Consider the following 288,358-nt stretch of genomic DNA (forward strand, 5'->3'; position numbering starts at 1 on the left):
ACACACCTCGAAGGGCCAAAAAAACCTCTCTTGTGGATATTGTCCCAAGTCAATCATCTATTCCAAAAAAAAGTCCAGATAAAGCAATTACACTTTGGCCAAGAAAACTTATTCCAAACTTTCTTCCACCACTGAACCTCCCCCCCACCCACAAGTTGTTGGGAGAGCAACTCCTAATACCCAGAAGAAACAATGTAAGCACCCTTAGGATTAGGGGACCAGGCCAACACATCATCATCCATAAGGGTGCTACAGTTTTAGCTTGAAAGAATGTATTGGAGCTCAGTGCATTCCTCATCCAAACCTAAAATAGGCCATTCCTCTGGGTTCTTCCATCTTGCCTCCACCAACTTTCCCTGTAGGAAAAAGGACTTAAGTCATGCACCCTCGACCATCTAGCTTCACAAAACCTCTAGGACAATATACGCAAATGAGGATATTAAACGACCATGGGAGGGTAGCCATCCCAAGCATCATGCCAAAAATGAGCCTCTGACCCACCCTTGTAGATCCAGAATAGGCCACCCTTGATGAGCACAACACCTTTCTTGAGAGTATTCCAAATCACTAAACCTTTCCCAAGCAAGCTATAACAAGGGATGTATTTCTGGGGGATCCCTAGAAAGTACTTCTGAGTCAAAATTCTAGCCTAGACCTGGTCTTGCTCCACACACCAACACCAATACAATTTGGCTGCCAGAGCAGTACTAGTTAGTACTGATTTTCATAATCTAAGACCACCAAACTATTTTGGGATACAAACAACCTCCCATTTGATAAGACTCCACTTAGTTGAAGATAAATTGCCAGCCCATAAAAATTGTCTTGCTAAGGAATCCAAGTCCCTAACAAAGCTCATCGGTGCCACCTGAATCATACATCTATAGAGAGGAAGAGCCTGAACCACGAATTGGAGCAGTTGGACCCGACCAGCAAAGGATAGTCAGCGATGGGTCCAATGAGTGACTTTGACACAAAACTTATCCAGAATGACCTACCAAGAATCCCTCGACTGCTTGCCACTAGAAACAGGAATCCCAAGATAGAGCAATGGAAGATTCCCAATTTGGAATCTGAGAATATGAGCAACTCTCCTCTGAATAGATGACGGAGTGTTGAAGAAAAAAATAGAAGATTTTCCCTCATTAATCAATTGTCCTAAAGTAGCAAGATAAACATCCAACACCCTGCGCATATTAGAAGCCTCCCGAATGGTAGCTATGCCCATCAAAGTTGTGTAATCCACAAACTGTAGGTGTGATTGCACAGGAAGGCCTCCTCCCATTGCCAGCCTTGAATGAAACCCCCTTCTACATTCCTTTTTAGCAATCATCCCAAACCTTCCACCAAAAGAAGAAACAAGTAAGGAGAGAGGGGGTCGCCATGCCGTAATCCCCGAGATGCACCAAAAAAGATCAGAATGCTCCCCATTAATCAAAATTGAGAAAGAAGTCGAATTCACACAACTCATAACCCAACAGATCCATTCTTCTACAAAACCAAAGGCTCCCAAAACCTTTTGGAGGAATGACCATCGAACTCTGTCATAAGCCTTAGCCATGTCTAGCTTGATGAACATAGCCTTATCTTTCGAGTTGGCCATAGAATGAATAGTCTTAGTAGCCACAACCACCCCATCCAAGATCTGGCGACCCACCACAAAGCCACTTTGTTCTTTAGAAATTAGCAGTGGAAGCCATTTTTTTAACCTATCAGCAATCAACTTAGATATAATTTTATAAATAACATTGCAAAGAGAGATAGGGCAAAATTGACTTATCTCATCAACACCTTCCCCCTTGGGGATGAGAGCAAGGAAGGTAGAATTCAAGGCCTGAAGCATTTGCTTATTCTTCTGGGATTCTTGAACAACTGCTAGTAAATCTATCTTGATAATGTCCCATCTGGACCAGGAGCTTTTCCTTTCTTCATTTGGAAAACAATCATTTCTAGCTCCTCCAAAGATATGGCACTCATAAGATGCTCTTTCATTTCCAGAGAAACCAAAGAAGGAATACAAGAGAGGACCTGAGCCTCTTTAACCGAGTCCCCCTACGAATCCTCCCTAAATAAAGAGGCAAAATACTACACAGCTTCACTAGAGATATCCTAAGAAGAACAGAGAACCTCCCCCCTATCATTCACCAAAGTTGATATAGAATTACCATGTCACTTGGCCTTCATCGAATTGAAGAAGAAAGCAGCATTCTTATCACCCTTTTGAAGCCATTCAATCTAAGCTTTTTGTTTCCAAAAGATTTCCTCTCTCAGCTCCCATTCCTCAAGGTTTTCAAGGTTCTGGCTTCCTCTTGCAACAAAAACTTTGACACCCCATCCTCCGTAATCAACCTGGTAATATCATTCAACTTAGCCTGAGCCGCATTCTTCGCCTAGAAAATATTTTCGAAGCAAAGCCTATTCCACTGTTTGAGCTGATACTTAACATATTGTGGGAGTTTAGCAAAAGTATATATTTTTGTGCCAAAGGCAGGTCTACCATCCTTCCACCACTCAACAACATATCCATACAGGTTCGGGTCCCTTTACCACATGAGCTGGAATTTGAAAGGTGGCCTCTAAGGCAACCAGGAAGAAGAAATAGCTAACTTAATGGGCCAATGATCTGAACTTCTCCAATCTAATATCTCATAACTGGAAGACCACAATCTTCCCACCCAAAAAAAGGAAACCATAAATCGATCTAGTCGTTCAACAATGCAATTTTCTCACACCTTTCTATTATTCTAAGTGAATTGGCCATTGTTAGGCTTGATATTCATAAGGTTGAGTGCCGATATATTATCCCAGAGTAGCACATAAGAGGGCTCAAGTCTTGTAATACCTCCCCATTTTTTAGATAAATCAAGAATAATATTAAATTCTCCAGCAATAATCCATGGCAAATAATGAAATAGACCACAAACAAAGTGAATATTATTCCATGCAAGAAGTTTACCTTGAAACTCAATAGGAGCATAGACATTGGAAAAAAGAACATATTCTCTCGACTCAGGGCATAGAGAGACCAAAGATAAGGAGGATCTAAAGGAAATTCAACACAAAGCTATGATCTTTTGTGGGTTCCAGAAGCATGCCACACCCCCCGAAGATCCCTAAGCTTCAATGCACTGACATTGACCATTCTTCCACAATTTGGGTGCTATACTCATCATGTACTCAACAGAAACCTTAGTCTCCTGAAGAAAAAGAACATCAGGGGAATGACTTTTAACCAATTCTCGAACAAATTTTTGTCGAGGGCTACTTTTCAAGCCCCTTACATTTCATGAAATAATGATCATTTTGGGGGAGTCAAAAAATGGGAATCCAAAGTCTTAAGAGATCCTGACTCCACCAAAGTCTCCCCTATCATCTTAATCTTCTCCAGGTCCTTTTTTCATCCACTTTTATCACTTTTCTCTAAAACTCCCTTCTTGCCATCCTTTTGAAGAATACCCAGATGAGGAGAAGACTTTCCCCGCTTATCCATATTTGAAATAGCAGTTCATTCAAGAAGGGCAATACCCTCTTCTCCCTGTTCCAAATCAATATTTGACCCTAGAATCACATGAGCCCCTGCCTACCCATCAATGACCATAGGCATGGTAGATTCCACATGTGGAGTAGGAGGAGGAATGGAAGAGGCAATCTCCAAGCTAGAATCCACCACAAATTGATCCACACTGATAAATCCTAGATTAACTTCTTGCTATCCCAATTCATCCAATACCTCAAATCTGTTAAAAGTATCCTCAACTTGTCTCTCCATTAGAGTCCTCTTCTGTCCTCCATTTAGTTACGAGACTTAACCTGAACAAAACCCTCAGCATCCTTACCCTCACTAGAAACTGACTTCTTCCCTTTATTAGCATTAGGTGTGTTACAAGGAGGAGGCGAAGGCTGATTCTCCACTGACTTGGCCTTCAGGCATCTTTGTAGCAGGTCGCCATATTCATGACACATGCGGCATCAGAAAGGAATGGTCTCGTAATCTAGTTGCTGCACCCAAAAATGTGAGTCCGCACACATTTCCACTGCATATGGCAATGGTTTACTCAAATCAAGTTCCACACAAATTCAAGAAAAAGTCATAACCTTCTTACCAAGGGTTTGTGATGAAGACCCCACTGGCTTCCCTAACATCGATTTAAGCATATGAAGAACATCCTCCCGACAACACTTTATTGGAAATCTGGGTAACTGAACCCACACTGGAACTTGATTTGGAAGCTCCTCAAAAGGATTAAACCCTGTATGGCATGGCTTAACAAATAACCCAACCTAGTTGTAAAAATAGGGCTCGCCTTCAAAAACCCTATTATGATCAGCCCGCAGATGAAAGTGACCATGAAAAAGTTGTTTGCAAGCAATGTGACCTCCATTTCACCCTCTGGTTCCTAGGTTCTCTGAGCCCAATTTTCTAGAAATTGAAGAGATACTCTTAATACCAAAAATTTGCAATACAACGAATGCTTAGAATAGTATTCAACATCCTCAGCAATCAGTTCAAAGGGGAATACCAGTTTGGGTCTTCCTTTGCATCGTTCCAGGTATCTGTTAATCTTCATGATTCGAGATCCACCAGGAGAGCTCGATTCTATAGCTCCTGAAATTTGCAAAAAGAGGGCATTATCAAACACCCTCGCCCCTTGTCCCGACGGACACCGCATCATGCAATTCTATGTCAGGCACAACCCCAAAAGGCTCACCCCAAGACATAACCACCCACTGGCCTAGACTGGTCACGACAAGGGACCTCCGTCTAGGCACTTTTAGCACAAAATGACCATGCTACTCACACAAAGGCAACCAAAACAACACAGCCTGCATTTCAACCACCTTTCGCTGCAAAAATTGTACCCCCTATGACTAGACACTCACCCCTCACCCACGCACGCTCAAGATGATCAGGAACAAGCTAGGGCATGACTGCCCTAGCTCGGCAATAGGTGATAGAGAATGCCATTCGCCATCCAACTAACACTTTGATTTCAACCCTAAGTTTGGTTCTAATTCTAAATCTTTTAAATTAAAACATATATTTAATTAGTTTTAAATTAATTGAATATTCTCATATTTTAATATTTTCTCTTTTATTAAATAACATTGAATAATTCTCAATATTATAAGATAAACCCAAATATTATAATCAAATTATTTACCAAATAAATCACATAGTCAAATCCACATAAAAGCAACATTACCAAAACTAACCAAAACTCAAAAGTAAACAACATAGACAAAGATAAATTCATGAGTTTAAAAAGGGTGGAAAGTCAAATACATGTGCTCCTTTTCAAGACAAGTAATTAGACTATGGCTAGGATTGAACCTGAACATTATCTCCCAATTCTTACCATTGAGCTATTACGATAGGGCACACTCATCCTGACAATTCAGGGAAGTCGATACTTGATACCTGCAAATCTGTATAAAAGATGAGCATGTACATGTGCATATATATCTAAGCTAAAATTGACGATGGTGGGGAGTGGTAAATCGTGTAAATCCCAACTAGCAGGTGACTACGACTACTTCCCTCAACCATATCAAGCACATCAAACATAAATGTAAAACATACACACACACATGCAAGTATGGGGTAAGTATAACAGTAAATCTTAAATATAAATAAAATCATATTCTAACACAAATATCTCATCATCTTGAGGAAATAATAAACATATTTCTAAGAGATATCATATGACATCATCACAAAAGTAATTTCATTAACTAACTAAAAGCAATTAAAGCATCATCACTGCAAGTAGGAAATTGCTACAACCTGACATAATCAATTACTCAACATATCAAAGTGTTGCATTTCAAATATCAAATAAGTCCTAACACATCTATAGGAGAATCATATAAAACTTTAATAATTAAGTCTACAATGATAGCAAAGGAGGGGCATTACATCCCCCTCCCCTTAAAATAAGCTTACTCTTGGAAGCTGACTATCGCTACTAAGATAACAAAGATGAAATATACAATCACAAAATAGCATTTGAAACACCAAGTGTTGTGAATCCAAGTTTTAGTTTTATAGTTCTATTGTTTCAAATTTTGCTATTTATATTTTTTGTTGATAAGTCTTGTTGTTTAAACATTAAAAAGAATCAGTTTTGTAAACTTTGTAGCATATTACATTTTTTTTTTTGGGTTCCCAAGCGAGGTGTTAAATAGCTATTCATACCTCCAAAAGGTACACCAGGTGAATCTCATATCATCAACATATCTAATTTGTAACCTGCAATTACAAGCCTCAAGAAAAATACCTGCCACGTATACATCATGAAGCTCCCACTACAAAAGATAATGTCAAATCCATAACCAATCCAATCATAACATCTCAAAGAAGTGAATCCATGTAGTATCAAGGACATCCACAATACATAAAATAATAACCTCTAAGAATAACTCTCATAACAAGTCTCCAACATTCTCCCAATTTCTCCACAACCAAAAAAGGAAAGAGATAAAAGAACAACCATGTCATCTCTCACATGACATACATGAACACAAACTAGTGATCACAATCTCCAAGCAATCTCAAATCCAATGTAAGAGAAATTGAACATCCAAGAAGATAACCAAGACCAAAGAGAAACCATGTAAATCTTAACATGTATCATGTCCTTCTACAGACACCTCTAGATGAAAATTGTGCCAAGTAAGATCTCCTCCATAAAACCCCAAACAAAAAGCCACAACAACACCCAAACCATACTAAATAATTAATAATGGATGCAAGCCTCTCACAAGAGGATCAAACCCATAAACCATTCCTAATCCAAGGAACATGCTCAATATAAAACCGTCTCACAAAATCAACTAGCATAACATCATATGCACAAGGAAATAACCAATGCTAAACCATCTCTTAAATGAACCCTCTAGAGATAACTCATGTACCATAGCTCAAGATCCATATCAATGAAAGATATGCATAAACATAATGCACCCAAGAGAAATAATGAGCTATACCTCTCAAGTAGTAAACTGTCAAGTAGACCAAGAGTGGGGAATGAGAATGCTCATTAGAATATCTAAGTCTCCAACCAAGACTCATCTAAGAACAATCTCCTTTCAAGTCCATGTCAGGTGAATGCCCATTGGGCCTCCTGCTGAAACTATCAACCATCCCAACAAATACATCTCAATGGCCAAAAATATGATTGAAGACCCTTAAACAAAAATAGACAAATGCGCTATAGGAATAGGCAAATATGTTATAAAAATAGACAAATGCACTACAAAAATAGGTAATTGCGCTATTGAAACAGACAAATATGCTATAAAAAACTTGGAAATGTGATGTAGAAATAGGCAAATGTGCTACATAAATATGTAGATGCGCTAAAATACCTATAAAAGCACCAAACACCTTACAAAAGAAAGAGAGCAATATTAAGAGCAAATGTGCTACAAGAACAGACATACGTGCTATAAGAATGCCCTAAAGCGATACAAAAATGCTCAAATGCCTTATAGAATTGCTCAAATGCACTACAAAAAACCTATAAGTGTGCTAGGAGCCTGTTGCAAACAAATTTATCACAAAAATAGTGCAAAAAACTAGAAATTATGCATAAGTGCTAAAGAACTATTTATAGGCACTAAAAGACCAATTAAGAAGTTCTATTCCAGTATTCAAACGTGTTGTAGGAACTTGCAAAAGTGTTAAAACAGGGTGTAGAAGTGCTGAAATGCTATGCAAAAGTACAATTTTATCTATAAATTTTAAAATTTAAAAAATGTGGAGCAGAAACCTAGTTCTAGCCCCATGGTAGGTGCCAGAAATGTATGTGCTAAAAATGGCTTAATACAATAGCACCACACTTCAACAAGTTAGTACATTTGAGATTGATTCACAAATGGATATGTAGCAATCCATCATGAACAATCTAAGTAATTCAACACATTGCCTTGTATCTAACAGGAGTATGTTGCTCTCAAAACCAAGAGCTTCAATGATTATAAGACTTTGCTAGTACGAAGGAGTTAAGGTAATGCATGCATTTATATTTTTGTATTTTCAATGCAATAAGATACCCAACTATTCTAAATGAGTAATTATTAATCTAGGAAAGCAAATAGAAATCTAGTCTAATATGAATGTAATTAAAATCTAGAATGATGATAAGCAAATAACTATATGAAATAGCAAGGATGTACAATAAGAAAGAATTAAACACAACAGAGTTTTCTCACACAAATCACATGTTACAAATGAAAGGCAAGACACCTCTTTTTACAATAATCCTAGATAGATCAAAGATCCAGATTGAATCCAATGAATGGTTGGGATCGATTTGAAGTTGAGTTCAAAATGAGAAGTTTCCATTTAAAAGAGAGTTAACTACTCATTTGAGATTCAGTTAACTACTTTGTTTCCCTTTTCTGATTCAAGTTAAGTATTGTTCAAATTTTTTGGTTCAAGTTAACTAATTGTTTCCATTTTCTGATTCAAGTTAACTGTTTGTTTCTATTTTTCAACTCAAGAGATTATTTTTAGAAAATTTGGAAAGTATTTGAATATTATCTCATTTTAAATGTTTTTCTCAATTACTAAATATTTGAATTCAAATAATTGATAGTTTGACATTTTTAATTTAAATAAACTAATAAATTCCATTTCACGTGCAATTGGCAAAAGGGGATTAATTTAATTAAAGTGTTAGAACTTTAAATTAAATAAATTAATTAAAGGGGTTTAATAGCCAATTTTAATTCAATATTTAGGAATTCATCAATGCTTAGGAATTCATCAATTGATACTCAAATCAAGTAAAGTCAACAAAACTAGAAATGTCTAATGAGTTAGGACTATTAAAAACTGTTGATTGATATTTGTGATTACAAGAAAATTGGTTTAGAAGACCAATGGTACTGCACCCTTAACAATTCTTGCACTTTCATATTCAATTCCTCATTGTCATTGTTTTGTAAAGCTTATCTAGGAATTAGATCCATGCCATGAATAATGATATGACATGATGTCTTCATATTCTGTCAACAATTCTCTTATCTAGTCTCAGGTTTTGTTGGGTGATGCGATGCGCTCCCCTGCCCACAGGTGGTTAATTATGTGGTGTTCCATGTTCACTAACAGTCATGGCTTTTGGTGCAACGGCAAGTGGGCCCAACAATTGGTATCAGACCCTGGTTTTGGCCTAGTCATGGTTTCAAATCTCCCCGGTGCCTTCCCGACCCAAGTAAGCACCTGGTATGCGTGTCGAGGGGGAGATTGTTGGGTGATGCGACATGCTCCCCTGCCCACAGGTGGTTAATTATGTGGTGTTCCATGTTCACTAATAGTCATGGCTTTTGGTGCAACGGCAAGTGGGCCCAACAGGTTCTTCTTCTTCTTATCCTAAATCAAGCTTCTTAGGGATTAATGCATAACACAAACTATCACTTTTCAAATCATCCAAGAATTTTATTTCTTCAACCAAAACAATCTCGACACTAGTACAATTCTCATACTTAGGATTTTCTATCAAGGAAATCAATATTTGTTTCTTCCCAAGACAAATATGGCAAACTTATACCTTCTACCATCATGCAAAGCTTGCCAATCATATTGTGAAGGTCCACCCAATAAGATATGATGTAGGCATACTATCACAAAGAACATCATGATAAGATCCAATTTTTAATTTCACTACCATTGTTCACTCATTAGTACCTTATGATCATCCCCAATCCGTACAATCTAGTAGAATTTAATATGCTTCAACCTCTACAACTTCAACTTGTCCACCAACTCCTTGGATGCTAGGTTATCTGAAATACTGATATCAATGATCACTTGCAACATTTCTCTTCAACTTTGCATCTTGTCCTGAACAAACTTTTTCTTCACAATGATTCTAGATTGAATTCTTCATGACATACCTTTTCTCACCATTAGAGCTTATCTACCTTCTACTTGGTTCAAAGATTTGATAGGCCCTTCTTTCACATAAGTAGTTCTACCTTTACTCTTAGTTCTCTTGTTTGAATTTCCTTGGATTCATTCAAATGCTTATTGTTGTCCTTCTCCACCACACGTAAAATAGGATCATGTGAACACTCTTTGATCGTCTCTCCTATAGTTATTTGATTCACTTCCTCTATTGAATTTTTTTTCATCCCTTTTGTATGATCTTTCTTCCTTGAATAATGTCTTTCCTTTGTTTTGATCTCCATAAAGTCTTCCTACTGCAAATGTTCTTCCTCATTAAAATATTCCACACCTTCCTCTTTAACTTTACTCTCGTCTTTTATTCATTTTCTCGTCATCTTTTAAGGCATACTAATAAGCTTCCTCTATATTTTACAATTTGACCAAACTGATCTCATCTTGAACTGAAACCCTAAAGTTATTCAAATACTGTGCAACCTTCTCAGCCTCATCATTTGAATTACTAGATCTAATATCCAACTTGTGGAGTCCCTCGATATAATCCTTCACATTAAGATCTTTTTTCCTTAGGCTCTACAATTTCCTAATCAAATTTAGTTTATAATCTATAGGTAAGAACTTGGACTCAAACATGTTGACCATTTTATCCCATGACTTAGTTTCCTCCTTACCCCTTATTTTCTTATCAATCTACAAATAATCCCACCATAAGGATGCATGACCATTCAACTTTGTACAAATATACTTAATCTTCTTATCTTCACTTTTGCCCTCAAATTCAAAGTAGTTTCCCATCTTTGCGATCCAACCAAGCAACTCATGTGAATCTGACTTGTCATCATAATTAGGTGCATTGAAATGGGGTGTTGCATTCACTATTCAAGCTCTAGTGTTGCTTCTTCAACTTCTTCATCACTCACATTATCAATTTTTCTACCTCTTCCCTAGGCAATTTCCGCAGCCTCTAACCTAGTTGTCATTTGTCTCAACATGTCCATCATGGTTGGATCTACATCTATCCTTCAATGAACCATCTTTGCACAAGTACTTTGCAATTCCAAATCACGTCCTTACTCTAACAACACACATAAATCAATCTAGGACTTTGCAACAACTTGAATTAAGATTCAACCTCTACATGGAATGAAAACTCGTTGCAATACCACTTGGTGCAACCAAGGATAGGAGGGACCTTGAAAGATATGTCCAAAACTTGTAGCAAGAGTAACACAATGTAAACAATAATTAACAGTTGAGAGACAAGAAAGATCAACTTATTATTAGCAAATTCAATTACAATGAATTTGCAATATGTAGTTTGATATGTTAGGATTGATGTAACAGAACTTCATTGTTCCAAGATCTCACATGAGATCAAAGATGAAGGATTTTGTTTTTAAAAGGATCTGAATGTAAGATTTTCATAGAGCCAAAAAGTGATGTAATAAGGTTAATAAGAGCCAATTAGTAGGATGACAGTCATAAGGTCTAGCAATCTTAAGAATTGTTGTATTACACAATGTTGGCATATATGGTCAATTGATCCAATCTCAAGACCATGAGTGGAATTAAGTCTTTTGAGTCATTTTTGAACTAAAAACATGGAATGTAATCCATAAGGGTCAATATATTTGTCATATGAACAAAAATGGTAAAAGTTGTAAATTTGCACCAAAACTTGTCGTGTAAATTTCCAAATTGCTCCTAACGATTAATTTGATTCAAAAAGTTAATTTGGGTGGTTGAGGTCAGTCAGTTAGAATTATTCGAGCATGTTTGACACCCAAAAAAGGCGTGAACACGTTCTATATAAAAATCAATCTGTTTGGCAATAAAACATTTTCCTACAAATAATTGAAATATCTAATTGTATCTTTCCTGGAGGAACTATAATGATACCTTCTTTGAATGAATTTAGTTATCTTATCAATGTGACATTGTTTTGAAGTACTTTCCATAGGTTTTTAGGAAGTCACCAATCCATTTGTGTGCAGATTTAATTGATTGTTGTTGTAGGTTACAATATTATCAATTTTGTTCATTTTGAACTTACACTGATGTTTAATTTGCTTTCTATGACCACTATTACTTGTGGGTTAGATGTAATAACATGTATCATATGTGCTCTAAACCATCCTTGGGTAGGTCAATTAGTTTGACAGGAATAAAGATCACGAGGTGAATGAAATTGCTCAAGAGTATGGTCACAAGCACCAAATAATGGATTTGATAATTTCTACAAATGAGGGCAAGTTCTTCTTTTGAAATGTGTTTAGATATGTTGAATACAAGGTAGAGAAAACTTTGTTTATGGAAGTGATTGGAACATTCATTTTGTAAAAGCCCTAGTTTTTAGGCCTCGAACATGAGGATTTTGTAGCTGGGAAGTAAATGAGCATGGCTGGTTAAATGGGCATGAAATTCTTGATTTAAAACATTTCTCAAGACTATTTCAAGGTTTGGTACCTTGAGGTGAAGTATTTCATATAGTTGCTTTGTAAAAGTGGCTTAATTCTAGTATGACAATTTATTGGAATTATACAATGTCCAAAACAACTATACCTAGTTCTGAGATATGTTGTCAAGCTTCCAAATGGGTATCATAGTCTCCAATTTGTTTTCCTAGTGTTTTGTAAGACTTTGGTGAAAAGTACACATTAGTCAATTTCAAGGGTTTATGGGAAATAGGCCTAGAAATGACTATTTGGTACTTGATGTTTGAGTAAGATATTTTGAAATGTCCATTTTTTGATTTTACATGATATTTCAAGTCTCAAATCAGATCTTTAAAATCAAACAACCAATATTATAAAGATCCACCAATTTCTCAATAAAATCCAAATCGAGTATGATCGAAATAGTGCCAAAAAAACTTCACAACTTCACAAATTATTAATAAATCTGAAAATGGACATTTTTACAAAAAATTCAGCAACATAACAGCCTACAAAATGACATTTCCAGATCTGTATAGCCTTTACACAATAGTTCACAAATGTAGGACAAAAACTATGCTCATCGGGCTCTCGAAATTAATACAAAAATGCCCAGAAACACCACAAAAACACTAATAATCTATCTCAGAAGTTTAATTACGTCCCAATACATATATTCAGCTCTATTTTAACATCTTAAAGTCTAAAATACAGCAGCAACCCAAACTGATATGAAATACTCAACTGAAAACACCAAACTCAAACAAAAAACACACCCGAAAATTCACAAATCTGCACTGTTCAGCACAAAGGCAAACTCTGTATGAGCATGCACATGGAATGGCTTCAAACTCCCATCCTTAGCCTTTCTGGAAACCTGGAAACTCCCGTTCTTGGGTCTCCTTCTCCACAGGTTTGGCAGTCTCTGAAGAATAACAAAGTAATGAGCAAAAATCAAGTGCTGGAATCAGCCCAAAATGCCTCCAAACCCCTTAAAAAAGGGCATAACCTTAACTCACATCCAAGAGGGGTTAATAAAACATATTTTAATAATAATTTTCATTTATTAGTCCATTAGCTTCCAAAGATTATCCCATTTTTCCAAAACTTCACCTTTTTGGGCCTGCCTGCCTTAGCAAAGATTATTATTTTTAATTATTTGAAAAGGGGACATTACAAGTCCTCCCCTCCCAAACATTGCTTGTCCTCAAGCAATGGCTGAACAATAAACCAATCAATCCACCTGGATCCCAAATGTAGTCATGAACTATACTACTACCAATTAACACAGGCTCCTGCAATATCCTCTGCAATATGACCAAGATGAATCCATAATCAAACTGACAATTATAGCTCAACCAAACTCCAAAATCACAACTTCCATAGTTAGAAACCCACGAGACACAAACTCTTAGAACATCAAAACCCAAGTAAAGTGGACTACCAACATAGTAAATACCATCAATGCATTCCACTGGCCTATACGGAATGTACAATCCAACTCTGCAACAATGGTGAATGCTCCCGAATGAAACTATACCAAGTATGGAGAATCCACACACTATACAACGCCTGCAGTCAACACAATTCTGTAGATCATCGACCACTGTCTCATCAATTTACCTTTGATGACCATGTTGATGAGATGATGATACAGAGATGTACTTTGGTTCCTAGTGCTTATCATCAGTTATGAGATAGTTTAACGCCTCAGGATGAGAGTTGTGATGGGCACGACATGGCGATAGGTTCTACAGTTGACAGCTTGATAATACATGACTTAGAGCAGGATTTTTAGAGTGATGCTTCAGCGGGTGTTGTTATTGATTCTACTCCTTTGGCTATGACATCTCCTGACTATACATCTCCTGATGTATAGTGCTCTAATACCACTGAAATGCCCCTTTTCTGATTTTACGTGATATTTCAAGCCTCAAATCAAATCTTTAAAATCAAACAACCAATATTACAAAGATCCACCAATTTCTCAATAAAACCCAAATCAGGTATCACCGAAATAGTGCCAAAAAAACTTCACAATTTCACAAATTATTAATAAATCTGAAAATGAACATTTTTACAGAAATTTCAGGAGCATAACAGCCTACAAAATGACATTTTTAGATCTGTATAGCCTTTACACAACAGTTCACAAATGTAGGACAAAAACTATGCTCATCGCGCTCATAAAATTAACACAAAAATGCCCAGAAACACCACAAAAACACTAATAATCTATCTCAGAAGTTTAATCACGTCCCAATACATATATTCAGCTCTATTTTAACATCTTAAAGTCTGAAATACAGTAGAAACTCAAACTGATATGAAATACTCAACTGAAAACACCAAACTCAAACAAAAAACACACCCGAAAACTCACAAATCTGCACTGTTCAACACAAAGGCAAACTCTGTATGAGCATGCACATGGAATGGCTTCAAACTCCCGTCCTTAGCCTTTCTGAAAACCTGCAAACTCCCGTTCTTGGGTCTCCTTCTCCACAGGTTTGACAGCCTCTGAAGAATAACAAAGTAATGAAAAAAAATCAAGTTCTGGAATCAGCCCAAAATGCCTCCAAACCCCTTAAAAAGAGGGCATAACCCTAACTCACGTCCAAGAGGGGTTAATAAAACATATTTTAATAATAATCTTCATTTATTAGTCCATTAGCTTCCAAAGATTATCCCTTTTTTTCAAAACTTCACCTTTTTGGGCTTGCCTGCCTTAGCAAAGATTATTATTTTTAATTATTTGAAAAGGGGACATGACATATTTTGAGCATGTAGAACTTCATGACAAAGTGTATTTGACATGTTAAGACCATTGATAGGGTTACAGTTAACCTTGGAAGGTGTGAACCAAAGTTGAGTGCTTAGAGGTGTCTAGTTGAGGCCTAGAAAATTTATACAACTGCATGAGCCACAAGTTGGCCTAAAAAAGGATTACACTCTCCAAGAAGAGAAAAATGCATTACAGATATAGGTCAAGACCCAAATCATGTGGATCTCCCACCATTTAATGAGATAAGAATGACAATTCAAGAGAGATGCCATCTAAGGACCCAAGAACCTCCAGATGTGTGCCATTGAGCTTAACTGATGAAGAAATAACTTTAGAAGATCAAAAATAAAATTTTGCCACTAAAGATTAAGAAGATATAGGTCCCACCAAAAATCCAATGAATCCAGGTGTGATCCAAGACAAAGGTCTACCACAACTTTGGGAACACACCACAAGGTTCATAGCAACAACAAATTCCAACCAAAGGCTAGTGGAAGAAAACTCTCATACTATACAAACAGGAAAATGAAAGAAAATATATCTTTGGTTGATAGAAGATTGCTAAGAACCCAAGTTCTTCTTGCATCAAATGAACAACTCACGACATCCACATAAGCTAATTCAACACGTGTTGAATATATGGAAATCTACCAAATTTTCTATGAAAGCCACATCTCCATCGCCAACCAAAACAAAATCAAGGGGGAATAGAGCTAGGGTTACAAACAAGGGTTGTACTAGAAGTCAAAGGCTAATATTACAATAAACATGCAAGAAGGGACTAACATTCACATTATTGATCTATCCCAAACAAAACTTGTTGTAGACAAAATATAAATTTGATCTATTATTTGCAAGCCTTAATAGAAGATGAATCTAGCAAAGATAGAGTCACCACGAGAGTGCCAAAGAGAGAAGAGGTTGGACAAGTGGCCACATGGTAAGTAACCTAGCCCACCTCTAAGAGGGTTGAAGAGACCAAAAGATGTTTGTTTTCCATGCTGATCGAAAAGGGGTTTACAAGTATTTGAGCAAAACAAATAATGCTTCTATTCAACCACTAACCATTAAACTATTAAAATTTGTCTTGATTTAGCAAGACATTTACCTTTGTTTACCTCTGTCTGCATGTCATCATTGCCCTTCACAATACCAACTTTTCTATATACACTTATGCCGTGCTCTTGTAGTACACAAACTTTATCAACAACCTCACAACACCATGTACTCTATCATCAACAATTATTTTATTGATATTTTTCGTGACAAATTAATAATTAATTTGTTTATTTTATAGACCACAATACTAGGTGATATGTGCTTACTCTTATATGGAGACATCTATATTTCATATACAAGGTCTACACTCCCTAACCTTTCAAGATTTGAGCTTGTAACCTTTCTTTCAAGAGTACAAGTTCTCTTTAAACAAAATTCTCAGTAGCTCTATTACATTGTCTAGAGGAATCCATGGTTTATTGATATAATAAATTGCTCTCCAATTCTACTATAGTTAATGAAATCATTTTTTAGTTTTTAATACATTTTTCTCCTTAGTAAATCATCTTATCATCATATTTGGGGATAACAACATTTGCAAAGGATCTCAATTTTCTGATCTTGAGATTACCAATGGCCTTTTGATCATTTGATTGCAATTGTTAGTATAAAAAAAGTTAAAAACACATAATAATATGGAGATGCCTCATTGCTCTTATTGGTTCACTCCAAAATGTGCTTATTAAGGTAATTGGATATTGAACACCATTTACACTCGAAATGGAGATGACCAAATTATCTAACACCATAACACTTTAAATGAACACAATTGAAACATGCAAGTCACTTCCTCTTTTGAAGCTTCAAAATTCCAATTTTTTGTATTAAATGCCTCAACAATAGCTCATATTTATTCACACATTGCATGCATGGATGATTATAAGGTAAAGAGTATTGTTCACACTTAAATTATTAATAGATGTTGAAAAATACTGCGCTTTCCATTCAATATTGCAGTCAACTTGATATCATTTAGCAATAAACATTATGTGGTGCATAATTTTTCATCATCAAAAGTGCATTCATTATATCAATTTATTTTATGCATAGACTAATGATTCTTGAATGGTGTTTTGTAGCCATATTGTTTTTGTGTTTGTTGGTAAGCATGTTGGTGTGGCCAGTACCAGAAATGAATGCCATTTTCAATATATCTTTGCACAAGATGCATCAGGCGACGATGGGGAAATGGAGGGCGGCAAAACAATTAGTATTAAGAAACAAATTGCTTCTTGTATCCACAAATTATTGCTGCTTCTCCTTCACGTGCTCTACCAAATCACTGTCATACAGAAATAAGTACAATAATAGTCATGATCATAGATTAGCACCTCAGTCAAAAAGGGGAGAAGTAGAATTGGTATTTGGAAACAAAATGTTTCTTCCACCCCCATACTATAATATTTGTTATTAGCAATTGAAAGAAAATAAATAGGCCCTGACTACCCAAAACCAATGGCTTGGTCATAATAAACCAAGCCATTAAAATACAAAACAGACAGCTCAACATATTCATCGAGCTTTAACATATCAAGAATTTGACTGTAGGATCTCTCAAAAAGCTCTAAATTTAATATATACACAAATTGGATTGAGATCTTTACCCTCAAAGGTCACAAGCAAAATATTAGCTACAGCTGAATATCCTTCCAATACTACTAAAGAAGTCACCAAGAAAATGTGATTCCCTGGTTGGTGCTGATTGTGGAAATTTTCGGGGTAAATGCTTATGAAAGGCCTTTACTGCCCCTGAAACTCCATCTTCATTCTCCATTGCTTTGGATATTTCAATTGCATTCTCCTTCACCTGCTCAACCAAATCAGTACCAATCAGCAATAACTACATTTTAATAATCACGATGACAAATGCAAATCTGAAAAGATGAAAGGCTGATCTTACACCTAAGTTAAATGACTGCCTTCTACTTGAAACATGAGCATTGAGGATGAAAGAAATTAACTTGCCAAGAAATGCTCGGGCAAGAGAGTACAGACAAAATAGTCTCAATCAATTTCTTTGAAGTTTAAACATAGCTTGAATGGGGGAAAAAATGCACAATAGAAAATTGCTAATGAAAACAACAGCTATGAAAGTATTGGAAAACATAAAGATACACATCAGCTGGAACAGTATTATCACTGATACCAATAATTAAATGCCTTGTCCTCAGAGATGTCATTTTGGACTGAAAATATACCTTATCATCAAGCATGAATTTAATTGCAGCAACAAGCTTGGCTAATGAAAACTGATCCACAGGAATAGGTTGAGGGCCGAGGCCTCTAGCACATACTCTCTCCCCCCAAAATGGCTGATCTCCAAAGAAGGGTACAATAGTGGTAGGACACTATAACACAGTTGACAGAAGCAAAATTCAGAATATGTTTCGACTACTAAAATTAAGTCATTGGTGCAGGCTGCACCAGTTCCAATTAAAAAAACAAAAAAGTTTCTATAAAATAACAACTCTATGATTATTAAAACAACCAGTTACACAGATGCACTAGAATATAATCCACCTAAAACCAGACGATAGTTCAGTATTACCGCAGCTTTGAGTCCAGCAGCAGTTGTTCCAGCTCCACCATGATGTACCTATTAAGCCACAAAGAATATAGACTTCAAACCATAAATAAATTAACAAATCTTTAAACAGGCATAAAAATGTGTGCATGGCTTGTTGACAACAAAATAATGGCATGACTGGACAATAGAATTATTAAACATCAAATTAGATGTTTTGAAGCCGAGTCTAACTATTGATCAACATCAATTACTTGGGGTTTAACAGCCAGAAGTCCATCCTACCTACCAGAATGAATAATGCAATTTGAATGCAAGCATGTGATTTTTCATTATTTGGGGGATAAGTAAATTTGTCCACACACGAAAGAAGCTATGGTGAGATACTTACTAAATGGTATCTGTGGGTTTTAATTGTTTTGCACAACTGAACTTGGGTTTGCCCTATCTTAAAATATCCTTATTTATCATAAACAAGGCAACAAAAAGCCATCTTTTGAAGACAACTTTCCAATGAGATGAAATTCAATGTGCATTATGTCATAATTAAATGCATGCATAATCTTGACGTACATTAGGAAGAATATGGTTATATTGAATTATGCTAGATGTTATTCTTTTACCATCTTTTATGATTTTCTATATTTAGATGAAATATGGCATTAAAGTGCCCAATTTTAGTATCATTTGGCTTCATACAAGTGACATTAGATGTTCATAGCTATATGGAATGAACTTTGTTCATGAAGTTTTTCCTTATATATAAGTTGAAGGAAAAATATTGTAGTGCTTATCTCTACACCAAACTAGACCAAGCCTTGCTGAATATCCAAATCTACGAGATTTGAACACTTCTCCAACTTAGTCGTAGACAACTCCTGCACCTGTAAAATATGAAGGAAAAAAGAATTATGCCACAGAGGTTTAGGGATGTGAGCTTAGTAAACCAAGGACAATGTGGTATATAAAAGTTTTTATTCAAAGCAACAGGATTCCAGTTATGCCATGTGGCAACCATACTTGCCGCAAGAACAGTTCAATGTCAAATATTGGAGGGTCAAAGTCCATTGACAACTATATAAGCAGTATTTCAAATGATATTTCAAGCCCCATTCCTTTCATATAGACAAGGGATATAATAAATTCAGTGGCTTGAAAACCCTTAGTTAGGAACTCATCCACCACATTCATGATGAGCAATGTTTTATGTCTATTTCAGACCGAACAAAAGTTAAAAAATGCCAGTCATCTGCATATTTTGATTGTAACAAATATTTCTTGAAAACGTCTGCTTTACAATTGTCCTCTATAGTTTCTCTGAAAAAATCCTAAAATTTCTGAATTTCCAAACTTTGCACACCTGAGATATCTGATTTTTCAGACTTCAGGTAAACATTTATCTAAGTGTCTAACACAATAGATCCATTTATTGTGGGAGAGAGATATCACCTAATTGTTATGCCAAGAGATATGGTATACACAAGAATATCAAGTCACATAATATTCTCCATAGCTCGAAATATCCATATTATGGTATGTCCACTGGTATAAGTCTCACGATGTCTACCATATGAATATTTGATCATGGCATATCCACGAATATATTATTCACCATGATTCTCTTAAAGGCCATTATGATTTACCAAACGATATCAAGAGACTTGATATCCACCATAATGTCTAAGAAATATTAATTATCATGACATGTCCATGGATATCAAGTCACATGATATCCACCATGAATGATGTCACCTCATGATGACATCAAGGGCAATGGCATATCCATGAATATCAAGTCACATGATATCCACCATGAATGATGTCACCTCATAATGACATCAAGCGTAATGGCATGTCCACGAATATCAAGTCACTTCAAAGTCTGAAGCAGAATTATTAAAATTTAATTGGAATTGTTCTGATCTTTTCAGAATCTGCTGAGTTTCCTTCCCATCTAGAAGGGCAAAACTATCTTGGAAGATTATGATATCTAAGAACCAATAAATAAGACTCTGCACATGTGTAACACCAGTACTGGGGTATGTCGCGACGTGTTTCCAAGACACGGGGAAAGTGGACCTCATTTTTGGGATGGCGGGGGCACGGCTAGTTAATGTCGGAAAGGGGAGGACAGGGCAAGGAGGTGTGTTATATAGTAGACATATAGAACTTGGAATGCTAATTATGAAATGATGCTTCAGTAGGATATACCATATTAAAATACTTGAACATATCAAAATTGCAACATGAACTAGAACCATTGAACATTTGACATAGTAACATATTACATACGCAATAGTAACATTCAAAAACCAAAATTCAAATAGAAATTCAAGTACCCATCCTAGCGGCGGCATGGTTGCCGAATGACGGAGGTGGGGGTACTTGGGTACTCAAGTACCTGGTCCGGGGACATCTCGGGCACGGGTACTTTGAGGTTTGGGAGAGGGTGTGAGTCCCCATGTACATTGCTCTACACCCAAATTTCAGACCAAGTAATAGAAGATGATTGCCATCATCTCATGTCAAATCTGCACCGACTATAGTAATGAGACAACCTTGCTCTGAATTTCATTTAGTCCACTTGGCAAAACAATGGTGTCCATAGTCCTGATTTGATTATTTACTAATCCTTTGATAATTGTATTTTGTTGATTGGTAGAGACCACTACAATTATCAATCACAGAATACCCCCTCCTCAACATTGACCACCCTGTTCAGAGTAGTTATAGAACCCTCGCCATTTCTTGTTTTAGGTAAACCTGCAGTATTTTCAATTTTGTGTTGTACTAGCACTGATTTTTGAAATGACGAGTGGTCATGTTTTGGACCTCCTTAGGCATCAGAGATCATCAATGACTATTTCCTTCTTTTTGGGTTTTTGGGTCCCACTTGATCTCTAATTTTTTTAATAGAACCTCAGTACTGAAAGATGCCAACTGAGATCTTTACTGTAAATGCTAGGTTTGATGTGCAAGGAAAGCTTTGACCAGAAAAATGAATGTTTCTGGGTTTTCTCTGTTTTCTGATTTTGTTTGGTTTTGTAGTATTTACTTTTTTGGAATTTTTAAAGAATGGAAATACATAGAAAATTTTAACTAATTTGAAACCAATTCTTATAAACTAGAAAAAACACAAATCTGAAAGCAATTATGAATTTCTTCACTTCCAATCAATGATCAACAATGGACAGTACGAGGCATGCTAATGTCATAAAATTGAATTCTGATGATTCTCTTACACTCCACACCTCTAATTACAGATGGAGATAGAAGATATGTAAACACCAACTTCTGATCTGCTCCTGAATCTCAGTGATCTGTCCAGAGATGTTGATGCAGGCTTGTCAGGAATCCATGCTGGGCTGGAGGCATGGTGTGGCTCTTCTAAAATGCTGATTTGCTGCTTCAGAGAAGAATTCTAACGCTCAACTGACTATGCAATTCTGTTCCAGACCTGTAGCTGACTCCCCATGCAATTTCAGTCATACCCAACACCAAATACTCCCCTATAGATGACGTCAACATCTGCTGGAATGGTAAAGTTGGTTGGAAAGGTGACAGCGCTCAATACAGACCAAAATATGCTCAGAAAACTATTCTCAGCCTCATGCAATATATTCAAAACTCTATTTCTGCCTGGATCATCCAAAACAATGAAACACCACTCCCTAAAATGGATTGCTGGTACCGCCTGTAGATGTACTGCAGTGCTGAAATGTCAAATAGAGCTTAGAAAAAACCTTACTATGTTAGATCTGAAATTTCTGCACCCTTTTCATGCAATAACCAAGGGAATTATATATGGAACTAAGCCAAATTGCTGCAGTCAGCTGGAAAAGCCCATAAAATCTCATTTCTTCAACTTTGGAGGAACGTCCATGCTGACTGGTACAAGAGTTTCTGTTTTTGTGCCCCCAAATTGTTGAAAACCTTGACCAAGGCTCTTGTCAATGCTGTAGATAAGAAATCATAAACCTGTACTGGTTCCCTCCACACTCTGCCGGCCTGCAGGAACCAAATAATACTCTAACCTGTCATTCTTCTCCTGTCGCCTAGAAAGGGGACATTACAAGTACATCCCCTCAATGATTTCTAAAATTGATATAACCAGCACCCAAAAATTCTATTTATCCTGAGATAATTTCCTTGATATCATGTTCCTCTCAAATTGTTTGACCCATGAGCTCTCTTAGAACATTGCAGCTATCTGTTCTACAACTTTTAGATCAGTTCCCAATCAATCATGAGATTTTCACTTTGGTCTTAGGTATGCTCTCATTTGGCTCTTCAAGATTTCTACAAATGTTCTTGTAGGATCCTCAGTAGGTTTAAGTCAAGGAGTTGCTACATGACTGCCTTAGACTACAGAGCCCTCCTTCCCAATATACTATCATGCTGCATCAGAAAATTGGAATTATTCTCCATAACTTTATTGTGGAGATGAGGGCTTGTAAATCTAAGCTAGACGTTTCTGTTTACTACTGCCACCTTTCAAATTGAAGGACCTGTCTTGAGCACATAGATTTGTATTGGGCATTTTATTTTTTGCATTGCACTAAGTTCTAACACATATTATGTGGGATTGGGAAGTCTTGAATGCTATTTTTTTTGTAATGTCAAAAAATATTACATAGATATGGATATAGTTGTCTGCCACTAAAAAATATCTAGAAACAGAATATAAAATCCCATATCGATGATGTTGGAGCTTAAAAAAACTGAAAAAGCGAATAAATTTCTTTTTAATTTAGAATTAAATTTTTCAAATCCTCATAGTACACTGCATATAGTAGATTCATTTACCCCAAGGAGATACAATTCCATGTGTAAAATTGGGTAACACCTAAAGATCAAATGATGTGTCCAGATTTGCAAAGAACATCGACAGATTTCAAATCTAAAGTTGATAAGTCGATTTGTTTTACTGAATAACAATAGTTCAAAAGGAAATTAAATCTAATAACCCAGATTAGAATTTGGAAACATACATATAACTAGTAGAGGCTCATAACCATAAACAATCACAAGGATCCATAAAGCTATTGCATTGGCAATAAATAAGAAACAATAAATTAAAATAGAAGTTTCTCAAATTAATCTGATGAATTATTACGATACAACACACTATAAAATTGGAAAGAATAAGAAGTTTTTTGTATTAATATGAAGAAATGTATTTATATTGCCCCAGTGAAATATTAAAAATGTATCTCTATGTAAATCAGGGTCTAGGCGTTTGACCTATCATTCCCAAAAGGAAATTGGAAAGACATCATTTTTCATATTGAGAAATACTAAAAGAAAAAAAATTAAATTATCGATTTTATCTACAAAATAATTGCCTTCCTTAAGAGAAACATTTGAGTCTGTACATTATGTATGCAAGATAATTCGGTAATCCCCAAACTGGTCAGGTTCATTGCATTCTCTAAGAAGTTATTCACGATTTTCCCTACTGATGGACTAGTGTCATCAAGCAGTAATTTTATCCTTTTCAAGTTTCCTCATCAATCCGTTTTTGCTTGACATTTTGATTTTACCTATAATCAAAATTATATGGCTTTGATTCATGTAATTTTATCTTTGTTATGATTTGTGAAGCCAAGTTGTCTTCTCTTAGCTACTGGGTACCAATTTTAATGAATCCCATAAAAAATAACATATCAAAACTGAATCTCGCTTGAAGTCACTATAGAAGATACTTGGCTTTCAATTGATGCAAGAAAACTCAAGGATATGTGGAATTGCAGGGTTCAGTTGACTTTTGCAAGTACATGTGGGTTTGCTTGTTTATCCCACAAGTCCAAAAAGTTACTAACTGTAGATTCGCAAGATACGCCAATAGTTGTGCATGGGACACTAAATACATTATGCTCACCTCTCATATGTGTGCACACTATAACACAAAGATATAAAGCAATGCATGGACTTTTACTATACGCAAGCACATTGTTTCCAATTTGCAGTATGCACACGTACTTCTGCCTCCTGTGGCCGTCTCTTCTTTTACATGAAAAGTTATTAGTTCCATTCACAAGTCTACATCCAAAACTGTCAACCCCATAAATTGGCCCATTTACAGGGCCATTCACACATAGCTGCAATTTACCATAGCAAATATGCTATGTAACCTATGCAACAAATTTCTGTTATAGATTAAAGCCTGTGTATGTGCAAACTTGCTCATTTGGAGAAGACTATATAGCGTACAAGCTAGAAAATCATACATTCAAATCGTCTACTTTCAATCACTAGTTTGTACTAAAAAGTATTGCTCATCTTAGGGTTTTGATTTGTCTACTTGCTTTCTCATGCATTCAAAATGATCATGCTCATAGTCATGGCAGCTAGGCTTTCAAAGCTCTCTTTTATTATTGTAAAATACCCTTCACTGCAGAAGAAACCTAAATGCATTTTGCAATCTTCTCACCGGGTGTATAGTTTTAACTCTTTAACACACAACCTAAGTGTTCTGTGATAACCCTGTTCAGTTGTGGCTCAAACAATCATCAATTTCCACACTAAACAGTGGTTTTATATTTCATCAAACAATTGGTGAGCAATTCGGCTATCACTGTGCATATGGTTTTTAACTTTCTAGCACAATACTAGGGTATGTAATGAACTACTCACAAATAATAGTTAAATCAAACATTGAAGGCTCTTGCATAAATAAATACCAAACAATTGATTTACCACTTCTACCTTATTTGTTTGCATACACAATTCTGAAAGTGTTCTGTAACCACTAATGCTGAATTGTGAATGCAATAACTAGAACAACGAGCCCACTGTCAACTATGCAATTATTAATTCACTATTGCATTGAAAATTATAACAATAATTTGGAACCTGATTGGCTAATGGCAAATGACAATACAGAGATAATCTGTCCACAAATATATGCCTGTCGTCCCAATTTCTGAAATGCAAGTTGACTGAAATCCATGTGAGCGCAACTGCAGACCTTTCAAACACAGATCACAAACCATTCTCCCTACCGCATATGCAATTCTGATCATCCAAATACGTTGGCATTGTCCTCTAACACCCAGCCACAGTGCTGAATATTTGAAACACAGCCTTCCCAAACAACTGCAATTTCTAGAAATGCAATTGCAGGTCACACAAACAAGCCGCCCAGCCTTAAATGGTGACGTCTAGACCCGGTAAAGGTTGCAGATGTTGATTTAGTTCCCACACAGCCACCAATTATAATGACAGTCTCTATTCCTCAGATCTAACCCCAATTTGCAGCTGTGGATTCAATCTGATAAATGCAAGCAAAGTCCTCCAATAACCTATCTCCTTAGATTCAGTTAGAACAGTAAGAGAAATTAGCAAATGGTTTTACCTTGACAACTATTTGCAAAGCAATCCCAGAATAAAATCTTAGATTTGAATCTACAATACTTCAGCTGTAGATCCAATGGAACAACTTAGAATTTAGACTCTTATACTTCAGGAAGGGCACAAAAATTAGAACTCAAAAAAAGCCACAAAGGCAACAAAAATAAATAAATATTCAAGCGTTCTTTTACCAATGAAATGAGCTCATATTTATAATCGCTTGTTGACAAAAGTTTCTCAAAAGAACTCAACTTCAGAACAGCGAAAATTTCCCAAAAGAACTCAGCTCTTGAAACTTTACTATACAACTCTTTTAGTAACATTTAATACTTGGCTTAGGCATATGATTAATTAAATAAATGACCCCCTTCAATGATGACTCAACCCTCAACTAAAGTTATAAAGTTAAATTATAACTTTATAATAAGCCATTTAATAATTTAATTTGATAATAATTTGGGCACTTAAAATATAATAACTTCCAAAATACTCATCATTTAAATATGCCATCTGAAATAGGAGTTACACCTATTATTTCTCCATGCGATCAAATACACTTTCTGAAAATAGAAAGGGTCCATCTCAATCAACACCCAACTTGCCATGAATAGTAAGTAGACAAATCTAAAGGCCCAAAAAGAAGTCCAATTTGAGCCAAACGAAGACCAACCTGTAGCTTACTTGTGGAGAAGACAAGACCCTCCCAAGCCAAGCCACTACCTCAGAAGACCCTCTATTCACAATACCTAGCCTACAAAGATCACAATAATAGGCTAATCTCTCAAACTCTGATGCTCGCAAAAATGGGGACATTACATGTTTGCTTTGTTCTTTGTCTAATTCTTGCATAAAATTGCCTCCTCTAGCCTCATCTCTACATTAATTTATCCTAAAGACCATGCCCTTGAATTGTAAGCCATCTCACAGTCCCTAGATTTCACCAAAAAGAAGCCTACATGTTCTCAGACCAATAAGCAAAATTTACAAATTGCTAGATTGTTTATGGGGATGGCAACTCCTTTAAATCTTTGATCAAATAAAGCCAACACTCGAAATACTTGAAATAATGAATAGAAATAGCAATGCATACTAGGGCAATATCACAGAAATATTTACTGCTCTTCAGCTCCTACATCATTGCATGTAAACCCTCTCCCTTACAGTTTCTACTTCCAATGTTGCCTTCACATCTTCATTGTCTTCCAATCCTCCACAGTCCTTGGAAGGGGATTCTAAATTGGTAAGCTCCTGTGCAAGTAGCTACGGGCTTACTACACTTTTTTCTAGTTTTTTGGTTTTGGCTAGTCATTTTGTCTACTCCAGCTACTTGCTCATGGCCTTTTAGTAATCCTATTTATAGGTGGTCTATCCATCTTTTCTTGATTACAAGAATAGTTCATACTAGATAGAGTAATAAAAATACATCTTCATTCACTTGAAATTCTTATAATAGTGGACCAAAGATAATTAGCCAATGAGTAGTCTATACAAAGACCTAATAGTTGCCAAAGAGACACGACTGCTCATAAGTAATAATAACTAACTACTTCAAACTGACATGTGAATAATACATAGGTGAAAAACATAAGGCATGTTAAACTAACTATATCATGCCCTCAAAAAAAAATGGTTGGTTCCCATATGAAAATGAAATACAATAAGTAAACATAAGGTGAAGTTTAACAAACTTGTGGTCACACTAAAAAGGAAGTCTTCTACTTGGTGCTTCCTGAACTTTCCACAACTCGTGAATGTTTGATGTGGAAACAGGGGCAAAGATCCATGGAATATTAATTTTTTGACATCACAATATTTGTATTACTTTGAACAACCAATGAAAACTTATGTGTAGCAGCCTTAGATCATCAATAGCTTTGAGTATACTCGAATCATCAGCAAAGCCAACATGTCTAAAACACAGCTTATTGTACAGAGAATGCATTTTTCAGCAGCCATACAATTTAAATATTAGGAAGGACAAATAAAACAAGGATCCCAACTTGACTGCTGTAATAACCCCTCTTATATGAAATGCAATATTAAATCATAATAATAAATACCCCTATTTGAAATAGTGATGTAAATGATTAAAGAATAGAATGATTAGTTGATAATAATTTATGTCTCAATGAAATATCAATTAAATAGTTAAATAAATAATACTAATAAATTTTGAATAGTTAAATAAATCTAAAATTAATCGATAATATGCCTAAGTATTATACTATTACTAAACTACTAAGAACGACATTCTAACAAAACATACTCCTAAAAAGAGCAGCGCCCCTTTTGATGAGTCACGACCCCTAGGTTGAGAGGCATATAAACCTACATCACCAAAGATAAGAATGGGGTATGAAAACCATGAGATAGTGCAGAATCCCATTAAGGAAACAAGGCAGCCCCATTAGACGTGGAAAATTGACAATATAATAGACGGATATTTGGTATCGAAAATCTTTATATTGATTACACAAATACTAACAAGCAAATCCACTACTCACTAGTCGAGAAGGAATTACATGTAAGACCTAAACAAAAAAGAGGGTTAACTAAATCTGCACCAATAACATTGAATTAAGACAAGGAGCTGCATTATTTAAGGGAAGGAAAGATATTAATAAAGACAAGAAAACACCATGTGGATGATTGCCAAAAGGTTTCTTGGAATTATAAGGGCATAAAGTATGTAAGAGCCTCTCCTTTAGGAAAGTCAAGGTACAAATTCATAAAGAAGGTAAGTATGTATATTATTTCAATTTTATGATATTTTATTTTAAGGTAACACTATCCATATCTATTTATTGGAATATCTAATATATTTATAGATATTATAAAATTTATATATGTTATTTCATTTTTATATAAAATAAAGAATTGTATTTCTATATAAATTGGAGACTTGTTTTATTTTATTACATAATATATTATATTATGGAATTTTTAATATATATATATATATATAAAATTATGAAAAATTTCAAATAGAGAGGTATGTTAATGATAACTAATATCTTGTGAGATTAGCATCATACGTTATGGAGTTGAATTAAATACTAATAGTGTCACTATGAGAAGTCAATAATTGTCATCTAATTATCACGATTATGTAATCTCTATAATATTGGTATGCGAGATGAGTGAGATCTCCACTTGACCAATATGCCTAAGACTAGAAGATCTTTGTAATGTTGGTATGTGAAATTGATGCAGTTTCCATCTGACCGACGTGCCTGAGATTGTCATCATCTCTATAATGTTGGTATGTGAGATTGGTAAAATTTCCATTTGACCAACATGCGTGAAATTGTTGTGAAAGAATATTTTGATGATGTCAACATATGCATATGTGATTGGCCTTGGATAGAGGATGTCCCATCCAAGAAGAATCTTAAGGGTTGCGCTTCAGGGAAGATGGTGGAATAACTAAGGGTTAGGAAACCCAATCTGGAGACACCTTTAAGGTTGGGGTTTAAGATGGGTAGAATAGTGCAGTTAGATTTATTATTGTTTAAGTTCTAACATTTATTTTGCAGGTATTACTCGTCCCAAGATAACCCTAATAGTGGGGACATTACAATTGCATATTGGCCTCTAAAAGCAATGCGGTAAGCTGATCACTAAAGTATTTCAGAATGAATCCCCGCATTGAAATAATGTTCAGTTTCCCAAAAGGCTGGAATGCATCTTCCCTAGTCAAGAATTCCTTGTTATTACTTTTCACCAACATCATAGTTTCGGGGAGTGCCAACTGTGAAATGCTATAGAGTCAAGAATTAAAACAGGATAACTACCTACTATTTCAATAGGATTCAAAAATAAGGACAATACAATATTAGCAAATAGAAAACAAAAAAACTTGTTCACATAGAAGAATACAAAACAAGGAAAAAAGGTCATGCAACACAGTGAAAGCAATGTAGACCAACAACAAGTGTTCAAAATGGTTCAATAGACACACATTTAAAAAAAAGTGCAAGTGATGGAGGAGTTGTTGGATTGCACAGATAGCAAAGGGGTTACACATGGTTGTACAATGAGAAAACCCATAGGAGGTTGTAGTATCTTGTTTAATTTTATAAACATCTTAAGCGGATATTTTGTATTTCCAAATGGAAGGGAGGGCCTAAAAGAATTGAAACAACCTATCCTTGCCTAACTACCTGCCCTAAGAACTTGAACTTGCCCCTATCCTAGCCTAACGACAAAACTTGCCCCTCTCGGTTTGTGCCAGCAAGGCAAGTTCTCTTGTGTGACAATCTCAGGCATAAGGCGAACACGACTCCTTGAGGATAAGTATAGATGTCATAGAGTGAGCATATCTCCCCAGTTTTCTAGTTTTTTAATTCACTCTTTATATTTTTGTCTTTTAATTCGTTCTTCATTTTTTCATGTACTTAATAGTATTTTATTAATTTGGTCCCCTATCTAATTTTCATTCTTGGCACTTTATTGAATTTTCCCTGCACTTTATAATATTCTCTCGCTCCAATATTCTGATTAAATTTTTTTTTTTTCTGCACCTGATAAAAATTTTCATTTTTTCTTTCGCCCCATTTCTCTATAATTTTTACCAATGTACTCAAGATCAAAAAATTTATCTACCACCCTATATTTTCAAGGTTTCAGACTAACGTCATCAACCATGATCACCCTTGGGCTGTCTTCAAAATTGACGTTTACCTTCTTCACTCCACTACTTCTACTTTATCATCTTGTCTCTATCAAAATGATGAGTCAGCATATCATCCACCTGTGGTATTCCCTCCTTATGCTCTTTGTACTCCATTGGGAATGTGTTAATCTTGGCACGTTGGTTGCCTTTTGCACTTTTACCAATTTGTAGCATGCTGCATTCATGGTGGAAGACTTCATAGTCATCTATTTACCAATGGAAGTCTATTCAAGGAACTCATCCTCATCTGCAAGAAAATTCTCAAGATCGAGCACCCATTCATCATTAGGTTCCATGCATTTCTTTTCTTGATCCATTCCCAACTCCCTGTCTTCTAACTCTCATTTGGATGATGTCAACTACTTGCTCATTATTGATTCCTCCAGTTGATGATGCACCTTCCTTACTCCCAATTACGAGTGTGTGTTGCTTCCAATGTGTGTCACTTCTTGCACTATTGAAATTCCCAATGGCTTGACTCTGTATTTGTTGACAACTGCCAAATGGAAGGTTGATTGCCAAAACAGTTGGTCATAGTCTCCTAAGGCATTTCAAGTGTCTTCTAGTAGTACATTAACAGAGGCTTGGGAGTTAATGTACTACTAGAAGACGTCCAAGCGTCCTATCCTCAGATTAGTAGATATTGCAAGAGCGTCCTTGGTACTTGGGGATGTTTGGGAGGAAAAAAGGGGATGGCAAGCCGTCCGCGGTATAGAAAGGGGACGTCCAAACGTCCCTCAACCGTACAGGGGGATGGTTGATCGTCCCTAATTTTTGCAAAGCAAAAACAAAAAAAGTAAACAAAAGAACTTGAACATGATGATGAAACTTTATGGCAGCCTTGTAGCCTTTGGGCATAGTTATATTTTTATATTTTTATGATATTGTTCATGCTAAAATTATAATTAAATATTTTTGTTTGCATATTGACAATTGAGTATTGAAATCGGTAATTATTTCCTAGATGGCATTCAAATGGTGTATGTTATAGGTTCTTTAATGTTTAAATGACATGCTTTATGCTTAGTTTCATATGAATGACATGTCTATTTGAAAATTTCAATATATATTTTATAATTTTCCTATATATATATATACACATATAGCCATGCATGTTTGTCGTCCCCATCCTGGTCCCCAAAATCGCCAAAAAAAAATTCCGTCCCAGAAACCTATTCTGCCATCCCTGTCATGAAAGCTTGGGGGGGAACATAGTCAATTTCCTCGCGATACTTACCGTCTACAACATGGGATCAATAGTTTTGCTGCCTTCAATTGGTGGTTTTGTAGCCTTGGTTCACGCTGACTTTGTTTTCACCAACTATGTTGGTGATTGCTACATTCAATTGTGACATAGGTTTTTAAAAAAAAATATTATTATCTTCAATAGTATTATTATCTGCAACATCTCTAGTATAATTTTTTTTCTCCAACTCAGATTGTAGTAAAGTACTTGTGGCTTCGTTGGAGGTTATTCTCTCATTCACCATCGCTTGTTCCACATTGTCTTTAGCTTCTCAAAGTCTTTCCTTCTTCATACATGCATTTGGTTACACTGTTGTCTTTGACTAAAATTTAGTGATCGCAAGAACTTCCTTGTTTGGATCCTAAACATCTAGCATATTACTCCTTTATGTTTCGAGCAGTCAATGTCTTCATGATTACTAGTTCTCTTCACTTGCACAACATTCCCAAATTGTTTTGACTTCTTTGGCATCCTCGAGAAAAGTGATCTCATTACACTTTTGACACTAGATCATTTGTCTTCCTTTGGCATCATATTGCACTCTACTTCTTGAGCCACTATTGTTATTGTTCTACAAGCTATACTTTCCTCTCCTATTGCATAATCGCCAAGCGATGCATTAGAGTTGGTAGGTGGTTTTAGAGGTGTGGTTGGCATGGTTGATTGTCCCCCAAAGTAAAGAGCATTTGTGTGTTTCTCCTCCTTAGATTGAACAGGGCATTCTTAATGGAATATCCTAGTTATTGTTGACATATGTCACAAAACAATTTTTTTAGACAAGTTTTTTTATGTTACCTACTTCACATTTGATGCACCCCATTTCTTTGTTTTCCTTCAAAGTATCCTTCTCGATCGTCAACTCCATCGTACATATCATATCTCATTGTATAGCTTGGACAAATTTGGCTTCACTATCAATGTCCATTGCTTAATTGTGTGCATTGGAATAAGATGGTATTGGTACTACCTTCATTTTCTCATTCTTAGTGTTGTAAATTTCAGTTACAATTTTGTTATCATCTCTGAACAATTTAAACTCTATTTCAAATGCCTTGTTTAAACTCTATTTAACCTCTGGAATCATAGCAGGCTACCATGCCATTGGGGCAGCAAGGGGGCGAGGTAGATTAGTTGCGGGCATGTTACGCGACAATTCCCTTAATATTGTAGGGCTAGAATCGACTTGTCTGAACTTAAGCCTAATATTCTATTATTCGGAGATGCAGCCCTACTATTATAAGGCTTTATCTCAATCAATTGGATCAACGGGTAATGCTATTGGATCTCGCACGGGCCCTACTATTCTATGGGGCCAGATCTGGAACCGGGTAAACTCGGTCAAATGCCTATGTCTTAGCCCCCGCCCATCTATCTATATAGGGCGCTGGGACTTTATCTCAAACCCTTGCCGAACCATAAAATAGGGCTTTCTAGGAGTCAACGGATTCTCATCCAACTTTGTGAACCAATCAATAGCTATTCCTTGCAATGTTGCAAGAAATACTTTTAGCCACTAATCCTTGTCCACCTAACCACTTGCTACCCAAATCATTTTGCATGTCTTTTAATGTCATTACCCAGTTTGTTGACCCTTTCCTTGTAAACTTGGGGATGTTTTGCCTAATAACATGTCGATTCCCTAAGGAAGTCACCATATTTCTTGATCTATACATACCTTGTGTCTTGGATATGGTTGGGTTTTTTTCCGTCAATGTTTTGATGCTTTACTTGCCCTCACAACCATGTACGAGTTATTAGCGTGTCCAACCTCAGCATCTCTTACACTCCAACTATTGTTGGACTCTATGATGTTCCATGTTTCTAAGATTAAATTCAATAAATAATAATATTGTATTTTTGAATAAATAATAAATATAATATTAAAATAATAATTTATAAATTCTAATAAATAAGAATTAAATAATAGAATTTTAAATAAAAAATAAATAATATATCTGATATACACGTCTCTAATAATGAAATATGTATAATCTAAATATATCAAACATAATAATAAATATAGATAAATGACCTAGAAAAGCGACTAAACTAGTCGCACCCCTTAAGAATCCCTACTCTCCTCTTACACAGATATTATGAGGGCCAATGACTAGTAGAGATGGGGACATTACAATGGTAAAGGTAAGCCATTAAAGTTAGAACATTCTAATCAGAGTTGAAATATAGATCGCATACTATCGATGAAGGTAAAGAGTGATTGCATTTAATATAAATCATTGATGCACAAACAATATCATTTATCTACAACGATTAAAGAATTAAATTGACTAATCAAAAGCATTGACCAAAAGTTAGCTAGTTAACTGTAGCTCATTTACTCATTCATTATACCAATTTATTAAATTTTGGACGGTGGGTGTGATTGAAAATGGCAAGATAAGACTTAAGTAAATCCATGATATCTCCAAGAAGAGATGATTAGTAATTAACTGATGTACATGATAAAATGATATTATTTTACTTATATGAGAGGAACAGATGCCCATCATTTTGGGCTCTAACAAATATAGGAACAAAACAAGAAGACACAACATTGTCTACTATTATTGTTCTTCAAAATAGAAGTAATGCTCAACTAAGAGAGCAAAGGAAAGGGAATGTTAGATGTATTTCTTTCACAGATATACTCATCATCAACAACAATGTTTGATCGACTATGATTGTCCATGATTGGAGATAACAAGTGTCTAATCCATAGGATGCAAAATGCATGAGCTATTAGAGTGATGACAAGTCAAACTCGTATATACTATCCTCTACCAAATCATTGATTATATGATCACCATAGAGAATAAATTGTCAAATGGGAGAATAGAGGAGACACCAAGGAGATAAGATTTACATCAAGAATAGTTGTTAGAGAAAATGAGGTATATGACAAAAGCCAACAATTTTCCATGCACATCCAAGTTGAGATCGAATGTGTTTTAAGTTTGCATCTAAAGTCATATGGACTTTAGAGAGCGTGTTTTAGAATATTCGTCCAACAAAGGGGTGGTATCTTGTATTCCTGTTTTAAGATAGAATTTTACTAATAATTAGATAATGAAATGTTGTTAAATAAATAATGATAATAAAGTTATATTAAAACTAATACTAAAATATAAAAATAGGAAATAATAATTATTTAATCGATATTATCAATGAAATTATATTTAGTATGATATTTTAAATAACTAGAAAATAATAAAGTTATAATAAATAAATAATGAAATAAAATTAAATACAAGAGACAGTATCGTAGAAAGTATGTTAACTTTCTAAATAGAATTTAAGAATAAATAATAATATAACATAGAATAATATAGTTTAACTAAATCTAATGACAAGTCAAGAGATATTTAATAAATAGACACAACTCCTTGAAATTAAGATATAAAAGGGAGGAGCGGTTATTTTAGAGAGGAAAAAAGAGAGGAGAAGATAGGAGTTCAAAAAGGAAAAATGGAAGACGAAAGTAATATGAAGAAAATAAGTGACTTACTGAAAATGTATCAATGATAATGAAAGGATGTGAACCTTCAAAAGGGTCATAATTATGAATAGTTAGGACTCGTCAGAAATGTTGTAATTATAAAGTACTGGAACTTTTCAAAAGATCTTAATTATGAAGTGTTGTGACTTTTTGAAAGGATTATAACTATGAAGTGTTGTGACTTTTCAAAGGATCTCTATTATGAAAAGTTGTGAGTCTTAGAAAGAATAAACAAAAAAGTATATTTTATCTTTTCCTTATAAATAGTAAAGGAAGAATTTTAGTAAGTAAATATAGAGTTGAGATAATCTAGTAGGAATAATTCATTGAAGCGTCGATTAAGGATAGAACCAAATGGACCAAGAAAAGAGGAAGGTAAGAAAGATATGTTTATTGATTATATTTATGAACTTATTTATATCATTGAATCATACTTGTGGATAATTTATGCATATACATATGTACATGTAAAGATGGAATTCGAAATAGATAACACATGACTTAATGGTTAATGGTTTAAGATCAAGAGAGTCCCTTATTAGGGAAGAGAGTGATCTTAATATGGTTAATAGCTTAAGATCAAGAGAGTCCCTTTGGGAAGAGGGTGATCTTATATGGTTATAACGCTTGAATATTTTGTAGATGTTAACATATGCATATGTGTCAAGGGCCCTCGATAGAGAATCTCTCTTCTAGGAAGGACCTTTAAGGGAGCACTTTATAAAAGACGAAGTAAATGAGGATCTAAGGATCCTCAAGAGGACTATTGATCCCGATGTGGAGACATCTTTAAGGTTGGGTTAGGATAAAGGGTAGAATACTGAAATATAATTTACTATTGTATAAATTCTAACATTGGTTTTGCAGGTATTATTGTCCTCGCTAGTGGAGAAATTAAGTGGTATATCTACCAATTGCGATGCTAGAGATGCACAAGCATAAATACAATAGTCAAGAAAAGTTCAAAGTAATAAATGCATGCTTATAAGGTTTTTACTCAAGATAAGTAATCATAAAGAGACAACTTGCTAAAAAGGATGCATAAACATTCATTTAATAAAAGTTATTCCTTGGCTAAGAAAATGGTAGTCTAATTGATCAAAGGAATGACACTTTAGTATTGTGTTGTGAATAAATAAATTAAGGATGTTTTAATAAGTGATGTGATTCACCACTAAAGAATGCAATTAAGGAGAGTCTTACCACTTCATGTGGAAATGCACAATTTATAAGAAATATCAATTTGATAGCTATCAAGAGAAGAATCCGGGTACCCCTAAGGGGATACATAATATTTAAAATATTCAATACAAAGAAGAATATAGGAATCAAAGCAAGTGAAGAAGAGGATCAAATAGTTTGGATAGGAAAGAATGGAATGCATTTGACAATAATGGGAAACTAGAATGAAATTCAATTTAATACAACTAAATAACAAAATAAGACATTAAGACAAAGAAGATATAAATATATATTGGCAAGTCTTAAAAGAAACAAACTGTGGAGATAATTGACATTCCATTCACCATGTGTCCAACTAGTTTGAGCATAAGTTTGATAGAAAGAAGACTAGCACAATTGAATTTTGAAGAAATCAGTCCCAAATCACATAGGCCCAGAAAGGAGACACTAGAGACTCTCTTCTTCCTAGGGTCTTCGGCTTAGTGTCTCCAATCCTTGGTTCCCTTGCTATGGATAGTTGTTTAATAGGGTATAAGTTTGTAATGTTTCAAAGACGATCTCATCCCAAGGGCAATCTTTGTCTGAAGGCAACCTTGGCCGAAGGCTATCTTTGTCTAAAGGCAATCTCAGTCCAAAGGGAATTTCGGTCTGAAGGCGAAGGCTATCTCGGTCCGAAGGCAACCTCGATTTGAAGGGGATCTTCGTTCGAAGGCAATCTTGGCCAAAGGGTATCTTGGTCCAAAGGGGATCTTAGTCCGAAGGCAATCCTGGTCTGAAGGGGATCTCAGTTCAAAGGCAATTTTGATCCGAAGGGAATCTTTATCTAAAGGGTATCTTGGTCTGAAGGGGATCTCACTCCGAAGGCACTCTCGGTCCAATGGAGATCTCGATCCAAAGGCGAAGGCTATCTCGGTCCGAAGGCAGCCTCGATCTCTAAGGGGATCTTTGTTTGAAGTGGATCTTGGTCTAAAGGTGAAAGCTATCTCGGTCTGAAGGTGACCTCGATCTGAAGGGGATCTTTGTCTGAAGGCAATCTTGGCCAAAGTGTATCTTGGTTTGAAAGTGATCTAGAAATGACCATAGGTGTAGGTCTAGGAAATGAAGATTGAGATGCCCAAAACAGATGCGCACTATTAATTGGATGGCCAAATATAAGAAAGATATATTTGCTCCTTCATTCAGCCCAATGTGCAGGTCATTAGATATGCTAATACTGACTCTCCTAGCCTTGGAGATATTTATGAGACCTTTGATAGCATGCTTGGGCAGATCAAGCATGTTACTCATGGCACAGACCATACTTTGGACTTTTAAGTGGAGCATCTTAGGCCCATTGTGTTGCGAGGGTGGACCATTATGAACACTCTGCTCCACATGGCAACCTATGTTGTAAATCCTAAATGGTATGCATCGAGACTTGGGAGAGTCATTCTATCTAGAGATGAGGAGGTGAGTCTCAAATATGAAATCTCAAGTTTTCAATTTAAAATTATTAATGTAATCAACATGGGAAATAACGCACTACAAAGATCTTAGTTTTCTGATTTTAAATTAATAATAAATATGTTTTTTATTTGTTCAACTTAGGTGAACGAGGGCTTCAAGGTCCTTGCAAAAGTGTACAATCCTAGTGATGATAGTAAGATTCATCAACAATGGCTTGACTTGGCCAATCTTTGTGGTCCAACTTATGGTAGACCAGAGCCAAAGATGGATAGAGCTACATTAGCTCAAAGGGACCCTATTGGATGGTGGACGTGGCATGGAAAAGATACTCTTGAGTTGAGTACTTTTGCTATTTGTCTTCTTTCACAAGTTGTGAGTTCCTTTGATGTAGAGAAGAACTGATCCACATATAGCTTCATGCAATCAATGAAGAGGAAGAACTTTACCTCTAAATGATTGGAGAAGTTAGTGGATGTTCATAGAGTATTACGGCTATAAGATCAAAAAACTCCTCACTATCATCAGACTCCAGCATTCCATTGTGATGTTAATCCCAATGATGCTTTGAAGTTGAGGAAGATGACACAACTCTAGGGCTAGTTGGGGTTATATTGGATGAGGACCCTCAGCCCACCCCTACGAGTGACTTAATGGTTGGCTTTGATGATGATCTTGATTAAATTTAGATTCCTACAGGACAACCACATATTTGGCATATGTCATTCAAAAATATATTACTGATTTTGATTATTAAGAACATATGATTGTAGAGTTGAACTTCTATGTTATTGTTTAGTATTATAGTAAGACTTCTCTTTATGTCATTTTGATCTCATGCATGAAACTTGAGACCTTTGGGCAATTTTGGTATATGTACGCCATATTTTTACAATGAAATTATGCAAGTGTTTGAATCTTGTTAATTTGCTATGTATTCTATTGAAATGCAAAGGATCGTTGCTAATGTATTTGCACTGCTAAAGATAAGGAATGTTTCAATCACAGAATTGTTATTCTTCTCTAGATCTTGCTTTGTATTTATTGATTTCGATACTTGCAAGAATGAATTCATTTGATATAAATAATCTATGATAGGGTATGTGGGTGAATGGTCATGACCATTCACCCATATATCTTAACATAGCTTAGTTAACAATAACAATCGCTAATGCAGATTGGTTAACATTACACCAATTCATTATTGTGTATAACTCACACATAATACTTGCATGAACGATCATGCCAAATAAGGATCAACATTTTCAGTCAAATCGATAATCATATGAGATAAACAATGGTCGGCATCTACAACCATGCCGATAATCATATGAACATGTGAACTTTTATCAATGAAATATATGAGTGAATCAGTTGTATTCAGAAAACAATATCAAAATAGCATCGAACTTATGTATTGACAATACGTATATATACATATCGATATGTAAGTCATATTGATATGTATATATGCATACAATTCAAATTTGTTATTCATAGTGTTTGTCTGACGGAAGCTAAAAATTTTAACACTCCCTCTTAGCTGGGGAAGACAAAATATATATTTCAATAAGTTCACCTTATTTGGAAGAGTGATATCACCTATCTTGTGACATCAAAAATATAATATGCTTAAGAACATCAAGTCACATGATATTCTTCTTATATGTATATCTAAGTTATGGTATGAGCACTGACATCAAGTCTCATGATGTCTACCATAACACATCATGGCGTCTCAGGATGATTATCTCATAAAGAACATAATGATCTGCAATAGGTATCATGTCTCATGATATCCATCAAAATGCTCAAGAGATACTAAGTATGACATATTGACATATTTAGGTGATTTCAACGCTAGAACAACAAACAACCAAACTCTCAATTTTAAGGAGAGTTACAAAGAAAGCAGAGACCCAGTTTGGCTAGAAGAAGAAGGGACACATATGGGAAAGATCATCGCAAAATAGCACAGGAAAGGTTAATCACTTTGGGGTTGAATTACTAGGCTTATGCTGCCTATATAACATGGTCATATGCAATGGTATGGAAAAGTGGCCTAAATCGGGTGGAATCACATGCAAAAGGCACAATGGGCAAAGTGTTGTAGATTATGTCATATGCTCGCAAGACTATGTCACAAAGATAATTAACTTTGAGATAGAGGATTGCCCCATGAGGCTAAAGTTTTGACCATAACCCCATCTTGATAAGGGTAGTCACCCACTTTAAAGATCAACATATTGTCTCAAAACCTCTACAGAAGAGGAAGATGATTTCAACTAGCAAAGTTTTAATGACACACGAAAACCATAATATTTTCTGACCCTTTTACGACTGTCTAGGGTTCAGGGAAAACATCTCAAGTCTGATAAACAACATTCCATGGACAAGGATAATCTTGTTCTTACTATCATTAAAGCTCTAGAGGAGTGTAAAAGATCTAAGGCCACAAGAGAAGACAAGAAAACTTTTCCAGCCAATCTGTGGTTTAATGAGGAGTGCAAAATGGCAAAAAGGAGTTGGAAAAAGAACATGAACAAAGAAAGTAGAAAGGAATATGATTAGCTGATTAAAAAGAAGAAAAAGGAGTATGTGAACATGAGGAGAATCGAGTTGATTAATATTGGTAAAAGCAGCCCCAAAAATGGAAAGAGCTTCAACAAAGAAAAACACAGATAGAGAACAACATCATAGGAGCTAAATGGCTGGAATATGCCAAGACCCTTTATGAGTGTGATTTAAGAGAACATAGAACCATGGTAACTGAGACTACATGTGAGTTATTCAACCAAAAGGATATTATTCAAGGCATAAAGAGGTTAGCTACTAGTAAAGTGCAAGATATAGATGAACTACAGGCTGAATAGTTAAACTGGGGTGCTGAAACCCTGGCACCACACATCACTAAGATTTTCAATAGTGTCAATAGAGAAGGCTTCCCTATAAATTGGACAAGTGTGGTGATCCCACTTCACAAAAGCGGAGATATAAACAACCCTTCTAATTACCGAACCATCATGATCAATCCACTCTTTGGAAAGTTATTTGGCAGCATGGTAAAATGAAAAATTAGTAGATGGGCTAAAACAGAAGGCAAAAGAGCAAAAAGGCAAGCGGGCTTTAGACCGAAACACTCTACTATAGATCATAGCATCACTCTCAGATATTTGATAGAGAAAATTTGGGACACTCAGGGGGCCGAGGCTTTCTGTTGTTTCATGAACTTTGAAAAATCATTTGACACAGTGCCACGTAATAGACTTTGGGATAGAATGGAAGAGTTAGAAGCTCCTAAAGAACTTAGGTCTGGTGTGTTGGTTCTCAAAACCGCAGATTGGAATCCTACAAGCCTTGCCTACTTGATGTTGGGATATCCGACCGGTTAAAGCCAACTTGACAGGATTGATCGGTGCAATCCAAATCCCCTGCGCTTCCGGCTCTGCAAAACCGAGGCGGGTGTACCTGATCCTAGACAATAACCTTAAATTCAAGATGCTTATAGCCGATAAATTAGAATGCGAATGCAACAAAAGCTTTTCAAAACGACAAGAATTATTAAAAAACTTTAGAACTGGCACATCATGAATTGAAAATAATGAATAAATATATGGATTTTTAAAAAAATAAAAATGATTATTACAGATGATTGCAATGAATGAATATATTAATTCTTCAAAGGAAAGAAACGAAATAGTTGCTAGCATATGGATTATGAATCGAGAGTAAAAGACCAATGGTTAATTAAATGGGCAATCAGAGTCAATATTATAAGTTGAAACGTACAACTTTATAAAGTCTAATATATTTAAACTATAAACAATTTCAACAATTCAGACGTGAAAGGTCAATTATATGAATGCAATTTTAAACTAGTCTAGGATGCACTTTAACTCCTGCGGAGACAAACTAGACAAAAATAGGGAAACAATTAAATATTTCACAATATCTATGTTTATCAAATTTAAAATGCAATAATGACCTAGTCCACTTATCTGAAATTTAAAATATTTATAGAAATTAATAAAAAACATTTATAAAGGACACAACTTAATAATAATTTAAAACTACAAAATTTAAAATAAATAATTATGCTGAAAATAAAATCGCAATAAAGACACTCCTTGCGGACGATCTATCTATTGCTCTTCAATTCTGAAATCACATATAAATTTGCTCGGCAATCCATAATCCACGGGCTTAGTTCAAAACTTCATTTATTCACCATTGAGAGAATAAAATATATCAAGTGCATATAGTATATGTAAAAATTTAAAATATGAATGAATCATCCCCCTTTGTCATTTTACATCTCCTATTTATAAAGGAGTAAGGGACATCGGTTTCTTTTCTAAAAATTGCACCCCTTCATAACATATAACTGATCATTGTTAAATGGTAGTATAACCTTAGTACAATTAAATTTAACTTTGTTATAATATAACTGACTGTTCATGCTTATGGTTCCATCGATTTATGCTCTCCTATTTCTGGCATGTATCCATACTCAGGCTTCCATGTAACTCCTCGTGAAGTGCCATTTTTACGCCTCCGTTCAATACGTATGCGCCTCACGTTTGGACTTTGTGATAAAATCGAGAGCAATGTTTTGCTGCTTCATTTCCATGTTTCTTGAATCTGCAATCTTCCTCCCCCGTACATCCTCATCAGTGTGATGACTTGGTTCAAACTCCTTGCTCCCATAGTGACTCTTTATTCCTACAACAACACATAACGATATTAGAGATCAATGATTTAAAAACGTCCTTGGCTCTGGCGGTTTTGTAAGATAAAGCCACTCAAATCTCCATCATCGTGGATGAGAGACAACCTAGAAATGTGTGGAACACCAAACTCTTCAGCAAAAAGAGCATTTGTACTATATAAATATCCCAAATGAGGTCCAAAAATGGACAAGAAGGTGCACAAGTTATTCAAGTACGGTTTCATTGCAACATCTGTTAAAGTAGATGATATTCCCAATTGAATGTCCAACAAAACTAAATCTGAAACATTCATAAGTTGCACTTCTTGAACCCGAGATAAATTTGCTTTTCAAGAAGGTAGCAACTTCTTCTGCCAGTCTTTGACCCATCTCTCTGAAATCACAAGTAATTCTATCTTCATTAGCCTTTGACATAAGACACTGTGCCCCTAGATCAATCAAAAGCCACTACTCCTCACAAGCAGCAAATCCAGGCGATGACCTTGAAAACCATGTACAAACACCACTACTTTCAATAAACGTCCACTTCTCCCTACTCCTTGATCAGCTGACTTTGGCGGCAATTCGTCTCTTGATTTCATTGGTGTTACAGAATCTCCTTGCTCAAGAGAATCAGTAAAGCCAAAAGTAGTGCCCTCTTTAGCCTTACTCAATTTCTGGCATTGGATCGTATGTTGCTCAATATAGATAATTGGAACAAGAGCTATCTTACCAAATATCTGCAGATCCTAAAGGTAGCTACTGTTTATCTTCATTTGTTCAATACCCTTTCGATGCAGATCAGCATGAGAAGCTGCAGCTACTGCAGGATCTTCATAGGATTTCCTCGAAATATTTTTTCTTGCAGTTTGTATAGCCCAACCATTCACTTCAACAACTTCATTATTCATTATTATCCTGATACAAAATTTTCTGTCCAGATTAAGAGGATATCAAAATTGTTTTCCAAGTATGCTTTGGGAATTATGGTTCTTTATAGAGCACCACTGGTGGATCAGAGAACATGTAGAAAATACTTTGTACAGTATACTTTGAAATTCTTGTCTTTGAAGTCTACACCAATCAAGGATAATCTGCATGCTGAGCACTTGTGTTTGAGAAACTTGAAAACTATATACAACTGGCAGTGTTCTTGTCTAGACAATATTCCAGACAATTTTCCAAGAAAGGGAAGCTCATGCCCACTTCATATCAGATTCTACTTAAAATATTTCTCATGTTAAAAAAAACATTACTTATGTGCTGGAGAGTACTATAGCACTTCTTGTTGTTTGGTATTCTGTTTGTCTATCTAGTTGTTCTCATTCAAAAGTATTGTGACTACATGTACCTTTTATCTCACATTTTATCATTTCCACTTAATGACAAACCACTATTTACATCTTCAGCTATGGAGCCCGTAAAAATAGGGGTCCATCATGCTATTCACAAATTGTATGAGCAGGTCAAAGCTAAAATCAGAATGATGGAAGAGCTATCAGAGGATTTTGGCAGCAACATCGGGGTTAAACAAGGGTGTCCGCTATCTCCAACATTATTCAGGCTCTATATTGACCAGTTAGAAGAATGGATAAACGAGACCAATGGTGAGGGGGTATAGCTGGCCCACTTTGTGATAAGATTACTCTTATATGCAAATGATCTCATCATACTTGCTAGAACGGCTAAAGGTTTGAAAGAACACTTGAAAGCACTAGAAAGTTTTTCCCATGAAGTGGGAATGCAAGTGAACACTAGCAAAACCAAAGTTATGAACTTCTCGCTGAAGAAGAATAGGGGTATACAGGATGAGTTCCTGTTTGAGGGTAACCCTCCTGAGATTGTGGAGGAGTACAAATACTTGGGCATAGATTTTCATAACAAACTCAATTGGGATATATGCAAATAAAAAAGGATTCAAGGGGGCTGGAAGGTGTTATATTCTCTACAAATACAGTGCAGGAACGCAAAATTATGGGATTGGATGACCATGAAAACTCTTTTTGGTTTGCTGGTCACTCCAGTTATTCTATACAGATGTGAAGTGTGGGGCAGTAGTATGTCCGAACAGAAATGGCGACAGGTAGAAAGAATTCAAAAACACTTCATCACATGCAATCTTAAAGTCAAGACCACGGTGCCATATAAGATCTTATTGGCGGAGGTGGGTTCCTTTCTGTTAGAAGTCATCGCATTGGTCCGGATGCTAAGCTATTTAAAGAAAACCCAAGGTCTAAAAACACATCGTTGGACCAAGCTAGTCGTAGATGAAAAACTTGTTAGGCAAAAAAACACATGGATGAAGCAAAATGACAAATGGATGCGAAAATGGGATATCGACATCCATACTTGCCCGGATAGCATTAAAGAAATAAAGAAGTTTGTCATGGAAATATTTTGCAATATTTTATGGACAAGGCACATAGAGTGGAAAATATCTTATTACATTAATGAATTTAACCCCCACTTCTAGCCATGATGAAAAGGCCTATATAAGAGCACCTATTAATTGGAGATCAAAAATGCTGATGGTGCAACTCATAACTAGTTCACACTGGCTGCGATGTGAAACTGGTAGATGGCAAGTTCCAAAGGAAGAGTGGGTAGATAGAATGTGTTTATTCTGTAATATGAGAGCAATAGAGATGGAGCAACACTTTGTCAAGGATTGCCTGGCATATAGTGACATCAAATCTGGTTATACAACAATATTATAGAACAAGGACTTCAACTACTTATTCGAGGAAGATCAAGTGAAGAGAACAACGACTCTGATTATCAAACTTTAGAGAAGGAGAGACAAGCTAACCAAAACTTTGCAGCTAGATTAGTTCCGCTCCTACCTTGGGGGGGTGATCGTGTAGGTCCCATAGGCCACTTTAGCTTCGTGGACGTAATTAAAATCTATCATATCATATCATATCACTAGTGTATTTGCGGGCCACCAGATGATTATAAATTAAAGGATTTGTAAACCTGTGCACTCGCGTGGCTTTCCATATATCATAGTGTATATTTTTTTGGGGATCATATCTTTATCAAAAATTTCGGACGACATTTGTGAAGTGGCTTCTTCATTTCGTCCCCTGCCTGATGTTTCTTCTTTTTCTATGTCGCCATTGTATGTTTTGGACATTAAATCCATTCTTTTCTTCGAACCATGGTCAAGGTTTTACTAATTCAAATTAGGCATATATCATTTTATCGAGCCTCTTGTTTGTTCTATCATTGATGACCATCGTTCCTTGTAAGGGCCTACTCCTGACACAATACTCTCTTGTTGTTCACACGTTCCCACCTTTCAATTTGCTCTCTATGTTTGGCGTTATGTGGAATCATTGTTTAGAACTCAACCCTTCCATTTAATTGCGTGTCACCTTCATATGTTTTCCTCCACAAGCGGTGATATAGAAAAACTCATCTAACGTGGAGCCTTTGTAAATTTCCAGCGCTCAAACACATTCTGCTTATTATCATATTTGATCTTGTGAATAATTTGTAATTTGTCTTCCGAAATAGAGTTCCAACCAAATATAGATCGACGTCTTTATAATTTGATATAGCACGACTTGAACCATGATGAATACTTTAATCCTGGGATGTGTAGATATTCTTGTGCAGGCATCGTCCTGCCTCTGCAAGAGTCTTGAAACTCAAACATCATCTCAATCTTCATGTTTGATCAATGTTGAGGAGGTTGTCATGTGTTGGTTACTTCATAGACCCTTCATCCCTGGATACTGATAATCTTTATTACAACTACTACTCCTCTGTCAGCATCATGATCAGCACTATCATTCATCTATTGACTGTATATGTATTCAGACTTGGATGAAATCGGTTTTCAGACTCCTTCGTCGATCTATTGATCCTTATCTCACCATGAGACATAGAGATCCTTATTTCCCAAGAATTCTTCTATAGTTGGTGACAATAAAAACTAGAATTAAGTATTATTCCATATGCTTTGTTGGTTTTCTTCATCCGTGCTGAGTAGGGTGAGATTCCTTGTAACCTCAGTAGAACTCCCTTGTTTGGTATTGTTTCTTTGTTTTAAATCCTTTCAATCGTTTTATTGCTAATATATATGCGATGGTTTCTTCAGATAATCTCCAATACTTCTATTGTCTATGGTAGTAACAGTGATAGCATTCTCCAAAAGTGTGTGTAATATAGCAGCAAATCACACTAAGTACAGCCAGCATAAAGATGAATAACTTCAGCTCTAAATGACTTCCACAGTGATATAAATCAGACATTCATTTCTTACTTCTATTGTCTATGGTAGTAACAGTGATAGCATTCTCCAAAAGTGTGTGTAATATAGCAGCAAATCACACTAAGTACAGCCAGCATAAAGATGAATAACTTCAGCTCTAAATGACTTCCACAGTGATATAAATCAGACATTCATTTCTTTGAAAACTCTTCAATGCCTGCAAAGTAGGCACACCCAGCTCATACCCTTGTCTCAATTCTTACACTCCTTGCTTTATAACAGATTCTGTAGGCCCATAAAGAAATAAAAAATGCTTCCATCATTGCTCACTACATGCTGTATGTGCTTATTGAAATCAGATTGAGTGGACAATTTCACAATAATTGGATATGTTTCTTTGCATAATCAAGAATGGAGACCAAAATTCTGGGCTCCATCAAGTCCTAAGATAGTTTCCTTCAAAAGAATGGAAAGACTAATGAGGCATGACTGATTGCAGTGGGTAGTAGAGTGTGTTATCACACTAACTGATCTGGGACAGTGAAGTAAGAGTTTTCAGCCTAAAATTAAGTTGTAGTTGGTTAAGTACAGCAAGTCTTTAGTGACATTCCCCATGGTATTCCACTGGATACGGGTATTGAACACAATAGAATTGGAGGAAGGTGCTAATCTGGTCATAACCACTCCTTATAGGGACTCAGAGGCATAAAGATGAAATAGAAAAGGCCATTAAAGAGTTGTTAGAGATGAGTCACATAAGGCCAAGCAAGAACCATTTTGCATCTTTCGTGGTCTTAGTGAAAAACAAAGATGGGACCGTATGCATGTGTATTGACTATTGAGCTCTAAACAAGAGGACAATTAGGAATCGATACCCCATTCCTCGCATTGATGAGCTGCATAGAGTTTGTTTCTTTTCAAAGATAGACTTGAGATCTGGGTACCATCAGATCAGAGTGAGAGAAAGGGACATGGAGAAAACAACGTTAGGTGTCATTATGGGCACTACGAGTTTCTAGTCATACTCTTTGGGCTGACTGATGCACGCATGAACCAAATTTTCATCAACCAGCTCCATAAGTTTGTTTTGTTTTTTTTTTATGACATTTTGAAATATAGTAGAACATGGGAAGAACACTTGAAACATCTAGAGGAAGTACTTAGTATTTAGGAGAAAGAATCTTTATTTGCTAAGGAATCTAAGTGTGACTTTGGGTTAATGGAACTGTTATATCTTGGTCGCATCATTAGTTCCAAGGGAGTTAGTGTTGATTGGCTTCCTCCTACCAATTTATCACAGCTGAAAGGTTTCTTTGGTTTTTGTGGCTTTTATAGAAGATTTGTTAAGGGGTTTTCACAAGTGGCCACCCCATTAACTGATTTGACCAAATAGGAGCCTTTGCATGGTCAAATGGGGCACAAAAATGTTTTGATCAGTTTAAGAATCTTGTGAGTTCATGTCCCATGCTAGCATTATCTGATTTTACTAAACCATTTGAGCTAGAATGTGATGCATCGGGTGAAGGGATATGTGTTGTCCTAATACAAAATAAACATCACATTGCTTTTGAAAGTTAGAAGTTGAGAGGAGCTGAAAAGAGTTATTAAATTTTTGATAAAGAGATATTAGCAATAATGCATGCTCTTGCCTAGTTTAGGCAATATTTAGTTGGGAGTAAGCTCACTGTTGAAACTGATCACAATAGCCTTAAATACTTCTTAAACCAGCAAGACTTAAGTGAGAGAACAACAAAATTGGGCGAGGTGAGTAAACTGCAAGCATATGACTTTGACATTGTTTATGTGAATGGAAAAGAAATATTGTCGCTGATGTTTTATCTAGAAGGCTTCATTTATGTTCATTTATGTTTTATCTAGGAGGACAACGGCTAAGTACGTTAAAGATGATTGGGATTAAAACACACTTGAAGGTAAAATTCATGATGACAAGTATAAGGTGCAAAATGAATTGATACCTTACAAGGATAGAATTTTCTTATTCCCTAATTCCAAGTTCAAATCATAAGTAATGAAAACATTTCATAATGCTCCTATGGCTGGTCATCTTGGTTTCTTCAAAACATACAAGCAACTTAGATAAAGATTCAGTTGGAAACGACTAAAACTTGAGGTTTATAGATTTGTACAATAATTCCCAACATGCCAACACAACAAACATGAAAACACAGAACCGGATGGTTTGTTACAGCCCTTGCCAATACCAAATAAAAAATGGCAGAGCATTTTCATGGATTTCATAACAAGTCTACTAGCAACTTAGGCTAAAAATTGCATCTATGTTGTGGTTGATAGATTGACTAAATTTACATATTTCTTTGTCATATCAGCTACAAATACAGCTGACACAGTTTAAGGCAGGAGAATCCCTAGAGGAGATGTCCTAGCCCCCAACAAATAACCACACAACGGAAGATAAACAATAACACGAATATTTAGATCCAAAATAATGTCAATTCTCATAATATAATCATAAGATTTACATCCAACATGTCCGGCTGTAAAGCCTTCTGGGTTACAGCCAAATACATAATAAAAAACCATAGCTAGCCCAGATCCACAATCTAATAGAAACTCCAAGAAGAATCTAAACTTGTGCTCGCAAGCCACCAAGCAACCTTCTTGTTTCCCAAGCCCCAGCTACTAGCGCTACTCATCTTCTCTCTTCTCAACTACTCCTCTCTAGCTGATTTCTTCCATGCTGGATGATGAATAATGACAAGACAAGAACCTCTACTTATACCAAACCAAGCCACAAGTCACCCTAGGAAGTTACATTAAATAAACCCTCAAGCCATAAGTTACATTTATTATTTTCTTTTTCTTTTTCTATTCCATCTAATTTTTGTCACTTTCTCTCTCTGCCATAATTTTTTTCCTTTTTTCTTTCGAATATTTTTTATGTCCCCCTGTATTTTCTGATGCAAGATGCTCCTGCATCAGACTCCCCAAGTAGATAGAAAAGTGTGTCCCACACTTTGACGCCAAAAGAAATATCTACAACCATCTTCATCTTCGTCAAAGGCTTCCAATCCATCAAGGACAAGAGAACAAATCTTTACTCAAACATCAGAATCGAATGAATCTTAGTAACCCAATCAACATGCTCACTCCCAGGAACAAATTGAACATAATACTTCACCAACAATCTTTGCAACTGATCACAACTAGCCATGATAATATCCTCAAACATGAAATCCAAATCAACAACATGTAAGCTCAAAGAAACATGTAAATCCTCAACCAAATCAACCATAGGCAAATCAGGAACATACAGATCCACAGTATCATGTAGATCCTCAACCACATCAACAACTAGTGAATCTGCACTAGCAAAATCGATCTCCACATCCACAACAACCTGATTATCCACGACCAAGTGCTCTGCAATTTCCATGTCAAACACAACCAACTGATCATGAAAATAAGTCTTCATCCTAGCATGAACAAGGTTAGGAATCTCTTCAGCAACAACCACAAGTTGTTGTGCAGGTTTCTCATTAGACTCCACAAACTAATCAACAAAACCAACTTCCACCTCAACCTTACCATGCCCTCTCCTCTCTCAAACAAGTCTTCTAATCAGCCAGACAACTTGCTTCCGGATTAGTAGACTCCAACTCCAGTACCATACAACTTTCTTCTTCAGATCCTCAACTCATTTAGGAAAAGCAGCATCCACAACAACATCCACGCGAGCAATCATCTCATTAATCCTCCTCTCCATTATATCATGCAGATTTGCAATCATCTTAGGGTCCAATCTTCTCGGAAGCATCTTCCAGGATCTTCGCGAAACCTCTGCAACAAATCCGTAAATCAACCAGATTCAATCTTTTCTTTCATATACTTCACCCCAAGTCCTAATGCAAACCGCCTCATGTTTGGCAATCTGTCCACACACTCAAGAATAACTAAGCTCTGATACCACTTGACACAGTGCAAGGCAGGAGAATCCCTAGAGGAGATGTCCTAGCCCCCAGAATATAACCACACAGTGGAAGATAAACAATAAAACAAATATTTAGATCTAAAACAATGCCAATTCTCATAATATAATGATAAGACTTGCATCCAACATTCTCGGTTGTAAGGCCTTCCAGGTTACAGCCAAAAATAATCAATTACATTAGTAATTCTGCAAGATCTCGCAAGATCTAAACCCTAGCTAGCCTAGATCCACAATTTAGTAGAAACCCTAAGAAGAATCTAAACTTGTGCTCGCAAGCCACCAAGCAACCTTCTTGTTTCCCAAGCCACAGCTACTAGCTCTGCTCATCTTCTCTCTTCTCAGCTACTCCTCTCTAACTGTCTTCATGCTGGATGATGAATAATGATAAGACAAGAACCTCTACTTATACCAAACCAAGCCACAAGTTGCCCTAGCAAGTTACATTAAATGAACCCTTACATTAAATTAACCCTCAAGCCACAAGTTACATTTAGTACTTTTTTTTTCCATTTAATTTTTGTCACTTTCTCTCTCCACCATAAATTTTTTTTTAAACATTGTTTTTTTCCTTTATTTTATGTCCCCTTTTATTTTTTGATGCAAGATGCTCTTGCATCAGACTCCCCAGGTAGATAGAAAAGTGTGTCCCACACTTTGATGCCAGAAGAAATATCTACAACCATCTTCATCTTCACCAAAGGCTTCCAATCCATCAAGGACAAAAGAACAAACCTCCACTCAAACATTAGAGTCAAATGAATCTTAGTAACCCAACCAACATGTTCACTCCCAGGAACAAATTGAACATACAAATTGAACATAATGCTTCACCAACAATCTTTGCAACTAATCACAACCAACCATGATAACATCCTCAAACATGAAACCCATGTTAACAACATGTAAGCTCAAAGCAACATGTAAATCCTTAGCCAAATCAACCACATGCAAATCAGGAACATACAGATTCGCAGTATCATGTAGATCCTCAACCACATCAGCAATTAGTGAATCTACATAGCAAAATCCATCTCCACATCTACAACAACCTGATTATCCACGACCAAGTGCTCTGCAATTTCCATGTCAGACACAACCAATGATCATGAAAATAAGTCTTCATCCTAGCATCAACAAAGTTAGGAATCTCTTCAGCAATTGCCACAAGTTGCTCTGCAGGTTTCGCATTAGACTCCACAAACTGATCAACAAAACCAATTTCCACCTCAACCTTGCCATGCCCTCTTCTCTCTTGTACAAGTCTTCTAACCAGCCAGACAACTCACTTTCGGATTGGTAGACTCCAACTTCAGTAGCATACAACTTTCTTCTTCGGTTCCTCAACTCATTTAGAACAAGCAGCATCCACAACAACGTCCACTCGAACAATCATCTCATTGATCGCCCTCTCCACTATATCACACAAATTTGGAATCATCTAAGGGTCCAATCTTCTCGAAAGCATCTTCCAAGATCTTCGCAAACCCTCTGCAACAAATCCGTAAATCAAACAAATCCACTCTTCGCTCTGTTAAACTTCACCCCAAGGCTTGGTGCAAATTGCCTCACGTTTGGCGATTTGCCCACACACTCAAGAACAACTAAGCTTTGATACCACTTGACACAGTGCAAGGCAGGAGAATCCCCAGAGATGTCCTCGCCCCTAGCAAATAACCATACAACGAAAGATAAACAATAAAACAAATATTTAGATCCAAAATAATGCCAATTTTCATAATATAATCATAAGATTTACATCCAACATGCGCAACAGTAAGGCCTTCCAGGTTACAGCCAAATACATAATCAATTACAATAGTAATTCTGCAAGATCTTGCAAGATCCAAACCATAGCTAGCCCAGATCCACAATCTGATAGAAACCCCAAGAAGAATCTAAACTTGTGCTTGCAAGCCACCAAGCAACGTTCTTGTTTCCCAAGCCTCAACTACTAGCTCTACTCATCTTATCTCTTCTTAGCTACTCCTTTCTAGCTACCTTCCTCCATGATCGATGATGAATAATGACAAGACAAGAACCTCTACTTATACCAAACCAAGCCACAAGTCGCCCTAGCAAGGTACATTAAATAAACCCTCAAGTCACAAGTTACATTTATTATTTTCTTTTTCTTTTTTTTCCATCTAATTTTCGTCACTTTCTCTCTCTGCCATAATTTTTTTAAATTTTTTTTTAAAACATTTTTTTTCCCCTTTTTTCTCTAATAATTTTATTTTTCTTGCATCAATAGCAGTACAAGTAGCAGAACTTTTCTTCAAAGAAAATTTCAGACTCTATGGGCTGCCCTAAAACATATTTCGTGATAGAGATAAAAAGTTTATGAGTTTGTTTTGGCAAGAACTATTTAAGTTGTGAGGAACCGAGCTCTCTCCTAGCACTAGTTATCATAATCAAATGGATGCTCAAATTGAAATTGTCAACAAAATGGCTAAAAGGATACTTAAGGAATTTTGTTTCAGGACAGCAAAAGGCATGGGTGAAATGGTTGCACATGAGCGAGTATTGTTATAATTAATGCCGATAGGCATTCTACAATGGCAGAAAGGGTGGAGTGGGGCAACATGTGTGTGTTAATGTTAACTTTTATCTTTCTAGATTAAATATGACAACCATCTAGACGTCAAAATTTTAAATTTTATTATAAATAGAATATACTATTAAAAATAATTTAATAAACACCACATAAAATATTTGTTAAAATTATAATCTTTGCAAATATATAAATAGTTTTGGTTGCAGTAAATTAAATTTTAATAATTTTGTAGTCGATATCTATCGGCATTTCTTTAGATAGTTTTATCTAAGCTATCTATAATAGTTCTACCTAACATATGTCAATCAAGATGTCACCTTACATGACCCGCTTTATGGCTATGAACCATCAAGTATTTTAGACTTGGGCTTGACGAATAGTAGCATGCCTAAAGTTGCAGATTTATTACAGCAAAGCAAGGACATTGTGAAATCATTGAAGGAAAACATTCAACAGGCTCAAAACCAACAAAAAATATGCTAATCAGCATAGGGTAGAGAGACAATTCGAAGTTAATGACTTGGTGTACCTAAGATTGCAGCATTAATGACAATCTTCTCTCAAGGGAAGTGGAGCAGAGAAGCTTGAGCCAAGATTCTACAGACCTTATCGAGTGGTTAAGTAGATTGGGGAGGTTGCCTATGAGCTAGAACTTCCTGCAACAAGCAAGGTACATAACGTTTTTCACGAATCGTGGCTCAAGAAGGCACTTGTGCATAATGTTACTCCATCAACCACCTTGCCACCATTGCATGAAGAAGGGAGATTGATTTTGATTCCAAAGGCAATCATTGACACTCGGGAGAGGACTCTCAAGAGGTAGGTAATTAAAGATTACTTGGTGAAATGGAAAGATTCACTAGTGGAAGACACAACTTGGGAGAATGAGCAGATTTGGCTTCATCTAGCTCTGAAACTGCTTGAGGACCAGCAATATTGGGGAGGGTGGATTGCAATGTCCCCTCCTCACCTTTGAAGAAATTAAGACTAATTTATTAAATGTTATTTGCTTTGCCATTCAACAAATTAAAATGTTAATATGCAGATATTGTTCGAGTAGATAAAGGAAACATAAAGAGTGGATATTATTATTATTTGCATAAGTGGTTTACAAATGGACTAGGTGACAAATAGGATCCTTCGTGGAAGATGAGAAGGCAAGAAGCCATCTGTGTTACACACACAGGAGAGTTATATTGGCAGGAAGTGCGTTCAATTCATTGTGGGGAATTTTGGTGAAAAGTTTATTATTAGAATCTAGAGCAAGCAAACTATTGATTCGACGTCTGCAGTAGGCAAAGTCTTGCAGGTTGGTAGCCCATCTTCAGCTTCAAACAGGTCCTTAGGAGGGAATTTATGGAAGAAGAATCATATGCAGGAAATCTATAGCCCTATACCATTGCATGGAAAAACACTGGCTCGACTCCTGTAAGTACAAAGTTTTGTCAGCATATTTCCTATCTTTAGTATTTGAAATAAATTACTCAGGATAGCCTAACTCCATGTGTATAGTGGTAATTAATATCTACCCAAACCAAGCTTTAGGAATTTAAACAGGAAAATCTTTCTTAGTGCGTATTGAAGAACTAACAGAGATGGAGAATCCACATAAAACAGGGGAACGAGTTGTTGGTAAGAGTAATGGAAGGATGCTCGAATCGTTGTCCAATGGAAATTCATTAGCATTCGAAGTGCGAACATCTGCCCAAGGTTGCACAGGGATTTATCTACTGTAAATAAGAGGAAGGTGCTAAAAATGGCCATAGAGTGTTCGTGCGCTGGTAATGAGTGTCCAAGTTGCAAGTTGAATCGTGCATGTATGGTGACTGTTGTATCCAAAGCTCGAAGCTTGGGCATTGAATGGGGTGAATAGTGGCTGTGGGAGGGAATTGTGTAGTGTTAGCAAAATATCTGTGGAGCCTAGTTTGCTCGAATTCACCGTTGGCACCATCAACGTAAGAGCATCAAACAAGAAGGTAAACAAACATAGGGTGGAGTGTATTGCTGGTAGTAGAAGGCTTGTGACTAGCTCATATGCTAGGTTTGATTTAGAATTAAAATAAAGCAGTTCGGGAATTGACTCAACAGGCCAACGAGAACCAATTTTGTGTCATGGATAGTCAAAACAACTCTACTGTACTCAAAGTTGTAACCAAATAAATTGAAAGGTTTCATGTTAAGTATCTTGTTTGTATTTCGCGACCTGTTTTTGATTATTGTTCCTTTTGAAGATGATATGTGGCTCCTTGTGTTCATACTATATTGTAATTTGACATAAAGATACTTAACTCATGTTTGAACTTAAGCAAGGCTTCGCTGTTAGATAGTTTTGACTAGATTTGGGGTAGGACATTATAGGTTGTAATGCATTTGATGTAACTTTGTAATGCCCTCGATTGTAGTACTGCTAATATCTTTTTCATGCACATTGATATATTTGTTCATCTCACTGAATAAATGGAAGCAGTTACATGTCATTTTGATTAAAATCCATTGAATAAGTTAGTAGTGTCTATGCTTTGTAATTGTACTCCATTGGATAAGCAAGTGCCTAGCTTGTTGTTATTGCACCCCTAGTTGAATAAGAGTTAAGTGTTTCCTTTTAGTTATTTCACCGTACTCCATTGAAGTGAAGATTGGTCCCCCATAGCTGCCTAGTGTTTCTTTCAAAGTTGCTGCATTTTAGAAAGTTGTATTCCTAAACACCATATATATTCACCTTTCCTATCTTGGGAACTAGGTGATAAAGTTGTAATAAGGACAGTGCATTACAATTCATTTTTAGTTGTTGTACCGTCCTAAATTGGAAGCAATCCAATTTAATGAAGGTTTAGCACCCATTTAATGTGATTCTATCATTTATTTGCATTTATCTTCTATTCTCCTCCATTTAAATAATTAATTTCATCTCATGGACCTTTTATTAATTTAAAATTAATATAAATGGGTTAGACCTTTTTAAAAAAAAAATATTGTGTCCTCGTTTATTGATTAATTTAAATTATTATTTAAAATTGGTCCTATCATAAATAATATTTTATCTCCCCTAGAATTAATATTATGTGCCTCCTCTCATTTTATAAATTGGGGTAGACCTTTATTAATTCTAAATTAATAATCCTTAATTTACTCCCGTAAGAAATCTCATTTATTGCTCCACTTTAAAATGAGTCTCACCTCATTTTAAAGTCTGAGGCATTGGCCACTTTGAGATCTCTATCAAAGGGAGCCTTCTCATTTCATTTTGACATCAAGCATTCACAATATCACATATTCGCAAGATCAAACACTCATGCTCAAGCAATTCCTCTAGATCAAGCCTTCAAGCCTTCAAGTAATTGTGGGACCCAATCCATCCAAGATCCTTTGTTGTATCTTCTACATCTATTCATCTTCATCTTCGTGATTCAAATCAATTGGTGAGGTAAGAACATTACATTTAATTCGAGATATCCTACTATCATTAGCTGAATTCGTATATTTACTTTACATTTCTACAATTCAAATATTTCAATTCAAGGTTAATTCCTAAACTAGGGTTTGACCAAGGCAAACCCCCCATCAACAACCTTTTTTTATTGTAGGTTGTGGATCTCGGATTGGTAAACAAGTTGCGGATTCAAGTACCTTTTTCAGCTTTTTACAAAACTACGAAATCAGAATCAACGTCACACACAGTCCATCAAGGTTGCAATGTGCCCCTGATGGGCTAATCAGGGTGGCAGTCAGCCCTTGATTTACCAGGTCACCCTTGACATCTCACCAAACAATTTTTGGGTTTTGTCCGTATAGCAGTTTTTAGGCCTTCCCCGAGAAATCAGCCCTTTTCTCAAGGCATATTAGGTTTTTCAGGTTTTTCGCAAGGCATATCATTTTCCCTCTTTCATTTCAATACACTACCATTGCTTAGTTCTATATCGCACATCTAGTTGATTTCTCTTCATAGCTCTTGCTAAAATAGGGTTTTTAAGGACCTTTGTATCTTTCTCCAACCCTATAACCATTAGATCTTTGTTTGCATTAGTGCTCCTTTATCACACGGTTGACACTTATCTTCCTAGGTCTAATTACCTTAGAGTTGGGATTGAGAGGATCAATCTCCTGAGCTCCCTCTTTGAGTTTTGTAAATGTGGTGATGTGATGAACTTAGCATTTTATTTCCTTGATTCACATTTCCCCCTATACATCTTTGGTGAACCCTACGTGAAATCTTTTTAATAATCCTTAATTTACTCCCCTATGAAATCTCAATTATTCCTCCACTTTAAGATGGCTCTCACCTCATTTTAAAGTTTGAGGCATTCGCCACTTTGAGATCTTTGTAAAAGGAAACCTTCTAATTTCATTTTAACATCAAGCATTCTCAAGATCAAGCACTCGCACTCATGTTCTCAAGCATTCAAGCATCCTTTCAAGCAATTCCTTCACTGGAGATCAAAGATTCAAACATTCAAGCAATTGGGGGAGCAATCTTCAAGATCTCCTTCAATCCATCCAAGATCCTTTGTTGCATCTTTTACATCTATTAATCTTCATCTTCTTAATCCAAATCAATTGGTGAAGTAAGAACATTGCATTCGATTTGAGAGATACAACTATTGTAAGGTGAATTTGTACATTTACTTTACATTTTTGCAATTCAATTATTTCAATTCAAGGTTAATTCCTAACTGGAGTTTGGCCAAGGCGAACCACCCATCAACAACAAAAACCCTTTTTTATTACAGGTTGTGAAACTCGGATTGGCGAACAAGTTATGGATAAGAGTACCATTTTTGGCTTTTTACAAAACTTGGAAATCAGAATCAGCGTCACACACAGTCCATTAGGGTTGCAGTGCACCCCTGATGGGCTAATCAAGGTCACAATCAGCCCCTGATTTATCCAGGTTGCCCCTAACATCTCCCCAAATGATCTTTGGATTTTGTCTGTGGTGTAGTTTTCAGTCCAAATCGCGGGAATCAGCTCTTCCAGAGGTCATTTGACAACCCGTTTTTCAGGTTTTCCACAAGGTATATCATTTTCCCTCTTTCATTTCAATACACTTTATCATTGCTTAGTTCTATATTGCACATCTATTTAATTCCTCTTCATCGCTCTTGCTAAATTAGATCTTTGTTTGCATTACTGCTCCTTTATCACTCGGTTGATAGTAATCTTCATAGATTTAGTTAACTTAGAGGTGGGATTGAGAGGATCAATCTCCTTAACTCCCTCTTTGAGTTGTGTAAGTGTGGTTATGTGATGAACTTAGGGTTTTATTTCCTTGATTCACATTTCCCCTAATATAGTTGCCAAATTTCAAAAACAGTTGGGAACATTATTATCAGTGTTATAGGACTTGGTGGCTAATTCAAGGACTTTGGGAGTTTGATGTTAATTTGTAGAGTCTGAGCCTGATCTCGGCTTGCCGAGTCCAAGGCTTGTAACAATAGTTATTACAATCCCAACAATGAAGATTGTAATTTCCTTCGCAATGCATATAGCCTCCTACAATAAAGAGTATTATTTCATTTCATGCATGAGGAGCTTGCATAAATCCATAAGAGTGACCTATGAAACCAAAACACTAGCATAGGATCAATTCCTTTTGAAAACTAGGAGGTCATTCAATAGAAATCTCAGCTGCATTAACAAAACCACTATTGGCATCCATATGATAGACCTCCCATGTGCAGAAATTAGCAACAAAGAGAAACACCAAATGATATCAAAGCATTCAATTGGAGTTTACGTGTCAATGTAGGTGTGTATATCTAATAACCTTACTTGAAATACTGGACAGAGAACACGTGAGCATGTAGATAAGTTCCACTTGACCTAACTTTGACTAGATATGAGTTTGGCTTCCAATCCAGAAATTAAAGGAATATAGCCCAAAAGAACTTCCTGGAGAGACTCAAAAGTCAAAACTAGGCCAGTTCAAGAAGATTTTTTGACCTGCAGAAAACTTGCAATTTGAAGTCACTAGGCTGCCTTTCACCTAGTCTATGAAATCATTAGCCTTTTTACATGCAGCCATCTATGAAGAAGGAAAGGTGGAAGTGGTTTTGGAAGGCACCGAAACCCTACATTGTGCATAATCATGTGTAAGAGCAACAAGCACCATCCAAAGTTTTTCCTTGGGAAATTTGATTGTTAATAAGAAGATTGTTAATGTAGGCCAGGTCAGTCTACTGTTAAATTGATTTTAAATTTATGATTCTTCTATGTTGATTGTAATATTTTATATGTTTATATTTGAACTGTCCCTTTTACGCTAGAGTTTCAGGAGATGTGTTAGTCCTACCCTTACATTCCTGCATTTCTTAATCCTCCCTAAAGGGACTGAATGGAACATGTGTCAAATCAATGGTCTCCAAGACTGTGGAGATGGTTCCAAATTAAAAGTAGAAAAGTTCCAAACTACAAGTAGAAAAAGAAAATTGGTATTTCCCTAATAAATTTGGTAAATACTCGTAAAAATTGGCAGTACACATGCATGAAGTTTAATATGAATCAAAGTAAAACAATGAAATGAATTATATTTGAAGTTAATCATAAAATTTCATTTGTTTTTCTCTTACTTGCCTTCACCATTTCCTCTACAGATGTATTGTCAAATGATAGAATGCCAATATAGAAAAAATGGCCTCTACTAAACATTACCAGAAAAGGGAAATTGCTGGAAACTGATTTAGTATAGAAAGATTGGCTCCTCAGGAGGCAACTCCTTTAACCTTGAATAAATCTTTAAATAATGGTTTCATATGATACACTGGTACGTATAAATAATTTCTATATCTACTTGCATTGCTGACATGCAAAATACTGTAGAATCCAAATCGAATTGAATAAATGGCTGGTCTATCTGACAGAAAAAAAATCTCTTTATTTATGGCCATAGAAGCATTATGCAATTTTAATCATACTCCCAAAATGAATCATATGCAAAATTTCACAAAAATTCCTTCTAGAAACTAAATATGTGTCAAGTTGCACTTCAGTGGTAGGTCTGTAAAAACTAATCATAATTTTCTTTTAGTTTTGAAGCATCTCAGCTCTCAAGATTCAAAAACTAATATCTATATGCTTATAGATTACACATAACTCTATGCACATTCACTTAGTAAATGGATTGTCATGTTTCTTTGGAGTGATAAAATAAAACTACACTAAAAAGATAGTAATAATTAAATATAGCTCATTTGACTATTTGGGACGGTGAACCAAGAAACCTTACCACTGCCGCACATCTTGGAAACAACCAGTCATGAGGGCAGTTATCAAGTGTGTAAACAAACTCAACTGGTTCTGCCACTAATCAAAGAAAATGAGAATATAATTGTATTAGATTAAACAGATACATGATAACAATGCATCCAGACTAAATCATCAACTTGAAGCTTACATTCTTATTGTATGACTGCATTAAACTTGATATGGACAAAAGAAAAGAGTAAAAACACCACAAATTTGTAACTTACAGTTTCCAAGACCTCCCCAACCTTTATTAATGATTCCTCTTTGTTTGGTCTCCTTTAATGCGTTAATGATTATTTGTGTCATACCTTCTGGATCTTGAACAGGCTAGAAATAGATTTAAAATAAATATTCAATTAAAATATTAAGATTTTAAATAACTAAGAGATCTACAAAGGATAAACTTTTCAATTAATTAAGCATAAGCACAACTTCCTGTTTTAGATATCATTCCTAACGAAACTGATTAGAAAAGAAAGAACAAGCTGCAGAAGGAAGAGAAGCCATTAAGATCATAGTCTAGAGTGATATTCTAGAATTCTCTAGTGTAGGGTTCTTATTTTGACACAGTCTTGCAAGCCTCTTGCTGGTCTCCTAATTTGAGAGGTTGACACTATTTATTGTTATCAGGAATTTCATAATTCGGATTTCATTAATATGGAAGACCCAGTAATTTGAGTTACATTTATCTAGATGGTTTAATGGCTTTTTATTGAGATGTATATCTAAATGCTTCAATTGTTCTTGTTTATTTCCTGTTATTTCCATACAAAACATTTGTTATGAAGTGAACTATATGAAACCCTTCTTGCTCTAACTAGGTAATGAATGTCATTGGGTTGCTTGTACTTCTAGTCAAGTAAACTATTCACTTCTTCCTTTTTGATCTGTTGTATTTTAAAGTTCAGTTAGGTGAATCCTCAATAGAGAAATTATCAGTCGATTGTGATGGAAAGCATAATTTTAAGTCTCTCAGAAAAAATAAAAAATTCACTCAAATTTTAGATCTTAATTGCAAATATCGAGGGAAGAAAAATCCTAAAGATGATTAGAAATTGCAAGGTCTATGACAGACATCCTTTTGGTATTAAGTAACCAGAGAGAGACATGAGATCTCTTTACTGCCTTTGAGACATTGACCAAATTATTGCTCATTTTTATTTCCTCCAGCTATTCTCATCCTGATGATGGATCACAGAGTGTGATTTGAAACGTTATGCAAAAAATATATACACAATCAAGTCCAGAAGGCTGTATAACTCTGAACAAATTATTGTTTTTGTAATTTTCCTTGGGGTAGCTTTGAGATTTAACAATTTGATAGAAAGTCACAAGAATCAAAACTTCACAATCTCATTTACTAGAATTTCAACAACATTCATAATAAAAATCATTAATGGAGATTCCGAAGTGCACCCCGCATAGAACAATGACAAGGTTAAGTACATGCAATAAGAGTTATGAACCAGGTACTAGAGAAACAACCAAATTATGTAATAAGAGTGGAATCTTGCACAAATACTATAATTATAACCAGAGAATAATTTGTATACAAAACAAAAGGTGGTCTGAAAAGAATACATTTTAAACAGTTTTCAAAACAAATTAGTGTGTTTTAAGTTTTAACAGATTAGCTAATTAAGTTCAATGTTTTAATTTGGGGAAAGCCACTGACTCATCTTCAAGGAAACAATAACTATCAGTTTTAATAACCTTACAATGTGTATTAAAACTCTTTGTACATTCTATGATTCCTTTCCTTATATTGTTGATCTGAATTGACTGTGGTAGCTTCCTCGAAACATCAGAAAAAAAACAACTCTGCTAACCAAAAATTCTAGCTAAAGATGTTTCTGCAGAATACTTCAATCCAGTATATGAGAACTGAAAATTGTTGGGAAGAAATTTGAATTTTTTAAATTTCTTTCAATATATAGTTGCTCAGAACTTAAGAATTTCAAGAACAAATGCATCTTCGGGCTAAAGAACTATAACTAACATTTTGTTGAACTTACAAGGCTTCCAAATCCTATATAAATAGGTGGTGGTCCAAATTCAAGCCATCTCACAAGTGACTCTGGAGGTGTGTAATCCGCAGCCAGATTGAGAAAACAGAAACCTACAACATCAACTTTTGGCCCCCAATCTGCAAATAAAACAACGCTAATGTTTGTCAACAACAAAAGAAATCTAATGTGTGCAATAGATGTAGACATTATTTACAAATGGTCAACTTTCTAAATGAAACATGAAATACTAAATCAACAGTAAAAACTCGAGGTGTATTACCAAACACAACCTAGGCACTGCAAAAACTAACAGTCTGATAAATCACTTTCTAACAAAATTGAGAAACAACTGTTGCACCATTTATGGCTTCAATAGTATCTGGAAAACATAATGTACCTTCCGGTTTGGGGACAAGATGTGGACTCCATATGTACCCAGTAGGAAGATCTGTAATAGACCCTTGTGTACCACTTAGATATGTCACTGGACGAAGCTTCAATTTCTTTTTCCGAAAATCATTGATTATACTTCGAATTCCTAACCAAATTAATGAATCCACTACTTGATAAGATAACTGCAAAATACGATGTCAAATTATTACTAGGCACATTGTAGACATTATCATCCAATCAGTAAACAAACAAGCTTTCAATAACTGAGTTACAAAGTAATGGTCTGAAAAAACTGTGACCCCATTTTAGATGATTTATCTTAAATATGTAAACAGGATGCCTTTGTGCAAGATATTAACTCACTCGATAGCCTGCTGGCTGCTTCACACGTGAAAGTGGATGTGGAAATTTACTTGTTGGCCTATCCACCAAAGAATATAAATCAATATTTGATTAATAAATCATAGGGTAGTGAACAGATTCAATTATTAATGAAAAAAATCAGACAGTTGTCTATATGCTATATCTAAGTGAATGTCAATAGAAGATATGAAAAGTTCTAAGATAAGGAACATGTTTTTTTTCAGAGCTACAAGATTTTATAATAGAAATCTAACAGAATTTTGGAAAAGAAATTTTCTGAAACATCTTACAAAGGTAACTGCTGCCTGTGAGAAAATCACTTATTTAGTACCTATGCCAACAGTTAAATATCATGTGAGAAGAGTAAGGTTACTTACGTCCATGGCATTGTAAAAAATATATGTATTGGAATTCTAAGTGCTTCTGCAACATGTACATGCCCTGCAACATTATATGCTTACAAATCTCAGTGGTGCAATGGATGAGATAACCCGAACAGGTACTTAACAGTTAATGTTCAATATGAAAGGCCAACTCCTTTACATGCAACAAAATAATTTGATTGTCCAAAAGTAAGCTTGCAATTAGTCAAATAAAGATTTTTAGAATTTAACATTCAATATTAATGTAGACATGTCTGATATGAAGCACAGTTCCCAGGTTCTGCAGTGTCTAACCCCCAAGTTTTATATTTTTGGTTTAAACTTTGTTTGCCAAATAAAAAAGTGTTTTCTCAACAAATTGGAGTAAGTTTTTTGCAGATGTTTGAAACAGAGGTTTACATTCATTCATCATGAGCTATTCATTTTTTTGAAACCAAAACCATAAGTTTTTTGCAGATGTTTGAAACAGAGGTTTACATTCATTCATCATGACCTATTCATTTTTTTGAAACCAAAACCATTACTGATCCAGATGGACACTATTGTGTTGCCTTTCTGCAAAATTTGATAAACTAATGGATTCAGATATTTAACTGTTATAGATCATACCTGAAAATAAAAATAATGTAAACCTGGAACCTAGTTTCATAAATAGAAGGACAATAACCAGAAACCACTACAAACTAGAACAATTTTCAGATCAATGAGTAGACATATATTTTAAATAAAACAATATTTGTAAAACAGAAATGATATAGAACCAAACCGTAGGCTGGAGGGTTTGCAAGAATTGCTTCAGCACGAAACTTGACACCTGAAGCAACAGGGTAGGGCTCTGTGCATGCTGGTAACAAGGAGTATATTATAGCCTTTAATTGCTTCCTCTGTATAGCTATCTCCGAGGGTCCAGATGGCAAAAACCCTTTATTTTTAACCATATCTGCATCAATGGTTACAGTTTCTTTTCAGTCACTGAAAAAAGAGATCCTTCACATATAAGATAAAACTTACAGTAGATATAAATTGACAATTTATTATCAATATCCCAAGGTCTTTCCTAGTATATATCACAAGATACATGTCAGAAAAATGACCAGGCTTTCCTATCTTACATGTACAAGAGCCAATGTTTAAAAAGTGTCCAAGCAAGGGATCATGATTTGAGACTAAAGCAGTCACTTAATTGTAGGCAAGATAAACATCCACAAATAAAATAATACCAAATTTATAATGAGGAATTTAAACAATAGATTTAATGAAATTGTTATAATCAAATGTTCTAGGTATACAGGTTGTGTAATATTTTTTGTCTTTTCATAGTTGAAAAAATGAAAAAGTGAAGTAAACCAAAAAATAATGAAACTCAATTTTCACCACCAGGAATCTGATGACATAATTTGTTACTCAAGATATTGTTCCTGATTTGAAAACAGAACCTAGTCACAAATGAAAGGTCATTTGTTTATCCACTTTCCGTCAAGAGACGGTTTCAATAGTGCATTCACAAAGGAGATCATGTTTTGTCAGTTTTAGAGCTTAACAAGCTTGTATGCCAATCAAATTCATACTTGGAGTTGAGATGACCTGGGGTATCCTGGGAAAGACAATTGACACATGTTTACTCAGTTTTCATGAATTTGCCACTTTCCACAGACAGCAAACTCATCAAGTACAATGGCAATTTCATGAGAGACCACAATGAATAAAATTCAACTAGAGTGAAACTCAAATCATCCCTTGGCAAAAATGGCAATTTCATCACAGGCAAGATAAGGATCAGAATATGAAGGATTTTGAGGCTATGTAAGAATATGGACTAATTGGTATCTACTGATGATGACAGCTGGTACAACATCTGCATTTATTTCTAAAAGTCTGTATACTCCAGTGGTCAATCTAAAATCATCAAATTATATTAATTTGCCTTGCAAAGAGCTATCACAACAATCCTTCTTCCAGATCCATTCTATAATAGTATTGTTCACTATTATCTTCAATGGAAGAAATTCCAGTGTTACTCGAACAAGACTAACAATGAAAATAACACAGATGCAACAAATGTGGACTGACGAACATCGGAACACTTTATTATTTTGCTTGAAAGAAACTGAAACGAAATTGAAGACAACATTCAAAAAGAGCACACAATCATATATGCTCAGATCAAAGTATATAAAGTAATGTAAGAAGAAATGGTGAAGTTGCTGCCCATAATCTTCTCCAAGTCCTCAAAACTTTTTCCAGCCTCCCCAAAAATCCAAACTCAAGTCGCTGTTAGTTGTCTTAAGATTGACAAACAGTACTCGGCATGCAAACTAGGCATTCCTCGTCATTACAACATGTTGCAACTCAAATCTGTAGTAAAACTTTGGAGATTTTGTTCTTAATTGTAATGATCCTGGCTTAATCTGATCAGAAAAAACTTGGACTTGTGAATTTTATCAAACAGTTGGTGTGTAACCCGGATTTACAGTTATGATATCACTGAAAATAATAAAGCTTTCCAGAATACTGCATTAAGTTTAGTTTTGATCCTTAACATACAACCAGATTCTCAGACTTCTCCTCTAGTGCTCATTAAACATAAAAAAATTACTATTGAACCAAACATAATGCATATATATCGGGCATATATATCGGTTTGGACATAATACAGTTCTTTAACATTTAATATCAAAACACACATGTAATACAGATCAAGAACCTGATAAGCCGCCAGCAAATTGGTGTTGTTGACTTGCAGAGTAAGGCTGCTGAAGTACTCACGCCCACAGCAGCTCAACATAATGGTGATTTTCCAGCCCCTGGACTGCTACGTCTCACATGGTAAACCGACTATTGTTGATGAGTGTCTTAAACACTGCCGCTATGATCAATGCTTCTGTAATATCCTGAACTGGATATTTACTGATTTCTCTTTTAACAATATAATCAGCAATTAAACTTTGCAGATAGTTCCAGCACAATTGAAAAAACCAATAGAAATTCCAATGGAGATTTATTCAACCATTCTCAGATATAACATTCAAACTCAGATATAGGCAAAATGGAATACAATGCTATAATAAAACCCAAGGAATTCTCCACAAGAATATAACCCGTTATTTCATAATAATATCCAAAATGTCGAGCATATAACCATGTGTTACAAACCACTAAGATAAAACCAGCAAACTCTTATAACTCCTTAAAATACATTATTGCATTTTACAACAGCAATACAATAACTAGTACAAAAACCCAATCTTAAATATAGATTAACAATTAGATTGGAATGCTAGAATAAGAACATGTAAGCGTGAATGAAACACCTGAACGAATGTTTCCTGGGACAATGAGTTTGTGTCCATTGTCTGCCAGCACGAAGGGCTACGTCCTCAAACTAGCTGAAAGCTGAAGCTTTCTGAAAACTCTCACAAGAGAGAAAACTGAACTGAATCATAAAACTCAAGCATACTCAAAAGGAAGGGGTCTCTTCTCCTTTTATTCTTGCAATAGTGACCCTTCGACTTTCTTTCTGATTTTTTCGTCTTATCTCTCCTCGTCCTCTTGTGACCACTTGGAATATTAATTGACCTTTAATAATAAATTTCCAGCGCATGTAGTTAAACTTAAAATTGTAAATACATCCCTTCTTAATATTTCTAATGTCCCACAAAAGAAGGGACATTACAAATCTCCTCTCCTTGAGATTGCTTTCCCTCAAGCAATATATACTAGGATCCCATATAAATCTGTAGTTAATCTAGTGTTTACCGCATAGGGTAAGAAGTTCAACACAAGTATAACACGATTCAATTCAGAACAGGTACTTTATTCATGTATGCACTTGCAAATTACAATCCGATTACAATGACTACAATGATTCCAAAGTCCATCTCGGACGTATACCTATAACTTTCTGAAGGGGTGACTCAAGCGTCATGCGCCCGTTCGGGATACTATTCTACCCGTCGGCTACATTATACATTTACCGACAACATCATCCCCCCAAAAAGAAAGGTCGTCTCCAAATGACAACACAACAAAATTCATTACAAAATTTTCTAACGAATTACATCAATGCATAAGTACTAGACAGAGGGATGCGTCCCTGGCATAGTGGCCGTCCGCGTCCGCAACTTGTTCACCTCTGCGCTTAGCTTGTAGACCTGTTCTTTCCTGATCTTCAGCTCAGCTTCTGCTTCCAACTAGAGCTCTAGGGCTGACTGCCTTATCTCTTCGACCTCTCCCAATTCCCTCTTCTTTTCTGCTGCCATCTTTTCTTTTTCTGTCGTCAACTATTCATTTGCTACTGCTAACTGTTCTTTTGCTACTAACAAGGCTGTCCTCTTGGATTGCCAGGCCGCCCTCTCCGATTCCCAGGCTGCCTTCTCCGAAGCAAACCTGGCAACTGACTCCTCCCGAGCTCTCTCAGTTGCTAGTTGGTCCGCCTGACTCCTCCGAAGGGTGTAATATATCTCCCTGTGTAACTTCACGATCTCCTGAATTAGTACCTCAATCCGGCCCTCCCTCTCAGGTTCCCTTGTCATGGACCAATCCTGTCGCATCTTTGTGGTTTCCACATCGGGCCATCCCCTCTCCTGAAAACAAACGGTAAAGGTAGCTGGGCATCTCATCCTCATGAAGGATATGACTCCCTCCAGCTCCTTCCCTATTGACTCCAATGCTTGCATCTTTGCCGAATCTATAACCTGGCAAGCCCAAGATGCTAGAGCTGCGACATCATGAAGAAAAATTGCCTCTGTCCTCGTTGCCTCCTGCACTAGTGGGTGTTTTTGCTGTGTACCCATAGCCTTCTCTACTTCATTCGCCATACGCTCAACAGCGCTACGCGTTACTCCCTCATTCTGTGCCTGCACAACCTCCTGTAGTGGGTTCTTCGAAACTGCTTCCCGCGTGGGTGTCGGCAAGTATGTCACTCGAGGTGCTGGAGTTCGATGGAACTTTGTACTCAGAAAAGCACTCACCCTTTGTGTCCGGTCCTCTCTCTCGCTGTCCTGCTTAGGTGATGCCAACAATGCCATGTCTACTGCAACCACCGCATCATATCCTGCTACATCCAGTAGGACACTTGATGCCCTCAACTCCTCGCCTACGGGTACCTCCAACACCCCTGTCTCTATGTTTATCTCCATCTCCCTGTCAGGTACAAAAGTCTCTCCTGTATCTGGTAGAGTCTCACGAGCCAATTCCATCGGTGCCACCGGGGCTACTATCTCCGTCGGTGCTAGATGTGACTCTGCTACAGCTCGTGTCTCTATGGTGGGCTGCATCATAACTGAGACTGGTGTCATCACTATCGGCTGTCTGATCTGTCCAAACCTTGGGATACCGTGTATATCCACTGGAACCAAGTGTGTCATAGTCGAAAGCATAGGCCGTGGAAATCTCAAGGGTGTAGCCGTGATTACTCCTACCTCTTCGTCATCTTCCTCTTCCCCCTCAGACCCGTTCTCCTCTGAAGATGTCTCCTCTCGGCCACTAACAGTGTCGCCACCATCCGGCCTTGGTCGCTTCTGACCTACTGTTTTGGTGCCGAGAGTATCCAAGTGCTTCCATTGCATTATAGGTGGTTCGCTAGATGCGAGTGGTCTCGGTTTTGCCTCCAGTGCATTATTCGGGATCATTCGCGTTGTGGCATCCAAAAACAAACCAATAGCATAATGTGGCATATAGAACGTTTTGTGCTGCAGTGTCATAAACTCTGACATCCGCTCAGCCAATAGTGTTGCCCAATCATAAACTCTACCATGCAAGATTCCGTTCATCATGGCTACGTGTGGAAACGAGATATCTGAAGCGCGGCTTGAACTTGTGAGACGACTTTTAACTATGTCCATCAAACAACGCCAATGCCCCTCCTGGATACTACATTTCTTTAGCCCTCTGCCTTTGGACGTGTTTGAAAGAGCCTCTTGTTCCACCTGCGACAGGTCTCCGCACGCCAGTTGTATCAACTTCAACTTCACCTCACGGCTTAACTTTTTTGGCTTGCTTTCTATTTTCCTCCCTCCCTGTGCATGACTAGGTATGCGAAATACCCGTGTAAAATCAGCCGGTTTGAATGATACTATTAATTTGCAACCCAGGTACTCGAATGTGCTGCTTCTGGAGAACCTGTCATATGTTTCAATCATAATACGCAGAACCTTTTCGTAGTCTCTGATGCAAAATACTGGCATTTGCACTACCCATTCCACCTATGCTTTCCGAATACTAGCCTTTACCTGGTGGTTGTCTGGGGTCTCCTGCCACCACTTCCGGCACTCTGCACCATTTAACCCTTCGAATGTGATACTCTGTGTTGTAGGAAGTTTTGTCGGCTGCTTCATTTGCTTTGCTTTCTTCTTACTTGTTCTTGCGCTACTAGTACCTGCATACATCCCTCCTGCTACACGAATGCTAGATGGTAGTGTTTTTGCATTCTTATTCATGTCTTCGTCCAATTTTTTCTTCCAAGCTCTCTTCCTAGCTGATTGCATAATTGTCACCCTTTTTGTCGTTTTGTGAATAAATGTCACACCGTTACGGTAGTTACTTCCGCAATTTTCCTGGCTTCCGTACTGTACGGCTTCTTGGAAACGGATAGCTTACTCCTTTTAATGGTATGGCTGTTTACAAATTTGTATTGTGCTGCCCAGACCGTACAGTTTTGAATATTCCTTTTATCTGCTTTATTGTATCCTGCTTTTGTACGGCCGTATGGTGTAGATATTCCCTGTTTGAATGGCTTCCAATAGCTCTTCTACTCCTTGGCGTCCTCCTAGTTCCAGCAAATTTTCTTGGGACCATACAAAGTCCAGGACCTAGACATACTCTTAAGTAAGAAGTTCAACACAAGTTCAACATACGGCGCCAAATGTTTACCGCATAGGGTAAGAAGTTCAACACAAGTATAACACGATTCAATTCAGAACAGGTACTTTATTCATGTATGCACTTGCAGATTACAATCCGATTACAATGACTACAATGATCTATGATGATTCCAAAGTCCATCTCAGACGTATACATATACCTTTCCGAAGGGGTGACTCAAGCGTCACGCGCTCGTTCGGATACTATTCTACCCGTCGGCTACATTATACATTTACCGACAACATCCAGTAGCCTAAACTGACAACAAACCTAGCCAAATTATGAAGCACGGTATCACTTTGCAGACCACTTGTCAACCGAATCCTTGGATCCCATATTACTCTACGAAGAAAAACTGCACCTATAAATAGATCAACACTGATCATCACCATATTCAACCTCAAATTGAATAGGACCACAATAAAATCTTCGTCCAACCATAGATACAATCTGCCAACACCAGGATCCCAAATTCTGTTACGTTGCCTCGCTGCTATGATGAGATAGAAATATATCCAGGGTCCATGCATAATCCAGTAGAATGTGAAAACCTGACCTAAATGGATGATGTAAGAAATGAGTTGCTCAAAAGCTGAAACCACCATCCCATGGACATCAAAATCATACTGTCGACATAAACTTGGAGAATTCCCAAGCGCATAGATGCTATGAATATGAAAGATGCTGAGAATCTAATCACAAGCCTCACATAACTACACCACCGAGAACTGTTCAGAGGCTGATGAAGAAAACTTACCCAACTCCCGAATGGGGTGAAATAGGAAAATATGTTGGGGCTGATCAAATGATAAGTAACAAAAGTTGATTCATCATTCCCATGCTGAGATCCTGCTTCACTGCTAAGATCTGAGCCAGGATCCCAAAGTCTGAAATCAAACTCTTCCTCTTCATGGCAAACAAGAGATGATCCCTCAATTAACTCAAAAAGAGGATTGTCGGACGTCCAATCAGCAACAATTTTAAACAAAGAATTGAAAAATTTGTTGTTGGTGAAGGGAGGAATCTGTGGTTGGTGAGACCCAAGCTGCTCACTGCACTTCTCATACCATTGCCAACAGAGGACCTCTTTCGTAACGAGAAACTTAACTGGTAGGGTTTAACATTTAGTTTCAGACGTGGTCTAAGGGATCTTCTGGGAAGCTTTGACAACAAGGACAGCAGTTTAACAAGGTCTACATAAAAAATTGAGGGGTCCAGCATTCTGATTGAGGGGTCCACAAGACACGGGATCAGTGCAGGGGCAGATTTAAGGGTTTGGTCAGTAGTCTTAGCATCCGGTGGGACCATCCAGTACTAAAGACTTTGATATTGGCGGGCTTCCAAATGATGATTTTACTTGATATGGTGTCCCTCTCTTTCAGTGGGCTCCAGCTCGGTTCCATTTGAAGACAACAATATGTGCCTCCAATAGGCGGACAGGCAGATCCCAGGTACGCCTTTTCCTTTTATCTTGCATATGATTTTACACCTGTTCAGGCTCCCTTTGTTTCTTCTCCTGGCATTGGTAAGTTTACAACAGTAAAACACTATTAAAAACATATAAACAAGGCACCGGTGGGAATGATATGGTCCTCATGGACGGAACAAACGGGGAAATCACAGATACATCTGCAGATAGGATACTTGTAAAAGTATCATTGACTGATCAACCTATGATAAGAGAGGAACAGTCAGAACTAGATGGGTCCACCTTACATAACACAGGATCTGATAGTAACAGGGTGGCAGAGAATCAAATAGTCAGGGCACCCGTAACAGCAGAACAGCAAACTAGTTTGAAAGAAGCTACGAAACACGACATCTCTGGCAATAGTGGCTTGGTCCTGACATACGGAGATAGTTTAAGGCACAGCAGCATCATCAAGTGGAATCAAGGGAGCTTCCTCATTATTCCAGAACCCTCAGCCGGACACACGAGTTCATTCAATCTTGGAGGGACAAATGGTAATTTGCCCACAAACACTTTGAGCTTATCACAAACCAGCGGACCACTCACAGGAGGCAACTACATCTATGTGAATGCCAAACAATATAAAAGAATAATTAGGCGGAGAAAGATACGAAAGTTTAAAAATGCAAAAAGAGGGAAGTTAGCAACTTTACTTCCGAAACCGATTCCACAAACTCCAGACAGCACAAGGGAGGGAGAACAAAGTCTGAGGCCGACTGAAATCTCTAAAACAATTGAGCAGTTTGATAATATCAGAGATATTAACGGTAAAGGGAAGCCAGATAATTCTCAGGTGATAGACATGGTGGAGGATGGGCTACCGAATAATTACAGCCCCACAAGGACACCTATGACGTGGTATCCAGACATTTTTGTGAATGATTTAGTAGCTATGAAGGAAAGGGTGTGGGCACTTGAGGAGAGGAACCAAATAGAAAGTATCACAATGAAAAGAGTTACTAAAGATAACTGGAAGCTGGCAGCGGAGGTCAAATCACTTAGAGAACAAATTCAAAAATTGCAATTTAATATGGAAAAAGGAGAGTATGAATTAATATTGTTGAAGAAAGAAGTAGGGGAAAAGAGGACAGCAGCAAGTACTATGGGAGAAGGAGAGGCTACAGAAGCAGACAAAAACTCGCAAATGAAAAATATACAAGATGCCATGGCCAATATGGAAATAAAAGAGAATCAACTTAGAGAACAGATTGAAGAAGTTAGATCATGGGCCAACATAGTAAAGGGGCCAGCAAACACTCCTATTGACAACATAGAAAAACAAGTTCGGAGACAGATTAGAGAGGAAAAAGAAAGAAATGAGAAAGCAACAAATATCGTTGTCAAAGGGCTACGAGACTATGGAGAACAGGAGAAAACAACGGATTTAGTTAAAGACTTCTTTAAAGACCAATTAGATTGGCATGGAACAACCATACAAGCTCAAAGAATCGGAAAATGGATTAGAGGAGGCAAAGATAGACATGTTAGAGTGACAATGAAGAATATAGGAGATAAAAATAACATTTTCAGCAAGAGGAAGTTTCTTAGAGGCACACGCATATATCTTGATGATGATCTCACCGTAACTCAGCAAGAAGAAAGGAGGAAGGAATGGGAAAAAGTGAAAACAGCAAGAGGAAAAGGCAAGTGGGCGTGGTTACAAGATGGCAAAGCCCAAATCAGCGACAAAATCACACGCAATAAATAGGAACTCGGGCCCACCTAGGAACATTTAACTATAGTTAGCTGGAACTGTAGAGGTTATCCTTGGAGAAGAGGACCTGGGTTAGGGCCGATAGCTAAAGATAATGACATCATTATGCTTACCGAGACTCATGAGCATGATGGATGTAGAGTTCCAGATTTTGAAGGATATAAGAAGGTATCACTGTGGAATGAAAAGATAGATAATGGTAAGGGGCATGGAGGCATCACCGTTCTAATAAAAGAAACTTGGAGCAGATTTGTAAACTTAGAGAAAGAAGATGTAAACAAGCAGTATATTTGGATAAAAATAACAGAGAATCAGATTTCTACAAGGGTGGCTATATGTTACTTCGCTCCAAAAGGCTCAAAAGTATATAAAAAACATAGGTTGGATCGAGAAGATCCGTTTGTTGCGCTAAAAAAAGACATAACAGCCTTTAGCTCTTTAGGGGAAATAATGTTAATAGGGGATTTCAATGCTAGAACAGCAAACAACCAAACTCTCAATCTTAAGGAGAGTTACAATGAAAGCAGAGATCCAGTTTGGCTCGAAGAAGGAGGGACACAAAAATGGGAAAGATCTTCACAGGATAGCATGGGAAAGATTAATCATTTTGGTGCTGAATTACTAGGATTATGCTGCCTATACAACATGGTTATATGCAATGGTATGGAAAAGTGGCCTAAATCAGGAGGCATCACATGCAAAAGACACAATGGACAAAGTGTTGTTGATTATGTTATATGCTCGCAAGACTATGTCGCAAAGATAATTAACTTTGACATAGAAGATTGCCCCATGGAGTTAAAATCTGATCATAACCCCATCTTGATAAGGGTGACTACTCACTTCAAAGATCAACATATTGTCCCAAAACTTTTACAGAAAAGGAAGATGATTCCGACTGGCAAAGTTTTAATGACACAAGAAAACCATGATACTTTTCAAGACTCTCTTTTGCGGCTGTCTAGGGTTCCGGGAAACCATCTAGAGTCTGAAAAACAACATTTCATGGACAAGGATAATCTTGTTCTTACTATCATTAAAGCATTGGAGGAGTGTAAAAGATCTAGGGCCACAAAAGAAGCCAAGAACACTTTTCCGGCCAATCCTTGGTTTGATGAGGAGTGCAAAATGGCAAAAAGGAATTGGAAAAAGAACATGAACAAAGAAAGTAGAAAAGAGTATAATCAACTGATTAAAAAGAAGAAAGAAGAGTATGTGAACAAGAGAAGAATAGAGTTGATTAATCTTGGTAAAAACAACCCCAGAAAATTTTGGAAAGAGCTTCAGCAGAGAAAAACTCAGATAGTGAATAACATAACAGGAACCAAATGGCTGGAATATGCCAAGACTCTCTACGAATGTGATCTAAGAGAACACAGTATCATGGAAACAGAGACTACGGGGGAGTTATTCAGTGAAAATGATATTATTCAAGGCATCAAAAGGTTAGCTGTTGGTAAAGCGCAAGATATAGATGGGCTACAAGCGGAATACTTAAAATGGGGTGCTGAAATCCTCACACCACACATCACTAAGATTTTCAACAGTGTCAATAGAGAGGGTTTCCCTGTAAAATGGACTACAAGTGTGGTGATCCCACTCCACAAAAGTGGAGATATAAACAATCCTTCTAATTACCGAACCATCATGATCAATCCACTATTTGGCAAGTTATTTGGTAGTTTGGTAGAACAAAAAATCAGCAACTGGGCTGAAACAGAAGGCAAACGTGCAAAAGGGCAAGCAGGCTTTAGACCAAAACACTCTACTATAGATCACGGCATCACTCTCAGGCATTTGATAGAGAAAGTTTGGGACACTCCGGGGAACGAGGCTTTTTGTTGTTTCGTGGACTTTAAAAAAGCTTTCGACACAGTGCCACGTAATAAACTATGGGATAGAATGGTAGAGTTGGATGTCCCTAAAGAACTTACGTCAGCGGTTTACAGATTATATGAGCAGGTCAAAGCTAAAATCAGAACGACAGAAGGGTTATCAGAAGATTTTGATAGCAACATCAGGGTTAAGCAAGGGTGTCCGCTTTCTCCCACACTATTCGGGCTTTATATTGACAAGTTAGAAGAGTGGATAAACAAGACCAATGGTGAGGGGGTGCAGCTGGCCCACTTCGTGATAAGATTGCTCTTATATGCAGATGATCTCATTATTCTTGCTAGAACAGCTAAAGGTTTGAAAGAGCACTTGAAAGCACTAGAATTTTTTTGCCATGACGTAGGAATGAAAGTTAACACTAGCAAAACCAAAATTATGATCTTCTCACTAAAGAAGAATAGGGGCATACAAGACAAGTTTCTGTTTGAAAATAGCCCCCTTGAGATTGTGGAAGAGTACAAATACTTGGGCATCGATTTTCATAACAAACTCAACTGGGATACTTGTAGATCGAAAAGAATCCAAGGGGGCTGGAAGGCGTTATACTCTTTACAAAACAAGTGCAGGAACGCAGAATTATGGGATTGGACGACCATGAAAACTCTGTTTGGTTTGCTGGTCACTCCAATTATTCTATACAGATGTGAAGTGTGGGGCGGTAGTATGTCCAAACAGAAATGGCGGCAAGTAGAAAGAATTCAAAAACACTTTATCACATGCAATCTTAAAGTCAAGACCACAGTTCCGTATGAAATCCTTTTGGCGGAGGTGGGTTCCTTTCCATTAGAAGCCGTCGCATTGACCCGAATGCTAAGCTATTTAAAGAAAACTCAAGGTCTAGAAACACGTCGTTGGCCCAAGTTGGTAATAGAGGAAAAACTTGTGAGGCGGAAAAGCACATGGATGAAACAAAATGACAAATGGATGCAAAAATGGGATATCAACATCCAAGCTTGCCCGGATAACATTAAAGAAATAAAAAAGTTTGTCAATGAAAAATTTCGCAATATTCTGTGGACAAGACACATAGGGAGGAAAAAATCTTATTACATTAAAGAATTTAATCCCACTTCTAGTCATGATGAAAAGGCCTATATAAGGGCACCTATTAACTGGAAAGCAAAAATGTTGATGGCACAAATTAGAACTAGTTCACATCAGCTGCGATGTGAAACTGGTAGATGGCAAGTTCCAAAGGAAGAGTGGGCAGACAGAACATGTTTATTTTGCAATATGGGAACAGTGGAGACAGAGCAGCACTTTGTCATGGAATGCTTGGCTTACAACGACATCAGATCTGATTATACAAAAATTCTACAGAACAAGGACTTCAACTATTTATTTGAGGAAGATCAAGTGAAGAGAACAGCGGAGTTGATTATCAAAATTCAGAGAAGAAGAAACAAGTTAACCAAAATTTTGCAACTGACTAGTTTGGCTCCTGACTCGGGAGGGCGATTGCATGGGTCCCATAGACTACTTTAGTCTCGTGGACGTCATTAAAATCTATCATATCATATCATCAACAAGCTGAAAGTGTTCTGAAGTTTTGCTACTTAACCATTTGGGGCAGCTATCCAAGGCATACATCTGCTAAATGCTCTCAAGTTCGTCAATGACTTCCTGGAAGAACTCCTGATGTTCCCGAGAGTGTTCCATGAGCTTGATTTGATTTTCTGCTGTCTATAGAGAAGATTGAGTTTCACTCAGTGCCTCCCGAACATACTTAAGCATTTTGTTGAGATCCTCAATCTCATCCTTGTCCCTATTTGACTGTGTTGCATCAATCTCAGCAACCTTAAGAATATAATCCTTGTCGGACAACAGATATAAGTAATCTAATTTCATAGTCTCAAGGGCTGTTTTGAACTTCTGTAAATCAGCCACATGCCAGTCACCATTCCCTTCCCTTGGGACCTTCTTGTAGAGCTCCTCAACCAACTCTTGGGTACTATCATACTACACCAAGGATGCCACAACCATATATTTACTAACCTTTAATTGATTCTGTAAGGCATGTATTCCATTATCTCCCTGCTGAAACTGTTCATTGTCTTGCAGTGTCATCTTAGGTTGTTCCTCTAAATTCATGTTCTAAGTATCATGAATATATGGTTCATGATGCCAAAGTCCCAAACTGTTATTACCTTGTGTGCAATCTATTTCATTAATTTGATTGACAAAGCTCACCTCCAAGTCAACGGCGAAGAAACTTGTACCTTGTGTAACATCTACATGATTGTGAGAAGGTTGTAGATCACTGGTAGTTGTTTGCTCTTCTATTTCAAGACCATCCAAATGATAATTTTGGTCCATCAAAAATTCTTCGTACACACCTGTGGGCTGTTCGTTTGCAAAGAGATTCTGGACCAACTCCAGATACTTTCTTTTTGCCATATCATTCATATTTTGCTGCTCGAGATAAAAATCCATATAATCATTGAATGATAGATTATTCTAAATTCGATTAAGGAGTCTTTGATAATCTTTGTAAATGTTGAGTATTTCAGTTCTTATATCTGATTCGGAAATCTAGGCTAATTGCTCATGTGGCTTCATCGTACCTTTCCTGATTTTATCCAAAAATTTTCCCATTGTTGAAGTTATCCTACTTATAGTCTAAATCAAAATATTCTGAAATAGAAGCATCGTTGGTGTGCATAAAGGTAGGTAAGGTTACACATATGTCTTCTAACTTTTCCCCATACTTCTATTGACCCTTCAAACCATGAATTCTAACCTTATCACTTGCAGCATACTAAGTATGGCTATAATTCTTGAAACCAAACTTCAAGCTCAACAAAAGTGCATCTTTATTTGATTACAATCTTAGGCCTCTTTCCTCAAAACAACAATGTTATCACTGTTGGTCTTCCACTTATCCCGAGTCTGCATAATCACAGATTGGAATCACCTACTTCAAGCTCAACAAAAGTGCATCTTTATTTGATTACAATCTTAGGCCTCATTCCTCAAAACAACAATTTTATCATTGTTGGTCTTCCACTTATCCCGAGTCTGCATAATCACAGATTGGAATCACCTTGCACCTGATGATTGCATTACTCCGGATTTAATCTCCCATGTGACATCCCTTGCTCATAATTCTCATAACCGGTTTTGCTAGGACTGATATCCAACACTTGGCAGGGAATGGCTAAATTTGTGATATGTGGATAGCAGATGGGCTACTTACGAGTCTCATGCCAACCACCAATTCCAGACCTGCCTTATATAAATATAGAACTCCTTGCTGTCAAATCTATAGATACCCTGAAAACAAACAATTTGGTGCCTACGTGCTATGGTCCATCATAATCACATGTAATATATTTGTGTGCGATCAAAGTTTGAGATTGTAGAAAAGTAGACGGGAATCTTTAAGTTCATGCGCTCCCAATAATCATCCAACAATATGCAAAGCTCCTATACTCAGCTCCTCAACTGGCTCTTATAATAAAGCTTCAATGTGTCTTCTAACTTCCAATATCATGCAACCGTTCTTGACGCTTCCCTCTAGCATCCACTATTGAGCATTAGAAGATGACAATGATCATTCCTTGGCCAAACTCTTGATATAACTCATCTCTGGGTGTATAGCTGGTGCAGAGAAGGTGTTAATTACAGAATTCGTGCCCCAGAGTTTGTCGTATAGGACTTCCATGCTTAGTATGATCTGAAGTCATTAATCACTTCTTGCTACTTTTGCTTGATTGAATAATTTCCGACTTCAGAAAAAGAAAAGAATACCTTTACCTTACATAACAATTAAAGGATAACTAGAGTGTTTATGCAAGTTTTCCTTGCGAATTTCAAGAACTTGTGCATAGTGAGTGTAGCATTAATCCAAATTGTATAGCAACAACAATATCCTATGATCAGTCTTAAATTCTTCTTGTAACCCGTATCACAGGATATGGTCTGTACTGGTGGTCTGGTTCAACTATCCGAGATCTGCCTCAACATTTTTATGCCCATGTCTAGACAAATTACACAGACCTGCTGTCCCATGGTGTTACTTGCTATGTTTGCCAAAATGCTTAAACGCTCCTGAATGTTCGTTGTGGACTTGAAAATAGGGATATCGCCATTCTGATAAGGTCTATATATCTTTGTTGTATTATTTCTGGGCAGATTGTGATCCGAAAAGTTGATACAAAAATTGTCACACAATTTGCCTAGAAATAATATAGCAAAGATTTCTAATGGATTGTGGAAAACTAATATCTACAAGGTCTATATAGTTCACGATAACTCCTATGTAGCTTCCGCAATATCTCCTTTATCCTCATAATCTCTCTTTATTATTACCGCCAAAATGACAAATACGTGTCCATGTGTTATGGTCTCCAGAGCTTAGTCTCGTTGTGCCCCATTATCATTTGAGTAACACATCAGAATACCAAATTGCGTCCTAGGTTGTGGGCGTTACCTCAACGGGTTAGTTATGATAGTCCCACTGTTTATATTATAACCCAAATTGGCGCTCTACTAACTATGACAATAGTTACAAAATTTCCCTTCGGGCCCAACTTGAGGTGGTTTTCATAGGCAGAAACCATAGCGCATTGGAAGAACCGAATCAGGTAAGAAATAATTTGGACTTCGTCCACGACTATAGGCTCCTATTTTATAGTACCCCCTCAAAACTTTTGGCTGTACACATATACCTAGTACTTCGCCTTGCATCTAGTGATTCTAAATTCTCTTTAATCCATATCTACACTACAAGGATTAAACTAAGACCGATGCTGTTGTAGGTTTTTTCCACCAAGAACATCAACAATCCTCCTTGTTTTATCTGGGGATTCTGGCTTTCTAGAACCAGGTGGAGCTTATGTATCTTGAAATTTCACTTTTGCTTTATCCATCGACTTGCTTTTAATGAAAGCATTTCATATTATCATGAAGGTAATACTTTCAGTATTTTTCATACAAACCTCTGTAATTCTTGAAGGGTCTCAGTTTACTCCAAAAATTGAAGCAGAATTGTCTACAAATTGACTAGCTTGCAAAATTGTTCCATCCCCTCCATGTAATATTTCCAACCTCCACTGGTAAACGCATCAACTAGATAATGGTGTGTATGCCCTGTACGAGAATGAGGAATGGATGCCAAGGATCCATACGGAAGGAATTTGGATGGCCCGTACAGTGAAATTACTAGACCGTATAGTGAGGGAATTGCTGTGCAGTATGGAGGAGATTGCCAAACCGTACAGGGAAGAGGAGCAGCCATACGGTGGAATTAGATATTGTACGGTGAATAAGATAGGTCAAGAACTATGTCGGCCGTACATGGAACTGTAGCAGTTGTACAGTGGTGTTTGACGATCATACAGATGATCTAGAGGCCGTACGATAGTAAGCTATACAGTGAAGGGGCATAAACCGTACAATGATATGGATGGGAGCCGTACGGTGAGGGGCAAGTGGTCGAATGGTGACAGGAGAGAGTGTGTACAGCAAGGAAAATGCAGAGGGGTTTGGCAGTGAGATACAATGAGCCGGAGACAGACACACTTGCACTAAATAATGACAATAACAAGCAATATTAGATAGTATCAGGAACCATAATATGAATAGTATGTGCCGAAAGATGATGCTCGGATTTGCTAGATCCGAGAGCAAAGTATTACATGCACCAACGGAATAGGGTGAGGGTTGAATCCCACTGAAACCGCATGAGCCAAATAGGGAAGATCTTTCACTTCCGAAATGACGAATAATCCAGAACTCCAACAGGAATTTGCAGTACAGAGAAATTAATCCAAAAGCATACCTAAGACTTCCTACAAGCTGTGCTTAAATACCTGTCGGGAAACCATTCCGAGGGTGTACAAAGATAGCCGATGGTGACACAAACTTCGAACACAAAAATAAAAATGGGTCCGAGATAAATTAAATCAATCGACCCATTACAAATTTTAATTTATTTTATAACGGGGACATTACAGTCCTCTCATCCCAAAGTTTGCTTGTCCTTAAGCAAATGCAATGCCGGATGTTGGAGAATGTGCTCGCCTTCCCACGTTGCGTCATCCAATGGTAGGTGTCACCAGCGTACCACGTATTCCTTCACAGTGCGGTTTCGTAGGGTCTTTTCACGTACTTTGAGGATCTCGGCAGGTTCCAAAATGAGCTTTCCTTCTCTGTTGAGTAGTGGGAGGTCGGTAGCAACTGTGACATTTTTCCCTATGGCTTTCTTCAGATAGGAAACATGGAAGACATTATGAATGCGACTTCCCTCCGAGAGTTCCAGTTCATATGCTACCTCACCAATGCGACGAACCACGCGATAGGGACCATGAAAGTGGCTTCAATTTTTCCTTTTCTGTTCCCTTTAATAAGATTGTCGGTATGGTTGGAGCCGGAGATAGATTAGATCCCCCACTTCGAAAGTCCTCTCTATTCGGTGCCTGTCGGCATACATCTTCTATTGATTTTGTGCGCGCTGTAGGTTTTCTTTCAAGCCCCTTAGAATGTCCTGTCCTTCCTAAAGCCAGTCCCTCGCCCTTGGTGCGCGACTATCACCCAAAACTGTGTCGATGAAGGAGAGGGGTTCGTACTCGTACAGAGCCTTGAATGGTGTCATCCAAATAGACATGTGGTACATGGTATTGTAGCAATATTCCCCCAGATGGATCCATTTTACCCATGCTCGTTGTTGTGCCGTGACGTAGTTCCAAAGGTAGCCTTTGAGCCATTTGTTACAATCTTGGTTTGACCATCAATTTGCGGGTGGTAACTCGTGCTTGCCGATAATTCTATCCCTGCCATCCGAAACAATTTTGTCCAGAATATACTAACAAATCGTCCATCCCGATCACTAACAATGTTTCAGGGTAATCCGTGCAGATGAAAGACTTCTCTAAAAAATAGATCGACAACTTGTGTAGCCTGTAGGTCTGAGTTGATGGCAAAGAAATGTGCATACTTTGTTAATCTGTCAACCACCACAAAGATACAATCCTTTCCGTTCATCTTGGGAAGACCTATTATGAAGTCCATTGATATACTTTCCCACTTATGTTCGGGAATTGGCAAAGGTTGTAGCAGCCTAACAAGAAGAGTGTGTTCGGACTTGTTCTATTGGCAGACCGTACATTCTCTTACATACTGCAACACGTCCCTTTTAAGTCCTTTCCATGAAAACCTCTCCCGAAGACTTTTGTAAGTTTTGAGGAAACTTGGGTGTCCAGCCAAAGGTGAGTCGTGCATTTCCTTCAAGATCTTCTGCTTCAGTTTGGATTCTGGTACTAGGTATATCCAGTCTTTATAGTAGATGATGTCATCCACCACTCTGTACCAATCATCGTGGGTGTGGCCATCCATTATTTCACACACAAATGTATTTTTGGAATATTCCACTAACGGATGTGCTTTCCAATCAGTGGAAATTTGGTCTAGTGAGCAAATGGTGGGTTTTCGGGACAAGGCATTCGCAACCACATTGTTTTCCCCTTTCACATATTCAATGTCAAAATCAAAAGCTTGAACTTTGCTTACCCATTTTTGTTGCCGTTCATTCAAGTCCCGTTGCTCCAGAAAATATCTTAGACTATTGTGATCTGCATGGACGACAAACTTGGCATCTACCAGATACTATCGAAATTTGGTCAGTGCATGTATGATGGCCAACATTTTTTTATCGTAGATGGAATACAGGCGTTTTGTTGGCGTAAGCTTCCTGCTCTCATAAGCGATGGGGTGTCTATCTTGCATCAATACTACTCCAATGCCTTCCCCGGACGCGTCGCATTCCAAAATGAATGGTCGAGTGAAATCAGGTAGTGCAAGTAAGGGACAAGTGCTCATGGCCTCTTTCAGCTTATCAAGGGTGAGTTGTGCCTTCTCATTCTACTGGAATAACCCTTTCTTCGTTAGATCCGTTAAAGGTGCGCTGAGCTAAGAGAATCCCTTAACGAATCTCTTGTAGTAACTGCACAATCCGAAGAATCCTCACAAATCCGTGAGTGATTTTGGAGGAGGCCAACCGAGGATAGCTTAAATCTTCTCCTGATGCACTTGGACCCTGTATTCATTGACAACATGCCCCAAGTACAATATTTCTGTCATACCAAATTCAAATTTGGACTGCTTGGTGAACAAGGATTGTTCCTTTATGATACTTAGAACCTCATTCAGATGCTTTAGGTGCTCCTCCCATGTCCTGCTATAAATAAGATCATCAAAGAATACCAACAAATACTTACATAATTGTTTGTTGAAGATACGGTTCATGTATGATTAAAATGTAGCAGGTGCATTGGTTAATCCGAACGGCATGACTAGAAACTCATAATGTCCGTAGTGACAACGAAAAGTCGTTTTCTCCACATCTTCCATCATGCGAATCTGATGGTATCCGAAACCGAGATCTATTTTTGAAAAATAGATCGTGCCATGCAATTCATTTAGCAACTCATTTATCCTTGGAATTGGATATCTATTCTTTATTATTTTTTTGTTCACGTACGGTAGTCCACACACATGCGTAGTGTCTGTCCTTTTTGACCAAGACCACAGATGACACGAATGGGCTAGAACTAGGACGGATCCATCCTTTCTCTAGCAATTCCAGAATCGTCCTTTCGATCTCATCTTGGAATTTCTTGGGATGGCAATACGGTGTGGTTATGATCGGCTTTGCCCCTGATTCTAATTTGATAGTGTGTTCAAACCCTTGGTGAGGTGGTATGCCAGGAGGAATATCCATGAAAACCTTTTCATGTCTACTTAAAATATCTTGAAGCTCATCATCCTGTAGAGGTGTTCTGTGCCCCTTTATAGGTTTTGCCGTGCATGCAATGTCATCGTGCCGAAAAATTGCCTCCATCCGATGCGTAGAAACTTCCTTCAGACCTTCATTCACCATTCCTCGAAGGACAACTTTCTTTCCGTCAACAATGAAAGTGAAGTCCATCCGTTTGAAACTCAGAGTGTATTAATCAAGTGTCTCCATCCATTGTATCTCGAGAATAACTTCCATGTCAGCAAGGTCCACTATGAAGAAATCCTTACTCATCATGTGATTTTCCATTGTGATACTTAGCCGAGGAACAAGGTGTGTGCAGGGCAGGAAAGTCCCTCTGGTGACCTTGACCTCAAAACCTGCGTGCGCCTCCATAGAGAGACTTCTCTATCTTACCAAGGATGAGTTGATGAAATTTAGAGTAGCGTCACTATCCAACAGCACCGTAACCCTTTGTCCTTGAAGGGTACCCCATACACGACAAACTATACACCTTGGGCTGCCAACCAATGCAATGGCTCCTTTGTGCTGTACCAAAGTGGCAATTCTCTCCGTACGGTTCAGATTGATATTGGTGTCATGGTGGGGTAGGTTATCTTCGGCTGGCATTTCTTCTTGTTCGTCCTCATCATCGAAAACGACCTCAATGTAATGGATCTTCCCCTTTCCGAGGCATTGGTGGCTAGGCTCCCAAGGTCCCTTGCAGTTGAAACACAGTTTCTTCCTTCAGAGTTCCTGTCTGGTAGCTTCATCCAACGACAGCTTCTTGGGCGGAGGTTTGTCCCTCAGAAACATCGTCAGTTTAGAATGTGAGTAACTTTGAGAGGATGAGGATGATGCCATACTTCGTGCTTTACTGATTGCTTCCGACAGGGTAGCCGGATTGAATTCCTTCACCCAACCTTTCAGAAGTTCAGTCAGTCCGTCCATGAAGAGTACTACCCGCCTTCTTTCGGAAATATCCGTGACCAAAACAGAGAGTTTCTAAAATTCAGTAATGAACTGATCTACTGATCCAGTTTGTTTCAGTTGCACCAAATCTTTGAAATTGAGCTTCGGATCTTTACCATCAAATCGTTCTATCAATCTCTCTGTGAATTCCACATAAGTCCTTATTTGATCATGCCCTACTGTGATGGTGTCATGGTGCCGCCATTTGAGCATAACTCCCTCCAAGTGTAACGCGGAAAATTTGATTGCTTCTTCTTCTGGCATAGGATTCAGCTAGAAGTAGGTATCGGCTTTCATTTCCCATGCTTGCGTTGATATGGAACCCGATCCATCAAATGGAGACAGATTTACTTTACTCAACTTTCTCCTAAAATCATCGTTAAAGTATCCTCTGTTTCTACCCCCCAAATATCTCATTCTCAGATCTGCGTAATCTTTGTAGGATATGTCTTCTTCAAGGTTTGCATTCTTCCAGTCTTCTCTCATCTCTTCGAAGGTTGGTTGTCTCTCCTCGTGATGTGCCTTCGTCCGTGGTGGAAAAGTCGGCATGGAAGGTCGATAGCGTGCTGGCTGAGGGTTTGTTTTCCCCGACACCGAGTCCATGCTGTGACCATTTTGTTCTCAAGATATTTTGTTCTCCGCCAACTTCTTGAGAGTTTCTTTCATAAGTCGCTGCATATCAGTGACTTGTGCTTGATTCCTGGTAAGTTCCCTCAAAAGGGCCACAAGTTCGTCGATGGTCGGTTCACGTTCGTCAGCCATTCGATTAACGAAATGTGTCCTCTTTTGACTATAAACTCTCATTCACTGTCCACAGATTGGCAAGATCGAAGCGCTTTGATACCAATGTAATGTTTCCAACCTCCACTGGTAAACGCATCAACTGAATAATGGTGTGTATGCCCTGCACGAGAATGAGGAATGGACGCCAAGGATTCGTACGAAAGGAATTTGGATGGCCCGTACAGTGAAATTACTAGGTCGTGCGATGAGGGAATTGTTGTGCAGTACAGAGGAGATTGCCAAGCCATACGGGGAAGAGGAGCAGCCGTATGGTGGAATTAGATACCGTACGGCGAATAAGAAGACATGTCAAGAACTATGCCGGTCGTACATGGAACTGCAGTAGTTGTATGGTGGTGTTTGAAGATTGTACGGATGATCTAGAGGCAGTAAGGTAGTAAGTCGTACAGTGAAGGGGCATAAACCATACAATGATATGGATGGGAGTCATATGGAGAGGGGCAAGTGGCCGAACGGTGACAAGAGAGAGGGTGTACAACATGGAAAATGCAGAGGGGTTTGGCAATGAGATACAATGAGCCGGAGATAGACACACTTGCACTAAATAATGACAATAACAAGCAATATTAGATAGTATCAAGAACCATAATATGAATAGTATGTGCCGAAAGATGATGCTCCAATTTGCCAAGTCCGAGAGCGAAGTATTACATGCATCAACGGAATAGGGTGCGGGTTGAATCCCACGGAAACCGCATGAGCCAAATAGGGAAGATCTTTCACTTCCGAAATGGCGAATAATCCAGAACTCCAACAGGAATTCGCAATACAGAGAAATTAATCCAAAAGCATACCTAAGACTTCCTACAAGCCGTACTTAAATACCCGTCGGGAAACCATTCCGAGGGTGTACAAAGATAGTCAACGGCGACACAAACTTCAAACACAAAAATAAAAATGGGTCTGAGATAAATTAAATCAATCCGCCCGTTACAAAGTTTAATTTATTTTATAATAGGGACATTACACTCCAATTGTAAATGACCAAGTTGATATCACTAATTGGTGCCTCTAACTCATCACCCACAACTGTCCTCCATTCAAGTGGTTTTTGACGCAATATGTCCTCACAAAATTTCACAGTCTCTATGTGAGTCTTGTGCCTGTCTACTAGATTCTCCTCTTAGCCGACTGTACTCTTCTATCTGCCAAAATCTCAAAATAATTTCATGCTAACTCTACCAAATGAATGCTAACACTCAGATTCAGTAAAATCAATAACTTCACAAGATGCTAGGATGTGCAACTTTGATACCACTATAATATCTTGAACCGGATATTTACTGATTTCTCTTTTAACAATATAATCAGCAATTAAACTTTGTAGATAGTTCCAGCTCAATCGAAAAAATCAATAAAAATTCCAATGGGGATTTATTCAACCATTCTCAGATATAACATTCAAACTTAGATATAGGCAAAATGGAATACAATGCTATAAAAAAACCCGAAGAATTCTCCACAAGAATATAACCTATTATTTTATAATAATATCCAAAATGTCGAGCATATAACCATGTGTTACAAACCAGTAAGATAAAACTAGAAAACTCTTATAACTCCTTAAAATACGTTATTGCATTTTACAACAGCAATACAATAACTAGTGCAAAAACCCACTCTTAAATATAGATTAACAATCAGATTGGAATACTAGAATAAGAACCTGTAAGTGCAAATGAAACACCTAAACTGATGTTTCCTGGGACAATAAGTTTGCATCCACTGTCTGCCAGCACGAGGGGTTACGTCCTCAAACTAGCTAAAAGCTGAAGCTTTCTAAAAACTCTTACAAGTTAGAAAACTGAACTGAATCTTAAAAATCAAGCATACTCAAAAGGAAGGGGTCTCTTCTCCTTCTATTCTCGCAACAGTGACCCTTCGACTTCCTTTTTCATTTTTTCGTCTTATCTCTCCTTGTCCTCTTGTGACCACTTGGAATATTAATTTGACCTTTAATAATAAATTTCCAGCTCATATAGTCAAACTTAAAATTGTAAATATGTCCCTTCTTAATATTTCTAATGTCCCCATAAAGAAGGGACATTACAGTTTTTGTCCGCGACCTTCAGATGTCCTCCCGTATATCCTAGTGAATCACTCGAATACCAAAATCGGCTCAAATCACCTGCCGACTCACACTGGACTGCAAATCAAATACCTCTTCTTGTTGTTTCTTGAATAACCTTTGGTGTATGTGACACATGGGAGTTTTGATCAGTAGCTCTGATAATCTTCTTTACTCATGGCAGTCTAACTTCCACGACTTTACTTTAGACTTCCATCTAAGCACATCTGATAGTGATGACAAACGTCTTTGCAAAATGGCAAACTAATATATGTCTATCCAAACTTCAAGCAATCTGTAGAATCAATTCCAATCTGAGTAGTTGGGGGCTACGTCCCACTACTCCAATGCCTTAGGGGTTTCGTCCTTAGGCAACTAGTCACAACTAAGCAACCGTTTCCATTGGTATTATATTGTTATTCTTTTTCATGGTCCCAATCCCAATGCAATTGCTTTCTTTTATAACCTCGTAGTGTGGAGAGATACAAACATCTTAGCAATGTGGGATAAAAGACTATTTCGTCTTTTAGTCACTTAAGTCATTTTGTCATAAATTGACTTTAAACTATTAAGTAATTTATATTTCAACTCAATAAAATAAAGTGACTTTAACCTTAGAATTTCCCATTTAAAATCTCCTCAACTGAAACCAAAACTCTTGTGACTGGCTGGCATCATAAATCACATGCCATTAGCCTATCCAAATGTAAAGATAGACCAACTAAGTGCGTAGAGAAGGGGACATTACATTAATTCACTCATGCAGGCACTAATTCAAATATATGCGAAATCAAACAGTGCATGCCTCAAATTGTAGTTCTGGAGCATAATCGGTACTTGTCAATGGCAAAAGAGAAGTTTGGAGATAAGTAAGATTAGATAAATTTATTAATGTCCAACAAAAGACCACCCAAGGGTCTATAGGACTAGATAGTGTACTTTATCAACTGCAGAGATCCTGAATGCATTTACTTAACCACGCAGATTTTGGATGCACCTTATCAATTGCAGAGATTTAGGGTGCATTTTTCCATTGGAGAGATTTTGAGGTAGTTTTTCCAATGCAGAAATTCAACGGGTATTTTCAACATTTGCATAGCTTGCACAATCTCAAAACTTCAACAAATTTGAAACATGACATCCTTGAAATGGAAAAATCCCACAATTGCATAACTTCTACATTTTCCCTCGAATTTTTCTCAAATTTGAAAAAAAAAAATCCCTAACACTAGGAAAATACCAAATTGCACAGCTTCAATTTTGATCAGATTTCCCCAAATTTCAAACAGAGATACCAATTGGATATTCTAAAATCTAGAACCATTTGCAATCCTTACACTATGCAGATTTTTGGCTTTTTCATTTGGTTACCTAGGGTGAAAATGGGGGGCATGAATGCAATGGCTAGAACATTAGCAAAACAAAACAAACCCATGAAGATTCTCTGAGATTATGGTCGGGAATGAGATGATGGTATGAAAATCTGCTAGACCTAACACCTCGCATGACCAAATAAGCTCCACATCCATGTACAAGAGCTTGTATAACCTACACAATATTGTGCAGCTCCAAGAATGTAGTTCAACAATATAATAACTTGCGAATTCCTCACTGCAAAAGAACATGAGTACCAACTCTTATTACACATCCAAATTTAGTTGATATAGACTCCTTCATGTCCCTTATGGCCTCAAGTACACAAAACTAATGCCAAAAACATGAATTGAGCAATACGAACATTTCACAGTACAATATTTTACCTATCCTAGAATCCTATGAGAATTTGCCAACTCTACCAGGGGGTGAAAGCACATTCGCCATGATCTAGAAGAAATTGCCAGAGCAACTACGGAGTTCAGTACAGTATCACCTGAGAATCTGAGATTATGCTTGTCTTCATTGCAGCATTTGTGAATTTGTTACTTCTGCAGGCAGTAATTTCCAAATAACTCAAAATCCAGTATATTTTGATTCCTATAAGCAAATTTGTTTTTATTCTTCAAGATTACCTAGACCATCCCAACTCTTCAACAGCCCTACATCCAAGCTCATTGTAATCCATAACTGACAAAAAGAAAACTCCTTATGAAGGAGCTCTTGAAATTTGTCCTTCCTTGACTAGATGGAGAAACATCTGATCACTTGATCATACCAAGAATCTACCTTTCAGAACATGGTTAATGAACTGATGGACATACTACAATGCACTTGAGTACATTAATAGTGGAGGTGAGTGAGAATTAGCTCTATTTTTTTTTTGACAAAGTTGGCTGGGGCCACACATTTATATAGGCGAGAGTGGAACTCAAGACCTCCTTTAAGGAGGTCACCCCAATTCACCCCTATTTAGCTCTGTTGCTAAAGTTTTCTTCCCACATTGAGGTCTCTCCAAGTTAGCCCTAGTCTTGCAATCTGCATTTGTTTGCATGTTTCAACACTCATAAAATGTTAACCATCATGTCCCCTTTTCTAGCCAGTGAGTTTTGTTACACCATTAGCCCGTTTCGCCTTGGTCCCATGGGCAAACCAAGTTTTCTATACGGTCGTAGCAGTTTTTGGTAAGTGATTTCAGTTGCGGGTTGATCAGTTGTGAGCTGATTGGGATTGTTTTAGTGGGGTTTACAAGCACTTACTATTTTTAGTAAGCCAGTAGACTCATCATTCTTGGTATTTCAGGGTGGGACTAGGAGCGTCTTGTTGAGAGCTTTTTGGAAAGCTATCAGACATGCATGTCCAAGTCCATCTGATGGGAGATTTTAATGTTTGACGATTCAACAAATTAATTAGAAAGTGACTTTATAACTTAAGCTCATGTTGTTAATGTCACTTTATTATCTATGTGCACTTTATTTCATTAAGTGGGGGAATAGGTTTTTATTTAAAAGGGAAATAAAAAAACAAAAATGGGAATGTGAAGAGTCACCTATTTGTTCTTAAAAGGGAAGATGGAGCTCATTTCCAGCACACTTGGTTTGTGATTTGGATTTCACTTCTCTATCTTGAAGAGTTATTTTCGAAGGCTTCAGCTTTCAACAGGTGAGATGACAAAAACCCTCAAGCTTGGGCGGTGGACAAAAACCCATTGTCAGTCGGAGACATCGCGCAGGTATTTCACATTGTATTCCAGGTTCTTTTCTATTATCCAATCTTGTTGTAGTTTCTGTATTTACAATTGGATTTCTGGCTTGTATTCCAAGTTCTTTTCTATTATCCAATCTAAGAAGTTCAATGAGATATATGTATTTTCTGCTGGAGATTTAATGCAATAACATTTTGGGATTGTTTTATCTGGTTGTTTATTGGAGTTTTGCTAGAAAAATCTGAAAATCATTCATGAGGTAATTTGTTTGAATTTTCCGAATTTTCATTAAGGGTTTCAAAGCAACTATCCTATTGCATTGATATCAGAGCATCAAGCCTGCCAGTCTATGGTACATATCCAAAAAAGGGTTTTGTGAGAGAAATTTGCAGATTAAGATTAAAAAAAAATAGATTCAGTCTATTGAATATATCTGGAGATATGCAATTGTTGAGGCAGATTTAAAAAATTAGAGACATAAATCTCTATTTGTGATGAAAAAAACATAATGCAGACCTGTAAACCGTCTACCATCAAGAAGCATCAAAGGTCTATTGAGCAATTATGCCCAGTTGAGAAACTTTGAAATATTAGTTCTGTTTTCCGCTAGTAGAGTTTTCGGCATGGCTACATCAAACAATTAAAATATCTGTCATCTGCAAATACATTGGGCAATAATAATTAAAAGTCGAAGGCATGAACTCATATTTTAATGTGGGCTGATATTTTTCCCAAGTGTCAAGGAGGTAATTGATTATCTAATAATAAAACTAAGTTAATCATATGAATAGGATTATTCAAAGATTTTGAGCGGACTTTATTACTTGGGGCAGACATTGTCTTAATCTTTCCGATTATTATAGTATCGAGCAAATAAAACACAAGGCATTCTGATTGGTGGGGCCTTATCTAATATTTCTATAGCCACATTCACGGACAAGCAACAACAATTATTCTACACTTTGTTCTTATTTTTTTATGAAATATTAATGTAATGTCCCCACTAGAAAGGACAATAGTACCTGCAAAACTAATGTTAGAATTTATACAATAATGAAATATATTTTGCTATTCTACCCTTTATCCTAACCCAACCTTAAAGATGTCTCCACATCAGGATCAATAATCCTCTTGAGGATCCTTAGTTCCCTAGTTACTTTTCCATCTTCTATGAAGTGCTCCCTTTAAGGTCCTTCCTAGAAGAGACATTCTCTATCCAGGGCCCTTGACACATATGCATATGTTAACATCTACAAAATCTTCTGGCCTTATAACCGTATTAAGATCACCCTCTTCCCAGACCCTTTATTTACCGTACAGGGTAAGAAACTTAACACATGTAGTATAGCACGATTGAACGCAGAATAGGTACTGTATTCATATATGCACTCAATGATTACAATCTGAATACAATGACTACAATGATGATTCCAAAGTCCATCTCAAACGTGTACATATACCATTCCGAAGGGGTGACTCAAGTGTCACGTGCCCGTTCGGATACTATTCTACCTGTCGGCTACACTATACAATTTACCAACAACATCATCCCCCTCAAAAAAAAGTCGTCTCCGAACGACAATACAACATAACTCAAAGTAAACAAAATACATCAAAAATACTAAACAAAGGGATGCGTCCCTGGCGTGGTGGCCATCCGCGTCCTCAATTCATTCAGCTTCACCCGTAGCTTGTACACTTGCTCTTTCCTAATCTTTAGTTCCGCTTTTGCTTCCATCTGAAGCTCTAGGGCTAATTGCATCATCTCTGCGATTTCTCCCAACTCGTTCTCTTTTCCTACTACCACTTGTTTCTTTTCTGTTGCTAACTGTTCCTTTTCTGCTGCCCGCCTCTGTAGTTGACTTTGTCTGTCCAACAGGGCTGCCCTCTCGGATTCCCAGGCCGCCCTCTCAGATTCCTAGGCTGCCCTCTCGGACTCCCAGGCCGCCCTCTCAGATTCCCAGGCTGCCCACTTTGAAGCTAACCTGGCAGTTGACTCCTCCCGAGCTCTCTCAGCTGCTACTTGATTCGCCTAACTCCTTCGAAGAGTGTAGTACACCTCCCTGTATATCTTCACTACCTCATGAATCAAAGCCTCTACTTGGCTCTCTATATTGGGATCTCCCGTTGTGGCCCAATCCTATCACATCTCTACAGTCTCCACATCCGGCCATCCCCGCTCCTCAAAGCAGACAGCAAAGGCAGCTAGGCATCCCAATCTCATAAAAGATATAACCCTCTCCAGCTCCTTAACGATTGAGTCCAATGCCTGAGTCTCCGTCGAAGCTAACACCTGATGAGCCCAAGATGCTAGAGACGCTAGAACTGCTACGTCACCAAGAAATGCCTCTCTCATCCCTGTGTCCTGCACTATTGGATGTTCCTGCTGCACACCCATAGCCATCTCTACTACCTCTGCCATACGCTCAACAACACTATGTGGTACTCTCTCAGCTTGTGTCTGCCCCACCTCCTGTAATGGGTTCTCTGGAATTGCTTCTCACATGGGTGTCGATAGGTATGTCACTCGAGGTGCCAAGGTTCGGTGGAACTGTGTACTAAGGTAAACACTCAGCTTCTAGGTTCAGCTCTCTTTGTCTCACTCTGGTGATGCCAACAGTGTCGTATCTACCGTAACCACTACATCAGAACCCACTACCTCCAATCGGACACCGGATGCCCCCAAGTCCTCGCCTACCGATACCTCCATTACCCTTGTCTTTGTGTCCATCTCCGCATCAGGAACAAAAGTCTCATCTCTTGACTCTGGTAGAGTCTCACAAGCCAACTCCATCGGTACCTCCAGAGCTGCTATCTCTGTTGGTGACGGATGTGCCTCTGCTGCTGCCTTTGGAACAACTCGTGTCTCTATGGTGGGCTACGTCGCAGCTGAAATTGGTGTCATCACCATCGGCTGCTTGAACTGTCCAAATCCTAGAATGCAATGTATGCTTGTGGGAACCAAGTGTGTCATAGCCAAAAGTACAGGCTGCGAAAATCTCAACGGTGTAGCAGTGATCACCTCTACCTCCTTGTCCTCTTCCTCTTCTCCTTCAGTCCCACTCTCCTCTGAAGATGTCTCCTCTCGACCACTATTTGTGTTCCCACCGTCTGGCCTCGGTTGTTTTTGTCTAATGGTTTTATTGTTGAGTGTATCCAAATGCCTCCACTACATAATAGGTGGTTCGCCAGGTGCGAGTGGTCCCGGTTTGGCCTCCAGTGCATCATTTGGAATCATTCGCATTGTTGCTTCCATGAACAGGCCGATAGCATAATGTGACATATAAAACGTTTTGTGCTGCAATATCATAAATTTCGACATCCGTTCGGCCAATAATGCTGCCCAATCATATACTCTGCCGTGCAAAATTCCGTTCATCATTGCTGCATGGGGGAAAAAGATATCCGAAGCGCGGCTTGAACCTGTGAGGTGGCTTTTTACTATGTCCATCAAACAATGCCAGTGACCCTACTGGCTATTAGATTTCTTTAACCCTCTGCCCTTGGACGTGTCTGAAAGAGCCTCCTGTTCTGCCTACGACAGGTCTCCGCACACAAGCTGTATCAACTTCAACTTCACTTCACGGTTCATCTTTTTTGGCTTGCTCTCTATTTTTCTTCGGCCTTGAGCATGACCAGGTATGCCAAATACCCGTGTAAAATCAGCTGGTTTGAATGATACTACTAAATTGCAACCAAGATATTGAAACGTACTGGTTCAAGAGAACTTGTCATACTTTTCAATCATTATGCGCAAAAACCCTTTGTAGTCTCTAATGCAAAATATTGGCATTTGCACTACCCATTCTACCTGTGCTTTTTGGATACTAGCCTTCACCTGGTGGTTGTCTAGAATCTCCTGTCACCACTTTCAGCATTTTGCACCATTTAGCCCTTCGAATGTAATACTCTGTACTATAGGAATGTCTCCTGGCTGCTTCGGTTGCTTTACTTTCTTTTTACTTGCACCTACACTGGTCTCTGCACTGATCCCTCTTGCTACATGAATTTTGGATGGTAGTGTCTTCACATTCCTGTTCATGGCTGCGTCTTCATCTAGTTTCCTCTTCCAAGCCCTCTTTCTAGCTGACTGCATAACTATCACTTGTCATTTTGTGAATAAACCATTAGGGCAGTTACTTCCTGTACAACTTGCTACAATTTTCTTTCTATACTGTATGGCTTCCCTCAAGCTTAGTGAAGTACGGCTACAATCCCTTCACTGAATCGGCTCCTCCTAGTATGGCTTGGCTTAAACAATGATTAGTCTTAATCCTGTATTCTGTACAGACTTCAATTGTCTCCTGCTTGCTTGCTGTAGTGGTCGTATGGCTAGTTTTTCTTCTCCATTGTATGTTGTATGGCCTTTTCCTTCCTTCAATTCTTTCCCAGATGTGCTGTATGGTTTCCTTTGTCACTATGAAATAATTTTAACTCTTTACATTCTATGGCTTCTATCCTTTCTTTCCTGCCTCAACGTACTGCATCTGTACAGTTCTCAAGTTTTATAGCTTTGCACTATCCTACCATACACCGTACAACCCTCCTCCTCCTACGGTCTTTCTCCGTTTGCTCTTGCCGAACGGTCCCAATATGCCGTAAATTCCTTCTGTTTGTTCCCAATATGTCGTAAATTCTTGAGGTGTAATAAGTTCCCTTTGTCTACTCCCGTATGGCCATACGGTGTTTTATACCAACCTTCACTTGCAGTGCTCTTCTTTAACGCCATACGGATTGTCTCTTCCTATTCCTCAAGCCGTATGGTCCATAGTTACCTATCTTTAGAAGCTGTACGGTGTCAAGACTTCAAACATTCTCCTTATTTTATTTCGCACGATATCTTTCATATGCATTTGAGGCCGTACAGTCATTTTCTCCTTCATTATGCCTCTTTACTTAATCGTACGGTCTCTCCTCAGAATGTATTTCCTAGCCGTATGGTCCTCAATTCGTTCTTTCCTCCTATCTTCTTTGGCTGTACGGGGTCTTTTATGACTGGGTGATTTGCTTGGCTATACAATCTTAATTCCTCTTCCCAGTATTGGCCGTATGAGCTTCACATTATTACCTTCTTCTATGTTCTACATCTGCCCGTACGGCTTCCTCTTATGTTTTCTTTGGCTGATTTGCTCCTTAAGTCCGTACGAAGGTTTACCTTCTTAGTCCAACAATTATGAATATTGTTTGCCTATTATATCCCTCCAAGGCCGTACGACATCATTTTTATACTTTTTCGTACTTTATTACTTTATTCAGGCTGTCTTTTCTTAATACTTCTCCTTTATCTCTTACTACTTTACTACTTCACACTTTAAAACTTATAGTTTATTATTTGGCACTTTAAAACTATGTTCAACTTGAATATTTTATTCCTTATTATACATATATACATTATTTACAGACGCTTTTTCTTTTCTCAGTTGTTTGTTGACGGAGAACCATTTCTTTCATGGTATATTTTTAACTTTGATCCATTTACTGCATTTGGTATTTCTTTTTTGTCCAATGTCCATAGCTTAATTGCCTCGTTATAGCCAACTTCTCGTATCTTGTACGGTCCGACTCATTTAACTTTGAACTTTCCAGGCTTGATTTCATTCTGTCCGTTATACTTTAGTACTAACTGGTTCGGTTGAAACTTGTTTAATTTTAAGTGCTTATCGTGCCATGCCTTCCACTGGTTTTGTGTAACTTTGATGGCCCACTGTGCCAGCAAACTATCGCTTATCGAGTTTGTTCAAATTGTACAATCTCTCCCTTAAGCTTTCCATATCGCCCAATTTGTTTTCAATTGCTATCCTCAAATTGGGTACCATGAATTCTGTCGGCACCATTGCCTCCTATCCGTACATCAGCTGAAACAGGGTATGTCCTATAGTTACTTTATATGAAGTACGATATGCCCATAGGGTTGATGGCAACTTTTCTTCCCAATCTTCTCCCTCAACTGCACAGGATTTATAAATCATTACAACCAGGATTTTGTTCGTCGCTTTTGCTTGTTTGTTAGCACTTGGATAGTATGGGCTCGACAATGAATGATAGATATTAAATTCAGTAGTAAGCAGTTGGATAACATGGTTAACAAAGTGTCCTCCCCGATCACTTGTTAGTTGCAATGGAATCCCGTATCTAGTAATAATCTGCTCATTATTTAAATCTTGCTGTGCTTAATGCCGAGTTATCCGGTAATGCACGTGCTTCCACCCATTTAGTTAGGCACTCTGTTGCTACCACAATATATCGACACCTTCTGGTTTTGCTCACATTCAGAGGTCCGATGAAGTCCAATCCCCATCTTTCAAAGAGTTCCTGCGCGTGCAAGGGATTCAGAGGCATAAAATCTCTCTTCACTGGTTTCCTGGCTCGCTGACATGTGTCGCGTGCAACAACCCACTCCCTAGCATCATTATATACAGTTGGCCACCATAGCCCTGCCAAAAGTATCTTCCGTGCAATTGTATCCGGCCCCATGTGTCCTGCCGGTCCTTCGTGTGCTTACTTTAGTACTTTTGGAATTTCCTCCTCTAGGACGCACCGCCTTAGGATCTGATCTAGCCCCATTTTGTATAATAGCCCATTGATTAATTGGAACGTCCGGCTCTTCAGCACCAATTTCCGTCTCTCATTTGGTGGCATGTCACTTGGAAACTGCCACGTCATTAGATATTCTCCAATGCGTGTGTACCAAGCTGGTAGTACTGTAACATGAAAGAGCTACGCATCTGGAAAATCATCATTAATTCCCTCAGGTGGCTCCCCTGATTTTATTCTTGACGGGTGATCTGCACTTACATGACTTTTTCCTGGCCATACCACGATCTTAAATGTGAACTCCTGTAATAATAGCAACCATCGACTTATTCTTCCTTGAATAATCGGCTTATTTACCAAGTAGCAGCGCCTAATGATTTACGTAGAATACGAATGGTGTGGCCAACAAGTAGTGTCTAAACTTTTGCACTGTATATATCATCCCTAATGCCTCTCGCTGCATCGTACTATAGTTTTTCTCTGCCTTTGATAACAATCTACTTGCAAAATATATTGGATGGTCCAACCCGTGGTCACCAGTCTATGCCAGTGTTGCTCCGATGGCATAATTTGATGCATCTACATGAACATGAAATTCTTTATCCCAATTCGGATAGGCCAAAATCAGAGCCGTAGCCAACCTTGTTTTCAATCCCTCAAAAGCTTCATTCTGCTCAGCCTCCCATCTATAAGGTTCACCCTTGCAGGTGAGTTTGTCCAACAGATAAGAAATTTTTGCAAAGTTTTTAATAAATCTTTCGTAATAACCGATGTGCCCTAAAAATGACTTTACTTCTGATACATCCGTCGAAGGTGGCATCTCTGTAATAACCCTCCTCAAATCTGCCCTCAAAAAATGCTGATGAAAGCTCAAGGAATTTCATCAAACAATTCACATGCAAGGGGCGTATGACTGATATAGTTTTTTAGCTGGCTTCAAATGACTCTTTTTCAATTTGCATCAATGAGAAACTTGTGCTAGAAGACTCAAAATGGACTACACAATGACCTAACATGAGTGTGCTCCTAATTTTGACAATATTCAGTGCATATGTTATGATCTAAGCATGAGAAAAGAACACCTACAACCAACTGGCATTTTTGCAAACAGTTGGTATGCAAACTATCTAGCTGATAAATAATGAGATTGAATTGGTTAAATGACACCAGCAACTATTATCTTTTTTATTGCAATCAAATTTCTAATACAATGCTCATGAAATATGGCCAAGACTTTGGCATTTACATGGATTACAAAATGACAATGCTGGTATAATGCACACTTACAGCTGAAACTTATAATACCCTAAAAAATACAATACTAACAAAGGAACCTGGTTGTAGATGGCTGTAATAATTTTCCTTCAATGCTGCCACTTCTGCTTTACTTTTTCGAACTGCTTTTTCGGCTTGCTTTTACGGTTCCGCTTTTTCCGCTTGCTTTTTCGATTTTGCTTTTTCCGCTTGCTTTTTCGATTCCGCTTTTTCCACCTGCTTTTTCGGTTCTGCTTTTTCCGCTTGCTTTTTCGATTCCGCTTTTTCCGCTTGCTTTTTCGATTCCACTTTTTCCGCCTGCTTTTTCGGTTCCGCTTTTTCCGCTTGCTTTTTCGATTGCTACCCTGTTGAATCTCAAGACCATATCTTTCAATGGCGTCAAGATTTTCAGCTTGAAGGGATTTCGTCCTTCAAACTATTGAGACATAACCTCCAGAAAATTCTCCAATTTCTTTGATATTTCCAACCATGCTTAAAAGAAGCTTTTCCATTTCTTTTATAGTGTTGTCACAAGAGCTCCATCCTTCGTTTTCTCAATGTGGGATAAAACATAACTCCCTTTATGTAACTTATGTCTCCAATGTGTTATAAAATAAAAGGGACTCTTTTAATTTAAATATTTCCCACAAACTATAGTCTATGTATTAATAAAGTTAAATATTTAAATTTAACTTTATAAAAAAGCTTTATCAATGCAAAACAAATCTTGTCAATGATAAACAAGTTTTCTTGTCGATTTTAAACAATTACCATCGACATACCGTTGCCACTGGATGTCCACCCATGCGCAAGATGACTTACTATAAATAGTAAGTATGCTCAAAGTTGCCTCAAAACCCCTCAGAAAGACCTGCAACTGAAACTATCTAGGCCAAATGGCCTCTAAGCCCCTTTAATGTCCTGGTTAGCCTACAGGACCGTGGGGAAATAGGCTAACGACAACATCATGCTATGAATGCTAAAAAGGGGACATTACAGTCCGCCCTTCCCAAAATTGCTTGTCCCCAAGCAATGGCCGAACAACAACCCAATCAATCCACCTGGATTCCAAATGTAGTCATGAACTATACTGCTGTCAGTCAACATAGGCTCCTGCAACAACCTCTGAAAATTAACCAAGAGGAATCCATAATTAAATTGGCGAATACAACTCACCCAAACTCCAAAGTCAGGAACCCATGAGAAACAAGCTCTCGAAATATCAGAACCCAAGTAGAGTACATAACCCAAACTGCCAACACAGTAAATACCATCAACGCATCCCACTGGTCTATATGGAATGTACAATCCAACTCTGCAACAATGGTGACCACTCCCACATGAAACTGCACCAAATACAAAGAATCCACACACTGTACATCTACTGCAGTTAACACAACTCTGTAGATTATGGGCCATTGTCTCATAACCATAACTCCCATGCACCGCTGATGGTGAAAAGACATCACAAGATAAACAGCAAGAAATGGAACCCAAACCAAATCTGCTTGCCACCAACTCCTCAACACAAGGATCAAATGCTAACTGATGTACATACCCTGCAGTATAATGTTGATAAAAAGAACCAACCCCAGTCAACAGCTCACCATGAACAAGTGATACAACCCATTGTGACTGATCACCAGCTAAGTCAGGAGATGTCATAGCCAAAGGAGTAGAATCAATAACAACAACCGCTGAAGCATCACTCCCAAACTCCTGCTCTAAGTCATGTATTATCAAGCTATCAACCGCAGAACCTATTGCCATGTCATGCCCATCACAACTCTCATCCTATGGCGTCAAACCATCCCATAACTGATGACAAGCACTAGAAATCAAAGTATATCTCCATATCATCATCTCATCAACATGGTCATCAAAGGTAAATTGATGAGCATACCTCACAGTGTAATGCCGATAGAATGCGCCAATCTTAGTCAGTGGCTCAGACTGCAACCCAGATGAAACTAACTGCAATCGATCACTAACCAAGCTAGAACAGACTACTACCTCCGAAGACATCGCCAAGGGAGTAGTATCACTAGCATGAACCATGCCAACTGCCGGCTCACCAACATCACACATGATCTTTGATACAACATCTCTAGTCTCCGAGCCATCATTACTAGAGGCCACCACCATGTCAGGCATACCACAACAATCTTCTATAGCACCCAACTCAACTGAACCTAACTCTAGTAGGAATGGAACCGATATGCCAATGTTAGTATCAAGGGTGGATGCATCCCAATCTCCACTGTCTCTGACAATCTCGACCATGGACATCCTCGGATCAGTAGACACCACAGCTTGTGACTATACAGAATCTGGTAAAGACTGTAGTCGCTCTAACTCCATGGTCACCTTAGCCAAATGAAACTATGACTCCTCGAAAGCCAATTGTGTACTCTCAAGAATCTCAGAAGTCACCTCGAGCTGCTGAGTAAGCTCACTCACCTCATCTTCCTTGGCCAATAATGCATCGTATACTGTACTCCCCCACTCCATAAGATAATCTCTGTCGGCTACCAACTGCATATAATCCTGTCTCAGAATCCGAATAGCCTCCCATAAAGAGTGGATCTCTGTCAAGGAAAGATAACTACCTCCCTGCTCATCACTAGTAGGACAACCCCATCCATAAACTGCTAACAACTGATGAGCAGCGTCGAAATGCTGGCAAGCGATAGAAATGTCTCGCTCACTAACTCTCAACTAACTAGACACATGATGGCACTGGCTAGACTGTCTCCTACAAACCTCCTCTGACGCACTGTCTAAAGGAGCATCCTCAAAGTTACTTGTCTCTAGACTATTACCATCCATATCTTGCGAATCAACTCCGAAGCTCATATCAACATACGTAGTATCAAAAACTGTAGCATCGTTGTCCAACCCCTCCGTACCATAAGAAACTACTGAGGAAACTAAGTCCTCAAAACTATCCACAACATCTCCCTGGGTGTCGTCTGTAATAATTAGATCCTGGGACTCTCCTGTAAACTCTGTCATCTTTGAGAAATCATCAACATGTGACCTGACTGTAAAAGAAAACTGAGTCCCTGCTATAAGCGCTAACTCCCAAACTGAGCTCACCTCAAGACAAAGCTCGTCCACATGTCTCTCAGAATCCTGGAGAGCCAACTGAATACACACCAAGGAATTCCGAGTATCCTCTAGCTCATGAGAAAGTTGGTCAACCTCCTCCTCCTTCTTCAATGCATCTAAATAGATCCCTGCAAGATTAAGGAGATGATCGCGACCTGAAAGTCGGTGTATGTAACTTACCTTCATTGCCTCCATGCCTTCCTTGATCTGCTGTAAGTCGTCACAAGAACCTGTTGTGACTCCTTTTTGTCTCTCCTGCAGTTGAATCATCCAAATGTGATTCTCAATCAATCCATACATCCTGTCATGATGAGATAAAGTCACGACAATATCCTTGTCCCTTGTCTTCAGCTGGCTTGCCAAACCAAGTGAAGAGCTACTAGCCTCTATCTCATGTGAAGAAGCATCCAACTGTGCTTGATACTCATTTTCTACAAAGTCCTGAATGCTCACTTTCTGATCAACTGTACTATCCTCAAACATGACAGTATCCTCAACTGCTGTAACCTCATCCAACCCAACTATACTGGAATCACTATCTGTGTCAATCATGCAATCCGGTGTGCCTATGATATCACCTTCTGATGCAACTGGCTCAACCTGCACAACATCTGAAACCCCTTCTGCCTGTGAAGATGATGTAGATAAACCATTACCTGAAGATGTGCTGAAGTCTCCCTGTATCGAATCTGCATGTCTGTTAAACTCCTCATACAAGTTTCTGCCTATCATAGGGAAGGTATGATCCTTAGGCCTATCAAAGCGTTCAATCAGTCTCTCCGAAAACTCCACATATGAGGTAATGTGTGCATGACCCATAGTGACCATACCATGATGCCACCACTTGTGTGCTAACCCATCCAAGTGAATTGCTGCATACTTAATAGCTTCTTTCTCAAGCATAGGGTTCATTTGAAAGTATGTGTCAAGCTTTTGAACCAAGCTCTTGCTGTAGACTTCCCCGAGCCATCATAATATGGTAACTGAAGTTTCCCTACTTTCTTCTGTAGCTCATAGCTCTGGTTCCTGTCATGTCCACGTGGCATATGCTTCATCCGCACATCTATATACTCCCTAAAGATAATTGCAGCAATAAAATCTAGACCTCTGGTTTCCCAATCTCTCCTCAGCTGGTCCTGTATATCAGTGATTTGGGGCTCTGGTACGGGCTGCTCTGGAGCTCTAGGAGGAAATGTTGGAACCATGGGCCTCGAACTCACTGTCCTAGTTTGCTGGGGTGCATGACCGAAATTGTTCTCAACTTGTTCGCCTCCATTATGTGCCCCATCCTGATTATTACCATTCTGATTATTTTCTCCAACCACATTAGCATTCAACCCCATTTGACGAGCCATCATTTGCATCATAAGCTCAAATCTCTGACTCTGTTCCTGTGCTCTTTGCTCTGCTGATCGCTGTCCCTGTGCTAAGGTGTCTAATAATTGTAAGAATCTTTCCTTTCCCTAATCTGGACCGGCATTCATTTTGTCAAACATTTTTCTCTCTATCTGGCTAATCCAAATTCCCAATAAGACCTCCACAAGATGGCAGGAAACCGCTCTGATACCACTGTAATAACCCCAATAGGTTATAACTTCTTCAAACACCAAAAAATTTTATACTTTAGTTGTTTGACATTTCGTCAAACACTTTGCAAGTAAGCTCTGATACCACTATAATAACCCTCCTCAAATCTGCCCTCAAAAAATGCTGATGAAAGCTCAAGGAATTTCATCAAACAATTCACATGCAAGGGGCGTATGACTGATATAGTTTTTCAGCTGGCTTTAAATGACTCTTTTTCAATTTGCATCAATGAGAAACTTGTGCTAGAAGACTCAAAATGGACTACACAATGACCTAACATGAGTGTGCTCCTAATTTTGACAATATTCAATGCATATATTATGATCTAAGCATGAGAAAAGAACACCTACAGCCAACTGACATTTTTGCAAACAGTTGGTATGCAAACTATCTAGCTGATAAATAATGAGATTGAATTGCTTAAATGACACCAGCAACTATTATCTTTTTGATTGCAATCAAATTTCTAATACAATGCTCATGAAATATGGCCAAGACTTTGGCATTTACATGGATTACAAAATGACAATGCTGGTATAATGCACACTTACAGCTGAAACTTATAATACCCTAAAAAATATAATACTAACAAAGGAACCTGGTTGTAGATGGCTGTAATAATTTTCCTTCAATGCTGCCACTTCTGCTTTACTTTTTCGAATTGCTTTTGCGGTTCCGCTTGCTTTTTCGATTCGATTCCGCTTGCTTTTTCGATTCCGCTTTTTTCGCCTGCTTTTTCCGCTTGCTTTTTCGATTCCGATTTTTCCGCCTGCTTTTTCGATTGCTACCTTGTTGAATCTCAAGACCATATCTTTCAATGGCGTCAAGATTTTCAGCTTGAAAGGATTTCGTCCTTCAAACTATTGAGACATAACCTCCAGAAAATTCTCCAATTTCTTTGATATTTCCAACCATGCTTAAAAGAAGCTCTTCCATTTCTTTTATAGTGTTGTCACAAGAGCTCCATCCTTCGTTTTCTCAATGTGGGATAAAACATAACTCCCTTTATGTAACTTATGTCTCCAATGTGTTATAAAATAAAAGGGACTCTTTTAATTTAAATATTTTCCACAAACTATAGTCTATGTATTAATAAAGTTAAATATTTAAATTTAACTTTATAAAAAAGCTTTATCAATGCAAAACAAATCTTGTCAATGATAAACAAGTTTTCTTGTCGATTTTAAACAATTACCATCGACATACCGTTGCCACTGGATGTCCACCCATGCGCAAGATGACTTACTATAAATAGTAAATATGCTCAAAGTTGCCTCAAAACCCCTCAGAAAGACCTGCAACTGAAACTATCTAGGCCAAATGGCCTCTAAGCCCCTTTAGTGTCCTGGTTAGCCTACGGGACTGTGGGGAAATAGGCTAACGACAACATCATGCAATGAATGCTAAAAAGGGGACATTACAATCTCCAAGATTACACGAACCTTGTCTGGATCCGTCTTCAATCCTTCTTTACAAACTACGTGTCCGAGCAGCTTTCCCTGTGGCACCATAAACCTACACTTCTTTGGGTTCAACGCCAATCTTGCTCGTCTGCACCTGTCCATGCATTCTCCGAGCATCGTTATGTGTTTCTCCTCTGTGCTAAAAATTGACCAATCATCTAAAAACGCCTTAAAACTTCCAACAGACATTTTATCAAATGTGTAAGATAGTCCTTTGGAATGTCGTCGGGGAATTGCACAATCCGAACGACATCCTGTTGTATGCATATACCCCATCTTCCACGATGAATGTTGTTTTTAATTTGTCCTCAGCGATGGATATCTGATTGTACCCCGAGAATCCATCCATGAATGAATAAATTTCATGCCCTGCTACTTCCTCCAAAACGCTATCTGTAAATGGTATTGGAAACGGGTCTTTAATTGTTATGGTGTTCAGACATCGGAAGTCCACACATTCTTATCTATGTTGCATCCTTTTTCAGGGATATCACGATCGGTGATACCCAATCACTTGTCTGCACTTTAAAAATGATTCCTGCCTCTAGCATCCTATCGATTTCTTCTGTGACCCGTGCTGCATAGTTCTTATTCATTCAGTACGGCCGCTTCCGTACGAGTACTGCACCTTTGATCAATGGTATCCGGTGAACACATAGCTTAGGTGGCACTCCTTTTAAGTCTTTATATGTCCAAGCAAAAACATCCTTGTACTCCATGAATATTCTGAATATTGCTGCCTTCAACACTGGGTTCCAATCATCTCCTACAAGAATGTTCTTCGGATTTTCCTCATCACCCAAGTTCATTGTTTTCACCGTAGGCTCTTCGTACTTCATCAGTTTATCTTCACTGAACGTATGGGCCGATGTTTCATCCACCTGCGCTTCTCCTTCCCTTAGTTCACTATACTCCTTTGGGAACTCATTGCCTGCTTTTTCTTCCTCGACACTCAACATGTTGCAGCTTGAAAAGATCTCATAATCTTCCATTTGCTAGTGTAGCAGTCCGTTCACCGAATCTAGGTCGTCATCAGTTGACCCTCTTAATCTTAACACCCCTTCTTCATTTCCACGCTGCAACAAAATCAGAATCCTCAGGGTACAGATTCTTGAGTTCACCAAACCCAACTGGTTCCATCCTCTTTTTAACTTCGTCATCACTCTCGCCTTCTCCTTCTGAGTCCGACGATGCTGCTTCTTCCCCTACCATTTGTGTATGCAAATCAATTATGAATCTCCTGCTTGCTTTCTCCATGGACAGGGTATTCCGTTTCCAATCATATGCTTTACCTTTGCCTGCACCAGCCACCCCTATCCCAGGATGGCATCGTACCCTCTTCTCTTCAATGGGATGACCACAAAATCTAGTAAAAATGGTTGTGTCCCAATTGTTACCAGTTGTGGCATCAAAGTTCCCAACGGATTTATCCCATGTTGATTTGCTGTGAGTAACTGGAAAGTAGGTGGCCATAGTGTGGGTTTTCCAAGCTTTTTCCAAATATCTTTCGGCAACACGTTCACCCTGGGTCCTCCGTCTACAATTGTATCCGTCAGCATAGTACCCAAAATGCCCATCTCCACTACTGCCAGGTGTCTTCCTGTTGTAAGTGCCAGTAACATCGGGTTTGCTGCCGTTGTTCCCTTACTATCCCTTACTTCCTCCGTCACTCTTGGGGATGGTGTCATATTGATAATAGCTGTACGCAACTGTGGCATCGTGAGAAGGTCATTTAGTCTAATAGGCACTTCTGTTTGCATTATCTATTTCATCTTATTTTGCTCCACCAAATTCCTTTTTGAAGTTTCGGCCGTGTCCTTTACTTGTGATTTCTCTACTTTCATCTACTTTTCTATCTCTGTTCGTGCTTTTTGTAGCCTCTCCTTCTCTTCCTTTGGATCCGAATATTTTGCTTTCCTCACCTGCTCCCGTGTAACTGTCAGTACTTTCTCATTACACATTTCAATGCTTAATAGATTTACCCCTTGTTTTGGACATTTTGTATCTTTGTGGTCCCCCTGGACCACACTATCTGCATAGTAGTTGTGGCCTCTCCTTTATAGGACAGTCCCTAGCGAAGTGGTTGTCATGTCCCCATATTTATAAGATTTAATAATGAAATTGAAGTAAATTAATAATAGAATAAATAATAATATATTATTATTTTCTATTATAAATATAATAAGAGATTAGTAACATAATCAATATATAACATATTATTAAATAAATAACAATTAGAAGGATAAGATATTTAAATATTTAAATAAATAATATTTAACATAATAAATAACTAATTATAATATTAATATTTGATCTTATATTACATCACCTCTTCTATCAAATATTATCTTATTATATATAATTAAAATATATGATAATCCAATACCCCAAAAGATAATACTTCACGTAACATTATTATATAATAATAAAACAATATATCAAGTTAAAATATATATAGCTTAAGTAATAATTAATATGTATAATAATATATTAATTAATCAATGACGATTAAATCAATTTCATTAAGAGATGTTGAATCTATCTACCAAAGCATTGATTATATGCAAAGAACTGACGACAACTATTACTGTCAAATACCAACCTTTGACCTTAGCCATTAGCAGTTGTAGTTTGTGAAGAAGAACGCCTATAAAGTCAACTAATTATTGATTAGTCAAGTCTCTCCACAAGAGGAATTAATATGTGGAGAGAACTCAAGAGAATACAAAAGCCAATGTATTACTCGATTTACAAATTAGACAATTGGTATTAGTCTGCATTGGGATACATTGACCATCATTTATCAAACTGATAACTAATTGGGACGATAATATCATAATTAAGTTTGTTTGAGACAACATTTAAGGAGAAATGAGGCCTATGAAAGAGCATGAATATAGAGAACGGGTTGACAGGAAGAGACAAGGACACGTCTCTTGGAAAGCATCACTTCATTGGAACTAGTATAAAAAGGGAATCAATTCCTCTCATTTAGGATCATTGAGTACTTTTCACTTATTTATCCATATCAGATCTGCTTTGTTTGGAGAAAACAGCCATTAGCATTATTAGCACGTGTATAGTGCAGCTCAGAGATGGCATCTAAGGATTACAGAGATAAAGGAATATAAATCAGATACGACATTCATTATTGAGTGCTAGCATCTCATTGATATTTTAAAATAATATCGCAGTCATTGCTAAAAGAAATTGATTACAGAAGATTATCGACTATAACGAATCATCAGAGGAGAAAATAGGAAAAGAAGAATATACACAATAATAAAGGAGCTACATAATACACAACATTTGATATACACAATAAATTCCAACTTTCTATCTACACCTAGGGAGTTAGAGATATATAGCCAGTTGATAGTTATATATTTGCCAAGCAAAAAGTATTGACACGCATCAATGGCATTCTGATCATTTACGAAGACAACAGATATCAACCACTAGGAGGAATATATAGGAGATAATAATTATTAGCATATGACTAATAGTTTAATAATCATTTGAGTAGCATCTTATAATTAAACCTTGTAGATTAAATCATACAAGGAAAATAAAGTTATCTTGTAAGGGTAAGAAGAGGAAAAAAATCACTTATAGTTGAAGTTTTATGACATTGTTCTTATATACCAAGATAGGACGGTAGGGGACATTACAGTGGTCCCAAAGATTGCATGCCCGACACTGTATCATCGGCCCTCCACTCGCATCAAATTGTATTCGACTCCAACCTCCGTTGTTATTGTTGTTGTTTCCACCCCTTCCACGTCTATTATTGTTGTGATATCTACCTGAAGTTGCATCATTGCTTGTGTTATTACTGTTGGAAGCTTCCTGCATTAGTAACACTTGCAGGAAGCTCCTTCAGGGAATGTTGAACGGGTACTCCTTCAGGGAATGTCCCATCACCTGACAGATGTCATAAAACTGTTTCTTCGGGCATAAGCCCTTCGTATGGCCATCCTCTTTACAATTGTGCACCACAGTTCTCCTTGCACTGTGTCCGAATTCTTTTTCAAATTCTTAAATTCTTTCATCATCTGACGCATATCTTTCTGTAATGCTCGCACCTTTTTGTTCGATTCCTCGTCACTACTACTACTTTCCGAGGATGAATCATCTGAATTGGAAGATTTATGTTTTTTCTTCTTACTTGTCTTTTGTTCACTTTCTAAATCCATTGCACGAGTATACGCGTCGGTGTACAACGCCGATGGTACGATCATCTTTTTTTTCAGAGCCGGCCGTAGCCCCTCCACAAACCATCTCCCAGTTGACTTTCCATCTTTCCGACCAGCTCTTTCAATCATTTGGCATAGGCCCATACTATTTCATTCTTCCCTTGCTTAGTACTATATATCTTGGCTACTATTTCATTATCGTCCCGAAGCAATCTGAATTCTACTATGAACTCTTTTTTAACATTTGCCCATGTAGTCAGAGTTTCTGTCAATTGCCACACCCGGCAGAGTTGCTAGGAACTGTCTGATCCAATCGTCCTCCTCTGCCACGCCATTTGCTGCCCATATGGTTTCACACGTTTTACAATGTTGGATAGGATCTATTGTACCATCACCATTAAACTTGGGTAATTTTTCTTTAGGACCTACCATCGCTACTTTCCTCTAATTTTGAGGTACTTGCTGAGCACCCGCACTGTTCTGCACACCTGCGCTGCTTTGGATAACAGCGTTGTTTCTGACAACCACGTTGCCTGGTGAAAGGTCTTCTTCAAGTGAGATTGTTCTATTCTCCGCCTCTATCCGTTCATCCGATGTATCAGGAACGAAGAGTTACACTCCATGCTCGTGCTCCCTCGGCACTCCGAGTCGTGCGAGTTGCTTCCCTTCCGTTCGGACACTCTCTCCGTGGCGTATCCAGGTTAAGAAACTCTTCTTTTGTTTCTTCCACCAAGTTTAATCATTGTCGAATCTCCTCCAGCAATTCCTTGGCACTCCTTAGTCTACTAGGTGAGTGCACTCCCTCTGTCTGTACCTCTTCATCCCTTCAATGCCCCTCAGCAATCTGCTGAAGTCTCTGCCTGCGCTCTGTCTACTGTGCTAAAATTAAAATTTCTTGTGTTGTACGTAGTTCATCCTTATCTTTCACCTTGTTCCTATCCTTGTTAAGAAAATTCGAAATTAATTTTCATATCATTCTTCATTCTAGGTACATCTAGCAATAGCGCCAAATGTTTACCGTACAGGATAAAAAACTTAACACATGCAGTATAGCACAATTTAACGCAGAATAGGTACTTTATTCATATATGCACTCAATGATTACAATCCAAATACAATGACTACAATGATGATTGAAAAGTCCATCTTGGACCTGTACATATACCTTTCTGAAAGGGTGACTCAAGCGTCACACGCCCGTTCGGATACTATTCTACCCGTCGGCTACACTATACAATTTACCGACAACACCTTTTGATCTTACGCTATTAACCACATTAAGATCACTCTTTTCCCAAAGGGACTCTCTTGATCTTAAGCTATTAACCACATTAAGCTCACTCTCTTCCCTAAAAGGGACTCTCTTGATCTTAAACTATTAACCATTAAGTCATGTGTGTTATCCATTTGGATTACATCTTCAAATATACATATGTATATGCATAAATTATCCACAAGTATGTTTCATTAATATAAATAAATTTATAAACATATTAAATAAATATAATCCATAAACATGCCTTTCTTACCTCCCTCTTTGCTTGATCCATGTAGCTCTATCATTAATCGACCCTTCAATGAATTAGTTCTTCTAGATTATCTCAACTCTATATTTACTTTCTAAAATTCTTCCTTTTCTAATTATAAGGAAATGATAAATATATATTTTTATTTCTTCTTTTCCAAGAGTTGCAACTTTTCATAATACAAATCCTTCGAAGAGTCGCAACACTTCATGGTTATAATCATTTCAAAAAGTCACAACACTTTATAACTAAAATCCTTTGGAAAAGTCCCAATACTTTATCATTACAATATTTTGAAGAGTCACAACTATTCATAATTATGACCCTTTCGAAGGTTCACATCCTTTCAATATCATTGATACCTTTTTAGAAAGTCAGTTTCTTATTTTCGTCATATTACTTTCTTCTTCCATTTTTCCCTTTTGAATTCCTATCTTCTCCTTCTCCTTTTTTTCTTCCTATCTAAAATAAACTCTCCTCCCTTTTATATCTTAATTTTAAGGAGTCATGTCTTTTTGTTAATTATCTCTTTTCATTAGATTTAGTTAATTCATATTATTATATGTTATATTATTTATTTACTTACTTATTTGTGTTTATTATTAAATTCTATTTAAAAAGTTGACATACTTTCTACAATATTGTCTCTTATATTCAATTTATTTTCTTTATTTATTCATTTTGATTTTATTATTTTTTAATTATTTAAAATATCATACTAAATATTATTTCATTGATAATATAGATTAAATAATAATTATTTTCCATTTTTTATATTTTAGTATTAGTTTTAATATAACTTTATTATCATTATTTATTTACTTACATTGTATTATCTAGTTATTATTAAAATTCTATCTTAAAACATGGATATGACAATTAAGGCAAAGATACAATAGGGTGCGACAAACATTATTGAAGGATTTTTTAATATTTGACGATTATATTGTGAGTAGGAAACATTATGGCATGGGACCCTTCAAAATTACCTGTTCCTAAAGAAATTTTGGGTGGAGAAATACATGTTTTCTTGACTGTAGTTCACAAATCTTTATAATACATGTTTTCTTGACTATAGTTTGCAAATCTTTATAAAGTGTCTTGTCTATTATTTTCAACAAAGATCAGTGTTTGTCATATCGTGCGGCTAAGGTAAGTATTTTTGGAGTCGACTATAGTTTTTCACCAAACATTTCAACAATTGGAGTCTCCAATTGGTTTAAATTGACCTGCAAGTATTGAGTCGCCCATACAACATTGAGCTTGGAAGAAGGTAATAGTAGATGTTGTGTTGGGTGATTTGTTAACAAAACGTAGGTGTTTCCAAGATCAAAAACCATTCTTGGTCGAGTTTGCATTAACAGTTCTAGCAACAGTTGTTGCCGCTGAAACACTTTGGATGCTGAGATATCATCTTCCCTTTGGCGTTGGCTGTAAACAAACTCCATCCTACAGAGAAGAGACGTCAATCTCTATCTTCACATTGCACTAGTGGACATATTATTACAAACGAGGTCTAGGCTAATGGCTCTATGCGCCAGATAACCAGCATCAAATCTCTAGCCTATGCAAATTACTTTCCTCAATACAATGGTAATTTTGAGTGACGATGATGGAACTCTAAAATTTTGCTAAATTTTAGAGTCCCAAAAACTAGGCTAAAGGGAGAATTTTTAGATCTTACCCACTATTTATATTCAAACAATATGCTTCAAACCAAAAGAAGTCATAATTAGGAGATTGTAGAGAACGAAACTTGATTCACATTTCAAATCTCATCCAGTTTCCATATTTGGCTATTGCCAATAGTGTGATAATGCCTTTATCATCAAAAGTAGGAGAATTCTGTAATGTCAATGGAGGTGGTGAAATGAAAGACATGTATGATTGTAGTCAAAAGCTTATATCTATACATTGTTGTCGTACTGACCCATTGGAGTTGCCTATTGCAGCATCAGTGTATTGGTTAACAGTTTGTCTTCCTTATTTTTTTGGTTTATACCTTAACACTTAACTTGCCCAATGGCTTATGGAGGACAAAGATGTTAACAACAGGATGGGTCAGTGTAGTTATCTATCAAAGACCCCTGAATTGAAAGGTACATCTCCCTTTTGAATGCAAGATATGCAATGAATTTTGTTTTGAGGGTTTTGAGGGTATGCTCTTAACTAGAGAGTAGAAGAGGCAAATACTAAGTCGCTCAACACTTTAAACAACTTAGGCAATTGGAAGGGGGAGTATCTCATGATATGCAATCTATTTTGACCTACAATGCAACAAATGGAAACATGCATAACCAACTACGACAGCAAGAAGAAAGGAAGAGATGGCAAAGTAGGTAATTCTCAGACTACACAATTAGCTGATTTTTGACAATACCCGGATTGCCTATCTCTTAGCTTCTCCACGCATTAGTTTTCGGTTTCCTCATGCAACTAACTATACTAAACATACAAACTATGACATACAACAGAGAGAACATAATAGATGCTTATGCTGAAGAAAGTAAGACATACAATCTATTGAACGAAGGAAACAAAAACCAAGTTCATTTACATTCATTCAATTCTCAACATTAGCACATTCATTCCATACACTGCTGAAACTTAATGAACAACAAACTTGAAATGGACTTAGAGTCGCACACAGTTGTCCTAGCTACAGGGGTCTGCCCAAGCAAATTTTGCTGATCTTATTAACTTCTTAAAAGGTTACATTCATAGGCCTTCTCAAAATGGTCGGTTATACTGGATGATTGCTTTGTAGAGCATCTCTGAACAAAATAAGCTAAAAATAGGACAAGCTTGAATCATTGTTTGTTACAGAGACGAACATAATGCCATGAATGGATACACAAAGAAAGAGAAGGGGAAGAATGATAGATGTTTGGAAAGGCATCAAAACGTCATGTCTTCTTAGGAGTAACTGATTTAGCTCTATAAGCCTTCATGGCATCAATTACTTTGTCCAGTTCTTCGACATTTGGAATGATGATGTTGTCAACTCGAACCATCCAATAGTCATGCATCTTTGTTGATTTATCTATTCTAGCCACCCTTGACTGGAACTTCTCCAATTCTCTCCTTATGATCACATCCGCTGTTGAGAGTTCCTGGATCTTGGACACTTGGAAGTTGAGTAGGTCAATTGCTTCATCGAAAAATGCCAAGAACTTTGATTTTATTCTCTCAATATCCACGAGCTTGCCATTAGTGGACACAAAGGACTCTATGTGCAATATCTTCAAGTATTGATACAACTTCTCAATAACCTTTTGCACCAGGTCACGTACATCCTTGAGCTCATTTGCTGACCTTATAGAGCTTTCTATAATGAAATCCAAGGATCAATGACTCCTTGCCCATCTTCAGAATCCCATAAGTAATGGCCACATTTGTCTTCATGTCAATTACTTCTTGTAGAAGGGCCAATTCCTCTATCAGCTTGTCTGCTGCCTTTTGTATGGTTGCCTGATGATTTGAAGCTGCTTCCTTGAGCTTGTGAGCATCCAATACTAGGCTTCCCAAGTTTTTCACTAATAGGGGGACTTTGAGCCTTCATTTGATCTACCCATGCTCAGCCTACCTACATGAATTGCCTTTCTTGAAGCAACTTTAGGAGTAGATTTTTATTCTCCTCTGCATTTGGGTCAAATTGACTTGACGACGTGCTCCCAAGTGTAGACCTTATGTATTCCACCAATTCTCTGTTCAAGGCCTTCAATATTTCCTTTTCTGCTCTAAGCTCTTCCAACTTATCCTCAATTTTCTCATTGGTCGGCTTCCACATGTTCACTATGGAGTCGTGAACTGGGATGCCAAGATCTACCATTTTGATCTAGAAACCATCCTTTGGAAGCTCATGAAATCTGCCTTCCTTCTATGGCTCAACGATCTCTACTAACATATGGCTAGTTGTTGAATCCGTAGCTAGTGCGGCAATTGTCTTCAGCTTCTTCGTTTTCTTGGATGGTTGAGAGGAGGTGACTTGTGTGATTAAGTCCTTCGATGGAGCTACTTCCTCATATCTCCTCTACTTCCTATCAATGGTCTCTTCGAGCCATGACTCTGTAGAGAGCACATTGATAGCAGACTACAAGGTAGTGCGATTAAACAACTTCCTCAGAATCAAGGGAGTTTTGCTTGCTCTAAGAAGCAATAGGGAAGGCAATGACCTTAGTTACTGAAAGGGCTAAGGTATTCCCTTGTTGAGATGCATCTTGTTCCTAGCCATCCATGGGGTTGGTGTCACCATCGAAATTGATGACTTGGACAGGGGAAGATGGCTTGGTCATTGATTTTTCTTGTTCTTTCCCCTTATCCTTGTCATCCTGCTTCTCCCCATCCTTCCCGATGTTCGAAGGAGAGTCAGCTTTGCAGGTAGGAGTGAGTGGCACATTCTTTTCTGGAGGTTGGTCTCCACCTTGGCCAATGGACTGTAATGGCCTTGTTGATGTTCATGTAGTAGTTGTGGTGGTTGTTGTTGTGGTTAACTGGGCGACTCTAGTTGATACTCCACTATAGAACCAATGCTCCCGATCCTTTTCTTCCACGCTCAAGTCCACTCCACCCATTTATTTGTTCTCTTGATTATTCCTTGCATAAGAATCTCCATAGTGTCAATGATTGGACTTGCAGGTGGGGAAGACAAAATTGGGGTGCCCTTGATCTTCTTGTAGGATGTGGGGTGCATGTAGGCTCCATCATTTGCAAGGTCAACATCAACAGAATCGTTATACAATTTAATCTTATTAATGGTTAACCGCGACCAAAACCTCTCTCGAGTTTGGTACTCGTTGGGACACTCGAACCAAAAGTCTTCAATATCCGGCACAAGGCTATCACCTTCTTTGGCCAGATCTTCCCTAACCTTCGGAGGTGCCACTGAAACTTTTCGATGCTTGTAGGCATATCCTAACTTCAAGTCTCTTACAAAGTTAACTAGATCATATTGAGGCCTGAGTACCTCATAGTCTAACAAATTAATTTTGCTCTCAAAGCTCTTTACCAAGTTTCGAGCATTTGATCTAGAAGCACATGAATATGGGCCAACCACTATAGGGAAGGGAATCTCGGCTATCTTCTTCACATTAGAACACAGGGTGCTCACTTCAAGGATCTGTCGACACAGCTCAACTAGAACCACCTTGTCTTTTGGATATCATGGCAACCTTTAAGTAAATTCATCGTAAGCTCCTATTCGCAAATAGGAGAAACTTGAAAAGTGAATGAATGAGCATTCGAATTGGCCTATGGCCGAAATTACCTCTGGTGAAAATCTCCTTTCAGGGCATCCTTGTGATTCTCAGTATAGCCTCATTGTGAAGGCATCATTAACAACCCCATACTCCTCATAGCTTCTTTGCAGCTGCAGATATGGGTAAAATTCATATACTTTGGGGTGCTCATCATAGTTCGGGATGCTAGGGAGGCCGGGCCACAAGTGGTGAGTTGCCAAGGCATAGATCAGATATGAGGACATGTGAAACTGCTTGAATCCTTTGGCCGAATTCAACCACAAGGCGAGCTCATCACAGATAATCTGTGCCCAATCGATCTACATACCCTCAACACATATTGCTTGTACTAGGAAGAAATGGCGCTTGATGAACTCCAAAATCTCCTCTTTTTCTTTCAGTCTGAGAGTGTGAGGATATCCACTATTTCTCTTTTCAAATTTGTGCCCAAAAGGGTCTTCGGCATTTTGCTCTTCTTTGAGTGAGTCGTCTGGAACCATGTCCTCTGTATATCTTCTCATCTGAGGGTCTTTATCTTGTTGAACATGGTTGCTGAAGAGCCGAAATCAACATTAGAATACTGCTCCTTCACAGGAATGCCAAATGTGGACTGCATTAGTGCATTGTTGATTGAGATGAGAACGGATTGGTTAGGAAACAAAATCTGCTTTGTTTCCGGGTTATACCCTCGATGCATTCCTTCACTAGCTCAAGTGCATGAATTGCCATTTTAAAATTGGTTGCCTCAACGAGTCCACTCTCTTTAAGCTTTTGAGTGCTTGGGTGAATGGGTTAATAATTGAGTCTTCTATGAAGATCACCCAAATCGTAGAATTTGAAAGATGTGTTTGTTAGCTCTTTTAATTCACTCTTCAAGCCAATTAACTTATCATAACCAACAACTCTGATTGCCATTCGCTATGATTGCACAAGATACAGTTCTCGATAAATAGTCATTTAAATATACTTGAAGAAACCAATTGCAAGCAATTCCGATGAAATAGGTATAGGAATTAGAACATTGGTGCTACATAAACAAAATTAAGTTCGGCCAACAATTATAACGCAAGATTTGCATTTAATTCCATGATCAAGAGCTATTTAAACTTTCTGTTCATTTGCATGAAAAATATTAAATTCTCTGAAGCTTTATTACTTTACATAAAGTAAAGTGATATGACTAAGAATCACTTAACAACAAATGCTTTAGCTTTATAGGAAGTGCCTTACTTTGTTTCAGAATCCAAAATGCAGATATACTTGATAATATTAACATATGCGGGAGAGAGAAACACTTAGCTTTTCTGCAAACCCATTTTCCTTTTATTGGGGATTGCAGGATAGGGAGTAATCCTTTTGCTAGCTTACGCATTTCATTCTTTCACTTTTTGTCTAAAGCTTTTAAGACTGCACTTCCTTTATATCGGGGTCACATTCCCACTACTGACTTCTCCGGAAGTATCGTTCAAGCATCTTCGAGGAATATTCGTACTTTAAAGTTGCTTGTATTTCTATACCTAAAGCCTTCAGATAAATAACCTTTTTCGTTAGCTTCGAACGGAAAACCCCTTTTACAACACCAATTCCCGAATTGGAGTACAACTAACAACACTTTACCCTTAACCTCAATCTAATGGCCTCAAAGCTAGGTCTTCGAACATCCCTTACTATTAGGAGCCCAAAATGATTCATTCAACATTGTGTTCACATTGTTTGATCATTGAGACCGGGATCTAGCTCAAGTTATTGCAGCTTCGGAAGTAGAACAAAATGACTGCGTTTCCTGAGTGCGTAGTAGAAAACACATAGACCTGTGTTCCCTCATAGCACTTAATTTTACCTCCACAAATTTGAATGGGATTCATTCTGGCTTCGATCCACAGCTTCGTATGCCTTTCTAGCATGACATAATCATATTCACAGCATGTTAATTACTGTCACGGCTTCACCTTTGGGTATGTACTCGATATAGTTCGCTCAAGGGGAAAACTAGCTCAAAAGCTCGGAATCCGTGGGGCATGGAATATTAGGGCAAGAAAATGAAATGCAAAAAAACTTACTTCTTATTGGGAGGATGCCAGAGCACACCCCAACCATGCCTAGATCATCAAGACCCCGCGTGCACCGGAAAAACAAGAAACCTGCTCAAAAAGATTAGGTAAAGGTAATGCAAAGTGAGACCCAGAAAACAAAGAAAGTAAAGTACTCGGGAAAGATGAAAAATGACTTAAAAGGTACTTAGACATCACTCTTGGACACACACTTACTTTCATACCAATGACTTCAACCTTTTAAGGGTAAGAATAAAACTTGGCAACACAATGCAAATGGAATGTTGAGAAAGACTTAACTTTTTAGAGACTGCTATAAGAAGAATCGCCTGATGGGATCCTGCGATGTGTAGCCAAACTACAAATCAAATTGGTAATCATAAGAGTGTAATTAATAGATCATATACATTGACGAAGGCTTGCAACAAACATATCGTTTCAATCAAAGTAAATGAAACTAAGATACATTGATTATGAAGATGAAATCAAGAATAGTAGAAATTTAATAATAAGCTGGCAATACTATAATGGTTCCAGTAATGTCATGCTTTGTATATAATGATTTCATAAAACATAGCAGTTTAGCAAAGAACAACTCCATTGATGTCTACGAGCTACAACACTCATCAAACACCACCATTGTACAGACATAGCTAATGAATTGGAAGAACATTTTAGGTACATAAATACCATTGTATACTTATGCAACATGCCTCTACAAAGATAAAGATCAGTCAACAAGTATAAGTCAATGATGTTACACCATAATACGAAAGGCAGATATCCAGACTCAGAACCGATGTTTGAAGAATTGATATATGGCGACTTCATGTTATAAATTGGGTTGAGCACATGACTAGACATTTTCCTATGTCGTGAATCCCATGATAACCCAACACTGGATTACTCAACGCAAATCAAATATTCAAATCATATAGATGTTGTTGAACATATTGAAGGGATGCACATATGATATCGAGAGCAACGCATTTTTGAAATGATATGTCTTTGACATAGGAGCCTGGGGATGTTGCTGCTTATAAAGATACGGGCGATGAAGAACAATTCATGAATCGAATGAAAACAAATCTAGTGCCACAGAGGATATTAGTATGTATGCAAAGATATAAATATATCGCAATTGAGTCTAGTATTTCTAAATTAAGGAGGAACTGGATGTAAATGATATCACTCTTTGGAGGCTTCTCAATCAATGCCAAAATAGAAAGTGCACCATAAATTGTAGTATTAGAGTGAGAATGTGCAAGAAAATCCAACCAGTGGTCTTTTTGAACGGCGAACCACAACAACAAACCCAAAGCAATATCTTTCTTTCAAAAGATTGAAAGGTGCCTCATGAATTTTGACCTGAGACGTGAAAGCAAATATAAAGTTGAAGAAGTCGTCCATGTGAAAGTAAGAATAATTTTGGATGCATCGAGAGCAAACTCAGTAGAAGAACGATGCTTGAGCGAACGTGGTGGAGTTTGTATGTACTGGAGACAACCTTTTACACCACACACGTACACGAGAGAATGAAATAGTATCGTCGAGGGGAAAGAGTATTATTATATGAGAACTCCGTATGAAATAGAAATGAGAGAGCTTCTAAAGTCGACATTCTTGAGCCAGTAAAGGTGCCATCTGTTATGTGGCCACATCTGAAACAATAAGCTAAAAACACACATTTTACCAAGGGGTCTATAAACAATAATATTGGTGAAAAGAAATTAAAAGGTACAATTACAATAAAAGGTTTCGTTATTTTCAGAAGGATGTGACTCTCAAATCTTGAAAGGGATGCAACACTCTATATTTGAAATATAAATAGGAGAAGATATTGAACAAGACAGATTCGAACATTCATATTCTACAAGAAGCATTTTATATTTATTTGTACGAAGGAATAAGGGGCTTAAATATGACTTGTAATATAAATTCATATATTTTATTTTAATGATAAAATAAAAGGTCCTTTGTTTATTTTTAAATGGCATGAGATTTAAACTGCAAATGATTTGTCCTTTGTAATTATTTTTTGAATTCTATGTTCAATTTAAATATTAGATAAGTGGACATGGTCATTTAGCATCTTAAATAGGATCATCACAAATACTGTGAAATATCAAATCGTTTCCGTACTTGTGTCCAGTTTGTCTCCCTACTAGAGGAGTTAAAGTTCAATATGGACTAATTTAAGATTGCATATATATTTGATTTGTCACAACTTATTTATTTAATTGTTGGCAGTATAAGTGCGTAGAACATTATAAAGTTGTACATGAAAATCTTCACTAAAGTTGACTCTATTGCCCGAATGAGCAGACACTGGTCTTTTTATTATTGAAGTCAGAAAATGTATATCTTCCTTCCTACAAACCTCAAATCCATTGTTAGAACCTTATACAATTCATTCAATTCAATCACTCAGCATTCAATTTCATTTTGATTGAGTTCAAGGACCTTGCTAGTCGAAGAACTCCAAAGCTTAAATTTGCTATAGAAAAGCTTTGAACCAAGTGATCAAGTTCGAGGAGAAGGTCTACCCGCCTAGGTGTAGCAGATCTTGAAGTCCAAGGGAATCAAGGTGATTCTAGTTCGTTGGCCAAAACTGATGGCAGAATCCTATCAGAGAAGTGGTAGGCTCTTGGATTTCCAATCTGCAGTTTTAGGAACCAACAGACGGTATCAATTGTATGTAGTGCAAATGATTATTTGGTTGTTGCTTCTACTTCCATCTGCAGGTATAAGAGAGCTTATACACAAGGCCTTTTTGGTGTAGATTAAGAACAGACAACCATAATAATTGCAGAGTTTGAGAAGAGTTGTCTACATGAGAGCTATCAATAAAAATTAGTAACCACTAATTGCAGGATCAAATACCATTTTGAAGAAAAGATTGAGTGAGTGTGAGAGTATAGACTTGTCTTGTAGACTAAATGTAGGAAGTTTGGGATCAGAATAATGTGAAAGGTACCAGTTTGAAATGTTGTTGAGCCATCCTTAGAGGAACGTTGAAGATTTGTAAAGCGAGAGATTGCATATCATCTGGAAAATAGATATCAACATTGCCTACAATTGATTTCATTTAAAATACAATTACTAGTTCTGAAGTATATCAGCGACTAGAGTTCACAAGGGTTTGAACTCTACATTGGATCTTCGTCATTACTTGGTGCAGTTAGTTGGGAAGGTTATTTAATGTTGGAGCTATAGATTGTACATTGGAGTAAAGATCTTTGCCATTCTGTTGTTATGTTGGGAAAATGCTTAAATTCATTGTATAAGACTAATTAAAAGTTGTTGTGGATTGCTTGTAATACTATTGAAGTGGAAACTATTATAACTAATAACATTTGGAACAAACTACAGATACAAACAAATAGGTTGACAAAAAGCCTTATGTGTGATTAGTAAGTTGTTTAACAAAATTACAACATAGTTTAGGGTGGCATAACTTCTAGCGTGGTATTTTAGAAAGGCGCGGTGATTGTAGTTCATGTTGGTCCCTTTCCCAATTTGATCACTCACTTGTAGAGACTAGTTGTATCTAGCCATGGGGATGTTTTATGGTTTGGAGAAATTGAGGAAAGATCTTGTTAAGATACAACAACAATTAGCCCAGAATTTCCAACTCAATACTAGAACTCAAGCAATGGGCATATATGATTAGTACAACAAACTTCCTCCACAGGTTTTTTCTGACTTACCCTGCATGGATTATGTGGACTTTCATCCTAGGCTGCAAAACAAGAATGATGCGACAAACAACAAGTACAATGAATTGGCCTAGGATCTTCTTGCAAAGGATAGGTACAAAACTTGCATGAAGAGTTTTCAGTAGTCAAAATCCAAGTTACAGGTGGTTTGGAAAAAGAACAACCTACTACTAGTTGTTTACAGCCTTCACATGATCACGGGATAGATGTCATTGGTGGCACAAGTTTGGACAGGCAGTTTGGAGGTAGAGGGATTGTACAAGGCTGCTTGCATTAGTGCTATTGATAAGTATGTTGATAGCCCTTGTGAGGAAGTTGACCAATCAGCCAATGATGATGACTCCCCATCTTATGTCAGTGTTGATGCTGATTTTCGTTTAGACTTAATGGTCTCTACAGATGGTATAGATTCCTTTTGTGATGAGTTTGCTTTTGCACATAATGCTGTACCTAGTTCCTCTACACATTCTCCCATCTCATGTGCACTTATCTCATACACCTACTAGTTCACCTTATATAGAGAGTCAAATGAAAGTAACTAAACATAAGATTACTGCAGCTTTATCACACTGTGATAACATTTTTGGGATGTTTGAAAACACCTTACGAAGGAATAGATGGAGGGGAAACAAAGGTGACTTAAGGAGGATTTTGAAATATCCCAAATTGGATATTTGCTCGATTTTCCCCAAAATATATTCAGAACTAAAAATATGCATATGTATTATGAAACACGATAGAAACCAGTAGAAACTCCAATAGATATTAAATCGTTCTTTCTCAAAATGATACTTAGGATTCAAGCATATAAAAATGCATTACAGACCCACAATATAAAACCAGTAAACTCTCATAAAACTCCTCAAAACAACGTTATTGCATTATACAACAGCAATACAATAACCAACAATCACAATCCAATCTTAAACCCAAAATTTACAGTCAGCTTGGAACACTAAGATAAAAAACCTGTAAGCGCATACGAGACACCTGAAGTGATGTCTCCACAGATAATGGGTTTGCATCCACTGTCTATCGGCACGAGGGGCTACGTCCTCCCACTGGCTGAAAGCTAAAGCTTTCTAAATACTCTCACAAGGGAGAAACTAAAATCTGAATAATAAATCAAGCATACCCAGGAATGAGCCTCTTTTCCTTTTTTAATACACAAACTGAGACTCTTCGACTCCCATTTGACTTTCGTCTTATTCCCCTGTGACCTTTAGCTCTGCCCCCCCCGCCCCCCCATAATATTAAATTGCTCCATTTTATTCCAGCTCTCATAGATAACTTTTAATATTACAAGGGTATATCTAAAAATCCTCTAATGTCCCAAAAGAGGGCATTACAAATCTCCCCTCTTCAAAATTGCTTGTCCTCAAGCAATTAATACCAAGATCTCGTATAAATCTATAGGTAGCTTTGTAGCCCGATCTGAGAACAAGTCCTGCCATATTGTGAAGCAAGGTGTCGAACTGCAATCCATCCATCAACCAGATCCTTGGATCCCTTGTTAATCCAAGTAATGTCACTGCACCTGAGGGCTGTAAAACTCTGAATGTCATCGTATCCAATCTCAAACTGAGTAGAACTATGACCCAACTCTCAACAAGCCATAAACACATACGGCCAACACCTAGATCCCAAACACTGATGACATAACTAGATGATATGATGAGATAAAAATGTATCCAGAAGCTTTGTATACTCCAGTAGGTGGTGACGATCCATCCTAAATAGATGTAGGAAACGAGCTGCCCAAAAGCTGAAATCAACACTAAGGGTGCATAAAAGATAATACTATCATCATCAATCTAAAGAATCCCTAAACAAATAGGGGTCATGAGAAAGAATGAAGCTGAAAAAGCATTCCCTATGATCAACAGATAACTCTCCTCAATCCTCCACCAGGACTTGTTTAATTGCTGAAATAAGAAATCCGTCCAACCTATATATAAGTTAAAATTCGGAACCATGTAAAGGCTGAACGAAAGAGGGGCAGCAATAGTCACTTCAACATACCAATCTTGTGACCAAGGTTCGTTGTTAAGAATTGTAGCTTGATCCGAATCTTTGAAGTCAAGGTCATCCTCTTCCTGGAAATCAAGAGGAACTCTCTCCTCTGCCTCAAAAAGTGGGTTATCGGAAATCCAAACATCTACCTCAAACAAAGGGTTGTCTATAAGTAGAATGTGATTTGAAGTTTTGGAACTTGGTCGCTTGGGGTAACTATCGAAATCATACGTCTGTTGAATGCTATCAAGTTCATCAATTACCTCTAGGAAAAATTCCTGCCTCTCTTTATCCTAATGTTCCCTAAAATGATTTGTGCTTCGAATCTGATTTTCCGCTTCCTGAAGAGAAAACTAAGTATCAACCAGTGCATCACGAACACACTTAAGCTCCTTGTTGAGCTCCTTAATCTCATTCCTTTCTTTATTCAATTGGTTGATATACGATCCAACAACCTTAAGAGTATAATCCCTGTCGAAAAGAAAACATAAGTAATCTGATTTCATAGATTCAAGGGCTGTTTTGACCACCTAGAGATCAGCAACAGGCCAATCTCCTTTCTCTTCCCTTTGTGCCTTCTTGTAGAGATCCTCAACCATCTTATCAGTATTGTCATAATATACCAGAGATGCCACAACTCTATCTTCATTAACCTTCAACTTGTTCTTTAAGGTATGCATTTCATGATTGTCATTTTGAAGCAGTTCATCATTTTGCAGTGTCATCTCGGTATGCTCCTCTAATTTTATGTCATGGGCATAAGAAATACATGGTTCATCACACCTCTCAAGATCATAGGCCTTCTTTCCTCCATTCTCTTGACTTGCACACAAAGGGCAAAGTGTTGTTAGGTTATCATTTATATATAAAGACTCATCATACAACTCCCTATTATGCTATTACCCTATGTGCAACCGACTTCATCAACCTGCTCGTCAAGGCTAACCTCCCATACACCAACATAGAAATTTACACCTTGCGTAACATCATCTACGGGATCATGAGAAGGCTGTAAATCAAAGGTGGTTGATAGTTTTTTTTCAAGACCCTCTATTAGAAGATTTTGTCTTGCTGGAAATTCTTCATACAATTTTTTTCACTGGTCTTTTTTAAGGAGATCCTAAACCATACTTTCTTTTTGCCATATCCATCTTATATTGCTGCTCTAGATGAAGCTCCAAGTAATCGTTGAACAGTAAGTCATTCTGAACTCGGTTAGGAAGTTTTTTATATTCTCTGTAAATGTCGAGTATTTCTACTCTTCTATCAAAATTCTGGGTTGATTGCTCTTCTAGCTTCATAGTACCTTTCCTGATCCCTGTAACTAGATTCGGAAGATGTCCCAACTATATCAGATTGGTCGTATGAAGATTTGGAGTGTATTCGTTGGTTCTTACTTTGCAAGAAATTCATGAGATCAACCATATAATCTTTTTCCTTGTCCACCCAATTTTTGAATTGATTTTGATGGTTGTTTGAGGACCTTCTATGCTTGGACGTTTTTTCATGCGAGTAGCTTAAGCAATCTTTGTGTACTGATGTTTCTTCCAGCGTGTGACCTTCACTAGAATAGGAATCAGAGAAGTTGATTCTATTATTTATAACAGGACTTCTCCTATTTTCCATTTGTTTGTCTTCTTCCATTTTCTGTTTTTGCATGTGTTCTTGCATCCATAATTTGCCAATGCTTGTGGCTCCTCTTTCTGTATCTTTCCACTTCCAATTTGGTATCTTCCTTGCTTCTGTCATCTTCACTACAATGGTATAGCTGGTGAAACTGATCAATATGTTTCCCAAAATATCTTCTAAATGCCTCTTCAATGCAATTTCCTGAACTCACTTGGGATCTGATCCTTGGTAACAACTGGTCTCGCCCATATAATGCACATCCACTAGCACTTCTAGAAATTGAACTTCCACTGTCAGTCCTCTTTTGTTTATAATCAACATCAGTGTCATTGTCATCCTCATATGATAAATCTAAGTCTGAAAAGTCATTTGAATTACCCCCAATTGATGATGACTTGTTGATTCCTGAACCAAATTGACTAATATTTATATTTCCCTATTCTCCTGGCAGCTTGCTACGTACAATTTCACTTTAACCTCCACAGATTCCTGCCGTAAACTCCATTGTCTCGTTCAGGAATATCCCAATTTGGCTCTGTAAGTATGCAACTTATTACTTCTGCTACACACGTCTTCACACTTCCTTGTTTATACTAGACTGCAGACCACTTGTCTCATGCTGAATTACAAACGTATCTGTTATACTACTGATGGGTCATATGCATGCTTTAAAAGGCTTCTATGTAGGTGTCGTTACCTTTAGATATTCTTTATTAGTGCAAATAATGCTCAGTCGTTACTTCCAGATGTTTAACTGTTCCTTCCCGTAACACTAGAACAATTTGTTGTTTACGACATATTAAAATGAAGAGTCGTAACACCCTTGCATGTAATGGAAATTTGTTTCGCTACAAGCACAATGACTCCTTTAAAGCAATATGTAAGCCCCAACATTAAATATTTTCTTTTCTAGAGAGGTCTATACTCCGCTTTATTACCAAAGAATGTTTCTCGACACATTTATCCAATCTGCCAATATTCCTGACATTCTCTTGTCGAGTCTAGGATTTTTCCAGCCATTTAACAAACATAATCATACGCATGCCACATTTTGAGAACACCACCAAATATTTGCCATTAATATTGGAGATTTAGACAATCATCCATCAATTATTTGGCCAAGTAGCAATTTAAAATTGGAGTATGTGATGGTTTCTTTTCACTATTGATGAGCAATTCTGCACCTAGTAATGCTTCACATGTAGCACAATGACGAGACTGCTACAATTTGTGGCTTCCTATCTCAGTCACTGATCACTGTTCAATGATTCTATTGTGGCTACATGTATGTTGGATATTAGCAATAACGAATCTCTTCGTTCCTGGTTTTCTAAAATTTGGATACGACTATAGAACTTTTTTTTATGAGTATTTTTGACTCGTGACAGTGTACTCTCCTTTACGGAAATCGCTAGCACTTTTGGTTTCACCTAACGGCAGGGACTCAAGCTTCCTTTAGGCGTTTTAAATGTCGATAACCATTGTTACTGATGCTACCGACTAGATATTGTTCTGTAGAAACTCCCGTAATCACTCACCAGAAATGACTGACCACTCCTTTGCACGTGAATCAGAGAATAATTACCTGTTACTTCTCTTACTGACATTGTCCTCACAAAATATTTGAATTATCGAGTGCAGCCCTGGAACAACGAAACATTCAAAATTCTTGAACTTGTTGTCCGCCAATCTCCAAGACTATTCAAAACACACTAAAAAAATGTGTCGCACTAAAACTACAATTGCTTCAAGCTTCTTTTCAAACTTCAGATGTCTAGCAAAACATTGACTCTAGTCACTGCTCCCTGAACGCCAATAATCCCAGAAGCAGCTTCTACCAACTCTGATATAGAAATAATGTGTGCACTCAATTTAAGAATGCTAATACATTATAATTGCCAAGGTCAAAGCAATTATTTAATCCAGGCTCAATGTTTTGTGAATTGACGGTAATATCTTATTTGTTGTACATAGAATACAAAGACCAAACACTTGTTTCTCACGACACCCATCAATTCGGCCTAAAAATATTATAATCTTTCATGCCACAATATCTCCCTTTTGTTTTTTTAAATATAGAAATTGAGCCAAAGTTCTTACATGCATAAACTCATTCTACGAATGAATTAATTCCCCTAGAAGTATTCAAATCCATATAAGTCATAAGTGTTGCACTCTACAAATAGATTCACAGTGCTTTAGTCTTCGAACATCTCTACTAACGACCTGTAAGCTAGGGGTCTATTTCAGAGTCACCGCAAACTTAATTATTTCACATGGTACACAATAAACTTGATACTCAAAATAAATCTCCCCAAAAATACACGAAGCAGATAAAATGCCAAAACAAAAAGTTGGTCTCGACTCCTTAGACTTCCCTGTACTATTATTCCAAAAATCTCACCATCTAATAAGAGAAAGACTAAGTAAAAATTTTGATAAACACCTTCTGACAATTGTTTCTAAACAAAAATCCACAAGATGGCAGGATATTCAGCTCTGATACTACTGAAATATCCCAAACTGGATATTTGCTCAATTTTTCCCCAAAAAATATTCAGAACTAAAAATATGCAGATGTATTACAAAACACAATAGAAACCACTAGAAACTCCAACAAATATTAAATTATTTTTTCTCAAAATGATACTCACGATTCAAGCATATAAAAATGCATTACAGACCCACAATATAAAACCAAAAATCTCTCATAAAACTCCTCAAAACAATGTTATTGCATTATACAACAGCAATACAATAACCAACAATCACAATCCAATCTTAAACACAAAATTTACAGCCAGATTGGAACACTAAGATAAAGAAACCTATAAGCGCATATGAGACACCTGAAGTGACGTCTCCATGGAGAATGGGTTTGTGTTCACTGTCTGTCGACATGAGGGGCTATGTCCTCCCACTGGCTGAAAGCCGAAGCTTTCCAAATACTCTCGCAAGAGAGAGATTGGAATCTGAATAATAAACCAAGCATACCCAAGAATGAGCCTTTTTCCCTTTTTAATACACAAATTGAGACTCTTTGACTCCCCTCTGGCTTTCGTCTTATTCCCCTGTGACCTTTAGCCCCCCCTAATAATATTAAATTGTTCCATTTTATTCCAGCTCTCATAGATAAATTTCACTATTATAAGGGTATATTTAAAAAATCCTCTAATGTCCCAAAAAGGGACATTACAGATATTTCACAGTTATTAATAATACAAGGGCTGAAAACTATGAAATCAGATTACCTACACCTTTCAAATCGTGATCATCTATTTGACCTTGCAGAGATTTACTCAAAAGCACCAAGGAAAAAGGAAGCAGAAGTAGATGTATGTACATATGAGCTCATGAATGCCAAGGACACCCTTGAGGCTACTTAAGTGGCATTTCATGAAGCAAAAAATCAGAATTCTGAGTTAAATCAAAAATTAGATTTGGCACACTCTAATTCAGCCCAACATTCAGATACGACCATTGAGGAGGTTGTTAGAGATGCTAGTGTGAGGGCTGATCAAGTTGAGCAGGATTCATCTACTTCCAATTTGCAGATTGTACTGTATGATGAGCCATTGACGAAGGTTGGAGCTATTTATTGTGACTATACATCGAGGAGTGCTCATCGCTTTATGCTTGATCCACACGTAGTGGATTTGATGAGGTGCAAGTATGGGTTGACTCTAAGATTCTATCATCCATTGTGGGATAAAGGTCTACCATCTTTCAAACATGGTATTAGAAGCTGCAAGTATTTGAATCAGGTGATGATGGGAGATAACTTACAGGGGCACCAGCCATTTTTTCTCCATAGTGATAGGTATCCAAGTGTATTATTTACTTCTATGTCACAGGGGTATCATGCAGATATAGGTTTACAAGATGGTTATGGTGTCAATTTCTACCAGCTGGGTTACATGTAGAGTCAACACACTTATAGGAGTCTTGCAGAGGTTAGATGTAGTTGTGAGATTGCAAATTCCTTCAGTGGTTTGTATCTCCTTACGGATGATGGATGTGAGAGCACTTTGCTTTGGGACCCCAATATTGACAGAGTTAGCAATATAACATGGTTCGGTTCCACTAATGGGCTTCACCAATCCTAGTATGGTGAAGATGAGGTCAGAATCGTGAGATATGATTTGATGATCTTCTTGGATATGTTTTGATTTCGATGGATTCCTCGTATGCGGAATTCAAATAGTTGGTGTGGTGTATGTCCTTACATGGTTGAGGGAGGTCAGATAGGATGGCTTTTTGAGTCGCTCTATTTTGCGATGTTTACTCTTGCGACACCTTACTATTGGATTACTCCACGATTTCCAACAGAGTGCTATGGTTTATGAAGTAGTTTGGTAGATATTATCCTCTTCATGGGCAAAGGTATCACAAGAGTTTGTGGGTGATATCGAGAACATCACACAAGTATTCACTTGGGATCCAGGTGGAGCTTTTAAAGAGATGGTTACAGATCAGGAAGTCGGGAGGAGCGATTTGTTTCATTCTATTCTCGATGGAGATTGGTATTTGTTGAGCTCTCGCCACCTCTTGATATTAGAGGTGTGTGCAGTTACAGTTGGAGTGAGGTACTCAGTTGGGTAGCGAGCACTTTTTTTTATGGTACACATGAGATGTTTTGGATGATAGGTATCCAGCTGATTGCTTTTCGAGTTCATGATGAGTTGTCTTACGACTCTAGGGTTAGAGATGTTTACAATAGTATAGCGCATCAGGTGGACAGAGCATCACCTTTGAGGCAAATCTAGAATCCAAGCATTTGGTTTCATCTCATAGATGTGGATTGCATGGGGGCAAGCAATCTTTGGGAAGGGAGGACTGTAATGTCGCCTTTATTTAGCCAATGAGTTTTGTTGCACCATTATCCCGTTTTTCCTTGGTCCCATGGGCAAACCAGGTTCTCTATACGGTCAAAGCAGTTTTTGGCCAAGGCGATTTTAGTTGCGAGTTAATTGCAATTGTTTTAGTGTGGTTTCCAAGCACTTACTATTTTTAGTAAGCCAATAGACTCATCATTCTTGTCATTTTAGGGTGGGACTGGGAGCATCTTGTCGAGAGCTTTAAGGAAAGTTATCAGACATGCATATCCGAGTCCATCTGATGGGAGATTTGAATGTCTGAAGATTTAACAAACTTAGTCGTGACTTTATAACTTAAGCTGATATTGTTAATGTCACTTTATTATCTATTTGCATTTTATTTCTTTAAGTGGGGGAATAGGTTTTTATTTAAATTGGAAATAAAGAAACAAAAATGGGGATGCAAAGAGACACCTATTTGTTCTTTAAAGGGAAGACGGAGCTCATTTCCAGCACACTTGGTTTGTGATTTGGATTTTACTTTTTTCTCTTGGAGAGTTATTTTTGAAGGCTTCAGCTTTCAGAAGGTGAGAGCATGGAAACTCTCAAGCTTGGGTAGTGGACGAAAACACATTGTCAGTTGGAGACATCGCGTAGGTGTTTCATATTGTAATCCAGGTTCATCTTTTCTGTTATCCAATCTTGTTGTAGTTTCTGTATTTACGATTGGATTTCAGGCTTATTTTATTTAAGAACTTCAATAAGATATATGTATTTTCTGTTGGAGATTTAATGCAAGAATATTTTGGGACTGCTTTATCTGGTTATTTATTAGAGTTTTGCTGGAAAAATCTGAAAATCATTACATGAGGTTATTTGTTTGAAAATTCCAAGTTCCATTGAGGGTTTCAAAGTGAATATCCTATTAGGGTATTACATTAAGCTAACCACAAATCTTACTTGTGCTGAATGAATGAACACAATAAAATATATAACTAAGAGGTGTTTGTGAGAAGCAGCAAGACATCTGTTATTCATGAGCTGTTTGAGAGTATCGCACTCACTTCACTGGTCATTTACAATTTCAATTCCCAACATTATGCACTCCACATATTTATGAATCCTATAAAGAATTTCTTTAATCTTTGCAACTAATTTGCTGACTGCATAGGTATAGATTTAATATATAATGCGTTAAATGGCAGTTAAAACTTAAGAAAATAATTTAAAAAATCATGGGCTAATATCTCATCAACACAGGCAAGCTGATGATAAATTTTCAAATCTTCAATGAGCTTGTAAGAAAAATTTGGCATCTCAGTACACAGAATACTTTTGAGTGCAATCCTTGTAAGTCTGAATGTCATGAATATCACTGTAAGAAAGCTTCATATGATTCCAAGACTATACATTAGATACTGAGATGTTTTTAACAAATTAAAAGTTCCAAGAAGATATATAAGCAAACCTGAAAAACAAAGAACTATGCATCAGAGGAGGTCAACATGTGGTCTGGCACCAATCACATTCTCATAAGAAAATGTCTAAGCCAATCATCGATTTTGTTTATTCCTAAAATGAAGAGATGCGATATATTTTCCATTCTTTTAGCATAATACAAAGGGAAATGTCAATATGTTTTTCCTCATTTATTTTATTACAAACCAATAGAGGTGCTACCTATTATTGTGTATTATGCTCATCAGTCAAATCAAGCACATTATTTTGAGCTATACAAATACATGGGTTCAGAAGCTACCAAATTTGAAGACCATAAGAATCATTGTGCTAGTTATAGGTTGCATAATATAGCATTCAATAAAGCATAGCCACAAACATGACTTATGAAAGTTGTGTAGCATACACTCAGCAAGCACTTTTGGATCACCACCAAGCGGATAGAACTCAAGCCCAGCTGTCAAAACAAATTCCTCAAAATTTGAATGAGTAGCTAATCTCACACGATGCCCGTACTCCTGCAAAATTTCCAACAAAATTCAAGATCAATTTAAATTCAGAAGGAAATAAATCATATTAATTTCCACAAGTGTCCAAAGAAGAAATCAGAGAAATGATTTATGTTATGAACCTGCACCATGTAAAGTAGATTTTCCCCTCAAACATTTAACAAAAATATATAATGTAGTAGACCTGCAATGAATTTCTTTAAAGGAAAAGAGATATTACAGTGCACATCTGAAAACTAGAACAACTTCATCAAGTCCATTATCTTCTTCAAGAAAAACAAATTTCTGTAGATGCCGGTATACAGATTTTGTATTTCATTTTGGAATATAAGTCACAAACCATTAGAGATGGGTAAAAAAACTCATTAAATCAGCCCCTTATAAAACCAAAATGGTTTGACTAAAAATTAAGAATGTAAATACCTCATTAACCAAAACACTATTTCATTGAATTTGATGACTAGCAAGGACAGGGATTACATGAAGACACGTTACTCAGAAAATTGGCAATTCTTTCAACTACACAAACTAAGTGGACTTCCACAAAACCTATGTTATTGAATTACTCCACTAAAATCCCCCAAAGCACTTAATAAATGTCCAAGACTAGAATCAGAAATGGAATCGGTTATCATACCTCACAAAATCATAGTTTTGTTTACATCCCAAAATTGCTTAAGAGGGTTCATAAACATTAACAAGGTGAAATCTACGCAATTCCAGAAAAAAAGTGATACAGGTGAATTCTACACGATTCCACGAAGTTTCCACTTTAGCTGGGGGCTTGTTTTCTTTAATTTTACTTATTTTTTCTTGCTTGTCAATTGGAAACCTTACCATTAATTAATTCTCAAAATAACATACATAGCATGCCTTGCCATGGGAACTCTGTCATTCCAAATCAGGTTGCAGATTTAATATATAAACCTGGGCGATCCAGAGTTAAATGGCCAACGAAGGCAAAAAGAAGCTTAACAAATAAGGTTAGAATATTGATAATCAAGGCAGCATTTTCGGACAATGTAAGAAATTTATTTAAAATTAAAACATTGTTTGGCAGCAATGATGAGTCCTAACTATTTCAAAGGGCATAATTATAGAAGAGAGGTGACTCCTTCCAGAATTTCAAAGATACAAAGGGAAAAGAGTTGTAATAAGAAGCCCTGTTGTGGCTTGGTTTTATTAGAATATTGTAATGTTTCTTTGATAGTCGTCTTAGTCTTTAGTTTATTAAGTAGTTTCTGTATTTGTCTATAGTTCACAATTGTTTCTTTTACAAACATTATCTTTCTATATCTATATATGGAGCTTTCATATCCTCTGTTTAATACAACATCGAATATTCTACCAAATACCTATGTAACATGGTATCAAAGTAGGTCAACGTGATTTTATAAAATTTGGCCATTTCAAAAAAAAAATTAAGCCTCTTTTGATCTGAATTTTTTTCTAGAAATTTGGTTTCTGATTTTTTTTTTGAAGTTGTTGGAGGTATTTTATGAAAATTTTGTGATTTGCCTTCGAAGCTTTTTTGCTGAAAATCACGAGCCTAGTTGAGGGTTTTTTTCGCACAATTTCTTGATTTGAGCAAAAGTCATGATTTTGAAAGGGTACATGTACTTGCATGTTTGCTGCATGTTCTTGCATATGTTATTGTACCACGTGAAGTCTCGTGTTTTTCCTTATGAAGGTTTCTTTGATGGGTTTTCATAGTTTTTTCCCTTAAAAAAATTTCACAGAGTTTTTCTAAATTTTCTCCTGAAAATAATTCTTTGTTGGGTTTTAATTATATTTTCACAATAATTTTTTATTTTTTTTATAGGTAAAAGACCACAAGGCCCAAGATTGTGTTAAAATTTGAAAAACCATCTCAGTTGGGCACAAAGATTAGAGATGAATAGGTATCTCTGGTGTAGCCCTAACATAAATATCTCATACTGATTTATCCAATTCTAGCGCCTGTTTTTTATTATTGAATTTATAAAGTTGCTCTTGATACTTCCTTGTGAATATAACCTGAAACTTAAACTTGGCTACGATCAAGTTGTTAAAACATAAAGAAGTATGCTTCATAATTAAAATTGAGACTTATCTCTTATTAAGTTTAATTTTAAAATCAATTGGTATATAAGGAAAGATTTTGAATAATTGAAAATTTATCGCTTATTAACATTAAACTTTCATGATATTAGTTAAATTTAACATGTTTATTTTGACAATAGAAGTTCTAAACCAATTTTGCTTCAAGAACATGTATCTAACTTATCATATTAGCTTGTCTTAGTAGAATTTCTTCTCCATCTGCTCCTTTGATAGTGAGATTAGCTACTTCTATTACCTTCCCTATAAATATGTTTTATAATTATTTCTTCGAATTGATCAAAGATGGCTAAGGCATATTCAAGTTTAGAATTAAGGGTCCACTTTGAGGTCTTTCTTTTTCTTAATGCATTTAGGATAATTTGTGAGTCTCCTTCTATAACTAATTTGTTACAAATCTCTCTACTTAGAGTTAAGGCTTCTATCAGGGCCTCTAGTTCAGCTAAGTTATTAGACATTACTCCTAAAGGTTTGGTACATTTAGTTAGGCATGATCTGTTATCTTAACGAATAATACATCCTAAGCCTATTGGTCCTAGATTACCTCTAGAGGCCCTATCAAAATTTAACTTTGACCATCCTGCAGGAGGAGGTTCCCATTCACATTCTTTCTTAGCGATCTTGTTGGATTTTGTGTATATCATTGGTGGGTTAATTAGTTTGAACCAATTTTTACGCATATCTACATCCCAGTCTGAAAAGGAACCTTTCTCCTTATATGACTTTCTGAGATTATTCTTAGCTATCTCAATTATACAAGCCTCCAATTTATTAAAAAAGAATGTTAGAATATCGTGCTAACAAAGAGAGGAAAAGCCAAGGGACATCCTTGTCAAATGGACCTCTACAACTCATAGAGTTATTGAGTTCTCCATTGAAATTATTTTAGAAGAAACAAATATGGAACCCTGTGATATTATTTTGAACCAGTAGAAGGAAGCAAACCTCAGAAATACCATATTCAGTATCTCAGAACGAACAGATAACCTAGTAGTTGAGTACATGTGTGTCAAGTCCATAGCATCTGAAATATAGTTAAATCTGGTCCTAGGCTGTACCCAACAGCTTTAAATAACGGATCCTGTATCCAACATAGATGCAGAAGTGCCTTAACTAACTGAACCTCAGAAATATCATATTTGGCATCTCATAATAAATACTTATCCTAGGAGTTGATTACACGTGTCAGGTCTGTAGCATCTGAAAAGATAGTTAAAAACTGTTCCTAGGTTGTACCAAACAGGCTTAAATTACTGATCCTGCGGCCATAATCTTGGAACTCTCAATGTATATTATTGTCCCTTACACTTCATAGTCTTAATTTCTTACTCGTATTTACCTTGAACCCACACAGACTACTCAATGACAACACATTAATCTTACAGGACAAAGTTTTACATCACTTAAGATCTCAGTGATCAGGTTCATCAAGGAAGAAATTAAATTTTGCAATGGATGGTATAATAAAAATAATCACCTTAAACATTAAAAATTGATTACTCATATTCTGCCTGTGAATATGAGTAATTCATTAATTTACAACAAAAAATCTTGAATACTTTGAGAAATTACAAAAAAGTTGAGTTCATGGTTCATCGATCTGATGCCATTATGTATTGAAAAATTTATTGCTCCAGGTCATCTTTAAATTTCTTTACTAAAACGTAGGATAAAAATATTTCAGTCTAGCTACATTATTGGCAATTATCCCTTCAAACAAGAACCCAATTTATGTTCTTGAAATGAAACAGGCATTTAATTTCATTCGAACAATTAAAAATATCAGGAGTTAATGTGTGGAATAAAGATACCTGCAAATGTTTACCAATGGCTATAAATGGTTGGACGTCACCTCTTGTTCCCACAATCAACATTGCTATTTGAAGTGGTGGAACACTTGGTTTATCCTCATCCTCATCTTCGTCCTCTTCTAGATCACGTGGAGTCTCAATACTAGGAAATAGATCTGATGCATATCTAGCACTACTATTAACATCAAATTCTACAGTTCCATCTCCCTTGACCATTGCAAATTTCTTCATCATTTTTAGCTGTTGGAAAATAAGTAGTAAATTAGCTCGTTGGGAAATTAAAGAAAAAGCCAAAGATCTTGTCTGAGTAAATACAAATTCAGAACCCATTCAGGACAGTACATAACAAAATTATGACAGATCATTAGGTTACGGGAAAAGCATTTGTCATATTATCCATATTCAAAACACAAGCATAAGCACGAATGACATTGTGGCATTAGAGTACACCATTTCACTCAATGCATCCTTGATGTATCAACTTTATAGGGAGAAAACATGCAAAACTAGGGTCATTGAGCTATATGCATGTACAATACAAAACTAAAATGAAAAATGAAAAGTTTCATCCTAGAAAGCAATCTTTTCAAAGAATCTGAAGGATTTCATCTGCCACAACAAAGAGAGGAAAAGCCAGGGAACATCCTTGTCAAATGGACCTCTACAACTCATAACGTTATTGAGTTCTCCATTGAAACTATTTTAGAAGAAACAAATATTGAACCCTGTGATATTATTTTGAACCACGGTGAATGTAATGCTAACAACAATGCTACAAATGACCTTTCCATAAGGCTGCAACATATTACCAATGCCCATGCACCTATTCAATCATTTAGAGTTTTGAAGGGAAGAAGTTGAGAGCTATTGTTTTTTCATGCTTCATGAATACAAACAAGGAACACAGTACTATTAGAAATATAACCCTAGCCTACGAATAAGATGAGATAAGCATGTCTTGGAACCTCCAACAAAATTAGTTAATAATACAATCTTAATACATTCTGATGGAAATGCCAATAGTGGCATGTTGTGATGGTTAAGTTGTTGAGATGTTATCCTTGCCATCAAGGTTCAAATCTAATGGGGATGAGGTCCTCCGTTTGTGGCCTCACTGGTTCATAGCTCCAGGTCAAACATTTACCCCTCTTTCCAAAAAAAAAAAAAAAAAAAAAAAACATTCTGATGGAACTCTAAATTTTGGCAAAATTTTAATGTCGCAAATATCATGCTAAAGAGGAAAAGTTACTCTTATTATCAGCATTAATGTCAGAATAAAAGGGGATTAGTGAATGAAGAGACAACATGTCAGCATATTATCAAATTCTATTAAAGCACATGTCATGTACAAGGAGGTCATTGATATCCACCGTTGTATTAATTTAGTACAAAACAGAGCTGGATGCTAATGATCGGCATTATCATGAACAGCCAAAAGGCAATGATATTGGTTTGAGAAGTTAAGTAGGGAACTCAGACCGCATTGTTCAGTTCTGTCAAGTTGGCCTTAATCGGTTGATATCGCAACATCGAGCAAGCAAGGCTCGTAGGATTTCAATCTGCGGTTTTGGGAACCAACAGATTGGCAACTCTACTAGGGAGAGTTGCAAAACAAACCCTAAGAGTTTTTGATTGTAGACTAGTAAGAGTTAGGTTCTATTTAATTTGTTAAAAAAATTTGATATATTTGAAATTCTAAATTGATAAGTTTTTTATGGTGCATTTAATTTCCTTGAAGATTTCAATTTTGCAGAATTATTTTACAAATTTTAAATTGCTTTATGAAGATTTGATCTTCTAGAAGCATTCTATATTTTTCTTTAAGCTTTTTTCTGCAGATTCGGTCTTTGGTAGAGTATACTCTGCTGAAAGGAAGAATTCAGATTCTTGAAGATTATTTATTTCCTTTATTTAGAGGTGGCAACTCTATTGTATTTTGATTGGTACTTCAACAAAAAGAGTGCCCGGATCACTAGTGACTTTGCTGAGGGAGTGACTCGGAGGAATGTATTTTTCTCATTGTTGAAAGAGTGGATATTGTTATTGCAAAATGTCCCAACCAAAGAAAAGGAAACAATACCTTTCAAGTGAAGATAGACCACTAGACCTGGGAAGATTCAAATATGATCCTAATGATTTATATTTAAGACTCACTTATTTCACCCAAATTCTATGGAGATGGAAGTGAATGTGCTCTCAATCATTTGAATGGTTTCTATGGATTCTTACATGCATACAAGGTGGATTTGGAAAGTCTTGCAATGAGGCTGTTTGTCTGAACCTTGAAAGATTTTGTGAAGAAAGCATTTGACTTATTGCCAACATAGAGTGTTTCATCATGGAGGGTATTGAAAGAGTGGTTTCTTGCTGTATTTCATGATGCGGGCCATGAAGAAGAGATGTGTTATGAACAATATGAAGATTAGAATTGCAGCACGGAAGAGGATCCTGACATGTCTCCACTTGATACTTTTTTCAATATAGAAAGATATGAAGGCAAGACTTCAGCACGTGTTTTTGAGAATGATGAACATTTATCATGAGATTCCATCAAGCTTTAAACCTCCTTACAAGGAACTTCTAAACAAAATTCTTGAGTTGAGAATCTTGCCAAAGGACCCTAATATGAAGCTTCTTTTTCAAATATGGGATCAAGCTATTAAAGATGAAGCAAAAGATACTAAAGTAAAGCTAGAACATAATGATGTTTCAGATTCAAATGTAGAAGAAATCGAAGAAGAATTTGATCATGATGAGACCAATAAGGAATTAGATTGTGAAGAAAATGGAAATTATGAAGAGGATTCTCTCATTGTGGATGAGATTTCGACTTTGTTAGACATGGAATATCAAAAGTATGTTGAAAAGGGTGGTCAAATTTTTCTTCCCGTACAAAAAATAAATCAGATTAATGAGACAATAGATGTGTCGTATGAAACATTCAATGAACAAGAAAATTCAGTCATCTTGTCAAAAGCATATCACTTTCATGAAGAGGAAACCAATGAACTATAAGGATCATAGTCTCATACACTTCCCACGAGGATGACATATTTGTTGAAGATGTGCATTCTAGTCTAAGTATGGAAAGAGATTTATTTAGATACAATTTCAAAAGGTTTTTTGATCCTGTATATGATGGACTAGCAGAAAAGAATGAAGAATATAGTTCTTATATACTTATAGATCTTGAGGAAAATGTAAGCATTCAAGAAGAAGAAGATGCATCCAAGGGTGACTTCCAAATCATTTCAGATCTTTTATGCAATGAAACAATGGAGAATCCAAACATAATATCTTGCGAAGGTGAAGTAGAACAGCATGTGATATATAAGCATGAGAAAGTTTCAAATGAAGGTTCTCATGAAAATATGCCCGAGCATTCTACGTTCTCGAGTCCATTGTTTGAAAAGGATATTTTAGGCAAACACATATCTCAGCACTATGATGAAAATAATAAAGATATCGTGCCTAATGATAATGTTGAAGTCGATAAGATGTGTAGTATGTATTCACAAGGCAAGAATCTTTAGTTCATCCTATGAGCCAAAATCATATGAGAGATATGAAATCAAACAAGCGCAATGAAGAGAGTGTGTTGAGCTTGAAGCATAGTTTCGAAACTTTTTCAAGTATCATATCTAATTAGAATCTTGATCAAAGGAAACGTGTATTACCCAAAAGTGACCTACTTTCAAAACCTTTGTGTGAGGAAAATCAGCATTTAAGGTGTGTAGATCAAGGAAATTGTGTGCTAGAAGATATTTGAGTGGAGAAAACTAATCTAGGTATTTGTATGATTGATCAAATGCATGACTACAAGAATCTTCTATCCAGTAAGGACCACAATGTAACTTATGATTTACCAAAGGCTAGAGATTGTGTTGATAAAGTTGAGTCAAAAAATTTTACTCATATGGATGATGCTTTTGATACAGGTATGAAGTATGAGAAGCATACCAAGGTAAGTATCCATGAGAATTCTTTGATGATATTTATTGAGAAGATGCCTAGTGAAATGTTTCTGAGTTTTCATCATATTTCTTTTAAGGATTTAATTTTTTTTTATACTAATCAAATGAGTGGTGCAAGAGGTCAGATATTTGGATTAATTGATAATGAAATTTATTTATTTTTTATAAATCTTGTTGATAAGGCAAATTCTAATTATAAACAAGTGATGAAAGAAAAGTACATGTCATATGATTCTTGTTTGTTATTTACTGACAAATCAAATCTTACTAAGGAACAATTTGTTATCATATTCATGAGATTCAAAGTATTGCAGGATCAGAATTGGGTATTTGATCGAGGAAAGAATCAATGTTCATTTTTTGGGGAGCCGGGGACCACCCAATTTCATGTGCATCATGCTAAGCATGGGTGCACGGTCTACTCTTCCAGACATAGCTGAAGATCTCGCTATGCCCACAAGCAGCATACGTCCCCAGAAAGAGTCATTGATGGAACTCTAAATTTTGGCAAAATTTAAGAGTTACAAATATCATGCTAAAGAGGAAAAGTTACTGCTATTATCAGCATTAATGTCAGAATAAAAGGGGATTAGTGAATGAAGAGACAACATGTCAGCATAATATCAAATTTTATTAAAGCGCATGTCATGTATAAGGAGGTGATTGAAATCCACTATTGTATTAATTTAGTACAAAACAGAGTTGGATGCTAATGATCGGCTTTATGATGAACATCCAAAAGGGAATGATATTGGTTTGAGAAATTGAGTAGGGAAATCAGACCGCATTGTTCAGTTCCATCAAGTTGGCCTTAACCTGTTGATATCCTAGTATTGAGCAGGCAAGGCTCATAGGATTTGAATCTGTGGTTTTGGGAACCAACACATTCAATACAACCATTTTTAGGGTTAGGAGAGAAATGCAATTATAGCACATAATTCTCATGGTCTCAACCATAACGAGGGTTGAGATAAGGACATGATGGGATTCCCAAATTATCCCTGGCGCAAGTCCCAAGAGGAGAAAATTTGTCCTTCTTGGCCTCGTGTGATCTTAACCAGACTCATAAGGTGGTTTACCTAGTGAAGCCTCATTGCTCCCCCTCCTTGCCCTTCTTTCCCTAGTATGGTTGAAAATTGTAGGTGTATGATATTGTCGATTGTATACATATAAACATACAATTACTTGCATATGATTATTTTAGGCATACAGATAAGTTAGAGGTAAAATCTACAAAATATATTGGCATTCACACTATTCAAATAAGCACAAGGAGAAACACCATTCCTACATAGTACAATGACTAAAGATGTTATTATAGTTTGATTTGTTGTAGATGATAGTGTTATTCGATGATTATTTTCTTCCTATTCGATTATATCTATTGTGCGTATATTTTTCTTTTGTTGTGATTGGTGCCTTCCTTGAATGTTGGGAAATGTCCTTTATACAACTCAATTGGGGTTAAAGACCATCATGTCCCCTTTTCTAGCCAATGAGTTTTGATGCACCATTAGCCTGTTTTTCCTTGACCCTAGAGCAAACCGGGTTTTCTATACAATCAAAGCAGTTTTTGGCCTAGACGATTTTAGTTGCAGGCTAATCGCGGTTGTTTCAATGGAGTTTCCCAACACTTACTATTTTTAGTAAGTCAGCAGGTTCTACATTCTTGGCATTCCAAGGTTGGACAAAGAGTGTCTTGCCGAGACCTTTCCGACAAGCTATCACACATGCATATTCGAGTCTATCTTATTAGAGATTTTAATGCTTGAACTTAAGCTCCTATTGTTAGTGTCACTTTATTATCTATGGGCACTTTATTTCATTAAATGGGGAAAAGTATTATTTTAAAAAGAAAATAGAGAAACAGAAAAGGGAATGCAAAGAGTCACCTGTTTGTTCTTTAAAAGGGAGGAGGGAGCTCATTTTCAGCATACTTGGTTTTGTGATTTTGATTGTCACTTTTTCTCTTGGAGAGCTATTCTTGAAAGCTTGCAATTTCAGCAGGTGAGAAGACAGAAACCCTCAAGCTTGGGCAGTGGTGACGGAAAACCATTGTCAGTTGGTGACATCGCACAGGTGTTTCACATTGTATTCTAAGTTCATCTTTTTGTTATCCAATCTTCTTGTGGCTACTGTATCTATATTGGATTTCTTGATCATTTTGTTGAAGAACTTCAATAAAACATTTATTTTGAAAATGTACTTCTATTGGAGATTTATTGCAATAACATTTTGAGATATCTTTTATAAGGCTATTGTTGAGGTTTTGCAAGTGAAATCTGAAAAATCATTGCATGAATATATTTGTTTAAATTTTCTGAGATTCTGTCAAGGGTTTTGAGAAAATATCCGGTTAGGGATATTACAAAGACTTAAGATCTTTCTCAAGGTTGTAACCATTAGAATGAGAAGTGACCACCTACTACTCATTGTATGTCCTTTCAAGACTAAATCGCTCCTTCATTTCATTATTCCTTAATTGTCTTTAAAAGAGACCGATGCAATTAAGGGAAGATGATTAGTCCCTTCAAAAAAATATTACTTAACATATAGTGAGTATTATTATATCTTGCCATGAATATCCTCAGTTTACTGAAGATGGGCAATTGTAGCAAGTTCTACGATTAATGATATTGTGAAATCTAATTTGTGCAAGACAATTTTATACTATGGGCTTTCTGTTCATCTGATGTCGAATTATGGGCATGACGCAATCGTTGTCAAATGATTCATTGAATGAATGAATTCTTTACACTGTATAATTTGAGGCCTTGGTGAGAGATGAATAAGAGATTGTTGATTAAAAGATTGATGGGTGCTGATGTGATGAGCATTGGTTTGATATATTGGTGAATTGAATGAATGCTCATTTGATAGAGTGTTTTCTTGATTGATTGTTTGTTTGGTTCATAATCGATGATTGCCTTTGCAGATTCATGAGTCATGATTACTGATCCTTAAAAGATTGTTAAGATCTCTTTTATACTTTATTGGTGATAGTGTCGCCACCCTTCATTATTGCACTTTGAGATTAATAAGTTATCTCCCATATTGATATTATTGGATGTCTTCCACAAATGAACCCTTCTCTCATTAATAGCTTCCAATGTGAGGGAGAGTAACACCACTTCATCATGTCTATCCCTTTTGCAATTGGCACACCCTTTCACAATTACCACCCTTTAAAAGAGTCACAACCCTCATCATTCTACCCTTTCTGAGAATCTCAATATTTCATAATTATACCCCTTTAAAAGAGTTAGAACCCCATCTTCTTCCCATTCCTTTCTTCCTCCCTCTATGTCCCCTTTCAAATGAGCTCTTCTCCCTTTTATATCTTATGTTGAGGGAGTCACAGTTCTTCCATGCATATCGCTTGACCTCAATTAACTTTTAATTATAATATATTATATTGTTTATGTATTTATTTTTATATTTTAATTTCATTATTAATTTTTTTTAATAAATCCTATTTCAAATAGGGGACATTACATCGAGAGTAGCAAAAATCTAAAAAGTGTGAGGAGATTCAATAGTCGTATGGTATGATGAAGCCAAAATTTTCACAAATTAAAGCCTCCATTTATTACATAATGTTAGAGATTTGATGTCATTTACCCACTTGATGGTAAAAAGAAAATATACATTAGCCAATACAAATAACATGATTTGGTGAAGTTTCATAAAAATGAAATAAGTTATAAAAATTTCACATAATATAGGCAATGAAGAAAGGTTGAGATATGAGAGTCATTGAAATCAATGGAGATAAACACTTGGGTAACATTTATCTACTGTAGTACTTCATCAATTATATTTACAAAGATACAAAGGACTGTGACTTCCAGATTTGTCATATCACAAGATAGCTTTGAACAAATCAAAGCATATATAGAAATCATCATGGGATTAAGAAGCAATCCAACAAAGACATCAGAATAGAGTTGATGACCAAGGATTGATGCCAACGGTATATGATGAAACCAGAAATTGAAATGATTTCAAAATATGCATTTGTGTACATGAATCCAAAAATAAATGGCAATACAAAATGTTATCAGACAACAACGATACCTCCTGAGACTACAAATGGCATCGAAGGAAATTATTAAGAAGTGAGTATATGAGATGAAGAAGAATGTTGGTTTGTGTTTGACATTTTGATGGAGCCACCGTGCAACAAAGACCATAAATTCACATAAAGACCGTCACAATATTCAAATGAATACACAGTATTGAGGACCCGATAAAAAACAAATACTTCATGCTATAATAGATTAGTAAACACGGTGAATGCCAAAGGCATCCTGAGTCATCCATGAATCAGCAGTGGAGTTCTAACAGGTGTCAAAGTCATGCAGCAACAAAGGCATCGATAGGAATGAAGTTCAGAGTTGCTAGGAAACTCACCCGCTGAAAATTGTTCAGAGATAAGAAAATATTACTGCATATTTGTATCATACGATGATACCCTGCCAGAATAGAGCTTGAAAGGAACAGTTATATCATATGGTTTGGAGTTAATGTAATAATACAATCTCACAAAATAACACCAGACAAAGATGAACCAATCAGTGGCTTGATACTCATCAAATGACATCAGATTCATGTTTGAATTGAATACATCAGAACTAAATACACGCACAGTATGTCAAAGACATGAGTTTCGATGGAGGATATTGTATTATGTTCGTAAAATATCGATCTCAAGTGGAAGGATGTTTATTGTGGACCATGGTGAACAATTCCAAGGATGCATAATGTCTCCAGCGATTACATATAAGGTAATGGTGAAGGCTTGATAACTACTGAAGTTAAATGATTATCAAAAACAACACTCTCATATTTGTGATTACATATAAGGTAATGGTGAAGTCTCAATAACTACTGAAGTTAAACGATTATCAAAAACAACACTCTCATATTTGTGAGTCAGAAATATTCAGGTGGAAATGGTTTTTCGAAGATACTGGGTTAACCAGAATTCACGTATCGTGTTGCCCAAAGAAATATTTCCACCAATTAAAGTCAGAGTAAAGGCTACAAAATATTAATAAAAGTAATCTGTTAAAATATTAAAGAGGTGTGATTTATGAAGAGCAAGGATTATTTTAATATTATTGGTTATAATATGACAATACACATCTATTTGGATTTATCCTTTCAAACAAATATAAAGATAGAAGTTATTTGGAACAAGAAAAGACAGATTCAATATCTGAACATTCACATATTCCCAAAGAAGAAGTATTTTATATTACTTGTATGGAGGGATAAGGAGTTTACTATGACTTTGTAATACCAATTCAATTATTTTATTTTTATAATAAAATAAAATGTCTTTTGTTTATTTTTTAAATGGCATGGAGATTTAAACTGCAGATGAATCATCCTTTGTAATTTTTTTTTTGAGAAATTTTGTATACAATTTAAATATCGGATAAGTGGACATGGTTATTTAGCATTTAAAATTTGATCATCACAAATATTGTAAAATATATAGTTGTTTCCATATTTGTGTCCAGTTTGTCTCCCTACTATAGAGGAGTTAAAATTCAATCTGGACTAATTTAAGATTGCATAAATATTTGATCTATTGCATCTTGATTACTTAATTGTTGGTAGTATAAGCACATAAAAACTTTATAGAGTTGTACGTGAAAATTCACTGAAGTTGACTCTATTGCCCAAATGAGCAGAGGCACTAGTCTTTCTATTATTGAAGTCAGAAAATCTATAACTTCCTTCCTACAAGCATCAAATCCATTATTAAAAAAACCTTATACAAAACATTCAATTCAAGTATTTAGCATTCAATTTCATTTTCATCAAGTTCGAGGACTTTGCCAGCCAGAGAACTCCAAAGCTTAAATTCGCTTTAGAAAAGCTCTAAACCAAGTAATTAGGTTCGAGGAGAAGGTCTACCCGCCTAGGTGTAGCAGAGCCTGAAGTGCAGGGGAATCAAGGTGATTCTCGTTTATTGGCCATAATTGATTGCGGAATCCTATCGGAGAAGTGGCAGGCTCTTGGATTTCCAATCTGCGGTTTTGGGAACCAACATGGCGTACGACATTGCTACTGTGGTAAGAACCCCTTGAAAGCCTTGTTATAGACCAAAAACCATTATAAGCATACATTTTCCTTAAGAAGTCATCAATCAACTATAGGACCTCACATTGAGGATTATTGATGATTTCCATGATGAACCGCAAAGATATGCCTGAATAGATGGAGTCTTGAAAGCTTCGGTATTAAATCTTGATAATGGACCACATAGAGAGTTCACTTTTTTTATCTTGTGGGAGAGAGAATCTCAAAAATACTGTATCATAATACTTGACTAATTACCTTGAATAATATAACACATGAAAGCAAATCAAAATGAACAAAATTAGATTATCCAAACATGTAAAATTAGAACTCCGAGTAGGTATGCAAGGACAGCTCGGAAGTGATCTGGACACCCTGGGAATGACAGGAAACTAAAGAATCATCAACATATGAATTATTCATATCCAGCTCAAATTGTCAATATGTTTGGATAAAGATGAACAGATCATCATAAGAACAAGATGCTAGAACCCTTCCCGTATAAAACAAAATAAGGGGCTCATACTGTTCCAAGATCATTTGTGTTTGGAATTTATATTTAGTCGACTTGCTCTTATTTTATGAAAATACATGCCTTGGGTCATGTTTAAGCATTAAGTCTGAAATATATAATTGTCACCTGTGTACATCTTAGTAGAGCAGTTAAGAAAATTACATAATCAAGTTTGATATCAAACAAAGCATAAAAGAGTAGTGTTACAAATCTTCCATGGTGTTCTTGGAAGCTTGATTGCAATTCGGATTGTTACTCTTGCATGATCATAATAATGAGGAGGTACAACCCATATTCTAAAGTTTTCCCACAATGGGTTTCTTTAGGGTGAATACTTGTGTTAATTTCTTCTACCGTGGGTATCTCAATTCATTAATTATTGTTCAGCACTTGAGCATCAAAATCCTAAAGCAAGATTTTATTTCTTAGACAGAGTTCTCAAAAACAGGTAAATAATTTCGAGTATAGAGCTCAAATATGCAAAGATCCACATTGCCAAGCAGTAATGGAAGTCCATGCTAATTATGGATCATAACCAAAAAATCTGCATTATGGAGGGGGTTTGGGGACAGAGGACCAAGGGCGTAATTTGGGGATGGCGGTAACGCAGTAGTGTGGGGTGACACTGATATACAAATTGAGGTGAATTGAAATCTTCAAGGTCTGCAATATTAAATCTCTACGAGTGACCCAGGAAAGGCAATCTAGTTTTCACAAAGTCAAATTTGGAATCAGTATGTATGGCATGTGCCATATAGCAAGCAACCCAGCTGCATCCCCAGCAGAGGTTGCAAAAATGTTTCCCCCAAGTCTCAGAAACGTCCATGTATAAGGGATGTGATGTTTCTTGAGCTGGGAGGGGGAGCACATCACCATTTGAATTTTGGATATTATGCATTTTCAACATACACAATATCAAAAATTTGAATGTTCCCTCAGTTTCATGTAGTCACACTGAATAAACCATCTCATATTTAGACAAAATAGGTACACACGATATTTCCGCACAATCATTTTTTTTATTTCATTTCACCTAAATAAAAAGGTTGTTATTCTTCTTATATAATTTGCTATCCTTTACTTTTATTTTTCCTACGCAAAATGACTCACCGGTTGAGATTATAATTGTCAGCTTAATATTCTTCAGTATCAGCAATATTAAAAAATAATGTCGATGAAGCAAGTTTGAAGATATTAATTGGCATCCTCTAAGCAAATGACTGCACTAAGAACAAATCAGACACGTTCAATTTGTCAGCTAGAATTTAGGCCGTAACTGACAGAATAATGTAAAATGACTAACGGGTTGAGATAATAATTGTCAGTGTAATATTCTTCAGTGTCAGTAATATTAAAAAATGATGTTAATGAAGCAAGTTTATACTTATAGATATTTAAGCGCCGTCCTCTAGGCAAATGACTGCACTAGGAACAACTCAGTCCCAAATTAAGGAGGCACATTCCACTTGTTAGCTAGAATTTATGTCATAACTGATACAATAATCCCTTTACAGTAAAATATTAGCTCAGACTCCATGTCAACTGCAATTACACTTAAAGTTGGATGACACAGCTTTGATCCAAACTCAAAGTCTGTTTTAGTTATTCAATATAAAGCATACCAGATGAGAATCTAGAGGTTATTGTGACAACAGCACTAAAAGAACATTTGAAACACAAGAAAAATTGGAAAAGAAATCTCATGCAACCATTCTGACAGTGATAAATAATACACTAAATACCTTTTTCCGAACAGACATTTTCTCATTAGGATGGATATTCTCATTATCCTGGGCTTTATTTCCTTTCCCTCTCTCAGTTGCAGATCTTTTAAATTCATGATTGTCGTCTATAGATGTACAGACATCATAGTTTGAAGATTTGCTAGGCATTGTGTTTGCCCGAATCAATCCTCTGTCTGCAACCAAACATAATGAAAATTAGGTTTGTGTTTACAAAAGCAGTAAAGATCATTGATATAGCGTTAATAGTAAAGAGATATTCTCAAATATAAATAATTAACGAAAGGAAAAAAGAATTATAAAACATTAATCAAGACTTGGATAAAAATTAAAGCAATCTTAGGAGCTCTACTATTAAATCACTAACTAAGGCTAAGAAATCCTAACATCCAAGTTAAGCAATGACTTCACAAAAAGAGAAACTGCCAACATTATAAACATTGATCTAGGTTGAGATATATAATATTACAATTAGTTAGTATTGTTAAATTTTCTTTGTCAAATGGACTGAAAGATGCAAGGAAAACTTTCTTCTTACTATGATTTCCTGAGAAGATTACACTTTGAGAAGATTACATAAAGAAACCTTTACTTCTGGAAGATTATCTAAGGCACTTTATTTGGTTGGACCAATTCAATTGGCCAAGGCTGTTGGACTCAACAAAGTTTAGCTACAACATAAAGAAGAGTGCATCGAATCAGTTCTCACCATTTGAGTTGGCAACAGACCAGCAACTGCTGACTCCTCATACTATTTTGAGTGGATACATGGGAGATTGTCCAGATCATAGTTCCAAGAATCACGGCGATTCATGCGATTCACGCGATTCGGCGATTCGATTCAAGCCAAACGATTTTTTGTGAATCGGTGAATCGAATCAGCGATAAAGGGTTTATGAAATAAGTTACTCACTAAATTTCAAAGGTTTTTTAAATTTTCCGATTCATGGCCGATTTGATTCCGATTCATGGCCGATTCACGATTTGATTCAGCCTTGCCGATTCCGATCCGATTCCGATTCTTGTTACTTTGGTCCAGATGCAAGGAAAAGGTTGCAAGAATGGCATACCAGTTGATCTTGCAAGGCAAACTTGGTTAAGGCAAACTTAAATAAATGTCATTCAGGACACAGAAGTTTAAACACACTAGTATTAACAAAAAGAAATCATGCAAAAAGAAGCAAACCCCAACTCAGAACAACTTGAAAGTTACAAAATAAACAGAGAAATTATGATAATGGCAACAGTTTATCAAAATAGCTCAGCCGATCTTGCGAGTACAACCAATGAAAATAACATACAAGAACTAAAAGAAAACAAATTAAAAGAAATAGAATTGGAATGCTAGGTAGAGAAAGAATAAAGACTTTCAACAGGAACAAGAAAACAAGAACATAATTTCATACAGAATCAAGACAAAATGGAAGAGAATGTATTTCAGAAAATATATCACTCAACACTTAATTAGAGTAGTTTCTATGTAACTTCCAAATGAATTTGGCGAAATATTGTACTAAATGGCATATTCAACCATGGTATGAAAAGAACTCGTGGTTTTTTTTCTGAAGATCATAGTAATGCAGCATGAGAATCGATTGCACCTACATGTTAACTATACAGACTAGTATGCTGCAATTTTCAAGATGCATCTTTGGTACACCAAACTGACAGAAAACTTCAAAAAAATGTGCCGCAGCTTTCAGAATCAGAAAATTAGTGACTGTACAAGAACTGTAACGCCTTGTAGATAAACAGTATAGAAAGTTTGATTTGAGTCCTAGACTTGAAAGGCTGCTCATCTCTAAACAGCTTTCAGTGGCTCAAGATTCATCTGGACTTAGTGTAGAATTTTCCAAATTAACTTTGGCCAAAAAATTTCATCTCTAAAGAACTTTGTATTCCTGCAAACAGCCATTCATGTTGCTGCTGCATTGCACCAAACAGAACTATCCATTTCCATTTTCCTATACCTACACGAATAGATCTATCTGTCTCTCAAGATATAATAGTCTGGCCGTTACAAACAAATAAAATTGAATGATGCTCTACCTTACCTTTAGTAATGTTAACTGCCGCCTGAAACCAATGACTGGTAGTTGATGAGAATGGTGGTTTCCATTATTTCCTGTCAACTATGTTTTCTTGGTACTAAGTGTAGACCAGGTCCCTCATTAACACTCTAAAAACATCTTCTCCTACAAATTTGTTGATTGGGATCTTACTCTTTGGTGATATGTATATTATTATACCTTCTACTGTAATTGCTCCTCAATATTACAGCTCCTTTAATGATAAATAAATACTTTCCAATAATAAAACTCTTTACTTGGGTCAACTAATAAACTGATCTACCTTGACTCCTGGCATAGACACCTTGCTTCTACAGCTAGTGCAACCGCAGGTGGTAGGTGTGTAGAAGTAGCGGTTGACACTATGTTTATTATGAGCCTTAGTCTTCTAGTTGTTATTTTGATATATGTTTTGAACTTTTGATACCATGGATTTCGTAATCCATGAATATTGTAGACATTTGAGTCTTTGACACTGGAGTGACACTATATTTATTACTTTAAGTTTATAACTTTATACTTTATAGCTTATAACTTTATATCGTGTTATTCAATTTTTTTCCTTCAGAAATTCGCTTTTATACTTATGTGATCTATAAGTAGCTTCTATTTATATCAATTATTGTGTATTTGATGTTAATTGACTGAAAGATGCATGAAACAATCTAATCCTTAAAAATCTTTGAATTTCATGGGTTTTTCAATTTGCCGAGTCCGGTCGCCGGGTCCAGTCACCGAGTCCGAGTCGGATTTTGACTTTCCGAGTCAGAGGTGAGTCCAAGTCTCGTAACTATGGTTGTTGTTATACAATTTGGATTAACACTACACTCATTATGCATGGGTTCTTGAAATTCGGATGAAAAATTTGCGTAAACACTATAGTTATCCTTTAATTGTTACATAAGGTTGCTGGAACCAAAAAAGGTATTCTTGCCATTTTCTGAAGTCGGAAATTATTCAATCAAGCGAAAGAGGCAAGAAGGGATTAACAACTTCAGATCATACTAAGCACGAAAGTCCTGTACGATAGACTTTGGGGCACGAATTTTGCAATTAACACCTTCTTTGCACCAACTATACACCCAAAGATGAGTTGTATTGGGAGTTTGGCCAAGGAATGATCATTGCCATCTTCTGATGCTCAATAGTGGATGCTAGAGGGAAGCATCAAGAACGGTTGCGTGACATTGGAAGTTAGAAGACACATTGAAGCTTTATTATAAGAGTCAGTTGAGGAGCCGAGTACAGGAGCTTTGCATATTGCTAGATGATTATTGGGAGCGGATGAACTTAAAGGTTCCCCTCTACTGCAGTTTCAAACTTTGATTGCACACAAATATATTACATGTGATTATGATGGACGATAGCACGTAGGCACCAAATTGTTTGTCTTTAGGGTATCTATAGATCTGACAGCAAGGAGTTCTGTATTTATATAAGGCAGGACCGGAATTGGTGGTTGGCATGAGACTCGTAGGTAGCCCATCTGCTATCCACATATCACAAATTTAGCCATTCCCTGCCAAGTGTTGGATATCAGTCCTAGCAAAACCGGTTATGAGAATTATGAGCAAGGGATGTCACATGGGAGATTAAATCTAGAATAATGCGATCATCAGGTGCAACGTGATTCCAATCTGTGATTATGCAGACTCAGGACAAGTGGAAGACCAACAGTGATAACATTGTTGTTTTGAGGAAAGAGGCCTAAGATTGTAATCAAATAAAGATGCACTGTTGTTGAGCTTGAAGTTTGGTTTCAAGAAATATAGCCATAATTAGTATGCTGCAAGTGATAAGGTTAGAATTCATGGTTTGAAGGGTCAGTAGAAGTATGGGGAAAAGTCAGAAGACATGTGTAACCTTACCTAGTTTTATGCACACCGAGAATGCTTCTATTTCAAAATATTCTGGTTTAGACTATAAGTAGGATAACACCTTCAGCAATGGTAAAAAAAATGGATAAAATCAAGAAAGGTACGATGAAGCCACATAAGCAATTAGCCCAGATTTCCAAATCAGATATAAGAACTGAAATACTCAAACATTTACAAAGATTATCAAAGACTCCCTAACCGAATTCAGAATGATCTATCATTCAGTGATTATATGGATTTTTATCTCAAGCGGCAAAATATGACTGATATGCCAAAAAGAAAGCATTTGGAGTTGGTCCAAGATCTCTTAGCAAATGAACAGCACACAGAGGTGTACGAATAATTTCCGATAGACCAAAATTATCATTTGGATGGTCTTGAAATAGAAGAGCAAACAACTACCAGTGATCTGCAGCCTTCACACAATCATGTAGAAGATGTTACACAAGGTATAGGTTTCTTCATCGGTGACTTGAGGTGAGCTTTGCCAAGCAGATTAATGAAATAGATTGCACACAAGGTACTGCTAGTTTGGGACCTTGGCATCATGAACCACATATTCATGATACTCAGAACATGAATTTAGAGGAATAACCTAAGATGACACTGCAAGACAATGAACAGTTTCAGCAGGGAGATAAAGGAATACATGCCTTACAGAATCAACTAAAGGTTAGCAAAGATATGGTTGTGGCATCCTCAGTGCAGTATGATAGTACCCACGAGTTGGTTGAGGAGCTCTACAAAAAGGTCCCAAAAGAAGAGAATGGTGATTGGCATGTGGCTGATTTACAGAAGGTCAAAACAGCCCTTAAGACTATGAAATCATATTACTTATCTGTTGTCTAACAGGGATTATATTCTTAAGGTTGCTGAGATTGATGCAGTATAGTGAAATAGGAAAAAGCATGAGATTGAGGATCTCAACAAAAAGCTTAAGTATGTTGGGGAGGCACTAAGTGAAACTCTATATCCTCTACAAAGAGCAGAAAATCAAATCAAGCTCATGTAACACTTTGGGAACATGAGAATAAAATGAGGCAGGAGTTCTTCCAAGAAGTCATTGACGAACTTGAGAGCATTCAGCAGATGTATAACTTGGATAGCTACCCCAAATGGTTAAGTAACAAAACTTTAGAACACTTTCCGCTTGTTGACAACCCTTTGTTTGAAGTTGTTGCTGATTGGACATCCGACAATCCTCTTTTTGAGTTAATTGAGGGATCATCTCTTGTTTTCCATGAAGAGGAAGAGTTTGATTTCAGACTTTGGGATCCTAGCTCGTATCCTAGCAGTGAATCCGGATCTCAGAATGGGAATGATGAATTAACTTTTGTTACATATTATTTGATCAGCCCCAACATATTTTCCGATTTCAGCCCATTCAGGAGTTGGGTGAAATTTCTTCATCAGCCTCTGAACAGTTCTCGGTGGTGTAGTTATGTGAGGCTTGTGATTAGATTCTCAACACCTTTCATATTCATAGCACCTATGCACTTGGGAATTCTCCAAGTTTATGCCGACAATATGAATTTTGATGTCCATGGGATGACGGTTTCAACTTTTGAGCAGCTCATTTCTTACATCATCCATTTAGGTCATGTCTTCACATTCTACTCGATTATACATTGACCCTTGATATATTTCTATCTCATCATAGCAACGAGGCAGCGTAACAGAATTTGGGATCTAGGTGTTAGCAGATTGTATCTATGGTTGGACGAGGATTTTATTGTGGTCCTATTTAGTTTGAGGTTGAATATGGTGATGATCAATGTTGATCTGTTTACAGGTGCAACATTTCTTCGTAGAGTAATATGGGAACCAGGGATTCGGTTGACAGGTGGTTTGCGGAGTGATTTCGTGCTTCACAGTTTGCTCGGGTTTGTTGTCAGTTTAGGCTACAGGGCTAACTACAAATTTATATGGGATCCTGGTACATATTGCTTGAGGGCAAGCAATCTTAAGGAGGTGAGATTTGTAATGTCCCTTCTTTTTGGGGACATTGGAAATATTAAGAAGGGACGTATTTAGAATTTTAAGTTTGACTATGTGAGCTGGAAATTTATTATTAAAGGTCAAATTAATATTCCAAGTGGTCACAAGAGGACAAGGAGAAATAAGATGAAAAAACTAGAAAGGAAGTCCAAGGGTCACTATTGTGAGAATAAAAGGAGAAGAGACCCCTTCCCTTTGAGTATGCTTGATTTTTATGATTAAGTTCAGTTTTCTCTCTTGTGAGAGAGCTTCAGCTTTCAGCTAGTTTGAGGACGTAGCCCCTCGTGCTAGTAGACAGTGGACACAAAGTCATTGTCCTGGGAAACATCAGTTCAGGTGTTTCATTTGCGCTTACAAGTTCTTATTCTAGCATTCCAATCAAATTGTTAATCTGTATTTAAGATTGGTTTTTTGTACTAGTTATTGTATTGCTGTTGTAAAATGCAATAACGTACTTTAAAGAGTTAAAACAGTTTGCTGATTTTATCTTACTGGTTAGTAACACATGGTTATATGCTCGACATTGCTTGACATTTTGGATAATATTATGAAATAACGGGTTATATTCTTGTAGAGAATTCCTCGGGTTTTATTATAGCATTGTATTCCATATTGCCTATATCTGAGTTTGAATGTTATATCTAAGAACGGTTGAATAAATCCCCATTGGAATTTCTATTGGTTTTTTCGATTGTGTTGGAACTATCTGCAAAATTTAATTCCTGATTATATTGTTAAAAGAGAAATCAGTAAATATCCGGTTCAGGATATCACTGGACTTGATATTTAAGATTGGACTTGATATTTTGTTATTGTATTGCTGATGTATAATGCAATAACATATTCTGAGGCATTTTAATGAGAATTTATTGGTCATATTGCTGGTTTACATTGTATCATTTATCTGTTTATGTTCTAAAATTTATTTTGAGAAAATTTGGAGATAATATCCTATTGGGATATTATAAACTAATTTTGGATTGCATATGCATTTGATTGTCTACACGTTGATATTAGAGCAATTGATGATATTCAAATATTGTCCTAGAAGGTTATATTTAAGAGTTTGCACTGTAATTGACTCTGTTGCCCCAGAAAATAAGGTAGTGGTTTTATTTGTAATCTAGATATAAATATTTGAGTTAAGACCATAAGCTGGTGGTTTATCCTTTTATTTTCCTTTTTCAGATCAATTCACTTACTTATTGCAATTTATAAGCATTTCTGTATGAGGCATTTATTTTCAAGCAATTATATTTTTAACTATTCTGATTTCAAAATGTTCATATTTGAAGCACACTTTATCTGAAGCATTTACATTTTGAAGTTATTTTTAAAGTTGTTAAGTAGTCAATATTATATGAAGTTCTTACTTGTTAACATCTAGAAAATTTTGAAGATAACATATTTTACATGTTCGTTTAATCTGATGCATATCAAAGATTCCTTTAATTCTTTCCATTTGAAGAAGTCCTCTACTGCATCTGTGATAAAATGATCTGCTGCATAAAGGCTGAAGATGATTAGGATTGGCTTGGGAGTAGGCATACCCGCCTTGGTCCTGTAGAGCTAGAAGCATAGAGGACTGATCAAAGGCCTTAATTAATTGGGATCCCAGTATTGAGTTGGCAAGGGTCATAGGATTTCACTATGTGGTTTTGGGAACCAACAAGTGTAACCATCTTTTAAAAGGAACAACGTGGGAAAAAAGGTATTCAAGAACGAGGGAAAGGCCTTCTTAATTTTGAGTGTTATTCTAGTATCCAATTCAACATTCTAAATCTCAATACTAGCAATAGATCATTATTTCAATTGCAAATGTGAGCCCTAGCTTCAAATCCCCCTAATATGAAAGCTTGAGGAATGATATCTTGAGGATTTGAATGATGTATTTCGCAAGCATCATGAATTGTGGTAAAAGATGCCAAATAGGAGAAATGAATCTTTGATTTGGCATTGATCACATAATTTGGGGCCCCAAGTATAGTTCCTAGCTTCTGGACAAGGGGATAAAATTGCAGAGACAAGGAGACAAGGGATGAGGTTACATAGATGGCAATATAACTCCTAGATTTTGTAGATGGCAGGGGCTGCTACAACTTGTATGTGACTAGTGGTGAAATAGTACCTTTAGGGAAAAGCTAAAATGACCCCAAGTAGAGTGTAACATTTGTAAAGTTTCAACAAATGATATTATCCTAATGTTCCTTGCAAAGAGATATGTGGACCTCATGGGTTGGCAAGAGTAACTGCTTTGATACTCTACAGAGTATCCTCCTAGGATTTTTTCTAGTTTTTCCAAAATGTTCGACAAATTTCTACAAACATTTCCATACAGCTGATTTCTTTTATCCAATAGATTATAATATTACAGTGAAATAAAATTAATTATGAAAATAAATCATTACAATCCTTATTTTCTAAATAGGCATGAAATACCTATGTTTCTTCAAATTAAGATGTCACAAATATGCCCAGCTATGAACTTTGTTGTGAATCCACCTCCAAAAATGAATTGAGTTTTCGTCCAATCTACAGAGAAAATATTGAAGGTTCTTGTCCGCAGGTTCAAATCTGAAAGCCAAAGCTTCCTGAATTCTCCAAGAGAGAACAATAATCAAGCATAAACCCAACATGATAAGAATAAAGGCATCAATGTTCTTTTATAACACATCCCTGCAACTCTTCATTTTCCTTTTCTCTATCTCTTTATTTTACCTCTTAAATTAAAATGTCTTTATTAATTATTCACTAAGCTCCATTAAGCCATGTTAATACTTAATTAAATAATTAAATTAAGTCGTCAATAAATTTAATATGATTTGACAACATAAAATTTAATTATATAATCGACTCCTAATATACCAAAAAGGTGGCATTACAATCCTCCCTTCCTAGAAATTGCTTTCCCTCAAGCGATTTGCACCTTCATTCTAAAACCAAATGTTGCAATCCCATATCAACCTCAAGAATGTTGCTCCGCCAATCCGTTGTACTACTTTGATATTAACAACATGCCTGGAATTGTGAAGCCGCTCATCAAAAAACCACTTAAGTATTGCACTACACATACCAATGACAGGATATTATCATGTTACAAATGTCAAATATGAGGAAATAGTAGTATCTCAAGGAGCTATCAACACTAGCTCTCCAACTTACAACGATCTCCCATGTTAGTGCGTAATATGTATCATAGGCACACAATTTAATATATCAGCCCATCTTGAGCTATGTCGTCGGTAAATATTGTGTAGCCAATAGGGTATGTGTCAGGATGTATGTCGTCGGTATCGAGAAGGTTCTCGTCGGTATCGGGAAGGTTGTAATGGGAAGGTTCTCGTTGGTATCGGAAAGGTTCTTATTATGTAGCCAACATGTTGTATGTGGCTGACGGACCCCTTCAGGAAGGTTCCTTGGGATGTATATATACACCCTCCGGATAATCTTTGTAATCATCTTATGGAAGCATAATGTAATATCTTTGGCGTATGCGAATAATATAAGAAGTTCTGCTATTCTGATCCATTGTTTGTATGCATTGATTTCTTTACCCAATACGGTAAACATTTGGCAGCATTGCCCGATGGACCTAGAACAAAGGCGAAGGAATAAAGACTAATGCCGAATCAGCTGAACAAGAATAAGCTGAAAGAAAAGGATGAAATACGCACAACACAAGAAAATCTAATTTTGGCACAACAAGCCGAACGCAGAAGGAGGTTGTAGAAGATTGCCGACGGACAAAGAAGCGCGGAGGAATTGTTGGAGGAAACTCAACAGCGGGTGGAGTTGGTGGAAGAAGCACGAGAGGAGTTTTTGAACTTGTATTCACCGAGGGAAGAGAATCCAGATGGAAGGGAATTGACTCACACGACTCAGAGTGCCGAGGGAGCATGACCGTGGAGTGAACTTTTCATCCGCGATATACTTCTAGAACGGACAAATTCACTTAACGGAGACCCTTCTTCATCAAAAAGCACAGCTATCGGGATACAAAGCGTTGGTGCCGGAGTGCAAACCGTTGGTATCAGGATACAAAGCTTTGGTGTCGGAGTGCAAACCGTTGGTATCGGGATACAAAGTGTTGGTGTTGGAGTGCAAACTGTTGGTATCGGGATACAAAGCATTGGTGCCAGAGTGTAAAGCGTTGGTGTCGGAATACAAGGCGTTGGTGTCGGAATACAAAGCGTTGGTGCTAGAATACAGAATGTCGGTGTTGTAGTACCAAAGAGTGCCTCTACACAACATCTAGTAACAATGGCAAAACCAAAGGAGAAGTCGCCTAAATTTGATGGTGATGGAGCAGCCAATCCAATCTGACATTGTAAAACTTGCGAAATGATTTGGAGAGCGAGTGGCATAACAGATACAAACGAATGGGTGGCATAACAGATACAAACGAATGGGTCCGGCAGTTTCCAGGCACCCTACGGGGTGTTGCAATTGATTGGTTCGCCAATGTAGATCACCAAAACGTAACCACTTGGGACAACCTTAAGGAGTTTATTGCCGAATTTCAATTGCTCCGCGATGACAATGAGATCATAGCTGAGATATACAACACAAAACAAGGGAAAAATGAAACAGTTCGAGTTTACGCCAAGAAGTTGAAGGACTTGATGAATAAAATGGAGAATAAGTCAGCTGATAGGTTGCAGAAAAGATGGTTCATTGAAGGCCTGGACCCAAAGTTGCAAAAGAAGATGAAGATCGTGCCGCCATCGTCATACATTGAAGCGTACAACTAGGCAATGAATGTGGAAAGTGAGCAGAAGACGAAGAAGAAGAAGAGTAGTTCGTCCGATTTAGATGACGACGCATCTTTAGAAGAGGAGAGCAGTCATGACGAAAAGGATAGCAAGAAGGTCCGCACCCTCCAAAAGGATATGATCCAGATGATGAAAGAATTCAAGAACATACAGGAGACCAAGGGAAATGAGCTATCGTGCACTAAGTGCAAGAAAGAAGGCCATACAAAGGGATCCTGTCCAAAGGACCAATTTTGCGAAATTTGCCAGATCATGGGACATTCCACAAAGGAATGCCAATTCAATCTGAAAACACGAGGTCCTCAGCAAGCGTTCCTGACACAGGAGGCTTCTGCGTCAAGAGGGAGCGGAAACACCAGTACGGAGGGTGCCACGTCGAGAGGGTACAGAAATAATTGGTGAGGACAAAGCAACAACAACAATGGCAACAATAATAATGGCAGCAGGAGCTGGATTCAGTACGATGCAAACAGCTGGCCCATAGTTCAATGCCGTGCATGTAATTTGTGGGGCCACTTTGCCTGTGATTGCACAACGAAAAACACACCGAAATTATTATGCAGATGGTGTGGACCCGGCGATCATGAAGATGCTAAGTGCCCAAAGTCGGGAGTTAATTTGATCACCGTCGGGACGGACGAAGAGGAGGTTCTGGCCATCACACGGAAGCAAGTGAAAGTGTATCCCGACCCGACGGAAGAAAAGAAGAGACTAGAGAAAGCGCGGGCAGAGATTCAGAAGGCAACGCAGGCAGAGAAAGCACACTTTAAGGACACTACTGATACCTCTGCATGGAACTGCGCAGAACAGAACATTGTACAGCAAATATTACAAACTGAGGTACTTGTCAAAATAAATGATATGTTGCTCACTATGCCTCAACTCCGTACGGCACTCATGAACATTGCTCCAACTGTTAAGTTGTCATTAGAACAAGGGAGAAAGAAGGTGGCGCAAGTGCAAAAGATCCGATGCTGTTAGCCCTATCATCCGAACGGCATCCGACAGTCGTCAAAATGGGAATTCTCGGGACTATTTTGATGGACACGATTGTGGACAAAGGGTCCGGTGTCAATGTGTTACCATAGGATACCTAGAAAAGGTTGGGACAACCGACGTTGTGGCCACCTACATTCTAGTTGCTAACAGCCGACCAACACGGAATCAAACCCTTGGGAGTCCTGATAGCACAACCAGTGACGATTGGAACACAACCATTCCTGCTTGATTTCGTCGTGATCCCACTGAAGAGGAAAGGGTATGATGCCATTCTGGGTCAGGGGTGGTTGATACAGGCCAGAGTTAAACACAACTGGAAGAAAAACACTTTATCACTTGTGAGCAAAGGGCATAAATTCGTCATTGATTTACACACCCAAATGGTGGGGGAAGAAGCTTTGTCATTAGATTCTGAAGAAGAAGATGAAGCGAGGCAGCGTATGGAACCAGATCAGGAGGGAGTCCTGCAGTTGGAAGGAGGATCAACGGACGACGATTTATATTCTGTCAACGGCTTTTACCACTGGCAGATAGAGGACTACAAACTCTTTCCGAGCTGTAATATGTTTAGGGTGGACGAAGGTGAGAAAGAAGAGGAAAATGAATGTCTGAAGGAATACAGAGAAGCGGAAGAAGGAAAGGCGGTTACGGCTGAAGCTGAGGGGAAGAACATACAATATGAACCCAAAAGAAGGAAAGATTCCATCGTACAACCGCGCAGAAAGAAAGTGTTACGTCGAACCACGGATATAGCGAAAAGGTGTCGGCAGCAAGGAAGACACATCATACAGTCTGCACAGGAAACAAAGAGGAAGGGTTTAATAAAAGTTGCAGTAGTATGGAGTGGAGGTGTTATTGAGGGCAAGAAGGGGCAGCTGACGGAGTCAATGGTATTGAGCTTCGAGAACAAACTGGGTGATATGGAAAACCTGAGGGAGAGATCGTGTAACTTGAATAAACTGAATGAGCGATGATTGGAGGCACAATGGGCCACGAAGGTTACACAGAACAGGCATAAGGCATGGCACTACAAGCACTTGAAGTTGAACAGGGATCAATCGAGACAACTAGTGCTGAAGTATAATGGGCGCAATGAGATCAGACTAGGTAGATTTAAAATAAAGTGGGTCGGGCAATATAAAATCCTCGAAGCGGACAATAATAGAGCAATAAAATTATGGACGCTCGATGGAAAGGAAGTAGCTGATGCAGTGAATGGGTCGAAAGTCTACCATGGAAGAAATAACGCAGCTCCGTGGATGAACAACTAAGAAAAGAATGACTGTAAATACTATATATGTGTAAATACTGCACATATGCAAGATAAGTAAAGGTAGATAAAAGACAGAGTTGAACATCAAAATCCAAAAATAAAAAATAAAAGAAAGAAAGAAAAGAAAAGATAAAAACAGCACTATACAGTCAAGCAACTGTACGGCATTAAGCAGTTGATCACCGTATGGCATTCTAGTCACCACCGTACAGCCTGCACTTGCAATAAGACCGTATGGCATTTGTTGCATCACCAATACTTGTCTGGAGGCTAAGCAGACACCGTAAGGACGCAGAAGGGAGTACGAAAATTGCTAGTGATCACCATACGACTGGGACACTGTACCACCGTACGACAGGAAGGTGGGTCACCGTAGGGCTTGAAGGTGTCATCGTACGGCATGCAATTGTATCACCATGCGGCATCATAATATATCACCGTATGGCGAGAGAGTATATCACCTTGAGGCTTATACTATACGGCTTGTGGAGTGATGGCATAGCATCAGTTGTACAGCATTTTATAGCAAGTGAATGCATTCCTTTCACTCCGTACAGTTACAACTTCTGTGATAAAGGTAGATATGTATCAATGAAGGTATCAAGAACGACAACTTTAGAAGGAAACTTGGCAATATCTTTTGCTCTCTGTAACGCCTAGGTTTTTGACTTGATGATTTGAAGATTAGAGCGCGGCGGCACAAGAGTCTTGCAGAATGGGGGAGGACAATTTATGGAGGCTTCGAGCTGGAACTTACAAGGGTGACAGGAGGTTTTCAAAAAAAAAAAAAAATGACGACAGATTGAAACACTTCGGAATGAGTAACGTATGATGCCAAAGGGAAGGGAAAGACACAAAAAGGTAGTAAAACACAAGCCATTGCCAGAAAGAGCGTTGGATCAGAAGAAAATTACAAAAATGGCATTTTTTGTGGGGGCTGCCCCTCGACCCCGCCCCCTAGACCCCCAGTCGGTGCAGTTATCAGTGATGGGAAGTGTGACCAGTTGATGAGACCTGGAGCTACTGCAGGCATAGTGTGCCAGAGGTGGAGAGATCACAGAGCGAAGCAAGTCCCTGGCAAAGTTGGTGCTCATAGAGAGAAGACAAGAAGAGGCTGGGTAGGAAGCTCGGGAGACGGTAGAGAAGGCTCGGGAGGAGATGGTCGACTGGCTTGCCACCTAGCAGATTGCTTGGGAAGCAGAGCGAACAGCCCTACTAGCACAACTCGAGGAAGGTGCACGAGGGAAGCAGCAAGTAGAACAGTAGTTAGCAGCAACGGAGCAGCATTTGGTAGCAACACTTCAGGAGGACTCAACGAAGAGGGCTCATGATTAGAAAGAAGCCGAGTGCCAGGAGGTTGCACTGATGTTGAAAGAAGTTGTGGAGAACTCTCAGATCAGAGCTGATTTGAAGGTTCGGACAGAACAAGTGTATCAGCTTCGACACAGCCGGTCTTCATAGTCTAAGACACAACCTTCTAGTTCACGATGTCTATGTCTATGTTGTTTTTATGAATAAATGTAGTTAGTTGTTTGTTTGAGTTTTGTTGTGTGGTCGTCTGGAGACAACTTTTCTTTTTGGGGGGGATGATGTTGTCGGTAAATACTGTGTAGCTGACAGGGTATGTGTCAGGATGTATGTCGTCAGTATCGGGAAGGTTCTCGCCGGTATTGGGAAGGTTCTCGTCAGTATTGGGAAGGTTCTTATTATGTAGCCGACATGTTGTATGTGGCCGATAGACCCCTTCGAGAAGGTTCCTCGAAATGTATATATACACCCTCCGGGTAATTTTTGTAATCATCTTATGGAAGCATAATGTAGTATCTTTGGCATATGCGCATAATATAAGAAGTTCTGCTATTCTGATCCATTGTCTGTATGCATTGATTTCTTTACCCAGTACGGTAAACAAGCTACTGGTGTAAAAATCAAACTGCTCAAAAGCTAAGGTCAACACCAACGGTGTGGAGGAACCAATACGACAACAATCAATTTCAAATCCCAATGAATTCATAGGAATCATGAGTAAGGAAATAGCTGGAAAACCATCTTCTCCAATCAAATCATACCTACCATCCACCCTCAATCAACTACACATCTGCTAAACCAAATAATCCATCCATCTCATCTATAGATCAGAAACTAAACTCATATGTAGGCTGATTGCTAAGTGGGCAGTGCCACCAACTCTAGAAACTAATCCTCTACTCCAATTTTGTGACCAAACCTCATCACTAGGAACTGTACCTAGGTCCCAAAATATGCAATCAATTCCATTCTCAACACTCCACTTAGAGAGAACTCTCTCATCCAACTTGAAAAGTGGACCATTAAATATCCAATCAGCATCCACCTCAAACAAAGTATTGTCAACCAACTGAATATTATCTAACTCATATTGAAGTTTTGGTTCGCCAAAAAATTTATTACTTGGTCTTTTGGGACAGTTATCCAAATCATAAGTATGTTGTATGTTATCAAGTTCCTTAATCAGCCCCTTGGAAAACTCAATCCTTTCTCTGTTTTCTTGCTCACTAAAATAATTAGCAACAAGAGTCTGATTTTTTGCTTCTTCAAGAGCCATATGCGTACATTCCAATATCTAATATGTATTGTTAAGCTCCTTGATATCTAATATGTATTTTTAAGCTCCCTGATGAGCTTATTAACCTCATCCTCCTTTTCCTTCAATTTATAAGCATATACTTCAATAATCTTTAAAATACGATTCCTATATGAAAGTAAGCACAAAAAATCAGATTTCATTGATTCCACAGCCACTTTGACCACTGGCAAGCCTGAAAACAACAATTACTTCCCATGCCCTTTTCCCTCCTTCCAATGTGAACCTTCCAGTTAAGATCTTCAATGATCTTGTGAGTGTCATCAAAATGTATTAACGCTGCAATTATAATATTGTTGGTGATCTTCAGCTGATTTTCTAAAGTATGTGTCACAACACTATCATCTTGGTACGCATTGTTTAATTGGTCCTCCAAACCACTGTCATGCCTATGTGTTGCTGCAATTAAGAACACATGACTCACCATACCTTTCAAGGGTGTTGTCAATGTCATCATAGGACTCAAACTCCTTGTTTGATCGATCTACATGCAAAGTCAAGGCTGCTGCTATGTCATTATTTTCAAGTAAATTCTCTTCAAGTGAAAATAAATACACTTAATTGGAAACATCTTGAGTCTCCAACATGCTCTCCCCTTGAGTAAGGCCATGCTCATCAAAATGTTTGCCAATGACAACTTCTAAGTCACCAATATAGACATTTGTATATCCCTTATTTATAACAATAACTGGATCCTTCTTCTTACAAGCATTTGTGTTATTCTGCTGTAACAAAACTATGAGATTCCTATATTTGTTATCGTTGGTTAGAACCTCTTTGGTCATCTTTCTTCTTTACCAAGCCCACAATTGTGACCAAGTGTTCTGAAATGTGAAACAAATCTGCTTCCTTCTCACTTAATTCTTACTTTTTTTGGGAGACCTTGCAAACTATAAGCCCATTGATATTACTTCATTTTCAGTCATATACTTTTGGAACCTTTCAATTTTATGTTCAATCAATCTTTAGGGGAACCCATAATCAATAGGTGATACAGCATGTTCCTTCCTCTAAATGCCCAACAAAAGTTTCATAGCAACTACTTGTAGATATCATCATTCTCATCCAAGATTAAGGAAATAATAGTTTGCATACAAGCCCTCAACTTGTCAGGATGATGCTTCCTATTTTCAACTAAGAAGCATTGGAACATTCGAAGAATCATTTCTTTACGCTTGAGATCGAACATAATGATAAATGATCTAAGTTCTTTCCCTAATTTCTAAATTCTTAGCCCTCTCAACAAAGATAGGGGCTGTAATGTCCCCTTCTCCATGCTAGGCCTTGTTGGTCTATCTCCCTCGTCCGGATACGCTAACAACATTGATCATGAGGATGCCAGCCAGTCACAGGAGTTTATTTGGTTTCTCGAGGAAAAATTTAAGTGGGTGAGCTTTTCTATACTTTATTTTATAAAGTGGATGTATAAAGTTACTTTATGACTTAAAATTCATTTTATAACAAAAGTAACTTAAGTGACTAGAAGATGAAAATGGCTTTTATCCCACATTGCCTAGTTATTTGTACTTCCCCTCATATCGAGGTTATAAAAGCAATGAGCTTCATTGGGATTGCTACCAAGAAAATATATCAATATATTGAATATGAAATCAGTTGCTTAAATGTGACTGCCGTTCTTAAGGATGAAACCCCTTAACAAGTGTGGAGATTGGAGTACAGCGTTTTGTCTCAGTCCATTTCCCTTCGGTTAGTAGTGAAGCATATTTGAAGATTCAATTTACAATAACAAGGGAAAAAACATGGAATTAGTGAATCACGATATAGGAGAAAGGGAGAAGTATGTGAAAGAGGATAGGACCAAGGTAAACTCCAGTTCTCGTATATGCGCTACAAACTAGAGGCAGTCGGGTCATTGTGAAGGAGGACGACAGTATACTATTGTGGTTTATAGCATCAAAGCGAAAAGTAGTGTGAGGCACAAGTTACCTCCATACCGGTTGGAAGATAAGCCTAGGTCTTTGCTATCTGTCACCAAATGCTGGAGGGCCCGACTTTGTGATAACAAATAGCAAAGGGACATTAGGCAACACGATTGTTCTCCATCAGCCTTGCACATATCAGGGATGAGTAGAGTATGCCATAGGGAAACAAGGAAGCTGTAATCCAGTTGACCAACTCCAATTATTGATTCCAACAGCAGACGAGAGTGCAAGAATAGCATTCAGAGCTGGGACTTTCGGAATTCAAGTCCAATAAAGAGCAAAACAAGGGAAGCTGAATAGATAGCAAGTCCACCAATGATCACACTCAGGTTCTTTATTATCTTATTTTGTATTCTATCGTGAAGTCTATATTGTTTTTAACGGCACAAATCTTGAGTATGAATGTATCAATTTATCCAATAGTTATTCCTGCAAGATCAATAGTATGTAGAAGTATTTGGTCTAATGTATTTGGAGAATGATATGAATCCAAAATTGCTTTCTTTTAAGTTTTCATAATTTATTGGATTTTTAAAATCATATTGTTGTATTATTGGAGTTTGAAATTTTATAGTGGTATCAGAGCCACAAGACCTGCCGACTTGTGGGTAAATTATTGAAGATAGGCATGAATAGGAAACCATATAATTTTAGTCACATCCGACCTGAACAGGCAAGATCTTCAGACCAAATTGATATTGAGGATAGTTACTCAATTGTTGAGGAGCTAACCTTTGAGACAAGCATATAGGGTGAACAGGTTGAACATGTTGAACAGATTGAACAGGTACAGATCATTCAAATGACACACGATGGGAATGAATAGGAACAGGAGGTGAAGGAAACTTTGCAAGCTATTAGAGATGGACAGAATAATATCGCTACTGCACTTCAATAGCTTACAGGTGCTATGCAGCATCTAGCTCCACCACACAGGAGAGCACTGAGTCATCATAGTGTAGTGCGACAAGATCACCCCAGGCTATTAAGGCCCCCACAAGAAACACTAACAGGTCTTTGATGCCCAATTTTGCTGAGAATAATGTCAAGGAAGAGCTAGCCCAACCTGCAGCAACAAGCTTACTTCCGGATAATGTTATGGCCATGTACGATGAATGGGATTTGTTCTCTGATCTAATTAAACAGAATTTGTCCTTTGTTCAATACATGAATTAGCAAAGGGAGATAGAGAGACCACAGCAGAACAGGAGGACTAGAGCACAAAATAGAGACTTGAAGCATGCCATGAACAAGTTATCTCTCCCTAATTTTGATGGCAGCAGTAAGACGTCTGCTAGGGCTTGCATCCACAAGTTAGACATGTTCCTCACACTCAAACCCATGTCGGAAACAAAAGCTATTAGATTTGCCACAATCCATTTAGAGGGAGCAGCATATAATTGGTGGCATCATGGACTCGTCACCCAAGATCATGGTCTCATTACATCTTACAAGACTTTTAGCTCTAAGCTGATCACTCGTTTTGACAGGAAGGACATTGAGGTCTACTATAGGGATTCAGCGCAGTTGCAACAAGGTGGATCTTTAAATGACTTCATTGATGAGTTTCAACAAATCTCGGTTATGGTTCAAGATATGACAAAACAGCATAAGGTAATGTTGTTCACAAAAGGTTTACAAGACAGATTTAGAGGTTTGGTCAAGGTTTTTAAACCAAACACATTGGATGATGCTATTAAGATCGCATATGATGTAGACTCACTTTCGACACTACAACCTCCTAAGAAACCTTATAAGGGGTATACTTTGATCCAGAAGAACAAGAATCAGCAAAAGACTTTCCCCCAAGGTTGGACTTTGAAACACGGAATGAGTTGAGGAGGAACAAGCTATGCTTCACTTGTAAGGAGCCATGGACACCGGATCACAGGTGCTTAGGCAAGGGGAAAATACATTATGTCGAAGTTCTTTCCGAAGAGGAGGATGAGCAGCAAGGGGGCAGCAATGTTGATGGCAGCAATAGGAAGAAAGTGAGGAGCAACCTCCTAAAGAGAGGAAGAAGGAATCCACTCCGGGGCAGTCTCTATCATAGCTTCCCTTTCTAGCGATCCCACGGGTCACGCCTTTCGCTTGAAGGGTGTAGTTAGAGGGCAGCATATTGTGTGTATTTTAGATACAGGTGCATCACATAACTTCATATGCACGCGCTGGGTTTCAAAGAGAAAGTTACAGGTTGATGACATACCCAAGTTCTAAGTTAGAGTAGCAGGAGGCAATAGATTGAGGCGCACAAGCAAGCTGCTAGGGCTTTCGATTCACTTTGATGACTTTCCTCTAGAGGCAAATTTTTATGTTGTTGATTTGGATGGATTAGATGCCATGCTGGGAAGACAATGGTTACATACTATCGGCAGGTACACAGTTGATCATAATAAGATGCAGGTAGAATTCTTACAAGATGGCCAACAAATGATTCTCAAGGCCATGCCAAAGGCTGAACCCAATGTGATTTCAGCTAACAAGATCGAGGCTATTATGAGGCATAACGACATTGAGTGGGCAGCACACTGTTTCATTTCGTCCAAGGCTACTTTAGGTTCAGGACAGCAATTTCACTGCGACATTCAGCAGATGCTTGATAAGCACAAAAGGGATTTCGAAGACATACCTTTGGGTATTCCCCTAGATAGAGGGTTTGAGCATATCATTGAGTTAGAGGAGGGTGTCAAACCCGTCATTACCACTCCTTATCGTCACACCATGCATTATAAAGAGGAAATAGAAAGGAAGATTAAGAAAATCTTAGACATGGGACACATTAGACCCAGCTCCAACCCTTTTGCTTCTTTGGTAGTTTTGGTGAAGAAGGATGGCACTCTTTGCATGTATATTGATTACCGTGCTCTCAACAAGAGGACCATTAAGAACAGGTACCCTATTCCTCGCATTGATGAGTTACTAGATGAATTACATGAGGCGGTCTATTTCTCGAAGATTGATCTTAGATCTGAATAACATCAGATACGGGTTTATGAGGAGGATGTGCATAAGACAGCTTTTCAATGCCACTATGGACACTATTAGTTTTTAGTTATGCCATTTGGGCTCACTAATATGCAGGCCACATTTCAGTCATGTATGAACCATATTTTTAGAAAACAACTGCTCAAGAGCGTGCTGGTATTCTTTGATGATATCCTGGTTTTCAGCAAAACTTGGGAGGAGCATTTGCAGCACCTAGATGAGGTACTTAGCATTATGGAGGAGCATTCACTGTTTGCGAAGGAATCGAAGTGTGAGTTCGGATTGACTAAGATTTTTTTACCTTGGATACGTGATTGGTGCAGATGGGGTGAAGGTACACCAGGAAAAGATACAAGAAATCCTAGATGGGCCACCTCCAAAGAAGGTATTAGATTTGAGGGGCTTCCTCGATGTTTGCTCTTATTATAGAAGGTTCACTATAGGCTTCTCTCAGACAGCAGCTCCCCTCACCGATCTCACATGGAAAGGGGCATTCAGGTGGACAGATGATGCAGAGGTGACCTTTGATAAGCTCAAGAAGGTGATGAGCACATGCCTGGTTTTGGAACTTCCCGACTTCTCTCGCCCTTTTGTCTTAGAGTGCAATGCTTCAGGGAGCGGAATTGGTGTAGTTCTGATGTAGGAAAGGCATTTGATAGCTTATGAGAGTCAGAAGTTCAAGGACAGTGAGAGATTGTACTCCACCTATGACAAGGAAATGCTAGCCATTATGCACGCATTAGCCAAGTTTAGACAGTAGTTGGTGGGTGGCAAATTCACGTTTAAGATAGACCACAACAGCTTGTGATACTTCTTAGAACAAAAGGATCTCAACGAAAGACAACAAAAGTGGGTTAGCAAGATTCAGGCCTATGACTTTGACATCGAGTATGTCAAGGGTAAGAACGATATAGTTGCTGATGTGCTTTCTAGGAGACCTTCAGTAATAGAGTGTTGTGTCATTTCAGAGATATTGGCAGATTGGAAATTCCAGTTACTGGTTGAGTATTCTAAGAATACTCAAGCTTGTCAAATTATGGATGGGCAACTCCAGGACAGTAGGTACAAGGTAATCAATGATGTGATTTTTTATAAAGATAGGATCTATCTTGTGCCAGAGTCTAAGTTGAAAGGAAAAATTATGGAGACTCTTCATGATGCACCATCAACCGGACACCCAATTTTCTTCAAAACCTATAACCAGGTCAGAGAAAGGTTTTCATGGAAGGGCCTCAAGGACGATGTCCTTCAACATGTCGGAGAATGCTAGACTTATCAGCAGAACAAGTCGGAGCACGAGTTTTCGGCCGGATATTTACAACCTCCCTATCTTAGCACAGAAATGGGAGAGTATCTCCATGGACTTCATTATAGGATTGCGGAGAGTGCAAGTCAAAGATTCCATTTTCGTGGTTGTGGACAAATTGACTAAGTTTGCTCATTTCTACGCTATAGCAGCAGATTGGTCGGCCTCTCAAGTAGCCGAGTTTTTTTTTCGAGAGGTTTTTGGTCTACATGGTCTACCTCGAACCATTGTGAGCGGCAGGTATAGCAGATTTCTTAGCACTTTTTGGCAAGAATTATTCAAATTTCCAAGTACGGAATTGACACCCAACACGAGTTACCACCCACAAACAAACAGGCAGACTCAAATAGTAAACAAATGAGTGGAGGTTTATCTCTGCAACTATGTAGCAAGGCAATAGAGAGCTTGGGTTAAACATTTATATTTAAGGGAGTATTGCGACAACTCCTCCTACCACATGTTCATCTGGATGACAACATTTCGGGTTCTCTATGGCAGCGAATCCCTATCATTCATAGATCTAGACTTACAAGACAACAGAGCATCGTTAGCTGCAGATTGGATATAGGGTCAATAGGACATCCTCCGGTCTCTTTGGGAGAATATTCTATAAGCTCAAAATCAGCAGAAGATGTACGCTGATCGCCACCGGATAGAGCAAGATTTTGAGTTGGGCAACATGGTTTAATTTCATCTCCAACCTTACAAGCAAAGTTTCTTGAAGAAAAGTGGATCTGATGAAATATCCCAAAGTCCAATAATGCAATAGTACGAAAGAAAATCCAATATATTATGACAAATTGAAGGGGACAATTTTAGAGTCTTATCATTCTCTAAGCATACTAGTCCAAGCCCACATTTGTCTATTACAAGATTTAAAGCTACACATTCATATGCAAAGTCTGAACCATCAAAATCCTATTGGTTACATGAATACAACACAAATGAGGGAAGCAAGAACCTAGAATGTGTTTGTTGATGATACTGCTATCTATACAGCTCTCCTTGTTTTGCTCTCCAATACACATGCTTGCTGCCAATTCCAGTTCTGAATTCCACCACAACACTCATGCCTGACGTAAGAGTGTATTCTGAGATGAGGAGGAGGTATCAACAGCTTCCACTATTCCCCTTGCAGCAGATTCAACATGATACCACTAGCACTGTCGGGAGGTGACTAGACTCTTCACACATCCACGCTTTCCTGAGGACTGTACATCCCAAGCCCTAGAATAATGTGAGACGACTGTTTATGTGTTTCGGCCTGGCATACTCATCATTCGAAATGCGGTGATGATGAGTCTTGAAGATCATGGCACTATTGCCTGCAGTTAATAATGTCTGTCGCACCACACCTGACTCCTAGCAACTGTTCTTATATGCAATTCGTAAGCCTCTTCCCCTCCTGAAGTGTGACAGTATATGCACCCTAACAACAATAGCATCCACTCGACTGGTGTTCGACAGACCTAGTAGTACGTGGCCCAGACAATCTGCAATATGGTGTAGGGATATGTTTGCCTTCAGCTAACTGATCCTCCTAACTCTGGCTACTGCTACGAGATTCCACTACTGCACATATATGTAATAAACCTGATTTTCGAACAAACCTGATGGAAGCTGAATATCATTCCTCCAATATCCACGTGCAACTGAAAATAGTCTCCACGAGTAGTTGGGGCTACGTCCAACTCCTCTACTGCCATAAGGGATTTCGTCCTTAGGAAAACAATCACATTTAAGTAACCCTTTTATATTTTGAAAAAATTCATATATATCATGGTGTGAATTCCAATGCAGCTCCTTGCTTTTATAACCTCGATGTGAGGGGAAATGCAACCAATTAAGCAATGTGGGATAAAAGCCACTTTTGCCTTTGGTCACTTAAGTTACTTTTGTCATAAATTAACTTATAAATCAACTTTATTAAATAAAGTGACTTAACTATAAGAGTTCCACACTTAAATATTTCCCCAATGAAACCAAATAGAATCCTATGACTGGCTAGCATCCTCCAATTAAATGTCGTTAGCCTATCCAGATGGGGAGATAGACTAACAAGGCGCCATAAGGCCTAGCGCGGAGAAGGGGATATTACATCTGAGAAGCTTTAGCCTAGGTATTATGGCCCCTAGCGCATTACCAAGAGGGTTGAAGAGGTTGCTTATGAGTTGTACTTGCCAGATAATAGTAGAATCCATAATGTTTTTCACATGTCTTGCCTCAAAAAGGCGATTGGCCAGCGTGTAATGCCTTCAGCTGGATTACCCCCACTTGATTAAGAAGGGAAATTAGTTTTGGTTCCAGCCAAAGTGATTGAGATCAGGGAGAGGAAGTTGTGTAACAAATCCATCAGGGAATATTTAGTCTGCTCAAAAGATTTTCCATATGAAGATGCCACTTGGGAGGGCGAATCAATCCTACAGCATCCAACACTAATATTGCTTGAGGGCAAGCAGTCCCGAGAAGGGAGGACTATAATGTCCCCTTCTCTGCGCTAGGCCTTACTGGTGCTTTGTTGGTCTATCTCCCCATCCGGATAGGCTAACGGCATTGATCGCGAGGATGCCAACCAATCACAGAAGTTTATTTGGTTTCGTTGAAAATATTTAAGTGGGTGAGCTTTTCTATAGTTAAGTCACTTTATTTTATAAAGTGGATGTATAAAGTTACTTTATGACTTAAAAGTCATTTTATAACAAAAGTAACTTAAGTGACTAGAAGACGAAATTGGCTTTTATCCCACATCGCCTAGTTATTTGTACTTCCCCTCATATCCAGATTATAAAAGCAATGAGATTCCTTGGGATTGCCACTAGGAAAATGTGACTGGCGTTGTTAAGGATGAAACCCCTTAAGAAGTTTGGGACACTGGACATAGCCCCAATGTCTCTTGGGATTGTGCACACAAGTTCAGGTACAGAAAGTGCAGTATAGCGTTTTGTCTCAGTCCATTTCTCTTCTGTTAGCAGTGAAGAATATTTGAAGTTTTAGTTTACAGTAACAAGGGAAAAACCATAGAATCAGTGAATCACAACATAGGAGAAAGGGAGAAGTATGTGAAAGAGGACAGGGTCAAGGTAAACTCCAGTTCTCATATATGCACTACAGACTAGAGGCAGCCGGGTCATTGTGAAGGGGGATGACAGTATACTGCTGCAGTTTATAGCATGGGAGTGGAAAGCAGGGTGAGGCACAAGTTACCTCCATATCGGCTGGGAGATAAGCCCAGGTCTTTGCTATCCGTCACCAAACGCTGGAGGGCCTGACTCTGTAATATAGTAGAGGGGCATTAGGCAACAGTAACACGACTGTTATCCATCAGCCTTGCACATATCGGGGGTGAGTGGAGTATGCCGTAGGGAAACAAGGAAGCTGCAGTCCAGTCAACCAACTCCAGTTATTGATTCCTACAGCAGACGGGAGTGCAAGAGCAGCATTCAGAGCTGGGACTTTCAGAATTCAATCCAGTAAAGAGCAGAACAAGGGAAGCCGTATAGACAGCCAGTCCAGCACCGATCACACTCAAGTTCTTCATTATCTTATTTTGTATTGTGTCATGAATTCAATATTGTTTTTAATGGCACAGACCCTGAGTATGAATGTTGAATGTGTGAATTTATCCCGTAGTTATTCCTGCAAGATCAATAGTATGCAAAACATATATTTGGTCTGATGTATTTGGAGAACGATATGGCTCCAGAATTGCTTTCTTTTAAGTTTTCATAATTTATTGGATTTTTAAAATCATATTGCTGTATTACTGGAGTTCGGATTCTTACAGGGGCTTTGATATCATGTAACCAATGTAGGTTCTCCAAAATCAGCAGTAAAACCTTCTTCAATATGTCATCATCATAGGGTGCTATAGGAGTTGTTACTTTTATGATCTTACTGTGACAAAAAGCAAATGCAAGTCTCACCTCTATACATGGATGTTCTAATAACCTGTGCTAGACCAAAGTGAGCATTGAAGGTTACAAAGACCAATTTAGAAGCCTCCAATCTAATTGGTCTACTTTGGTCAAATATGTGTTCGATTCCTCCAGCTTAAATAGAATGCCATCAAGAAACTTCAAGGACTTCAATTGTAATGCAATCACATAGAGCCAAATCCCTACTTACTCTTCTTCCTACAAGTCCCTTAGTTCATTAAATGTGTCATTGAATTCATTTGGAAAAAAAATCACTTTCTTGTTTTACCATTGTCTTCATTTTGTTTTCCCAAATCTTATGTACTCTTGCACAGATTGTAAGATGCTACACCAATCGTAATGGCCTACCCTAGTAGCTAAAGAAAAAGTTTACTATTTCCCCTTTCACCTTCCACTAAAGTTTTATTCGGGCAAGGCACAAAACACTTCAGTTTCCTTTCTGTTTAAGGTTACAATTTATAGAAGTTTCAATGGTTGATGTTATCCTGGTGTTTGTTGCATAAAGATATATGGACTCCACAGGATGGCTGGAGTAACTGCTCTAATACTACTATAATATCCTCCTAGGATATTTGCTCTATTTTTTTCCAAAATGTTTATACAAACATTTCTGTGCAACTGATTTCTTTTATCCAATATCATATAATATCCAAATGAAATAAGATTTTGAATTAATTTTGAAACCAAATTGCTAGAATCCTTATTTTCTAAGCAAATATTAAATACCTCTGTTTCTTCAAATTATGACTTCACAAATATGCCTAGCTATGAACTCCGTCATGTATCCACCTCCAAAGATAAACTGGATTTCCGTCCAATCCACTGAGAAAATCCACAAGGTTTTTATCCTTAGGTTTTAAATCAAAAAGTGTTAATGTTTGGTAGCTTCAGTTAGCTAAACCTATGAGACTAGAATAAATATACATATATAATGTGATATATATATGTGTGTGTGTATGTATATGTATATTAACATATATAGTTAATATATGAGATATTATATTTATTTATTATTTTATTAATTATAATGGATAGACATGTCTCATGAGGAGACATGTCTCTCCATGTGTCATTTGCAATACATATAAGAGGAGATCGATGCATTTGAAAAGTATATACCAAGATGGCAATGCAACTACATCTGCAATCGATCCTAAGAAAACAACTTGGTATCAAAGCCATGTTCCTTTGAAGAAAGCTTTACTGCTTAAGGAAGATCCTAAAGACCTGAATATTTTGATAGAGAAACAACTTTTGAAGTAGAGATATGGTTAAAAGGAAGAGTTTTTAGACAAGATTCAATTGAACATTCAGCAGATGGAAGAAAAAGAATGTAGGCATTGTTAATATCAGATAGGGAGAGATCTAAATCAACTCCATATTAATAGGTGCCTATTGTGAATAGGATTAGAGCCTTATCAGAGTGCCTACGAAATTAAAGACAGAGCATAAAGAAGACCTGAGAATGTATGAACAGGAGTAATGTGGCAACCATATATAATCATTCTTGAAATACCAAAAAGGAATTAAAGTTAAACGATGACACCGAAGAACGGAGGTACGCTATTTTAAAACAAGGATACATAACATTGGATCTGACACATCCATGAAGGCAACTTAAGACTTAAGTTGTGGAGGATTAAAACTTAAGGCCAAACACCAAAGAAGTGTGCATGAGTAATAAGAAAAACAAGTGACTTACCCCACGCATAAAACCTACGCCTTTGAACTGTGTACAAGTCAACAGTAGGAAGAATAGAGATCAAGATAAACAGAGATCAGTCCATATAAAAAAATTGGAGCAGATAACTGTCAATGTCCCATGTTATCAGACCTTTCAATTCGGAGGAGACGTCCCAAGATTAAGGGGTCATATATTCTCACTTCTATTCTCATCAGCAGAGCTGACAACATACCAACCGTTGTGAAATGTGTGGATGAAGTAGTGCGTGAGAAGTCAAACATTGACTTGGCATAGATAACAAAGGGGACTCCAAATTAAATCCACCACCAACAAAGGTACGGTGCATGGAGTGAACACCAAATCAAATCATAAAAATCAGACACGTTAGAAAATAAGTATTCAATGTCATCAACTTGTTACCTTGGATAATCACAAGACTGATAGTAAGAGGAGTCGTGTCAAATAGTTGATAGAAGGGACGAGAAGAGTCCCATATATGTGAGGAAGCAACAAGATTGTGGGGCCATGGTGAGGAGTTGGATGACTCATAAGGCAAGATAATAAATTGCTTACATTATAAATGATTATCTATTGTCAGATACCAATATTAAGGTAATTATATAATTTAAAATTCTTTGCATAATTAACATATTATGGTAGATATTTTATAGTGTAAGGAAATAATGACAATTTATAATGTTGTTAAATATAAAGAGATCTATTATGGTAGTATGAAAGGTAAAGGTTTAGTATTATGTTATCTTATTTCTTTTATTGGAAATATAAAATAAAGAGGTATGTTAAAATTATTTATGCTCGGAGAATGTTATTGCAGGAAGAAAGAGATTGAGATTCAAAGGGAGCCTAACATGTTATTAGAGGCAACCTTGGAAGAAAGAGAGAAAGCTGAGGATGTTATTTAGTTAACCTACAATGATCTTGGTCTTATTGATTAAAAAGGAGTAAACAATGTTGAGAAGGATTCGCTAGTGATCAATAAATTGTCGCAGTCAAAAGGACCGTGATTCATACATCGTGACCATGTGATTTTAATGGGCCTACCCCCTATGTACATCACGAGGAAGTGATGACTTCCAAATGATCATAACTTGTATTTGCATAAGTTGTTGAAAGGTGACAATCTTTCAATAACTTAATCTATTATAATAGATATCTTACGATGTCTTTGCAGATCATGATAGATTATACTTTGCATGGTGGATGTTTATATTGTACACATTATGAGAATGTGAGTGCACATACCTGAGAAACACTTTGAGTACATGGTGAATGGTATGCAAATTGATGTTCAGGAAGCCATTACTCACAGTTTTTGGTGAATATCTTGCAACTTGACATTCAGGAGGCCATTACTCAAAAGCACCTAGTGAATGTCAAATGAGTTGGCATTCAATAAACTGGGAAGTCAAATGAGTTGACACTCTAGAAACCATTTTTTTTACATTGAGGTAATATGTTGTTCAAATTCTTGTTTATCCTCCCTAGCTAAGAGGGATTGTTAATGTTTGGTAGCTCCAGTCGGCTAAACCTATGAGACTAGTATATAAACATATATATTTATTATTTTATTAATTATAATGGATAGACATGTCTCATGAGGAAACATGTCTCTCCATGTGTCATTTGCAATACATATAAGAAGAGACTGATGCATTTGAAAAGTATATACCAAGATGGAAATGCAACTACATCTGCAATCAATCCTAAGAAAACAACAAAAGGCCAAAAGTTCTTGAGTCCTCCAAGAGAGAGCAATAATCAAGCATAAACCCAACATGATAAGAACGAGCCTCTCAATGTTATAACACATCCCTATGACTCTTCATTTTACTTTGCATGTCTCTTCATATTCCTTTTCTCTATATTCACAGAGCTCCATTAATTATTTTAATAGTTTATAAAATAATTAAATTAAGTCATCATTAAATTTGATATAATTTTACAATTTTTAAATTAAATTATTTAAGTGAATCCTAATGTCCCAAAATGGGTACATTACGTAGAGATAAAAATTGAACATGAAAACATAATCTCTCAAGCAATGGAAGACCTCTCATATGGAGAGTGGAAATGCAACCGCATGCCTATTGAAGAATGAACCAATGGCATATAAGTAGTGGCTAGGTCAAGGGGACCCATTGCATTCATAGCAAGAATGAATCTTGTAGGACAATTCAGTTGTCATTAAATATGGACGTTAAACTAGGTTATATGTCCACATTATTTATATAATATCATAAATATATGAAAACAGCCATTATTTGCACAAACTCTATAAAAACAAATGGACAAATAAAAACACCACTGATATATCATCGTAGCATCTGTTGGAATTGGATTGACTTGGGAAACCAAAAGTAAAAAAATGATATTCAATTACTTGGTATTTAACAAAGAAAACCCAAGAAAAATGTGTTGTTTTCCATTTGGTACAGTACAAAACAATTTTATTTTATGTAATGTCCCTTCTCCGCGCTAGTTAATGGCGCCTAGTTGGTCTATCTTTCCATCCAAATAGGCTAATGGCATATGTTTTAGGATGCCAGCCAATCACAGGAGTTAGGGTTTCAATTGAGGAGATTTAAATGGGAAATCTTAAGGTTTTAGTCACTTTATTTTATTGGATTGTAATGTAAAGTACTTTATTATTTAAAGACACTTAAGGACAAATTAAATTAAGTGACTAAAAGACAAAATAGTCTTTCATCCCACATTGCTCAATTGTTTGTATCTCCCCACACTTCGCAGTGATAAAAGGAAGCCTTTTGCATTGGGATTTATACAACAAATATATGTTATAAAACAAATCCTAAAAGGTTGCTTAGATGCGACTGGATATTTCCTAAGGACGAAACCCCTTAAGGAAAAAGGTGAGTCTAGACGCAAAACTAGCACTCACATGGTACTTTTAGAATTGAGGAATGGAACGATTCATTAACATCCAGAGATTGTAGCTTCAGGACAGAAAGGGAGATTGAAGTTCTTGAGACAAAGCATCACACAGATTGATATCTGCATAGTTGAGGTTGGGATGGCTAAAAATGGCATCAGTTACTCCACAGCAGTAGATATTCACTTCAGATGTAAGTACATTTCCCTCTTCCATCAATTGTAACACAATACCTAGCTCGGGTGGTAACATTTATTGTGTAGCGGCCAAGGGGAATTCGAACTAGCTCGGCTCTCTTAATGACAGTCTTTTCACGTGACCACCTCACCCGAGAGTAACAGGTCAGGGTCACAACAGGGACAACTCATGCGCAGAAATACCTGCAGGGACAACGTCTATGCATTTGCAGTGAATAGGAAGCAGACTCAGGAAGCTGTGCGACGCCATCTTCATTCTGCAGGGCCACATTTCAGAACAAGTAATCCGCAAGGGACAAATCAACATGGTAGCATGACAGCAGTCAGTTTGCTTAAGGAACTGTTTACATGACTGTTGTTTGACAAAATTTATCATTTGACCAAATTCCATATTTCTGACCAAACTTAACAGAGGAAATTACATTTTAGGTTATGAATCAAGAAAGTGTTGTGGGAAGAAGCCCCCCACCACCAAGCAAAACGTAAGGCCTTTGATGCAACTATGATAGTTTTTGTATAGCAATGGGCAGATGTACTGGCGCCCTTAAGATATCAATAAACTTGCATCAAAGGGAAGTATCCTACGAAACATCCCCCAAAATGTTTGCAGAATAAGGAAGTAGAGGGGATGTTCTGTCCTCATGCCCCCATTTCCAAAACATAAACTTCCCCAAATGGGATACCCTAAGGTACATTGAGATTTTCTTAATGGAGAATTAAAGAACAAAGGAATTAAAGTACAAAGTATATATGCACCAGCCAAAATGCGTGCTCGAAAAGTACTTGGCATATAGATTGTGTATAGCTTCAAGCAGTCATCCAGGGCTTTGATACCATAGTCAAATTTTGTTTTGCTTTGCCGATGCTCTGTTTTGCTCTTCAATTCTTAAGTTTGTCTGTATTTTGACATTCGAATACTTACTGCAATGCATTAGTATGGCCACAGATAAAGCTCTTAGTCCTTTTATGCAGTCACAATAAATTCCAACATATTTAGCAATTGAAATCTGTGCTTTCTGACTGTTTTCACTAATCTGACCAGCAACAAAAGAGACATACATCCACATAAGTACACCTACAAACTGGATTCAGTAGCAGTTAGGATCCAAGTATCTATAGGCATTCCTAGGCACAGATAAAGGCATTCTAAAAAGAAGTTAAATTAACAAATCAATGAGTGACTGAAATGGAATCTTAATGCATTTGGACTGCTGCACTTCGGCAAAAAGCACATATAAAGCATTCTAGTTGACTTCAAATGTTGGGTACTTAATGAATTTTAAATTTCAGTCTGAATTTTAAATTCCAGTCTAGAACAGCACAATGTGATACTGAAGAAAGAAGCAATTTTAAAAATCACACAATTAGAAAAAATTTCAACACGTAAAAGCTACAGAAAATATTATATTCCATAATATCACACATATCTAATAGAGGAGAAGATAACTGGCCTGATGACTCTTCATTCGGTCCAACAGGATCAGATTCTTTCTGACCCTCAGAATTGTTCTCTTCTGAAGAAACCTTCTGTCCGTCTGATATCCCCTCCTCGGATGACAATTGTTTTCCTTTTACACAAGTTGTTAATACGCCACATGCCACTGATGTGGGAAGCTTCATGTGTGAAATATCAACTCTGTTGTCCGCGCTTTCTTCATTTAGATTCATGTTATTATGTTCAAAAGAATAATGATGTCTCTCATCTTTATCAGCACCAGACAGCTGTGAACATTCTAATGTAACAGCTTGGGCTTCAATCTCAGAACTTTCAGTATTGGGAGGAACACAATCACTGTCCTCAACATTGCAACTTGTTTTCAATCCTTGATCAGAATTCTCTGACTCTGTGACTTTAGAAGTTCTGTGATTACTTATGCTTTCAGTATGATCAAGATGGGCAATGGTGGATATAGCTCCATTACAACACAGTTTGTCCCTTTCCCCAGAACTGTTTATTTCACTGATCATATTACCACTAGAAAAAGTTTGATCAGCAGCATCCTCAACCTTGACTCTGTCACTGGAGTCCATTTGTCCAGGATCATCCAAGTAATCTCCTGAGAAAAATATCATTAAAATTTCAAAATTATCCATTCTGATTCCAGAAATTATTAAACAAATAATACATGCCTTAAAAAACAGATATAAAGATATGACACTCCTAAATTTAATTTTCAAGCCATACACCAAAGAAGAAATATTTTTCATCCAACTAATGCAATACTCCATCAAATCTCTTTTCACAATAATTTCTTCTGAAAATCAATAGGTCTACCCTAACATGAGGACTAATTTTAGTTTACTTTTAACTTACAAAAATTAAAAAACCTGCAGAAAAGGATGCACCACAAAATACACGTGTGTTGCAATATTGACAAACTGAGAATCAAAGCTTGAAGAAATAAACAACTGCAAAGTTGTTTTTCTGAAAAAATGTTGAAAGGAAGATCATTACATAATAAACAGCAATACAAGGAGAAAGCTTGGCTCACTATCCATTGCCTCGCTCCTAAAGCTTTTAAAATTGTCAAGCCCAAATCCAAAGCTTGCATATGATGCGGGCATCAACATAGGTGTCATTTCTATACTAGTCCAAGGAAAGATTTATTCTGTTGAAAAAGGACATCTTCGTCGTCAGAAACACTCACTGTACTATATGTTAATCACTTTGCAGATGTTTTTCTTAGATAAGTACATTAATGTCAGCGACTGATCAAAGTAAGACAATGGAACACAAGAATGCATAGTTCACATTGAAAAGTTCTAAAAAAAACATCTTAGGAAAGCAAAACAAAGAAATAAAAGCACCAAAACAAAATGAAGCAGTGCAATAACACAACTGGTTAAGAAACCAAAACAAATATCCACAAAGAGCAAGGGCTGATGAAACAGGAAGGACACGATACAAATTGCATCATATATATCTATTAGGACTTGGAAAGAAGGAATTACTAAAGCCATCACCAATTGCAATGAAAGGACCAATGCACTATCTTGTAATGCTCATCAGCCAACAGACAGGGAACCAGGCAAGGTGGTGCAGATAGGACACAGAGCACTCTGCATCTTAATCTATCCTACTCCTCACATCCAAGATCACTGTAACTCCTGTAGTGGTGAAGAAACTCATAAAGGATGTCTATCCCACTGCCCTAAGGATCACTTAAGGACATCAAAGCCAAAAATTAATGATATTACTGCTTGACTGGACAAATGGCAAAATATGCATGAAAAATATCCATATATAAGCAATCCTGATTTTATTATTTCTTTACGAATTTTCTTAATCATTTTAGAGTAAGACAAGAAATCTATGCACCTTACAAGTCCAAGCTACCATGCAAGCAAATTGGAAATCAAAGGGTTGAAGTTCTCTTCTTGTAATGTCACCACTTTAGCAGTCGACCAAGTGTGTGTGCGTTAGCCTAGTTCTACATGGTCCCGAGGGCTAATGAGGGGTTTAAAGGGATCTTAGAGTGTTTTGACCTAGTCATCTCTAGTTTGGGCCAAAACGGAGTTGATTTACTTAGTCTCAGGCATACTTACTATTTTTAGTAAGTCAGCAAGACACAGGGGAGACTAGTTTTGGTGATTGAATTTGATACTACTCGGTGAGAGCTTTTCGACGAGCTATCACTCATGCTAATCAAAGTCCGATAGCTAATATATTTTAATGCCTTAAGTATTATTAAAGTAACATTTAATTTAGTTGTAAATATTAAAGTGTTACTTTAATATTAAATTTTATGGGAATGTGTGCAAATCAAAAAGGGGCGCCTAAGGGACACATAACTGATTATTTTAATATGTTTTATATTGCACATCTTTTATCCCACATTGCTCGTGTGAGTTGAATCAACTCTTGGAGAATAAAAGGGAGCATTAGTAGCTTCATTCGGCTGGTTGAATATGAGAAGAAAATTGATGTCTGACTTACAGATCCATTCTTGGCATTAAAGGATGTCTATCCTCTCTTTTGACATTCTAGACGTCATTCCCTTGGGGGTTGGCCTTTGGAATTCATTGCTATTAGCTTCATTAACAGGCAGATTGGGCGCATTTCCAGCTATAGGCGGATTGGGTGTTTGCTCATATCATTCTCGCTTCTTGTTTGATGCTTATGCCATTATAAAGGGATGATTTTATGAGGGTCTTGGACTAATTGAAGGCAGATTTTACTGTACTAGCACTGTAGCACGACACTATTCATATTACTGCAGCAATAAGATGGGAAGTCATTACTGGAATATTATGTTATAATGTTAGAGTATGTAATGTTCCCGTTATAAAATAAATCATAAATCAAGCTATTGTAATGAGCCGATTGATTTAATGTATCTTGGACCCACTTTTATTTTTGTTTCTGTAGTTGTGTTGCCGTCGGCTATCTTTGTACACACTCGGAAAGTTGTTCCCAACAGGTATTTAAGCACGGCATGTAGGTTGTCTTTAGGGATGCAATTCGGATTATTTCTATGTACTGCGAATTCCTACTAGAGTTCTCTGTTGTTCGCCATTTCGGAAGTGAAAGACCTTCCCTATTTGGCTTGTCCGGTTTCGATGGGATTCAACCCTCACCCTATTCCCTCGTTTGTAACACTTCGCTCGGATCTGGCAAATCTAAGCATCACCATATTGCAAATATCTACTGTGTTGGTTCGATCTACTCTTTTGCTCTGTGTATTTCCAATTGTTGTTTGTCTGTATTAAATCTTGCTCGAACTATCTGTTCATCTACAAAACTCTCTGCGTATCACCATACGAATTCCGACCATCCATCTCTAGTCCATACATCGTACGGCCTCCCATTCTGGCAACGCCTTCACCCTCCCACACGACTTCCACAGCACTCTATACCCTCTTGTTTTTCTCTCCCCCACTCACCGTACAACCTACCCAAACGCCATCATCCTTGTGTACGACCACTTTGCATTTAGCATACGTCACATACACCATACGGCCAAGCTAGCCCCTCCACTATACGGCCCTCCTGTCATCACTTCTCGTACGGCCACACCATTTAGCATCCTCTATACACCAACCAACTCCCGTACAGCCCCTTCTATGCCACCGTACGACACACTCTTTGCCCTCCAATATCAGACGGACTATCTTGTATGGCCTTCCCTTGGTTCGGACGATTGCTATTCATTCCGTATGCCATCACAACATTCATACTAGTCTCTAAACACGTATTGAGTCCATCGGGTTGCCGAACGTGTCTAGAGAAAAGTTTTATTTTGGTATGTGTAGAACGGAATATTACAGTGGTATCAGAGCTCTTCGATCCTGGTAACCCGTGCACAGTGAATGAGAATTTATAGCCGGAAGAGAAGGACACATTCCGTTGATCGAATGGTTGTCGAACCAAAACCGACAACTGCTGAACTCGTGGCACTATTGAGGGAACTTGCTAAGAACCAGGCACATATCATTGATACGCAGCGACTCATGGAAGAGACTCTCATGAAGTTGGTGAGCAATAAAATATCCGGCGAACAAAATGGTCACAATGCAGACTTGGTGTTGAGTAAATCAAACCCTCATCCAGCACACTCTCGAACTTCCATGCCGACTTACTTTTCCTTCACGGACGAAGGCACAACACGGAGGGAAACAACCAACCTTTGAAGAGATGCAAGAACAATTGAGAGAAGATTGGAAGAATGCAAATCTTGAGGAAGATATATCCTACAAAGATTACGTGGATCTGAGAATGAGATATTCGAGAGGTGGAAACAAAGGATATTTTAACGATGATCTCAAAAGAAAGTTGAGTAAAGTAAAGTTGTCTCCATTTGACGGATCCGGTTCCATATCTGTGCAAGCGTGGGTAATGAAGGCCGATACTTACTTCCAATTGAATCCTATGCCAGAAGAAGCAATCGAAATTGTGGCACTGCACTTGGAGGGAGTCGCGCATGAATGGTGGCATCATGGCATTATCACACTAGGGCATGATCAGATAAATACTTACACAGAATTCACTAAGAGATTGGTAGATCGATTTGATGGTAAAGATTCGGAACTCAATTTCAAAGATTTGGCACAGCTGAGACAAAATGGATCAGTCGATCAGTACATTGCGGAACTTCAGAAACTCTCTATTTTGGTCATGGACATTTCCAAAAGAAGACGGGTAGTACTCTTCATGGATGGATTGACAGAACCTCTGAAAGGTTGGGTAAAGGGGTCCAACCCTGTCACCCTGTCAGAGGCTATCATTAAGGCGCGGAGTATGGCATCGTCATTCGCGTCATCCTCTCGAAGTTACATGCTAAACCATTGGCGTTTCCAAGGGAAAATAAACCTCCACCCAGGAAGCCGTAGTTGGACGAAGCTACCAGACAGAAACTCTGAAGAAAGAAACTGTGTTTCAATTGCAAGGGACCTTGGGAGCCTGGCCACACATACCTCAGAAAAGGGAAGATCCATTAAATTGAGGTAGTGTCCGTTGATGAGGACAAACACGAAGAAATGCCTGTCGAAGACAACCAACCTCATGATGACACCAACATGGTCAGTTTAAACCGTACGGAAAGAATTACAGCTTTGGTACGGCGCGGAGGAACCATTGCCCTAGCCGGTCGCCCGAGGTGCACAGTTTTTCGTGTACAAGGAACCCTCCAAGGGCAATGGGTTACGGTGATGCCAGATAGCGGAGCCACTCTAAATTTCATAAACTCATCCTTAGTAAAGCGAAGAAGTATACCTACGGAGATGCACGCAAGCTTTCAAGTCAAGGTTGCCGGAGGGGCTCTTCTGCCCTACATGCACCTTGTTCCTCAACTAAGTATTACAATGGCGAATCACACGATGACTAAGAATTTCTTCATAGTAGACCCGGATGACATGGAAGTTATTCTAGGCATACAGCGGATGGAGACACTTGATGAATACACTCAAAGTTTCAAACGGATAGACTTCACTTTTGTTGCCGATGGAAAGAAGGTTGTCCTCCGTGGAATGGAAAATGAAGGTCCGAAGGAAGTTTCTGCGCATCGGATGGATCCAATTTTTCGGCATGATAACATAGTGTGGGTTACGCATTGTTTTATCTCGACGTAACCTATAAATGGGCATCGAACACCTCCACAAGATGATGAACTCCAGAATATTTTGAGTAAACATGATAAAATTCTCATTGACATTCCTCCTGGCATACCGCCTCATCGAGGGTTTGAGCATACTATTGAGTTGGAAGCAGGAGCCAAGCCAATCATAACCACACCATATTGCCATCCGAAGAAATTCAAAGATGAGATCGAAAAAACGATTCAGGAACTGCTAGAGAAAGGATGGATCCGACCCAGTTCCAGCCCTTTTGCGTCATCTGTGGTTTGGGTCAAAAAGAAGGATGGGACGATGCACATGTGTGTGGACTACCGTGCGTTGAACAAAAAAACAATAAAGAATAGATATCCCATTCCAAGGATAGATGAGTTGCATGGCGCAGTCTATTTTTCGAAAATAGATCTCCATTCTGGATACCATCAGATCCGCATGAGGGAGGAAGACATAGAAAAGACGGCCTTTCGTTGCCACTACAGACATTACGAGTTTCTGGTCATGCCGTTCGGATTGACAAACGCACCTGCTACATTCCAATCATGCATGAATCACATTTTCAAGAAACAACTGTGAAAGTACTTATTGGTATTTTTTGATGATCTTATTTATAACAGGACATGGGAGGAGCACCTGAAGCATCTAAATGAAGTCCTAAAGATCATGGAGGAGCAATCTTTGTTCACCAATCAATCCAAATGTGAATTTGGCATGATAGAAATATTGTACTTGGGGCATGTTGTCAATAAATACGGAGTTCAAGTGCATCAAGAGAAAATTCAGGCTATCCTTGATTGGCCTCCCCCAAAATCACTCAGATTTGAAAGGATTTTTTGGGCTATGCAGTTACTACTACAGGTTCGTCAAAGAATTCTCTCAACTCAGCGCACCTCTGACGGATTTGACAAAGAAGGGGTCTTTCCAGTAGAGCGAAAAGGCACAACTCACTTTTGATAAATTGAACGAGGCAATGAGCACTTGACCCGTACTTGCATTACCTGACTTCACCTGACCATTCATTTTGGAGTGCGACACATCCGAAGAAGGCATTGGTGCAATACCGATGCAGGATAGACACCCCATAGCTTATGAGAGCAGGAAGCTTATGCAGACAGAATGCCTCTATTCCATCTACGACAAAGAGATGTTGGCCATCTAACATGCACTAACCAAGTTCCGATAGTATCTAGTAGGTGCCAAGTTTGTCGTGCGCACTGATCACAATAGTTTGAGATATTTTCTAGAGCAACGAGATTTGAACAAGCGGCAATAGAAATGGGTAAGCAAGGTTCAGGCCTTTGATTTTGACATTGAATATGTAAAAGGAAAGAACAATGTGGTTGCAGATGCTTTGTCTAGAAAGCCCGCCGTCTGCTTATTAACCCAAATTTCAGCTGATTGGAAAGCATAATTGTTGGTAGAATATTCCAAAATCACATTTGCTTGTGAGCTAATGGATGGCATCGCCAAGGATGACAGGTACAAAGTAGTAGATGACATCATTTACTATAAGAGTTAGATATTCCTAATACCTGAATCTAAATTGAAGCAGAAGATCCTGAAGGAGTTACACGACTCACCCTTGGCAGGACACCCAGGCTTCCTCAAAATGTACAGAAGTCTACAAGAGAGGTTTTCATGGAAAGGATTAAAAGAGGACGTGTTGCAGTATGTGAGAGTGTGTGGTCTGCCAACAAAACAAATCCGAACATACTCTGCTTGCCAGGTTACTGCAAACACTGCCAATTCCAGAACATAAGAAGGAAAGTATCTCAATAGATTTCATAACGGGGCTTCCCAAGGTGAATCGGAAGGATTGTAATTTTGTGGTGGTTGACAAATTGACAAAGTACGCACATTTCTTCGCCATCCCCTCAAATTTTCAAGCCACACAAGTTGTCGAACTGTTCTTTAGAGAAGTCTTTCGTCTGCATGGGTTACCCCAAAACATTGTCAGTGATTGGGACGGACAGTTCATCAGTGTCTTCTGGACAGAACTGTTTTGATTGGCAGGGACAGAATTGTCACCGAGTACTAGTTACCACCTCAAACAGATGGACAAACGGAGATTGTGAACAAGTGGTTCGAAGGTTACCTTCGAAATTATGTCTCGACACAACATGCGTGGGTCAAGTAGATACACCTGGGAGAATATTGCTACAATACCACATATCACATGTCCATCGGGATGGCACCATTCAAAATTTTGTACGGGTACGAACCCCTATCCTTCATCGACACAATATTGGGAGACAGCCACACATCGAGGGTGAAGGATTGGCTTCAGGAGGGACAGGACATCCTACAACACCTGAAGGAAAACCTACAACGGGCACAGAATCAACAAAAGATGTACGCCGAAAAACATCGAATGGAGAGGAGTTCCGAAGTAGGAGACTTGGTTTATCTCAGGCTCCAGCCATATCGACAATCTTCATTGAAGAAGGGAAAAGAAAAATTGAAGCCACGTTTCTATGGCCCCTATCGCATCATCCATCGCATTGGTGAAGTCGCTTACGAGCTGGAACTTTCGGAGGGAAGTCATATTCATAACATCTTTCATGTTTCATGCTTGAAGAAGGTCGTAGGGCAGAATGTCAAGGTAGCCACAAACCTCCCACCACTCAATGAAGAAGGCAAGCTCATATTGGAACCAGCCGAGATCATCGAAGTTCGTGAGAAGACTCTGCGGAACCGCACTGTGAAAGAATATTTGGTCCGTTGGGAACACTTGACATTGGACGACGCGACTTGGGAGGGTGAGCACATTCTCCAACACCCGGCATTGCATTTGCTTGAGGACAAGCAAAATTTGGGACGGGAGGACTGTAATGTTCCTGTTATAAAATAAATCATAAATCAAACTATTGTAATGGGCCAATTGATTTAATGTATCTCAGACCCATTTTTATTTTTATTTCCGTAGTTGTCTTGCCGTCGGCTATCTTTGTAAACCCTCGGAAAGTTGTTCTCAACGGATATTTAAACACAGCATGTAGGTTGTCTTTAGGGATGCAATTTGGATTATTTTTATGTACTACGAATTCCTGTTGGAGTTCTCTGTTGTTTGTCATTTTGGAAGTGAAAGACCTTCCCTATTTGGCTTGTCCAGTTTCGGTGGGATTCAACCCTCACACTATTCTGTCGCCTGTAACACTTCACTCAGATTTGGCAAATCGGAGCATCATCATATTGCAAATATCTACTGTGTTGGTTCGATCTACTCTTTCGCTTTATGTATTTCTAATTGTTGTTTGTCTGTATTAAATCTTGCTTGAACTATCTGTTAGTCTGCAAAACTCTTTGCGTATCCCCATACAAATTTCAACCATCCATCTCCAGTTCATACACCGTATGGCCTCCCATTCTGGCAACGCCTTCACCCTCCCACACGACTTCCACCACACTTTGTACCCTCTTGTTTTTCCCTCCCCCACTCACCATACGGCCTGCCCAAATGTCATCATCCTTGTGTACAACCACTTTGCATTTAGCATACGTCACATACACCGTACGGCCAAGCTAGCCCCTCCACCGTACAACCCTCCTGTCATCACTTCCCGTACGGCCACACCATTCAGCATCCTCCGTACACCAACCAACTCCCGTACGGCCCCTTCTGTGCCACCGTACGACACACTCTTTTCCCTCCTACAATACCGTATAGACTGTCCTCTACGGCCTTCCCTTGGTCTGGACAATTGCTATTCATTCCATGTGCTATCACAACATTCATACTAGTCTCTAAACACGTACTGAGTCCATCAAGTTGCCGAATGTGTCTGGAGAAAGGTTTTATTTTGGTAAATGTACAGGAACGGAATATTACAGAGTAATTAGTGAGTTAAAACATTTGCTATGTATTTAGTTTTATTAGTTTGAAAATTAATATTATTTCAGCAGTAATTCAATCTTCAGTTTGCATATTATTATAAATTCCTTCTTGTTCATGTTACGTGGTTTCAAATCTATGCAAAGACATAAAAACAAACAAACATTTTATTTCTGGAGCCATAAAGGGGTTTAAACATTTAACGGAGAAATTAAGAGCTGGATGCAAATTATTTGACGAAATTCCTATCAACAGATGGTTTAGTTTTTTGGCATTTCTAGGGTGTCCATTATAGTGGTATCAAAGCTTTAAGTGCTTCCATCCTGTGGAAGCCTTATAGGGAATTTGGAACAGCCAGATAAAGGGAAAAGTGTTTAACGAAATGTCAAAACACTAAAGTCAGAAATAAAACAGGTTTAGAATGTATGCTTGAGCATGTGACAGAGGCCATTAACTTCCGCAATACCAAAGCAAGACAACAAAGATTCAGACTCACAGAGCGAGTAGTCTAGTGCATCTGTGCAAGTGGACATAGAATCCAGTCATACAGACACAGAGGAGATACTCTTTGAACAAGACAGCAGTATGGGTGACCGAGATGACAGGAATACAGGACTAGGCAGAGGCAGGAATGCCAGTCCAAATCAGGAGGAGGTAATGTTCAGACGGTTACTAGGTATGTTAGAGGAGGCGCAGCGTATGCAACAGAAGCAGAATAGGAGAATGGATATGATGTTGTAGCTTATGGCTAGATAGATGGGTGTCAATATTAATCTAGGTGATGTAAACAATGGATATGGGGGCAATGATAATAATGTTGGCCGAAGCAACAATGGTCCTGAGAATAACATTAATGGTAATAATAATGGACATGGCAACAATGGGAATGAGGCAAATAACTTTAGATAGGTTGCACGACTAGCTCAGACAACGAGCTCGAGACTTCTTCTACCCACCTTTCCACCCAGAGATCTGGTTCAACCAATAAACAAACCGCAAATTACCGAGTTACAGGATCAATTCACGAAGGACTGGGAGGCTAGTGGACTGGAGTTTCAGGCGGATATTTCCCTCAGAGATTATATGGACATGAGGATGAGACACATGTCTAGAGCAGGAGGGAGGAATCAAAACTTTAAGTTGACAAAGAAAGTTGGAAAACTTTCTTTACGTTAATATGATGCTTCAGAGAAGATGATTGCACAAGCTTGGGTGCAAATGGTAGATACATACTTTCAACTGAATCCTGTACCTGAGAAGGAGGCTATCAAGTATGCAGCTATTCATTTGGATGGTCCAGCACATGAGTGGTGGCACCATGGCATGGTAACCTTGGGGCATAATCAGATCACATCTTACGAGGAGTTCATTGAAAGACTCATAGAGAGATTTAATACCAATGATTTCGAGTTACAGTTATAAGAGTTGGCACAGCTCAAGCAGTGGGGATCGGTTGAGACATGCATCAGTGAATTTTAGAGGTTAGTTGTGTTGGTTACAAATATTTTACAGAGGAGATTAGTAGTGTTATTTATGGATGGACTCTCAGATCCCTTAAGGGGTTGGGTCAAAGGGCATGACCCAGCCACATTATAGGAGGCCACTAAGAAGGCTCGTGACTTAGCACCTACTTTTAAGAGTAGATTTCAGCCTAGGGATTCACATACGAAGAAGGATAAGGACAAAAAACTTTTTTACCAGGATGCACAGCCAAAAGGGGATAATAAGAAGTTGGATAATGACACCCTAAATGAGTTGAGGAAGAAGAAGTTGTGTTTTCATTGTAGAGAGCCTTGGGACTTATCGCATAAGTGCCCTCTCAAGGCTAATGCAAATCAAATGGAGTATTTTTCAGTGGAAGAGTCACAATCAAAGGGGGAGGATCAGCACTCTAATTCATATGAGAGTAGCACTCCAGGGGAGAACATCATTCATAAGGATGATAGGTTGTTGGCACGATTGACATGGGCTCAAAAGGTGATCACATTTAGGGTCAAGGGTACTATCCAGGGGCAGAAAGTGATCTCTCTCATTGACAATGGGGCTAGACAACTTCATAGATGCATGGTTAGTAGCCATGAGAGGCTTACAAACTGAGGAGCATGTTGGGTTTAGAGCCATGGTCGCTAATGGTGACAAATTATTATGCACTCAGAAGATATCTAATCTTCACATCAGATTTGGAGATGGCTATGAGTTAGAGGATGAGTTCTATGTAGTAAACATGGGTGACTATGATGTCATCCTCGGTATGACATGGATGACCTCATTAGTTGAGTTCACACTCAACCTAGCAAAACTAGAGATGAGATTCTAGCATGAGTGAAGAAATTTTGTACTCAAAAAACTTTTGGATGGGAGTTGCATAGTAGTCTCCCTAAGGAGAATGCAAAAACTTTTTCGGCATAATGACATAGAGTGGGCAGCAAAGTGTTTCATCATGCCAACCCCACATGAGCCACAAGTAAAGAATCATCCACCGGACATCCAAGAGATACTTGACAAGCATACCAAAGTATTTGGTAATATTCCACACGGAGTTCCTCCTGACAGGGGAATAGAACATGTTATTGAGCTCAAGAAGGGAACCAAACCAATCATGATTACCCCCGATCATCATCCTAGGAAATACAAGGATGAGATAGAGAAGGCAATTAAGGAACTATTAGAGATGGGGCACATTAGGTCTAGCAAAAGCCCTTTTCTTCAACAGTAGTTCTAGTGAAGAAGAAGGATGGGACGATGTGCATGTGCATTGATTACAGGGTACTAAATAAAAAAACAATTAAAAACAGGTATCCTATTCCTAGGATTGATGAGCTAATTGATGAGTTGCATGGTGCACACTTCTTCACCAAAATCGATTTACGATCCGGAGACCACTAGATCAAGATGAGAGCAAAGGACATTGAGAAGACAGTCTTCCGATGTCACTAGGGTCACTTCGAGTTTATGGTTATACCATTTGGGCTAACCAATGCACCTACCACATTTCAAAGTTGTATGAACTTGGTGTTCAGGAGGCAATTGAGGAGGTTCGTCTTGGTCTTCTTTGATGACATCTTAGTGTTCAATAAGACCTAGGAGGAGCACTTGCAGCATTTGGAAGAGGTGTTATCTATTATGGATAGAGAGTCATTGTATGCCAAGGAATCAAAATGCGAGTTTGGCATGACTGAGCTCCTTTATCTTGGGCATATCATTAGTGTCGATGGTGTTCGAGTTGATCTTGAAAAGATTAGAGCTATTGTGGATTAGTCTACTCCATAAACCTCACACAGCTTAAGGGGTTCTTTGGTTTATGTGGTTTTTATAAGAGGTTCGTTAGGGGATTCTCATAGATTCCTACACCTTTGACAAATCTTACCAAGAAAGGAGCCTTTACATGGACAAAGGCAGCACAAGGATGTTTTGACCACTTCAAACAGGTGATGTCATCTTGTCTAGTTCTAGCTCTACCTAATTTCGCGAAGCCATTTGAGCTTCAATGTGATGATTTAGGAAACGGGATAGGAGCTTTATTGAGACACCCCATTACATTCGAGAGTAGGAAGCTCCGAGGAATTGAGATGAGTTATTCTATCTACGACAAGGAAATGTTGGCCATAATCCATGCATTGGCCAAATTCCTATCATATTTGGTAGGTGGACGTTTTGTGATCAAAATTGATCACAACAGTATTAAATATTTCATGAGCCAACATGATCTTAACGATCGGCAGCAAAAATGGGTTACTAAATTGCAAGCTTATGACTTTGATATAGAGTTTGTCAAAGGTAAGAAAAATGTAGTGGTTGATGCTTTATCTCAGAGACCTCACTTATGTGCTTTGGCAAAGGTTTCAGGAGATTGGAGAGATTGAATTGCAACAAAGTATGCAAAACATGATTGGGCTTCTGTGATAGTTATGGGCACCATTTAGGATGATAGGTATGCAGTGTTGGATGGGTTGATCAGATTTCAGAACAGGGTTTATTTGATCCCTACATCACAGTTTAGAGAGGAGATTTTGAGGGCATTTCATGATGCACCTACAGCTAGGAATCCAGGAGTCTTCAAGACCTATAGACAAATCCGAGAGCGGTTCTCATGGAGAGGGCTGAAGGGTGATGTTCAGAGGTATGTCAGGGAGTGTGCAGTTTGTCAGCAGAATAAGGCAGAGCACACATTTCTTGTAGGTTTACTACAGCCCTTGCCCATTCCGGACAGGAAATGGGAAAGTATTTTTATGGACTTCATCATTGGTTTACTACGAGTGGAGGGAAGAGATTGTATTTATATGGTGGTAGACAAATTAACAAAGTTCGCTCACTTCTTTGCTATTCCTTCTACTTATACAACAACACAGGTTGCATATTTATTCTTTAGAGAGGTCTTTAAGTTGCATCGGATACCAAGATTTATTATTAGTGACAAGGATAGCAAGTTCATGAGCGCCTTTTGGCAGGAGTTGTTCAGGCTATGCGGTACAGATCTTACACCTAGTAAGAGTTACCACCCTTAGATAGATGGGCAAACAAAAATAGTAAACAGATGGATGGAAGGCTATTTGCGGAACTATGTGACTACATAGCACAGAGAGTGGATCAAGTGGTTATACATGAGGGAGTATTGTTACAATACCACATATCACATGACCATCAGGATGACTCCATTTATGGCATTATATGGGTATGAAGCACCTAGCTTCATGGATTTAGTTTTGGGGAACAACCAAGTGCCCAAAGCCAAAGACCTGTTGCAGGATAGTAACGATATCCTGAGAGCACTCAAAGAGAGCATACAAGAAGCTCAAAATCAGCAGAAGTTGTATGCTGATCAGCATAGAGTAAAGCGCAGTTTCGAAGTAGGGGATATGATGTATTTGAGGCAACAACCATATAGGCAATCATCGCTCAAGAGGAGCGGAGCAGAGAAACTAAAGCCTAGATTTTATGGTCCCTACAAGGTGATTTGCAGAGTGGGAGAAGTCGCCTATGAGCTTGAGCTTCCAGAGGGCAGTCGAGTGCACAATGTATTTCATGTGTCGAGGCTTAAGAAAGCCATTGGTCAAAGTGTAGTTCCTTCTACAGATTTACCCCCTTTGGATGAAGAGGGAAAGCTTGTGTTAGTACCTGAGGCTATTCTGGACACCCAAGAGAGGAAACTCAGAACTAGGTTAGTGAAGGACTATTTGGTCAGATGGAAAGACCTGCCAGAGGAGGATGCTATATGGGAGAGTGAGCAGGTTATTCAGCAGGCTGAACTAAGATAGCTTGAGGACAAGCAATTTCAAAGGGGGCGGACTATAATGTCCCCACATTAGCAGGCAACCAAGTGTGTGTGCATTAGCCTAGTTCTACATAGTCCCGAGCGCTAACGAAGGGCTTAAAGGGATCTTAGATTGTTTTGGCCTAGTCATCTCCAGTTTGGCCCAAAACGGAGTTGATTTACTTAGTCTCAGGCATACTTACTATTTTTAGTAAGTCAGCAAGACACAAGGGAGACTAGTTTTGGTGACTGAATTTGATACTACTCGGCAAGAGCTTTTCGACGAGCTATCACTCATGCAATTCAAAGTCCAATTGCTAATATATTTTAATACCTAAAATATTATTAAAATAACATTTAATTTAGTTGTAAATATTAAAGTGTTACTTTAATATTAGATTTTATGGGAATGTGTGCTAATCAAAAAGGGGCACCTAAGGGAGACATAAGTGATTATTTTAATATGTTTTATATTGCACATCTTTTACCCCACATTGCTCGTGTGAGTAGAATCAACTCTTGAAGAAAGAATAAAAGGGAGCCTTAGTGGCTTCATTCAGCAGGTTGAATATGAGAAGAAAATTGATGTGTGAGTTGCAGATCCGTTCTTGGCATTAGAGGAGGTCTGTCCTCTCTTCTAACATTCTGGACGTCATTCCCTTGGGGTTTGGCCTTTGGAATTCATTGCTATCAGCTTCGTTAACAGGCAGATTGGGCGCATTTCCAGCTACAGGCGGATTGGGTGTTTGCTCATATCATTCTCACTTCTTGTCCGATGCTTATGCCATTATGAAGGGATGATTTATGAGGGTCTTGGACTGATTGAAGGCAGATTTTACTGTAGCAGCACTGTAGTATGGCACTATTCATATTACTGCAGCAGCAAGATGGGAAGTCATTACTAAAATATTATGTTATAATGTTGGAGTAATTAGTGAGTTGAAATGTCTGCTATGTATTTGGTTTTATTAATTCAAAAATTAATATTATTTCAGCAGTAGTTGAATCTTTAGTTTGCATATTATTATAAATTCCTTCTTGTTCATATTATGTGGTTTCAAATCTATGCAAAGACATAAAAACAAACAAACATTTTATTTCTGAAGCCATAAAGGGGTTTAAACATTTAATGGAGAAATTAAGTGTTGGATGCAAATTATTTGACTAAATTCCTATCAGCAGTTGGTTCAATTTTTGGGCATTTCTAGGGTGTCCATTACACTTCTAAGCTTCTGTTGTAGCTGCATTTCTCAGTTTTAGTTCATACTGACATGTCAACGCTCATGCAAGTTTAGCTTAGAATTGCTAATTCAATATATATTACCATTATGTTTCTTTTTTCAAAAAGGCGATTACATTGACAGCTCCTAACACAATGAAAATGCTTATCTAACAGATTTTTGTACTGGCTCCAACAAGTAATGTCATAAGTTCTTACTTGGTGGAGATTAAAGAAAGATTTAATACACGAGAACTCCTGCTAGTACTAGAATTATACATGAAACAGCACTAAATTAAATTGTAGATTATGATTGTATAAAGTTAATGTCACTGGAAATGGAACAATAACATTTGCAACAAAAAATTAAACAAGATAGATACTTATAGCACAAATAAATCTTACTATGGGATATTATAGGTTGGCAAAAACCATTTTTTATAGAGTTAATTGAATATCCCCCATCAATTTTATCCCAAATGCCACTAATTTGATCAAGGAAAGTATAAGTATTTTAGCATTAGAATAACAGAACATGAACAGCAGACAACCAATATGGAAGAGAACTTATATTGGTTCACAAGAAAGGATAAATCACAATAACTAGAAATCTATGACCTTTCATCACAGGTAACATTCTGAAAACAACAGCAGCAATTACATTCACAATTATGGAGTATGCAGTAGCAGCACAATAAGCACCAATTGCATTCAAACAGCAGTCTAAACCCAGAGAATGCTTATTGAACCTTTCACCATGTCCATACAAAGAAGACGACAACAGTTCACAATTCTTCCAACCTGTCCTTACTGATATGCCCATCCACGTTCAGCTCCAAACAAAGATTCAACAATCAGCCAGCAACCTCCTGACACAGTACCTAATTTTCAAATGGCATAAAGGCTCTGAAAGAAGACGCTGCCCTGATAAAAGTTTCAGCACCCTGGCCCCAATATCATTGATGTTTGCAGAGTTAATTTATTTGTTCCAGCAACAGATGCTAATGAGAGGAAGACTGAACCTTACCAAGTTTTCCATCCTTGGCACAATTAGAAACACTTCACCAATCACCAGGAAACTATTAAAGTTTTGTTATATTTAATGGTCAACATAGTAGTTTAGATAAATTTATTAGTTTTATTATTTTTCTTGTTTTGTTTCAGTTCATGATTGTTTCTATTTCAGAAACATCGTCTAGTAATCTCTTTGAAAGGAGTCTTCACCTCCTTTGTTAATTTACTCAGTGGTAACAAAGAAATTCTAAACAAAATTTGTGGATTCCTGAGATATTAATGTTTCAGAAATTTCTTTTAGTCACTTTTTTAATGGAAAACAAATGTGGGTGCTTATCTCAACTTAGCTGTGGAGATTTTTACACTTGAAATTGCTGGCATTTTTATTCTCCTGTCAAATGCATAGAAGGTTCTGAAAATCACAAGTTTTAGGGATGCTCATGAAAATTTGGGTCCATTTTTTGACATTTTTTGTAGAAATCATGTCACGGACATTTTCCTGTAGAAACTGTGCCATCTGAGCATGCTCCGGATTGAGGGTTTGAGCCCATGCAAAGAAGCCCTGATTTTTCTTGCGCTCTCTTCTACAACTCATGGATGACATTTTTTCTAATGTCCATGCAAGAAGATGGTGCATAGTCCATTCTTCAAGCGTTGCTTTGTAATGTTCCCGTGTCTATGTCCATGTGATTGCGTTATTGATTGGGACCATACGGACACACTGAGAAGGTGGTACGGACTTGGGAAGATGTACGGTTGCCAAATTAAGAGAGATGTACTATATGCAATGTACGGTGTAGCAGGAGATGCCCATACAGAAGTTTGGATGTCGTATGGTGGTGGCTAAGCAAACTAGTTGATGAATGTACGATGGGAAATCTGGAGGTCGTATGGTGGGTTGGAGTCACAGCCATATGGTGGCCGTATGGTAGAAGGAAGTCAAGGTCGTACGATGGGAAATGGTAGGCCGTACAGTCTGATGGTGGGTGGCTTTAGAGGCCAGAAAAGGTCGTACGAAAAGCAATTTTGCAAATGATGGATAAGGGGATGGTGTGAGGGCGATTGCTTGGATGGGAAAGTTGTACGGTGGCTTAGTTGTACACTAATGAAGGCCTTACGTGATGTGCCTGAAGGGGAATGTCTAGGCTGTACTGTGATGGGCAGAAGGTAATGGAGCATGGGTGAGTGTGGAAAATAAAGAGAATTAAAATGCAGATAGCACAGAGATTGAATTACCACATTACACAACAGATAATTGATCAAATTAAACACAATGACTTCTCCAATTCGCAAAATGATGGTGCTCCGATTTGCCAAATCCGAGCAAAGTATTACAGGTGACAAAAGAGGGTGAGGGTTGATTTCCCATCGAAATTGAGACAAGCCAAATAGAGGTGGTCTTTCACTTCCGAAATGGCGAACAACAAAGAACTCCAACAGGAATTTGTCGTACATAGAAAATAATCCGAAAGCATTTTAAAGACTACCTCTAAGCCGTGCTTAAATACCCATCGGGGAAAACTTTTTGAGGGTGTACAAAGATAGCCGACGATGACACAAACTACGGAAACAAAATAAGAATGGGTCTGAGATACATAAAATCAATCGGCTCGTTACAATACTTTGATAAATGATTTATTTTATAATGGAAACATTACAATCCTCCTGTCCCAAATTTTCTTGTCCTCAAGCAAATGTAATGCCAAGTGTTGGAGAATGTGCTCGCCTTCCCACGTCGCATCGTCCAATGGCAAGTGTTTCCAACGAACCAGATATTCCTTCACCGTGCGGTTCCGCAGTCTTCTCATGTACTTCGATGACCTCCGCTGGTTCCAATATGAGCTTTCCTTCTTCATTGAGCGGTGGAAGGTCTATGGCTACCGTGACGTCCTGCCCTACAGCCTTCTTCAGGCATGAAACATGGAAAATGTTATGAATATGGCTTCCCTCCAGAAGTTCTAGTTTGTACGCGACTTCACCAACGCGACAAACTACATGATAAGGGCCATAAAATCATGACTTCAACTTTTATTTTCCCTTTTCCTTCAATGAAGATTGTAGGTATGGTTGGAGCCAGAGATAGACCAAATCCCCTACTTTGAAACTCCTCTCCATTTTGTTTGTCGGCATACATCTTCTGTTGATTTTGTGCCCTCTGCAGGTTTTCCTTCAAGCATCTCAGCTTGTCCTGTCCGCCCTGAAGCCAGTCCCTCGCCCTTGGTGTGTGGCTATCACCCAAAACTGTGTCAATGAAGGAGAGGGGTTTGTACCTGTACAGAGCTTTGAATGGTGTCATTCCGATGGACATGTGGTACGTGGTATTGTAGCAATATTCCCCTAGATGTAACCATTTGACCTATGCTCGTTGTTGTGCCAAGATGTAGTTCCAAAGTTAACCTTCGAGCCATTTGTTCACAATCTCCATTTGTCCGTCTCTTTGTGAATGGTAACTAGTACTTGGCAATAATTCTGTCCCTGCCATCCGAAACAATTATGTTCAGAAGATACTAATGAATCACCCATCCTGATCACTAACAATGTTTCAGGGTAACCTGTGCAAACAAAAGACTTCTCTAAAAAACAGATCGGCAACTTGTGTGGCCTGAAGGTCGGAGGGAATGGCAAAGAAATGGGCATACTTTGTCAATCTGTCAACCACCATGAAAATACAATCCTTTTCGTTCACCTTGGGAAGCCTTGTTATGAAATCTATCGATATACTTTCCCACTTATGTTCTGGAATTGGTAGAGGTTGTAGTAACCCAGCAAGTAGAGTATGTTCGGACTTGTTTTGCTAGCAGACCGTACACTCTCTTACATACTGCAACACGTCCCCTTTAAGTCCTTTCCATGAAAACCTCTCCCAAAGACTTCTGTAAGTTTTGAAGAAACCCGAATGTCCTGCCAGGGGTGAGTCGTGTACTTCCTTCAAGATTTTCTGCTTCAATTTGGATTTTGGCACCAAAAATATCGGATTTTTATAGTAGATGATGTCATCCACCACTGTATCAATCATCCTAGGTGTTGCCATCCATTAACTCACAGGCAAATGTGTTTTTGGAGTATTCAACTAACAGATGTGCCTTTCAGTCAGCTGAAATCTAGTTTAGTGAGCAGATGGTGGGTTTACGGGACGAGGCATCTGCAACCACATTGTTCTTCTCTTTCACATATTCAATGTCAAAATCAAAAGCTTGAACCTTGCTTACCCATTTTTGTTGTCTCTCGTTCAAGTCCCATTGCTCCAAAAAATATTTCAAACTATTGTGATCCGTATGGACGACAAACTTGGAACCTACTAGATACTATCAGAACTTGGTTAGTGCATGTATGATGGCCAACATCTCTGTCGTAGATGGAATTTAGGCGTTTTGTCTGCGTAAGCTTCCTGTTCTCATAATCTATGGGGTGTTTATCTTGCATCAGTACCGCTCCAATGCCTTCTCCGAACGCATCGCACTCCAAAATGAACGGTTGAGTGAAATCAGGTAATGCCAGTATAGGACAAGTGCTCATTGCCTCTTTCAGCTTATCAAAAGTGAGTTGTGCCTTTTCATTCCACTGGAAAAACCCCTTCCTTGTCAGATTCATTAAGGGTGCACTGAGCTGAGAGAATCCTTTAATGAACCTCCAGTAATAACTGCACAGTCTGAAAAACCTTCACAAATCCGTGAGTGATTTTGGGGGAGGCCAATTAAGGATAGCCTAAATCTTCTCCTGATGAACTTGAACTCCACATCTACTAACAACATGCCCCAAGTACAATATTTCTATCATACCAAATTCACACACTTGGATTGCTTGGCAAACAAAGATTGCTCCTCCATGATCCTTAGGACTTCATCCAGATGCTCCAGGTGCTCCTCCCATGTCCTGCTATAAGTAAGATCATCAAAAAATATCAATAAGTACTTACGTAATTGTTTGTTGAAAATGCGATTCATGCATGATTGGAATGTAGCAGGTGCATTTATCAATTCGAACGACATGACCAAAAACTCATAATATTCGTAGTGACAAGGGAAAGCCGTCTTTTCTACATCTTCCTCCCTCGTGCAAATTTGATGGTATCCAGAACGGAGATCTATTTTTGAAAAATAGACCGCGCCATGCAATTCATCCAACAACTCATCTATCCTTAGAATGGGATATCTATTCTTTATCGTTTTTTTGTTCAACGCATGGTAGTCCACACACATGCGCATCATCTCATCCTTTTTGACCAATACCACAAATGACGCAAAAGGGCTAAAACTGGGACGGATCCATCCTTTCCCTAGCAATTCCTGAATCCTCTTTTCGATCTCATCTTTGAATTTCTTGGGGTGGCGGTATGGTGTGGTTATGACCGGCTTGGCTCCTGCTTCCAACTTGATAGTATGTTCAAGTTCTTGATGAGGCGGTATGCCAAGAGGAATGTCAATTAAAACTTTATCATATTTACTCAAAATATCCTGGAGTTCATCATATTGTGGAGATGTCCGTTGTCCTTTTATAGGTTCCGCCGACATAAAACAGTGTGCAGCCCACGCAACATCATCACGCCAAAAAATTGCCTCCATCCAATGTGCAGAAACTTCCTTTAGACCTTCATTTGTCATTCTACAAAGAACAACCTTCTTTCCATCAACAACAAAAGTAAAGTCCATCCGTTTGAAACTCTGAGTGTATTCATCAAGTGTCTCCATCCACTATATGCCTAGAATAACGTCCATGTCATCAAGGTCCACTACAAAGAAATCCTCAGTCACCGTATGTTTCGCCATTGTACTACTTAGCTGAGGAACAAGGTGCGTGCAGGGCAGAAGAGTCCCTCCAGCAACCTTGACATGAAAGCTTGCGTGCGTCTCCATAGGTAGACCTCTTTACTTCACCAAAGATGAGTTAATGAAGTTTAGAGTGGCTCCGCTATCAAGCATCACCATAACCTTTTGTCCTTGAAGGGTTCCCTGTACACGAAAAACTGTGTACCTCGGGCTACCGGCTAAGGCAATAGTTCCTCCGCCTCATACCAAAGCTGCAATTCTCTCTGTATGGTTTAAACTGACCATGTTAGTGTCATTGTGAGGTAGTCTTCAGCGAGCATTTCTTCCTGTTCATCCTCATCATTAGACATGACCTCAATGTAATGGATCTTCCCTTTTTCGAGGCATCTGTGGCAAGGCTCCCAAGGTCCCTTGCAATTGAAACACAGTTTCTTCCTTCATAGTTCCTATCTAGTAGCTTCGTCCAACGACAGCTTCCTGGGCGAAGGTTTGTCCCTCAGAAATGCTAGCGGTTTGGAAAGTGAGTAACTTTGAGAGGATGACGTCGATGATGATGCCATACTCCATTCTTTATTGATTGCCTCCGTCCAGGTGGTAGGATTGAACCCTTTACCCAACCTTTCAGAGGTTCTATCAGTCCGTCCATGAAGAGCACTACCCGTCTTCTTTCCGAAATGTCTGTGACCAAAACAAAGAGTTTCTGAAATTCTGCAATGCACTAATTGACCGATCCAGTTTGTCTCAGTTGTGCCAAATCTTTGAAATTGTGTTCCGAATTTTTACCATCAAATCACTCTATCAATCTCTCCATGAATTCCGCATAAGTATTTATTTGATCATGCCCTAATGTGATGGTGTCATGATGCCACCATTCATGCACAATTCCCTCCAAGTGCAGTGCTACAAATTTGATTGCTTCTTCTGGCATAGGATTCAGCTGGAAGTAAGTATCGGCCTTCATTACCCACGCTTGCACAGATATAGAACTGGATCCATCAAATGAAGATATATTTACATTACTCAACTTTTTTCTGAGATCATCGTTAAAATATCCTCTGTTTCTGCCTCCTAAATATCTCATTCTCAAATCCGCATAATCTTTGTAGGATATATCTTCCTCAAGATTTGCATTCTTTCAGTCTTCTCTCAGTTGTTCTTGCATCTCTTCAAAGGTTGGTTGTTTCCCTCCATGTTGTGCCTCCGTCCGTGGAGGAAAAGTCGGCATGGAAGGTCGAAAGCATGTTAGATGGGGGTTTGATTTACCCGACACCGAGTTCGCGCTGTAACCATTTTGTTCTCCGGATATTTTATTGTCTGCCAACTTCTTGAGAGTTTCTTCCATGAGTCATTGAGTATCAGTGATCTATGCCTGATTCCTGGCAAGTTCCCTCAATAGTGCCATGAGTTCGACAGTTGTCGATTCCAATTCGGCAGCCATTCGATCAACGGAATGTCCTATTTTGGCTATAAATTTTCATTCATTGTCCACAGGCTAGCAAGATCGAAGCGCTCTGATACCACTATAATGTTCCCATGTCTATGTCCCTGTGATTGCATTACTGATTGGGATTGTACGGACACTCTGAGAAGGTGGTACAGGCTTGGGAAGGTGTACGGTTGCCAAATTAAGAGAGATATACAGTGAAGTAGGAGATGCCCATACGGAAGTCTGGATGTCGTACAGTGGTGGCTAGCCAAACTATTTAATGGTCGTACGGTGGGAAATCTGCATGTCGTACGATGGGTTGGAGTCACAGCTGTACGGTGGCCGTATGATAGAATGAAGTCAAGGCCATACGATCGAAAATGGTATGTCGTACGATGGATGGGAGATAGAGTCACACGGCAAATAGAGCACAAGGCCATACAGTCTGATGGTGGGCGGCTTTAGAGGCCAAAAAGGGTTGTACGGAAGTAGTTATGTGGATGACGGATAAGGGGATGGTGTGAGGGCGATTGCCTGGATGGGAAAGCCGTACAGTGACTTGGTCGTACACTAATGAAGGCCTTACGTAATGTGCCTGAAGGGGAATCTCTAGGTCGTACTGTGATGGACGGAATGAAGGTAATCGAGTATGTGTGAGGGTGAAAAAATAAAGAGAATTAAAATGCAAATAGCACATAGATTGAATTACCACATTAGACAATAGATAATTGATCAAATTGAACACAATGACTTCTCCAATTCGCAAATGATGATGCTCCGATTTCCCAAATCTGAGCAAAGTATTACAGGTGATGGAATAGGTTGAGGGTTGATTCCCACAGAAACTGAGCCAAGCCAAATAGGGAAGGTCTTTCACTTCTGAAATGGCGAACAACAAAGAACTCCAACAAGAATTCGCAGTACATAGAAAATAATCCAAAAGCATCCTAAAGACTACCTCTAAACTGTGCTTAAATACCTGCTAGGGAAAACTTTCCGAAGGTGTACACAGATAGCCGACAGTTACACAAACTACAGAAACAAAATAAGAATAGGTCCGAGATACATAAAATCAATCAGCCCATTACAATAGTTTGATAAATGATTTATTTTATAACGGAAACATTACATGTGTTTCTTGGCAATGAGGTACTTTCTCACTCCGTGATTTGTAGACCCAGGTTGCAAAAATATTTTTTTCTACTCTACAACCCAAACACTCGGGTTTTCTGATAAATAAGAAATAAAAACATTAGTTTATTTTTTCTTTGCTTGAGCTTCGACCTAGGTTCAACGTTCTACTATATTGACCATTTCTTTCATGAAATCAAAAGTATCTATAGTATATACATCGTTTGATTGGTTTTTTATTTTGATTTCTTGGATGATTGCCTCATACTTTGCACCCCTGCTCACTAAAGAATTTGACTGATTTCTACCAGAAAAATTAGATTGAAGTTCATTGCTAAGTTATACTTGACCTCTTTTTCGTGCATTTGGAAAATGGTTGGGATAGCAGCTTTTATTAACATCAGATGGAAGGAATCAGCACTTCAATGGAAACAACTACAATACCTTGAAGCAGCATATGCTCACTATTTTTATGTATCAATCTTGACCAAATTGTTTTAGGTCAAACTACTCACCCCACAACAGTTGGCAAAGACCAAGGCAAGTTTGATGAGCACAATCATGAAGCAGTTATGTTACTCAAATGATCTAATCTATCACCAATGAAATGCTGCAAGAAGTGCCATATGGCAAGACGGCTGCAGAAATCTGGACACACCTGAAGAGTGTCCAATAGACGTCTGACAACCGCAAAGCTTTCTTTCTAAAGAATATGCTATTCTCATTATTGACGGATGAAAAAAGATGTCCAGACAATCATCTCATGAAGATCAAAGACATTCAGGATCAACTAGAGCCCATTGGTCGCAGACTCAGATGATAGGAAAGGAAGACATGGAGGTTATAATGTTGAAAAGCTTACTACAATCCTATGAATACTTCATCAAAACTCTCAACATTACTTCCACTAATGTTGACATTAAGTTTGATGACCTCTATAACAAGATCTTGTTGCAAGGCAGGTGGAAGCAACAGTTTGGGAGTGGTAGCATGACAACCAATGTGGATCTGGCTTCTACCAATGGCAAAGGCAAAAGAAAGTGCTCTCAGCAAAAAGAACAAGGCAAACCTGAAGAAAGTTCCAGAAAAATTATCATGTGTCATTATTGTGTTAATATTTGTCACATATGAAAACAATGCAGAAACCGGTTGGCCCATGTTGCAAAACAAACTGAGCAGAAACAATCTTACTTTTATGCATTTATGGCCAAAAGGCCAGCACTTCATGTCAAATATTCTGTGGTACATTGATTTTGGAGATTCTCGCCGTTTCACACACAGGAGAGATTGGTTTACTAAGTACACAAACTTTTTTAATTCAATTATCTTTGACAGCGGTGAAGAGCCTACAGTCATCAAGTGGGGCAACATTTAAATCCCATCTTGTGAGAGAAATCTGATTTTCCCAAGGTTCCATGGTATGTTGTCGACAAGGACGAGAGGACAATAGGAGACGCATTTTTGGGACATTCCCAAAGGGCCAAAAATAGAGCACAGGATATACACATATACAATGATACATATATATACATATATATCTATATATAACTTTTCAAAATATTCTCGTCATTTCACACACAGGAGAGATTGGTTTACTGAGTACACAACTTTGGTCTAATTCAATGATCTTTGACAGCAGTGAAGAGCTTACAGTCATCACATGGGGCAACATTTAGATCCCATCATGTGAGAGAAATCTGATTTTCCCAAAGGTTCCATGGTATGTCGTCGACAAGGACGAGGGGACAGTAGGAGACACATTTCTGGGACATTCCTAGAGGGCCAAAAATAGAGGATAGCATATACATATATGTATACATACACACACACACACACACACACACATATATATATATATATATAATTTTTTCAAAATATTATCGGCATTTCACACACAGAAGAGATTGGTTTATTGAGTACACAACTTTGGTCTAATTCAATGATCTTTGAAAACAAGTGAAGAGCCTGCAATCATCAAGGGGGGCAACATTTAGATCCCATCTTGTGAGAGAAATCTGATTTTCCCAAGGTTTCACAGTATGTCGTCGACAAGGACGAGGGGAAAGTAGCAGACGCATTTCTAGGACATTTGCAAAGGGGCAAAAATAGAGGATAGCATATATATACACACACGCACACACATTAATTTTTCAAAATATATTAATAGATTGTAGAGAGAGAGATGTCTTTAATTGATAACAAGACAATATGTAAATAAATCATGACAATAGTAGTATAACAACATAACAAAAATAGTGTAAATCATGAGAACAATAGTATCACGCCATTATAAGAACAATCTCAGACATCAAAACTATGGTCTATCAATATCTAGATGTTTCAAAATATTATCGGAATTTCACACACAGAAGAGATTGGTTTATTGAGTACACAACTTTGGTCTAATTCAATGATCTTTGAAAACAGTGAAGAGCCTGCAGTCATCAAGGGGGACAACATTTAGATCCCATCTTGTGAGAGAAATGAGATTTTCCCAAGGTTCCATGTTATGTCGTCAACAAGGACGAGGGGAAAGTAGCAGACACATTTCCAGGACATTTGCAGAGGGCGAAAAATAGGGGATAGCACATATATATATATATATACACACACACATACACACATTAATTTTTCAAAATATATTAATAGATTGTAGAGAGAGAGATGTTAAAATTAAGAAATGCACACAGATAATGAACAAGAACAGCAGAACTCTTTAGATTATTCGCATATGCCAGAACATTACATTATGCTTGATAAGATGAATCCTCCTTTATAATGATCCCAGACGAGATATAACTACTATCCACCGAACCTTCTCGAAGGAGTCCATCGGCCACAAACATTATGTCCACTACAAACTATTTACCCGTCGACTACAAAATCTTTACCGACGACGTCAGCTACAGAATACAAAAACACCGACGACAATCAAGTCCGCTGACACAATTTCTACCAACGACATCATCCCCCCCAAAAGAAAAAGTCATCTCCGGACAACAATTACAAAATATCTAAGACAAAATGGCCACCTGTGTTGCTTTCTCTGTTTCCAACTCCTCGGTACCCTGAGCCAAGTGTCGCTGCACTGCCTCCAACCGGATGATCAACTCCTCTCAAGCTCTCTACGCATCCACCAAGACAGCCTCTCGGCCAACACCTACTCCCAATGCCTCTGGTACACAGACACTCCATGCTTGCAGCAGCTTCAAGTCTTCTCAACTGGTCACAATTCACATGACTGATATTTGCAACGACACGAGAGAGTCATCTGGTCATTCTGTGACAAAATCTTCGGCGACGGCGACTAAGTCTTCCTAGCACGGTATATTTTTAGCTTCGACCCGTTGACTGCCTGAGGCACTTCTTGCCCGTCCAAGGTTGACAATTTGATTGCTCCATTATCGCCAACCTCCCAAAGCTGGTATGGTCTAACCCATCTAACTTTAAACTTTCCTAGCTTGATTTCATTCCGTTCGTCGTACTTGAGTGCCAACTGTCCCGATTGAAACTTGTTGAGTTTGAGATGCTTGTCATGCCACGCCTTACGTCTATTATGTGTCACCTCTGTCGCCCACTATGCCTGCGGTCGTCGCGCATCTAGATTATTTTGTTGCTGTCGGCACCCTTCAACTAATTTTATGGTGCGTTGTAACCCTTTCTTTCCACGCAGTCTGTTCACTGTGTTTCGGACGATGGAATTTTTCTATTTTTTGGGTTTGTATTGTATGTCCTTCCCTTCTTCAGCTGTAACCTCCTTTGCGTCATCTGCTTCTCTGTATTCCTTCGAACACTCATTTTCCTCTTTTTTCTCACCTTTGTCAGCCCTTAGCATATTACAACTCGAAAAGAGTTCGTAGTCTTCTATTTGCCAGTGGTAAAGGCCATTCACCGAGTCTAGGTCGTTGTCATTCGATCCTCCTTCTAGTGTCAATACTCCTTCGTCCGGTTCCATTCTCCTCTTTCTTTCGTCGTCACTTTCGCCTTCGCCTTCTGAATCTGACAATGCTACCTCCTCACCTACCATTTGTGTGTGCAGGTCAATTATGAATCTTTTGCCTCCGCGTTCCATTGATAGGGTATTTCGTTTCCAATCATGTTTTACTTTTGCTTGCACCAACCAAGTCCGTCCCAAAATAGCATCATATCCTTTTCTTTTCAATGGAATGACCACGAAGTCCAATAAAAATGACTGTGTTACAATAGTTACCGGTTGCGCCCTTAAGGTTCCCAACAGTTTGATCCTGTGTTGGTCTGCCCTGAGCAACTGGAATGTAGGTGGCCACAACGTTGGCTTTCCCAACTTCTTCCAGGTATCCTCTGGTAACACATTCACGCCGAACCCTCCATCGACAATTGTGTCTGTCAGAACATGTCCTAAAATCCCCATCTCGACAACCGCCGGGTGCCTTCCAGTTGTGAGTGCCAGCAGCATTGGGTCTATTGTCATCACTTCCCTACTGTCCCTTCCTGTGTCCTCCGTTGCTTTTAAAAACGGTTTATGATTCAGAATGGCCATCCGTAACTGGGGCATTGTGAGAAGGTCACTTATCTTGACCGGTACCTCCATTTGTAAGATCTGTCGTACGATGTTTTGTTCTGCGAAGTTCCTTGCCAAGGTGTCGGTGATGTCCTTCAACTGAGATGTCTCCGCCAACGATGCCTTTTCAATTTTCGCCCGCGCTTCCCCCAATTTTCTCTTTTCTTCCGCCAGGTTTGGGTACACCTTCGCTTGCCTCCGTGTAATTGCCAGAACCTCCTCTTCATCCGTGCCAACAGTGATCAAATTTACTCCAGACTTTGGGCACTTAGCATCTTCATGGTCGCCGGGTCCGCACCATCTGCATAATAATTTTGGTGTGTGTCGTTGTACAATCCCGCGCAAAATGACCCCACAAATTACATGTTCGGCATTGAACAATCGACTGTCTGTTTGCATCATACTGGATTCAACTTTGGTTGCCATTATTATTATTGTTCGCATTGTTATTGTTATTTTGCCCTCTGCTATTATTCCTGTACCCACTCGGAGTGGCACCATCAATGTTTGCATTTCCGTTCCCTCCTGACGTGGAAGCTGCCTGTGTAAGAAGCACCTGCAGAGATCCTCTAATTTTCATGTTAAAGGGGCATTCCTTTGTCGAATGGCCCATGATCTGACAAATGTCACAGAATTGGTTCTTTGGACAGGATCCTTTAGTGTGACCGTCGGCTTTACGCTCTGTGCACCACAGCTCACTACTCTGTCTCCTGCATATTTTTAAACTCCATCATGCGGATCATGTCCTTCTGTAGGGCGTGGACCTTCTTGCTACTGCCTTCATTGTCGCTGCTATCTTCTCTGGAAGGCTCGTGGTCATCAAAATCAGAGGAGCTAGTCTTCTTCTTCTTCTTTGTCTTCTACTCGCTTTTCAAGTTCAATGCTCTGTTATAAGCTTCTGTGTATGACGACGACGGCACGATTTTCATTTTCTTCTGCAACTTTGGGCATAGACCTTCCACAAACCATCTTTTTTGAAGTTCATCCGCCGGCTTATTTTCCATTTTGTTTATCAAGTCTTTTAATCTCCTGGCGTAGACGAGGACAGTTTCATTCTTCCCCTACTTAGTATTGAAGATCTCACCAACAATTTCATTATCATCGCGCCACCGCTGAAATTCTGCGAGAAACTCCTTTTTAATATTATTCCAATTGTCTAGCTTCTATGGATCTGTACTAGTAAACCAGTCAATTGCCACCCCTCGTAGGATGGCCGAAAATTGCCTCATCCAGTCGTCTTCATCAGTTATCCCATTTGCCCGCCAGATCGTTTCACATGTTTTGCAATGTCGAATGGGATCGGCCGTACCATCGCCATCGAATTTCAGCAGTTTCTCTTTTGGTCCCGCCATCACGATTGGTTTTTGTAAATAAGCGTTGCTCGATCCTGCAACACTGGCACTCTTCACTCCCACACCAGCGGTCTGCACTCCCACATCGGCTGCCTAGTCTCCCACACCGGTGGACTGGTCTCCCACACCGGTAGTCTGCACTCCCACACCGGTGGACTGGTCTCCCACACCGGCAGACTGCACTCCCACACCGGCGGACTGGTCTCCCACACCGGCAAACTCAATAGTTGCGAACCTTGGTGAAGAAAGGTGTTCTGAAGTTGTCCCCTACGGAAGTATATCCCGAACGAAGAGTTCACTCCACGCTCTTGCTTCATCGGCACTTCGAGCCCTGCGAGTCGATGCTCTTCCGTCTGGATTCGCTTCCCTCGGCGAACACAAATTCAAAAACTCCTCCCGTGCTTCTTCCACCAATTCCACCCGCTGCCGAGTTTCCTCCAACAATTCTTTCGTGCTCCAGTTTCCGTCGGCAATCCTCTAGAATCTCCTTCGGCATTCGGCTTGCTGTGTCAAAATTAAATTTTCTTGCGTAGTACGGATTCCATCTTTTCCCTTGACCTTATTTCGATCCTTGTTAAGTTGATTTGGCATTAATCTTCATTCCTCCCACCTTCCAGGTTCATAAGGCAACAGCGCCAAATGTTTACCGCATAGGTTAATTAAGAAATGCACATGGATAATGAACACAAACAGCAGAACTCTTTAGATTATTCGCATATGCCATAACATTACATTATGCTTGATAAGATGAATCCTCCTTTACAATGATCCCAGACGGGATATAAATACTATCCGCCGAACCTTCTCGAAGGAGCCCGTCGGCCACAAACATTATGTCCGCTACAAACTATTTACCCGTCGGCTACAAAATCTTTACCAACGATGTCGGCTACAGAATACAAAAACACCGACGACAATCAAGTCGGCTGACAAAATTTCTACCAACAACAGTTCCTTTGAAGGGTTATTTATCTAAAACATTCTATTTTGTCTCCTTCTATGAATGAGCACCTTGCTTGCTTGAGAGCCCAATATGGAATGAGTATGAAGTTAAAAATGTGTGTTTCGAATGATGGATGAATATGTTCTTTTTCAGTGATTATAAAAGAATGGACGTGTCCAACTGAATAGGTGTCATCCCATTACACCAAGCTGTTAGAATACATTGCATTTAATACTGTCTGTCAGGTGCAATCTAAAATTAAAAAATCCTTGGTCGCCGATAAAAGACAAACATGTCACAGATGGCAGTAAATAAAACTCAACTTCAGCAATGTTTCTTTGGTTCGAACATGATGCAATTTCTAGAATTGTATGACATGTCATTGCACAGTGAATCTGACAACAGTCAATTTGCATCGAATACATACCAAGGTGCAATTTTGTATTTTCCAAAGTAAGCAGCTTGGTTTTCTACTAGCCCAATGTGTATCGGATGTCTATAAAATAATGATTGTTTTGAAGTTATTCCTTCTACGTGGCTGTAGTTAGACGGAGCGTGTGTTGTTCATTAAACTCAGTTTTATTTGCACAAGGAGTTGCCGCCGTTGTAACCAAACACAACTGCCCACTTGGAAGTTTGATAACCAATCGGTCTTTGTAAATAATCAACTATTCATTTGATAGACAAGAATCTATGGTTGGAATGAAATACATACCGTCTGGCTGTAGACAGTATTTACCGCATGGGGTAATTAGATTAACGCACATAGACAATGAACAAGAACAACAATAGCAGTACTCCTTTATTCGCATATGCCAAGAGATTACATACAGAGCATAAGATGCTTTACAATGATCCCAAATGAGGTATAAATACTTTCCACCAAACCTTCCCGAAGGGTTCCGTCGGCTACAAAACAATCATAATCTACCCGTCAGCTACCAAATACAAAATCTTCAACGGCATAACCACGTCGGCTACAGAATGCAAAATCTACCGATGACATCATCCCCCCCAAAAAGAAGAGTTGTCTCCTGACGACTAACAAAATAGGAGACAACCCACATACAACAAACAAAAAATACTAGAGGGAAGATGGTGCCCCTAAAGAGTGCTACTGGCGACGCAACTCATACACCTAATCTGTCCGGATTCGCAAATCCTTTTGAATCTGTGAATTAACCTCTACGGCCTCCTTCAGAAGAAGCGCCGCATCCATAACTTGTGTCCTGGCTAACTACAACTCCTGTTCTACTGCATCTTTATCCCGCACAGCCGCTTCCTTATCCCTCAACAGAGCTGCCCACTCAGCTGCCCACACAATGGCACCAAATGTTTACTTGCATGGGGTAATTAGATTAACGCACACATACAATGAACAAGAACAGCAACAGAAGTACTCCTTTATTCGCATATACCAAGAGATTACATACAGAGCATAAGATGTTTTACAATGATCCCAGACGGAGTATAAATACTTTCCGCCGAACCTTTCCGAAGGGGTCTGTCAGCTACAAAACAATCCTAATCTACCCGTCGGCTACCAAATACAAAATCTCCGACAGCATAACCACGTCGGCTATAGAATGCAAAATCTACCAACGATAGAGAGAAGTATCTTGGAAACAATTTAGTAAATTATTAAATTGTAGAAAACATCAGTGCAGTAAACAATTAGTCGAGAGGAATATGAAATATCAGTACATTTGATGCCAGACATTGGGATCAGCATAAAGACTTCTCAACAGCAATCCTGCAGGTATACTTTTTCTTATGGTTATAAGTGTTACATTCTGATCTGATACAGATTGTATATGATTGAACAAAACCTCACTATCAGAAGTACAACATAAGTTTGTATTTAACAATAGGAAACTAATCAGGCTGAATTATTTTGCCGTTATAACATTTTTTGTTCACACATGGTGCAGAACTTAGAAGTGGTCTACAGATTTACAGTTATTACAACATTTATGTTCAGGTTTTAACTGCAAGGAAACTTTATATATCTTGAATTGAACTCACTGAGCAGAAGCATATTATAATAAGTTCACAGTTTTTGAGAGTACAAAGTTTTTTGAGAAATCTTTCAAAGTTGTAATAAATTCAGATGTGAATTGAGATGTAATATGTTTCCTAAACAATTATTCTTATTGTAATTGGGTTGGAGCCCATATTGTATGAGTGGATGCTCAGTTTTTAAAAAGAGTTGTTGCTCTTAGAATAGGGGTTGATGCTCCTAAGGGTTGAAGCCCTCAAAGTTGTAATTGGACCAAAGATTGTGAGGTTGGATTAGGACGGTAGATCGTAGCAGCACTTCTCACTGTGGTTTTCTCCCACATTGGGTTTCCACGTCACATACTTGTGCATTGTTGTTGATGTTTGGTGCTTCTCGTGCATTCTTTTTTTTTTCACTCCAATTGAGGTATCTGCAGAAAAATTATGTTAAATTGAAAAAATGGACTAAGTTTGTTCACTACATTAATTCTGGTGCCTCTCGGCATTTTACACATCGTCAAGATCATTCACAGAGTTCACACCTTTCTCTGGTTCAGTGGTTTTTGGAGGCGGCAAGGAGTATATAATTGTCGGTAAAAGAAATGTTAAAAATTCACTTTGCGGGATGGATTTGACATTTCTTGATGCGTACTTTGTTCCAGGTATGAAGCTTAATCTACTGGCATTCAGTCAGATTAGGATTAATTCTCCTCAGCTGGAGGTCCTCTTCAACTTGCACAATTGAAGTATTCTTGGCAAGGAGTCTCACACAATAGTTGTAGTTGGTGATTAGGATCATGGTTTGTATAGAATCATTGACAGATATGATGCTCTATAGTATAGGCCATGGCATCAAAAAGTACTTCCACCAGCAATCTTTGGCATCAGTGATATGGGCATCTGAATGTCCACTATCTCTTTCGATTGGCTCAAGATAGTTTGGTTGTTGGATTACCTGAAATTCAAACACAAAATCATGGAGTTTCTAGAGCATGTCAAATTAGGAAGCAGTATTGGGCTCCGTTTTCAAATGGTGATGCTTGGAGGGCATCCAAGCTCTTGCAGTTGGTGTATTTTCCTCAGCATAAATCAGGTGTTCAACACGTTCCAAAAGTTCAAGGCCTTCGTAGAAAAATAGACTGGTTGTCAGATTGTCACTCTTAGGTCCGACAATGGTGGATAATTTTGTTCTTCCCAGATCTTTGGATTCTGTGCATCAAATAGAATTAAGCATCAGCTTATTACACCTTCCCACCACAGCATGGTGTTATTGAGTGCAAAAATCATACAGTCACTGAGATGGCTCAGTCGATGTTAGAGCATTGCAATGTTCCAAAGAAGTTTTGGCAAAGGCAATCTTTATAGTTGTGTATCTTTTGAATCAACCTCCTACACGTGGTTAAGAAGATGACTCCAAAGGAAGATTGGTATGAACGGAAGCCCCAAATCGTTCATCTAAAGATTTTTGGCTCTACAGCATATGATTAGATTATAGATAACATTGTGATCAGTAAATATTGTGTAGCCGACAGGTTGATGTCATCGGTAAATATTGTGTAGCCAACAGGTTGATGTCGTCGGTAATTGTTATGTAGCCGACGGACCCCTTCGGGAAGGTTCTTCGGGATGGTATATGTACAACTTTGGATCATCATTGTAATCATCATGATAAGCATTATATAATCTCTTCGACATATATGCGAATAAAAGGAGTACTGCTGTTACATGTTCTTGTTTCATTGTCTGTATGCATTAATTCATTTACCCCATACGGTAAACATTTGGCGTCATTGCCCAATGGACTTGGAACGCAGGCAGCGGAATGAAGACTAATGCCGAATCAACTTAACAAAAATAAGAATAAGTTAAAGGAAAAAGATGAAATACGCACCGCACAAGAAATTTCAATTCTGGCACAACAGGCCGAACGCAAATGAAGGTTTCAGCAGATTGCCAATGGACACCGAAGCACTAAGGAATTGTTGGAAGAGACTCAATAGCGATTGAATTTGGTGGAAGAAGCAAGGGAGGAATTTCTAAACCTGTATACACCAAGGGAAGAGAATCCAGACGGAAGGGAATTAACTCACACAGCTCGGAGTGCCAAGGGAGCACGAGCGTGGAGTGAACTCTTTGTCCGAGATATAGTTCCGAAACGGACAGCTTCGCTTGACGAAAACCCTTCTTCACCAAATAACACGACTATCATAAATAAAATGACTGTCTGAAACAGTGCGGGTGTTCAAAGTGTGGTAAACAACGTAGGAGTGCAAAACAGCGTGAAAGTGCAAAACAGTGCAGGTACATAACAAAACCCTCAACCTCGAATAGTAATGGTTGGACCAAAGGAGAAGTGGCCAAAGTTTGATGGTGATGGAACAGTCGATCCAATCAGACATTGTAAGACATGTGAAACAATTTGGACGGCGAATGGCGTAACTAATACAGATGAATGGGTGCGACAATTTCTAGCAACCCTAAGGGGTGTAGCAGTTGATTGGTTTGCCGACATGAGTCCCCAGAACTTAACTACATGAGCGGACGTTAAAAAGGAGTTTATCATCGAGTTTCAATTGCTATGCGACAACAATTAAATCGTAGCAGAAATCTATACCACAAAGCAAGGGAAAAATGAAACCGTCTGTGTATATGCCAGAAAGCTCAAAGAATTAATAAATAAAATGGAAAGTAAGCCGGCAAATGGGCTGAAAAAGCGATGGTTCATCGAAGGACTACGCCCGGAGTTGAGGAAAAAAATGAAGATTGTGTCGCCATCATCATACACTGAAGCACACAATCGAGCGATGGACTTAGAGAGTGAACAAAAAAATAAAAAGAAGAAGAAAAGTAGCTCATCCAACTCAGATGACGCATCTTCAGAAGGAGATAGTAGTAATGACAAAAAGGGCAAAAGAAGGTCCAAGCTCTTCAGAAGGATATGCTCTGAATGATGAAGGAATTTAAGAATACGCAGAAAGAGACGAAGGAAAACGAGCTATGGTGCACAGACTGCAAGACAGAAGGTCACACGAAGGGATCTTGTCCGAAGAACCAATTCTATGAGATTTGCCAAATTATGGGACATTCCTTAAAAGAATGCCCCTTCAATATGAAAACAAGAGGACTTCAACAAGTGCTTCTAACGCAGGAGACTTCTCCGTTAGGACCAAGCGGAAACACCAACAGTGATGGTGCCACTTGGGTGGGTATAGAAATAATAGAAGAGGGCAAAACAACAATACCAACAATAATAATGGGAGTCGCAGTCGAATTCAATACGATGCGAACGGCCGCCCAATGGTTCAATGCCGAGCATGCAATTTATGGAGCCACTTCGCCCAAAACTATACATTGGCAAACGCACCAAAGTTGTTATGCAGATGATGCGGTCCAGGAGATCATGAAGATGCCAAGTGCCCAAAATCAAGAGTGAATTTGATCACCATCAGGATGGACGAAGAGGAGGTTCTAGCAATCACACGGAAACAAGCAAAACTGTACCCCAACCCGACGGAAGAAAAGAGATTGGAAGAAGCGTGGGTGGAAATTGAGAAAGCAACGCAGGCGGCGAAATCAAAACTGAAGGACACTACCGGTACCTCAACAAGGAACTACGTAGAACAAACATCATACGACAGATATTACAAACTGAAGTACCAATCAGAATAAACGATCTGCTGCTCATAATGCCTCAACTTCGATCGGCACTCACAAACATCGCTCCAACTGCCAAACCACCGAGAGAACATGGAAAGGAGAAGGAAAGTGGAGCAAGCGCAGCGGACCCGATGCTACTAGCCCTCACATTCGGACAGCATCCGATGGTCATAGAGATGAGCATATTAGGAACGGTCCTTTCAAACACAATTGTGGACGGAGGTTCAAAGGTAAACGTCGTGCCAGAAGATACCTAGAAGAAGTTGGGACAGCCGACGTTGTGGCCACCTACATTCTAGTTGCTCACGGCAGACCAACACGGCATTAAACCTGTCGGGATCCTGATGGCACAACTAGTGACTATTGGAACACAGTCGTTCCTACTCAACTTCGTCGTCATTCCGCTGAAGAGGAGAGAATATGACGCCATTCTCGACCGGGGATGGCTTGTACAAGCAAGGGCTAAGCATGACTAGAAGAAGAATACGAAGGGGATGACGATTCATTATTGATTTACACACACAAATGGTGAGTGAAGAATCCGTATCATCTGATTTCGAAGAAGAGGATGAAGGAAAATAGGGATTGGAACCCACTGAGAAAGGAGTCCTCCAGTTGGAAGATAGATTGATGGACGATGATTTGCATTCGGTGAACGGCCTTTTTCTGAGCTGTAATATGTTAAGGGTCGACGAAGGTGAGAAAGAAGAGGGAAATGAATGTCCGAAGGAATACAGAGAAGCGGAAGAAGGAAAGACGGTTACGACAAAAGCTGAAGGGAAGAACATACAGTACAAACCCAAAAAAGGGAAAGATTCCACCGTGCAGTGCACAATAAACAGACCACGCAGAAAGAAAATGTTACGTCAAACCACGGATATAGTAGAAAGGTGTCGGCAACAAGGAAAACCCATCATACGATTTGCAAAGGAAACAAAGAGCAAGGGCTTAATAAAAGCTTCAGCAGTACGGAGTGAAGGTTCTAAAATCAAGAATACAGTTATTGACGACAAGGAGTGGCAACCAACGGAATTCATGGTACCGAGTTTCAAAAGCAAGCTTGGAGACATGGAAAGCCAGAGGGAAAGGTTCCATAATTTGAACAAACTCGAGGAGAAGCAGCTATTGGCACAATGGGCCATGAAGGTGATGCAGAACAAGCACAAAGCGTGGCATGACAAACACCTGAAACTGAACAAGTTCCAACCAGGACAGATGGTGTTGAAGTATGATGGACGAAATGAAATCAAACCGGGAAAGTTTAAAGTCAAATGGCTCGAGCTATACCAAATCCGGGAGTAGGTGATAATGGAGCAATAAAGTTATAGACACTGGACAGACAGAAAATTCCAAAAACAATGAACGGTTGCAAGTTAAAAATATATCATGCACGAATTGTTCCGTCATCGACAAATATCAAGGAACAATAAAATTCAGCAAATTTGAAAATAAATGAAAAAAATTGAAAAAAATAATAAAATAAAATAAAATAAATTAAATTGGTTATTAAAGTCACCGTACGGTAGCTTTAGCAAGTCACTAATCGTTGTATGACCTTTTAAGGGCCCTCACGTCCGTACGGAAAATGCAGTCAAGGATCTTGTTATTCACTGTACGGCACTGTGAGTTATCTTGGCAAGCACTGTACGGCGGGTTTCAGGGAGATTAGTGAAGCATCGTACGCTCATCTTCTATTTCACCGTATGGCCTTTTAAAGATAGTTTCATGGCCATACGACAACTTATAATCATGCATTGGCACCGTACGGCGATTTAATTCACCCATCATACGTGTTTTATAGTGCCTTCACTGTACGGCTTGTATTGCATCAGAGAGATTAGCTTCAAGTAAATTTCGTACGATGCATCCAAGAGAAGAAACAAAGGTCGCACCACGTGTTTTGAAGATAGGAGGCAGACCAAAGGCCGTACGCTAACTACAAAGACCTGCACGACGTCTAAGTCACAGAGGTGTTAAACACATCAGCAACTTGATCTATGAAGAAGCTAGCGGTGTTTTGAAGATCTTCTTGGAAGGAAAGGTCGTACAGCCAGTCAAATGAAGTAACTACAGCAAAAGTCTGAAGTCTATATCATTTAGCTGTACAATTGAGGAATTGTTTAACCATACAACAGAAGTTCACAGATCAGTAGAAGGAAGCAATCAGAAAGAGAAGGCAGAAGGAAGCAGTCAAAAGAGAAGAAGCAAAAAGACAAAAAACGACGACAAATCAAAAATGTTCAGAATGAATAACGTATGATGCCCAAGGGAAGGGAAAGACATAAACAGGTAGTAAAACATAAGCAGTTGCTAGAAAGAGTGTGGAATCGGAAGAAAATCACAAAAATAGTGTGTTCTATGGAGTTCTGTGTGGGTTTGAGAGTGCTAATTTGGTCTTGGCGGCGTGGGTGCTGCCCCTCGACCCCGCTCTGTATCGCGACAAGGAGAGCACCTGACCCCGCGGGGGCATTGCCCCTCGACCCTACTGGGGGCAATGCCCCCTAGACCCCTAGTCGATGTAGTTATCAGTCGTGGGAAGTGTGACCAATTGATGAGACCTGGAGCTGCTCCAGGCATAGAGTGTCTGTGTGCCAAAGGTGGAAAGATCAATAGAGCAAGTCTTTCGAGAGAGGTGATATGCTTCGAGGCATTCGGAGTAGGTGTTGGATGTGAGGCTGTCTTGGTGGATGCATAGAGAGCTCAAGAGGAGCTGATCATACAGTTGAAGGCAGTGCAGCGACACTTGGCTCAGGGTACCCAGGAGTTGGAAGCAGAGAAAGCAGCACGAGTGGCTATCAAGGTCATCTTGATTAAGGAGACAGTATTGTGTTAGCAAAGGCTACAGATGCAACGTGGTTTGGAGACCAGTTTGATGCAGGCACGGAACGAATGTGAACGTGGTGTGACGGAAACATATCTATCTTGTTGTAGTTAGTCAGTTAATGTGTTTCGTTTTGTTAATCTGTCTTGGATATTTTGTAATTGTCATCCGAAGACGACTTTTTCTTTTAGGGGGGATGATGTCGTCGGTAAATATTGTGTAGCCAACAGGTTGATGTTGTCGGTAAATATTGTGTAGCCGACAGGTTGATGTTGTCGGTAATTGTTATGTAGCCGACGGACCCCTTCAGGAAGGTTCTTCAGGATGGTATATGTACAACTTTGGATCATCATTGTAATCATCATGATAAGCATTATGTAATCTCTTCGGCATATATGCGAATAAAAGGAGTACTACTATTACATGTTCTTGTTTCATTATCTGTATGCATTAATTCATTTACCCCATACAATAAACAGCCATGTGCACCAAACTGGATTCCAAGACTCAGAAACTAATGTTCACAAGATACAGTGATACACATAAGGCTCATATGTTGATTGATGTTGACACTGATCATCTCATATTCAGTCGAGATGTAGTCTTTGATGAAGATCGAGGTCCATTTCACCCTTCTCCAATTTCTAACCCTAAGGGTCAGCCTCCACAAGTTACAAATATGGATATTCATCTTCCATTTGGTTCTCCTGATGGGAAGGACTCAATTGCCATTGTGCCACTAACCCCTTCACAGGATATTCAGGCTCCACATTCAATGATTCTAGGTCATGTTCCTACTGCAATAGATGTTGATTTTTTCTACTCTTCAGCCCAAGTGGTGGACCAAGACCGTTGGTGACCTTCATGAAGATGAACTTGTTAAGGCTAGATCTGCTAGGAATAAAAGCAAGCAGCATACCAAAATCAATTTTTCTCTTATGGACAATATTTACATAATTTATGAGCCTCAAACAATATTCAGAGGTTGAGGGTGTGCCAAAGTGGGGACAAGCCATGGCAGTTGAACATCAGAGTCTCATGAAAATAAGCACTTGGTTGTTGTCTACTCTTTTACCAAGGAAGAAGCCCATTGGCTGCAAATGGGTCTATAAGGTCAAGTATAAGGTTGATGGCACACTTAGTACAAGGCATGGTTAGTTGCTAAAGGGTTTTCATAAATTGTGAGCATTGACTATGAGGAGACGTTTGCTCCAACTACCAAAATGAGTACCACTCATCTTGTCCTAGCCCTTTCCGCTCAGTTTGGATGGTGTGTCCATCAAATGGATGTCAAAACTGCTTTTTTGGATACTGATTTGCAAGAAGTGGTTTACATGACTTAGCCTTTGAGCTATCAGGTCGCAAGTAAAGAATATCAGGTCTACAAATTGGTAAAATCTCTCTATGGTCTCAAATAGACACCCCATGCATGGTACATCAAGATTGATAAGTATTTGATTGATCAAGAGTTCCAACATTGTCCTTTTGATTTTAATCTATATGTCGAACATGCTAGTAGTGAGATTCTTATTCTTGTCATCTATGTTGATGATTTGATCATAACCGGTAGTGTGCCACATTTGGTCGAGCAAGGAAAACATAATTTGTGCCAGACTTTTCACATGACACATTTGGGACTTCTCCATTATTGCCTCAGTATAGAAGTTTGGTAGACAAATATTTCTTAGTCAAAGTATGTCAAAAGTTTTTTGAAGAAACTCTGTATGCAGGATTGCAAACCCGCATCTATAACTATGGAGAATGGGTTGAAACTTTCAGCTAAATCAGATTCACCGATGGAGTATGAGTTAGCATTTAGGCAACTAGTGGGCAGCCTTATCTATCTCACTGCCACTAGGCCTAACGTTAGCTATCTTGTGAGTTACATATCTCGCTTCAGGACAGCTCCTAAGGCTGAACACTGGATTGCCGTGAAGCGTGGGCTGCAATATGTGAAGAGCATTCCTGATTTTGGCATTTTGTCAGGATCCTAGCTTATTGGTTATATGGACTTAGATTGGGGAGGTCTTGTTGACAATCAAAAATCTACTTCTGCATATGGTTTTAGTTTGAACATAGATGCAGTCACATAGACCAACAAAAAGCAGAAGGCAGTATCACTCTCCTCTACCAAGGCTAAATACTGAGAAACGGTAAGGCAACTTGTAAGGTAGTTTGGCTTGGATAAATGCTTGCCAACTTGAACATGCCTCAAGTAAGACCTGCTCCCTTGTTCTGTCATAATCAAGGAGTTATAAAGTAAGCCAAGAATCCTGGCTTCTATGAAAAAATAAAGCACTACACCTTCATTGTCACTACATCTGACATCTTGTCAAAAATGGATCCGTGATGTTGCAGTAGGTACGCACTGAGGACAACACAGCAGACATCCTCACGAACTCTCTCAGTCTGGAAAAGTTTGTCAAGTTTAGTGGTCAACTTGACGTAGTTGATAGAATGAGCATTAAAGGAGGGTATTAGACTATTTTAACCCTCCTACATTCTTTCTAATTTTAACTAGTTGCTGTAGAATCTTAATTAATGGTCATTTAGGCTTTCTTTTATATTCTCATGAGAGATGGATTCATGTTGAATTACTACTCATGAAACATGGGTCAATGAGTTTGACTCAAAAATCACACAGTTAAATCCTGATAGCAATATCACAACTTTCTTTTTTAGTTGTCTTAAATCAGTCTATTTTTAGACATTGTCTTTATTTGGACCTTGTTATCCAGTTAACGCTAATTTTAGCATTTGTAAAACTCTATTTTAGACTCTCGTGGAAGGTCAGACAGCGGAAAATAAAGTGGGTCTCAGTTTTTGCCTCCCCAAGCTGACAGAGATGACAAACCCTCTCCTCCCTATCAATTTGATGGTCAGTCCAGATCCGTAAACAATGAGAGCCCATCCTAAAAGATCCCAGAGAAATGTGTAGGACATGAGTCCATCACCGAGAAATGTACCAAGGACGCACAATAACCCCATCCTCGATATACATGAAGTGCTTCGCATAGAAAGCCATCCTTAGCATAAGACCCCCTGGAGAGTTACTCCATGTCATGATAATATACTGTCTATACATGTTGATCCTGAATTGTTTAGCTCCTACCATGAGGGCAAGAGGTGAGTGGGGTATCTAGAGAAAATTGAAAGGGGGGAAGATGGTCCATCGAGAACCTAACCGAACCAAGAAGAGCAGACGCTTGGGTGAACTAGCAATGAGCCCTACCAGAAGGATCGGAGCTAGCAATTGTCTCGGAGTAGTAGGCCAAGTAGGAGTACTAATGTCCCTCAGAAGAGTCAGAGAAGCCCTATAACTGGTGGAGAAACCAAATCAGATCAAAGATGGTCCCAGGCCTGAAGGGATGAGCACCAAACTCAACTAAAATGACACTATGGGGGGTGCACTGATGGCGCCTAATGATACGTTGAAGGATGGTTTGAGCCCGCTCGACCGAAGCCCAATCCGACTCAAGGAGAGGACGACTCCACACAATAGAACCGTAAAGGATTTTCGATCTAACCAAAGAGTCCAAGAGGGACATCTTGGTCGTGGTGTTCTGGAAGTGATGTCTAAGACACTATGTCTCAAGCATAGTTAGGGAGTCGAACCCTTTGTTCACACGGGGCCACATAGCAAGTCTCAAAATGAAAAAGACCCCCAAAAATTTAACCCCCAAGTTAGCATAGGAGGAAGTGATCTCGATCTCCTCACTCTGAAAGTAGAAGTGAAGATGAGAGGTCTTCAAGGAATTGAAGACCATCACCTAGGTCTTACCCAGGTTCACAAATAACTGTCACAGAGCATAGAAGGAGGCCAGCCCATCAAGGAGTCGCTAGAATCCCTTGGGGGAGGAGTCCAAAAGAACCACATTGTGTGCAAAGAGTAAAATGGATATCAGAACTTTGTGTAATAGGCATTCATCCCCCAGAAGTGAGAAGTCTCAAAGGAAGGTCTCCAACTCATCGATGTAGATATCGAAAAGAGAAGGAGAGAGAGGGCAGCCCTACTTCACTCCAATGGTGCTCTGAATACAATCTGAAAACCCCTTAGGGGATTTGAATTTGCCTGCTACACACTCATATAATCTCATGATAGTTGTCAGAAGAACATCTGAAACCCCAATCTCCCAAAGTCTTTGAAAGAAGCCCGTCCTAGGGACAAAGTCAAAAGCTTTGCAAAAGTCCACAAAGCAACAATAGACTTTCAATGAGTGGTATCAAGCCTCCTCAATGATAGCTTGTAACGTAAGAATATGGTCCATGGTCTGGTAATCAGCCCAAAAACCAGCCTGCCCTCTGGCCCAACAGTGTCAGCAATTGAGCTATGGAGTCTCAGCTTCAGCTGCCTTGATACAATAAGGTGTTTCTTCCACGCTCTCAGGGAATACAAGGTGGTGTTATATTCTTCTCTTAGAGAAGATTTGAGGTATAAAATCTCTTCCACCCTTTCCGGGCAATGCAAGGTGGATCCATCCTCTATGGGTATACAAGATGGATATCATGGAAAGAGTCCATGAAGTTCTTGAACACCCTCTGAAGAGTGTCATGGTGATAAACACAATATAACTTGATTATTTTAGAATCCTCCCTAGCTATGAGGGAGTGTTGAAATTAGCTAGATCGGGTTCTAGCATATTAAATTTTAATGTTGCCTTTGGCAATTAAAATTAAAATTAGACTGGAATAATTCAGTTACCCCTCGTAATTGGATTGGTCCCAAAATAATGCAACTTATATTATATCATGTAATTGGGTTGGGCCCTAATTGAACTTGATGTAACTTATAAACATTGAAAGAACAGGCCCTATTTGGGCGCTCAAGGCAATCGTAACTTGTAATTAATAAATTCATATTTGTATTTTTGTGGCAAAATACAAAAGGCCAACCTAGGGTCTCAAGGAATGTAATTGGTATATAAATAAGGCATTGTTTTGCCTTTCAACACAAATTCATTCATCAACTCCATCAACGAATTCCTCTGCTAAGTTTGGCGATCTAATCCTAACAGCCTGTGAACTTCAATTAGGAACCAACAAACTTGTAAGAACTTCCAGCAAATTTGAATTATCTGCGAATCATTCATTGAAGGTCTGCAATCATCATATCTGAGTCTGCTGGGCGAAGTTGCATCATTATAATCTGCTCTTATGGTGATCTAAGGTTCAGACCAGTAATTGCAATCAGATAAGTCAGCCTTTTCTTATGCCCTAGGTGAGGAAATTTGTCATTATACTACTGCTGATATTAATAACATATGATCTGAACTTTGTTGCTGGGTATTTCCTCCAAGAGGAAGGTTTTCCTAGCGTATCTTTGTGTTCTTGTGTGTGCATTTTGTTTATATTCCGAGTTTTGTTAATTCTGATCACTAGAATTAACATATTCTAGCTGAGTATTTGTACTTTTGTTGAATAAATTGGAAATTACTGCATGCAAAAATTATTTGTTGAATTTTTGTGTGAAAATCTGGAGTAAATACTAAATAGTAAAAACCTTAGCAGGATATTACACACAACCAGTGAATTCACAGCCCTAATAACCTTTGTTGGGACAGCCAGCATCAAAAAATATCCATTTGGGTGGTTGCAGCATAGGCCAGTGAATTGTTTTATTGATAAGAAATTCCTTATATCTACATATATTTGGCACTGTTTGTTTCTCATGAAACAATCAAATAGTTTTATATTTTCAGTTGTTTAATGAAATGTCAACTTTTGGAAATAGGATATAATAATAGACAATAATAATAAATTTAAAATATGGGAATTAAAATAATATTTAAACCAAGGAATATATGAAACAATAAAATTAAAATATAACATAGCTAAAATTTAGTTAAGTAGATGAAGGGTCAAAAGGCATGAAATGAAAAGTTGTAACTCTCTCAGACATGAGATATTAAACAGGAGAAGAAAAATTCATTTGAAACTGAAAAGGGAGGAAGAGACAATGGAAGATGTGATCCAAGAAAGGAAGAGAAAAATTAGGAAGTGACTTCTTCAAAGGCAAAGTTATGAAAGGTTGTGACTCTTTCATAGGGTGGCAATGATGAAGGGTTGTGACTCTTTCAAAAGAGTTGTAATTATGAAAGATTGTGACTCTTTCAAAGGGCAGCAATAATGAAGGGTTGTGGCTCTCTCAAAACGTAATAATTATGAAAGCTTGTGACTCTCGCAAAGGGCAGAAATGGCAAAGGGTTGTGACTATTTCAAAGGGCAGTAACTGTGAAGGTCATGACCATTGCAAAGGGCAGACATGATGAAGAGGTGTGAAAGGTGATAGCTCTTTCAACAATTAAGCAGATTCCATTCCAAGCATTGAAGGAGGATTGATAAATCATAATCCTTCTTTCATCAATCATAAATCCCTCACTAAATCAAGTTAAAAATCAATCAGAAAGATCAAGCAAACAATCATCAAATCCACATCAATCATCACTTCATTGTGGGATCAAGAAAACAAATAATTCATCAATGAGATCAGCAGCATTCAATAATCACTCATCAATCATCAAATCAACAATTATTCAATAATCATCAAAATCAACAATCATTCACTCATCATTCAGTAATATATTGAAAGATCGATCATGGACAAATTTGATATAAGGAAATCGATCTAAGAGAGTATTCTGATATAAGGGAATCAGATTTAGACACACAACAGCCTATAGCAAAAATTCAGATTTTAGACTGGTGTGCATGAAAGTGTATATTTATGCTTGATAAATGTGATAGTATCCAATTTGGATGATATGGTTATCCATTTATTATACTTCATGTATGTGGTACTTTGGCTGATATGATTATATATGTTATGAGTTGGAGGAAGTAAGATAGGGAGATGTGGTTCACCAGCTCCTTTAAACTAAGTATGCCACCCCAAGAGGTGACATTTGTCATAGTCAAACATTTCTGCCTCTTCTGGGCTGAGAGGCAATTTGATTACCTCAAGGGGTGGAATTGGTCACTGCCACTTGTGGGATAAGGACGAGTTGCCATAATGTGAATGTTATGTGCTTAGTTGGAGTGAGTATGCCACCCCAAGGGATGGAATTGGTCATAGTTGGACAATCCTGCATCTTGTGGGTCAAGAGGTGGGTTGTTTACTCTAAAAATGAGATTAGTTATATTATATGATTGAGAAAGATATATTTATGGACTATGTTGGAAATGCCATTTGAGGGTAAAATCTAGGGCATTGGAAAAGGGGACACTACATATAACTTCTCAAAAAATCGGTAGATCATACATAATGATTTCCTAGGAATATTGGTGATTAATATAAGCATATTGTAGCTGTTCACAATTTATGCCAGTGATCAGTTTGTGTTGAGTAATCAGCAACTTAGCTTTGATTTCAATGCTTTTTCATAACCATAGAGGGGGAAAAAGCAGATAAATCAAACCTTTGTTCAGGGATTTTAAAATCTTGTACTCAGTATACTGGTATGGGATCTAGGAATAATATTTCTCTTAAAATTGTTACTACTCTCAAGGCAGTAATCTTGTTCACACTTGGAATCCTAGCTTCATTACTGATGCAGAGGGGTTTTGAGTACTTTGCTAATGTCTACCGACCCAACTAGATTGAACACCTCACTAGGAACCTTCCAACCAAGATCCCTACAACCAAGATTTCCTCCCTTTGTTCACAGGTGGATTCCTTTTCTCATCCTCAACAATCTTTCCACAATCTAAGGTCTCCAAGCACCACAATCTAAGGTCTCCAAGCACCACAATCTAAGGTCACCAAGCACTCTACCCTACCCCTTGCCAATCAAGATCTGCCTATGACTCCCACTCCAAGACTTGTATACATGCTCTTTGCTCTTCTCCCAGCTTAATTTGGCCAACTTGATCACTTGGTCCCAATACAAACATTCTGGATCTTTCTTTCTGCAGATTTGGTCAGTTTTAGACCTACTAAGAATCAGGGCTCTTGATCGGGTTATTTGGATTTACTTCCAAATCCACTTGCACAACCCCTAGATTAAATTATAGTTTCAGATACCCTTTTTCTTCAATTACAAGATTCTAGATTTATGCATCTGGGTTTTGACTCCTTGGTGCCAAACCACAAAACCCTCACTTTGATGCCCTAGTAGGCTTAATCGCTTAGTTTACAAAGCAACTCATGTCTTGATTGAGTTTCTCCAGAAGACAACCCTGCAGATAGTTTGGTACAACCTATCACACACTCAATCCACCCTCATTTTGATTCTTCACCTTGTACATTCATACTTTGAAACTTGTTTGCAGTCAATCTGGCTAGCCACATAGAGATGTCTAGCCCTTAATTCCCATCAAAAGCCTCTATGGCACACACCCACTGATCCAAAACCACCATGGGCCTTATTTTTACGAGGAGACTCTTCATTTCACCAAGAATTATATTGTTCAAATGGTGGAATGAAGATTAATACATCATTTTGGACCTTGTATCAGAAATCGGATGATTTCTCTTTTGTTTCTTCACCAAATCCAATGAAACCACAAGCAAAGGAAAGTTAATTCACTCTGTTTTCACTCACTATAAGTTGCACAGACAAATGGTACAAATGCTGCAAACACAAAATTTGCACAGTAAAACCATGAATCAGTTGTTGATTCCATAGATTTTCTCCAACAACCTTCATCGTACAACTTGACTTGACCATATAGGCCTTCTCCACATTCCAACTGACCAACCAAGAAATTTGAACCATATGGCTGTTGAGGGACAACGTTCTGCTGTTTCGCAACTTGCATTTTTGCAGCCTTGAGAAATAGCGTAAGTTTCACTATTTCACAAGTTGTTTATGTCCCTTCTCGTGAAATGGCAATAGCTTGATTACATCCTTGCATTGACACCATGAATGAACTGGAAATAGGAAAACATGTTCCTAAAACACCAAAAACAACACTTACAAACAGATAACTCATGTTGCATTCTAGTTTGACAACCCTACCTGACCAAAAGACTCATACAACTCATGGTGTTAGGAGACCTTATTACATTACCATGAAAACAGAAGAAAGACAGGACCATATGAACAAATTGGTCATCCTCCTAGGTGCCCCTGCACCAATTACGTATCTTTTATAGACTGTTAGAGAAATGATCTCCAAAGATGGTACTTTCCTGTCTTTGCTTTTCAACAAAAAATCTAAGAATTATCTTATTATAATCTTGGCTAATTTTGGAGGGATAGGAATCCACTCCAATGCACACTAATACCAATGATTGAATGGGATGCTTTAGGGAAATATTATCTATCAAGTAATCTATAAAGAACATTTTTTTATTTAATATCATGCCAAATCCATGCCGTCCTTTGAGCCTTTAGGGTTGTGTTTGGATCGTTAGGTTCCCAAGAAAATATACTTATTCTATTTGCTATCTGAAAAAAGATTTCCATATACAATAAAATTCTCTTTGGTTTTATTTTTCAGAATTTAGAATGCTTCCTCTTTTGTCCATGTATTATAGGTTTTCAGTTTTGTAAACAGATTTTCTTGTTCATTTTCACTTTCATTGTACAGGAGTTATAATTAGAAATATAACGGTCTGTGTGTATGTAAACCACGAGTTAGCATGCTTCTTTAGTTTCTAGCCTCTCTCACGCAGCTTATGTGGTAGGTGAGGAGGTGTGCGCTCAAATTTTCTCAAGACAGCCTGAGGAACACCAAATATTGAAGCAATGACTCTGATTCATTAAAAGCTTGATTGTGGCTCCTAACAACATGGTTTAGCGAAACTTGTCGAACATATCAGACTGAAGCTACTGATGTCCTGCCAGCACATTGCATGTGGCACTATGCTCACTTTTTTGCACGAACTCTTGTTTCCAGCCTAAGTTACCGGGGGTGCTTTTGCTGCACGTGCTTTCTTTGGCACCGTGTTACCAAAGGTCTTTCATTCCTAGGTTATTATCACTCTGTATATCCTTGATAATCACGATGGGCAACCCAGCAATTATTCTGATGTTAACGTGGTTGCACTGGGTCGGGATGTTGACACTACTTGTATTAAGTAAAAAGGCCATGAACAAGATCGATTACCATTTTTAATGGTTTGAAGTTATAAAAAATTGTCATTTTATTGACTAGAGAACTCGGAATTTAGGGGCATTCTCTAATTTGTATGACGCCGAGAATCGTAAAGTTGATTTCTTGTAAGCAATAGAAATTAAACTGCATATTACCATTTGCTTTCCACTCTATTTCTGCGACTACGTGTGATTTTTATGTTATACATAATGGAATCTCTTCACAAACTTGATGGATCTTCATCCTCACTGGGACATGGAGCTATAAATTTGAAGTGGGAATATTTCTTTAAATCTGGGAAAACCAATCGACAATTTTAGATATCTTCTTTCCTTTTCGGCATAACGTGTCTCAAAATACTCCAGAATTTGTTTGAACAAGAAATGGAAAAATAGGGAATTTTAAATTCGACACATATTAAAATGCAAATAAATAACTAGTTGGCGTTACAGATATATACTTGCATGAATTCCTGAAGATTGATGGTGGATTGCGACAGTTGGGAGAAAAAATGTTGTACCTGTTATTTCATTTCAATATTGTTTCTAAATTCTGTGAAGCACAAGCCCTCGTCGTCGCCCTGGGAGTCTGAGAAAACAGGTAGCAGCTGTTGAATCCGCGCAGCAGCAGAGCAAAGAAGATAAAAGAAAAGTAGAGGGCAGGCCCAGCGTTTGCTGCTTATTTTGGCGAAGCGGTTGTACCTCACACGTGGCTTCGCTGGTACATTGGATTGGATTCACCTTTCGTTTGCGCATACAAATAATTAACCTTTCATTTTATTTTAATTTTGTTGCGTTTGATTGTTGCTATTTCAGTTTCCTTAACTTTCATCTTTCTCGTCTGCACGTTTCTCAGTCGCTTACCAAATCCTCTCGACTGTGACCCCATTAAAAATGTATTCTTCTCTCTCTAAGCTGGATACCATATCATGGTCGGTTTTCTGAATACCATGAAAAGTTTTCATTCTATTTCATGGGATTTCTCATTCTATTTCATTTTTTTTTTAAAGATTTATATACATTAGCAATCTTAGATGGATGTACTACGTTATTAGTAATAGGCTGAAAAATAAATTCGAAATGGATGTACTATATCATTATTAGTTTTTTTGCTAGCAGAAATACTTATGCATTCATGATAGTGCTAATATGACATTAACTTGACCAATCAAATTAAAGAATTGAAAAGTTTATATGGAACTTACAATGTGTATATCTATTTTTCATTTTTTCTTATTTTATAAATGACATTTTGTGCTCATGATAAATTAATAAGAGTTTTCAAAAATAATTATTTTATCTTCCACACTACCTAAGACATAAATGCCTATTTAATCAACAATAATAACTAAATCATTTTTCTTACCAAAGATTGTAAATATATCAATTTATTATTTTTAACTTCTTGTGAGTTTAAGCTTATTTAAAATTTTACTTAAAAACTAATTATCATATCATTTCAAAATACATTTATTTAATTTTTTCTTCACAATAATTTAAAATTATTTTATTTTAATTTTAGAATTAATTTTTTTTTCTAAATTATAATTAAATTAATAAATAACAAAAATATATTTTTAAGAATATAATTATTTGATAATTTTTTATTAAAAATATTTATAAATTTTGTTATAAAAAAATTTAAATTGTTTTTAATGTTTTATATATTTTCTATTTTAAATATATTTATTAGTTTTACATTGTTCCTTACTTTTGTCAATCGTAAAATGCTAACTTTTTCACACTATGTTTAACTAGCTATTTTTTCCAATCTTGTTTTAATTCTTTTTTGCATTTTAAAATTTGTAAAACTAATATTGTTCTTCAAACTTACTAACTCTTTTGTTGGTTTGGATCAAGTAGTCAACAAATTATTTTTCAAAATTTAATATTTGAATTTATATTGGAAAAGGTAGAAACGAATACTTCATTGTGTAATCACCTAAAAATGGTCATCTAGACTATTAGCCCCCTTTTCAACATTTTGGCTAAATTAATTTAATCACTTACCTAAGCCAAATTGCTAATAATCAATTTATTTGATTATAACCTATAGTTTGACTATGCTATCTTAAGTTCATTATTTGATTAAAAGAACATGTCCCCTTTTAATTAAATAAAAGACCCCATTCTTCTAACCCACTTAAAGTGCACACATAAAGTCCTTTTTCTATTTTGCAATTAAAAGAAAAGGCTTTGTGACTTTTGTCTTATATGACAAGTCAACTTATATTCTATTGGCTGATTTGTGTGTGCACATGGATCACTCCTCTTTTTGAATTCCACCGTTGATCATCCACCATCTTCATCTTGATCTCTACCGTCCATACATCTTTAAAAGGGAGAGAGCTTTCCCTCTCAATCCATCCTCATTTGAATATTGTTATGCTGCAGATTTTCTAACAGGTTTTTTTGGAGCTTTGTGGAGAACTTCTCATTTCTTGTCTCATTCTCTCATTCCATCACATTAGCATAAGATCATATGGCATTCTTAGCATAGTTGCATTTTAGTTTAACTTTGATTCCTTTGCAAATAATTAGATCACATAGATTAATAGTTGGATTTGTAACATTCCCATCTCATTGTTAGCATAGCTTGCATTGTGCATCTCATCCTAATCTAGTTTCATTTTTGCATTGCATGATCTAAGAGTTCTTTGACACTAGCACTCTTGCTCTTGCCTAAAGAATCTCCCATTTTGTGGTTTACTAGCAAGGGCTATATTTCTAAGGCTCAACTGAGAGCTCCTATATACTCATTTGTATGCCCCTTGCACTCCATGACTAGGGAGCTCTAAGTCGGCATTCGAGCTTTCCAATCTATGGAGAATTTCGGATAGAATGATTTAGAGAAGTGCACCTTTTCTAGTGTACACATTGATTTAATTTAATTTAATAATTGTTATTTAAATATTTCTTAAAATAGCATAATCCTTAATATATTTTTTAATTCTCTTCCAACTATCTCTATTTAGTGTCCCTATAATAACATGTCATTCTCTCTCTTTTAAATCTCTTCATATCCTTCATATCCTTCATTTCTATCTATAAATCTCTATTATCATTATCTCTCTTTTCGATCTGTCTTCATATATATAAATCTTTATTTTCCTTCTTTTTTAACTATTACAATGAATATCTCTTTCAACTCTCTCTTCATGTATTTTACTCTCTAATTTCCTTATTTCCTAACTATTGGCGAGCACTTTGACGCAATGTGTCTCTTGTTATTATTAGTATTAGTATTAGTATAGTATTAGGTTGAATTATTTTGGTTAAAGGATCTAGGGAGTTGAAGTTTTTAGTCACTAGAGTATGGTTTTTTATTGGACACTTTTCCTTTTAAAAAATGAGTATCATAGAGCAATTTCTTTTGTAGGAAGTATTAAAAGATTTTAATGTATTTTATATTTTTTATTATTAAAATTTATCTTTTATAAAGTTCTAAATTTATAAAATTGTAGAGGAGAAAAATGTATAATCTTATTTTCTTATTCATTTTATATTATTCTAGATTGTTATTTTGGATACATGATGTTAGCACATAATTTAACTATTTTTGTATCTCTATAGAATCTAAACCTAAACTTAGTACATTGATATCTAGCATTCTACATTTAGAATTTCTCTAACTCGCATTCCATTAGTTTGCTTATCTTAAGTTTGATTGCATAATCATCTTTCATACTCATTATTTTTCATTATCATTTTATCATTTCATTACTATAGTCATTATATTTTACTATCCATTTGATCCCACGTTATCATTTAATTAAATAATATTCTTCATTTAATTAAAATAAGCTAATGTTTCACATATATAAATAAATAAATATTATTCTCATTATCTATCCAATCAATCATGTTGCACCTCATCTATGGCTATGTAGCAAACTAAATGTGCATCATGAAGAGAGTTCACCAAAAAAACAAGTGTGCCCTATGGGTGATTTACATTTTAGTTTGCTAGATAGATGCTTCCACTACATATGCTCACATTATTCACAAATAAAATGATTAAGTCCTCAAATGCAAATTGATTATCTATTTTTATCTAATTAGACACTTAATTAATAAAATCATGTAACTTTTGTATGCATTCAATTAACTTGCTCATTCTTGTTGTGGTGCAGGAGCACCTAGAGATCATAGGAAAAGGGTCCTAGAAGTTTTGGCTTGTAGGTGGTTTTAGCCAATAGGAATAAAGGCTAAATATGAATCCCAAGTGTGTGATTAGTCATGTAAATATGTAATTGAGTGTGAGAAAGTGGGGAGACAAGTAGTGTCTTTAGAATATTTAAGTTACTTACAATTTCTTGATTTGGTCAAGGGTTGACCAAGATTTGATTAAAAACTCCTGAGTTGGGGAATCATGTTAAAAGTTGATTTTAGACCTTACTAGACTCATCCAAGGTGTTGTGGGGTTTAATCATGGTCAAAGAACAAAGTTGTAAAAAGTTGCATTTCACAACATTGACAACAATTTGCCAAAACCAAGCAACTTGCAATTTTTTGATTATGGGTCCATACAGGAAGTTGTCACACATGCAAAAGGGGTATAAAATAACATTCCACACTCAGGAGAAGGATTGGTGTTCATATTGTGCGGATTCAATTTTGAAGTAATAGAAAACTTGAAGCATTTTCATGTTACAATCAACTTGCACGCTCAAGATCCAAATGTGGATGGATTGATTGGGCTTTTTTTTTGCATTTCTAGTTAGAGGATTGAATGTAGTTTTCACTATTTTGATTTGGGTTCTTGAAGTTCAGTCGAAGTAGGTCTTTGAAAATTAATTGGTAACTGTACAACACACTACCTTGTTTGAAGCAATATTGAGAATAATGGCTCTCTCTTGATTTACAATGGTCAAATCTCTATGACCCTTTGGAATCAAGAAGAGCAATGTATATATTGTATATATTTCCATTTTGGGGTGTTGGGAAGATTTTTTTCTAGTTTTAAAGCAAAGCCTTAGCTGAGTATGAAGCTACCCGGCTAGGTGAAGAACAACAAGACAAAGGTCAAAGGTGTAGCAGATGGATTGAGATGAACAATCTAGTGGTTTAGTTGGGAAGAGTGATGAGTGAAGATATGCCAAACCAAAGGACAATTCTTGGGAAAGCCATCTTGAATAAATTTTAGATGACCCTAGTAAGTTGTTCATTGGAAACCTTAAAACCCTTAAAAATAGGGGTAAATTGGAAAGGGATTGTATGGACACTTTAGTGACCTTAAACCTGGTGAATCTTGAAGCACTCTAAAAAGGGTATCCTAGTATAAAGTTTGTTTGATGAGTCATTTGGAGAGTTTTGGAATTAGGGACCAAAAGGTCAACTAGGAGGTTTGATTGCTACTAGCCCTAGTAACCCTCTTAGACAAGAAAATCTTGAGATTGTATGCAAACCAAAGACACAGATACCTTCAAACACCTTGAAAACCATGGAATGTATAAAATACCATTCCACACTTAGGAGAAGGGTTGGTGTTCATATTGTGTAGATTCACTTTTGAAGTAATAGAAAACTTGAAATATTTTCATGATACAGTTAGCTTGCATACTCAAGATCCAAATGTGAATGGACTGATTGGACTTGGCTTTTTGCATTTGTAGTTAGAGTATTGAATGTAGTTTTCACTATTTTTATTTGGGTTCTTGAAGTTCAGCTGAAGTAGGTTTTTGAAAATTAATTGGTAATTGTACAACACACTACCCTGTTTGGAGCAATATTGAGAATAATGGCTCTCTCTTGATTTCCAATGGTCAAATATCTATGGCCCTTTGGAATCAAGAAGAGCAATGTATATATTGTATATATTTCCATTTTGGGTTGTTGGGAAGATGGTTTTCTAGTTTTAAAGAAAAACCTTAGGTGAGTAGTAGACTACCCAACTAGGTCAAGAACAACAAGATAGAGGTCAAAGGTGTAGCAAATGGATTTAGATGACCAATCTAGTGGTTTAGATGGGAAGAGTGATGAGTGAAGATATACCAAACCAAAGGAAAAGTCTTGGAAAATCCATATTGAATAGGTTTTAGATGACCCTAGTAAGTTGTTGATTGGAAACCTTAAAACCCTTAAAAATAGGGGTAAATTGGAAAGGGACTGTATGAACACCTTAGCAACCTTAAACTAGGTGAATCTTGAAGTACTCTAAAAGGGTATCCTAATATAAAGTTGTTTTGACGAGTTCTTTGGAAATTTTTGGAATTAGGGAACAAAAGGTCAACTAGGAGGCTTCATTGCTACTAGCCCTAGTAGCCCTCTTAGACAAGGAAATCTTGAGATTGTATGCAAACCATAGACACAAATTATATGTTCAAATACCTTGAAAATCACAAAATGTGGTAGAATGGAGGTTCTACTAATCATGGGAGCTTGGTGAATGTCTTGGTTGATCCTATGGTGGAATTCAAGACAAAGAATGGAGTTGAGTCTTGGAGATTGGGAAGAGTTTCACACTAATGGGAATGGATTGGTGGAATAAGGGAACAAAGGAAATATTCCCTTAGGATTAGGGTGAAGATAAGACCCTAAGAAGGCTAGATAGAAGGGCCTTGAGTGTCTATGCATTTAGTTAACTTGCTCATTCTTGTTGCCAATAATCTTTGATATTGGATTCTTTGTATCCTTCCAAGGTATCATGTCCTTCAAGGTCATACGACCTTGGTGGGTGAATTTTGGCATCCATAATGGAGTTGTAGCATGGATTTGGAAGATTCTTAGTGTTGGAGAAATTCTTGCAAAAACCTAGTACTGTTGGAGAAAACCCATGAAACACATAAAGGTGGTTAGCATCGACTAATTTCGTGAAATATTATAAATTGGGTTTTAAAACTCAAATTGTAAGTGCAAAAAAAAGGAGGACATGTAAATCATAGTTTAAAATGCAAATAGAAAGTTTGCAATGGTCTTACATATCGATTCTTAACTCAAATTACAACTATATATGGGGGGACTTTCAAATATAGCTTTAAATCTTGAATGACAGTTATGAGTTGAAAATCAAGTTTTAATTGTAACAATAACTTGCAAATTAGTTTAAACCCTAAATTATAACTATGTAGATGATAAAAACTTGTTGACTAAGATTTAAAACCCGATCAACACATTATTAGATGTGAAAGGAGATACAACCCATGATATTACATTCATATTACTTGAAAATACATGCATACAGAGCATAAGCTACAAAATAGAAGAATTTTATCGGGTTATCAATCAAATTTTTGTCAAGATAAAATTGAGGATAATATGATAAATATGTTATGATTAGATGAAAGATAGAAGTTCTTAGAAATATTTTCCAAATATAACCATAATAATGCAAGAGATAGTGAATTAATAGAGAATTGTATGTTAGAAAAAGAAAGTGTGCAAATCATAATTCTCTTTAAAATTCATTGATGTAAAGGTGATTAAAAATTCTTCAATGTCTCTTGTTGCATGTACTTAATATACTCATAACCTTTTATGCCATCAATATCTCATAGAATAATTGTAATTGAAGCTTATTTCAAATCTTGATAAGTAAACACGTGGATAGGAAAAAGCATTTTTATACTCTTTTGTGATCATGGATGTAATGTCCCCTTGTCTAAGCTTATTAGATTTGGTGTTGATTCCTTCAAATTGGATATAAAATATTTCTTTGTAGTCAATGTCTTCACTTAAATAATAATATCTTCTGAGTATTTGTAGAACTTATCCTTCATCATTAATTATTAGCCAACAATATTATTGTTCAAAGACTTCTCTATTCTTGCTATGAACTTTGATACTTGATATTGAGTGTACAAGACAATAATGATAGATTCCTCAATTGTGAGATATAATATTATATTAGACTCCTTGTGTTCACTACCTTGAGTATCCACAGCTTCAAGATGGAAAAACAAGCCTGTGGCTATACAGCCACGAAAATGCACTTCTTTTACATTGCTTTTTCTAACTTTTTAAAAAATAAACTAAGTCCTCTCCTTCGTATGGAAGTGCATTTTTGTGGCTGTATAGACATTGCCGAAAAACAATGCTTATTCAATTTTGCCCCCTTTGTTGACTTCGACTTAATATGCTTCCCTTCCTGTTAATAAGGATCCGGTTACTGTATCTGGATCTATGCGATGGGTACCTTGGACACAACGAATATTTCCTGTTAGAAGTGGTTGGTGTCTATTCCTTACACCTTCCTCGGTGTGAATCAAGTTGTGATGTCATCTCCCCTAATTTTCTCGGTTGTGGATTGATTGTCCAGTCATCTCCTTCATATTCTTCCATACACTGTTGTTGGAACAGTTTGCTTATATTGTCAAGGTATTTCCTAGTGATCCTCTGATTATTATTTTCTAAATGATACATCTTTCACTTCCCTTCTTGTTATCCCATAAGCGTGTTTTGATCTTCATATAGGCCCCGTTTGGTTGGGGAAGATAAGTTTGTGCCATAACCAGGTTATCTTATAACCAGGTTTTCGAAAACCTGGTTTTGTGGTTTGGAAAGCCAATGGTCTGTTTGGTTGACACGAAAGATGAATATACCGTGGACCCCACAATATTATTAAAAAAATTGTCATAAAATTCAAAACCTGGTTTTAATTTCAAATTCCACCTTTTTGTTGGAAGAAACTTCTTTCAATTTTTGATCAAAAATTGGAAGATGAAATTGAAAATCAGGTTATAATTTTAACCAACCAAACACCAAAGTTTTTTTGCAATACCTGGTTATACCCCTAATAACCCAGTTTTGGCCCTCATCTTCCAGCAGCCAAACGGAACCATAGTATTATCTCTTAATCTGAGGTAGATATTATGTACTTGATTGTATGTTGCCTTTCTCTTTTGAAGCAGTGGTTCTCCAAATTACTTTTCCTTCCATCTTACCCGTTATTGTTGATAGATAAACTTGTGTTGTTATGAATGTATTTAAAGATATTATGTATGTTCCCATTGTATACATTTTGTCACAGTTGCACCACATGGTTTACTGTCATTTTGATCGTTCCTTCTATTTCATAGTTGCATGAGCCTGGGACAATAATCCTAAGGTGATGTGAGTGTTTCCTCCTTGGAGTTCTCTGGTCTTCGATGGCATCTTGATTCTAACATATCTCCTTCCCTATATGTTGCTATCGGGGTTCTCGATTGCTCTTATGTGGTGTGTCTTTGACTCAAAATCACCAAGTATATGTTTTATCTGGTGCGAACTTATCCCGGATATGATCGTTCCATAATGTTTCTTCATATTTAACATATATCTGTTATTACCTTTCCAGTTTGGACTATGTCTCCCTCTGCTCTCTTTATATCTCCAACTTCACATACCTCCCCTTATTCTTGGAACTACGTCTAACATCTTCTTACTCTGTGTGGAATCTGGTTTGTCCTTTTACCTTCCTGGGACCTTGCGTGTAGTGCTTCTCTGTCAACAGTTATTGACTGTATGACAACTGTGGTTACTTTCCGCTCTCTTCAAAGGAGGATAATGATGTTATTAACCTTATGCAATTGTTGTTCTTAGTTCTTAGTTCTTGTATTTGCTCACGTATATAGTATTTGATTCACTTCCCATACTCATCGATTGTGATTGGCAATTAAACTCTACATTGGAGTGCTATCCTTCTATCTTCCTCTACTCCCCCCTTCCTTCTGATTCCTTTCTTGTGTTTTCCTTCTTATAGCTTCTACATGTGATTAGACATGTCTATTGGTAATGACACCATTTAGAATAGATTTATTTTTAAATTTTCCTCTTTTTTTTTTATCAACTTTTTGTCTTTTTCTATTAGCTATAGAGATCAAAAAGAAATACAGATCACCGAGAGTCAAAAAAGAGGCAAAGCTTCACTCTGACACCAAAGAGACAGTATAACAACTCGGATAGACTAAATACACCAAGAGCCCAACAAAAAAGGCACAAAACTAATGCACAATATTAGGGTAGGAATCAACCCAAGCGGTCCAACCGAGAGGGCCTTCCATCCAAACTATATTCATCCGATCTTGGATCTGGGACAGCATAAAGATCTCCTCCCATCTGGCATTGTGATTCTTTTTAATGGCTTGGTTCAGCTTCCCGCATGTGAGCTCAAACTCCCTCAAATTATCAAGAGTCCTCCTCCATAGATACCCATATTTAAGCTTATAAGAGAAGAACGTAGCATGGCCATCCTTGAGAAACCTTTGAAGTTTATCCTTTTCTATAATCATGGTGGTGTGAACCTACAAGAATTTTTTTAAATAAGAGAGTTTATGATAAAACTTAGTAAGAATATTAGAAGATAGCATATTCTAGAAAAAGTTAGCATCCTTACTAAGCCCTTTACTGTGATCTGTAACAATTTCAATAATACTCACATTAAAGGGATAGTAAATACTAAAAGAATTCCATATTTCTTTAGCAAAAAAAAATTAAATAAAATATGTCTTCCCGTATTAGGCAGCCTACAGATATTACATAATTTAGAATGTTGGTTATCTCTTTTAATCGGAAGTCTATCAATTAACTGAATATATATATACTGAATATATACATACATACATACGTACGTACGTACATACATACATACATATATATATAATCACTACCTTATCTATAATTATTTTTATCATTTATTATTTATTAATAATAATATTAAAAATATTATATTCATTTAATATATTATTGTCATTTGTATCTTCATTTTATAATTCATAAATATATACCATGATAATAATATCATTTATTTTAATACATTATATATTTATCGCATTATAATATATTTTATAATATTCTTCTATTATCATTATATTGATAATATAATTATAATTTATTTCTTCATTTTTATTATTATTTTGTTATCATTAATTATTTAATTCTATTGAAGGAAAATAAGGGACATGACAATGAATTTTGCATGTTTGACATACTCTTGTCTTCACTTAGAAAACCAAGACCTATGGTTAGTGTAAATTATTATTTGATGAAAATGCATAAATAGATACTTTTGTATGAGTGTAAGTTGAAGCTTGCATTTATATATATGGCTTGTTTATGTAATTTTGTATGCGCGTGTTTATTTGACAACCTCTTATATACACCATTATAATTTCTAAGTGCATTATGTGTGTTATTATGGGTATTTGTTAAATATGGGTTTAAAGAGAAGAATATATTTTCAAAGAGAGTGAATCTTTGATTTGACTTATCGATAGGTAGTTAGTAGGTGCTTTGGCCAAAGCTCATTTTTAGATCATTCAATATGTGCTTACTAAGTTGAATATTTTTTCTCTTTACTCTAATATATCATATTGTTGATACATCACTACTTTAAAATGTAAGATACAATTTGTGACACCATATTCTATCCCCTACTAGTTTTGAGTTGCTAGGTGACCTTGTTGTAGGGTCTAATATCCTTCATGTAAGGAATAGTTTCATTGAAATGTGAATGCTTTAAAGTTGGGTTAAATAGCTATATGAAAATTCTCTTTATTTTAATGTAGATCATAGAGTTAGATGTTAGGAGCTCCTATTAAGATACTCTCATTAGTTTTTTATATGTACCAATTGTAATTGATCTTTTGATCTCTTATGAAGCATTTATTCATCATGTTTTCTCTATCATTTGGTGCATGTGATGTTTTTTTTTTCTCTTTGGACAAATTGATTTAATGTGTTTTTGTGTGTATGAGAGATATTTCTATTTATGTAGTTGAATATTTTACTAATAAATGGAGGGCCTTACATTTTGAATCAAAGCTCTAGGTTTTTCTTTAGGGCCTTGAGTTCACTACATTAAAGTGTGACATTTGATCTCATGGACCTCTATCAAATAGTATTTAATGCATGTATGCATAGTTATTTCTAGATTCAATATTCATAGGTGATGATTATAATATATGAACTTAATGTGTGACTGGTGCATTTGAAAAAAAGATTGTTGATCATTCTTTGGATGATAAAAAAATTATGATGTTTAGATTCCTACTCACATAATTCCTAATAGGGATGCATTTTGTGTATGTGATGAAAGAAAGAGTGATAAAAAAAGGTGATGGTTCACTAAGAAAAGGATCAGACTTCAATATTGCATTAGTTTCCTTGGAAAAGAACCTAGCATGCCATGTGCATGAATAAAAACTCATAGGAGTTTGAGAATGTATCTACATGTTATATACTACACATTTATTTTCATGAGGTCGTTAAACGAAAATTATAGACATAATAATTTGTATGTTCCTTAATCAAATGACAATTCATTCTTGCATAAAAATATAATCATAATGCACTAAATCTATATTATTTTTTGTAATTAAGTTTGAATTACTAATTTTATCAATGTGTGGTGATGAAGCCTTTAAGACTAATGTTTGACATGTGTCTGGCATGTTCTCTAACACATCTTGGATGCGGTGCCCCAAAAGTGTTGTGTTGCTTCTACTCCCTTCAAATGATAGTATATATCAAGTGTTTATGAAAACTATTTATTAAGTTTGCTAATATATATATATATATATATATATATATATATATATATATATATATATATATATATATATATATATATTTACAGATAAATGACCTAAGCCTTGATACATCATAAAGTACATGGATACTTCTAGATAATCAACTTTAGTTCCAAGTTACATTTTTATGTCTTCCTTCTAGGTCATTCCTCATCCTTCCCTTCTTCTTCCACCTCTAATCAGTATCTACATATAATCTAAGCACTACATCTTGCACTTATGTTAAAGATAAAGCTCTAAAAATTCATCAAACATGAATACAAAAAGGGCATAGAAACAAAATGTAAAGTGATAAAGAATTTTTTAAATTTTTTTTAAATGCATCTAAATCATCATAGAATACATCTAATAGAGTGAAGTAATCACTTCTCAATTGAGAAAACATATCTTAAGCAACATGATTATCAATTTGTTACACCAAAGGGTGTTTTGTCAACTTAGTTACATAAAAATACAATAGTAACAAGGCTATGTTACTCTTTTGGCATAAAATGGGGGTAAAGAGGCTCCTCACCATTTTAAATTTCCATCAAGTCCAAAGTAGAAGATTCATAACCTCCAAATCTACTTCAAACTCATTTTCCTAGGCTCCAACACCATCTTCCACAATGAGTTTGTCTATCCAATCATATTGTCTTGGGATGTGAGATGTAGGAAGTGGGTAAAGGCTAAAGAAAGACCCCTAACTATTCCCTAGGATAATGAAATGTAAACCATGGTTGAAGTTATCAAAAATATAAACGATCCTTAATTTGGAATGGAGTCCCTATATTGAAATTATGACTTCTTATGTCTGAGCTTCTTATATACCTATATTAGCTAATTCATTCGCTCTTTGATCGCCCTCCCGATATATATGATTGATTGTGATCTTGTCAAAGGTCTGACATAGTGAGAAGGCTCTAGATAAAATTGAGTCAAGTCTCTAATTAATGAGGATCCTCTCATTAAAGAAATTAACCTATTAAGTCACTGAGTTTGCTAAACATTTTTTTTTAGAGATTAAAACAAACAAGATATAACATAGCAGAAGCAATAACACACATACATACATAATCAATACAATAATAGTTACATCTTTCAAGGGTTCCATGATGTTGAATCACATACATAAGTTTTATTAAGATTAAATATGATACATAGCAAAGTCCACATCATAGGATAACCATAAGTATGAAATCAAATGAAATGAAATACAAGTACATAAGATGTCACACGACATACCCGAAATGCATAATCATCCTCTATACAAGTCACAACGTATGAAATGTTAAAAGAATATACATCGTGATAAGATACAACATCCCATAGGATCTCAAATAATCAAAGTACAATAAATCAGAATATGACCATATAACATAATCACAAGATTAGAAGAATAGAACAATTTCACAAGTACATCCAACAACGACATCCAACTATCGAATCTCAATGGTATAAGAAACACCACCACCTGACCTCTTGGAACTTGAATGGCCTACTCACACCATGCTAAGGAGATAATCTCAAGTCTCAAATGGATAACAATCCAAAAGTTGAACAAGAATCTAGGTCAAGGAATTCTAATAGCAATCTATCTCAAAGGTATCAAGTACACAAGTAACATCTAATCCTAGAGGCAACAAAGACGCGTAGGGAACCTAATATGCATGTGAGAAAGTGTCATCACGCAAGCCAACTCTAAGGTTACCCTGGAAACATCTTTGGACTCTTGCCCCCTAGTGACTCTATGTAGCATCAAGATCCTTTCTTACAGATAAGGCATACTAATGAGACAAGGTTACAACCAAGCATCCTCTCTGCTCCTATCCTAGCCTGTACTAGCACTCAAGGCACAGGTGAGGTAAAACATTGACTCTTGTTAATTCATTTTAACCTATTTATTGAAATTTTATCACTTATTAATATAACTTACAATGGATTATCCAGGCAACCTCTTTAGGGCTTTGACCTCCATTATAGGCCACTTCCTAGCATACACATAGATAACCTACCCTAAGTTCATTAAATTACAATATTCACCTTAGTCCTATACAAGAAACTAGAAAGCACCAAAAGATAATTGAAGGAAAACCTTATAAGTTACACCAAGAAAATCATAATATTCACCTCAATACTATACAAGTGAAGTCTAGAAAGATCTGACAAATCACTAATGAAAACTCATCATAGAATTATGTGAATGCCTCACAATGGTTGGAAATAAAAGATTGTGACCAAGTAATAAACATAACATCATCATAGAAAAAAAACCTCCCAAGCCTCTGATATACATACCTAAACTAATCAACATACTAAGTTATACCCAACCCCAACACATAAATAAATCACACATCTCATCAAGTATTTAAACAAGTGTATTTAAATAGTTTTGATTACATAAAAATAGGTTTTAAAGGACCCAAAACCTTAAACAAAGTATCGGAGAAATACAAACATAAAAGTTCATAAAATAGAAGGCCTCTAAAACCATTAAGAAAAAGCCATAGAACCAGGAGGCCAAAGTACAACTACACATAAAAGGTCAGCACAAGAAAAGCAAAAAGACAACACCCAGACAGCTATAGGGTCTTCAATAGGTCCATATAGCTTGATCTGCTAGAATATTCAGATTTTCTATAGTTAAATAGTTAATAAGGCTTGTCAATATAATATTATAAAAATCGATTCACAATAAGGTTTTCAAGTTTTTGTTTTCAAAAGTAATCATAGTCGATAAAGGTTTCAAATGTTGGATTAATCAACTACAAGCCTCAAATTCATACCTTAATCAACTATATTTTCTAAATAGATATATGCTTGAATTTGTTTGATGATAACCTATATGGGAAAATATCTTTCATCTAAAATCCCAGAATAAAACCAGTTATAAATATTTCAAAGGTCATTTAAAAAATAATAATAATCATTATACTAATTAATTATTAGATTTTCATTTAAAGAAAATTCATATTTAATATAATTAACTATAACTTCAAATTCCAATTGATTAAATTGCATATATACATTTTTTTTATAATTTTATTTTTAATAATAAATTTTAACTAACTATTAAAAAACATATTTAAAAATTTAAAAATATTTTTAAAAAATAAATTAAAATTAAAACTAACCTTACCTTTTACCATGAAGGGAAGGGCACGGTCTACACAAAGTAGTTGCGGGCTGCCTTTGGCAGCCGAGTGCCCAAAGTCGTCGATTGGGAGGGGGTAAAACCCCTTCCAATTATTAATTTTTTAATCTACATAATTAAAACATGCAATTTTTTTATAATATATAAATTTTAATTCATTTCCAAGTACAAACTTGGTGTGCAACTTTTTCCAATGAGTTCCTTTTCTTCTTTTTATTTTTTTAAAGATAACAATGGTTTTCTCAAATCAATTACCAATTTAATACAGATTTGACTTTTGAAAACAAACCCTAGCTATGTTGATAACCCAAACATAATTTTGAAACATAAGGGTTTCCAATTAGATTTTCATTCACAGACATTTCAACAACGAAGAGCAATAATTTCTTAAACAAGGGTTTCAAACAAAGTTGTTTCTAAATTAAGATTCACAAACAAACACGAAGAAGATAGAGGAAATATTCGAAACAATCTACTATGAAAATCTCAAGCAAAATTCCTACCTTGATCTGATGCTAACCAGACAAACGCTTGAAGATTGCAAGAATTCTTGCCTTCTTGAAACCCTTTCTAGAAATTTGCTCCTCCAAACCTGTGTGGGGAGAAATGAGCTCTAATTTCTTAATAAAGAGCTTTATCCTTTAGGGTTTCAATTTTACGAACACGCAAAGCCTATATTATTATTATTTTAATTTATTCTCTCTTGTTTTTTACTAAATAACATTGAGACATATTTAAAAGTATCATTATTAATTTAAATAATAATGATATTTAGAGTTTATTATAAAAATGAAACTCCTAAATTAATTATTATTAAATTAAATAAATATAATCACACCAAATTTGGAACATTCATTAAGTCTTTTAATATTTAATTCTTTTATTTAATTAATTTCTCGATTAATTAAATATAATTTAAAAATAATTTTTCTTTATAATTTTTTTGTTAAATTAAATCATTTAATATTCTCTTACTTTGATTTAATTATAACTAAAAATCACAACGGACCCACAAATCTAAATTAAAAAACTCATTTTAAAGATAAAGTACTAATTCAAGCTCAAGGATCAAACTCTTGAATTAATGTCACTTGACGAATTTGGAAGGGTAAATAACTCAGATATTTGTCCTATTTTCTAGGACGATTGGCTTAGGGTTAGAAATTTGGACTCGAGAACTATCTCCCCTCTTTACCATTGAGATATTGCAATAGGGCAATCGAGAACTGTCTCCCCTCTTTACCATTGAGATATTGCAATAGGGTACACTCATCTTAGCAATTTAGGGAAGTCGATGCTCGATCCCTATAAACTGCATAAAAGCTGAACATGTACATATACATATATATTTAAACTAAATAGGCAATGATAGGGGGTGGTGCATCTTGTAGATCTTGACTAGTAGGTGACTACGACTCCCTCCCTCAACCACATCAAAAATGTCAAACATAAAGTAAAACATACATGTATACCATACACATGCAAGTATGGGGTAAGTAACCATAGAAAATTATATATAAATCATTCATCTAACTATCATCATAAAATAACTAAAATCACTATATGAACATACGAAGAATCATCATCAAAAGAATAAACATGAACACATGAAATAACTGAGTATCAAGTAGATCTTTAAATATATAAATTGAGTATGAAATAAAATCCAATCATATTAGGTAATTGAGTACCACTAAATCATAAGATATAACCATAAATCTAGCCTAAAAGAATTTAGAAATATAACATGAAAGTTGAACTAGGGGTAGGCATTACATCCACCCCCCTAGACTTAGGGTTACTCCTGGAAGCCTACAAACAAGATAATACTCAAGAACTCAATGCGTGGGTCCCATTGGACCCTTTCCCTTGTAGGAGGATAAGAGTCCACTGGAAACAACCTCTGCGATCTACCCATATGTCCAATTGTGGGTTCTAAAAATGTAGGTCTCTTATCCAAGAACTATGGTTTCTATTGAGGACAATGGGATGACTTATTCCCACATTGTTCACATGAAAAACATTCTCCACCAAAACTCCCTTGCATTTTAGGTGTGCTAGACTATTGAGAGCTACTCCACAAGCAAAAGAATGAGTACTCTATGCTAGCTGGTCATATTGATTATGCCTATTGTGCTGAGAGTATTGAGAATCCCTAGAATGTGAACCACCACCACCACTCTGTTCTGGAGGATAAGATCCTCAATGCTATTGTTGTTGTTGATTCCCCTTGGAAGAAGAAGATTTCCTATTACTACTTGTGCCTTGGTTGCCTTTGGACCTTGATGGTGCAGGTGTTCCCACAAAACTAGCATGTCCCAAAATGACATTATGCTCCACAAGAATAGCCTGATGTACTACATCCTTGAGAGTTTTAGGCTGGAATACCTTTACACCCCCAATGAAATGGTTATTTAGACCTTGAATGTAATGTTATACCATTAGTGGTGAATTGTCATTGATCCCTACATAAGGCATGAGCTCATAGAATTTTCCCTTGTACTCTGCCATGCTCATGGTATACTGCCTCAAATTATGAAATTCATCTGCCCTCTACTGGTGCCACTCCTTTGGTAGGAAGTGATCATGGAATTTTTCAAGGAATAACTCCCAGGTAATAGTGTTCATATCCACACCTAGTTTCTTTTCTTCAATGTTCTACCGTGTAGCCACAAAGACTGCTAGGTGTGTGATGACATACCTTTCTTTAACATTGGAGTCAAAGTATTGCATCACAAAACATCTATCTAAGGCAATTAACCACTACTCTGCAACATATCTTGTACCTACTCCAGTGAAAGGTTTGATCTTGGACCTCTGTAGGTCCTTCATCCAAGTGGCCTTATCCGACCTTTGTCTATCACCATGGAGATCTCCTTGAGGACTCCTTGACCTCTATCTCTCCTTGTTCCCAACATGATGTAATTCCTCCTAATCAACACCCTATGGAGGAGGTAGGCACTCTAGAATAATCCTCATCATCTACCTCATATTATCCTCCTCTAAGTCAACATGCTCTTTTCTATGGCTCTCCTTCCTAATCTCTTCCTGAATAGGACTCTCTCTATGAGTCGGATGAGGGCTATCATGTCCACCTCTCCCATGACCTCTACCTCAGCCTATACTATGACCTCTAATAGCTGATCTAGTCTTAGACACCATCCTCCTACAACACCCAATTAAGAACAACAAAAGTGCTCACAAAGTCAATAAAGGCATACTACCGTAAAGTGCAATCATAAGAAAAATGTTTTTAAAAAAAATCAAGATTTATTCTAGTTTTTCCTTTTCTAGGTTTAAGTATTCAATTATGAAGTTCAAGTCATTCAAGTTGTAATAGATATATATAGTTGTTTAAGTTTTGTTTTAGTTAACTAGTTGTCATCTAGTAGTGTTCCAATATACCCATAGCTCCCAATGTAGAAACCTGGCTCTGATACCATATGTAATGCCCCACTAGGGAACCCAAAAGAAATTAAGCTATTAAGTCACTAAGTTTGCTAAACATTTAAAAAAAAAGATTAAAACAAATGAGATATAACATAGCATAAGCAATAACGCACGTACATACATAAGCAATACAATAACAATTACATCTCTCAAGGGTTCCATGACATTGAACCACATACATATGCTTTATTAATATTAATATGATACATAACAAAGTCCACATCATAGGATAACCATAAGTATGAAATGAAATGAAATATATACAAGTACATAAGATGTCACATGGCATACCCAAAATGCATAATCATCCTCTATACAAGTCAAAATGTATGAAATACTAAAAGAATATACATCATGATAAGATACAACATCCCATAGAATATCAAATAATTAAAGTACAATAAATCAAAATATAACCATAAAACATAATCACAAGATTAGAAGAATAAAACAACTCCACAATTACATCTAGCAACGACATCCAGCTGTTAGATCTTAATGGTATAAGAAATACTATCACCTGAACTCATGGAACCTGAATGGCCCACACCCACCATGCTAAGGAGATAATCTCAAGTCCCAAACATATAACAATCCAAAAGTTGAACAATAATCGAGTTTAAGGAATCCTAATGACAATCTATGTCAAAGGTACCAAGTACACAAGTAACATATAATCCTAGAGGCAACAAAGATACATAGGAAATCTAATATGCATGTGAGCAAATGTCATCACATGAGCCAACTCTAAGGTTACCTTGGCAGTCTCTCTAAACTCCGCCCCCCTAGTGACTCTATACGACATCAATATCATTTCTTACAAACAAGGCATACTAATGCGGAATCCTAACCTACTCCTCCTAATGAGGTCACAACCAATCATCCTCTCTACTCCCATCCTAACATGTACTAGCACTGGAGGCATGGGCGAGGTAAAACAGTGACTCTTGTTAATTCATTTAAAACCATTTAATGAAATGTTATCACTTATTAATACAACTTACAATGGGTTACCTAGGCAATCTCTTTAGGGCTCCGGCCTCCACAACAAGCCACTTCCTAGCATACACATAGATAACCTACCCTAAGCTCATAAAATCACAATATTCACCTCAGTCCTATACAAGCAATTGGAAAGCACCAAAAGATAACTGAAGGAAAACCTCATAGGTTAGACCAAGAAAATCACAATATTCACCTCAGTCCTATACAAGCTACTGGAAAGCTCTAACAAATCGCTGATCAAAACTCATCACAGAATTACATGAATACATTGCAATGGTTGGAAATAAAAGATTGTGACCAAATAATAAGCATAACATCATCATAGAACAAAAACCTCGAAAGCCTCTAGTATACATATCTATACTGGTCAACGCACTAAGTTATACCCAACCCCAACACATAAATAAATCATACATCTCATTAAGTATTTAAACAAGTGTAGTTAAAGTTAATAAGGCTTGTCAATATAATATTATAAAAATTGATTCACAATAAGGTTTTCAAGTTTTCATTTTCAAAAGTAATCATAGTCAATAAAGGTTTCAAATGTTGGATTGATCAACTACAAGTCTCAAGTTCATACCTTAATCAACTATATTTTCCAAACTGATACATGTTTAAATTAGCCCGATGATAACCTATATGGCAAAATATCTTTCATCTAAAATCCCTAAATAAAACCAATTATAAATATTTCAAAGGTCCTATTTTTAAAAAATCTAATTAATCATTATACTAATTAATTATTAAATTTTAATTTAAAATAAATTCAAATTTAATATAATTAACTAGAACTTCAAATTCCAATTAATTGAATTGCATATATACAAATTTCTTATAATTTTGTTTTTTATAATAAATTTTAAACTAATTATTGAAAACATATTTAATAATTTTAAAAATATTTTATAAAAACAAAATTTAAAATCAAAACTAACCTTACCTTTTCCTGTGAAGGAAGGACGCGGTCTGCACAAAGTAGTCGCGTGCCCAAAGCTGTCGACTGGGAGGGGGTAAAACTCCTTCCATTTTTATTTTTTATTTTTAATAATTTACATTATTAAAACATATTATTATTATTTTTAATATATATTTTTAAATTTATTTCTAGGTACAAGCCTGGTATGCAATTTTTTCTAGAAAGTTCCTTTTTTTTTGTTTAAATAAAGATAATAATAGTTTTCTCAAATCAATTACTAATTTAATACAAATTTGATTTTCAAAAACAAACCCTAGCTATGTTGATAATCCAAACGTAATTTCACAACATGAGGGTTTCCAATTAGATATTTGTTCACAAACATTTCAATAATGAAGAACAACAATTTCTTAAACATGGGGTTTCAAACAAAGCCATTTAAGATTCACAAACAAGCACAAAGAAGATAAAGGAAAGATTTGAAACAATCTACATGAAAATCTCCAGCGAAATTCCTACCTCAATCTTATGCTAACTAGATTGATGTAATTGAATTGCTTCAAACCCTTTTCTTTACTAAGGACTCACCTAGGCTTCTCTTCTAGCCTACTAGGGTTCTTGTTTGTCACCCTAACCTCAAGAGGATTGCTATCTTATGCCCCCCCAATTTCACCATTCAGCTACACCAATGTTTCCACAAGTTGCATCCATCCTAGAGACATTCAACTTGTCCTCCAAACTCTCACTTTCAAAAAACATGGCAATTCCACCTTCAACATGGAGTGAGAGATTCAACTTGAGGGATTTTAGATTTCCACTATACTCTTGGTCTCAAAATTCATAGGTTTCTCTATCGATTCCTTCAAACTTGGCAAAACTGCCCTAATTAGGCCTCCAAACTTAGTTGTTGGACTATAACTCCAAACTTTCTTTAACAAGGTGGAAAACTAATTACCAATATGAATACCCCTTTGGAAGTACTTCAAGATTCCATAGGTCTCTAGTTCTCAACTTGTTTGTACACCACTTTGCTACATTTGTGCCAAAAAGTAAGGGTTTCAAGAATTTCATTTCAACACCTACTAGGGTCTAATGAAACACATAGCAAATCTTGTCTTGGAAGCTTCTCCTCTCACACATAGCTTCCTCATACATCCCTTGTCCTTCTGTAACACCTATATTGAACCTTATAGCATATTCAATCTACCAAAAATAGCTTGCAAGTATTATGATCGCCTAGCCAAGCATCACTTGAAAAATAGAAAACAAGCTTGTTCAAACTTCTCCTTTCCTATGTACACTATACAAGGACTCCACTTCCACATCCCTCAAGACCATGATGATTCCACGATGAGGGTTCATCAAGGAGCCATATTTAAAAAAACTATCAAAATAAGAACAACAAACTGTCTATTTATAGATGATTTTTAAACTATAAACAAATGAACTCCTATCAACTTGAAATCTTTAAAAAAACCATAGTAGGAACATGAAATACAAGGATCCAACACAAACATGAATCCTTCAATCCATTAAAGCATTTGTGCAATCCAAAAACACAAAACTATTAATTTTGGAACAACAATTCATGGCTTTCAATTTTCAAAATCCACTTATTACAACATCCAACCCTTGGAATGGGTCTCCTTCGTGGTCTTATAGGTTTCTCAAAGGTATTTATCATAACTATCAACTCCATTTTCATGACATGCAACATTCTTGTCAAAATATTATCATGCAACTTTTCAAAGTTGCTGAAAACATTTTGCATTTTCTAGCAACTTTGACATTTATCACTTGGAAACTTCCAAATTGGTCTACTATGATTTGTTTACTATGTATAAGAATTATTTAGCCTCCAGAGCATCAACTCACATGATTTTGACTACTTTAACCTATTTGACAAGTTTTGCAACAAATTGACATCGTTCCCAACATTGTACCAAATGACAACATATGACTCGAACCTATGAAAAAAGATGTAAATACACCATAGAAGACATAGTAAGCTCAAATCCAAAATTTCTCCAGACTTCTAGAGTATAAGACCCATAACCCTAATCTTGCTTCCTAAAAACCTAAACACAAGGTAAGAAAAAACATCTATAATGGATTGAGTCTAGTCAAATCTATCTAGGAGAAAACTTGCATGACCTTCTAAGGTCCAAACACACCCAACTAACTTGGCTAAGGTTAGTACAAGCCAAAAACCAAAAATGTATAACTAGGACTATGATTTAGCCTAGGTGATCCTACACCATACTCCCTCGAACACAAAGAGTTCAATCCATCCTTGGATTGAACAAGTTGGAGTCTGTGCTCAACTTCTTGAAGTCTGCTTGAAAAAATTGGAGTCTATGCCCAACTTTGTGAAGTCTTCTTTTTTGATCCAAGTAGCCTCTGCATCATCTTTTCCATGCCACTTTACAAGATGCTCCCAATAAGTATTTGTCCTAGTTTGCTTGTAAACTCTTGAGTCAAGTACCTACAATTGTCTTAGGTGGTGAAGGAGTTAAAATCAAGTCTTCTACATCCTGAATGACTTCCTTAAGTATCTGATCAACATCTGGAGTAAGCCTTTGTACCTAACCAAATCAACAACATTGAAAATTGGTGATAACCCAATATCTTCAAGAAGCTCCACCTTGTAGGCATTGTTTCCATACATGGCTAGCATTGTGCAAGGTCCCAACATTCTCATCTGAAGCTTATGGGGGATTCCCTTCTGCAACTGTGCTTTTTTTAGATGAACCATCACAAGATCCCCAAGCTTGAATTGTACATCTCTTTTATTGTCACCTATCCTATCCTTGAGTTTCCCAACATTTTCAGTGAGGGTCTTCCTTACTATTTCATGGACTTCCCTCATAGAATGGGAAAAGTCCTCAACATAACCACTTCCTTTTGCACCATTTTTCATCTCCCTTAGTTCAAACACCCCTCTAGGATGCAACCCACAAACAATTTCAAATGGACTGTTACCAGCTTACTTATTGACTATATCATTGTATGCATATTCAACCTACCCAATGAGTTGATCCCAAACTTGTCTTTACTCCTTTGTAAGACACCTTATCAAGTTGCCAAGACTTATATTTATTACCTTAGTTTGACTATCTGTCTGGGGGTAATAGACAGATCCAAAGAACAGATTTGTGCCTAGTTTGTGCCACAAGGTTTTCTAGAAATGGCTCATGAATTTTGTATCCCTCTCTAAAACAATGCTTAAAGGTAAGCCATGGATTCTTACCACCTCCTTAAAGAATAAATGTGCAATTTGGCAAGCATCATGGACTATTTTGCAAGGGATAAAATGTGCCATTTTACTGAATGTGTCCACGACAACATAAATATTGTCAAACCCTTTCTTGGTCCTTGGTAACCCTACCACAAAGTCCATACTTAAGCACTCCCATGGCCTAATAGGAATTGGAAGGGGCTGATAAAGGCTTGCATTAGAAGTTGTACCTTTTTTTTTTTGACACACCACACAACATTCAACATATTATCTGATATCCCTATTCATTTTAGGCCAAAAGTAGAATTTAGTAACTAACTCTTGAGTCTTATTGACTCCAAAATGACCACTAAGTGCCCCGTTATGTTTTTCTTGAATCAAATTTTCCCTTATGGATCCCCTATGAATACATAGTTGACTCCCCTTAAACAATAAATCATTTTGCAAAGTGTAATCAGAAAATTCACCACAAAAACTATTCATGCACTCCTTACATACCTTGTAAATGTCTGCCAAATCTTCATCATCAGTATATAGGTCCTTGAAGCTATCAATACCAATGCTTTGCAACTAAACCTCTTGTACTATGAGGAGTTTTCTGCTTAGGGCATCAACTACCTTGCTCTGTACTCCTTTCTTATGCTTGAAGTTAAAAGTATAAGCTTGTAGGTATTCCACCCACTGCACATGTTTGCTACTGAGCTTATCTTGGGAGTCAAGGAAACTGAGGGCTTGATTATCTGAATATAACACAAGCTCCTTTGGAAGAAAATAATGCCTCCACTTTCTTAAAGCTTGGACTAGAGCATATAAATATAAGTCATAGGAAGAGTACTTCCTCTTTGCATCATTGAGCTTATCAATATGAAAAGCCATTGGCCTCCCTTCTTGGCTTAGGACTCCCCCAATAGCCACATTTCTAGTATCACACTCCACTATGTCGAGTTTGTCAAAACTAGGCACAATGAGAATGGGTTGAGAATCTATCTTCTTCTTGAGTGTTTCAAACCCATTGTTTTCTTGAGGAGTCCAATGGAACTTTCTCTTCATTCTACCTTTGCTAGTGTCTAACATAGGAGAACAAATAGCACTGAAATGTTTGATAAATTTCCTATAATATTGGGCCAATCCATGAAAACTTCTCACCTTTGTTGCAACTTCGAGAGTAGGGTAATTTAGGATGGCATCCACTTTAGTTTGGTCCATCTTGAGATTCCCTTGAGAGAAAATAAACCCAAGGTACACTAGCTCATGCTTCATGAATTCACACTTCTCCAAATTTATCATTAGCTTTTCCTCATGTAATTTCTTGAAAGCAACTTGCAAAGGTTTAATATGCTCCTCCGTAGTTTTACTAAAAATTAATATGTCATCTAAATATACAACAAAAAACTTACCAATGTAGTCTTTCAATACCTCATTCATAAGCCTCATGAAAATTGAGGGATCATATGATAAGCCAAATGGCATTACAAGTCATTCATACAAACCTTCCATGTTCTTGAAGGTTGTTTTTCACTCATCCCCTTCCTTTGTCCTAATTTAGTGATAGCCACTTTTGAGATCTATCTTAGTAAAGTACCTTGCTTCCCCTAAACAATCCATTCAGTTTTTAATCCTAGGTATTAGGAACCTATACCTAATAGTGATCCTATTAATGGCCCTTGAATCAGTAAAAAGTGTCTAAAGTTACCCTTTTGGGTGCTAAAATAGTAGGAATAACACAAGGGCTTATATTTTTCCTAATTAGGCCTTGGTCTAAGAATTCTTGTATTTGCTTGGCAATTTCCTCATTTTGTTGAGGGGTCATTTTATAGGCAACTTTGTTAGGAAGGGTGGCTCCTAGAAAAAATACAACATGATGGCTAATAGGTCTCTTGCAAGGTAGGGTAGTAGGTTGTCCATCACTAACAATGTCCTTTTACTCATCTAGCATTTCTTGCACTTCCTTGGGTAGCTCTATTTTCTTTTCTGCCCTGTCAACAACTTCTTGTTTAGGTTTCAACACTAAGGAAAACCCTATTCCTTCTCCTTCCTCCAAGGTCTTTAAGAACTTCTTTTCAACCACCATAAGGACATTAGGACTTGAATATTTCACTTCTCCCTCTTCTATTAAGAATTGAATCTTGAATGCCACACCATCTTTTTGAAAGGAGTATGCATTTTTGTTTCCATCATGCATTGCTTGTCTATCAAACTACCATGGCCTTCCTAGTAGAAGGTGAAATGCATCCATAGGTATAATATCACATAATACTTTGTCCTTATACCTTCCTATTGAAAATTCTACCCATGCTTGTTAACTTACAAGAACTTGCTGCCTCTTGTTGAGCCATGTAACTTTATAGGGATTATTATGTGGAATTCTTTTCATATTTAGTTTGGTAGTTGACTCCTCTGATACAATATTATCCATGGAACCTGAGTCTATGATGACCTTACCCACTTTTCCCATCATCTTGCACTTTACCCTAAATAGTGCTCTCCTTTGGCATGGTTCTTCTTTTATGGGTTCTTTAATCTATGTCCTCCTTATCATCAAAATTTCCACTTCTTTTGATTTTAGGGGCACTTCAGATGGCTTGCTGCTTTACAAGACCCTTTTTTTTACATAATTGACTCTTTTTACACTCCCTTGGGAAGTAGAACCTTTCTCAAGGAACCTATATGTAGGGTGTCCCATCTAGTTTTAATTATAGCACTTCATAGTTGCAAAGTAGTATCATCTACCTTGGTCATTGCTTCTTCCTCTCCCACTACTATTAGAGCTTCTTCCCCTACTAAAACTTCCTCTATTTAAATTCCCTTGTCGTTGTTCAGTCAACTTAGTTTCCCCTTGGGTCCTTGAATCAAAACCTTTACTAACATAACCTCTTTTATTTGTACCATCTCTGCCTCTACCTCTGCCTCTAAAGTTGGTGTTTGATTTCTTTCTATTCCTCTCTTCCACTTTTAGTGCCAATTGGAAACACTTATAGATCGTTGTAGGTGTCCATAGACTGATTTCTTCTTGTATGTTCTACTTCAGCCCACCTATATACCTAGCCATCTTAAGAGTCTCTTCTTTTGGGATCCCTGATCTCAAACACAACTTCTATAATTATTCAGTATATGTTGCCACCTCCATATCTTTTTGTTTTAATCTTTTCCTTTTCTTGTACAATTGAATTTCATAATATTTAGGTAAGTATTGTTCCTTTAACTTAGTAACCATGGCTTTCCAATTTGCAATGGGTTTCTTTACCATCTTCTCCCTCTCTTCTTGGAGATACTTCCACCAGGTCAGTCTTGATCCTCTTAGCCTAGATTTGGCTACCATAACCTTTTGAGCTTCAGCAACACCTTTACACTTGAAATGGTTTTCCATCCCCTCAATCCATTCCATCACAAGTTCAGTGTCCATCTTTCCACTAAACAAAGGGATTCCTTCTAGGGCCTTTCCACCCAATGCCTTGATGGATTTTAGGAATGTTTCCTCAATCAATGGAGAGCCTAGTTGAGGAATGATGAATTCCTCATCAACCTCTCCCTTACCTTTATCACTAGTTTCTCCATCTTGATCTGTCTTCTTAGTTGCCTCAACAACTTCCTCCAATTTTGTCTTCATCTCCTCTAGTGCTTCCTCTAGGAGCCTATCTCTCTCCTTTTTATCCTTCATCTCCTTCCCAAGCTCTGCATTGGTCACCATTTTGGTCTTCCCTACCAACTCTTTAGTATATAAAGACATGCCACTAGCCCCAAATCTTTGGTGGGTTTGATACTAATATGATGTAGCTTAATTTCTTTAAGCCCTTTACTTCACTAAAGAATCACCTAGGCTTCTCTTCTATCCTAATAGGGTTCCTCTTTGCCACCCTAACCTCAAGAGGATTGTTATATTATCCCCCAAACTTCATCATTCAACTACACCAATGTTTCCACAACTTACATCCATCCTAGAGACATTCAACTTGTCCTCCAAACTCTCACTTTCAACAAACATAGTCATTCTACCTTCAACATGGAGCGAGGGATTCAACTTGAGGGATTTTAGACTTCCACTATACTCTTGGTCTCAAAATCCATAGGTTTCTCTATCGATTCCTTCAAACTTGGCAAAATTATCCTAAATAGGCCTCCAAGCTTGGTTTTTGGACTATAACTCCAAACTTCCCTTAACAATGTGGAAAACTAATTATGAATATGAATATGTTTTTGGAAGTACTTAAAGATTTCATAGGTCTCTAGTTCTCAACCTATCCGTACACCACTTTTCTACATTTGAGCCTAAAAGTAAGGGTTTCAAGAATTTCATGTCAGCACCTACTAGGGTCTAATGAAACTAATGTGACAACCAATCTTACTCACAAACCCTAAGCTCTCTAGGGTATTCTTAGGTTTTCCACCTAATAAAATAGGTCTACTTTCACACCCTATGCCTCTAAGGATTCTATCAAAGAGATCCCACTTCTTCAACTGGTGCACATCAACAAGTCAGTACAAGATTGCTCAAACTTCCACAAATACACAAATAACCCCAATGCTCCTTGGACCTTTCCACTTGGTCAAATGAATACCTAGGCTTTCCTTAGGTTACTCATTAACATACTACTCCCAAAAAAAGTGCAAAAGCCTATTTGAATTGCAATCCACAGGTCAATTTGTACTTAGATGCTTGGAAAAGGCTACAAGAATTAGCCCTCCAAATGCACTACAACTGAGATATTTTGAAAATTCCCTTAAAAATGGAAAAAAAAAAATCATCTTTCTGGATACCCTTTTTGGAGTACTTAAATATTTTGTAACTTTCAAGCCCCCAACTTGTTCGTACAACCTAAGTACAATTTTAGACTTAATTTGAGGGTTTCAAGGATTTTGGTGTTGTTTGGGTTTCAAACCTCCTAAAAGTCCTTACTAAGGCTCCTCCTTTGGATTGGAGTTAGCCCTCACCATCTACTTACTCACCATGTTCTTGGATTTAAAAATTAGACCTTTCAATCCACTCTAAATGCTCTTTTTTAGATTTGTGATCCCTAACCAAACATGGTTTGCTTGCCTAGGGCATCACACTAAAAATGCTTTTTGTGCTTCCCATGGGCTCTCATTTGCTGTACATAATGTACAAGGAGTATAGTTCCACATCCCAAAGGCTGTACATTTCATATGATGGGAAATGGCCCTAAGACCCCATTTTGTGCTAGCTGCCTAGTTTAGAACAACTTACTAACTTACAAAATAATTTATTTGAACACACAAAGCTCTATGAAATAACACACACAAAAATAAATGAAGGAAAACCTCCACTAACACTTCCAACACAGAAAATTCAAAAACTAATATGTACAAAGCATGAAGAAACACTCAAAACAATAAACTGTTGTAATAAGGAAAATGTTGATTACATTTCATACACTATCATTTCTCCTTCTTCCAACCTCTTGAAAAGGTTTAGTTTGAGGTTATATAGGATTGGAATGTATTTTTCCAACCATTTTAAGTGGTTGAAGGGATCCCACAAAGAAGTTTCTCTTTTTGCATAAAAATTACAAAAGTTGTTAATGACAACTTTGCAAGAAATGATCAATTTTTGCAATTTTTCAAATTATCTACCCAAACTTTCTCTACTTGCTACCAGACTTTCCAAAATGCCTAATATGTATCTAAAACACCTAATAAGAACCCTAAAATTCTTTCTTGTCCTATTTGGCCCTTGAAACCCAAAAATGCTCTATGGAGCCAAATGTGCACTTTTTGAGCAATTAGGAGCAATATTGCATTGTGGGACTTTTCAAATTTATTTAACCCCACCTTAGGACCAAGTTAATCCTATTATTACTCTAGTGATATGGCTAGCATCACTACAATCCAAAAACACCAAAGAAGCCCTAGGTGTACTTTTAAGCCTACCTAGGTGCTCCTGCACCAGAAACACTTAGAAAATCTTGTCTTGGAAACTTATCCTCTCACACATAGCTTCCTCATACATACCTCATCCTTATGAAACACCTATATTGAACCTTATATCATATTCAATCTACCAAAAACAACTTGCAAGCATGGTGATCTCCTAGCCATGCATCAAAAGCTTGCTTAGGGCATCACTTGGAAAATAGAAAACAAACTTGTCTAGACTTCTTTGCTATGTAAACTATAAAAGGACTCCACTTCCACATCCCTCAAGACCATGATGATTCCACAGTGAGGGTTCATGGGGGAGCCATCTTTTACAAAATTGTCAAAGCAAGAACAACAAACAATTTATTTACATATGATTTTTAAACTATAAACAAATGAACTCCTATCAACTTGCAATCTAAACCAAAATGCATGGTAAGAACATGAAATATAAGGATCCAAAACAAAAAGAATCCTTCAATCCATTAAAGCATTTTTGCAATCCAAAAACACAAAACTGTTAATTCTAGAACAATAATTCGTGACTTTCAATTTTCAAAATCCACTTATTACAACATCCAACCATTGGAATGGGTCTCATTCATGGTCCTATAGGTTTTTTCAAAAAGTTCAAATAGTTATCATAATTATCAACTCCATTTTCATGACATGTGACATTGTTGTCAAAATATTGTCATGCAACTTTTCAAAGTTGCTGACAACATTTTGCATTTTCTAGCAACTTTGACATTTATCACTTGGAAACTTCCAAATTGGTCCACTATGATATCTTTATGATGTCTAAGCATGATTTGGCCTCTAGATCATCAACTCACATGATTTGGACCACTTTGACCTATTTGACAAGTTTTGCAACAAATTGACATCTTTCCCAACATTGTACCAAATGACAACATATGACCTCCAACCTGTGCAAAAAGATGTAAATACATCATAAAAGACATAGTAAGTTAAAATCAAAACTTTCTCTAGACTTCTAGAGTATAAGACCCATAACCCTAATCTTGCTTCCTAAAATCCTAAACACAAGGTAAGCAAAAACATCTAAAATGGATTCAGCCTAGTCAAATCCATCTAGGAGCACACTCATGTGATCTTCTAAGGTCCAAACAAACACAACTGACTTGGCTAAGGTCAGTAGAAACCAAAAACCAAAAATGTGGAACTAGGACTAGGAGTTAGCCTAGATGCTCCTATACCATAGAAGAACGCTCAAAGATTGCAAGAATTCCCGTCTTCTCGAAAAACTTTTCTAAAATTTACTCCTTCAAACCTGTGTGTGGAGAAATGAGATCTTATTTATTAATAAATAGATTTCTCCTTTAGGGTTTTAATTTTATGATCACGCAAATCCTTTTATTATTATTATTTTAATTTTGTGTGCAAACTTTTTACATTTTAATTAAAATAAACTTTATTTAATTTATTCTCTCTTATTTTTTAATAAATACAAAGATGTTTTTAAAAGTGTATTTATTAATTTAAATAATAATATTTAGAGTTTATTATAAAAATGAAACTCCTAAATTAATTACTATTAAATTAAATTAATATAATTATGCCAAATTTGGAACTTTCATTAAGTCTTTTAAATTTAATTCATTTATTTAATTAATTTCTCAATTAATTAAATATAATTAAAAATTGATTTTTCTTTATAAAATTTTCATTACATTGAATCATTTAATATTCTCTTACTTTGTTTTACTTATAACTAAAAATTACAATAGACCCACAAATCTAAATAAGGAAACCCATTTTAAAGACAAAGTACCAATTCAAGTTCAAGGGTCAAAATATCGAATTAATGTCACTTGACAAATTTGGAAGGGTAAATAACTCAAATACTTGTCCTATTTTCTAGGACAATTGGCTTAGGGTTAGGATTTGGACTCAAGAACTATCTCCCCTCTTTACATCCATTGAGATACTATGATAAAGTACACTCATCTTGGCAATTTAGGGAAGTCAATGCCTGGTACCTGCAATCTACATAAAAGTTGAACATGTACATATACATATACATATAAACTAAACATGTAATAGTGGGGAGCAGTGCATTGTGTAGATCACGACTAGCAGGTGACTATGACTCCCTCCCTCAACTACATCATAAATGTCAAACATAAAGTAAAACATGCATGTACACCATAGACATGCAAGTATGGGCTAAGTAACCATACAAAGTGGTATATAAATCATCCATCTAATTATCATCATGAAATAACTGAAATCACTATATGAACATACAATGCTTCATCATAGAAAGAATAAACATGAACACATGAAATAACTGAGTATCAATTAGCTCATCAAATATATAAACTGAGAATGAAATAACACCCAATCAAATTAGGTAACCAAGTACCACTAAATCATAAGATATAACCATAAAGTCGGCCTTAAAGAATTCAGCAATATAACATGAAAGGTAAACTAGGAGTAGGTGTTATATTGGGTGGTTTCTATTGGCACATCTCATGTTTTCTTTTTGAAGTTCCCCCTATTCCTATAGAGGGGGTAATTTTAGACTTATTTGTTTGCCTCTCATTTTCTCATGCTAATGAGACATTATAGCCTTCAATTGGAGATACTGAAGGATTTTATACCCTTCCTTTGAGTTCTATTCCCTACTCTTGCTTCCATCCCACATCAATCTATCCTTTTCCATATTGAAAGTCACTTTTCTATTTGATAAGATTCTCTTTAGATTCTCCACTTCCTTAGGTGGGAGGTTCATGTACTTAAAATCCTTCCATTTCCAACCTTTCCCTCCATCCTCAAAGGTCACATAATCTATAATTCTTTTTCTCCATGTAGCTTCAAATGTCAACCTTAATTGAGCTGTTTTACCATCATTTTCCCACTAATATGTTTGACCCTAATTTCCAATGCCAATTTCCAATAGAGGGGAACATTTTGTCAAATTGGTTAAAAAAATTTCAATTTCCCCTTGATATCATAGTAATCCTGACTACCTATTTTGAGGTCTTCAGAATGTGGACAGTTGCATGCTAACATAAGAAAAAAGACAAAGAAAAAATCATTTTCACAGTTGACCATGAGCAAACGACACGATTCAACCAGCCTGAGGTTTGAGCACTAAATTTCCATGTGATTCACTCAATGTTGCAAGCCCATTTATCATTGACACTACTTGGGTAAGGACGTGTACTGCTTCAATTTTATGACATTTGAAAATGATGTTGTTTGAAACTTGATTTATGTAAATTACAAATTAGTTTGAAACCTAATTTATGTGATTTGAAAATGAAATTGCCTAGCTTGAAACCTAATTTTATTTGAAAATGAAATTGCTTGAAATTATTAAAAATCCATGCAAAAACACCATCAAGTATGCTCTAAGATCATTGTAATCCTTTTTACATTTGATCTAACAATTTGTGTCACCAATCTTTTCGCGATGACTTCCTATCAACACAAAGTTGCAGCATAAATGCAACCGTCTACCCCAATTGACATACAACACACTCATTCTCATGGCATTTATATATTCATTTAGTATATTTGCAAACCCTAATTATGTTATTATTATTATTATTATTCTAGTTTTGGGGTTTTTGATTTATAAAGATAGGTGGGATTTGATGATAAAAAGATGGGTATGAGTACACATAGTCATGAATGAGCAGGCACTAAACAATGCACTTTCTTGACTATTATCATAAATAATGACTAGGCCTAGGCTTGCTAATGGCCACCATATTCATACATTAGGAAATCCAAATAATCCATTATTGATCTTAGCTATAGCCCATAAACTCCTTTATGTTCCCATGTGACCTAATTTTGCATTCACTTACTTTCTACCATTTTTGACATACATATTCATGCACACATGCATTCATTTTCTTAGGTTTTTGAGATGCATCATAGGATGAGCTTTTAAAAGCCCCCCCCACCCTACAAAAAACCAAAACCTCCCCTCTCTCTCCTTTAATGATAATGATATATACACATACTCTTCCAACACCAAGAAAGCCCATCTATGCTGATGATTTTCTTACACATGTACACACTAGGCCAAGGGAATCCATTTCAGACTGGGGCAATAAGACTCATGTGTATTCATATTTGATGTATTCCTCTCCATGCATCCCAATTCATCCTATTTTTCCACCCCTCGGAACACCCATATAAGAAGTCAACACCACATTTCCCCACAACTGATCAAAACATAGTCTAGGAAGATGGTGAGGATGTTCTCATAAGCAAAAATGGGAAAATTCCAAAATATACTTTCTTGGTACTTTCTATGTTCTAGTATTTTGCATTTTCTGAGGCCTCTGAGGAATTTTTGGGCTTTGACAGGGGCAAAAATTAGTAGCTATGCTTAAGACTTCAACCACTAAATGTAGAACTCTATAATATCTTTCTAGAAATTCTAATGATTAGTGATTTTCAGCTACAAGTAGAAAGTTACGACTTCTACAAGTAGACATAAATTTTAATAGATATTTTGTAGCTTTTATAGTTGTTAGAGTTTATTTTGTAATTAATTTTCTTGTGGACTTTTCATTTTCATTTCTAAGGGATAATGGTGACCCTTGGATCCATTGAACTTGTTATATAAACTATTTTTTTTCTTGAAATGAATGGATCACTTTTTGGCTTGTAGAAACATCTATTATTTCATTTTAATTGCTTCTGATGCAAAGTGTTTATGAAATGGGGCCCATTTCCTCTCAAGGAGGAAGGAATGATCAAATAATAGTCCAGGAAGTTGCTGAGGATGTTTTAATTAGCAAAAATGGGAAAAATCTAAAATATATTTTGTTGGTATTTTCTATGTTATGGTATTTTACATTTTTGGAGGCCTTTGGGGCATTTATGGGCTTTGGTAGGGGCTAGAAGTTGTAGCTTTTCTTGAGACTATAAACATTAAATGTAGAACTCTAGAAGATATTTCTAGAAATTCTGATTGATTTTTATTTTGAGCTACGAGTAGAAAGTTATGACTTCTACAAGTAGACACAAATTTTAATATAAATTTTTGTAGTTTTTATAGTTGTTAGAGTTTATTTTGTAATTAATTAGCTTGTGGACTTTTCGTTTTCATGTTCAAGGGATAATGGTGACCCTTGGGATCCATCAAACTTGTATAAACTATTTTTTTTCAAAATGAATGGATCACTTTTTGGCTTGCAAAAATATCTATTGTTGCATTTTAATTGCTTTTAATTCAGTCACAATACTGTAGGTTCTACACTAGGTATTGTAATATAAATTCCTAATTTAGATCAACAACCCACATATTGGATTTTGTAAAAGGATAAGTGGGTAGATTAGGAAGAGAATTCAATAATGGAGGTTCTAACTTTGGTTACATTCGTGATAATGGTGATGAACAACTACCTCTTGGATTCATGGTCCATCCCACTAATCAAGGGCTCATAACACATTATCTAATGAAAAAGGTTTTAGACAATTGTTTCATAGAAAGGGCCATTGCTGAAGTGGACCTTAATAAGTGTGAGCCTTAGGACATCCTTGGTATGTTCAATTTCCTCCTTTATTGTTCACTATGTGTATAATCCCACACACCCATTTGATCTCAAATGATGATATGCGCATACTGAATATCTAGTGTCTATACTGAGTACTCCTCCATCATCCATTTCATACCTTCATACATACACAATGTTTTTCTAGTTTATTTGTACTCACACACCAATTTCATTTCATAAAATCATCTAAAAATTATGTCAATTTAAGCTCTCAACCATTTCCTCTTGTTTGATTATCTCATTATTGCTAAATGATGATTATTGTAGAGCAGTAGTTCCAAATGTTAATAATAATAATCATTTGTACCTATTAAGTTAAAATGCAAAATTATGGTTATTGTAGAGGAGTAGTTCCAAATGTTGATAGAAGTTATTAAAGACTGGCCTTGGGGCCTTACCCTTAGGGCCTTTGACTCCTAGATGACTCTTGGTCCACATGACCTTATTGGGTCCAAAGGAAAACACATCAAATAACTTGTGTGTGGTGCTAATTATGTTTCTAGAAATATAATAATATCATTTATATATGTGCTTGCTCGATTATAACTATTTGGCTATAACATAGTTTATCTAAGGTTAATGATATTTGATTTCTTAATTCAAAATATAAATACATTTGATATTATTTCTAGATTATATTGTGCCTTAATATTTAAATCCATGTCTCAAATTATACTAATTGTGCTCTATTATCAGAATGACAGATGAATGATTGATTAAAAACTAAGATAGCTTTCTACATTTTCATGGTAGATCATAAAAAGTGATCAGAAATGTTTAATAAAGCAACTATGACATGTTATAATCTAGAAGTAACATAAAAAGATAAATATGTTTACTTTGTGAAACATTTTACTTCTTTCCATCTTAGCTAGTGAAATAGTTTACTTTATGAAACATTTTACTTTGTACATGGTGGTGAGGTATATTATTAAAATTTACTAGGAAGAAGGATCTTTAATTGGAGTTACATGATCTTACAAACTATAATATTCTATACAGGGAATAGAACAACATTAACACTTTTCCTCTCACAAATATGAGTGCCATTGATAACTTAAATTTTCCCAAGCAATATGATCAACAATTAAACTTTACGCACTAGAGTAGTCATTAATTATATATTGATGGTTAATATTTCAAGCCAACTATTTGGACTAAATTTCAACAAAAATCAACAAAAGCGTACTCTTCCATGCCTTTCGTCTACACTTTCTTCAAGTTCTAAGAAAACTAATCTTTTCTAAAGAGGAAGATAAATATAGAGAAAACGAAGAGAGTAGCACCAAAAATTGAGCCCTTAACTTATTTTAATAAAACCTCAAGTCGAGTGTATGTATTCAAGTGTAGGGACTCTGTCTATTTAAGTAGAGAAAACTTTCTTCTTCAAGTTTCTCTTAATAGGGACAGGGTTCTGACATATCCAATTATCTAGATCATTGATACGTACTCTTTTTCGACCCCTTTTCCAAATCAATGGGTCTAAGTATTGGTACAAATCATGTATGTCATACACTCTATTCTCGAGGTCAAATTAACATTACAATCAATATTTTTATGAAGCAACAATTTTATGGTTATTTTGACCACAATCCAATGTCTCCAATCATTACTCTTTTCAAACTTTAACATTGTTCTTTTTAGAAATATAGTTTGAAAAGACTATGGCGTGAATTTGGAATATTTTAGAGAGGGTTAAGATTTAATTGTGTCTAGATCTACTTTGTATTGTTTGAAATATTTTAGAGAGATTTAAGATTTAAGATTTATCTTAAAGTAGGTCATAGACACCTATCAAAGCATACTAAAAATACTATTATTGTCAAATAATTTTTATAATTTTAAATGCAATGGTAAATACATATGAAAAATACAAAAGAATAGATAAGGCACATTGATTTTTCACAAAATACTTTAAAGAGATGTCATCTTGTGGAAATCCATGATCGTGGGATATATAGTCAATGGATATATTAAATATAGGTTGTTCAAACTTGTAAACAAATGGAATTGTGCATTTCTAGATGCACAAATTCAAATTTGATAGGACTATGTTAGCTAGATAGGAAGACTTCCACCATTAACCACTATGCATAGTTCCATTTGTTTACAAGTTTGAATAACCTATTGATTTGAATAAGAATTTAGATTAGAATACTTGGTGTAGAACTTGTAGTATTGTGACTAAATTGAAAGTAATTAAAATGTAACAATAGATGTTTCTGCAAGCCAAAAAGTGATCTATTCATTTCTTAAAATGGAGTTTATAAAAGTTTGATGCATCCCAAGGGTCGCCATTATCCATTGGATATGAAAATGAAAAGTCCACAAGCTAATTAATGACAAAATAAACTCTAACAACTATAAAAACTACAAAAATCTATATTAAAATTTATGTCTACTTGTAGAAGTCATAACTTTCTACCCGTAGCTTGAAATCATGAACTGTCAAATTTTTTGGACAGATCTTCTATAATTCTACATTAATCATCCAAAGCCTCAAGTGCATTGCTACACATTCTTGCCCCTGTCGAAGCCCAGAAATGCCCCAGAGGCCTCCAAAAATGCAAAATACTAGAACATAGAAAATACCAAAAAATGGATTTTGATATTTTCCCATTTTTTATTGTGCTAACATCCTCTGCATCTTCTTGGATTGCATTTTGATCATTCCTTCCTCCTTGAGAGGAAATGGGCCCCATTTCATCCACACTTTGCATCAGATGTGGAAAATGAAGCTACATTTTTTCACATGTAAGCCATTTTCCCTATTGAACAAATTGTCCTACTTTTACCACATGGTACAAATAGGTTTTCTAGATCCTCAAATTCTTCATGAAAACTTCTACAATTTGATCACTTTGAAGTGGGTTTACAACTTCTGGATTCAACTCTATATGATTAATTTCTTCAGCAACATTTGGAATATCCAATAGAGGGAAATATGGCTTCAACAGTTCTACATTGAAGATTGGATGAACACTCGAAAATGGAGGCAAGTTGAGTTCAAATTCATTTTCACCAACTTTCTTTATAATCTTATAGGGACCATAGCTTCATATGAGGACCTTGTAAGCATTCCTTCTAGAAATGCAACCATACCTTATCCCCAACCTAAAAATTATGAGGAGTTTGATGCTCATCATGCCTCTGTTTATACTTCTTAGTGGTCTGCTCCAAAATTTCATGAACCTACTGCTACAAATGATGAATTCTATCAATGAACTTCATTGCTCTATCCTTCTCCTTATCCAAGCATGGTACCAAGTTAGGTTGCATAATAGGAATAGAAATTTTTATTGGTGTTAAGGGCTGATACCTGAGACAAACTTCAAATGGGCTATGGCCAGTTGAACTATGAATTACCCTATTGTAGCTATGTTATACATAGGGAAGGCTCTTATCCCATGTACAAGGACATTTGGAGTGATACATACATAGGATTTGAATAATCATTTGATTAACAACCTTTGTTTGACCATCTATTTAAGGGTGGAAAATAGTAGATTTTGTTAGTTTTGTGTCCATCATTGCCCATAATGAAGACCAAAATTTACTAAGAAATCAACTATCCCTATTTGAAATTATGCTTTTTGGTAGCCCAAAATGAACCCAAACATTCTCAAAAAAGAGTTTTGCAGTTTCTTCACTAGAGATTGCATTTCTACAAGCCACCAAGATTGTCATTTTTGAAAATCTATCAACTACAAAATATACAACACAATCATGCCCATGTTTAGTGGTAAGAAAACTAGACATAAAATCCATTGAAATTGAATGCCAAGGTTTATCTGGGATAGGAAGTGGTAAATATAAACCCAACTTAAGATTTTTAAGCTTTGCAATGACACATGTTGTACGTGCTTGAATGTATTTCATCACATCATTTTTCATTTTTGGCTAGTAAAAATATCTTTGTAGTATAGCAGTAGCCTTACCTGTTCCAAAATGACCAGCAAGCTTACTATAGTGAGCTTCCCATATTAACTTCTTATGTTCTTTCTTAGGAATACAGATTTGGCCAAAGTGATAGAGCATTCCATCTTGCAAGTAAAAATCATTCATATGTTTACCTTCCACTAGTTGAGTATAAACATCAGAAAATTCATTATCATGTCCATACAGGTGGGCTGAAATTTCTGTTCGATGACCACATGATTCTAATACCATACTCATTTCTAGAATCAGAGGCCTACCCAAATAATCTGCTACCTTATTGGTGCTTCCTTTCTTATGACAAATGTTGAGATGAAATTGTTAAAGATAAGTTGACCATATTTGATGCCTATCATTCTGTAATTTAGCTTGTGTTTGCAAAAATTTAAGGGGTTTGTGATCTCTGTGGATGATAGTCTCCTTTCCCAATATATAATGTTTCCATTGCTTGAAAACTTGAACAATAGCATATAATTCTTTGTCATAGGTGGGATATCTATGCACTATATCAGAAAAAGTCTCTCTATGGTAGGTAACTAGATGTCCATGTTGCATGAGGACTACTCCCAAGGCATATTCTAATGCATTAGTTTGTATTTCAAAAGACTGTTGTAAATCAGGAAGAGATAAAAATGGTGCATAACATAACCTTTGTTTTAACTCCTCAAATGCTTGTTGTTGAGCACCTATCCACTTGAATTTCACTTTCATACCTCCTCATAATGAATGATTCAAAGGCCAAGACAAATGTGAAAATTCGAACACAAATCTGCAATAAAAGTTAGCTAACCCCAAGAAGCTATGCAACTCTATGAGATTCCTTGGAGCAGGCCAATCTTTAATTACTTGGATCTTTTCAAGATCAACATGAACACCCACACTATCAATAACATATCCCAAGTACTTAATAGTTTGCATACCAAAATAACATTTTTCTTTATTTGCATAGAGTCCATGGCCTTGTAATGTAGAAAGTATTTGTTCCACATGTTCTTCCCAAGTTTTACTAAAAAATAGAATATCATCCAGATATACAACTACAAATGAGTCAGTGAATGGTCTAAGAACATCATTCATCATCCTCATTAATGTGGCTAGGGAATTTGTGAGACCAAAAGACATCACCAACCATTCAAATAATCCCTCTTTAGATTTAAAAACAGTCTTCCATACATATGTTGGATCAATTGGTACTTAATGGTACCTAGATTTCAAGTCAATTTTAGTGAAGAATTTTGCCTCTCTAAGCTGGTCTAAGAGATCATCTATCTAAGGAATTGGGTATCTATTTTTTATAGTGATCTTATTCAATGATATGTAATCAATACAAAGCCTCCATGTACCATCCTTTTTCTTTGCAAGAACAATTAGGCTATTGCATGGAGATTCATTTGGGCGGATATGTCCTTTCTGAATTAATTCTTGTATCTACCTTTTAATGTCATCATTTTCTAGAACTGATCTCCTATATACTAGCTCATTAGGCAATGACATTCCTGGTATCAAATCAATAGAGTGTCTAACTTGGCAATGTGAGGGTACCCCTGTTGGTAACTCAAACACATTCTTTTATATATTTTTAAAAATCTGATCTATTGATCTTTGTTTTTTGTTGTTGTGATGGACACCATGGAATGGGAATTACACACTTTTTTCTTTTGTTCCTATGAATGGATCATTAATAACACAAATGTACCAGTTTGGGCTATTAACCTTCTACACTATTTTGCACTAATCATAGATGCAAAGTGTGTAGGACTTACCTCTGGAATCTGGTACTTTGTTCCACCTAATTTGATTGTCACACTTTATGGCCTTGACTCATACACTCCATGATGTTGATACATGTATGGTTGCCCAATATAATATCACACACATCAGGAGGAGATACATCATAGATCACACCATCTTTGAATGGTTTTATGGAATATGAAAGACAACATTACTTTTTTACTTGAATGTCTCACCCTTGGCTCACCCACCCCATAGAATATGGTTGTGGGTGTGATGTTGTCTTCAGATTCAATCTCTTTATAGTCTCAGAAAATATCAAATTCTTTTGACTACCACTATCAACAATAAAATGCAAATCTTTTCCTCCTACCCACATTTGTGAATGGAATAATCTCTCTTCATCATCACGAGCAAATACCTTTGCAGTGGCCATGGTGGCATATGGGTCAACCTTAATGATTTGTTCATCCTCCTATTTTCCAAATTCTCTCATCTTGGGCTCAACAGTTTCTTCATGGGTTTCCATCATTAAATTCTTTATAGTTCTACAATCTTTAGTGTTATGAGAGGGGTTGTTATGGACTTTACAATACATGCCTAATTCTTGCCCTATTTTCTTTACCCCCCATGTCTTCTTTGCTGGTGAATTTGGAGATGGTTACTTGGCTATTTGTTTTCCCATTGGCTTATTAGCTTCACCTTTCCATTTGATGCTCATTGGATTTCCCCTCCTCCCTCTTTGTTTGAACTTCTCCTCAATTTTTGATGCATATTTGAAAGCACTGGGAAATGTTTCTATATTCAAGAATTCGATTTCAGTTTGAATGTATCAATGAAGACCACTCTTATACTTTAGAACTCGATGTTTTTCTGAGTCTTTGGTGCCAAGCTTTGCAAAGAGAACATGAAAAATGTTGGTGTACTCCTGAACTGATTGGTCTTTCTTCTGTCAAAATAATTTCCATTGCATATACTTTTGTTCATAGGTATCCTTAGGGTAATATTCTTGTTTTATATGCTCTATGAATTCTTCCCATGTGGGTTTTCCATCAAATAACATAGAAAATTCATGTCCATCTTTAGATTCTTGAGTTTCTTCAGTTGTTAAGTGTACCTCCCATGCCAACTTCACATGATTCTCAGCTTTGAGGAGGGAAAAGGTTATCTTTTCAATATATGAGAAATTATTAACACAAAAGTACCTCTCCAATTTGGACAACCAGTCATCAGCAACATCTACATTAATTTTTCCTTGAAAAGTTGGAATGGGGTTTGCCTACTAAATTTTGAATTGCTTGAATTGGCATGTAACTCTCATTTTTCAAGCATCCATGAATTTTTTTGCATCATTTCTTCACATTGTTTATTTAATATGTCTTCTACCAATATTTTGAAGGATTCATCCATCCCTTCCGATGATTATTTTGCTATCTGCTACTATGTGTGTCTTAAAGGAAGATAATTTGAGAGGTCTTTCATGGTCAATGCCAACTTTCGATAAGCTGACCACGTATGATGGGACATACAAGAGTGAACAAGCTCTGATAATGTTGATCTGAATTAGAATTCAGATTACAATACCTGGTGTAGAACCTATAGTATTGTGACTAAATTGAAAGCAATTAAAATGTAATAGTAGATGTTTTTGCAAGCCAAAAAGTCATCCATTCATTTTGAAAAATAGAGTTTATACAAGTTTGATGGATCACAGGGGTCACCATTATCCCTTGGCTATGAAAACGAAAAGTCCACAAGCTAATTAATTACAAAATAAACTCTAACCACTATAAAAACTACAAAAAACTATATTAAATTTTACATCTACTTGTAGAAGTCGTAACTTTCTACTCGTAGCTTGGAATCACAAATTGCTAGAATTTCTACAAAGATCTTCTAGAGTTCTACATTTATTGTCTGAAGTCTTAGGCTTAGCCCCTACTGAAGCCTAGAAATGCCCTAAAGGCCTCCAAAAATGAAAAATACTAGAACATAGAAAATACCAAAAAAATAGATTTCGACATTTTCCCATTTTTGCTTGTGCCAACATCCTCTACATCTTCCTGGACTACATTTTGATCACCTATATTTAATATCCATTTATTGCATATCCCAAATACAACCCTCCCTACTGTGGAATGGGCATGTTACACAAATGGGCTAGGGGGTTGTGTTTGTGCTGCAACTTAGTAATGTCAGTAAGTCATCCCGAAAAGATTGGTGCTATGAATTATGTTGAAGAGCAAGACTTTCACCATTTAATAGGAAAAAAATGTAATATAAATTCTTTATGATCACTCTAAAAGCATGCTACAATATTGGATATCAATGACTGATTCAATGGTCAAAATTGGTGTTCGGTTATTCTTTCGTAGAATGCTTTAAAGAGATGTCATCTCATGTAAATCTATGATTGTGAGATATGCAGTAAATGATATAGGTTGCTCAAACTTGTAAATAATGGAACTAGTGATAGTAGACATTAGGAAACATTTCACAACTTTTTTAGCATGCTTCTTACTTGTGCTGAAATGGGAGCTTGGGAATAGGGTATGGACACCAAGCAAAGTGTAGATGCTTAAAATCGTCCCAAACACTATATTAATTTATTTGATATTTCTCTTGACATTATAATTGATTATTTATTAATTAATTATATTTGTTATATTTTTATACTTATTTAATTAAATAGGTTCACATCCCTAATGTATTTAAATTTAATTTAAATACTTCCCCATATTGTGTTAAATTTATTTAATGCATAGTGCTCCATAAATCCCCTTTTAAATAAACTCCAATTTACTTAATTTCTCTCCACTTTATTAAATTCTATAATCCTATGATTAAATTAAATCCTAATCCCACCTAAAACATAGCCTAGCACCCATCACTCTCATCCTTCTAGCCTACCCACTAGTTAATCCCATTTTATTATCCTAAATACCCTCTTAAAAACCTTTTAGCCCCTAAGTGGTTGCTCACACATGTGTGAGCAAATCAAAGCCCAAGAAGCCCCCTTTCATTAATTTCTCCAAAAACCATCTTACACCCTTGGCCCCCATTCCTTTCTCCAAGGTTGCTCATACATGTGTGAGCACACTTTGAGCCATCTTGATCATAAAAGACTTATGTTGAGCTTTGCATCTCTTGTCCCCTTAGTCCATGTGTCTCCCTTGTGGCACCTATGTGGATGTCACATAGATGTCACCTCCTCAAGGTATCCCTCAAGCCTATAAATAAAGCCCTCGTCTGAAGCATTTTTAATCTCTTCCATTGAATTGTTATCATGCTAGTATAGTGTCAGAGATTTATTAGAGATTTTCATGCTTAGAGCTGATCTTTGGTAGTTGTTAGTATGCATTGTTTCTGTACACTCGAAAAGGTGCACATCTCTAAATCATTCTATCCGAGGTTCTCCATAGATTGGAAAGCTCGAATGCTGACTTAGAGCTCCCTAGTCATGGAGTGCAAGGGGCATACAAATGAGCATATAGGAGCTCTCAGCTGAGCCTTAGAAATACAACCCTTGCTAGTAAACCACAAAATGGGAGATTCTTTAGACAAGAGCAAGAGTGCTAGTGTCAAGGAACTCTTGGATCATGCAATGCAAAAATGAAACTAAATTAGGATGAGATGCACAATGCAAGCTATGCTAAAAATGAGATGGGAATGTTACAAATCCAACTATTAAGCTATGTGATCTAATTATTTGCAAAGGAAACTACACTATCATGCAATATGATCTTAAGACTAATATGAAGGAAACGAGAGAATGAGACAAGGAAGAGAAGTTCTCCACAAAGCTCCAAGGAAACCTGTTAGAAAACTTGCAGCATGACAATATTCAAAAGATGGATTGAGAGGGAAAGCTCTCTCTCCCTTTTAAAGATGTATGGACGGTAGAGATCAAGATGAAGATGGTGGATGATCAACGATGGAATTCAAAAAGAGGAGTGATCCATGTGCACACACAAGTCAACCAATAGAATATAAGTTGACTTGTCATATAAGACAAAAGTCACAAAGCCTTTTCTTTTAATTGCAAAATAGAAAAAGGACTTTATGTGTGCACTTTAAGTGGGTTAGAAGAATGGGGTCTTTTATTTAATTAAAAGGGGACATGTTCTTTTAATCAAATAATGAACTTAGGATAGCATAGTCAAACTATAGGTTATAATCAAATAAATTGATTATTAGCAATTTGGTCTAGATAAATGATTAAATTAATTTAGCCAAAATGTTGAAAAGGGGGCTAATAGTCTAGATGACCATTTTTAGGTGATTACATTTGCCCCTCTTTGACTAATGCGTGATCGATCTGGGAACACATTATGTCAAAAAAAATCGAAGCCAATGATAGATATAGATTCCAAAGAATGAAATGCAGAAAGAGATAGCAAGTCCTGAATGCACAACCTGATAGTGGTAGTATTGAACATTAGGAAGAGATGATGTCAGAATTCAAGAAGAATGCTAACACTTAGCAAAGTAGATAGATCGAGAACAAGTGAGAAAATCAAACAAATGCTCCTAAGAAATAGATAGTTGTAGCAATCAGCGATAGAGTATTTCTGCCCCCTCGGGATCGAAATGGAAATGAGGTAAGGGGATGCAAAAAATGGCTAGACATGAGAAAATTAGAATATAGCAATTTCCAAGATGATAGATAGATGATTAGAACCCAAGAATGACTAGAAAAAAAAATGATAAAATGCCCCAGTTTGACTAGAGTTGACCTTGAAGGATATAGCATAAAAATAAGGTCGAAATGAGTAGAAAGGTGATTTTAGACATGAAATAGTGAATTTAAGTAGATATGAAGTATAGAAATGATGAAGACATGAAGAAATGAAGATGCCTCAATGATGATTCAGAGATTAGACCTCAAAAGGTCAGCTAACTGCTCAGAAGAAAGTAGAATTTTAAAAGACAATTTTGACCATCAAGATGAACTCGAATTTGGATTTCGATCCCGAAAATGAATCCAAGACGTCAAAATTATTTAAGAGGTCAAAACTTTATAATGTGATGATAAGATAGAAAAGAGATGAAGTGAAAGATTAAGAAGGCGAAAAGACATGAACAAGAAGAAAGTAAAGAAATATATGAAAGGAGTTAGCCAATATGTCTATGAAAAGATGAAGAGAGAGCTCTCCCCATATGCAAGAATGCAAGACTAAGCTAGAAAATGAACCTAAAATGCAAGCTAATATGCAAAGTGGTTTACCAGCAAGAAGCGCATAACATTTAGACTCTTAATTTCATCATTGAGCATTTATTAGGGACATCATGAGATCATACAACCATCACTAGTATAACTATGAGGATATGAATATGATCGATATTAGATAGGTATGTGGAAATCCAATCTAAGCATCAGAGACATGTAAGTCAAGATAACTACACGATTAGATTCCCTAAGTTTAATTTAGCAAGATTACACTTGTATCAAGGCATAAGCGCCAGGATAAACCTTGAGTGCGGTCTTGCAAAACAGTCAAGGATGATACATTTGTAAGTCAACATGTTGAATAGGACCAACATAAATGCTTACAACACTATAGACAAACAAAGTATACCCACAAGTAGAAATCAAGAGAACATGCCCCATACCCCCAGTCTTCTAGTCAATGACATCCTCGAAAGACTATTAGGGAGGGAACACATAGTAATGAAATTGTCATAGACATCACACAAAGTAGATAAAGATCAGCATAGCTCAGTTGTTTAAGTGTTAAAGTGCGTGTGTTCAAGACTTGATTCTGATAGTGAGAAATATCGGGACATCTGAGACCATAGGTAAACTATCTGAAAAGTGTTGAAAAACACTAGATGTCAAGGTGGGGGAAGTGTTGAGAAACACTATTTTGTGAGTTGTCAAAGAAACCCTAATGCACAAGAATGCCTCAATAGGTGAAGCAGTTGTGCCTCCAAGATGAGGACAAGAAACAATTCCAAGCTAGGAAATGTGTAGCAAAATAGGTGATTGAGATTGATAGACATAGGTGCAAGGGTTTCAAGTAGCATCTGTTTCCAGGTTTTCACCACTTGACAGATTTTTTTTATTTTTTTATTGTGATACATCAAAGTGAGGTTTTCAATAAGATGATCATTTTTTCAGGACATTTTTTGATTTTTTAAAGGATTTTTTAGAAGGTTTTAGATATCACTAGTTCTCAAGCAAGATCACATCATTTTCTCACAATGTCTAGCAAGGTGTAGGACATGATGGAGCAGAAAGTTGGTGGATAGACAAAGATGGATAAGAAAGGAGTATGAAGCAAGTGAAAGTGATCCTCAAGGACGCACTCCTCAAGAGTACCCAAGCTAGGTAAAGATAGCCATATAAAGTAGGTTTTGGATAAGCAATGGAAGTAATGAGAAAGATAGCATGTAGGATAAGCAATGAAGCCAACAAGTGAGATAGCATGAAGTGTGTAGTCCAAAAGAGTAGCCATGTCAAGAGACCTATGAGAACCATGTTTCATTTATTATGATCAAGACCAAGGGGTCAACTAGATAGTATAGCAATGGGATAGAGCAATAAGAATAAAGCTCAAGATAGAGGCTATGAGTGAATGGGAGAGCACAATAGAAAATCTCATGGATAAGATAGCCAATATGCAAAGATAGCTCAACATTTTCAAGATCAAAGAGAGAAGAGGGGATAGATGGATGATGGAAGAATTACGCATGATGCCTGTTTGCCAGGTTTTCATCATGGTACTTATCCAAGGTGCCACAAGAAGTAGTTTTCACCATAAGATAAATTTATTTCTCTTTACTTTTGCTACCAAAGTGCCACAAGAAGTGGTTTTCACTAAAGCACATTTTCATTTTTTTCATTTTTTCTATTTTATTTTTTTTGAATTTTAAGAAAGAGTTGAAGTTGTTTGAATGTAGATAATGCTCCTATAGAAAAGATAAGTCATGATAAGCCAAGACCATAGAAAAGTATGCTCAAAGATGTTGATAGGGTGATGAAAGAGAAATGGTAGTAGGAAGAGTATATGGAGGATAATAGTTCATGTATAGAAAGTCAGTGTAAGCTTTAGAGGATTTCATGAGGGTAGTTGAAATATTGGACAAGATCAACATTGACACACACCTTGAAGGGTATTGGAATGATGGAGGAATCATGGATGAAGTAGCTTGAGGTTTAGATGCATGAGGTGGTAGAAGAGATTTGGAAAAAAGTGGAGTGGAAGGCTTTAGAATATTTTTAGGAAGATTTTTGGAAGAAGATGGAATGGAAGCCTTTGGAAGCTTGAATGTCAACTTTGAAGTATTTTCAATATTCAAGTCTTTTAAAAGAGACTTGGGAATCCACATAGCTTTAGATTTTCCTCGTTCTTTGGGTGCTTGAGAGTGCATTTCTTCAATGATGGATTTAGGAACCCACACTTTCTTTCATTTAGCTCTCTTAATAGTGGACCTTTGTGGTCTCTTTTGTGCATTCTCCTTCTTAGCATTCACATGTCGATTAGATGGGACATAGTGATCTTTCTTTTTCAATGGATTCTTATGTTTATTCTCACTTCCAAAGGACTTGGGATTTGTGGATGAATAAGGATGATATGACTGGTTTAGATGTATAGATGGGTGAAAATTCACCAAGGATGAGTGTCTTTGTTGATCTTGAGGTATTATAGGAGAGCTAAGGAATGATCTAGGAGTGAATGTAGGAGATGAAGGAACATAAGGCCCCAATATGGATGGAAGGTTTGAATGCTTTAGCTTAGATGGATAAGGACCAAGGATAGATTTAGAAGATGCAAAGGGATAGTGGGAAGGGATATCAACATCTTTAGAATGAGCAACATGGTCAAAGCCATCAATAGACTCATAAGTACCTTTGATAGGAACAACATTTTTAATAGAAGCACTTGAAGCTTGAGCACAAATTTGAAGTGGATGTGGAGAAGTAGAACATGAGGAGATGCTTTGATCTTGACAAGTAGCTTTGGATAGCATATGAAGAGAACTTTTCTCATAATTTTCAGTAAGATCAAGGGAGATAATTGAAGTGATATCTTCATCATACTTAGGAGGTGGACAAGATATAGGATATGGAGGGGAAAAATCTTGAAAGAGATGAATGGGTGCTTGATCTTGATCTTTCTTAACATTTATAGCTTTTTCTTTTTGAGAGTCCTCTTGACATGGAGCTAGTTCTAAGGACAAGGGAGAATGAAGAGTGAATGGAGTAGTGCTTGGATTAGGTATAGTAGTGCATGAAGGTTGAGGATGTTTAGGATTAGTAGCATGGAAAAGGTTTGCAACCAAGTGAATGTTAGCTTGAGTTTCTTTTAGAGATAGCCCTTGAGGATACATGTAGTCAATGTGGAAAGCATTAGGTTCTTTATTTGATGGAGGAATTTTGGAAAGTTTTGAAGCATTGGGAGATGAACGAGTGTTGGAAGAAGTGGAGGATGTAATGGAGCCACTACTAGACATAGGTTCATCAACGTAATCTTGCTCAAGACAAGTATCCTCAGCACATGAGTCACTAGAGGTTCCAAGATCAACAATCTCATCATCAATGAGATCTTGGATTTTATGTTTCAGCTCTATACAATCAAAATTAGCATGGTCATTAGATTGATGATAAGCACAATAAGCATCCAAGAAAGGATTTCCATAGGAGCTAGACTTAGGCAACATGATGAGCTTAGTTTCAAGAAGTGTTTGCAAAATGTCATCATAAGAATGTTCCAAGGGAGTAAAAGTCCTCTCAAAAATATGTCTAGGATCTTCTTGTTGTTTCTTAAGTGAATAGTATACATTCATGTCTTCATCATTATCTTCATCAAAGATAGGTCCATCATGAAATTTTGGCATAGGCTCAAGTGCTTGTTCTCTACAAAGGTCTTTAGATCTAGAAGATGAAGACATTTGATGTCTTGAAGTAGAGCATGTAGACCTAGAAGAAGAGTATGACCTCAAAGAAGGTGACTCACATGCATGTAAAGACCTTAAGTAAGATTCATGTAATGATGCAATCTTCTCCTCTAAGCTTTTCTCAAGTTTAGACTTCATTTCTGTCATGCACTTAGAGAGATGAAGGTAAGAAAGATCATTTGTGTCTTCTAGTTCTTTGTATTGTGCATATAGATCTTGAAACTCTTTAGTGACATGGAGGATATCATGATCATCTAGATTTGGTTGAAGTTTGGTAGCACAAGGTTTAGATCCCATAGTTTTAGATGTAAAGCCAAGCATAAAATAGTCTAGAAGATAACTTGATGTTGAAACTATAGGAGGTAGAGTGTTCACTTGCCAAGATAGTAGAGAGAGATTAAAGTGACTTGTCAAAAAATATGTCCAAGAAACTTACGACATGAATGACTCAAGTCAATAGCTAGGCAAGATGCCCAAATAGCCAAATAGATAGAGCAAGCAGGGTGACAAGTGAACAACTCTCCAACCCAAGAGTGTAGTCAAAAAATCAAGGAAACCATTTCAGCAAAAGGATAACTAGCAAGAAAACATAGACCATGAAGACAAAAAGACCAAGAGCACTAAGACCAAAAATTCACTTTAAGCATGTTCAAGAACTAGAGACATAGCAAATCAAAGTCAAATGATGAGACTCCCCTTAGGAAGCAACACAAGAAAAATGTTAAGACTTGATGCTTTGACTTGGTTGACAAAGTTTGAAAATAGTTGATAGCATAACAAGTTTGATGTTCAAAAGCAATTTCTTTCCAATCAAGATAGTGACACATGGAGTATTCTTCAAACAATCAAGCAAGGGACAAAGCAACCTTGCATGATACAAGCATATGTGACGTCTCAAAAGAATTCCCTAGAACTATCGTCATGTGTATGTTCAAAAGATTTTCACAGGTATACCACATTGGAGAACACATCAAGTAATATCTACCTAAAGGACATGGTTCATTACTCAACAACTTGGCCCATGCTTGATGCTCCTTTGCCTCACACCAAGTGGTTTCCCACAAGAGATATTGGCTTTGTCATGGAAGTTCCATAAGCACAACCAAGGGAACACATATGGTGAGTGTAAAATCTTGGGGTGATCCGGGTAGTCCACTAGGATCGATCCTTGCACCAAGAAGTTGAGCGGCTAAAAAAGGTAGTTACTAACTTAGGGTGTTTAGATAGGGCTTTCGTTCATAGTGTTCCTCTTGCTCCCAATTATGGGACACCTCACCTTGCGATGAGTAACCGATCTCGTGATCACAAGAGTACCTTAAGCATTCTTGCCTAGTGATCTCCCTATGGTTGAAATCCCATAAGCGATCACACTAGGCGAAGACAAACACTATGTCTACCAAGGTTTTGTGTCCTTGATAGCCTTGAGTTTATAGTGGGTTGGAAGAGCTGGGTAATCTGCTTGTCCCCACTTGGGTCGTTCCTCTCAGGTTGTCTGAGAGTAGGCCCTCTAAAAGATTCTAAACTACACAAAGAGTGGATCAACTTTTGGAAGTCAAGATTTTTGATTCACCACAAGGGTGAAGAGCATACTCTCCTATTCCAATCATTTTCTCCAAAACATTCCTAGAAGATTTAGTTACCCCTTGCTTTTGAAACCAAATGGCAAGTCAAGATTTTTGATTCACCACATGGGTGAAGAGCATACTCTCCTATTACCAAAAGACTTCAATCACAAGTTTTATGTGCCTATAAAAATGAACAATTATTAAATGCCGCACATGGAAACAAAAAATCAAGCAAGTTTGGGTTTTTATGCTTTGGGCAGCCCTGCAAACAACGTTAGTAGCCCTTGCGCACTTGAAGCTTTGACATGCGTTCTTTTTATGCAATGTTTCAATTTTTTTTTCTTTCATAAGGATGGCAACCTATAATCACAACTTGTTAGCACAAAAAGTTAGTGTGAAATAACATAAAAATCTACAATAAAAAGTGGTGAGTTTCCTAAAAAATCCAATTTATCTTCCAACCAAGTGCATGCAAAGAAAGTGCAAGTTAATCACAAATGCTCTCATTTTTACTCTTTGATTTTGACCTAGTCAACAAGATTGGAATTGTTTGCTATGATTTCATATCCAAAAATAAAAATAAAAAGAAGAGAACCTTGTTAAAAATCAGAGAGCTTTCCAAAAATGCAAGAAATTTAAAAAAATCTCTTCATTTGCGCTCTAGAGATCGATTTTGTCAAAATAGGCCAAATTTATCAAATCGAGTTTTTGATCCTTAATATGACCTCAAAATTCAAAACACAAAGAAAGAACCTCCATTATAATTCAAAAAATTTTCTGAAAATGTAAGTTTTTTTTAAAAATTCGCTGATTTGCGATCAGAAACGACTCTTTATGAAAAAAAAAGAAAAACTCATAAATCCCGAAAATAATGTCAAAATGCTCTAAAAATATGACTAAGACATTTTGAGCATATAAAAAACCTACAAAAAAAATTTCAGAACCAAACTCTAAGCGGTTTAAAAGATATGATCAAATCTTTAAACCAACTAAGTTTTTGGCTTCAAACCAATTTACTTATGAGTTGGCCTTAAAACCAAAGTGATAATTCTACAAAAGCATTTGATTAGATCCAATATGCTGCTGTAAAAAATCAAGATGAAAAATAAAAGCAAATGGAGCTAAAAATTTGATTCAAGCCCCACGGTGGGCGCCAAAAATGTACACTCGAAAAGGTGCACTTCTCTAAATCATTCTATCTGAGGTTCTCCATAGATTGGAAAGCTCGAATGCCGACTTAGAGCTCCCTAGTCATGGAGTGCAAGGGGTATACAAATGAGCATGTAGGAGCTCTCAGCTGAGCCTTAGAAATACAGCCCTTGCTAGTAAACCACAAAATGGGAGATTCTTTAGACAAGAGCAAGAGTGCTAGTGTCAAAGAACTCTTGGATCATGCAATGCAAAAATGAAATGAAATTAGGATGAGATGCACAATGCAAGCTATGCTAAAAATGAGATGGGAATGTTACAAATCCAACTATTAAGCTATGTGATCTAATTATTTGAAAAGAGGCTTGAATCAATTCCTAGTTCATGCACATTTTCATGGTAGCATAGCATTGCTAGTTTCTTTCTTGCATTCCATTTCCATATTTACATCCTTTAGGATCCTTTGAGGTTGGCTTACTTATAGCCATTTCTTGAAAGTATTCTATATACATTTAGTATAGATTCATATTTGCATTCATTTGAATAGTTTTGAAGGGATTCATTTATAGTTGTGTTTGAGGAGAGCACATCCATATCTCTCATTATTGAGCACACCAACAAGACCTCTTGTGGACGCCCTTGTTGAGTTGCTCTAAAGTTGCATTAGAAATCTTATCTTTTGATCGCATTAGTTTTAAAACTAAAGTACAATTAGTTGTATTTTGATTTACTCCAATCTTTGATATACATGTACAACTAACGTTTGCTTGTTTACATGTGCTCCCAATAGGTTAGGTTTTCACGCATACATTTTGGCATACCCGGTGGGACCCACGTCCTTTTTTCACACTTAAATTTGATAAAAACTTAGAGTTTTCTATAAAATACCACATACTGTCATCTTTGTTAGGACGTAGTGTTATTTGCAAAGACTTTTCATTGTCTCTACAGATCCTCATCTCCATAGTTTGGCATCTCCGCCAACGAAAAATTCAATAACCCATCTAGAAATTGCAAAAAAATTTTGTTCTATCATCTCCATTGTTTTGGCATCTTCATAAACTTAACTGCCATCTCTAAAGTTTAAGGGTGGCTACAAGTTTGTACTTTTAGTTGACTATTGCCTCTATAGTTTAATGTTCTATCATCTATGTTGTGGATGGCTGCAAGTCCATACTTTTAATTGATTGTTTGTCTCCATAATTTAATATGTTTTCATTTGCATTGTGGGTGGTTGAAAGTCCATAGTTTCTTTGACTGTCATCTCCACATATTTATGTTTTGTCATCTGCGTTGTGGCTGAAAGTCCATAGTTTTAGTTGAGTGTCGTCTCCGCTTCTTTTGGTGTCTGTAACTTCTGTCATTTGGGAATCTCTCCTATCGTCTACAATATGCAACTATAATTATCAGGTATATAGTACTTGGTTATTTCCTGTCGTCTGCATTTTTTCATCTCTAAATTTTTATTGTTTATGCCTACATTTTGTCATCTTAGATTTTTTACAGATTGACTAATTTCTTGATACTTAACTCACTATTTGTTTGATGTACAAAGATTACTGATCATATTTTATTGCAGGAAACAAAATTTAGAAAACTTTAGAATTAGGGAATAAATGAGCTTGTATGGTTTAATCATTTGTCCTTGGAATGAATGTTGCCAATAATACCAAAATCCAATCAAACTCTCGAATGCATTTAAAAGTAACATTACACACATACTCTTGAATTTTCTAAAGTGAATTTACACATATTTCATTGGAATGGATGTTCAAATGCAATCTTGAATTCTTTAAAGGAATGAACAAGCTTTTCATTGGAATGGATGTGTAGAATAACAAAACGTAATCTTGAGTGCCTTAAAGGAATTGACAAGATTTTCATTGGAATGAATGGTTAGATAGTAAAACACACTCTTGAATGCTTAAAGATTAAAGAAGAATGCAATGAAATATTTTAATTTGGCCTTAAAACATTCTCACACAATCTTGAATGCTTAAGGGACAAAGAAGCTTGCTATGAAATATTTGGACTTGGTGCTAAAAATAAACAGACTCAATCTTGAATGACTTAAAGTAACTTGCTCTATCTATATCAATTTTCTTATGTTAACACCGATCGATTTATTTTTGTTGATGAATCCTCAATTTTATTATGTTGACAACACTGTCAAGTTGGAAAGAACTTTGCATGCTTAAACACAAGTGTCTTCAAAAATAGATAGAAAATCTAAAGCTTCAATTGGAAAAGAACAAGTGTCTTTTAAACCTCAAGGCAACTTATGTATTCACTCCTCTTGCGCCTTTGGGTGATCTTGAGTGCATAATAAATAAGTGGTATTATTTTTATTTTTAGGAGGCCTGCTTGGGAATTTCATCACCCCTTGGGACAACCTCAACTCTAATGTTCTGGTGGAGTATAAATATTGAGAGGTAAATCCAAAGACACCTCTCTTGGAAGTAAAATTTTGTCACTCTTGGCTAAGCCCCAAAGAACTTTATACCTTTGAGAAGTGAAGGTGGAGATTTGGGTTACGGTTTCCTCCAGACTGTGTGGCACAATTTTCTTTCATCTATAAATTTGGGCTTGACGTACCTTGTGTATATTGAGGATGCCCTATTGTTGATCTTTGTACATCCTAGTTGAAGCCTTATAATGATTGTTGATGTGTTTGGTGTGCTTGAATGTTTAAAATTCAAAACCAATACTTAACATCAAATAGGTCTAAATGAGTGAAATGGTGAGCTAAACATTTAGTGAGAAAAATGGTTGTAAGTAGGTCCTCTTGAACTATGGTTATTTACATAAGTCCTTGTACTTGGTTCAACATTTGAGATTCATTGGGTATTTTCATCATAACTTTTTTTGGGTATAATTCTTGTGTTTGATCTTACAATTGAGGTTATTTTGTTCATTCCATATTTGATACAGTCAAACTTAAGAAGGTGGAGTTATCCAAACCGTTTGCCTACAAGGAAAGGAAAAGCCTAGCTCATAGTGACAAACAATTTCAATACACTATCAAAGACATCAAAAAGGAAGAGGATAAACAAGATTGTTATGACCAAATCTTACACAATGCTAAACTTCAAGAATGGTCTATTTTCCCTAGAGTAAACCTGAGATTTCTATTTCCAGTGAGAGAGGATTAGCTACCCACATAGTGACCATATCACCCTCATTTTCCATATCAATCTATTCCCATCTCTTCTTTTTCAAAGCTTCCAGTCTTCCATTTGCACAATTTCCTCTAAAGAGCTTGATCATTTGAACCTTACTCCTTTAGCTTGAGAGCATCTTAGTCAGAAGACTTCTAAGATTACAACTCTAGACCTTTATCCACAAGTAAACATTTATCATTTTTGCACTCATTCATTTGGGATCACAAGTCCATCTCCAAATATTGAGTCCTCTATTCATTGTCCTATCTTTCCTGAAGATCATTTGTCCATATTTTGGTAGGAAAAAGATACTTTTATCCTATACCACACTTGGTTTTTAGAATCAACAAGATCTTCTATTCACATTTAGGTTGTTGGCCCTTTTGTCATATAAGGTTTCATTGCTCTCTCACATCTTCTCCTTCCACAAGCTTTCACCAATTGATTTGGTCGCAATTTTATGGTACAAACACAATCTAATAGATTCACAATGAACCCCATGTCCCATTTATCAGAATCACTAAGACAACAAGAGATGGAGAATCCTTTCCCTCCTTGATCAACCTCATTGGGGAACACATTTCCCCCTAGTACAAACTTTGGTATGCCTAGCTAACACCCACACAAGAACCAAAGAATCCTTGAAACACTATTATAGGCAGTAACACACATGATGAGGAAGAAGTGTACCAAGATGAAGACCCCGTTGAAAATAATGACATTCCTAATGATGTTCAAATGTTTCTTGTAGACCCATACAATTTGTAAATGTTCGAAAAATATATTAGGGCAAACAAAACTGAGATCTTCCTAAACCTTGTCAAGGATGGTGTTAATGTCCCTATAAGTTTTGACAAGTGTACTTTATTTTGACAAATCACCAAAGATTGTGCTCTAGTATTGCCAAATCCTACCATAGCACAAACATCTGGCAAGGGAAAAGAACCTCTAGTGGGAACTAGTTCTATACCTACATCAACTTCAACACAACCCACATTCCAATTAAGTGTAGAACACATTCAAAAAAGCATTAGTGTTATACCCAACACAACTACACATACTAGTATTCCACAATAAACCTTGACAGGTCTAGCTAAAGGATGCTTAAACATTGGGCAAGTACCTATTTAACAAATAGTAGCCCTGACACAACCAATAAATTCCTCCTATTTACACATGTCAACAAGTATGTTGAAAATATTTGTGCCAATCCCAACAACTGCATATCAATACATTGGCCAAATTGGTGCACCACCACCTCCACCACCTCATAATCCACCACCACCATATAATCCATTTGGAAACTCATACAACTTTGGAGGTGGATTCAACATCAATTCACAACCACTACAGATACAACTAAACTAGGATCTAGCCTAATAGTTACATGAACTTTAGAGTTTGGTCCACAATATGAACAACAAAGGGATGAAAGATTTCTCTTTTGAGGAAGTTTTCCATTTTCCATTTGATAGATCTATCAACTTGATAGTATTTCTGCCAAACTTTGAGATTCTCAAATTTGACAAATGCATAGGAGGAGCATGTCTCGTCACACATCTCAAAGAGTTTTCTATATTATGTCAAGAAGTTGCCTACAGTGAGGATTACCTTAAGAGGCTCTTCATAAGAATCCTTGGAGGCTCTGCACTTGAATGGCTAATGAACTTACCCAGAGGTTCTATCACCTCCTTCAATGACTTGATAGGAAAATTTGTAGCTCAATACTCA

The 288,358-nt window shown here is 37.2% G+C and overlaps 1 protein-coding gene across 4 annotated transcripts; it reads right to left on the reverse strand.

Annotated features, from left to right (window-relative positions):
• Positions 1-17,066: 17,066 nt before the first annotated feature.
• SGT (UDP-Glycosyltransferase superfamily protein) lies at positions 17,067-231,533 on the reverse strand. Of its 4 annotated transcripts, XM_089820837.1 has the most exons (17): positions 231,032-231,495; positions 181,911-182,064; positions 180,907-181,512; positions 148,884-149,059; positions 136,561-136,800; positions 132,547-132,658; positions 64,716-64,889; positions 63,944-64,007; positions 63,567-63,624; positions 63,208-63,385; positions 62,817-62,947; positions 61,026-61,128; positions 60,782-60,858; positions 18,738-18,785; positions 18,388-18,537; positions 17,794-17,996; positions 17,067-17,471 (listed from the first exon to the last, which is right to left on the reverse strand). In XM_089820837.1, the coding sequence occupies exons 3-16, from the start codon at positions 181,484-181,486 to the stop codon at positions 17,817-17,819; spliced, it is 2,271 nt and encodes a 756-aa protein (XP_089676963.1). In that variant the 5' UTR covers positions 181,487-181,512; positions 181,911-182,064; positions 231,032-231,495; the 3' UTR covers positions 17,067-17,471; positions 17,794-17,816. The 4 variants fall into 4 exon arrangements, with proteins under 4 accessions (XP_089676963.1, XP_089676961.1, XP_089676962.1 ...); XM_089820835.1 differs by lacking the exon at positions 181,911-182,064 and having other exon boundaries at positions 231,032-231,533; XM_089820836.1 differs by having other exon boundaries at positions 17,379-17,996; positions 231,032-231,498.
• Positions 231,534-288,358: the final 56,825 nt, after the last annotated feature.

Source organism: Cupressus sempervirens, chromosome 3 (assembly GCF_028749045.1).
Source record: "Cupressus sempervirens isolate cs-2001-9-10 chromosome 3, ASM2874904v1, whole genome shotgun sequence".
In the NCBI taxonomy this organism is placed as follows: domain Eukaryota; kingdom Viridiplantae; phylum Streptophyta; class Pinopsida; order Cupressales; family Cupressaceae; genus Cupressus; species Cupressus sempervirens.

What these genes read in the sequence shown, in the direction of transcription:
- SGT (XM_089820835.1), bottom strand. Translation starts at nt 181,486, where the DNA reads ATGGACTCCAGTGACAGAGTCAAGGTTGAGGATGCTGCTGATCAAACT. An exon ending in ACCGAATGAAGAGTCATCAG is followed by an intron (nt 149,060 to 180,906) that starts GCCAGTTATCTT and finishes GTTTGGTTGCAG; the next exon opens with ACAGAGGATTGATTCGGGCA. An exon ending in CCATTGGTAAACATTTGCAG is followed by an intron (nt 132,659 to 136,560) that starts GTATCTTTATTC and finishes GAAATTTTGCAG; the next exon opens with GAGTACGGGCATCGTGTGAG.